The sequence below is a fragment of the Limanda limanda genome, chromosome 3 (assembly GCF_963576545.1).
Source record: "Limanda limanda chromosome 3, fLimLim1.1, whole genome shotgun sequence".
Taxonomy (NCBI): Eukaryota; Metazoa; Chordata; class Actinopteri; order Pleuronectiformes; family Pleuronectidae; genus Limanda; species Limanda limanda.
In genome coordinates, this window is record NC_083638.1 from 26,588,647 (window position 1) to 26,877,004 (window position 288,358).

The 288,358-nt window shown below is 40.8% G+C and overlaps 1 protein-coding gene across 4 annotated transcripts; it reads left to right on the forward strand.

Annotated features, from left to right (window-relative positions):
- Positions 1 to 78,267: 78,267 nt before the first annotated feature.
- ntrk3b (neurotrophic tyrosine kinase, receptor, type 3b) lies at positions 78,268 to 242,784 on the forward strand. Of its 4 annotated transcripts, none has more exons than XM_061068462.1 (17): positions 78,268 to 78,509; positions 106,881 to 106,955; positions 110,078 to 110,149; positions 149,558 to 149,626; positions 160,430 to 160,584; positions 160,942 to 161,084; positions 162,209 to 162,350; positions 167,239 to 167,544; positions 168,072 to 168,086; positions 171,545 to 171,597; positions 173,426 to 173,528; positions 209,129 to 209,317; positions 220,344 to 220,474; positions 226,394 to 226,566; positions 228,467 to 228,710; positions 238,874 to 239,032; positions 242,599 to 242,784. In XM_061068462.1, exons 1-17 carry the CDS (start codon positions 78,268 to 78,270, stop codon positions 242,782 to 242,784), a joined length of 2,457 nt encoding a protein of 818 aa, XP_060924445.1. The 4 variants fall into 4 exon arrangements, with proteins under 4 accessions (XP_060924445.1, XP_060924444.1, XP_060924446.1 ...); XM_061068461.1 differs by lacking the exon at positions 168,072 to 168,086 and adding an exon at positions 170,153 to 170,189 and having other exon boundaries at positions 171,573 to 171,597; positions 226,358 to 226,566; XM_061068463.1 differs by lacking the exon at positions 168,072 to 168,086 and having other exon boundaries at positions 167,239 to 167,566; positions 171,564 to 171,597.
- The last annotated feature ends 45,574 nt before the right edge of the window (positions 242,785 to 288,358 follow it).

Genomic DNA, 288,358 nt, shown 5'->3' on the forward strand with positions numbered 1-288,358 from the left:
GGAGTGTTGTCCCTGTGTCTGTTTGGGTTTTCTGGGCCTTCTTCCCACAGTCCATGCAGATTGGGGTGAGGGTATTTGGAGACTCTAAAGTGACGATAGGTGCAAATGTGACAGGGAAAGGTTGTTTGTCTCAATAGCTGTCTGAGATCCTCCAGACATTCTAAAGAGGGGCTGTGTGAACTCAAATGTGAGAGCCTGCGGACGTCCTCCAGCCATTCCCTGGTATAAGGTCTGCAGAAACTATGGAGGAGGTGATGTGAGAACGCAATAGGAGATCCTCTGCAGGATTCCCTGTGATTGGGAAGGAGTGTTGATGATGCTTCTAACACGCGACAGACACACATACACATTAAAAAGGAAAACAAATATCTCAATATGAACAATAAGTTTCATACACAGAAGACACCAAGGAAGATGTCAAGAGAGTTTGTGGCGATGAGGGCAGACGCCAGTCTCAATGTACTGTAAACAAACACAAGTGATCTCCCTTGCAGAATGAATATTTTATTTCCTGCCTCTGCCTGCTGCTCCACCCCTCACCTGAACTCTTTTAGAGAAAGTCTGGACCCCATTCTCAAGTCATCCTCTGTAGGTCATGTCTGAAAACGGCTTGAAGCTGTGTCTGAATTCAGGGTCTGCCTCCTTCTGAGGATGTGGTCTATGTGGCCCATGGAGGCGTTCATGGGCACAGAGGCAGCAAAGGCGGAACCGAAATTAGATTTGCTGTGATTTGCATCATTAGCATCTCCCGCCCTTACCGCTGTCTACACATTTTGCAGTTTGACACAGCAACAATGTCATAACGCCCCCTGGTTTTGGAATATGTTTACTGTAAGCTGTTTGGTTGAGTTGAAGAACGTTACTTAAAAGTGTGAGCATCCGATATTTTTGTCTCATTGCTTGAATCCTGGGAAGGATGCACCCATCGGAGCCGTCATTCCTCCGAGATGAAATAACGCAGTTTATGACCGAAGCACAATTAATCCTGGGAAGGATTCACCCATCGGAGCCGTCATTCCTCCAAGATGAAATAACATGTTGGTCGGCCACTGTCTAGTTGTTCCACTGTGACTCGATCACTCTTCAAATTCTGCTTCTGAAAGCGGGCTCGGAATTTGGACAATCTTAAATATCAGCCCTACAGAACATGTCCAGGATGTGCCCCACCTCCAGCCCAACATCAGCTGGGATCGACCCTATAGATAATGTACGATGCACAGTTTATGGAGGTTTTATATTTGTAAAGTCTTTTTAGAGCCTAGAAGGTGATTTTAAATTGTGTGGCATCATCCCAATGCAAGTCTAAATGCTACACAGCATGGAAGCAAACTCTGAAAACATTTTCACTTTTGCACTAGATGAGCTATTTTCATTCATGTGAGGGTGCCAATGTGGAGTCCAGTACATCTCTGGGGTTAAGATCGGTCAGGCAACAGCACTAACTAAAAATTTAAATTAATATTAATCCCTCATTTCCATGCACAGTGGGAGACGGGGGATTTGAGAAGTTGTTGAAAATAATTGAGCTTTCTGTTAAAAAACATGCCGCCTCACCCTTTACATTTTCTCGGAAGACGGCTCAAAAATAAATTTCCTTCCCACCACTGTCTCTGATCTGTGGTCAGCATCAACTAGTGCTCAGAATACAAGCCTGCAAAGAGCTTACTTTCCTGAAGGACACACAGGCAAGGTTGTTGGCCGACTCCTAACTGAGGCGCTGGCTTCCTGGGGAATGAGTCAAGACAGACAAGTCTGCATTACAGCTGACAGTGGGACAAATGTACTGAGGCCATTTAACTTAACAACTGGACCCGACTGCAGTGCTTCGGGCAGCGGCTGCACTCAGCAGTGATCTCCTGTCTCACTGCTTCATTGCCTCATTGCCAAATGCAGAGGAGCAATAACAATTGCAATAAAATTGGAAAGAATGTATTAGTGCAAAAAGACAATGCAGTGTTTAAAAGCTATATACAAGGCAAGTGGTATTTGATTTAATGTTATATCATCTCTTCAAAGTTTATTTTACTTATTATGGCTTAATGTTCTTATACATCTCAACTTGACTTTCGTCTTCGAAGAGCGGACAAAAACGAGAGGAGGAAATGAGCTCTTGATGTCTAGAAAAATAAATTATGGCTTTTCGAGGTGATCTCTCTTAAAAAAGGAGATCAGAACGCTGCACTGAAAGAACATCTCATATCTCTACTCAAAGCTGGTGGCAGAGTCTTCTACCAAGAGGGCTGCTCATCAAAAGACAAAGCTGTAGCAGCACAAGGTCACCTCACTCTGTGCTGACAGGAAGACCAGGCACTTGATGTGTTCCAGTCTATGGTGGAAGCCTTCAACTGTTGGAGTTTACCTTTCACTCTTTGCGGAGTCATACTGAAGTGTGTCCAACCTTAACACATAACATCTTTCTCGTCACAACACCCATTCTTAGGAGAACAGTGACAATACACATCTGACAACCCAAAGACATCAGTCTCCACGTAGTAAAAGAGAGGACAACCCATTTGGTGTTGCAGCATTGGTTGATCCACAGGTGAAGACACAATTTATCAGGCCAGGTAAGGCTGAGGCCGCCAAAATAAAAGCAGTGACTGGAAATGTGGAGGCAAAGCAAAGCCTTTTTACCCCCCAGTGTTCAATCGGAGCGGGGGAGAACGAAGAACGAAGGGCCTCTGCAGCTGAAGATGAAATCACTGCACTGTTTCTGTGTGAGGACACTCTGCTGGACCTCGGAACATGGTGACACACAGACAACTGGAAGAAGACAGCTTAAGAATAAGTTTCAAAGATATGAGGCTGACAAAAGGCAAAGAACGTGTCGTGGCTCAGATTTGACTTCTTGGTAGTTTATGATGCACTCTTTTTGCACACATGCAATACAAAATTCAAGTGGGGTAAACAAACCATACTGAGTCTCTGGTTAATAACAACCAGAGTTCTGATGAGAGTGGCAGATTTTTTATGTTGCCAAATCAAAATAAACAGGGATGGCAACCGAAGACCTGTAATGTTTCTATAGTACATAGTGCAATAAGTGCTGAAAAGGCAAAAAAAAAAAAAAAAAAAGAAGGGGACTTTGGATGAAATCCTGGATGTGTAGGCGTGGACATCACCAACTGCATAACCCAAAGGAGGAAGAGGAGGCAAGCACTTGCAGTCGTTTACCAGGCGCCACACTTTGTCAATATTTATTGATATATTGACCACTCAGACATCTGCAATATCCCTGTTTGTTTGTCCCCAGAATTTCCAAAGAAATCAGAAGCAGATCATTCAAGTACAAAGCTCGGTCTGATTGAAAAAAATGTCCTCTTTTTTGAGATGCATAACTACTTGTCTGTGGTTTTAATTTACTTAAATCAACTTTACTTAAATCAACTTTATCTATGATATTGTTGTTGTCCTTTAGCTGAGCTCTTGTGAGTGACGAAGGTGATAGCTTTATGTTTGTTGCTAATGAATTTGTTTGGGTATTTAGAACACCCATCCATATTTTTCCTTTACTATCCTTTATGAATGAAAAAAAAAGGTTGGGATTCAGGTTCACAAAACAGGTGAAGACTGAAGAGGCCCAGTTGGTCCCGAGGCACCTGCAGCGCCTCAGGCCCGAGCCTCAGACAAATGAATCAAAGCTCAACAGAATCAAAGCTAATGAATCAGCTGGGTCAGGTCTGCTGGGTCAACCCCTGGTAAATTTCAACTCTCAGTCGACCTTTTTTTATTCTGTATTTAATGCTCCAAAATGTGCTGCTTGAAAAAACAGTAGCAACCACTGGACAGACTGCTCCATCTTTAGAGGTAAACCCTAGGAGGATGCACGCGATTTTTACCTGCGTGGACAACAGGTCACAACACCACAGCATTTGGTACTGTTAAATAATATAATTTATATATATATACTGTATATAATCACCAAAAACAGGTAAAGTTGCAATTATATGTTGCACTTACATGTAGCACTCTGTAGTTTGGCTTTCTTGAAGCTAATGTACTGAAATCATTCTTGCTGTTCTGGGTTTGTGCAGTCATAGTTGAATGCACTTGTGAGTCGCTGGTTAAAAGCGTCAGCTAAATGATATGTAATGTAATGTAATTAAATTCGTGGAAGTGTCCAAGAGCAAGACCCCTCATTTCTCCAGTGGAGCTGCTCGGTGGCCAGTGGTGTAACACTGCGGTCATACTAAGCAGTGCCCCAGTGTGAATGTGTGTATATGACTGTGTGGGTGTAAGGCAGAATACTGCTGACACAGAGATTGTGGCTGTTTGTGGCTCAATCACACACTCTCATTTGTAATGCATCTGGCACACATTTGCCACTCACATGACACACACACACACACACACACGGTGCATGTCAAGGAAGCAGCCCGTCTCCAGTACACACATACTTGGCAGTGTGTCCATATAACTTGTACTTACGTGTTAAGAAAAACATGAATACCTTGTTTAAGTGTGTTTTTGTGTGTGAGTATTATGTGTGTGTGTGTGTGAGTGTAAGTGTGTGTGTGTGTGTATGGGGGGGGGGGGGGCACATTTGTTTACAAAGTCACATTATGGGAACTTGTCTTCCTAATGTAACAAAAATCAAGTCCCCATAAATCATTACATTTTAAGTTGAAAACATGTCCTGAACTTAGGCTAAGGTTAGGTTTAGGTTAAGGTTAAATCAAGGTCTGGTTATGGTTGGGGTTGGGCAATTAGTAACTATGGTTAAGTTCAGAGTAAGTCCCCAAGAAATCAGTGTAAGTGAATGTAATATCCTATTGTGGCCGCTGAATATGGTAATATGGTAAAAGTCAATTTTCTGTGGCAGCGTGCATGTAACACACACTGAGGTTTGTGGGTTTAAGGGCTAGTAGGTTTTCAGTTAACAGTGTGCCTTGGTTAAAGAAGAAAAAAGCCATGCCTTTTTTTAACACCCCGCTTTTATTTCCAATTTCTATTTTCTTTTTCATCAAGTTCTGTGTTTAACCTGTTAGTAATAAGCTCTTTCTGATCTGCTCCTTTTTGTGTGTTAATTTGCTGCTCCTGTCATTTGCCAGCAATACAAACTCAGCACACCAGCTGTGCTTTATACAGGGCAACTTAATACGACACTTCAGATTAAGAATAACTCCCTCAGATGTTTAAAACATGCATTCATCGCCCCAAAATAAAACCTAACACAACAGAGGGGTGAGGATGACTGACACAATGAATGCTGTGGGTGTTAAGTTTCCCTCTTTGTATTTCAATCCTTTATTTGGAACCAGACTTTATTTGGTGTTGAGGCCTTCAACCCAGAATACTATGGTTTAAGATTCGAATTTAAATTGAATAATTTGAGTTTCAAAAGTCACTGAAGCAAAATGTATTAAAACTAAGTATATTCAGAAGCACTTAATGATGAAAATGTATGTATTACGTGAAAGTGACATGAATAACTGATTAAAGCTGACTCTGACTTGCGATTGGTCGAGCACGTAGATAAGTGCTGCAGTCACTCCACTCCATGATCATCACTGCACAGCTTCTGGCTCCACATGACGACAACAAGATCACAAGCAGTGCTCACATCTGCAACATTTTGGCTTCATCTTTAACAGTTGGAGATGTTAAAGATGTGTCATCCATCTTTACCTATGGTTCACGGTAAAAGCTATAAAAAGTCATTTTGAAAAGTTAAATAAGCACAATTAACAAGAGTTTTTGTAAATTGTTGTTTTGGCCTTTGTATAAAAGAGCTGACATAGCAGTCTCAGCCTAATCTAGCCTATGCAATTACAGAGACTCAAAGGCCCCTATAACATAAGCATTAGTCAGCAATGCAGCACATTGGCATTTTAACATTTATATTGAAGTATTTTTTCAGCAGTGAAAAGGTGTAGTGGAAAAATTTACTGTTCCTGTAGTGCTTGTAAACACAACACAGGTTCAAATGTATCTGATCATAAGTTCTTCTTTTTTCATCTGCATCAAGTGACCTGGGTTCATATGAGTCATTAAATGTGAGTGTGTTTCCCGAAACTTTCTCTTCGTTAAAAAAAAAAAATCTATTGTTGGAGATCGTGTCTAGACACTGTCTAGTCAAAGTTCCTGTTTCAAATGCTGTATCTTAACTTTCTTTATGATGTTATTGATGCTGTGATCAGATGATCTGCCTGTCCACGTGTGCTGTTCATGTTTTTGTGTAAAGTCCCTCTGAGTGTTTTGCGGAACTCGGGGGGGCTTCATAACTGCCATTTCCTGAGAGACTCATTGCACTCTCAAGCAGACAGCCTTGCTGTCAGTTTGATTGTGTCCAGAGCTTCGTTAATAAAAGACAGACTAGCTGTTTGTTTGATTCACTCTTTATTCCTGATGACGATGTAAAATTGCCATAACAAAGGTAAAGACTCAGTAACAGCTCACATACACACTTGTAGAGTCGTCGGCTATCTCCCACAGACTGTGACAATGTGGTAGTTACAAGATCTAATACTATCTCAGTACTAGCAATTGTTTTGACAGGAACAACAGCAGCAAGAAAAGGGAGGAGAATCATCTCCACTTGTCAGACACTGACTTCGTACCTGCATTGGATGACAAATGACCTGATGTTGCTCTGTTTCTGCTCAGTTTATTGTCGCTGCTGGTGAATTCTTTTACATTGGATGAGAACCACAAATATGATTATTCTGATCAATGACCACTTCACTAAGTATATGAATATTAATGGTAGTTTTTCATCATAAACCATAATTTTTGGAATGGGAACAAAATTTAGGTTGATTATATTTAGATTAGTATTTTATGTTGAGCCGGATATTAGGTGAGTTACTACACAGTAGGAGTCAAGTTTCCGTTTACGGGGGTGTCTGCTAGCTCACCTGCTGGGTCACTCAGTTTCATAAAAACGGTGTCTTTTGACACTTATGTTAATTTCAAGGAATGATCCAGCAATCTCTATTAAACAAACAATCATGTGTAGATTGGTACTGTCATCAGATTATATTTGAAGCTGATCCAGATGCGTCTGTTCTCAATACATGCATAATACAGTGATAAAGTGGCCAATCAGCCTTGGTGGAGGTCTGCAGGTCTCTCTGAGTGCCCCTCTAGTTTTTTTTTTTGTTTCCAGCATTTAACTTTAATGTTTAAAGGAGCTGGCACTTCCTCAGGCACCTTGCTCTTAACTCAAGGATTCCAGCTGGGTGTGGAACCGGTAACAGAGAGAGCACAACACACATCTACTGAACCACTCTTACCTAAGGGGACAGTTGTTTTTAAAAAGCCCGGACCACCCGTGTCCTGCTGTGCCATTACCTGCTTTAACAGCAGTGATTTGTCGGTGACTCTCGCTCACACTCTACTGTGATGTAGGTTTGGGAGAGAGCTCTATTAAAAAGTCATTAAAACTGAGAGAAAGCATGGTGGGCTCAACCCTCTTGGCAAAAGGCGCCTCTGGAAATTACTCCATCCATCATAATTACACCAACTGGACACTGCCTCACAGAGGCCAAGGGACACAGATTCTCCCGTGACCTCACCAAACCTGACCGCAAGCGAAAAGTGAATGAGGAAAAAATGGATAAAAGAGAGGGAAGTTGTGGGAAAAGAAGGGAACAGAGAGAAAGCATAAAGAAAGAGGAAAGCAGATTTGTGGTGAGGTATTAGTTGGATGGGGGAAGTGAAAGGAGCAGCAAGAAAGAAGGAAGGCCTCAGGGAAGTCATGCAGGAAAAAATAAAGGATGAAGGAAGGAACACATAACCCTGTAATCACTGAGTTAACTGTGAAGAAGGGCTGCTGTCATGAAACAGATGAGAAGAAAAAGGAACATATGTATTTCCTCTGTATCTCACTTTGGGCCCTGTTTCCGCAAATCAGTGGCAGGGGTTGTGAGTGCACGGGGTGTGGCAATTGATTTTTGGTCATTTTAAGCCCCGAGGCAAACAGTGTAGCGGGAAATTAGGTTGAATTTTGAGTAATACATTATCTGAGCTTCTGGCTTTAGTCATGATCAATCAGATAAACCCCCATCCTTCCTTTTAAACTTGGAAAATGTAGTGATGTCATAGTCCAGAGCATCACAAAAGCCTCTCTTAAAAGGAAATTGATGTTCTTTCATGGGAGGGGGAAATTTGACATGAGTGCATATATGGTACCTTAAAACTACTTAGGCTTTTGATTATATTTGTGTCTGTGGCCGTAGGGGAACAGTTGCCCAGCTCAGGAAATTATATAATGATACAATCAAAGGTTGGCAGTAAAGCATAGAGTAAGAGCAAACTATTGACTGTCCCAGTGTACATATTATAGAGAAAATAAAAGCAACCTTGATGGCCTGTCAGTCCATTATGGGGCTAACACACACAAACACACACACACACACACCTGTTTGTACTTCTATCTTAGTGAGGACACTAATTGGCCTAATGTATTCCCTAGCGTCTAACCCTAACCTTGACCATCACAACTAAATGCCTAACCCTGACCCTAACCCTACCCTTAACCTCAATCTAGCCGAACCCTAGTTCCAAGTCTGTCGTTGGGTCAGAAAGTGAGGACAGGCTAAAATGTCCTCACTCTGTTGGTTGTAGGCTCAAAATGGTGCTCACAAAGATATCTGTACTTGAGCACACACACACACACACACACACACTGCAAGTAAGTAAAGTTTGAATACGAGGAGCCAGAAGCACGACCAGTAAATATAACCTGAAAATGTATTTGACTGAAACAACAAATTAAATACCAGGTGCAGCTCACAAACTTTACAGTTTATATTTTACTATTATTAGTTTATTTAGCTTTTTGTTTTTATTTTTACTTCAGCTACTTAACCCAGATATTGCTGACGAATATGTACCTGATCAAATCCTGCTCATGGATGATGTAAAGTGTTGTATCTAGCTCATGGGAAATATTCTTCTTTTCATCAGCCGACCTGCGTCCCACACACCGCACCACACGAAAGCAGGAAAGCTAATTGGTTGAACATCTTAGTGAACTCTTTACGTTTGAACAGTGACTGGAGCCCATCTCTGACACCACACTGCATTGATCAGTAGACATGAACTAAAGTTAAAACTCCCAAAAATATACACAAACCAAGTCAGAAAGTCAGAAAATTAACTACACTACTAAAACAATGACCAGTACAGCTACATTTTACTAGCACACTTAACATTACATTACATTACATTACATTGCATTTAGCTGACACTTTTATCCAAAAGCGACTTACAATAAGTGCATTCAACCCGGAGGGTACAAACCTAGAACAACAAGAATCAAGAAAGTACAATTTCTTCAAAAATAAAGCAAAACTACAAAGTGCTATAAGTAAGTGCCATTTAAGTGCTTAACAGTCGCATGAGCCTTTGCAAACATGCTGTCCAACCAACCAGCTCAAAGATCGCAACAGTATACAGTATACAAGGCTACAGTATGGACCTTGAATAATCAAGCTCCATGACAAGTGACCAATACAAACAGTGGAAGGAAAAAACATTCAACAATCTAACAGTGTTTTTTTCTTCCTCGTACATCGTTTGTCCCTGAGCAGAGACAGTAAAGTGCATGTGATACGACTAAAATAGCAACAACCCATTTACTCGTATAAAATTGAGGATTTCTCTGAATTTGAACATTAATAGAAACATTTCTGATTATGTAAGTACACACATCCACACAATATATATACATATATGTATGAACAACAACACAACACAAACCTTGAGTTTTCAAACTGAAACAGGGCCAATAGTTTCTGAAAGTCCCCATTTTAAGACACAAATTACTCCAGAGTAATGTTGACGAGTGTGCGGCTGCATTTTTCTGTCCAAACCCGTCAAAGCCTGAGGGAATATCGACCGAGCCAGAGCCAGAACCGAACCCACCAGGCATTCTGCTTTTTGTGTCCGAACCCGACTCAAGCTCAAACGTATTAAATATAGCTGCACTGAGTTTGTTTTACCCCGTACCCTTGGCAAAAGTGCTGTGTTTTCAAACTAAAACATATTAGTGTGGAGTACGTGTGAGAATCTCTTCTTCTTCAATGCCAAAATCTATGAATAAGCAAATTGTCTATTTTAGACACTGGACACAGGATGTCCTTAATGTCACTAAACATATAACTCTTAGTGTATTTGCTCTGAAGGCTTCACTGTTTTTCATCACTCTTTTATATTTGACCATGGTTTTCATTGTCTTTCAGGTTGAAAGCCGGACTTACCGATTTCAGGTTCCGATTTTGTGATGCTTTCACTCAAAACCCTGCACCTCCACTAAAATAGCCCCTGCCTATGCTTAGATTTTCACAGTTTGTGCTCAAACTGTATATTTTTTTTTGTTGCGTGAACAGCCAAACAACCAATTGAATGACAGGTGTAGTGTTTGACATATGACATTGTCCCACCTTGACAGACAACCCTCTTGTACAAAGATAAGAAAAAAAACAAAAACGTTTCCTCTTTCACCAGTTGAATGGGAAAACAACCTTCTAGGTCAAACCCTTGACAATAGAGAGAGGGGAAGATTGTTCAGTCACTAAGGCCATCAAACCAAAAGAAAACTTTGATGTAAAATCCATGTGATGTGGGTGTCACATTCACACATCAGTTACAATTAAATTACAATACATTAAAAACAACGAACTATGGAGAATGTGCTCTAATTTTCTTTCTTATTTCTCTGTTTTTTAGCTTCATAAAAGGGTAATAAATGTGTATAGTGTTATACCCCTGCACATTTACTACTTTGTTGTTTGCTGTATGTGGAACCATCATCGTCTCAATTAGCATTCTGGAGGCTACCTTTGGCTGTTGTGTTGCGCCATGCAGCTTGATGTCCAGATTTAGCTACCTGTGTGTCTGGTCCGATCTAACTCCTCCATCTCTCTGTGCTGCGGAGGCTCGGAGCCTGGCAGCGCTGCCAACAGGTTGGAGGAAACAGCAGCCTGGAGACACAGAAACAGGCACAGAGAGGGACTGGAGTTATTAACGATGACCGCTGGAGCTCAGTAGAATGACAAAACAGGGAAACAAATAGCGTGTGAAATGCACACCTGTCTGCTGCATTGGCAGGAGTCTCTGAGGAGGAGGGGAAGGAGAAAGTGAGTTCTATGAAGATGGACAAGAAGGCGCAGGGCCCTGTAGCAAAGTAGGATGAGGTGGTGGTGCAGGGAATGAAATGAGTGTAGCGATGAAAGGAGGAGGGGCAGGTGGGCAACAAGTCGTTGTTGAATGCTGCAACATTAAAGAAGGAGGTACAGAAGAGAAAAGGAGGTGCAGAACACAGAGGAGATTTGAAGGTCTGGGGAGAGATGTGGTGAATGTTTCCGTAGAGAAGGAGGCTGGGATGAGGAAGAGAAGAGGTAGAGGATCCAGAGAGAGAGAGAGATGCTAACCCATATTTCTCATACTATGTGTCAATGGTCAGTGTGTGAGGTATCCAGTTGCTTAGTTACTGTATTGCAACAGCAGCGTCAGTGTCTGTGTTTGTATGTGTCATCCTTCCAGTAGTGGGTGTCTGGATGACTCTCCCACTCCTGCTGCCTGTAGGGTTGGATTCCGTTCATAGTTGAACTGTGGAACTCGGTACTGGTGCCCAATGGTACTTTTTTTATTGCTTATTCTCTCTCTCTCTCTCTCTCTCTCTCTCTCTCTCTCTCTCTCTCTCTCTCTCTCTCTCTCTCTCTCTCTGTAGCTGCAAAACTCGCATCTTCTGTTATTTGATTGTCACTACTGCAGTGCTTCAGTTGAGCAAATTATAATATTTCTTTCTAAATTATATGTACTATTGGTTTCATAATACGATTTCAACCCATCAAACAACCTCACAGGCTGCTTTTTGACATGTTATTAACTCAGGACATTTCCATAAATCCGTTTCTCCTGACAATCTAATGAAAAGTCTCGTCAGCCCCTTAAGAATATGGCAGGGAAGCGTACGCATTGAGCAAGTGGGTGTTTTGATGACTTTCTAACATGCGACAGATGCAAATCTAAAAAGAAAACGAATCCGAACACCTCAGAATGAAAAAGTGGTGCCATGCATGTAGAAGATGCAAAGATGTCCAATTGGAAAAACAATATAATGTCAAAGTTTTTTCAAGAGCCAACGAAAAACACATGATCTCTGCAACCAAATGAACCAATCATGTCTTGGCTCTTGCATTCTCTAGGTGGCACACCTCTTGCCTGGACATTTTTCTGCTGTTGTCGACATGTCTGACTTGAAAAAAATCTCTTGCTATAGTCAATATGTGAAACACAAACTCCAGATATTTGGGTCCAGAATTCATGTCCGCACAAAATGTTCATTAATAAGGAAATCCACAGGCAGCTAGTGGCTAGGTGATGGCTGTCAAAAATGCTAAGCTATCAACCAAAAAAGCCCAGTTATCTCCAACAACGACTTACTCGAACTAGCTAATTAATTACCTGAAGATGCCGATGAAATTAATTTTAGCTTCCTCTGTTTGAAAAAACAACCCATCAGCTGTTAAACCAGGTGTTTCCTAAAGTTTGACACGTTGCACAGGCTAGTTTTTTATTTCTATTATTGTATGCAGGACTTGCAGGCACTTTAAGCTCGCCATTGTCATGCCTGTCTCTTATTCCGCTTTTTTGGTTTTGTTGGCAGTTGGCATACAGTTTGGCTGCCCCCTACTGATCTGGAGCGCAAACTCATGTTAGTCGCTCTCTCTTTCTCTCTATATTCTGCTACTCTCTCACCGAGAGGCTCTCTCCCTAGCTGCCATGTCTGGTGCCTTGAAACTGTTGTTAACAACAATTGGTCTCTGTCAAACACCCCCTGCTGTTCCTGTAGGTGATTTGACTGCCTTGCTACGTATTCTGCTCCAAAGTGTCTGTACGGTACAGGGAATAGTGCCCAGCTGGTTTTGAGGAGCCAACATGCTCCCTGGACAGGCCATGTGCATTGGCCCAGGTGCCCTGTCGTAACCCCGCCCATCAATCACCATTAGCTGACAGTCACAGCCATGGCTCCCGCCCTAAGGAAACGTGAATCTCCCTTTCCCCCCTTTCAGGATGATGGATGAGGATAGAGTGCTGGGCCCCAAGGGTTTAGCCTCTATGGAGTCTGAAGCTGCAAGAAGGTAGATGTGAGGAGGCTGAGAAGAACAAGAAGATGCAAGATAGTAAAGAACATATTTAGTCTTATTGGAAGTCTAAAAAATCATATATTTTTCACAAGCTAAGTGAAACATTACTGGTCTTGGAGTATAAGGATTCCACCTTCCTCCAAGGCACATGAACCAATTTTGATAATTTTTCTCAGGAATCTCACACAATTGTCACTTGACCCCAACTTTCTTCATATTAGCAACAAAGTTAGAAGAAGAAAAGCCAATACTTCTCCCAGCAAATTATTTTACTAGTTTGAGAAGAAATCAAATGAGAAGTGACAATGTGAGATGCAATTTCTTTTTTGGTTGGACTGTTTTTGCACCATGAGACTTCTCCTCTGAATGTATGTGCAAAACATGTGTCACCCGAGGGTGATAACAGTTTAACCACCTGATCTGACTGTATTCAGCCCATTGAATGTGCACTATCAACACACATCTGTTCCATAATGTACATATGGGCCAGTAGGGGCCTTTTAAACCTAGAAGATTCAGGCTTTTATCACCCATTCATTTCATTGAGCCAGGTTGGGGAGCCCAATAGGCACAGACAGTCTGTTAATCATCTTATCAGTCTATAGATAGATAGATGGATAGATATACAGACAGACGGACGGACGGACAGACAGACAGACAGACAGACAGACAGACAGACAGACAGACAGACAGACAGACAGACAGACAGACAGACAGACAGACAGACAGACAGACAGACAGACAGACAGACAGACAGACAGACAGACAGACAGACAGACAGACAGACAGACAGACAGACAGACAGACAGACAGACAGACAGACAGACAGACAGACAGACAGACAGACAGACAGACAGACAGACAGACAGACAGACAGACAGACAGACAGACAGACAGACAGACAGACAGACAGACAGACAGACAGACAGACAGACAGACAGACAGACAGACAGACAGACAGACAGACAGACAGACAGACAGACAGACAGACAGACAGACAGACAGACAGACAGACAGACAGAAAGAAAGAAAGAAAGAAAGAAAGAAAGAAAGTGATGTAGGTGAACTTATTTGACTCCTGTTTTGAGTGGTCGGCCGTCTGTGTGCTTGATTCAGTTTCAAATTGCCTGTCAGCTTGTCGGCCAATATGCACACAACCAAACACTTAATAGGTGGTCATCATCTGGGCTTTTTAGAACGGGGGAGGACATAATGTGGCAGTTTGAAAAAGCAGCCTCAGATTGTTATCTGTATCTGTATCCCCCTGTAACGCTTGTTTGGAGAGTGATTTCTCTACAGCTATAACTACTCGATATGATGTGAAATTTTCACAAAATCAAAGACTAGATGGTTGATCATCATCTCTACCCTTTGGAGTGGGGGTACACTTTGTTGCAGGTTGAGCAATAACCACTGTACAACACCATCCTGTCGTGACATGCAGTATACATCATCTCTGAGATTTGTTTTTAAATGTTTCCAAGCTGAAGCAAATAATAACACTGCACTCTGGTGTCTTTTATCTTGACATGTAACAAGGCCATTTCCTTTTCTGACTTTGAATTACAGAAACAGAGAGACAAAGAGAAGACACTTGAATTATATTCTTTTGAAAGATCCTTCAAGCTCTTTTGAATGTATACAGCGCCATGAGTTGGTACGTCACCTCCAAATCTAAAGACACGTCAGCATTACCTGCTCACACTGACAGCTTAGCAGGTATAATGTGACATCACTGAGCCTATTCTCAAATTGACATACAAAGTATACAGCCCACAGTGTTGAGTATTATGGGTTAGTGATCAAGATAATCAAGATTATGGAATCAGATTACAAAAATAATTCATGATAATTATGATAAATGAGATTACAGCTATACTGTTAATATTATATGATTATATTTTGATTACATCTCTAAGTTTGTGTGCATGTGTGTATAGAGTAACCCCATTATTTTCCAAGTTGAGCCATTTAGAAAAAGATGCAGAAAAACTCAGCAGCTCTGCAATTAATCAGAACCAAGAATAGAGAGCAATCCAGTTCAGCTTCAGTTTCTCTGCAGCAACTTCCTCCTACATTTCAAAATGATTTCCACATCCTCCTCCTTTTGTGCAGAGCTCTTAATGGGCCGGGACAAAGCTACATGGCTAATTCTTTGTTAACTATTGCCTTCAAGAACATTTTGATCATCTGCTGCTGGTTTATTGGAAGTTGCCAGAAATAGTGGATATAAATAAAATTGGGAATGCAGCGTATATGGATGTCAAGGTAGACAGTTAGAAAAAAACAGCTTAAAAAGAAAGCAAAATACCTATCTCTTTACTTAAGTCTTTAATGACTGTCAATTACTTTCCAGATACAGACTTTAGGCTCGATTTATTACTTTTTTTTTTTTTTTTTTAGCAAATGCAGTCATACAGTACATCACATCCAATAATTTTTAATATGAAATTAGGTGCCACGGGTACAAGTCTTAGGCTAGTGGGGTTAACTGTCCATGGATAATTTATTACTTTTTAAATAATAATTTCAAATTCAATTCAGTTTTATTTACTTAAACTACTTACATTAATTATCTCCTTTCAATCCCACCTATTCACAAAAGCTTTTGATCACTAGATTCCATTATCCCCAGCGAGCATTTCTGCTATTATATCATGTGTTATTTTTACTCTCTAGCTCTCTAAAGCAGTTTTGGGTACCTTGTATGCAAAAGTTATTGCAATGTATAGTTAATTTCTCTAACACAGTTTGAGTTTAAAGTCTTGTATGAAAGGTGTTACATAAATAAAATGTTTTATTTTATTATTTGTTTTGCTGCATCTCTGTTAGCAGAGCAACAGTGAGAGTGAAGTCAGCCATATGAGTGGATGCTGTCGCAGGCCAGCTGCAGAACTGCTCAGATTATGCAAATGTATTTAGTTCCATATTGTCCAAATAAAAAGTTGCCTCCAATTTTTTTTTTACAGACTTGTGTTGAGATGTGCTTGAAGCCCTGACTACGTTTTATTTCACACACTCCGGCAAACTGTAAGTGAAGAAGATTTTACCCGTAGCATGTTGACAAATGAGAAACATCGTCTTGAATTGCATAATGGCTCTAAAAACAAGAGTTCTGCTAAACACATTAACTGCTTCATAAATGAACTGACTTTATTTGGACCCTATTAGACGTGTAAGCGGCATGATTTAGATGCGGGGGTCTCTTAGTGGCGTAATGAGATCCTCATACAATGGCCTGTTTTGCATCTCCACTGTCCTAGTCAATGTTAAATATGGAGGCCCTCATAACAGAATCAAGGATAATTGATGAAAATTAATGTTTAATATTTTATAATTTTATGACTGACATTTTCAGTCTCAGTATTATTTTGTGAAGGAGGCTAAAAATGTCAAATCGTGAAGGTTTAAAACATGTAATGATTTCTGTTGACTGTAACACTGCCTGGCGAGATGGATCTGGAACGCTATTGTTTGTTTTACAGTTGAGCTGCAGGATGGAATGAAAAATGAGATGTTGCACTGAGCACGTTTGATTAGAGAGAAGATTTTCATACCAGAAAGTCTTCCTTTGAGGTAATATATTAACCGCTCACTACCTGCTTTCCACACTGCTGTGCATGTGACTATTAACTAAATTCCATGTCATGATTAATTTTATTTCAAGAGTAAAATACTTTTTATAAACATCTGTACGTGTTCATTTGTAAAATTGAATGCAACTGTGTATGTCATTGTTCCAAGCTGGTTATCATATATAGCTCTCTTAGATGAAATGTATTGATTTTTTGAGAAAGCATTAAAGTCCTTTGTGCATAATCCATGTTTTCTTCCCTGTTTTTTCTCTAATGGATGGAGCATTCTATCGGTGTAATAAACTTAGTTTTATTTTAATTTTTGCAACCAAGAACATTTGTAACTGTTATCCATCTATTTGAGAAAAAGTATTTTATTTTAATTCTACTGCTTTTGAAACAGAGTTGATTTATTGTTCAAATGAGCCAGGCTGAAATAAATTATTCTAATAATTTATTGGCCCTGAACCCGTCTGACTCTGAGAGTCCTTTACAGTATATGAACACAGACAGAGAAACATGGCCTCTTGCACACACGGCTGCTCTCCACAGAGAGAGAGAGAGAGCAGTATAGAAAATTGAAACAGACAATGACCTCTGAGACAGAAAGCATGTTGGATAGGATTTCATAGTGCATTGCCTTAGTGTGCCAGTTCCACAGATTCTCAGCATCAGTGTGGCATGTAGAGGATTCTTTGTTATGATTTTAAGCCTGGCCGTATTAATTATATATCAACTTTAATTATTCAGGCTTTAAAGGATACAACTCACAATGTCTTGCAAGAGTGCTCTTTTTGAACTTGTTTTTGTGCTACTGAGCTTCATGACTATTGAGAACACATTTAATCAGGGGAATAGTGAGAAAACAGTCTGCCACGTTTAAGAACAGGATGTGAATCAGCAGGAGTGGCATAGAGGCTCCTCTTTTCCCACAGACAATAAAAAGTGACTTTCAACTACAGTGAAAAACACTTTTACTGAAGGCGGCACCGACTGTTTTAACCTGAGCACCATCTCTGAGGTAAGATGTGGTAAAAACATTTGAAGAACAGTTGCATCTGAAAGGTTCTGAGCACTGCCATCTTGTGCTGATGGAGCCTGTGCGGTATTGATGGTGGAGTGACCGTTCCGTTGACATAAGTGCTCAACCGAAACAACCTACAATGACAGAAACCATCTTTGAGACAATCTTATGATGTATACTTTTTGGTCTGGTTCCATTGCCTGACATGGAGGAAGCAGTCTTTATGATCTATAACCCAGCAGGCCACCAAGTGGCGGTGTATAAAGAGGAGTTGTCCGTCTTCATACACAGTCTGTAGCACTGACTACGTCGATAATATGGAAGGCGTGCATTGACGAAGGTAAACTTTATACCCTTCACCTCTCAGTAAGAACAGTAAAGGCCAATTTATGCCTCTCCGTTTCTTCTATTACGGACAGATAAGACCGCCCTATCCGTCGTGAAACGCCCTCTCCGAATGCTTCGTACAGCTTTTCGTACACGTCTGATTTTTCTAACTATCCGTCTTCATGTTTGAGACCCGACGGACCGCTCTTGGCTGTGATTGGTCCGCGAACGACATCATTTCCGTATGACGTCATTTCCGTATTTCCGGACCTCAAACTTCCTGTTTACTTCCTGTTTACTTCCATGTAGCATCAAACCCAAACACAACTATGATTCTACGATTAATGTGACGTGTGTGTTAAGCCAGCGGAGTTGTCCGGCTGACAGTGGCTCGTTCGAGCACTGAGGGCATGTGTGCACGGTCACAGACGGTTATAACGAGCTTTCAAAATGGCGCTAGCAGGCTAGGCTAGCGGGCTAGGCTAGCCACCATGCTAACTGCGGTGGTAACAGTGCAAGAACCCGCCGTCACGACTTTAATTCCACTTCTATCATGACACTGTTTCTATAATACCGTCAGGTTAGAAGCAAACACTGGATAGTAGTTAGTGTCGGGAGTCCCTGCTGACTGTGTGTGGAAGCTGGGGGGGAGCTAGGTCCGTGTAGCTTCTAGCACATGTAGCCTCAAGCAGATTCAAGCTGTGGAATCAGCAACACAGTTCGGAAACAAGACCGGGGAACCGCTGCGCTAAGAAACGATTACATCAGCATTTTGACCCGCTGGGTGTCACTTTATTTAGTTCTGTTAGTTGCCATGGTTCAGTGTGTGGGACGCAAGCTAACATGTCAACAGAGACACGTGGACTTCTTCTTCCCAAATGGGGTAGGCTTCTCTGAGCTCGTCTTCCGTTGCGCCACCTATGGGTTTGGCGGTGAATTTTTTCCGGACGTAGACTGACGGAGAAGTAAAAATCAAAAAGAGTCTTTGCCCCCTGCTGAGAACTCTCCGAGAAACGGACACGTAGTAGTATATAAGAGCCTTATGCCCTGCCAGAGGTGGTAAAAGTACGCAAATTAAATTGTTGTTATATAGATAGTTAGTGAACAACTTTAGATGGTGAGCTTATGTGTTTCAAGGGACTTTTGAGACCCATTGCTATCTAATCTTCAAATGATTATCTCAGTATAAAAATTGTAAACTAAGTACACATAAATGATTCTAAAGTATTGTAGTTTTAGTGCACATTTCCACAACCATCTCAGGTATATCATACACATGCATCTAGAAGTTCTAGCATAGGAGAAAGGCATGGGGCCTTGTTAAAGAGTTTCAAGTCCCGTTGTGGTCTCCTGTACATCGACCATCACTGATTTCAAGGGGCTCTTAACATCTTGTTGTTGCTGTGGTTGAAAGCAATCAGCTGTTTTCAGGGGCCAACACTCAACTCAAGGCCCCAGGAAATTGCCTGCCTTGCCCATACCCCACGTTGCATCACTCCTACAGTCACCCTGATTACAAATCCTCTGTGAGCTAGCTCGCATGCTCGAAGTTATGCACTGTCAGTCAGACATGCACTGGACTCTGCAGAACCTCCGTATGTTCTCCGGAGGAGTTGCATGTGTGACACAAATGTCAGAATAAGACGCACCGTAGTTTCTACATACTTTAACTATCCTCACTTATATTTTTCACAGAAATCCCAGCAGGGGATCCCACGCTGATTAACCATGAGTAAGTGGGGGGGTTGACAACAACAACTAAAACTGCTAAGCACACCTCCATAGGGGGCACTGGGGGAGTCAAAGGCAGATATTAATGGTGGAGATATCACAGGGGGCAAATGATAGGACAAAGACGCTCCAGACCTCCACACTGGTTTGAGATCATTGTCATTTTTGTTTGTCACAGGAACTGATATCTTGGTATATGAAATAAATAGAACCAGTGCCAATTTCAACTAATAAAGGCTAAAAGCATGGGTGAAGTTGTCCCTGTTTAATTCAGTAGATCCCTTTAGACTAGTGGTTCCTAACCTTATTGGAGGAACTGAACCCTGCAAGCTTCATCAGTGCATTCACCGAACCCTTCGTATCACACAAAATCACTGTGTTCAAAGAACAAAAGCAACAAAACATGAATTTCACAGAAAAACATAACTCAATGCATATTTTCTGCAAATCAATGTGACTTCTCCTGTGTGTTGCCTTTCAGATACAAGTTCAGAAAAGCAGGGCTTCACCTTGGCAAGTGCCACTCTCATATCTTTTCACAACAAAGTCTGTTCCTTTTCTTAATTTTCATGTCTACCATCCTAGAAAAAGATTGCTCCCAAAGATACATTGTAACAAACGGTGTGAGTATCTCCAGGGCTTTCTTAGCAATAAGAGGGTATTGTACGATTTGGTGACACCAAAACGTTGAGAGCGTTGTTGTTCTGAAGAGTTGCTGTTGAAGCTGGCTCTGCTGAAGTTCAATGATTTTGTCGAGGTATTCATCGTTGACATCTGCTGTCGTAACACTAAACGTGAACGGCTGTCTCACCCCTGCTGGATATGACTCTGTAAGTGCATGGCAATTGCTTGCTTCAGCTCCCCAGGTACAGAAATGTCTCCAATTCCAGACACGTCTTCGATCTCACTTACACAGTCGTCCAGCAGGGGAAAGTTCGCAACGTTATCATTATCTGTTTGTCGTTTCCATAAAGGTTGCTTTTTTTAAAGCCTTCAGGTTGTCTTCCGCTTCGATGATATTGACTCCACTGCCCTGCATCTGTCAATTGAGATGATTGAGAGCATTGAAAATATCGGCCAGGTACGCCAAAATGAGAATGAACTCAGAATTGTCTAAGCTATCTGCGTGACATGTTCGCAAAAACCATGGCTAATTCCACACGCATGGCAAAAACACGATTCAGCACCTTTCCCCGGGATAACCACTGAACGTTAGAATGGTACAGAAGTACTGTACCTCGAATTCAGAGCTCATTTCCTTACACAGCTCTTTGAAGATGCGGTGCTTCATAGCACTATTTTTCACGTAGTTCACACATTAAACTACAATTTTTAATACTTCTGCCAGTTTTGGAGGCAAGGCTTTTGTTGCCAACGCATGCCTGTGCAGAACACAGTGCGTAACAATGATGTGTGGTCTATCGGATTTACGATCAGATACGCAACTTCGTACGATGCTAAGAGGATCGGTTTGTCCATGGGTACAAAGCCGCGAACAGGCAGAGTAGCCCTTTCATCGAATCTGGCGATCTTCACGTTGAATTCAGCGAGCGGTGTGTTCTTGTATTTCCCATCTCCATGCAGCTTTAGGAAGTGTTCCTTTAGTTTTGCCGGTGCTAGACTGCTCAATCTGGCATTGCAAATCATGCATTGAGGATGCTGACTCCCATCACGTTCCTTTACACACGTGAATCCGTATTGTACGTATTCATCCAACCACTTTCTTTTTTGCTCGACATAGTAAGTATGAAGGGATTGAAAGATTAAAATAAAATCACAAATGACGTACAATCACAACAGCCACAAGTCCACCACTGAGCGCACCAAGTTCCCTGCAGCACAGATATCAAAGCTAAGCAATGTGGCGTGAATGGGTGGGCTGAATTTATTTTGTGTAACACATTTTTACTAAGCAACTAAATATTTGTAATCTAACACGGCGGAAAAAAATTGTGTGTTGCCAAATTCGCAGCAGCCATTTTGTTAACGGCCGACAAAAACGGCCAAGCATTGCTAGTGTGAACCGAAAATTGCAATTTTGTGATAAGAAATTATAATGTCAGCGGTGCCAGTGTTTGGTTGTAGAGATATGCCCCCTATTTGTGAAATCGTCAAAGTCAACTTTAATTTATTAAAACTGCTGTCAGAATGAAGACGAACAATCACAAATTAAAAGCACAGCATGGTGTTGAGAAAAAATGAAGTAATATGTAAACAGAATAAAATAAAACATTTGTATTGGCCCTTATTGAGATTATATGCTAAATATTAAATATAGTTATATAACTTCAACATCTACCCTTTATGTTTACAGTCAACATCACTGATATCCTTCAAATGTTAACAATATATGTTTTACATATCAGAAGCTTTATTCCTGAGCTTGTGCTCCTCAGCTCTTCCCTTGTATCTGACCGTCCTCCCTTTGTTTCACACTGGTTTAGTATCTCAACATCTGTCAATGTGGGCACAACACAAAGTTTCTTTCCAGAGAGATGGGCTTGGAGGGAAAGGGAAGTGGATCTGTTCCTAAGTTAGAGTTCGTTTTATTTTGCTATTTGTGGAAACAGTTGTTACTTGAGTCAAACCTGTGATGTCACAATTATTGTCTTTTTAGAGAGCTGCATGCAGAGCTGACAGACCTGATTTGTTCCATCTGGTACAGAAATGTAGTTTGGAATGTCCACCTAATACAGACGACTCAATCGCAGTGTGTCGGCCATGCCTCATTGCCTCATCTCATATCTCATCCCAACCAGCCCCTGCACTGCAGCCCCCCCCCCCCCTTCGCTCCACGTTTTCTCATTACATTCCTGGCACTCCTAAGGAAATAATACAGAGCTTTTCTTATGGTCTCAGTGGCAAAAAGGCATTTTCTCTCATCTAGCCCCATGTGTGCGTCCACATACAGTAGCTGTTTTATCAAAATGTATATGTGGCCCCCCTGTCCAACTCTTCAGGCTCTTTAAATAGGCTATTTTCTCCTCTAATGTTGTTTCCGCTTGCCTCTTTGTATTGATTGGACAAGCTGGTCGGATCAATAGATTGCTGTAGATCAGAGCGATTGCTGCTCAGGCGGGCTCCCATCTCCGAGCATTCAACGCGGCCCCTATAAACCACTCAGAGAGCCTCTCGTTTCTGCACCAAGGTTATGAAATAAGGGGCTGATAAAAGTTGACGGGGAGGCTTGTTTGTTTTTGACCGATGAATAGGTTAACTGCTGTGGCATTGTAGCAAGCCTTCTGCGAGTGCTCTGGGTCTCACCTCATTGTGGAGCAAATTACCTTGAATCTATGGTCTCTTTATTGCACTCACAAATCCTGATAGTTGTTAGTGCCACAGGGCTGAGGAGCACCGGAGAAGATTGTATACTAATGGGCCTATGATGCTTGTGTTTTTTTCTAGTTCAGTTAAGATATCAAACCATCAATCATTGTGCTGTGCCATTAAACCCGTTCTGCCTGACCATCATTTCACTTACTTGCCCTTTGATTTCCCTATTTTGACAAATGTCTGACATTTTATATAGGCAGAGTTTTTTGTTTGTTATATACAACCCTGCACTACCTCAACTTTATTATCATCATAATTATTACACATATGGTTTTTCCTGTAAATAACATCCATTGGAGATGTAACCATTAAAACATTTCTATAATAAAATTCCCATTTATTTCAATGGACTTCATCCCCGTTAAATTGACCTTTGCTGATGTCCTCTCCGTTTTAGCCATTCTACTGGAAATTATTCTTGGGATGACAATGTCAGTTGGTTCAGACTGTTTGAGCAGATATGAGTTGGATCGCCATGTTACAGGACTTTTTTTGTGGTCCTAAGAGGATAAAGTCCACTGTGAAAAGCTTAGGCTGCAGTTTATGTCCCAACCCAGCCCGAGAGAAAAGTGACTGAGCCCAACTCAAACCTGACATGCATTCTGTTTATTGTGTTCGAAGCAGACCCCGGCCCAATGTTTGTATCCACACTCTGATTGGTGATCCCATGCCTAGTCCTGAAGAATCACTAAGAGGATTTCATTTAATATTTTAGATACAGCTTTATTTGTCACCTCCATATTACATGTTAGGGCACAGGGGAGTGAAATGCAGTGCTCCACAGATCAGGGTCCAAGTCACATTTTGAAATAACATGACACATCCATTTAACATAAAAATATAAGAAAAATAGCAAAGCAAAATAGCCGCGTTAAAGTTCAGCAGGCGGCCAGTGGACATTTAAAAGGCTCTGCAGGAGAAACCACTGCATTCAAGTGAGCAGCCATCTTTCTCTGTCTCATGACATTACACACATTCATTGATAGAATGAACCCCTGGGACCTTCATTAATCCCTTGACTTTTCTTCTAGATTTGCCAGTTTGCTGAAATGTCCTCTAATCAGGTGAAACATCGTCACAGAGCTTCAATGGTTCCTCATTGACTGACTTGGTTGATTCCCTGACTTTTTCTCAATCGACACCATCAGGTTGACATATGTAGTTTTTAATGAGAATTATCGGTGATTGGCATGAAATGCATTAACAGTACCTGTCCAGCTAATGTCCATCAGCCTCAAATGCACTGTGCTGGCAAATTAGCACAGAACTCAACACAACAATAAAGCTATGTTGAGCCTCACAGATCCACCAGCATGCAGAGACTTCTTCGTCTTATTCAAACCTGCAAATGTTACAAATCCTCACTATTCCAAGACATATAGTAAATGTCTAAATCCAAGGTTTGGAGAACAGTACAGTATTCTCAGTTCCACATAGCTGGTTCCTTCAGAACAGAGATTGCAGGTTGTTTTAAGAGCACTGCAGTTGTAGGGGCTTAGGGACATCCAGACATAGAGACCACTGATCTGTTCTTATCCAGTGAACATGACCCTCTCGGTAGCTATCTCTTCATGTTTGGCTCCTAAAGCCAATTCCCTCAGAAACTATTTTGGCTCCATATTTTTTTTGCTTTTCAGCATCCGGCAAGATCCTTTGCAAACATCAACCACTTTGCAGTCGAACTGTAGCAAACACCTTAAAAGAAGCATCTCAACCAGTTTGCTCTTTTAACACAGAGAAGACATTTAAGGTAATGCCCTCTGCTGAGCTGCTTGATAAACATTCACATTCCTGTTTCATGTAAGTTGTAGTGTAGTTAGTGCAGCAGAACCTTGGGACAGTTATGCATACTTTTATCCCATCTTGTTTATTATCTTGTTTATAGTGCAACAAACCGCTCAGTGGGTTAAATCAAAGATTGCTCCCCATGCTACAGTGTGTCCAACATGTTGGCAAGATGCAAAGCTTCGAACACACTTTAAAGAGACTGTGAGCATATCCCTGTTTTTAGCCTCCTCTCTTCAGGGGCTGAGAGACTATTTTTTTACTGAGAGCATTTCTTTCTTCAAGGAACAAATTAATGCATAATGCCAGATTTGATTCCTTTTGTCGTGTGATTTATTGAGATGATAAGAGACGCCTCATCCCTGCACCTGGAATAAAGGCTACTCACAACACATGGTGAGTGGCTCAAAATAAATAGACAACACAAACTCATCCTCAGATGTGATTATACATGGAGTCTGTTTTGCTGTCGGGTTATAATTATGAATACGAGTCCCAATCCATAGTGGAGTGCATATCAGGTGTAACTCTTTGGCAAGAGGGACATTTGAAACAACAGGGGGGGGGGTTGTAGAGGGAGAATTGGGACGAAGCATTATTATTTGAGGATAATGGTTCATTTATTGTGGTAGCTGGGACGACAAGGTCTTAATGAGGTCTCATCCATCTTTCTTGTTATGCAGCCTGCAACACACGGCACCCAGAAGTCGGACAGTGTCAACCGCAGCTCTGTCCATTTTAAATGACTGGCTTCTTCACCTGTGCTACTTGCTCTGGGACATTATGCAAATGTCCCATCCCCTCGCCGGCAGACCCCACTGCTCTCTCCGCCTGTAATCAGACGCAATTATGCAAACACATCTTCAGCAAAAACAAACTCACAATGATCATTATCATATTCAGACCTGGCGGGACGAAGTGAGTGCAGGGGGTGGGCAAGTGCAGTACATCCAACGATGCACTTTACAATAGCTGCTTGTTTGGTGGTATTTCTGTTTGTGGTGGGGAAGATGTCAAGTGAAGGATTTATGTTAATGAGTGGGTTTGATCATAGTCACTAAATAAATGATGATAAAAAATGTTTTTTTCGGAAAAAAACATCTTGCTATTTAGTGGGAGATTGTTCAGCTGATTTGTTTCATGCACAAAGTCAGCAACAAGAGCCTTTGGTTGAACACACATGCAAAGAGCAGCAGCAGAATCAATGACAACATACAACAGCACATAGTTGTGTCTGTCTTGTGTACCATAGGAGGACTGACTGTGGCCTCATTACAGGGAACAGATTCTGCACTGATGAAAGCCTGTTGGCCATGCAAAATATCTGGTTCAATATTTCAATATTTCATCATGCCCTTACGGCAGAGAGAGTAAACAGCGCTCTGCAAATCCCCACAACTTCCCATACTCAATCTCCTCTTCTTTGTTTATGCTCTCAAAATCTCCACTTGGTCAAATCTTTCTAATATTTTTTTTCACTCTTTCCTCTGGTCATTTATTTTCCTCCCTGGCGTTCGCCCTTCTACTTCTGTCCTTCTCCCTTTTTTTTCTTTTCAAATCAAACAATGTTAACAGAGAGCATTATATAGTTCACAGTCGGTAGCTCGGAGTTCCTTGGAGAGCGGAGCTTTCTCAGTCAATGCACAGAGGCTGGCTGTACCTTTTGAGAAAGTTTACATTGAAATATCGGTGACTACAACATCAAGGTCCCCACTTTGTATTTGTTCAGCTTCGGCGAAATCGTCTTATGAAAGACATGCGTCCCCTCTGCTAACCCAGACAGATTTATCATTAAACTGGGGGAATGACATTATCCAACAGTTAATATTTAAAATGCATCTCTTAATGGTGAATATGGCATGCTGCTTAGAATAACTCCTGACTCACTTATTTTCAGAAAAAAAAAGACTCCATTAATGTTAACCCTGAATTACTCATTCATCCTGTAGTCACACGTCTCCTTTTGATTAAACCATCGTCTTTCCTGTTTGCCTTTATTCGTTCTACCCACTGATGTGGATCCTCTTAGTCACAGGACTAACAATGCGCTGCACTGCTTGTGTTGTGTCTCTTCCCTTTTTCAGGTTGCTGCTTGACAATTCACTGCATAACTGTTTCACTTTGTGTTTGCTCTGCGTCTCCCTGTAGTCCTTTCTTGTTGCTTTCTTGTGGCTTTGTAGTTGTTTTGTGTCTCGTTGTAGTCATCCTACTTCTCTCTGTGCTTGTTCGGGACGACTAGGTGGCTTTTTTTTATTTCTGTGGTGTCTTGGTGGACTTTTTGCATCTTTTTATTTATTTATGTTTGCATCTCTCTGTACTTGTCTCTTTGTAGCAGTTTTGTGTCTCTTCATATTGTTTTGTGACTCCTTTTTTTCGTCTAATTGACTCTTTACCAAGAAATTTAAAGGCCCCTGCCAGTGCCTGCCTGCCTGATTGATATCCTTATCTTTATAGAATGAAGTTATTGTGACTGAGGTAGCTAATATCTGAGCACTCACTACGTCCCCCAAAATCAGTTGTTTCAACAGGTTCTTGAAAAGCCTACAAAAGTCAAAAATCTCATAATCAGATATTCAGGCCTTAAAAAATATAAAAACATTTTATTCTAGTTGTTAAATACATTTAGGTAGGTCTTAACTATGTTCATGTTTATTTGAAACTTGAGTTGCATTTTAGAATAGTGATTTTTAAAGAGAAATGCTTTGGTGGCGTGCTTCGTTTGGAGTGTATCTCTGTTGTAGTTCTCTCACAATAATATAGATCTTCACAGGCTGCAATAAAACTACAACCAAGACCAACGTTGAACTGAAGGCTGATAGTCCACAAACGCCCTGCTCAGAACTGATCTCAGTGCACCACAGAGATAATGAAGCATATTCCCTACTGAGCTACTTAACCTTATCTTCAATTATGAGGAAGTGAATTCTGCGACTGTGATCTTCCTTCATATCTGCTGTACCTGACTTCGGTCTTAAATTTTATTCATTATGGTCTTAAAAAGTTCCAAATTCAACTTGTTGAAACCTACAGAAACCCTGATAATTCCAGCAGCACCTATTTCATAAAGACATGCCACTAAATACCACCACATTTCTGGTTTAATGTGACCAGGACTTTATTATCATCATCACCTAGAGCCTGTGAAGGGGCAGCTATTGATCAGGAGGAATAAGTGTCTCAGTTATTAGTTTTGCTGACTGGAAACAGGATTTTTTATTTTCACCATTTGGGGTGAGGGGGCGTCTATTCCACAAGCCGACCTTGCTCCATCCATCACAACTTGCAGAGACAGAGAACCTCATCACACTTACAACCCTGATTACTACTGCAACAGTTGGACCAGTCTGGAGCTGGTAATACTGTTGGTTGTCAGGGTGAATTGCTGAAACTTCGTCTTCCAACCTGGGTCAGCAAACCAGTGAATCACCACACTGCATCTCGTACAGCCGCCCACATCCTCCTCCTTCTTTTAAATCGCTGAAGAAATAGCCTTACTACCTTTCTCCTTTGCTCCAATCGTCATATATTTATAGAACATCTGTCCCAGGAATAGAGTCAGGCTACTTAATGTCCTGCATCTCTCACTGGTTGTTGAGCTGGTGATCTTAGATTCATAGCTTATTCTGTTTTGCATGCACTGATTCAGTCTATTTGAGAGCTGAATGCATAAACTCGTGGCCCAATGGTGAGACTTTAAAGGAGAGGCAGAGTTGTGCAGGGCTGATAATCCTCTGAGGGTTTTCATACTGTAGTTTTCAGAATCCAAACTGCTCATCCCTGAGTGTGATACAAGGAGAGTGTTGACTGAACCTGAATCAAAGTTTGACAATCATTTCTCTCTCCCTGTCAAATAAAACCTTCCTGTGGCGGGTGTGTAATCTAAAAAACGCAATCACCACATAATCACAGCAAATACATTCATTCTAAAGTTCGGCTTGCATTCAAAAATCCATCAAGCATGTTACCGTTTTGGTTTAGGGCCCCTGCTCGCCTTCTGCCCAGGTTTACATTCTCGTTTCAATCATTTAGCTGAGTGCAGCAGAGCAACAGTGCTTCCGGAGAATAAACACGTGGATCTTCAACGACACAAGTGATATTAACAAGGTCAGAGACTCAAAGTGTTAGATCCCAGTAATTGATTATTTGCCACAGAATGCCACTGCAGAGGGCCGGGATGAGGTTTAAATTCATTACCTTGATTGTTTTGACACTAAGTTCCTCCTTAATGACTAATTTGACTCTTTGTCGTTTACTTTTGTTTCTAAAGCCACAGTTCTTTTTATGAGCTCCAAAGGATTTGGTTTTCAGGTTTTTAATACCCTTCTTGTTTTTCAAAGTTGCCTTTTCCTTCTGTTTTATCTTGACAGTACTTTTGATGTTAAGTTTTCATTACTGTAGCTGTTGTGTACTGCACATCCCAGAGATCATTTGCCAAACAAACAGTGTAAGTCGTATTGTGTGTGATGTTTTGATGGATCTCAGTATAGTTGACAGAGTTCCTATTACAGAGTTGGGAAAGGTAACAAAATAAACACTAATACAGCAGAATATCAATCAGTGTTTCAATCCACAGCTGAAACTTGTCCTAAATCTTTAATCATATGTTGGGTGATATTCTATATTTTTCGTCTTATTATACAAATACAAACAAATCCCATGAAGATACTGAAGCCAACAAAACCAAATATGATCCACATCAAGGAGTGTGACTTGTCCGTTCATCATGGAGTCAAATAATATAAAATAATGGATGACACCTCGGGAGCAGTATGTTGTGTTTTACGTTTGTAGAAGTGGTCACCATCTACTTCAATTGGATTGGATTTGGTTGCAACGCTGTTTACCCCTGAAACTCCAAAAGTGTTTTGTGGACTCAAACACTTCACCCATCCCTCCATCGGCACAGTGGTGAGAAGATAATGAGTGAATTATCAGTTGTGGGTGATCTATCCTTTTAATGTGAAACACTGACACAAAAGTGAAGTACATCAGTTATTCCTGCACTGTTTAGCAAAGCAAGGTTTTATCAATATGTGATTGGATTGTGTCTAAACTGTGTTCTCTATTCAGTGTTAATGAAATGTTTGCATAGTTGACATTTTGGCTAAGAGTGGTTTTAAATTAACTACCAGGATTTGCTAAAACGCAAGATTCGGGCCCCTATAATATTATTATAATGTGACCATGATGTCAACCCAACCATTAGCTTTTCATATAGGTCTACATAGTCTCTCAGGGGCAAACATTCACCAACACAAGGTCTTGGAAATTTTTTTTTGAGTTTCTGCCAAATATGTGGTGGAATTAAACTCAGTTTTCATGTTGAAGTCCTACTCTGTTGAAATGATGAAAGAGATGAATGAAGGAAGTGATGACGTCTAGTGATGTTTGATAACTAACAGGTTTATTGAGCATTGACCTCGACTCTCATCACGACTACAAATTAATGATCTTCTAATGACATAACTACAGGGTGAACACACATTTATAGTCACATTAGTCACTTATTTAGAATCAATGATAAAAAGTGTTCTTGAACTCAGAAGCACATCTGTTTGTTTGAATATTTCTACTTGGTGAGAATAATGTCAATCAAACGGAGTTGCTGCAGTCACTAAATAACTGCAGCAACAAGTTAAAAATGTAGATTTGTTAGAATTGGGAACATAATGATAAGAGAACTGATCCTATAAAAAGAACATAAACTATGAGGGTATAGTGGCCATACTGCAATTTACCTCGCCGCAGGAAGTAAATGTTTTATTCGCCCCCTCAAATTCACAGAGTGGAAGTGAACAGGAGGCGAAGGTTGGCCGCTGAAACATTTGTGTAACATCTTTTGTCAGAAAAAATGACGTCAGCATTGTGAAAAATAATAATAGCCTTAATAATAGCAATAAACTTTGTTTGTAATGCAGTGGTCTTTCTCGGGAGTTTGTCTGCATCGGTTTAGTCTAAGTACTTCATATTCACTTCCTCCCACAGTCCAGGAATGTGCAGACAGCAATTCACTAGATCCTGATTTCTAATTTACAGTCACTCATTAATAACAGTCCCCTAAATATGCTTGATTTCTATCATGAACCTTCATTAATTATTCTCTGAGAAATTAGGGTAAATTATGAAAAACTCACAAAATTAATGAAAGTTTCAGCAAAATTCATTCCAGGATCAGCCCATTTTTTATTAAACTTTAATTTATTATTTAATTCTATTGTCCTTTTTATATTTCTTTATTCCCTTGTCTACCTCATTCTGACCTGCCTGCTGCTGTAACAAGTGGATTTCCCCGGTGTGTGGATCTAAAAAGTTGTATAATGTATAATATCTTATTTAAAGGGGACATATTATGAAAATTCCACTTTTTTAGTGCTTCTACACGTTAATTTGGGGATCTGGCATGTCTACCGTCCCAAAAACTCTCGAAAAACAACAACTCCCGTGAGTTGTTATGGTTCCTCTAAGTCAGAAACGTCATACTTGAGTGACTGCGAATGAGCTTCCTTATCAGTCTCTCGTCACAATGAAATGGGAGTCTCATCCCCCCTGCCCATCCTACACTCATTATAGATACTATATTTGTCAAAGCAAATAGCAAAGCAGCTGGCTCATTAGCTTTTAAAGGAACGGGCACTCAAAACAGGTCACTCTGAGGACAGGATAAAAAGGGTGCTGTTTTAAATGATCCTTGTGGTATTTTGACCAAAATATGTTACAGACATTTCATTAAGACCCAAAGGAACCATATTAACTAGTGGTAAAATGGGCATAATATGTCCCCTTTAAATTCAAATAAAAAATTTTGTTGACAATAATAAAACGTTTTGTCGACAATAATAAAACTATAGGGCACGGCCAGGTTTATCCTTTAAAGGAGGTTTGAGGCAGGGAAGGTTAGGGCAGGGAAAGAGGTGGAAGAAGATGCAGTCAGGGCCGCTTATTATAGCCACTCCAGATTTTAAACAGCAGGTCTGCAGGTTAAGTAGCAGCATCACTCTGAAGGCTGTCATGCCAGGGATGGCTGCAGATGATAGATGAACTAACATATGGACCCATTAAAGAAAGCTCATCAGGAGCACATACATCCTCTGCCTGTACCCAGACCTTTGCTCGGTACAGATTGCAGGAACTCACAGTGTCCCCCAAATAGTTGTTGCCATTTGAATAGTAAAAATGTGGACAAACTGCTGTTGGGAGATTTTTGTCCACTGTCACACCAATTTAAAAGGATGAGACTTTCATTGACTAGTGTGATATCACGCATCAACGATGGATGATAGGTTGGCATCATTTATAGATAAGTCTTCACCAGCGTCCTCCGATCAGCCAGATGGCTTTTAAAGCAACATCTTGTTTTGTTCTGTGAAAGAAAGAGATTATCTTTTCTTTTTTTGTTTACAGCTTCAAGCGATCAGCGTAAATCTTTAATTGTGAGTTAAGTTCTACACGGATAAATATTACACTGTCCCTGAAAAGGACTCAGGGGGATTTTATTGAACAAATTGCAAAGAGGTTAAGCAGAAATCACACAGATGGTCACTCCTGAGCCCGGTGGCCTAGAACAACACCTGTAGCTGGATTGATCTATAGGTTGGGGAAACAGATCAGTCATTTGGATCAACTCTAAATATAAACAAGCAAAATCTGTTTCAAGGTGGCATCTTTGGAGGTCTTTGACCTGACACTGGGCCTCATTCACAAATCTGGGATACATCAATATGTTTTGTTACCTACATTTGTTCTCAGATTTCCATCAAATTTAAAACTTCCTCAGACCATGTGTATGCACAAATGAAGGTCCGGCAGTCCTATAAAATTTAAACAAACCCTTTAAACCAATTCCATTCCATGTGAATTGACAACAATAATTTAATTTACGAATGCATTGACCAAATGTATTAAATAACCATGAAATTGACCCCCTTTCATCATCATTTATTGTCATTAAAATCTTCCACTTTACCAGTTGAGATTTTATATTTAGTTTACACTAAATTATATAAGAATGTTCATTTTGAAATGGAACAGTTTTGGCTTTCATTACACAAGTTAACTGTAGCTGTAATTAGCTGTAAACTGGAGGGACTGGTAGCTTAGTCCTTTGTTCATCGCCATTCATCTCCACATAAGAAAACCAGCCCAACTGGGACAGGAGCTGGGAGTGAGGAGGAAACAGACTCCAATAGAGACACAGGATGACCAGACCTTTGATGTGTGTCTGATCCTGAAGCATCGTGACATAATTTTTCAGCGGAGTCCACATTCTTGTTGCATCCTAGAATGGAGAAATGTGCAGGACAAAGCATTCAGCGCCTCAGTTATTGCAGCCCAGGTTTAATTTCTTTAATCATCGTCACTCTGGAGCACACGCCACAGGGAAGTATTCGTTTTGTGGCTTCCATCTCCGACACAATTGTTTCAATTTCTGCTGTAAAATAATTTTTCTCTCTTATAACTTCAATTTCTCTGTTCAGCACACCGCCCGCTTAATAACAAACAGATCTCCTTATATGGAGAAATAGAGTCGTGGCAGTAGGCTAATTACAGAGAGCAGACACACGCCTGAATGATTCTGATTCACAAACATACACATGGTGGGGAGTACAAAATTGGCTGGTACGCACGTTTATTGATCCAGCACTCAATGTCACTTCTTTTCTGCGGAGAGTAAGAACATTTCTGCGAAACATTTAAGTGAATGAGGCCCAATGTGTTTATGACAATGGTTTACCAATAAATGTCGAGGTCAGTGTATACATTGCAGTAAGAAGCATGAAATTACTTTTGATTCATTTTGAAACTGTAGCAGGTCAGAGGACGTCAGCTGAGCAGACGGTCCTTCATGTGTGGCCCAGGATACATTTGCATTTAAACGTGAAAAGATTGTGGCCACACGGGTCCTGGACCACCTCCCAATGAGGTCTGAGTGATTGGATCTCAGGGCGCATGGACAACACGTTTGGGTGCGTTCTCATGTAGCGCCGTTCACTTTGAATCCAATTCATTCACGATGGTTGCTCTGAAAGTTTTGAAAAGCCAATGGAAATGTATTACCATTGCATCAGACGTCTTGGGTAATTTGAATTGCCTGGCACTAACAACAGCAACGCATTTGGTCTTTGCAAATGGAATGATATATATCATTTGCATAGAGAGAGGACGTGAGATCCGATGTGGTCACTTAGGACAAATGTGGAGATGCATTCTAATGCCAGGTGTGAACTCAGGTACTCAGAGCTGTCCACTTGTGTTCGGATCACTCAAGATGAATCTTAATGCCAGGTATGAACAGAGCCACTACTGTGTAACTGCAGCAGCACACTTTGTTGTGCAGATGGAGTCTTTGTCATGTTGATGCTCCTAATATTGCTGAGAGGGGGGGCGGGGCACTCCAGTACGGGGACACACAGACATTTATCACAACAGCCTGCTGTTTTGTAGACAGAATTTCGGAAAATCTCAAACAACTTCCTGTTCAACCTGACTGTGAGCACATTTCTGCGACTATAAAATTCAAATGTATTCAATGTTATGGAGGCAGTGCAACATGCTTGAAATGCAGGACTTTTGCATCCATGAAGATACGAAAAATGTCATGTACACATACATATTTGTGTCATATCACACTTGATAGCATCGATGACAATGTTGTGAAACAGGACTGTAGTGCAACATGTGATGAGATACTTCAGTCAAGGTTAGACGAGGTTGATCCCTTAGTTTAATTCCAGCCTGAAGAGAGAATCAATACTATAACTCATGAAATGGAAGAGAATTGCTCAGAATAAATATACATTTTCTTAAGTTAGTATTAGCAGTGAAGTGAGTTGGCTGCAAGCAGACATAATTCATCATATTATAACATGCATCATTATTCTCCAGAGTCCATGTCTGAAAACAGCTTAACTGGACAGACACATCTATGAGTGGCTGCTATAAGAAGAGACTTTGGGGGAAATAATACTGTAGCTTAACAAAGTAGAATCAGAAGTGAAGAGTACACAGGTACAGAATAGTTAATGGCAGGTGGGCATTTTTAAGTGGCTGCTAATTAAGCTGTCTCTTACATACACTGAATGTGGTGCAACAGGTCAGCATCTGGATTAATAATCAGGATTTGACAAAGCAATACTGATGCTGACTGCTCTGTATCGACTGTCCCCACAAGGAAAATGTCAAAATGTGTTATTGTTAAGATGCATTAAACTTGTTTACTATATTTACATTTATCTGAAAAGGACCTCTAGTGGCCATATGAATAATGCCTCCTAGTCTGTCTGGACCAAAGGTGGAAGCAGTGTCTGTAGAGCAGAAGTACCTCATGGGGCTGAGGTCTGGGTGGTTTGTGGCTAAATCAAATCAAGCCTCAACTACTGTGCTGGCTGATCATAAACAGATCAATACATTGTGTAATGCTTTTGGAAAGTATGTACAAATAACGCTCAATCCTGTTGATCAGAGCTTGATGTAAAAATTTGCCAGGCCAGTCATCTTGAGAGTTGTGTTCATAATGGATGATTCACTGCTCAAGATTTACAATCCGTGTCAGCACTCAGTGCCAATGCAGAAAGTGGTCGGCCTTTATTCAATGAAATGGAAAGTAAAGTTGTGGACTTTCGGTTGATGGATGGACATGCAACACATTTGACTTCCATACAAAAGACTAGAGTTCATGGTGTGTCACAGAGAGTCAGTTAAAGTTTACACCTACTCTTACAGGAGTTAGTTGCCTGAATGTAATCCTACCTTTACGGATCAATTTTTGGGATTTTACTGTCATATTTTCCACACCTCAAGTCTGCAAAAAAATGTCGCTGTCAGTGGGAATAAGTTGTGAACACAACCTAATAACGTTTTATGTTGATATTGCAAACATATATTTAAACAACAGTTTCACAGCAAAGTTATAGTTCATTGAGTCCGACCTTTGTCCATCTGTTGACTCTCTTTTAGCTAGGTTTTTGGTCTCTACCTACTCTTAGGGGAAACAGAAACTCACTTAAGCTCCTGAGGATTCAGGCGATGAGTGGTGCAACAGGCAGAGACAGGACAGGACGTGAAGAATGATTTCTGCTGTGGAGATCACACGTTTTCGTTCACAGCACATCGGCCCTTGTCACCAAAAACTTTCTTGATATCTTCGTCTTCTGCTTGTGTGGCATTTGAAGCTCAGGAAAGCAGAAGAGATCTTTAGATTCAAGGGGGTTATGTGTTGTAGATTCATCTTTGTGAGAGACCAATGTCACACCTTCACATTACTTTTACATTGTAATTTGATTCTCTATGATAATCATACCCACTTCAAGCAAACCTTAGGGCTCATATGTAGATGTTGTAGAAAGCTTTTCTTTTTTGATATTGGAATAAGTTTACAACAGAAACAAAAACAAATTCTTTGCTGTTTGCAGAACTCACCATCATCAGCAATGTTGTATGGCTATCGTGTTGGATGAAATTTTCATATGTGTGGATTTGAAAATCAATTGAAAGCAGCTACGTTGTCACGCAGGAGTTTGAAGACTTTCGGATGTTTGTACAGAGAGTGACTGTGGTGGCCTTTTTTCCTGGGATATAATGTATATACACTTTCTAATCTACATATTTCTAAAGGCCTGCAGCCTGCTGAGTTATCCTCTTCCTCTCTTTATTAAATTATTTTTTGTCTTTTGTTTTTGTATGGGTTTATCATTTTTAAAACATCTCTTTTCACACATCTTCAAACATCTGCATCATTCACAATGACCAACTTTAAATTAACTGTATTTTTTACCCCAGATTGAAAGGTTTATTGAGCAGTTAGACCACTATGGAAAAATGTACAAAAGTCACACACTTGATTTTCATGCTTGTTTTAGTATAAAATTGAAATGAAATCTTAATTTCAATAGGTAGATGTTGTGATTATAAATAAAAATAATTGCTTTTTAGATGTCAAAATGAAATGTTTATGAGCAGTTCCTCCTTTGATGGAGCGAGAGCTGCCTTTGAGCAGTGAATTATCGGTTCACTCTGTCAACGTGGCTCTGTCATCATATTGATGATGAGAGTGGCCACATATTCCGGGAATATTTTAAGTCTGAAATATAACCACCGTTAATTATTCCTGACAGAAAACATAGTAAATTCTAAATTTAATGATGCTCCTGTTTTCCTGAAATAATCGCCTGTTCCATTAAGTTTGGCTGATATATGAAGATCTGTGTTTCTGAGTTGACAACGACCCACGCAGGCCATCGTTCTTGTCCCAGTAGATAACCCTTAGTAAACTGCCAGAGAGCTTGTTTATATATATTGTTTTTCTTTTCAATCGTCCTTTCTTGGATATGGCAGACATGTTTCCCCCTCATATTCCAGGATAATTGGCAACCTTATTTTAATTTGCATCAAGTCTCTCCCAACACACTCTAACGAAACAGACAGGATCTTGTTTTTTCTTTATTCATCATTTTTTTGGGACTGCTCATGTTCTAGACAATTTTAGTAAATTTACTGTTCAACTAGACTACAGTAAACGTTTGTTTAGAAACTTGGCTTCTATGTTAAGTAGACGAAACTGTTTTTCTATAATAAGAAACTGGGACGAAGTTGGATTGATTGGTCAAATTAGACCCACTACTTTCTTCTTTAATCTTATGTGTTATATGTGGGTAGATCTTCTTGAAAAATAAAGAAACTGGCATTTTATTCCTAATAATTTATACAGAAATTAAAATCCTGTAAGGAGATGGCATGATTAATTAGTTGTTTACTATACTGAGTAAACTCTCCCTCACCTCTGATTTAACCTTTTTCTGCTGCAAGCTCATTAGAATAAATGGTTGTTATGGAATGGATTAAATTTATCTTCATTTCAATAAAATCATTTGGCACGCCTTTAAAAAAGCTTGCATGTTGACTCTGATGCTCCAACTTCTATCACGAGATACACTGTATTTTAAATTGCAACAAACATGCTGTCCCTGATTTACTCATACTATCAAGTATTAAGGCCAGTTAATGTTTTCTACTTGCCCTCGGAGGGGCACAGACTGCTGACATTGACGAGACATTTTCTTTTTATACTGCAATTGGGGTGTAAATGTGCTCTAGCACGGCATTGAAAAGTAAAAATGATTGCGACATGTTGACAGTTCACAAAGAATCTGTTCAGTTTACTTTTATGATGCATCCAAAGTCAACTTGGAACAGGAAGTGTGTACAGTATGTTGATACAATGAAGAGCCTTGAGCGCAGTTGTTCAGACAATCCCAAAAAAACACTAATGAACATCATGAGGCACTAGAATCAGTGGAATTCAGCCTCTGGGGAATATGAATGTCATTTATTGAATATCGCCCGTTGTGGACCAAAGTTGTGGTCTGGCAGGGACAGATACGTTACTCAAGGAGGTCAAGTTTTCACCAATGTGTCTTTGTCTGTTTGTTACACAATTACACAAAAAAAAATTTTTTCCATGAAACTTTGTAGAAGGGCGGGCAGAGCCTGAGAAAAAACCCTTCAAACCTGGAAAAGATTGAGATTTTTTTTTACCTTCCTTTTTTAGTAAGATAAGGCGTTAAGCCTTGGTGGAATGGTTGGGGAAAACATTTGGACAATTGGAGGTATTTGTCTGAGCCCAATTACCACTTCTTTCAGACTGAAATGCCAGCCGTACACCTACTGTATCTCATGAAATGGCTTGATGCATGTGAGCATTAAACTTGAGTTTTGTACTACCATGCTTCAGCTCTCTCTCATTGGGTTTTGTGTTTTTGTTTGTTTTCTGTAAAATAGATGAATAGATGCCTTCCATTTATTTGATGTAGTCTGCCTCTGTGAAATGAAAGCTTCTTCATTCATTTACATGCACATTAGCATCCTGGGTACTGTTGGCTTACTTCACTAATCTGATGTAAATGAGAAACCTGGTTTTCTTACAGGCCCTCTCTACCTATATGGTCCACAGCGGTGATTATTATTATCCTGATTAGACCTCTGAGCGCTGTGTGGGTGTGTTCACAGGGAGCTGGGCTGAACTCTCTCTGGCCTGTGAGTTGGAAACGAAGTGTTATCATACTGACCTCGTGTGTTTCAGCTTCACTCTGTTGATTAGTCTTTTAAACTGATGTCTACACAAGTGATCAGAACATGTATAATGTTGATTACATCACAGAAACATTCAAATACAGCTGCCATAAGTCCAAAAGTATTTCTGCAATCAGCCCCCCCCTCCACACACACAAACACACACACATTCAACAATATCAATTTCTATATACATATATAGAGAGAGATATTTATTTTACTTATTTAAATTATTTTGAGTTTATAAGAAAAATTAAGTTTATTATTATATATTGACATTATATTCACATATTGAGTAAAGTGTTTGTTCGACATCGCGGATACCCAGAATATTGTCTTGGTAAGTAAAACGGACTCAAAACTCCACAGGGCATCTTTTTATTTGATGTTGAAAAGATGGATTAATTTTAAGACTTGACCCTAAATAAACCAAATGTGTGTGTATTGTCAATAACTTGATTCTCTCCAACATGGCATGCCAGCATGGTATAACATTGGTGCCTGAAGGCAGCAGCAGCTCTGCTTTTAAGTAAATATAATACGTCAACATGCTCTGCTACACATATTGGCTCCTGCATCCCGGTACTATATATATATATATATATACCGGTACTATATATATATATATATGCAGTATAAATGTGACTTATGCAGTAACAAACAACTACTAGTCTGCCTCCTATCAAAGACTGACTTATGGCATTAATTGCTTAATTTATTCAATGTGCAGATGTAGGGGGTTCCAAATGCAGAACAGAAATAATGCATCGGTTAAGTGATAATCAAAAAATGATTTTGTCACCAAGATACATCTGCTTCAGAAATTTGAATGTATGTTTCCAACTCTGAAAAATGTATTCAGCGCTTTTTGAATCAGTCAGAACTTTTGGTGTTAGCAACAAGGAGAGACAGAGGGAGAATAAACAGGGTCATGGCTCAAATGAAAACCTGGGCAGGCCACATAGGTCAGTGTAGGTCAGTGTTTTATGCAGCGTGTTGACACACTTTACCTGAGCAGAGGACTAATTGTTCTAAAAAAAACTTCAAGACACTGGACCATGTGTACAGGTTTTTTGATTGATTTTGATATGTGTGCAAATGTAGGACAGAGACGGACAGGGAGGGATCTACCAGGGTCACAATAGCCTTGGCAGATGAATAGCAACATTAGTTATTTTAACTGTGTGTCCTTATTTCCAAAATCCAAGTCACTGAAACTAAAAAAAAATCCCCTTTAAAATCAGCCAGTTTCTCCAGCTGAAGATTGGAACATTTATAGACTGTCTCACTACACAGCCTGTCCTCTCACTGCACTGTCAGCCCAAATGTTTTAACCAAAAGGCAACAGCTTTGAATCATAAATTCACTGGAAACGAGACAGACTAAACTCAAGAACTGGTGGTGGATTTCCGCAGGCCAGACACTCCCCCACCCTGATACCGGTGAACATCCAGGGACTGGACGTAGACTCAGTGACCTCTTATAAATACCTGGGTGTTCACCTGAACAATACACTGGACTGGACGGATCATGCCAGTGCACTCTTTAAGAAGACTGAGGTATTTTGGAGTGCAGGGGGCACTCCAAAAAAACCTTTTATGACGCTGTGGTGGCATCGGCCATCTTCTGTGGAGTAGGTTGCATGGGCAGCAGCATTTCAACTGCTGACAGGAAGAGACTGGATAGACTGATCAGAAGGGCCAGCTCGGTCCTGGGATACCTGCTTGACCCAGTGGAGGTGGTGGGACAGAGGAGGATGATGGTGAAGCTGTCTTCTCTGATGGACAACCAGTCCCACCCCCTGCAGGACACCATCACAGCACTGGGCAGCTCCTGCAGCGACAGACTGATCCACCCTACGTGTCTGAAGGAGAGGTATCGCAGGTCGTTCCTTCCTGCAGCAGTGAGACAGTACGACCAGCTATTCTATAAGCAAATTCACCACCATTATGGACCTCACTTTAACACTTTAAATCTGAACTGTGCAATATTCACTGTACTATATTCATCTGTCTGAGCAATATCAACGGTTCATGTGCAATCCATCCACTGTAAATATCCTCACATTGCATATATTTTTTCCTGTCTTTATACTGTATATACCCGTTTAATTACATTCATGTTTGTCTATATTTCTTTATATTTTGTATATATTCCTTACACATCAGTATTGCATGTTACTTATAACATGCTGATGTCTTTTTGACTCTTGCTGCTGTAATACTGCAAATTTCCCCATTGTGGGACTAAAAAAGGACTTTCTGTCTTATATCGTAACCATCAGTATACTTCACCTGGTTCGTTCTGATAACATACATTTTATTTATTATCTACCTACACCATTGAGGTTGTGTTTTCATCTGCAGTTTTTCTTTGATAGCAAGATTATGCAAAAACGAATGAATGGATTACCACAATACATGGTGGACTGAAGTGGTGTGGGTCAAGGAAGATGGATTCAATACACTTACAACATCCCAATATAAGGTGTTTTTCACGGATTCATGGATCTTAAAGAGAAAAGTCAGGTATATTCAGGGCACTGAAATTTATGACTGTGTACAATTTTATGCATATCCAGATAAAAAAAAGATCAGGTACTTGAAATGTGGTTTTGTAAGGGGACTCTGGGGCCCAGGAGGTATATCTGCTCTGCTGAATGTCATTCTGGTTTCCTTCTGAATTCAGGATTGGCTCCTGCGGCCCTATATTATGTAATTCAAAGTGTGGTTGACATTATATTAGAGAAACAATGCAGGTAGTAGCTAATAATTCTCATTCTCAGTCCTGTTTTCCAAATTACCTGTGAAAATTCCTGATGCTTTTAGCCAACTTTCAGGATCAAGACTCCATTTAGAATGAGAGTGGATATGTTGTTCACCAATTATGGGGAACAATTGGGGAACTTTATCCCCAGATGGGCCCAAAATCTAAGTTTCATGTTATCAACAAAACATTATCTAAGTCGAATGTTCTAGTGAATAAGCGGAAGTTCACACTGTCAGTGTGACAAATCGGTACCGACCGACTGTCAGGCTGACTTGCAGCATAAAAACAATGACAAATAGGTGGCACACTCCCATATATATATAAAACTACGTCTGGCTGCCTGTGAGCACTACAACCACTCTTCAAATAACTGCAGCAGTTTACAGCAAATCATCTTGAGTTGCTGCTTTTAAGATAAACAGGAAAGTTTCTTGAGTCAGGTGGAATAATATGTCCTGAACATAAAGATCACAGTTGAAACACAGCCATAAACTGCATCAAAGTATAGATCAAATATGAAAAACCTTGAAAAAAAAATGTTTGGCTTCTTAACATAAGAATATAGTTGAGAGATCTCTTTCAATGTGCTGCCCGCTACAGCCTGTCTAACAGCTTCCTGCATGTCCAAAAGGCTTCTGGTAAACCAACTACAAGCCATATGGACTGTGAATTATCCAACCACAAAATGTCTGCACTGGCACTAACTTGATCACATTATCTCATTAATATTGAGCTGCAACTGCACCTTGAGGCCTCAAACATCTCCTCATACAACCGGACTGCGTTTTGCCTCCCAACGATTCTGTGATTGCACTAAACATGCTGATGTGCATTTTTGGGAGAGTGTGGAATAATATCATTAGTGGTTTGGTGTAGCCAGAGGGGGAGAGAGAGATTGGTGATTTGCAATAATTACATTAAGAAAGTGATAGTGCCTGACTTAAAATGGAATAAACATGAGTGCTTAATGCAACCCTGCATTATTATCCCCATCTCCCCTGCATTGTTCTAAAGAAATTGGGCTTCTGAGAATTCCTAATTACTTGTTTTATTCTTGGCCTGGCTTATGAAAGATTAAAATTACGTTTAAGGCAGGCTTCTCCCTCCGTTGTTGCAGGAGTGCTTTTGTATGCCAATATCTGGAATACTTATCACAGGAAGGGATATCTCATAAATGTGTGCTCGTGGATACTCATGGCTACTCTGCCAAATTTGTCAGCGGCAAATGTAACATCTAAACTCTGTTCAGACATTCTGGGCGAGTGAAACCCAGAGGAGCCCTCTAAAGAAGAGACTGAGGCGAGCGAACGACAGGAAATAAATGGCATGGAAAAACATGGGCTTATGATAAGTCTACAGGGAAATGGTTTGTTGGCCCTGTGCCTTTTGATATCAGTTTGAATTAGAATGATATTATTGATTTTTGCCAGCATGGCCTGAAAACGCGCCTGCAGCCAGTCCTTAGAGAGCAAGGAGACAGAGGCACAAAAAGACGAAAGGACAGAGGGAGGCATGGAGGGAGATAAAGAGGAACAGCCAGAGGAAGACGAATAGACACAGGGAGGGAGGGAGAAGAATGGGTACATAGAGGGAGGGTTGGAGTAAAGGAAGAGCAAAAGGAGGAAGCATGAGTGAGGGTCTGCTTGCAGAAATAGAACGACTCCCCAATCAATTGTGCGTCTGTGGCCCTGCTGTGAGACTGCAGGGGATCCCGCAGCAGGAACACATAAAGGAGAGGTCGTAATGGGCCAATACATGAGATAAATGACATTTACTGCTATGGAAACGACTCCAACCTGGCTGGAGGTTGCCTACCTTGCTGGCAGCAGGTTTGTATTTATAGTCCTCTCCTGAACCTCAATGTGCAATTTCTCTGCCACCCTACCATCACACACACACGCACACACAGACAGACACACACACACAAACACACACACACAAAAAACTGACACACACACGCACACACACACACACACACACACACACCACTCCCTCCTCTTCTATCTCCTCCTCCTCCTGCTCTTCAGCTTTGTGTTTTGTATCTTTCTTCTCCTCCCTTGGTCTCTGTGATCCTACATTTGATATGCTGCCACCCACGGATCCACATTTCTCCCTTTCCTGCTACCGGTTCCTGGCCGCCATGGTATTCCAGGGTAGCGCTGCTGGAGACCACCACTTCCTGTTTGCTCAAGAACTGACCTGCTGCTGCTCTAAGTGTTGCGCAGGGCGCCACAGAGGGGAGCAGCAGTCATGGAGGGCAAAGATCAAATACGTTGAGATTGTGTATGACGCTGTGGCAAATATGCACAGTAGTTGTCTTTACTATCAGTTTATTATTTAATGATCCAATCATCGGATGGTAACATTAATCTGCTCTCAAAGCAGCTGTGTTCACTATCTTTATAATAACAGTTTAGTAAATGACAATGTGAAATCAATGTGACAGTGTCAAAGCAGTCAGTTGTAGTGATCAACCCACAGCGAATTATCAGCTGAATCTGCAGCTCCCCTCGGCTTTGCTAAGCTTTATAGCGAGTTTTAGCGCATTTTTCATCTATCCAGCACAAAATGTGGATGTTTTATTCATTCTCGCAGCTTTCAGTCTGTCAGCTGTATGTGAAAACAGTGAGGAGGCTCTAACAGCCCACTGGACAGTACTGTACTAAAGGAGCAAATACCTGAGAGCAAAGTGGAGCAGATTTTCCACTCCAGGAGTGGGCGGAGACCAAAAGCGGAGCTAAAAGAGGAGTGAATACATGTTTTAAAATCAGCTAGGATTTGAATGTTCCTTGAGCACAGCTTCATACATGGACTCATCCGGTGCCAGGGCAAAAAAATAAATAAATTCAAGGACTGCAGGTGACTTCTCGGGCTTCCGCTGAAATAAGTCATGCTGTAAACCGCCTACAGCTGATAGAGGGCTGATCTGCTATTGATTATTGTAACAGAGGGGACACTGGGGAAATGATGGCATGAATGGAATGGGAATTTTTCATTTCTGTGGTGGGCTGTGTGGTTTCTGGAGCCATACAAGGACATATTTTACACACAATAAAGATGTTCCTCTGTCTCTAGTCACGTTTCTATTCATTCTGATGCCTTCATTTCAGCTTCAATGACACCTAAAAAGATTTCACAATCTATTGTGTACAACACGCTCAGCCCCTCTTCTCTCCCTCATACTCTTTATCTCACAATGGGAGATGAATAATTAATTCCTTTTTCAAAGGAAAAGGCCAAGCACACTCACAATATTGTCCATGAACGAGTCCTTGTAACTCACAGACCATTGTCTCATTCATGTTTCCCTGGGGAGCGATTGCAACACAATTTACTGAGCGTGGACATTAGTCTGTCAGAACCAGGCCGGAGCCCCTTCCTCCTCAACACAACATCTCTGGTCAACTAATGCTCAGGGGACGGGAAGCATCAGGGAAGGCTTTGCTCTCAAGTGATGGCTCTTAGCGATGCTTATTCATTAATCAGAGTGTCTGAAAAATACAGCCCTACTTAATGTATCTGCTTTACACATCCTGCATAATTTATAAGCAGCAGGAGAATGGCTTCATATTCAGAATGGGTTAAAAGCTTAAAGATCGTTAAGGGACTGAAATCATTACAATGGTGAGTTCAGCAGGGACACTGATTAAGAGATCCACAAACTAACAAACTAGTTCTCACAGTAAAGTAACGAAAAATAAATAATGTGCCAGTCTGCAACAATTCTGTGACTGTCTGTCACCCGCTGTGAGTGTGTCATCTTGTTTCTTCATATCAGCTGTTCGAGGAGAACAACGCAAAACAGATATTTGATGCAGCAGTGAGATCGGCCATGTTGTCTCTTTATTATAATTTACAGGGGTGGATCCAGGGGCAAGGGCCAGAGGGCACTGGTTCCAACTGTTTGATTGGCCCCTGTCCTGTCAGTCTTTACAAAATAGCATTACAAATACATATATATATATTTTTTAAAGATATTGTTTTGAACACAATGTGCCTCAACAAGGAACATTAAATAATATATTCAATGATGTGTGGCTCTTTGCGTTGTAGCGCAGAGCTAATGAACTTAAGTGAACAAGGATTAACTTACATGCATGTTATCAAAACAGGAATTTTGCATGTTGGACATGTAATTTGCCCCTTTGTGTGAACTGTGGGCCCTTAATGGCCCCTGATTCTGAAAAATCCTAGATACAAGACACTGATGCAATGCAAAAGTGTCACCATTGTCTTCCTTCTTGCTGTAGAAGTGATGATCCAATCAGACTCAAGAAATTGAAAGATAATGTAAAGAGAAAGAGAGAGCCAGGGAGAAGGGAAGGTATATGTTGGAAATATAATTTAAAAAATGAGAGATCCATAGATTTAGGCTTTTTTGACCAAAACAACCTTTAATACACAAGAAACACCTGCACATTCCCTGCAACCGTGTATAATTCCATCAATAAAGATAAACCCTTGAAAACTGAATACAGGAATAAAAAGGTACAGCTTGCACACCAGTGATTGTCAATATATTCACAGGAACAGAGTGCACTTCAGCCTCTGGTTTACTGTGAACCTCAAAATGTAGCTCAATTTGCTGTTGTGTACAGTTAGTTATTAGTCTAGTAGATTGCTAAAACAATAACGGAATTTCAAAGTTTCTCTGCATAGGAGAAAATCATCTATGACAACACTAGGATTCCACCAAAAACACTTCAAGGTGAAGCAGATGTTCTTGGTAACATACCATCATTGTTTACCCCACAACATTACAAATAAACAACAACAATAATAATAAAATGCAAATTTTTGGTCTGCCTGATTCGAATTTAGTTGTAGTATATAGTCCTATATAGTTTTCGGATATGGGTGATTGAAGTTCAGCCACCTGTTTAGTGACAGCATGAAAGAACTTTCTGAAAATGATAGTTTTACCCACTACAGCGCTGGTCACCACCTTTGTATACAGTCTATTGTCACCACCAGCTAAACTTTGTGTAGCTATTCTCATTCACAGCCTGAAATGTAAGCAGCCCACAACTACATCACTAAATTCCTCCGGTACAACTCTGTCACTGCAAGCAGCCCAGACTGACCAATCACAGCTCTAGTGTTCTTCGCAGGCCATCTCTATGGTCCCGATATGGAGGTGCGTTTTAAAAGAGGTGCCCGCCAGCTCTGGAGCTTCCTCATGTGGCTTCTGCAGCGCCCTGACGCACGGCCTAACACAGACTAACACAGCCTAACACAGCCTAACACACACGTATGCATTCACATAATGCAACATGCAAAGATTCAGCCTCATAAAATCACACACACACACACACACACACACACACACACACACACACACACACACACACACACACACACACACGCACAGAGCTGGCATCTAATCTTGTGTTCACAGTACAGATGGGTGTGTAGGAGTGATTTAATGAGGTGTGTGTGTGCATGTACTTGTATAGATATCTTTGTGAGGACCATTTTGAGCCTACAACATACAGTGAGAACATTTTGACCGGCCCTTTTTTGACCCATGTATAGCTTGTTTCAGGGTTAAAACTTTAGGGTTAGGAATAGAATTAGGTAAAGATTAGGGATAGGCATTTAGTTTTGATGGTTACGGTTAGAGTAATGGGCATTATGTCCATGAGTGTCCTCACAAAGATAGATGTACAAACATTTGTGTGTGTGTGTGTGTGTATTTGTGCGCTCGCGTTAGAGAAGCGATAGTGGAGGTAATCGTCAGCCTGCTGATAAATCCTGCCCTCTGTAACCTTTCACTTCCACCTATATCAACACCTCTCAGCTTCAAGCTAAGTGTGCACATGTATGTGTTTTACAGTGTTAATTAAGTGTTACACACCGGCAGCATAATGTGTCTAATCGCACACACAGATAACAGAAGAAGTAACACAACCCAATAACACACGTACAGAAACCACCTGGAAGTATTTAGGTTCAGATAAACAGCAGACACAGCGTTTGAATGGATGTTTATATTCTGCATGTATGTGTGAATTGTGTTTTTGCCCAATATGCATGTGTGATGAAGTGAACGCAGAAGCCTCCTATAAACTCAATAGCTAGACCCACTTAAGGCTCTGTAGCGTGTTTTGTCTGACAGCCAGTTAATCACGCAACACAAAACATAAAGAGTAAACAAAATAACTGTGAAAAGCAGCGTCCACGCAGAAATTGGGTCAAATCATTAGATGTGTGTGTATAAGCTTGACTCTTCACTTCTGGAGAGTGTTATATCATGAAGATAAAACATTTACTGAAAGTTATATCTGTCAGAGCTATAGTGCCTATAGGTACTAGAAACAACCATTTGGTAAAAGAGATCAGATAAGATACGATACAATAAGTTAAGATATGATAAGATAAGTAGCTCACACATAAAACTATACACCAACAATAAGATAAAAGTCTTTAGGTTTAAACCAGGATCAGGATCAGCCAAAGAATCACTAAGAGCAAGGCTTCATGTATAAATAAATAAATAGCTAAATTAGTTAATACAATTTTGGTGGTGGTGATGTTGAATGAGGATAATGTAGTATGTCCTCATATATTCTGTTGATTAGAAAATTCAATGATTTTATCAGGACTATTTGGCAAATGGGGTCTGTTACACGTCTGTGCCCAGAGCTGATCTTATTTTGTAAAATATGTTTTAACAGTCCTGACCATATGGTTTGACTATACAAAATTATTTCACCAAATTGTTCTTGGCTCTCCTTTGCAAGGTCCTGCCACGTCTAAATAAAGTGTCAGGAAACATTTACGATACAGACACCTACAGTGAGCCTGAATGACAAACAGCGGTCACTGCAAAAGACAGATGAAGACTGCACTGTTTCATATACCAGGGTCTGAAAAAGAGCTGTACAGAGCTATTTGCATGAGAAAATAAATGGCATGACAGATGCAATACGCCTCATCTCTCTAAAATCTCCATGTTTAATTAAAATGTTGCATCGGGTTTGAATATAAACACTGACATATCTCAATCACTGACTCCGACTCGTGACAGCCTTGAACAAGATACATCAAAATTCGTCCACTCACTTAAGCAGCTTTCACACATGTACTGAACTCGAGATAAACTCATGAAATTATCCAGAGGGGTTGTATGTGAAAACAGAAATGTCCGAGTCAGTTGATTTACACATTTTCCAGAACTTTTCCTGCCGGCCCGCTGGTAAAAACTCAGCAGCATGTTCGAGTGAGCCCATGTGAGAATACAAGGAGATGGTCGGAAATAATTCACTGCAAGCAGGTGGGTGTGTTCATGACGTCCATACACTTTACAGACACGAAACTGGAAAAAAAAATAAGAGAATGAATGTCTCAAAATGAAAAAGAGAAGCCATATACACCAAAAAGACAGAGACGAAGATGTCAACTTGGAAAGACAAGAGATTCGATATCTTTTGGAGATAAGAGCTGGTGTGGATGTGCTGTAGAAAGTACATTTCTGCAAAGTGTATAGGTCTTGCGTCCTGCGTGCTCTACTCAGTCGCCCCTCCAAAGCCTAAATGCTTCAGAGATTTTCCTCTTGTTGTGAACATATCAGACCCAGACAATATATTTAGATGTGAAAGACAGCATCTGGAGAATGTCAAGACCTCCTATCTGAGAAAGGCTCCAATGAGGAATAGTCTTCTTTAATCACATGGATGAAAATTCCATATTTCATTTAAACAAATGCAACTTAATGCTACAGTGAACTACACATGACTTTTCGATAAATCCAATAAAATGTTACCCAAGGTTAAAAAGGATTAGTTTAAATTAAACAAACTTTGGCTTTGGGCCATAAATAGCACTTAAAAACTATCCTTTGCCAGTGGACACGTGCTATAAATCGTTTTCCTTTGTGCTAATTTAAAACACAGGATTAATCAATAATTAACTTCCACATACATTATCGTGTTTTCTCTAAGATATCAAAGTTTAATTTGAACTGGCTGTGCTCTTACATCTGCAGTAGATACGCTGCCACCGTTTCCGAATGTAAAATATATAATAGAGTAACATTTAAAAGTGCTTTGCGCTGATAAGTCAGGTAATGGATTTAAAGACTTTCAAGCAGTTGCACTTTACACACAGGTTATCTTCAGAGTTCAACATGAAATTGGTTTAAAAGCCAGACAGGATGAGGGCAAACAGCAGCTGATGTGCATCCCGTCTCCGTTTGTGAAGCGCTGTAGGCTGGTGAATAATTGGAACTCTGGATGTACGGCCACAGACTGGAGGACTGGCCGGCCGAGATAGAGCCTAGCTGAACAAACCGGGAACAGCGGGAGTGTTTTAGCGGGGCTGGCTGCCGCTCTGTGATGCCACCTCAAGTCTGGCGGGGACGCGTCGCGGTGTAACGAGCCTCATTAGAACACAACTCCAACGCCACATCAAAGCCTTTTTATAGCAGGAGTGGGATCGCAATCCTTGGGATATTTCAACACCTACTCCGTCCCCAAACCTTCACATCTCCCTCTCAGAGAGCAGCACGAGGCAAAGTCAAGTTTTGGGTCATTTTTAGATCTCGGTTGCTGAGTGATGGAGGCGGCGCTGATTAATACAGAATTATGATAATGGTCTTGAGGATGGGGAAAGGGCAGATGAGGCTTCTTATTAACTCCTCTGCTCAGGTGGTGTTCTCTGACATTGGGCCTGGACAGAGAGAGACTTTTTTCATTTTGTCAAGTCAGCAAGCCCCAAATCAGGAGCTTGTTTTTTCTCCGTGGTTCCGGCGCCGCCGTCCATTTTTTGGTCAGGGCATTCATGCTGGGTTGTAAATATCTCAGGGAGGAGAGGGTGACCTCGTTTCCACCTGATCTCCTGCACACACACACACACACACACACACACACACACACACACACACACACACACACACACACACACACACACAAACACACACGCACCTCTTCCTCTCTTCTGCATTACTCTAATTGGAGCTCAGTGTATGCAGCCTTTGCCAGACAACCCCCTTCTCTCGCTTTCTCTCTCTCTGTCTGTGTCAAACTAACTCTCTCTCCCGTTTACATGTCAAAGTCACATTTCTGTGTCTTTGTCACATCTCTTTCTTTCGTGTCAGCTTTCAGATGATCAGAACCTTTTTTATTGAGCGATTTGCTCAATGTTTGTGTAGGATGTTGAAGAGGATACTCACAGTAGTCTGAAGCGGATATCTTCTTGTAGACTCAAGCTCAACATTAAGAAACTGAACCCTCTGATGTACGACTTGCTGTCAATTTGGTTTTTTTTTTATATAAAAGATGCTTCCTGACTCAAAGTCACCTGATCTATTGCCTCCCCCTAAACTACATTGTTGGCAATTCACTTTTTGTATGTGTGTCCTTGATCGTTAATGAATTAAAATCCAAGTCTAGCAAGCACAAAAGCAGGTGAGCTCAAGCATACCCGCCACACCGAGTGCAAACTCTCCCACCACAGCAGAGTCTACAATCACTTTTAATGGAAACTCCTGAATACCTCTTCCGCCATTAGAATCATTAAGCTTGTACCTACTGGAAGAAACACAATTTCACAAGTTCAGTTTGGAATGCTCCAACACATTACTCATTTGCAGATGGAAAGCGAAGAAAGCGGTCAAAAGGTTTCGCTCATGCAACACTAAATCAAGAGCAATTTGTTAAATGATCTCAACATCACGCCGCCGCAGAATCTCATGCATGATTCAACAATTCAACAAGGAGTATGTGAGAGAGACTTTCAGACCTACTTGCCCTAACGTTGTAGATGAGATGAATTTTTAAACTAATCATTGTCATCAGAGGGGCCTTAACTCTGCTGGGTTAACCAGGGAGTAATCAATTATGAAACTAGTTAAATATTACTGTAATTAGTCAAAACATGTTTATATATGCGTTCAGGATATTTGAATAACTCATAATGAGCAAAAGGTATCATGCCCTGTTCACACTAATGTGGATAATTTAAAAACAAACTTTTCCCTCTGGATTTTGGCCTCTCGTCTCCACGCAAGAAAACATTTCAGGACAATATTCAGAGAACGATGTGTATGCATGTAGGTTTGTGTTACTGCATCACAGTTTTTTGGACTGTGTGCCAAGAAGCTCCTGGATAATGTGATGAAACAGACGTCATATGACTATGGGCAAAAATATGTAAGACAAATGATGTGCATCAGTTGGTTTGGAGAATAAGCTCCCTGACCGTGCTCACAATGTTCTCTGATACATGGAAGTTGTGTTTGTGTTTTTGTCTGGACAGAGATATTTTGTAAAAACTAAGGTTGGTGGAGATCTTTTTAAAAACTGAGGGTAAAATATCGGATTAAAAAGATATCAGCAGTTGTGTACCAGCAAAAAAATAATAATAATAAAAAAAAAAAAAAATAATAATAATAAAATAATAATAAATAATATTAATAATAAGCCATTAGCGACGTCCATTGAAAATTCCTCCAGAATACGTACATTTTCACCACTTTCTAACTTTCTGCAAATTTTGGTAGGACTTTGAGCATGTTAAAGCCCTCAAAAAGCCAATTCTTTGCCTGAATAATAATAATAATAATAATAATAATAATAATCCTTACAATTTCAATAGGGCCTCACTTGTCACTGCCTGTCAGTGCTCGGGCCCTAAATATTCTTGAAAAGCAAATCATCAGAAAAGCAAGATCATAATCAGCAATGCAATAAAAAAAAAACAGATTAAAAGAACAACAATAAAAGAACAACATTATAAAAATAAAATTCAAAACATAAAAAACTGTAAACCAGCAGCCTTCCTACACAGTCTGACTCCAGTACCTCATTAACTTGAGCTGCAGTTAAGTCTCATAAAGCCGGTGACTTGGGACGCAGGTACGTCAGCAGGAGTCAGCACACGTATTGGATCATTTGGAGGCTCATGGAAGCAGTTCACACCAGTGACGGTCTGCTTGGTTTCCATGCTCTTCATCCACGTTTGACAGACTTGGCAAAAGGCCTAAACTTTATTGCGGAGCAGGTAACAATGATGTTTTAATGAGCTTTGTGAGATAGTGGAGGTTTTTCTCCGTTTTAAGGCTCTAAGTTTGATGGGGAGCAACTATTCCTTTGCTGGACTGAAACTGTAGCTGGATTAATGGTTCTTCTTGGGTTTTTTTCATCTACACACAGGGTGTCTGAGACCTGTTTTTCTGCTTTCCATCTTGCTTGTGCCTCACAGAGCAAATATGCCTCTGTTTAAATCAATACAACTGTCTACGCAGGCCACATAATGACTCATGGTCCACACAGACACACGCACACACACGCACGCACACTGCAGTGTTGTTGTTGTGCTGGGAGGTTTGGGTGTCATTCTTTCTTCGTAAAAAATGGGTGCAGACATCTAGATGAGAAGTATTAAGTGTGTTTAATTTTCAATTATACAATGTTGCACTCCCACCCACAAGAGTGTCTGAAACGCTGAACACGATACGCAGGTATTGAGTTGTAATATAAACAATATGCATCATTATCCTCCCAAATGTGAAGCTGCCAGCTACATAAAGATGATAGGTCATGAAATCGATAGTAAAGTATTTTTCTTTACTCACTGTTGTAATTCTGTTGTTCCATCCATTAGTTATTGGCTGAGAAACCCTGGACAGCACCACAACTGACATAGACAATCAAGCATCCATGCTCGTATTCACACCTACGGTCAATTTAGAGTCTCCAATTAACCTCAATGATTTAGCAGTTTGGGAAATCAAGAGCATATGGGTTAAATATCATTTTTCGAAAAAAGACTTGGAAAGGTTAAACCCTATGTTTTATAGCTTGAAATCTAAGAAAAAAGGTTTTCCAGGATTTAAATGATGAAAGTTTTGCATAATGTTTTGATGGAGTAAAACATTATTTTATTTTTAATATTCCAGAACCAACCAGCCATGTTTTTTATTTTGTTTAGCAACAGAAGAGTACACTTTAGCTGTGTCTCATTTTAGGGGCTGCCTTTGAGGACCGATTGTGTCACAGTGGCATGATTAGGGCTGTCACATTCCAACACACTCCTCCCAACGCAAATGATAAATGCATCTTTCCATCCTAAAGCAAGAGAGACCCAAAGGGGTGAATGCCCCTCGGACTAAACTATCCCAGGATTCCTTTCGCTGGCAAGCGCTGAGACGTTTAAATGTAATATCAGGCTTTAACCCTACTCAACCCGAACAGCCAAAATCACAGGCGTCTAAAGAAAATAACTTTCTTGTCGTGTCCAACTGCACTTCTGTTGCTAGACAACAATACAAAGGATGTGACAAGCTGGTGATGCAGAAATCCTCCATAGACCAAAATATATTCTTTCGGTTTGGCCAAGATTTGGCCTAGTCTAGACTGCAGCCAGTCATTACGCCAGTCAGTTTGTGTGTGCTATCTTTCATACAAATATCCTTCTCTTCAGGGCTTTTACACACCCACTTGGTCCCACTTTTCTAGAGCTTCCCTTAAGGCTCATCGTTATTGTTACAGTAAAATATGATGCTGAATACTTAGGTTGTTTATACAAAAGCCCAGCCTACTAAAATCCTCTGAATTGAACTTATCTTTCATAGATTTGTTGAAGCTTTGTTTAAAGTCACGTTGCTGTCTTTTGTTTCACACGTGCGGTTCCATTTAAATAAGTGAACAGGTAGGAGTTTAGTGTCTTGTTCAGCCACACCAATTAGGGATGGTTATGTAAGCGGACAGTTAAAACACTTGGCAAACCTTCCACATTGCACTGTAACGTGCTATGAGTTTCAGTGTGTATTAAACCTGGTCAAACATGGACGAGAGCAGCATTAGTGCTGCTGTTGTATGAAACCTTGAAGAGGTATTGGATGTGCAGCAACTGCAGTCCAGCGAGTTTATATCAAAGTCTTTTTTTATTCTGTGTTATGATAAAGGTTCTTCCACACGGCGAACGCGTGGATATAAAGTGCAATAAGTGTGACATTTAGAAATCAATCAAGGTAATTCAGTTAAAAATATAATAAAGTAATAACTTAAACTATCTGAAGCAAAATAAAGTGAACTTTTTTTAATGATGAAGACCCTCTTCCCTCTTTCCCACCCTTTCTGTGCCTCTCCCGCTCTCTTTCCAGATCAAAGTCGTTGCTGTAGTCATTCCAGCACTGTTTAATGAACATATTTCCAGTCCACCCACACGCTTATTCAGAGCTGCCCACATCAAAGAACTTAGGAGGAACCTTGACTGTCGCTGTGATGAAGACTAGGCCTACCGCTCCGTTATTCCAGCTCTGCCCCAGGCCACAGAATCTGGGAGTTCCACAGCTCAGTGTCCTCCTTTCAGACAGTGGTGAAGTCATCAGCCACCATTAGAACGGTATGCCAAGATATGCAGATTAAATGAAACATCACAGGTCAAGTTGTAAACTTGGGTGAGCTGTTGTCGTGCTGGTTTATGAAAATATGTTTTGGTGGAGGTAGAAGCCTAACCAGTGTGAATAGACACACCCACTCAAATTATATTTTACGGTATTTTAATGGCATACGTAAGTGGACATAAAATCCGCAAAATGTCTGCACAATAATTTTCTTGCCGTTCTCAGGAGTTTGCCTTTCATATACGAAGAGTGCAGTAGTTGGGTTGGGCTGATGGACGATGCAAATGTCATGTTGAACCGTTTAACAATATCATTTCAGTGTCTACTTCAACATATAAAAATACAGAAATATACTGCACCTCCGGATAATATCAGAGGATTATCTGAAGATCAGTGCATGTCTGAAAGCAGCTGTACTGAGCCCCTGAAAGAACTCGGCTATCTTGCTCTTGATGACCTTAAAGTTTTAATCTTTGACATATTCTTTTCAATGTTTACTTGTTTGTTTTTTTTCTTTCCCCACAGTGATTTCTACTGCTGTTTTACTTGGCTCAGAGACCACACTTAAAAACCCAGCACAAGTTTATTGGGAATAAAGAAAAGGGATAAGTGAATAGTTAGTATATGATGGAAGCTACAGTAGCAGGAACTGCATGTCCTGTGGAAGAAGTAATGGATTAATCACAGAGAGGAAATCAGACGTGATGAAAGGGTTTGTGACTGTCTCAAAGACAGAATTATAACATGGGGATTACCTTTCTAAGATGAAAAGCACTTTAAAAAATGAGAAGAGACTGACGATAAAGCTCTCATCAAGACGGTCTGATCATGCTCAGCTCAGACGCTAAAAACAATCGCTTTTTCCTTCTGAATTAATATTGATCTGATAGAATGATTTCCTCTAACCTAGTGTTGCATCTTTAACACATGCCGTGCTGTTTTCCATGCCGGGTTGTGAGTTAGCAGCTGTCAGAATTGTCATCGGAAGCGCTCAGGATTTGAAGTTAGGAGGTGGTGGAAAACTCACACGTTTCCTGAGGAATCTGTCATGCTTAGTGCTCTTTTCAGAAATAGCAATAATATACTGTCTGACTAAAACTCTAGAGGGACAGATGTCATTTTTCATGAATCACCTTTCCAACATGTTTGCAACCAGATGGTCTGGTGGCACCTAAAACTCCGCAAAAGAAAGGTTTAAACCGATCTATTGCGATTCTTCTTTTTGACAGAATTGTATGTGACAGGTTAAACCTAAAACTCAATTCAATAGAAGTTTGACGCCTTATGAAACTGATGATGTGCTGTTTTTGAAGGATCAAATCATGCTCATATAGATAGAGGGATGGATAGATAGACTTTATTGATCCTACATTGGGAAATGATTGTGTTACAGCAGTATGTCAAGGGTAATGCACATAGAGCAAAGTAGCATAAATAAGATACGAAGAATTAATAAAGCTCAAAATAGAATGTCAAATTGATAAAATGTACTTGAAACTGTGCATACTCCCTTAGTAAAGTATACACAGTAAAGTACTTAATATAACAGACCAATTGGCAGAAAAAGTTCTGGAAAATGTCCGTAGACAGTGACTGAGACATTTGTGTTCTCACATCCAGCTCCTCTTGATATTTTCATGAAACTGTCTGGAGTTCAGAACATGTCTGAAACCAGTCAGGTAAATTGTGTTTTTTTTTGTCATTTGGATCATAGCAACAAGCTTAACACAACTTTGATATGAACATGAACTTAAAAAGTTTATTTTCACAAACATGGCCCACTTATACATCCAGCAGAAATGGAGCACCATTAGCTTTCACCTTGTGTTGAACTGATGAATATTAAGTCCAATGTTCTCTCTAATTTGAGCGGTTGCAGTCTCTGCTAAGGGATGTGTCTGGCTTTTAGCAGCTAAATGTGCCACTTTTCTGTGTGGAGCTCAGGCAGGTAGTACTCAGTGGGTTTATCAGAGCTTTTTGGCTGAAAACAGCTGCCTGCTGCTTCTGCTGCTGCTGGAAGAGGTAATGAGAGCAGGGAACTGAACCAAAACAGTGAGGATACTAGCTATAAAACTTAACACTTAGCTAACTGTAACTATAAAGCCACTAGAGCTGAGGGGAACTGCAGATTAAGGCAATAATTCTCTATGGGTACCTTAAGTGTGACTCTGTTCATTTTACAAGTAATTTGAGCGATTTTTAATACAAAAATACAAATCAGTGCTGCATGAGTAAATGTCTTGGATGGGCTTTTTCTTCACATAATATTGTTATTAATAACATCCCATTCCTGCTCCCACTTTTTCTTACCTGCAGGAACACAAATTTAAACAAGGACAGCTTAGTCTCAACCTCCTTTAGCCGTCATCCCCAGGTCTCGCAGCAATAGTTTATCCCCATGAGCAGTGCTTCAAGTACCTCAGCATCAAGAATATGTGCAGCGGACGAGCCAGAATGCTCTTTCTGCAGAGAGGCGCCGGCAATGTTACAGATATTTTGGTCTCTCCCTGGAGCTGCAGTTGGAACACCCTGATAGTGGCGACCTTGTGTGCCAAAAAAGATGCATTCAGGACCAGGACTGACTTGACAAAAGAAGACAACTCTGACCCACCCACTGGATGAGTGACAACGACGAATCTTGTCCATCTTTGCTCGTTGCAAACTTGTGCTACTCTACTCCTCCATCTCTCCTCATAGCAGATTGCTCCTGCTAAGAGCATGTTCAGACAGCAGGAGCTGTAGACTGTGATAAAAGCACCATCACCTTGTTTTCCTGCCACTCCGCTTGTCTCAGCTGCTCACAGAGCGGCCATAAAGACGGGTGACAGGAGTGAGACCTGTCTTTTGTTACCCTGGCATATGGGAGCAGGACTAGTGACACAATGTCTGGACAGGGATCACTCTTCAGCTACACCCAGTTTACACATTTTAAAGACTGATTTTGATATTGCTTATATTATGTCTGTGACATATCAATAAAAAACCGCTCCTAACAATAAAGTAACAGCCTTAAAAACATTTAGACTGAAGAGATAAAATCCCTCTTGAAGTCTGAAAGGTTCAGGGTAAGGCTGTTGTCACTATCCTGGTCAATGTCATGGCCCTGTCCGTTGTCCGTCGGCACTGGTAATTGTTGTTTGGTATGACTGCATCTCAACACAACACGGAAAGAGTTTGTGGATATTGAACTGAAAGGTTGTGGTAAATGGCTGGATGTATGTGTTGGCTGCAGGCAAACAATTTATCCCTTGGAAGGACGCTGAGGCTTTGTGAGAAGGAGGTGAAGGTGACCAGCGATGGGTGGCATCAGGGCAGATCTCTCATTTCCTCAGAGCCACCGAATGACTTCAATCTCTACAGCTACTTGAAAGGGTCGCAGCGGACCACAGTGGGAATACCTCAAACCTGCCATGTGCTCCTCTTACACTCTGCGACAGACGAAGACTTATTTACTGCACAGAAGTTACACAGTTCCTTTGGTCTGAGAAGATAAGGTAATAATGCTAATACCAACGATTTTCTAACCATTAAAACGATTACTCGAGCGTTCAGTCTCTTTTAATTTGTGAATAAGCTTCTTAATGTTTGGATTATTCATCCCACTTCACATCTCAGAGGAACAGCATAATTGAGCAAGTCCCTGCACACAGTACAAGCACAGCCGCACCTTGTACCTGTGCAACGTTGCGATCCACTTTTAGGACGTTAAACTTCTCACTTGCTTGACACAAATCCGGAGCAGCAGGCAAGTCCGATTTTATGGCGTACTTAAGAAAAATATATCTCTGAATAAAGGCCATAATTTTTGTAGTAAAAAGGAATGCCTCTATTTTCTATGGTGCATTGCTAATGAATGTGTAGAGCCGGACACTAACTCTGCTTGAAATATGAATTCCACTCTGTGGCATGAAAGAGATGAATTTCCTGTTAATGAAAAGTTGAGTGTGACTAGGCTGTGTTCATTTGTTTTGACTTAGCTATAGTCGTACATGAGTGCCTGAATACAACACACTGCAAAACAAACACTATATACAGTATACACCATCTTTTTCTGTTTGCTTTGTTGTTTTAGGACAAGACACGAGAATAAATCAGGTTTCACCTTTTGTAGGCCAACAATGATAATAAATGTTGGTTCTCATATTCACAGATGTGCACTGTACAAAATGATTAATCCCTGGTGACATTCCTTGAAGTTATTATCCATCTAACATTTTCAGACTCACGATAAATCGTGAGTAGTAATTGCAGCAGAAGCAGAAAGAGCACTTTTTTTAAATCCATGTCCTTTTTTCCTTTCTTTTCCAGAGCAAATACAGTACACTGCATTTCCTGTATCTGCTTCAACATATGTGTTGCCAGTTTACTGCATTCAACATGAAAATAACAGATGTAGTAAGAAGTTAAGATTAATGAGTTAAAATTACACACTTGAACACACTGGCTTGCCTTGTAAAAAATAAGCTATTCTACTATCGAAAAGGCAGACTTCCATAAACTATTGAAACTATTGTCTCAAACTACTACAACCACGTAATGCAGATACAATGAATGAATGCTGTCCAAACATGCTGTTCATTAATAGTTTCGGAAACAGGATATAATTTTATGAAAATATTATGGGTAAGAAGTTTTGTGTCTTTTTGTCTCTTCATGGCAAACATTTTAGAAAACGTTTAAGTGCTGCTTGGTTTGTGCCTTTAAGTGAAGTTCAAATGACCTTATTTGAGAAGGCAGTAGTGCAAACTGTGAAAATGAGAAAATATAAACTTTGGGGTTGAAAAATGTCTAATAGTAGCTTGGAGGATGTCACCTGTTGTGACTGAAAAACAACTTTGTTTGTTGCACTAATGTAAGGAAAATGTTTTTTCCCAGTTTTAAACACATAGCTGTGCAAGCTGTACATACAGACAACCCCTTTTGTTATCTGATGGATATGGGTCCAGTGTGACTGTGAGCTCATTCTTTATGAACTTCTGCATCCCTTAATGCCTGGACTTGCAGAACAACTAGTTGGGGACATTGACACCTTTAGACAGATGGCGTGCGATAGTACTGCAATCATCTGGGCTGGATATAAGCAGCCGAGCTGATAACATCCATCAACACAGTCACCATGACCCAAGTAATGACATTCACAACAAGCCAAGCCCTCTGCACTCTCACTATACTTATCAGATGTGCATTAAAGTAGTTTCCAAGTACTTTTCAATGATGGTGCAAATTTGAGTTGTGAGGTCTCCATGTGTGAGTCAGCAGTGCTGCACGCACTTCAGCCCAAGCCAGTCTGACCGAGTTGGCTGCCATACAATCCCTCCTAATATAATAGAAACCAATTAACTGAGTGGATGGCTTTACCCAAATCTTGATTTAAAATGGAGCTTTATTAAAAAGAGTTACAATGTGGCAGCATGCTTAACCTGACTGGTGGCAGAGATATGATAAGGAATGTAATCCCTGAGGCGAGAGCTGATTAGCTTATCCTGTCAGAGTCACAGCTAGAGCAGAATGAAAATGGCTGCTGTCTTGGGAAAAAATCAGTTATTTAAAGCCAAACAAATATATATACATACAGTTGTTAGGGACAAAGACATAGGCATAAAGCTCAGCCACATTATTCATTATTAATTAATTACTGTCCATAGTGACTTTACCAGGTTTATCTTTTTAAAGGGCAGCAGACTCCAACCTGAAAATATGCATTTAGCTAATCTCATCCCATTTTCTGTTTAGGTTTACTAGAGCAGTGCTTGTTCTAAACCTGCCTGTTTGGAATGGGCTGTTCCCTTGGACTGTGTTTAAGCTCCAGAGCTACATAATTATTCCTTGTCATTAGTGAGTCCTCTTCAAACAGCTCTACAATATAATGTCACTTTTTAAATGTTGGTGTTCAGAGTTTTTTTTACACTCTGTGGTACAGAGTAAAGTTTGAAATCCTTCTACCTGTTTGGTCTGCAATGAAGATCGTATAGTCAATGTTGTTCATAAAGTCAAACTTTTTTCATACATTACATATCGGCTTTTTCAGAGACCTGTTAAGCAACTCATACAATCTTCAGACTCAAGTTCACACCTTTTTCAAAATAAAAGCTTTGTAATTGAGCTCTATATAAAGCATTGCAGCAACAAAATTAGCATTATACTTTTAGATTGGAGACAAGTTGCTAAACAGGAAGAAATACTATAAATCAGTCTGATATGGTGAAATAGAAGGAATAACATCATCAAAATGATCTGGGGGCAATTTTGACTGAGGGGTTGACCCAGTTACCAACCACTGCTGTATTTTAGATGAGAACATCGGCTCACAGACCAATGGTTAGCAGTAAGCACACTTCCCTGCCCACACTTACTCCTACATAGCGCTGGTTGTCTAATAAATGTTATTAATATTGCATGTATGGCATATCCAACTCACTCTGCAGTGCCATGGGCAATTTACTATACAGATGCCAACTGTAATGCTGATGAAAAGCAACATATTTCTTCCACATACACACAGACGTAGATCAACAGTGCAGCTCAAGCAGGATTTGATCAGCAGCAGTAGAGTTCAGCTTGACTCTATACCAGAACTCTCCTTATCGACTCTGAACCCCATTCGCTCACTGATTGGATGAGATGTCAATGACGTTTTAATGAGGTATTGGGAAGAAAGTAATACACTGTGGGCGACCACTCAAAAGATTGAAGCATCAGCACTACCACATGTGTCTATTTACTGCAACCACACATGTATCTCCCTACAGCACCTATGTTTTTTCATTTTGGATTACGAGAAAAAGTCAAGTGATGTTTAATGTATATTAATCCATAATGCATCGTGTTTGTTGCTGTGAAACATGCCCTTGCTCCTCACACAGTGAGGGCTTTTATTCTATCCCCGCCAGAGCCCGTCAATGTCAATCAGACGGTGAATATAAAATGCAATGAAAATGAATCTGCGGCAGCAACCTCCAGCTGGCTTGTTTGACTTGGCTGGCAAACGCTGACTATTGTAGGTACAGCCATCTTTTACTCCTGCAGGCTTCCTGTTTGCCTGCTCCTTGTCACTGTTTATCTATGGATTACACCTTGTCTGCTTGTCTGCATGTCACACTCCAATTGCTGCTCCGTCTTCTTGCTGAACAAGCATCTCTCCTGGATGGGCGCTGCGGTGCAAATGAGGAAACAGCATATTTTTTTACACAAAACAGGATTTATCTGAAAGGCGTTTTGGATGTAGTCCTTTTTTTTTGTAAAAATGTAATTGTGTTGCCAGAAATTGGTCGTATGATTTTAAAGCTTTTCATTTAAGCCGGAAATTGAAATGTGTGGAAAGGCATGTGTTGCTCCTGCCCCTTACATGTATTAAATATTGTTAGAACGGATAGAGAGGAGGTGGGTTGGCTTGTTCCTTGGAGTGGATGTGCTCTAACCAATGGTTTCCAAACCATGGGTTTTGACCATTGGGGGGAGGGTCATGAGAACACAGGGGAGAGATCATGAGGTGATTTTCAGTAATCAATTACAATCTAAAGACAATTAACAATAGCATGGGTTAGCCATGATTGTTATAATTGACAAATTTAAAATAAAGGCATTGTTATGTCATCAGCCTTCCACTTTTCTTTCTCCCAACATGACCCCTGGCGTGATTGTGACAGATTAGCAACAGCATCCGTTGCAGCAGGTCAATTTACACCACCACAGGAAACACGGCAACATGTGCACATAGGGGATTTTTCTTTTTTGTGGACTAACTCAAATCAATATCAGTTGGGATAATGGGTGGCCCCAAGTCTCCAACATCATTACTTACGAGGTTGGGGCCTGGATCTCTGCTCTGATCAATTAACACTGTGTTTCCAGCCTCATTATGTCCATTTAGGATGATCTCCTACCTCAGTTTTCCCTTGTTAATAACTGCATCCAAGTATTTTATAGTTTATTTGCCAAAACTACATCTCTCCTTTACCTTAACCATACTGTAGTTGCCATATGGAAATATTGTCGAACGTTTATGATCATTGGCTTTGAACTTAATTCAGGATTTTACAGAGTCGTCCCATACTGATCTTCTTGTCTGGCAACAGTGATTTGAGGTTTGTTGATTAAACCACAGATGTTTATTTTTGTCTTGTCCACATCAACCTCATTAACACTCTGAGGCAGAAATCTTGTCCACCAAAGGACAAAAGACCCAGGTATAACATGAGCAGTGCAGTGTGTGCAGTTCAGTGCAGTGAGGTGCACACAGAACTCTACATTGGGGAAACCAAACAGCTGCTTCACAGGCGCATGGGACAACACATGAGGGCCTTGTCAGGTCAGGATTCAGCAGTCTGTCTACATCTAGAGGACAAAGGACGCTAATTTTAGGACAGCAATGTACACGTGTTGAGCAGAGGAGACTGATGGTTTAAAATAGGAGTGAATGATTCCATCTACGAGAGTGATTGGAATGACCAGACTGGACAGAGAAGGTGCTCTGCCACTACTTGTTTTTCACTAACAGTATTAAGATCTCTCCCCAGGCAGCTGAACACCCATTCTCACCATTGCTGCTTTCAGACATGTACTTTACTTCCAAACTTTCTCCTGGAATAAACAAATGTCTGAGTTAGTTGCTCCAGAAGTTTCCCTGAACTTCTCCTGCCATTTCCTATGTAGATTATCTGGAAAATGGCAGAGTGAGTCCTTGTGAAAATACAGCAGATATTTAAGAATTAAAAAAAAGGGCCATACAAGTTGAAGACATCAACAAATATGTCAATTTGGAAGGGAATGGAAGTTGAGTGCTTTTGGTGATTAGGTTCAGCGCTGTTGTCGATGTCCTGTAAACAAAAACATGTGATTTTCACAGTGGGATTTATATATCAAGTCCTGCCTCCTACATGATCTACCCAGGTGCCAGCCCTTTCCTCAATGTTAGTAAATTTTGTGAATGTGCCTGTTTGGACATTCACCTGCTGTGTCCTTCACATGTAGAAATCAAAGCAAAGGCTCACATGATACCTTGGTGGGTCAAAGGCCCACTTGTCCAGTTCGACCTTTCTGCTTTGTTGGCGCAGATAGAACAGGAAACAGAAACACACTCCTCCCAAAAGAAAAAGAGACACTTTCAAAATCAGCCGAGTATTACCTTTTTAGACTGACAGGCCATTACTTGATTAAACATCTACTTGACAGATGTCGTATGTTGCCGACATGCACCTCGATACACAGGGGGCTAATTGCAAGGAAGCATGGTGAAACGTTTTGCGACACCACCCGCTGTGTTGTGAGTGTACAGAAGTATCAGGTAGCAGGCTGCTGACAATATGAGCTCAGAGAAGCAGGTCACTGCTTTATTTATCTGAATGCAAAATGCTCCTCGTACACAGCCCTTCATTATTCGACTCGCCATGTTCTGTTCCCTCTTTGATCTCAAAGTGCAAAAATCGTTTAAGATTTACATTTGGACATTAATTATTCGATCTCGATTACAAGAGACAATAAACATAATCCGGTAGATATATAATATGCTTCACTCTGATGATAAACACTAAGCAGAAGCTATTATGAGGCTCAGGGGTCACAGGCATAGAGCAGAATTCTTTAATTAGGTGTAAGAAATATTTCCACATGCCTGGTATGTGCACAAGCCGAAACAAATAGACAAGTAGATGTTAAGCAGGGAGGTGAGACATCTGTTTGTAATGTTGATGCTTCACATATGAGCCCAATGGAACATCCTCACATTAGACCTTCATTTTGCCCTCAAGCAAAAACACGGGTTGTAACATAAAATAAATTAGTTGGTGTGGTTGCCCAGGGGTTAGAGAAGTGATGCGATGAATGCTGAAATTCTCAGATGGAGCCGAATTCATTGTTGGTGAAAAGACTTAGTAATGCTAAATGATATGAAATTGGTTGACAAATGCCCCAAATAAGTTTGCTCCTGTTTTAAGTTTATCATGAAGTTTCTCTACATCTTGGCTTTTTTTAATGTACAAAGGTTTCAAAGTAAAAAATGTTAGTTTGATAATTATGAATTAAATAATAATTATTAACTTTTAAGTAATTTAGCATTTTAACTGATATTTATTAACTGTTTATTAATTGATAAACACATACTCCCTACGCTGACAATCCCTCACCTTATGGATTTTTGGGGTACAAAGTGGAATCTGATACTGATATAATATCGTTCGATTATATAGTTTAAACATAAAAAGCTTTTGTATCGTGAAAATGTAATGATAAATATAAGATTAAATAATAATTTATTTTGTGTATAACGTATCTGGATCTTGTTATATTCCAGGACAACCAATGAAACATGTTATTCTGACATGTACACTCAAGAGTTTTTGAGAGAACATTTCAATGTTCCATTCACACCATGTAAGCATATGTCTTGAAAATGGGCGTTTAAAAAAAAATATCACTTAAATGACAACCCTTGTTCTCTGACAGCAGCTATCATATTTGAAAAATGATGGATATCTCATTTCAAGAAGAGCCTTACACTTGCAAAGCTGCCCACGCTCACCATTTGTCCTGTCGCTCTCTGTGCTGAGGTGTAGTGAAGGTGACAGACATCACATTCTTACCTCTACCCCTGTCGCCTAACGACTCTGAAGTGGTTATCCCACAGTCTTTCTTTGCTATGATTCGAGTTGTCTTCTTGCCTTTAGTTTCCAAGCGGCTATCCCCCAATTCATTGTAGAAGTGCCACATTTCACTTTCGGCTGAATTGCTTCTTTACATTGATTCTATCCCCGACAGCAGAACCACATTTGTATTCACTCTTCAGCAGTTGAAATTTACAAGAAATAGGTGTTATTCAAAGAATCACTGGAAAATCCCTGCCGTATTTATACAAGTTGCGAAGGAGCCTCTCTGCAATGCATAAGTGAAACACCCCTCAAACCAACTCGTGTGGCCAATCGTCTCCACTTGTCCTGAAAGAGAAAGAAGCTGATTGTGGCTCTTTGGCCTTTAAAATGCTTCCTCTCATTTCTCCACAGTACTGTTTGTCCTCTCAGCTGCCTTTCTGTCTGCCAGCCAGAGCCGCTGCCTCTTCCACTCCCCTGCTCCTCCTTCTGTTCTGGCCAACCTAAGCCACAACTGTCCCACGTGCCATGTCTGCTGGATGTGTGAACAAAGCTCAGAGGGAGCGAGGCGAAAACGGACCCTCTTAAGTGAGTCAGGCCCAGTCAGGCGGGACGGTTGGTAATGTCTTCCTCTTTGATTCCTCAGGGAACAGAGACAGAAAACAAATGGAGTCTGACTCCCTTATTTTCTGAAGGTCCTACAAGTGACCTGTCGCTGCTGTGGAACATGGGCCAGAGTGCTGATGTTCGTGCTTCAGCCCATCGCTGGAGAGCTGTCCAACGCTCTGTCAGCCTGACACAATGGAGAAGGCCCCTCAGCCCCCCCCCCTTCCTCATTCCCATTCAATTGCAGCCACAGACCCCGGCACAGCTGGCTTTGTGACATCGCTGACAACTCAGTCGGCCCTCTCACACCTCGATGACCCAGTGAGTAATTGGTCAATGGAAGTCGCTAGTCAACGACTTGTGCGGGCGATTGATGACGCATGGCGTGTTCGCCCTCACTCACCATGCTGTGAACATACCTGCCTGCTTCAGCTGCTGAGGGATAAAAGGGAAATTCAGAGAGAACGAAAAATAGCCAGTGAATAATTAATGCAACAGTAACTGCACACATGCGCTCGCATTTAACTAATCATTCCGCAGTGGGAATGTGTACATAATAACAATATTATCTGTCTGCAGGGTGGCTGCCAGCAGCCTAGGCCCATTTGGCTGAGAGCTTACAGAGTTTGGCTACCAGTTATCACAGGGCTGCATCCCAGCAACTGGATATCTGATTCAGGCACAGGGATGCAGGGTTTTGCATCTCAACATGTCGGAGCATTAAGTCTGAAGGCAGCGCTGCGTTCATGATCCAGATCCTGAGAGAGAGCGAGATGGAGGGGGAGTTACAGGTCGAAGTTCAAACACTGTTTCTCTATGTACGAGCTAACATGATGTAAGACGGCATGCAGGAACATACAACACACACCCCCCCGCAGGTTGATACAGCACAGACACTGCTGGGCTGCTCTTCATTCCAACACAAAGCTGGTTTGAGAGCAAGAGGCAATATTAGGTGCATTGTAGGGAGAATACTGACGTCATAACACAAAATGTTTCATCAATCCAGGTACCTGATTTACAAGCTGCAATCAGTGCTCAAGGACAGTTTGATGAGAATTGTCACAAACTGGTTGTAGAAAGGATTTGAGCCGTGAGATTAAAGAGAGGGAAGAATTTGTCAGGACACTGCGCCACCATGCCAAGCATTTTGAGGACATGTGTGTAGGAATGTGTAGATACAAGCCTGTTGTCCTAACTTATTTATGACAGAAAATCATGAGTGTATTGTGGCCCGAATGCATTGTAACACCAGTCACACTTTTTTCTGTGTACGCCTTGAAGGAAGCCAATAAAAGCCTGACTAGCACTCAAGGTGAATACCACTGCCAAGGTCCAACAGTCCCCTTGTGAAACCACATTTAAATTCACCAGATCAATTCACCAAATTTACATACTCATAAATATCAGCCCCACAAACATACCAAATTTTTTCACCAAGATTTTTGAATTCATTTCTGAGAAATTTACGAAAATTTTGCAAATCCTCCTACTTGTTATCAAACAAACAAACAAATGCAGGTGAAATCATAACCTCTTGGTCAGAGTTGTAATTCTGGCCCTTATTTTGTATCGATTGATTGACAATGTCACCTCATGTATTAAAAGAAAACAAAATAAAACATTCACTTAAAACTTTGCTGCTAGTAATCGCCGGGCACAGTGAATTAAATGATTGTAGCTGACATTACTAGTAAAGATGTAAAGGCAGGACAACATCCTTCCATTCATCCTTCACTCTTGGTTTATTTATCTGTGAGGTATTTGCATATCTAGCAACCAACCACACCAGTTTTTTTTTTTATCTCGCCCTGACAGGTTGTGTTACTAATCATTTTTTGGTTTCACACCTGGATATGCCCTGTGTGACCACAGTTGTTTAATTTGTGACTATGGGCACATTCTCACTTGAACTCGCTGCTTGATGAGTCATTTCGGAGTTGAATGCATGGCTAAATGGCACCTTGACAGGAGATGAGTCCACGATGAGGGGCTTTTTGCTCTCATTTTTCCAGCCTAAATTATCCCAGCAGGTCACAGACTTGAATACACAACATTATGTTCACAAGCCCGCATTTTTAAACTATTACACGAAGCTCCCCACTCCAATCACACAGCCAGAGATCTAACTGTGTGAGCCATCCAGAAATCACTTGTTATTCATTTTCTATTTTATTTCTTTTCCGCAGTAGCCTCCAGCAAGCAGAAGGAGCAGTGCAAATCCTGCAGAGGAAGGAAGTGAATGTGGAGAATGTTGACTGTGCTGTCAGGGGCAGACAGAGCTGGTCCAGTGTGTCAGGATTCAAGCATAAACCTACAAATAAGAGCAGAAATTAGGATTGAAACATCCTTCATGTTGTTCTGGGAAGATTTAACTAATTGACTTGCAGTGGAAGGACCAAGGGCTAGAAAGCTAAATCATTTCAGCCTTATTTCCTATAACATTTCAAAAGCTTTTGTCTTTACACCCAATCCCACTTTCAGCTCTGCACTGTTATCATTGATCTGTTCATGGTCACATTTATAAATCATGCAATTGGTAGCCCAAACCTAACACTGCCATTAAAATTCAGAACACATAAAACAAATGGAACATGCTGTGACTTACTAAGTGACCGATGGATCTGACTCAAAGCAACATTGGATGATAGCTAAATTTAAGATAATCAACTATTGTTCATATACACCCAAACAAAACCAAATTCAATTGTCGTCTATTACGCTTGTGGAAACCTGTTGAAGGGGTTTATATCTCCCTGAGGCCATCAGACAACAGGCACCGCAATGACGTTGCTGCTGTCACCAGCTGTAACAGAGTGAATGAAGCTGCAGTGTCGGGGCTCTGCTAATTTGAAACATCTAAAAACCTTTGTGCCTTGTTCAAATCTATCAATGCCTGTGATGTAATTACATTTTAAATAGGCTCTGGTGATAAATTGAATCTCTATTTTCTTCTGCCCCTAACCAAACTTGATTAATCCATTTTTAATCAGTTGGAGGCAGGGAGGAGCCTTGATGTTTCATTTAACCGAGGCTGACGGCTCAGACAGCCATGCTTTTGTCTGACGAGTCCTGCAGAACCTCGAGACCACAGGTGGGAGACAAAGGAAAATGCATTTTTTCGGTGACCAATTGACACCGTTGAGTCTGTCTGCTGACATTGGATTCTTAGAGGTATCAAGCATGGTGGCGGCGTGTTCGCCTGGCATGTGCAGGGGCTGCGATGTTCACCCCGCAGATCTGAATCAATGACCCCTATGAATCTGCCTCCTCTCCACACTTACTGTACAGTGTGCGGCTGAGCTAACAGACAAGCTAAGAAGAAGTGCTTCTAATTATAGATGACAGACACAGGCTCATTCCCCCAGCGTCTTCCTCCTCCCAGTGGCCACGCTGCAAAGGAAAACACTGTTAAATGGAGGAACTTTCACCCTCTCCTGTTGCAAACGTAGACGGTAAATGCAATACAAGGCACCGTGATATAGTTTGTTCAGAATATAGAATTAGTTGTGTGTGTTTTTTTTTGTGTGGTTATACTCAGTGGTGGAATGCAACAAAAAATTAAAGCATTGTGAAGATTTAAGGTTCTGTATACATTTCCGTTCGTTTTACTTTACACCCTTAATTTAACATTTCAAAGGGAAATATAGTAATAATTATTATTATTATAGAAGAGGAATAAGAAAAATAGAATATTATTTTTACAGCACTTTTCTTCGCAATGTTACAAAGTGATATAAAAAGAAGAAACTGCAAAAACAAAGGGAGAATAAAACAATTAAACAAGTGAAGAAAAGATATGACAATTAATTATAAATTAATTGGAATAATCAGTTTAAATATGAGCCAATGTCAATCATTTGTAAAAAACTTTCAGCAAAAAATGTTAGAAAAGGATTTAAAAAAAGTAAATAAATGTAAATTATAAATGTTTTTAATAGTGGAGATGAGTGATCAAGCCTTTCTCAATCTGCAGGATAAGATCTGCTAACATTAGCCACATTAGCTTCCTGGTCTTACCACACCAACTAAGTTCCAGTTTACAGTGAAAATGGCACTAGTGAACCACTCGTTTGAACTATAATGTTTACACTTCAATGTGAAACAAAAACAGTGCTCTTTGAAATATAAATGAATAAAAGTTTAAAAAAATGAAAATAGCAAAGTAGAAAAATTATATTTTTCATATTTTGGATCCAATAGATCAGTTTTTTGATCTTGTGTGTGTTCAATGTTCTCTCACAAATACTACTACCTCTGTGCATGTGTTCTTATTTTCTGGATGAATGGAAGAATCAAGCTGGTCAAATGTCATCTATGGACTGATACAACAATTATGGGCTGGGATCGCCATCACAGAATCTCTTCAGATTCAATCCAGTAGTTCAAAAAGCCAATCAACACTTACATTCTCCCTCACACTCACAGTTGAGATTCGACAGATTGCATAGTCAGTCTGGAGCATGTTGTAGAAGGGAAAGTGTTGCAAAGACCACACACAGGGCGCCACACTAACGGTGTGCAGACAGTGCACTACACCCCGTAAGGGGAAAGCATACACCACACCTTTAAATGACATAGGGATAGAAATCTGACATCTAGTGTGCAATTTGGTGCAGATCCAAATGAAAATCTGTATGAATTGAAGAGGGCTGATGGGCCTCAGTGCTGGTATTCCCTCTGCTCAGTGACATTCCAGTCATTGATGTGCTCCTTTGCTCTTGAAAGAAATGCTCAGTCAGGCTAAGGTGCGCTAGTTAGCTGGACATAACTACAATTTGTAGTTTAAATCCTTTTTTGCTCTCATGATTCACATTTTACAGAGGTTTAAGTTTAGCAAGTGATCGATTATCTTAATTTAATCTAAAGGGAAAGTTCGAAATATTGATTGGGATTTAGAAAAATATAATAAATACCCTGGTCAAACCGCAGTGTGGCCGATGATTAAATGTGTGTGTGTGTGTGTGTGTGTGTGTTTGTGTGTGTGTGTGTGTGTGTTTGTGTGTGTGTGTGTTTGTGTGTGTTTGTGTATGTGTGTGTGTGTGTGTGTATTGTTCTGTGACCCATATGTCTCTTTTGAAGAAGATGGCAGATGAATCATATGTGTCTGCTTTTAATAAGACAGCGGCTGGTGTATGTGAGTTCACATATCATTGAGCAATAGTACAATGACACAGAGGAAAATCAACATTTGGCAGTTTCCACCAAGACACACCAACTGTCATCGTTCTGAGGGGATTACATTCTTCTTCTGCTGTGCGACAGAAGCACTGAGGGGTGTAAATCTCAGGTCAGGATGACAATGTGTAATGCACCTTGACTAATTGTCTGTAGCATTTCCAATGGCAGGAGCTGAATGGATGTGAAAACAGAGAAACCATAGGAGCTGTTGTGGAGGGCGGAAGGGTGTATTTACTGTAGCTTCTGGACTGCTGGGCATGCTGTCTCCATCCTTGGCAGAGCTGCAGATTCACAGTCGGGGATAAAAACACATCCCTCCCATTATGTCACTGTGAAGCCTTTCTTTCCAAATCCTCCGATTTGTTCTGTCTTATTCATCTCCTTATTCCTCCCACTCTGCTCCTTTTCAATTCTCATCAGTCTTATTTCTTCTGTTTTCAGTCTTGCTTTTTATTTTCTCTAATTTTCACCTTCCCCCTAGTTTTCTATAAAAATTCAAACTTTAACAAACCTCATCCAACTTTTTCCAAAGCTCATGTAGAAATGTACAGAACAGTTTTGCACAGAAACCATTTCACAGTGTACACTTATATTTTTACAGTTTCCCCTAAACAGTGCGTAGAATAAATACACCTGTCATTCCTCTTCTCAGTTCTGGCTTCTCTCCTATGGCAGAGGTGGGCAGGCTTCTGACATTTTTTTCTATGAAATGTTGACATAGTCTTCCCTTAAGACACAAAACAACATAAAAATAGATATAATATGTGTATTGCAGAGAAAATAACTTCAGCAGTGTGCATCCTTAATGTGAATTACTGAGATGAGACACAGTGACTAAATGAATGAGAAAAAGTGCAAATGAAACTCTCTAAGTTGGTACATTTATAACTATTTTCCAATTGCAAAGGACTGATTGATTGTGAAGAGTTTTTCCATAGCTTTGACTCACTCACAGGAAAGTAGATTTATTCTCTTTAAACGAATTATGATCTTCAGAATGAAACATCTAATCTGACCTTTGCTTTAATGGAAATGCTATCTTGACCAGATGGAAGTTTGTCTTGCTTCCTTATTGGAGCGAGTTGGTATAATTATTTCCCTGCTTTGACAGTCTTTGTGCCAAGCCACTCTAAGGTGGTAGCTTCGTATTTACAAAGGGCTTTGCATATACTGTAACTCTGCAACATGAGAGCAAATATATAACTTATTAACCAAAATGTCAAAACACACTTTTAATATTGAGTATCTGCTGAAACTGAGCAGATATACGGTTTTATTGTATTTTTGCTCATTTTCTTCTATACAGCAGCCTATGCAGCACATCAAGTCACATTAATGGAAAGCAATATGTAATGCCTGAAGGGAATAACACATGCATGATGAATTTTACATTGTGGATCTGCAGTGACCCAACAATTTGCAGAGGATTGTTTGGTTTTCATCTCCAGAAGTTTGAAGGTGCTATGGTAGCTTGAAGGGGAGTGCGTCATTTTATTTCTTTGTTCCAGGGGCCTTCTATCTTATCATCCTTGAACGCTCATTCTCCTGTATCCAACATATGGAAGGTAAATTAATAAAGTGACTAGAAAGTTAACGATACCAGATTTACCAATTTGTTTATTATCAAACTTGTATCTTCACCTCTTAGTTTTTGGAGGTGGTTCTAAATGCCTTTAGAACGTAGTGCTGGAAGCTGGAGCTAAGATATACTTACCAAGCCTTCCCCTCCATCTCTCCCCAAAACATATTAGCTTGCTGTAGCTAAGTTATCTAGGTTGTCTAGCTATGAGTCACAACTCCGCTAGCAACAGTATCAACCAAGCTGATTGAACTGCTGGCACAGGCAGCCAGTGCTGAGACAAGTTGGGATGAAGCAACCGTTTCTAAGGAGTGTGGTGGTTCCGAGCAATTCGAACCACTGGCACAAGCAACTGTGGTTTTGGAAGCCATCTTCCTCATACAACATTTCTGTCTGAGGACCAGGAGGGGCAGGAGAGGATGGTGGACGTCTCTGAATGGTAGACGATGAGGTGGTTTAGAGGTTTCGTCTCAGCATAGATTTGAAAATTAACTTAACTTTCCAGATTCCCAGTCACGAGCCGTTGCTCGCAGTGGGGCGTAATGAGCCATAAACACGCTATCAGAATATTACAGGATGTTTGCTCTGTTAACCAGCCTGGTAAACAGGGAAGCAGCATTTAGAGAAAATAAAGTCTCTCTGCACTGAAGTCTCCCCAACTGAATAAAGTTCAGTTGGAGAGACCTCAGTGCAGTTTTCAGCAACGCAGCAGGGTTTGAGGCCGAGCCATCTGAGATCTATGATAAACTGTTTTTTTAGTTTGCAGTTTATTTTTACATGCTGAGGGGCAGAGTTTCAGGCCTTTAATTTAAAAAATGCCAAAGATCAGTCAGATCAGTTTTCCATCCTCCATGAATGCTCCATTCAATATAACAACACTCCAGCCCCTCTCATTAACACTACCCATAATTCTCAAGTCCAGTTTAAAACCACACTTGTCGAATGAGAGCTGATGAAAACAATCTACTGCTGTAAAACACACTCCACAACTGTAATATAACAAAAAGAACATGTTGAAACACCATCATTTTGCTGAAATCACCACATTTACGAATGCTGCTTGTCTTCACTACACTCTAACTTCATTTCCTGAACTACAGACTGTAACTTCAGGGCTCCCGCTTGGAAACTCAAACAATAATCAACTTCATGTTCTATTGCATTGATCAGTACATGATGTAAAACCCTTCTAGCAAGATGTTATCAGTAAAATGACTTGTGAGGTGTTACTTGGAGAATAACATGTGACACTGAGGTTGGAGAGACCTACCATGGAACATTTTCAACAGTGCAGGGATTGAAGACATGATCTTTTAGACACACATGTTGATCAGATGTCAAGACGGCTATACCTCACTGTTTAGTTTTGTTATATCTTAACAACAAGTAGGGTGAGCAAAAAGACCATGATCTACTATGTGGTGCAGTATTCCTGCCAACCATGCCAAAAAGCCCCTTCACATACAAAACATACTTGTTTGAATGGTGTTTTCGGTCTAACCTTGGTTTTCAACAACGAAAAGGTTCTGAAAATATTAAAATTATATTTACTAATTTTATCTTGCTCTGAATCCACAATATGTTTTTTCCAATTGTATGCGCTGTATGCCTGCCAGATCACAGTCATGCTGAACCACACAGTGTTTCCAACAGAATTATATTCAATCCATGCTTTTAATTCAACATAAACTGAGGTGGTCTGCTATAGTCTAATCCAGCAGTAGCAGTTATAGGCCAATCTTGAGTGTCATCACAGCTCAAACCATGCAACTAAGCTGACCTGCAAAGATGCTGCAACGTACAAACACCACACAACCGGACTTATTTGTGAGTTGATTACTGCTGAGTTTGATTCAAATTAGAAATGTTTGTCGTAGCTAGCCCCACGTGCATTAGCGAGACAAATAATTGTGTTAAGTCATGGTGTTACTGAGTTTTCTGGACATGTTAATGTTGAAGCCGATATGTGCCTGACGACCTACAACATTAATTAATTGTGCAACAATGAGCCCAAAGCTGTTTACAATAACCTCTCTCTTTGCAAGTTCTATAGAGCTACATCTTGGGCATTTTCTCATTCTGAGGAGACATCCGCGGAAGTTTTGTACGGGACAATGTTTTCATAACGATTGTTAGTTCAGTCAAGACTGACTTTACCAAACCTGCCAAAACAACTGTGAGCAGCATCATCACAACTATCTAACACCAGACGCCCCCTCTAAAGAGACAAAATAACAACAATCATATTAGTTTTGATGTTATAATTATATATTCAATGCTTTATGATATTTTATTTTTAAAAGAAATAGAAACTACACCTGATGGGAGGTTCCCCCTGCCTGTGTGAAACAATGGTAATGTTCCGCTCCGGCTGGATGATGCAGACTTGCCTTTTCCTCTTTTCTTTGGGGTTCAAAAGATCTGAGAGAGTGTCGTCTTTTAAGTTGCTCAGTTTGGAGAGACAGCACAACCCTCCCTCCACTTAATTAGTCCTTTGCAACCTCATGCTCTGCTCATACAGCCCTTCATCTTCAACTACCCCCTTTGAAGGACGTACACTTATATTGGGTGTTCCCGATTGATTCTCAGAGACCAGCTGAGCTGGTAAAGCACTGAAGGGAGGTGCATGTCGCAGCAAACAGACACTTTAAATAAGAGAGGGATCGTGCACGGCTGACGATCAATGGAGGATGATAACTGATTGAGTCAGAAGAAGTAAGATGGAGGTTTGGTGTAGCTTGGTTTCTAACGGCGGTTGGCTCTCCCAGTGATTGCAGTCTGTTTGAAAGGGAAACTTCAGATATTGTGGGTGATTGGCCCATAGCCTGGGAGATTTTGAAACTCTGCAATGGCTCCTGGAAATTAAATGGAAGAGGAGACTGACAGATTCACTTATTCTCATTTGATTTAAGATGGAACTGTCTTGAGCTCAAAAAGGTCTTTAATGACCTTTTCAAACTTCATTAATGAAAATATTTCAAGACAGATAGAACTTCAGGAGGGGATCAGGTGACTTGACATCATCTTAAGAACCAGTCACATTTTGATAGAACTCTTGACGCCACTTGAAAAGACCTTCATCTCAGATAAGATCATAGGGACTTGGACTGGGTGTTCATACTGCCAGCCAAAAAATCTCTCTATTTAAATATATATAAAAACTTGTCTTTCACACTTAATTATACTTCCCACTATTTCTAAAGTTGAATCAACAAAAGCAATTTCTGGTCACAATGGGTAAGGCACTTGGGGATTTGATAGCATATACAAACTGGGATAATTTTTCACAGCTCAATAGCCTACAGTACAAAAGTAGAATTTTGTAATCTGATTACTATGCATAGAGGCAGATAGCATTCGTGAAAAATAATCTGTAATCATTGCAAATATGGCACGTCATTCAAATATAAAAATGAAAAAGAGTTGTGTTACACAAGCTCTATCAGAATATCAAAGCAAGGTGCTTTGCTTGTTCTCTCTCAGATAAACAACACAGAACAACATCAATTTAGTTTGATTCAAAACTACCTTCATAATTATATTTGAAAATTAAATCGTTTTCATTCAGGTTTTCAGTGTGAGAACATCATAGAGTCAAATCAAGACACAGCCAAACAAAACGTTATTTTTTCATTCAAAAAATGTTAATGTTAATTTGCTACTCGGTACTCAAGGTGCTTCTAACTATACTTCTACACTGGTGAATGAAGAGGATGGTTCAGACTGAACCGTAAACAGTTCAAGCTTTATAGGAGATTATGTAAACCAAAATTGATTGAAAATACCAAGTAAAAATACAGCATTCATATTCCAGCCGCTACATTAAATGCCTCTAATAATGAGAAATGTATGTCCGCTTATATAGACTGCAGGGTGCGACAGTTGCTGTGCCTATAAACACACAGGATGTACTCACTTTGAAGTTTTCATGTTTTACTGAGTTACAACATTGAATCAAAGTAGATTTGATGTGTCTGTTGGACAAATATCGGCAGAAAAAAAGCCTTTAGTGTCAAAATGAAAACAGATCTCAAAGTGATGTAAATCTATTCTATAGAAAATGCATGTTAGCGTTGGCGCCTGCCATCAGTTGCCATCTCCAAAAGTCAGTATTTAGATGCACCATTGGCAAACCAGTAAAGCAGCATGAATGGGTCTTTACTGCCTCAGCCAGAGAGGTAACGTGTTCAGCACTCTCCATTGGTTTGTCTGTTGACTGGTTTAAATACACAAAAACTGCAATACATATTTCCATGATACTTGGATGGACATGGGCCAAGAAAGAAACCATGATACTTTGCTGCCGATCAGGACAAAGGGGCGGACCCAGGAACATGGGCATTTTCATCTGTTTCCCAGGGATTCATTCATGATTGTTGATGAAAAAAAAATCATATCATATATAGTGATTATCATTTTGTGCAATTTGATGCAGATCCAAGTAAAATTCTGTATTTAGTAGATTTGAATGTGGTTTCATAATAAGTCCCATTATGAGCCTTGACGGAGGGATGCTTATATGATTTCTAATCAATGTTTTGGCACTTTGTAACTGTGTTTTGAAAGGTGCTTTTCAATAAAGTTTCACATTAACTTTGCACATGTAGACATTCTCCTTTCTGTCGAGCCATTCATTATCAATTTATTCGTGACTGATTTAACTGCACCATCTTTCATCTATATTTGAATGTTTTATATATTGAGTTTATAATGCAGCACAGACCCAGTCACATGACGAGTGGGATCAGAGTGGATAGCATGCAGTTTCTGCAGGTGTCAGTATGACTGTAGCCGGTGGGAGGGACTTGATGCCCCAACTTCTCCTCCTGTGTCTCGCAGCTCTCCAGCCAGTCGTCCTGGTCCTGCTCGGGGAGAGAGACGTCGACAGCAGCAGCGCGTTACTCCGGGAAACACCATGAATCTGAGGCTGAAAAGACGACCGGAGCCTCGCCTTATTATTTCGCCCTGTTCGTCTTGATTTTCCGTTCTCTCTTTTTTTTCTGTTGCATCTTTTTTTTCTTCTCTTTCTTTCGCCCCCCCACCCCCTCCCCTCCTTTTCACCCAATCTCTGACGCGCAAGGACACTACAGCATCCATCCACGGAAAGGCTCACATAGAGCATCCTCTGTACAGACGCACCACCACCATCCTCCTCCTTCCTTCCTTCCTTCCTTCCTCCCACTCTCCTCCTCTCCTCTCTCCTGTGCTGTTCGAACGCAGAGGACATCGGGACCTCGTCTTCTCCCACCCCCCGATTTACCCGGAGACATGGATCTATGGTTTCACTCGATCCGGATTTGCTGGTGGAGGGTTTTGTTCCTGATGAGTGTTTTCCAGGACTATCTGAGCTCCATGCTGGACTGCCCGCCGACCTGCAGCTGCTCTCAAACAGAGATCTATTGCAATAAGTCCGACAGCGGCAGGTTTTTCCCTTTACTCGCCCTGCAGGACACTGGGAACAATGGGACCAGTGTTGACATAGCAGAGTTATTCAAAAACATCTCCTCTATGTAAGTAGATTGCGGATCCTGCCGTGCGTTTTGAATCATTAATTGATCACATATGAGGCGTCTATGCGCTCTGGGTGGCTGTTGCTGGTTTTTTTTTCTGCACTGATCTGACTTGTTGGCTTCTTATCTTTTATCCTGAGACTTTTCTTTGCCTCCATCAGTGTGTTCGGTGGCGTTTGGTGACGAATCCACGTTGAATAGGGCTGATCGTGTGTGTGAGGGTCAATGCGCTCATGCTGCCTCCTCTGCACAATAAGAAAAAAGATCCTTTGCAACCTTGTTGGACGTGGCAACTTGATCTTGAGCCTGGCTGGTGGTGAATGTCGGGGTTTTTCTTCATCCTTATGTGTGCGTGTGTGTGCGCGTGTGTGTGAGTGTGTGTGCCTCCATAAAGTTGCTCCTCCGCAGCGGCACCGCAGGCCTGAAGCTAAATGACAGAAGGACGTTGCGGAGAAACCTCAGATCACCCATTCACTTCCATTTGCCTCCGCGCGCCCGGCAACTGCTCCGACAGATTGTGCCAAACGAAACAGAAATAAATGGCGCAGTCAGGTCAACCAGAGCCTTCTCAGAGCCCGCATCCTCCGGGACCGAGGCGACCCGACCAACTTTAATATGCCAAGATGATGCGGGTGCGTGGTGGTGGGGGGGGGGGGGGGGGGGAGGAGGAGAGGAGGGGGCGCTGGAAACGTCACTTGTGGCGCTTCATCCTTTATTATTTAATTTTTGTTTGTCCTATACACAGACGAACACGTATAGCCCGGGTGTTCTGGGCATTCATGAAGTGTTTCCTTTAAAACAGAGGAGCTGTGATGACGGCACCCCCCCTCACCACCCACATACACCCACCGCCAGACGTACATTTTCATTCTGCATCCTCTCAACCCTCACCCCCTCTCTCTCTCTCTCTCTCTCTCTCTCTCTCTCTCTTTCTGTCTCTCTCTCTCCTTCTCTCTTCCTCTCTCTCTCCCTCTCTTCCTCTCTCTTCCTGGCATCGATCCCTCCTGTCAACATCAAAGCTTTCTTTCTTGAAAAGTCAGTGGAGGGGAAAAAAAAAGAAGAGAGAGAGAGAGAGAGAGAGAGAGAGAGAGAGAGAGAGAGAGAGATGGAGCTTGGGCCTTAAAATAAGACCTCTGGTGTCGATGGGGGTGATTTACATAGAAAGTCAACATCTCCCTTTAACAAAGTGCTGGAATTCCCTGCACGGCCTCGCCACAAAGGACCCCCACCCCCGTCCCCCCCTCCATCGGTCCTGGTATCCCGTTTACCCTCCATCCATCCGTCTGAGGGAGACAACAACTTCTGTGGTGACACGGTCCATCGCCTCTCTGCCACTAGAGGGAAGCCTGGTACCCCTTTACACACCGGCAGCTCGTGGCCTTTACAGCACTGGAGCCGTTTACGTGACTGTTTTATCAGACAGGCTTCTTTGTCAAAAAAAGAAGAAAAAAGGGGCTCATAATAAGGCCCGGCAACATTTGGAGCAATGGATGGTAAAAGAGATGAAGGGTCTGAGGGCACAGCACACAATGAGTGATTATTGTGGCCCCAGAGTGACCCCCCCACCCCCACCCCTCCCAGATAAGGATTTTTCTCCTTGTGAAACCTGCTCCATTCACCATCCAGCCATTTCCCTCTGCTCCCGCTCACTGGGTTCAACCGTAGGATAATCTAGCTCGTGCATTTTTCACTTAAAAATGCCAGAATTCGTTTGGTTACGAGTACAAAGTCACCCGTGAATTGCCTCCGTGCCTTTGAGAAACCCCCCAATGCAATTGACCCAGTACTAATTGTCTATTTTATGGTCCCTGGCCAGCAGGCTGGTTGTTTTCTTGCTGCTCAGCCCCGACAGCAACCTCCACCCAGCAGTACCACGGCTCAATGCTTATCAGAGAGCTCACCGCCCTGTGTCTCATCAGCCTGCATGGCTGATATGTATTCAAACAGCACAGGCGTGAGCTGGTGTGAAATCAGATAGAGGACTAAACATGGACACATCAGTATATAGTAATTTAGCATTAACATGTACATAATTAATCAATTGTCTTAGAACAAGAGCAAACAAACACATTTGATATCTATAAATATATATCGTGCCCACTGAAACATATAAATAAACATGTCTCATAAACAACAGAGGTTAATTGCTTGACATTCATTTAATATCTGGCCGGCACACGCGCTCATCAAAAATAAAACAGTGCAGTCGGTGCGTGAGCCCACAAACAGCACACATTGTCGTTGCTGCTCCATCTCTTTGTGAGGTGTGAGGAGCATGCAATTTGCTAACAAGAAGTCTATTTCATTCATCACGAGGGAAACAGAGAGAGATGGGGCCAATTTCTGAGATAGAAAGTAGAGCGAGGGCTCCTAGCAGGAACTGAGGGAGGATTGGCCAGCCAAAGAAAACTGCCAAGTTCAGATAATAGTTTTCCATTTCTCTCACATTAGAGATTCATCACAAGAGGCATCAGTGTTTGAAGTGGATACGATAAGGCCTTGCTGTGATACTTGAAAAAAAAAAACTGTTTTGTGAGAGCAGCTGAGGCATTTGACAGGTTTGCGTGTGTGTGTGTGTGTGTGTGTTTGTGTGTGTGTGTGTGAGAGAGAGAGCACGGTTCTGACCACAGGTGCGCATTTCTTTGCTGGATCAAATCAGTGTTTCCACCTCTGGCGTCGGCTTGAGGTTGGGCTTCATTTTGTTGCCGTTTTTCTGAACTGACGAGAGGCTGGTTAGCAAGGAGAGGCTGAAGTGTCACACCAATCTGTGCCGTCATCACTGTGGCGTCGCTAAATGCCTGTTATTCAGAGAAAAAACACCCCCGCAGTCATCTCTCTCCACTTCATTCCATAATGCCTCCGTTCAACTCTGACGTCTGAGTGTATGTATTCAGCAATGTCTTTTCATTCGCTGCTGAACCTGCTGCAAAGCTCTTAAGTATTGAATCATGTTCTGAGAGTTAGGGAACGCAACCTAGTAAGCTACACAACTGAACCTGTGGTAGCAGAAGGTCTATTACTTTGTGTATTTCACATTATTCATATTTTATTTTCATATGGTAATGTAGGGAAATATTCTCGTAAATATCCTACAGGGACTGATCTGTATTCAGTAATATTCCATCAAAATCTTACAAATTTAAATGTGGAGTCCCTGACATCCTGAAATCATTTATTCATAATTATAATTTTTTTGTCTTGTGTGCACAAAAATTAATCATTTCAGAATGTTGAGACACTAAAATTTAGGCCATATCTAAATTTTTAGAGCCAATTACATGGTTTTCTACTTGTTCACAGAATATGCAGATTTTCTTGGAAGTGAAACATTGTGCAATTTTCTGGTCCACCAAAACGTCCCATAATTCTCTGGGAAATCTGCACTGAGTGGATAGTATGATAGATGCCATGACACCATGATGCTCTGTTTAACCATCAATCCATCCATCCATCTTGCCATATGATGTAATTTAAATACATATCATATTGTGTTATTCTCACTATGCTTAGTCATAATAGAGCACGCATGTCTCTTTAAAAGTGAATGTAAAAAATTGAATTCCTCAGTTTGTCTTTGAATCGTACTTTTGGCTTTTTGTCTGCCAACTCTTTGCTCAATTTGTGAAATTGCAAAATTGCCATCTGTTTACCTGCAAAAAGAAAGCTTCACACTGAAAATGCTTCACTGTTTATCTACTTAGCACAAATATGGCTTGAAGTTTATCATTTAAAGGGACTCTTACCTTTGTTGCATTTTTACACTTTTTTTGGATAAGGTTAAATTGGTATTAATAAGGTAATGACACTCTAAAATGCAAGACAGACCCACCAGGAGTAAAAACAAACAATTATTTCACTCTCATAATATTTAGTGAAAACTTCAACCAATAAAATTCTTCGGACTGAAGGACCTTATTGGCCCACAGACCTGTCTGTTTGCTGCATGGACATGCAGGTTTTCCGTCTGCTTCTTGTGGCGCATTCGGGCCCGCGTCATCAAGGCATGTGAATGTAAATGTATATAACTTACCGAATCCATTGCTTTGGTAAACAAAAACTCACGTGCGTGCGCGGAGGCAGTAGATTGTAAGTCTGCTTGTAAATAAAGTTTCTTCAAAAAAACACCGCGGATGGGAACGAGGGGGTGGGGCATTGGAGGAAGGCGGGATGATTTGAATGTGCTGTAATTCTCAAATGCAACAAAGGTAAGAGTCCCTTTAATATCTTTAAATCTTCATGATCCACTCCGTTAAAGTCTCTGACTCATTTCCAAGGACTTATGTTATCCTTTAAAATTCCTCGTACTGTTACATTTATAATGATTAATCATTTAATTTCAAGGAAGTGTCACTTTCAAGTGTTAGACGCCACCCTTTGCAACGAAGCTAGAGCAGGGACATTGGATCAAAGAGAACCTGTAGAGAATGAAGGAGCAGAATGATGAAACAGACCTTGATCTCTGACCTCCATGTGGAGGAAGGGAAATAAAAAAATCCCTTTTATGTCATTAAATATAAAATATAGGATGGAGGGTGTTAAAAAGAGCAATAGAAAAATTAAAGCTGCTACATCATTAGATACACCTATACACTTTGAATCAATCGGATTTGCACCGATTCGTCAGAAAGATTTTTGAGAAGTTGCCTCTCTCCTTTTTCACAGTTTTAAAATTTTAAAGCAGCTCAGCGCTGCTCTCAACTATTGATCCGTGAACACCTTCAACTACAAATCTTACATGAGACCTGCCAGCTTGCTGATGCTGCCAAAGAAACCTGTTTTACACAGGAATGTTTCACAGGTCATTTTAGATGACCTGTGTGGGCTGGTAGTGCCCCCTGGTTCAGACACCGAGCATTACTCCGTTACATAAATTCAACGTTTTCTCTACCCCTTCAAACTCCAGTGCAGCCCACATATTGTGATTGTGTGTGTGTGTGTGAGACCAGTAGAAACTTCAATATCTGCTGTATACTGCAGGTCTTGCATAAGGCTTCGGAATGGGAATAGATAAGCGAACCTTTATAGAATTTCGCTGAAACTGTTGTCACAAGTGGAGTATTTCCTGTTCAACTGAGAGTCTTTGCTGAAGTGCTGGAGTACCAGTTGAACCTGGATTGAAAAAGGTCTTACAAACGTAAGGGCCACTCTAGTAATTCAGCATTGCTATTACATAATTTGGGAAACCTTCAAGAGACAAATTTAGAAAACAAATGCTTGAAATGATCAGTGCTAGCTCAGATGTCCTGAATTTGAGACCCTATTGGTCAATGTCCAAAAATGCCTTTATCAAACTTGGTTGCGCATTTTTTGACCCTCCCTGGCTGATGTATGTCCTTTTCTTTCAAACCTCCAGTTTGTAAAACTGGCTTCAAGACTTCTCAAGTCTTATTGAAGACCTCAGGTCTTTTTGAGCTACAGATGATATTAAACAACGGCCTCAACGTTTTGCTCTAACTTTCAGTCATACTCGTAGTGATGAGAAAGCACGCAGAGGCAGGGATGTATGCTCATATAATGGAAAAGGATTGGACTAATTCATCGGAAATGCCACCAGAGTCTCCCGACAACAGCCAGAGACGAACCAGTTGCTTTTCAGCATCTTTATTTCGTAAAGACACAAACAAACACGAATTAAACCAAACATAAACTTTCCATTTGGCCGCTCAGCTCCGTTTCTGTCTCATGAACTGTCTCCTGCGTGTCTCTGCATGTCTCTCACTTCAGGTCACTTTGTGTCTCTCCTCTGTGGCAGCTCTGATGCTGCCATTTTAAACCAGAGGAGTATTTTTTGTATTGTAAAATACAGTATGTTACTACTTTAAGTAGCATTTGCCATATCCATGCTAATAAAGCTCCGTAGAAGTGTTGTGTGTCAGAAGCATTTTTCATCACAGACATAAAGCATAAAGAGATGCAGGAAAACAGTGACATACTAAAGCTGCTTAACACAAAACACAACAGATTATCAGACTAAAAACGTTTGGACTCATGAATTGCATGAATGTCCGATATTCTGTGCGGCTCATAATGATATGATTAATATCTTTTGGAGAAATAACTGACAACTTTTACCAGGCCCACAGAGCTGGAGCCCAGTCAAAGGGTTTGTTCCGCCCCCTAATCTGCCATGTCAGACGGACATTAGCAGTGGTTATTTCCCCTCTGCATACACATGCACTCTCAAACCTTTACTCTCACCTGTAAACACTCCTCCCGTCCCCTCCTCGCTGCTGGTATACTTATTTTATTTCCCCACCATGCATCACCTCCCCCTGCTCCGTATCCACCGCTCTGTCTTTGTTCTCTTCTTGTGTGAAGTTTTGATGTCTGGGTTTCTGATGCCCAGCTCACCTGGATCTGTTTGTCATCTCGATTTATTTCTCTCTGTCACCTTGATGTTCCTATTTGTCGTTTACATTTATTGAGTCTTTTTTTTCCCTCCTCTATTCTTAAGGGGTGAGGTGTTTACGAGCCTGGGGAGGTTTCTTCGTGTGATCTCTAGTTTTTTTAGTGTGTTAGTGTCTTTTGAAGGCACAGGTAAATGATATCTAAACCTCACTTACCCTCCATTAGCTGCTCCTGAAGAACATAGCTCGGAGTTGTACACCTGTCTGGATATTTGCTTTATATATATGTATGTCAAAAAATATTTCTATTGTAGTGAAATATGTATATTATGTACGCATTCTTACTTGCTCATATGGGAAGTTTTATCAGAGAGCTATTTAGATACATACATGAATTATTGCCTTATCTTTTGCTATAGAATCCCTTCCTGATTAAGCGGTTTGCACTGAGGATACAGGGGATCTTGACGACCTTTAAACCCCTCGGCCCATCTCTAGTCCCATGATGCCTCAGTGTCATCCTGACTAATGTCACTTAACCACCCAGGACTTTGTTGCTAACACACGTCCTGCCCGTTGGTTCTCACCATACGGACCCCCTGCTGCCTCCGCATTGCGAGGCTCACCTCAGGCAGTGCACAACGAGCTCCACTGTTATAAGCATATCATCAAGTTTGCATGAGCCTGTCTTTGTGGAAAGTAGGTCACGGCTGCCATCTGAGAATTACGGGGAGAGAGCGGCGCTTTTTTCGTTCAGATCCTCGTCTACATGCCGGGGATATGCTGTGAGAAGTCCAGGCCACGTGACTGACCCAGGCTCTCCCACGCCCCCACCGCCTCAACTCCCGCATGTGCAGGCAGCCCTGTTGCCTTAAAAGTTGCATACTTTTACCCCCCCTTTAACAATCAAAAGACGCATTGAGGATCGACTGGTGGAAAATACTGAAGGCTCTGCTGTTTCAGCCGGGATTAGAAAGACCCTTTAAAGCCTTACAGCAGCATTCCGGGGGCTTTCTGTTGACATTTAGCTTCTTCATTTATACAGCAGATTATGAGTCAGTGGTGCTACTGTGTGCAACAGTTTGTTGTGTGGAATGTGGGGGATTTAAGGGAACAGAAGAAAAAAAATCACGCATCTACCTATTTAAACTGCAATTTGTTCCATAGTAGCACGGAAAAAAATACACACGACGGAAATACTTTCCTTGTTTATAGCCAATCAATTTACATTTATTTTAATGTTTAATGTGCCATTTGACTGCTCAGTGCTTATCAACAATTATCAAGTATAATGGCTGCTGTCAGATATCTAAAGGCAGACATTTTTAAGTCTAATCAGGTAGCATGAGCTTTACTGAAGGTTTATTACAGTTAATCATGTTTAAACATGGTATCTGAGGCTTAGTGCAGCCACACTGAAAGCAGCATTACAGCTAATTCCTCCTTCTGCATGATACTGATGGATGATTCATTGCGTGAGGTGTCGGTGTCTTAGAACCTCTTTTCTCTCATTCTCTCTCTCTCTGTCTCACACACACACATGCATTGTTAATATCCTCAGCAATAACCTCCTCCCAGGTGAGGACGGATGTCTGACCGCCACCATGTCCGTTGCACTTGTGTCGACTCCCATCAGACGTCACAACAGATTCCCCCTCCTGCCTCCCTTCCTTCTCTCCCGTCTCCTTATGAAGCTACTGCTTATTATTCATGTGAGGTGTTTTGTGTTTCAAAAATAAAAACATAAATCATCATATATTATCAAGTAGGATGAGTCAGCCCACTCTCCTCCATGTCAGTGATGACTGCCAGAGCTGTGTGAATAATGTAGCTCTCTCAGCCCTCACTTAGCCTCAGCCATGTTTTCCTTTACAGTGCGCATGTGGGTGCGAGCTATTCAGCGGCATTGTCCATTATTAATGAATCATTATTAATCTGAATACATTTATTCTTAATCTCTGTGTATATTCCATTCATCTGCAGTCCTGTATTGATTGTAACTGCCTGCTTTACAATCCCTCTTCAGCGTGTGAGACTGTGACCTCAAATGGCTGTTTAGGGTCGTTTCGGGCCTGGAGCGAATCCCAGCCTTCTTTCCAGTATTCTTTTTATTTTTTTATTATTTATTTTATTTTAGGCCCCCGCCATTTGGTAAGCTCTGAGCTACTTTCTTTCAAAAAACTAAAGTGCTTTATGTTTTTGTCATTTCTTTCTCAGACATTAGCAAAGCAGTACATTACTCAGATGTCCCCATCCATCCATCCATTTACTATCTCTTGAGGCAATATGTGCTCTGATGTTTGGGTGGTAAACACTCATAATGAATTAATGGCTTTAAAATCCTGGTTGTTTAGCTTTGACAACCAACATCATCAGCTGTAGGGACAGGATAAAGCATTTGCGGCACAAATGTACGTCCATATTTCCCAGAAAGCAGAGAGAGTTTTATATTTGGGCCAGGAGGGCAATAACGGACTCTACTTATTGATTACCTCTTATATCTGTATTTTCTCTGTTCTGTGTGACTATTGGTGCGTATGGCACTACATCAAAACATTATGGACATGGCAGGCCATTCAGCGAGCCTCACCGATCAGTCCCAGTGAGCCGAAGCCTCTCTGTTGCCGTACAGGACTGGAGAAAACCAGGAGGGTTTTTAAGACCCCGCCGGAGCTTTGTGTGGAGGCAGATGAGAACACATTTATACTAAATGGTCCTCTGGGACTCAACTCCTCTCCCTACTGGCTCCCTGTTGGTGCAACGACCTTGCTACTCATCTTCACAATATCGCAGTCACTCTTCATCTACCTTGACTGGCTAAAAATGTAATCTTATTAAGAAGTACCTGAGCTCTCTAGAGCTTTACCCAACGCAGTCAGACATTAACATTCAGTAATAGTAAAGCGAACAAACCACGCTTTCCTTTCACACTAATCCGTGCTAGCAACACTAATCATGGTTTGGAAATTTTTGCATAAGATAATGGTGTATTTCCTCTCAAACTATTTCTTTTAAAAACAAACCATGAAAATGTAGGCTAATTCCAGAAATCTAATTCTTTTGTTTTATGATTCTCAAAAGTCAAATTGTCTTATAGTTTAAGTTGTTGAGGACAAAAAGCTTATACACATAACAGCATGCCATATTTCTTTTGAACATGAAATTTCTGTGAAAATCCTCTGTTTTGTCACATGGCCATCTACCTGGAAAACCCTGTTGTGTTACCTTGACGACCAGCAACCATGGACTCTTGCCACCAGGCCTACTTTAAAGGCTTTTAATGTTTTCTTGGTCGTGTCAGGTGTCTTGATACGTCTGAAAGTGCAACATAAAAATAATCTAGGAGTTGTGTTAGTTTTTAAAAGATGAAATGTTATTAAAATTAACAGTAAAACCAACAGAAAAGTTGTCGTTCAGGGAGCCCTGGCTTTGAAATTTGTACTTTGTTATCAGCCTATTTTTTTGTCTGGCTTAGTAAACTGGGAATTATTGTTATTCAGTTGCATACTAAAAATAAAAGTGAATAGGGCGATTGAGGTGTTGCATTGCTGATTAAGCTTTATAGAGACATTGTTGTAGCTGCTGCCATGCTTCAAATTCTTAGGGGATTTCTTTGGCTGAAATAGTTTGGCTTAAAATGTTCACAAGATTAATAAGGGTTAATAGAACATTTGCTTTAACAGCTTAGATTAATAAAGTTTTTCATAGCTACATGCTTATTTGTGGTGTGAACTGAACTATGATTATTCGTAAAAATGTGTTTTCTATTCTTTTGTCTTACAAACTATTAATATGAATTTCAATTAGTGTGTGTTTTATATATATATATATATATGTATTTATATAATATACAATGACTTTCAAATATTTCTGGCCCATTTGCATCGCTAAAATATATTCAACAAAACAAAGTTCGACCTTGTACAGCCATCATCGGGACACAGGAGATTTCAGAAAATGTCATCATCCCACATTTCATGCACTTCATGTAGTACTGTGGTTGGTGTATAATTTATTAATAACACAAGGTCCCCACATGATGTGACTCGGTGTCAACAGAGTCAACAGTGCTAAAAAAACAAGCACAGCCATGAGTGGAAATACATTATGGCAGGAGCGGTGGTACCTTTGGGAGTCAAAGTAATTTGTTGCCTTGGCAAAATTAGCCTCCATGAGGAGCACCGCCATCTCTCCTTTGACAAGACTTTGATGGAGAAACAGGCTGGCACGTCAGTCAAGAGAAGGGACTTGCAGTGGCAGCTGTCTACATTTGACACTGTGAACTCTGGAGGCTTCTTATTTCCAGAGGAAGCCATCACCTGTCAGGCATCACCAATGTGTTTATTGTTACTGCAGAGATCAACGTGTTCCCCTTTGGTTATTTTACAGAGGAGACGAAAGTGTCAGTGATTGAATGTGTGGTGCTGTTCAGATTCCTGTCCTGCTGAAGTGCACCGTGTTAGGGCCTTATGTTGCCTAAATAGTTATTTTACTTTTAATGCGATCTAATATATAGGCCTTTTTGAAAGTACAGATTCTGAGACAAATCGCAGGAGGGCTCAGAAAAATAAAAGCCAACCACCCACCCATACCTACATAGATGATGTGACATTAATACTGCACAAAAGTCTTTTTTTGTCTTTCTAAATAGTAATTTAGCATGTTTCTGTGGTCATTTTGTGCCTCTTGCTGCTCTTTGAGAGAGTCGGGGTCTGGTCTATTCTCTCTGCTTAGTGCAAGCACTTAACAGCTGAATATACAAAGAAAAATGTCTTTCACACAGTTTCAAGGTCTATATCTGTCGAAAAGATGCAGACACACATCACGGTGTGAACAGCAGACACCCGTGAGATGCGCCAGAACAACAATGCAGCTGTAACCCGCTTCACAGGCACCGGGTGTTGCACAGGCGTTAGTGGTGTATGTTTTTGTACCTCTGTGTATTTTATGCCTGTTTATGGTTGTTTGATTGATTTTCCAGGAACCAATGGTCCAGGTACCTGGTCCTATATGATTAGTAGGCCCACAGGTCATCCATCGACGTGTACAGTATGTGTTTCGGAATATGACTCATGATACGTTCAGGAGCATTTGTAAAACATGCACAGAGGGGTGACAGCAAACTGCCGAGGCTTTATATCTTCTTGTAGACTGATGAGACGTGTCCTGAGGTTAATCTGTCTGGCTCCAAGGATTAGGAGCAGGCTCATGAACCCTCATTTTGAGGTAGTATGTATGTGTGTAATACAGAGAGAGAGAGAGAGAGAGTGTGTGTGTCAGTGTGTGAGTATGTATGAGAGAAGCAGTTGTTTAAATGGAAGCAGGAGGAGAAATAGCAAACAAATCAATTATTCAGCAACCTTGAGCTCTATCCCCCGCTAGTTCCATCCTTCCTACAGGAGGTAATTGGTTGACACTGTAGACATATGTGAGGACTAGATGTTATTACATTTCACATCTCAATCAGAAAACATGACAATTTTGGAAGGTTTTTAACATCGACTACTTCCCTTTCTTTTCACGGAATGTGAGAAAGCTTGAGCGTATTCACCCAGAGAGATAGAAACATGTGACTTTTCACTCGTGGTGTATTGTGTTTTAATGAAAGGATTCTTCTGCCAAACACTGACACTGTAGTCCACCTTTTGGAATTATTATTAGGACTGCACCAGTGCACGTAGCAGCCTATAACTCCTGATTGTTTAGACAGCTCTAAGAGATACGGTACCCTTGGTTGCCTTCACACCTTCACTAAATGGAGTCTGCTCTGCGAATTCACAGTGTTTTAAAATGTCCGAATTAGCTGAGAGCTTTTTGCTGTGAATAATTAAAATTATAACCCGAAATAAAATAAGAAACGTGACTTCATGGGAATCACAGATAACGTCCCTTATGTTATTACTAATGAAATAAAGAAAAAACAACCTACCTATCTATCTTAAGTAAAGCAACTGCAGTTGTTTGCTGACTTCCATAGATATTTTATGAGATTCTCACTGACTCCTTGCTGTAACTCATCAATCTTCTTGTAGTTGTCAACAAGAAGACAACAATTCTATTTCAAGAAATCATTGAACAATATTTTTTAAAAACAAAGTGAGTTTTTATTGTATTATTATTATTAAATTTACTGGATAATGAATTTTGCCAGTACTATGGGTCTGCCAGATTGGTTCTAAGGTTACTGAATTATTTTTACACCAGGGCTTTGTTGTATCTTTCAATATTTGGATGTTTGGCTGATCATTGTATACATACCTTATATGCATATATATGTGCATATATATGTGCATATTTAAATGTCATAAAGAAAAGAAACAATACAATTCCGGCAAACAAAGACAGAAATTAACAAAGCCACATATATCCATGCAGATATTTTAAACCCCAATAATATGTGCATTATTCTTACATTCTCACTCACACACATAGTGTTGTGTTAAATCAGGTGAAGAGGTAGTAAGCATAGATAATAATACAAGGAACATAATAAAAGGAAGTGCCTATCTTTGCCAGGGCAAAATGTTACAAGACTGCACCGCCAATTCTTATCAATGAAAAGAAAAGTGTGCCCACTCCACAACCCTCCACAGCAGAGCATATATTAAGATGGCTTCCTTCAACCTTTGTTATTTCCTCTCTTCATCTTAGAGAGGGTGTGTTTTAAGCTCAGTTAAAATCTGATATTTGAAGCTTTTAGCATTTAGATGCAGCATCCTGCTGGTGGAACAGCTGGAGGTAAAACGTTAGGAGCTCGTCCACCGATCGTTTTAATATCAGCTTGTTGAAGAGCATGTGTGCTTACATAAACTGAAATGTGTAATCAGTCTCCTTTAAAAACCACTACCTATATTCAGCCTGTCAGGATGAATGCACCTCTGATCTTGACCGTTGAGAGGTGAAATTTGAAAATAAAGCTTTGAGCACAGAGCTTCTTTGATGCTTTGTTTTGAGGAGATGATAGAGCTGTTTTTTCTCAGCACCTCCCCTCCCCAATCTCACAGGGTTTCACTCCCCAAAACAGGACACATTCACTCACTCTCAGCTCTGTGTTAGTTTTACACCTGGATAAATATCATCAGGGCTGAATCTAAATCCTACCATGAGCCTCGTTCCTCTGCCGCAAGTGTGAATTCCTCCTGTCAGAGTCCTTAGTCAAAATAGGAACGCTAATTTATCAGGAGCTCTAATTAGCACGAAGACTCAGGTGGAGAAGTGTCACACACACACACACACACACACACACACACACACACACACACACACACACACACACACACACACACACACACACACACACACACACACAAACACAAACACAAACACACACACGATACAGCTTAACCTTTTGCTTAATTTCCCACGAGACTAATTCCTGGTATTCACAGAAAACAGCTCTGTTTGCCCTTGTGGTTCTGAGCCTACAGTGTTTCATATAACTGCGTGGGTATTGTTTGATTGTGTGTTTCAAGCTGCAAACATGCCTTTCAAATAATTGAAAAAACTTCCCGTCACTTCCTCTGTCCTTCACGACTAATTAAAACGTACGCACATCACTCCATAAAATCAATTCTTCAGACATCTTTCTCCTACCACATCGTCTTCTACTGCATCAGAATCAAATCGTCCTCTATTCCACCCTCTGGTTCTCACCTCACTTTTCAAAATAAAGTGGCAAAAAAGGGTTGTGTGAGATGATTGTAGCTTTCGAGGCACAATGCACCGAGATGACTGAAGATTGTCTTCAGAGGAAATGTAAGGAGCAGATAGAAAAGGAGTCAATTTATTTTTATTTTTCAGAATCCATTACCTGAAAAAGCTCAAAACCCTCGTACATTGATTATGATGTGTTGGAAAAAGCCCTACAATAGTTAACATGATGATGATGATGTAAAAAGGCAGCCTCACGGAAAACTCACTTGAGACTGAATCATAATAACACTGATGTGAAAGTATTGGTACAGAAATGTGGGGACTCTTTAAATATTGAACAAATATCCTCATTCAAATAGGATTTTTACATTTGGGAAAAGTCAATCACAACCTGCCTCCTCCGTGCCTCATGAAGTTCGAGGTGGATTGTGTTGGGGTCTGGAGGATGAACCCAATTTTACATCTTATCACATGCACTTAACATCAGATTTGCCAAGCATAAGAAATATATAATAACACTGTCACTTAATTACATCTGGGTTTATGCAGAGTCATCTTTTATGTTTGGATCATGTTACATTTGGGACCAATTATTCGCTTTCACAACATCTCATTCCATAGCTACGCAGATGGCACACAACTGAAGCTGTCCTTCAAACCATGTGACCTCACTAATCAATTTTATGGCTGGCATGCCAAACTGGATGTCCCAAAACTTTTTTAAATGTAAATCTAACAAAACAGAAATGTCACCATTGACCCTGAACACTGGCCAACTCAAATACAACCAGTCCTTGGCCCCCTCACTCCCACCGTTAATTCAGCCATAAAAAACAGGGGTTAGTTTAGACAGTAACTCGAGCCCTGAAGAAAAATAGTCCACTCATGTTTTTATCGACTGAGGACTATTTCCAAAATAAGGTCTAAATTATACAGGTCTGTATATCTTCTTATCTCGACTACTGCTTTGCCTTGTTTACTTAGGCCAGACTTAAGACTAAAGGTGATCGAACCTTTGCAGAACTGGATCCTCGGCTGTGGAGCAGTCTTCCACAGACTGTTCGATCTCTATTGCTTCATTTAAATCTTAAAACTGACTTTTACAGATAGCTTTTTAAACCTGAAGGATTTTACTTCTGGATAGTTTTCCCCATTAATCATGCAGATTGTGACAGCCTGCCGAATTCTATTTAGTCCTGCCACAGTTTCATAAGGAACCAAAACATTTGATAAATTTCTCATAATAACATCAGAGACCTGTAACTTCTGGCTATTTGCTATTACCCTGTGCTACCTTGTGCTTGCTCTATGGTCAATAATGTTTTTTTTACCATCTACAAATCCAGGCCTCAGAGTTTCAGCTGCTTTTGTGGTTTGCACTGCAGTTCTGTAAGGTCACGCAAGAACGTATCTTTCACTCTTTAGACTGTGTACCTGTCACTCGGAATCTATTGTGCGTGAGAGTGACATTCGTGCACATACACATTAGAGCACATACCTTACGTACGTACCCCCACTACTGCTATTAACTTGACCTTGGAAAGCACCTTGTGCTCATTTACTTGCTTGGTAGTTATTATTATGTGTGGATCATACAGTGTGACAACTTGGACATCTTCATTTTTTCCTCTTCTCATATTATTTTTAGATCTTCATATCAGAATCATACCTTCCCTGCATCTTTTCTCACATTGTCTGTCTCCTTGCACACTGTCAGCATCTATAGTAGATGTGAATTTGTACTGATGGTCTCGAATATGATATACATATTTTAAGCACTTTACTGCAATGTCTTGCAGCCATTCAGTAATGTCATAGTTTGAAGTTAAGTGAATGTTGGGCTTTAATACTCTACTGACTTTGAGAATGAGAGATGCATAAACTGTCAATAAAACCTTTACTAATGTTCTAGATTAATTCAAGCAATAAACCACTTTCCTTGCGTTAAACTCAGTAAGTCTCAGGCTTAGGATGTTAACAAAAAGCCTAATCTTACATTTAACGATAGCTTTGAGTTTATTGCTACATCGTTCCATCTCAGTGTTGTTGCTACAAGTACGTGTTAATGTTTTGTGACTTAGTTTCACCCTGGAGGCCATGCATAAGGTAGTCCTATTAATTCCTGGGCCCAGTTTTCTCCCACAAAGTGAGCGAAGAAATAATTGATATTCAAATAAATCAATTATACTCCTCAAGGGTTTAAGAAATATAACAGCTAAAGAAGCCACTGACAATTCATCATAAAGTCCCTGGGATGACTTATTCTAGGAGCAATAAAGTTGCTGAGTCAGAATCGTGCTTATATTTTCCATTTCAAACATGTAGCGTGTGCTCTCTGCTGAGATTATCACCCAGGCAACAAGCATTATTCTAGAGCACAAACAGCCAGCTATTGCAAGGTCAGAGTTCATTGCATCGAGACAGCGGCGGGTGATAGAACAAAATGGACGATAAAGAACGGACAGATAAAGGAATGGAAAATGAACAGAGAGATGAAAGAGGATCTTTAACTGTCCATTTTCACTGTAAACTGGAAGATAGAGACAGAACTCAGAATGCTGAGATGGAGTGCAGTGGAGTGTAACTCACCCCAAACCCAGTAATTACAGTTTTTTTCCTCAGGTGATGGGACTGCCTGGATAAGGAAGGTGAGAGACTCTTCGTAGCTGTTGAGTTCCTAAATTTCAAGAATTCATTTCAAGGGGGGAGTCAGAAAACGAAAAAAAAACTGCGAAGTTTGAGCAACACGTAATGATGGTGCCTGGACTTCTAAAATGTTTTCAGTCTTGTAAGAGGATGTTGGTGCATCACAATGTAATTGGAATACAATAAATAAGGCGTTTTCAGACATCGGAATATTGGGTCCAGAGTTTGCCTCGTACACAGCAGGAGATTCTCCACTCGTATATATGTATAGTGTAAGATCTTGCATATATATGTAAGATATAAAGAGCTGACATGTTTAATACAGGTGAATGGAGATGAACATCATAACTTTAAAAGATTGACACAATTAATTTCAGTTTCATAATTATGATATTGGTTGGAACTTGTTGTCACGTATCTTTCAGGACCGTAAACGTTCCTGAAAGAAAGAGGACACAAGCAGTATCCACATATTCAGGGTCATTCCCAGATGCAAAATGTTCTGTAGTCACTTTAGACTAATGTTTATTCAGCCTCAATTAATATGGTGGCCTATTGATGAATAAGTTCCATTTGCACAGACATAAAACACTGACAGGCCATTCGGAGTATAATTAACTGGTAATTGAGGTGTAAGGTAATTGCAGAGCTGGGTTATTGATCAGGGGAAGAGTTGAAAGAGTCCGCCAAGTCCTCCCAGGTTAGAGAAGTTCCTTTAAAGGTTATCTCAGTGTGTTGCTACATGTCTGGAGCACGCAGACACCTCACTCCCCGGGCCTCAATCTCAAACCTTCACTCATATTTCAGTCCAACTCTGAATTTCAAACTTCTCTCCTCCACAATGACACCCAGCCGTTTGAGATAGACTTTAAGAGGAAGATGAACTCTGAGCTTGGCTAGTCAAATCAATCTCGTCACGGTGGAGGAATGGAGCTGTTCATTACAGGGAGGGCTGAGGAGCTCTCTCCGATCAGTTCTCTAATATCACTGTGATCCTCTTCTCTTTTCCTACCTAATTGAATTCTCCAGGAGAAATGCCCCTCAGCTGCACATTTATCATATCCTGAAATTGGAGGAGACTAGCTCCATGAAGGACGTGCGCGGAACATTTAATCCACTCCTCGCGCTGTAAGCCGAGCGCCGCTGTCTCTGCCAGGGTTTGAGTTATCCCACTGTGGACCACTGGCCTTCAGAGAGGTGTTTTCATTCAAGATGAACAGGAGCGGCAGCAGGAGGTGCAGGCATCCCGTATCGAATATGCTGCCTGTCATGTACAGTATGACCACCATCCACAACAGATGGCATCATAATCTGTAATCAAAGGCCCTTAAATTCAGCTCAATGCACAATATGCCCCTCTCTACTTCAGCTCATTATTTCTCCTCACCACTCTCTCCTTCCCTTTCTATATCATAGCAATGAAGGGTTTTGACATTGAAGATAACGTTACTTCATCAGATAGGCAGTCAAATGGTACTCAAAGTGTCTTGTTAACATAAAGATGAAATGCCGATAAGTAGGTGAAGAATAAAAAGGAGACAGTTGTGGAGGACAGTTCCACCATGTTGCCACGTGTTGTATTGTACTGTATCCTTATGTCTACATCTTGAATCATTTCATTTCCTCCTCAAAGTCTCCTCTATCTTTTAGTTCAATCTCTCCTAACCAATCTTACCTGCTCTTTACTGTCACTGCACTATACCTTTCACAGTATTATTACAGATATAACAATACATGCAATATATTCATAGTCTCTTGATTATTAGTGGGTGCAGGGGTTGCAGCGTGTGAATTAAATCAGATATTTATAATTCTAATCATTATGTATACGTCCAGATGGGATGTATTTTGAGTACACTGAATTGTGCTAGGTCTGCCATGTTTGTATGCAGTATGGTATTTCTGGCAGGGCTCCAGGGCTATACGATCACTTATTTGATTAAACGCTATCATGCTCAGCAGGATACTGGAGCTTTGAAAAAGTTGAGGTGTAACTGCTGACAGCAGCAGTAAGCCTCTCGAGTCATGCTCAGGTTTTTGCTGTGGTCATATCCTTCCGTATCTCACAGGCATTTGGCTTGAATCTACTAAAACCTACATGTGATTAGATTTTTTTGTGTGTGTTGTAAATAATTTCATATCTTTGCCTCAATGTAGATTTTTCTCTTAAATGCACATATTATATATCTTACCCTTTCTGTGTGGCAGTGTGTCATAGCTGTTCCTGTATGTTAAAGGTCTGCTAACTTACAAAGGTCATGGGAGTTCTTCTCTTCAGCAGAAAACACTGCTCCTGGACATCCCTTCCTTCTTCAAATGCCTCGTTTGCACTTTATGCTATCTTTCCATGATGCCTCTCCGTGAAGCAATATGTCTAAGTACAGTTTTAACTGTAATGTAAACAGATTTCACTATTTCAATATTAGCTAGGGTTAGGGTCTCAATTAAGGGCTGCATTCGTCAGAGGCTGCATTTGAAGACCTAAGGCGTCACAGCGGCACTACTTGGGTTCTCGAACCACTGATTCCAGGATTCAGTGACAAACTAAAGTATTGCTGCTGAAAAAATGTAATGCTGCTGAAAAAATGAAATTTCACTCATTATCTACTCATTACTATGCCGATGGACGGGCAGGTGACGTGTTTGAGTCTACAAAACACTTTTGGAGTTTCAGGGTTAAGCAGTGTTGCAGCCAAATCCGATGCAAATTAAATGGTGATACAGTTTTCAAAAGTGATACAAAAAGAATAAAAACATAACATGCCTCTGTACTGCTCGTGTGGTGTCATCCCAGTCCAAGCCCCTACATTCATATTTGACTTGTCACGTTGTCATTGACACCCTGTTTTTAACCTGTATGTTTAACCTTAAGTTTTTGTTGAATGAAAACAAAGCAAACTTTAAATGTCACACACAAAATATAGTATTTATTAATCGGGCTCTTGAAGGGCACCAGTGCACTTTTGAAATGAGCTGTTTTTTTTAATTTCAAAGCATTAGTGGTGTATTGATAATGGGGTTTGACAGTGTTGATGTACTCGGAGGTGTACAGTGTTAAAAGTGACATTCGTCGATTTGCAGATCCGTTGCCCTCTGAGCTACTGCTGAGTAACTCCCGTACGGAGTCAGCTGAATCCAGAGAGGATCATAGCTTGATGACACTTGCTAAAATGGCATGCTAATTATAGTCATTTTCATTTTGGGCACAAATGCTTGAGCTCAGTCATGTGCGAAGTGTTGATACCTTTCAGAGCACGGACCAATGCTCCCACGACGTTTAGCCCTGCCAAATCTCCGCTGCGGATTGGCTGAGCCTGTAGCGAGCAGTGACACTCAGAGGCTTAGGTAGTTTCCACCCGGGGCTGGATCGGCAAACTGGTGACACAGAACCGTCTGGGGGCAAGCCATGGGATGGCATCCTGGCTGGGGATATTAGCAGTGCTAAAACACTCTGAGCTGATGGCTCTGGCGAGGCTTCAGAACACCGCGGCTCTCTCACATGCAGGAAGTGACCCGGACGATTATGTTGCTGACGGATATTTTTTACTGTGAATAGAGCTGCATGTCGACTTTAGTTTTAGAGACACAAGAAAATAATTAAACCAGCCAGAGTCTCCGGAGCAAATGTCTGAAGTATCAGCCAACACACACACACAACCACACACACACAACCACACACACACACACACTATTTGGTAGTGACTAGAATATGCAAAGACCCTTAAACAAAAGGAATGCTTAAAGATTGTGAGACTTTGTGAGACACACACACATAAAAGTCTCACAATGTATGACCAATCAATTTGTTAAAGGGCCTTTGCATATTCTAGTCACTACTGTAGTGAGTGCGTGTGTGTCTCTCATTAAATCGAGTTAATAATCAGGAAGAATATTCTCAGAGAACACTGTTCGCATCATGAATAGAATATGAGTCTTGTCCTCTGATTTCAAAATCATAAAAAATGAACGGCTCTGAGGATTATTTGATTTTAGGAATGTTGCAGATGTAGAAAAGATGGTTTTCAGTGGGATTGTTAATGACAGGTGGACAGTCAAGGGTTTAAAGGCAAAGGAGAGTTTGCATGTGGGCATCTTTTACTATACACTATGATGCATATACAGGAACTAGCCACACAATCTTTCTAGTCCACTTTAAAAAGGACTGTATAGTGTAGTAGTCTATAATGGCCGCGTCCACAGAGACCAGCACTTAGTAGAAGCAACTGGCTGTCAGCCCGTCTGTTGCCGAGAGAATCCGTCCCTGAGAAACCACTGATAACTACAGAAATCTACTGAAATTTTACTCCTGCTATTTTTTCATTTCACTTTGTATTGAACTGAAGTCCCTTTATTAGGCTACCCTCTCTCCCGGCCTCCGTTTTTCACTCCCTATGGATTTTCAGTTGCAGTAGCTGGAAAAATTGGGCTTTATCCTTAGCGCTGAATCCATCGTTTTCATACAGAGCAAATCATTTTTAATATAGCTGTAATTTGCTCAATTTTGCCTGTCACTTTAATATCGATATCATATTCTCCAGCTCGCAGTCTCAGCTGTTAATGTAATTGAGACAGATTGTCACAATTTAGCCGGTTTTCATATTTTTCCTGTAAAAGTGCGGCGGGGATGAGAGGTGTGCCCATTTGTTTCCATGATAATTCCGTCTGCCAATATGAGCATCGAATCATGTCGTTATTTGAACCTTTATTTGTCAAAGGAAGATTCACTGAGCAAACTATGTCCTGTGACACAGGGGTGAAACGAGGCAGGAAAGTGGCCAATAGATTCCTCTCTATACTGTATTTTTTGTATTTAGTCTATATTTATAAAGCACTTTTCTAGTCTTGATAACCCCCCAAAGCGCCCGCAAGTACATGTTTATTGCCATTCACCCATTCACACACCCATTCATACAGTACATCTATGGGCAGCACTTTTTCTATGAGGGGCTTAGTACGATATCTTACGAACCAATTCATGAGACCACGTTGCCCAGGGACTCTCTCAGCATGCAGAGTCAGAAGATTGGGATCAAACCGTGGCGTAGACCTTCTGGTTAGCGGTTGACCGCTCTACCTCAGCCACAGGGCCCTCCATCCTGCCTATAAACGTGTACTCCATCGATGTTTGTAACGGTATGGACATGAAGCTGAATTTGGCGGAAGTCCAACGACCCTCCAACCACGCACGTTTGCTTTGTATAATAATACTGATGTTGGACGTAATTTTATGAATCAGATTCTGACCAGCAGTTGGAAGGCAGATTTAATTTGATCGGATCAAACATTAGGAAGGAAGTTGCTTCTACATCTGTCTTCCTATGCGTGTGATTGCATTTGCATAGAGGTAGCAGGCGTGCGTTTGTCTCAGTGAGCGAAACTGCAGCGATCGTAATACTTGATTCCCATTTACAAGCTTTGAATGCCAAATGTCCCCCATGATTGGTTAGGAGGATGACTTGTTCCAGCCTACCAGCTGCAGTAAATGTTGAGCGAAATAGCTTCCTTTGTTCTGTTTTTCATCATCGCTACTTCCTCTGTGTCCTTTTCATGCGTCTTCCCTCCTCATCTTTACAATGCAGCTCGCAAACACTTGTGAGTCAAGCTTTCAAAAAAACAGGAAACGCACGCACGCACACACAAAGCAAAACAGGTTATCTGATTGATGTTAGGCGTGTGCTTTAATCTAGAGGAGTGCTACTTCACCACTGCGTCCCCACTCTGAAGTGTTTAGGCTGTAGAAGAGTGCGGCTCTGCCTCCACGAAAACAGAGAGGGGAGGCAGAATGTAGATCAATATCCCAGGAACACACCAGAGACATTCTATTTTATTAAACATTTTCCCATTAAGGCGCTGATCCGAGCGTTGTAGATCATCCCAACAAAGTCGTAAATCACAGACAGACAGCGACATTGGAAACAATGGGCAGAATCAGAGGAGATTACCAAGAAACAGAAGATATTTGTTGTCTGTGCTGCTGGGGGACTCATGTATCACGGATCTGCCATACATTTTAACTGAGGAAATGCTCCAGTGAAAGTGTTGCAACTAAATCGTTTTCATGTCCATCAAATTTTGTCAATGGCATGGCTGATCTTGGTAATTAACTAACTGAAGTACTTTATACAATACTATGTTCTTATTATGCTATAGTATGAAATACCATAGGATCACTTTGTTGAATATATTAAAAACCAGGCTTTTCCTACTAATGGCAAGTGAGCAGGTTATTTGGAGTGTAGTCTGGAGGCACCTTGCTAAATGGCACCTGAAGCTCACCGACGACAAAACTAATTTATGTGAGTATGTAAAAGGCTACACTAGAGTTTAAATTAACACCAGTATTCAGATAAGAACCCATTTAAGACAATAGTTTTAATAAGCCACTACATGTTAACATCATTTTCAGATTTTCAGGTCATACTCAGAATAACAGATATAAAAATAATGTGGAGTATTCTGACCGTAGTTGCATTTCGTAGACATGTATGCGTCTTAATCCCATAATAACATTCTAGTGGAGTTTTAACTGTATTAGATATGTTTCATTGGCCAGTGGCTGTTACCAGCTGCTTTGACAGCACATGTGCTGGGTTTGAGTGTAAAGTAGTACGTTATGTAGATGTGAGATTGAGAGTTTTCATCAGACTTTGCTCTGTACATATGAATGGAATATTCTATTAGCAAAAAAATATCAATATATGATAAATTCTATAAATTGTAAGGTCAGGATATTGTGGTCCATATAAAGGCAGTTACAGTTATTGACAACACCACAAATAATTATCACCAGTGTATCACCTGGACTTACAGAGCATTTTATCATGTTTCAAAAAAGATTAATTACTAAAGATTCAGAAATTAGCTTTGTGAGTTTGTTGAGGCTCAAATGAGACTAACTACTTGACAAAGTAAGTAAGTAAGTGTTTTGTCTACAGCTTGTTCCGCTGCCCATATGAGAAGCGTCTTATTCATAGTTATTGTGGAATTACACAATAATTCAAATAATGTATTTTTCTTTGTAAATATATATATTTGAATTACCCCCCCATACACAGTCAGAAGAGGCTGACAATTCAACGTTGTTCAGCTCGTTTGTGTTGCCTAACTTGGGTTTAAAGCTAACAGTTGATGGTACAAAGACAAAATACTTCTGAGAAGCTTTGCTTTGATTTGTGCCCATTACAGCTTTGCTTGCTATCTTCATAGCAAAGGAACGTAATCTGATTGATTTATTTACCGATAGGTCAAGACGACTGCTGGATCAATGGGGCACACTACTCTTGGTGGTCTGTTACGCTTCTAGGCTGATTGAGCACATTACTTGTGTAACAAAGAGACCTATAGTATAATTGTCTTTATAACTTAAAAACTCCTGCACATTGTGAGCAGTTACAAAAGGAGAGCAGAGAGCTTCTCTTTGGCTTTTAATCCAGTTTCTAAAGTTATCTACATTTGTTGTGTTCACCTATATTAATAAAAGAAAAACTGTTTTATAATGTATTTTTCTTCGTATTCGCAGAAGCTCAGATACAGTAGCAGGTAGGGGTTCAGTGTGTAGCCCAGGGCGAGTGCAACACAACAGATGGCTGTCACTGGGGTTGAATCTGTTACTGTTTGGTTCCAGGGTGTTCTCCTCGAGCACCAAACCACCCTGCCACCCAGTTTAGATTGTACTTTGCTGGCAGTCATTTTCTAAAGCAGATGGAAGGTGGCTGTAATTTCACGGGCTTGTATGTTAGAGAGCACGCTGGGAGATCTGCCTGTACAATTTGTTCCGTTTCGTGTCCTGCTCATTTCCTGTGTAGCAGCCACTTATTGACAACAACATTACAACACCATGTCTATTCAGAAAGCACTTTGGACGGGATTAAGATAAGTGTAAAGAGAACAAATAATTTGAAGGCAGATAAGAGAGAAGATAAGGGAGTTAGTCTTTCATTCTAATCATGCTGTCAAGAAATATAAAACCTCACATCCCCTTTACTGCTCATTGCTCAAATCCCCTCACTCCTGTTGATATTCATTTTGACAGAGCAGCAATTCTAATTATTGCACTGTCTCACTCGCTCCACGTCTGGATGAAACTGTCAACTCGAATGTCTGAAAATGTAAAATGTAAGCGTCTCCATTACTTTTCAAATTATGTTGATTTTATTTTTGTACCATTTTATTTGAGCATCCTCCAAGGATTCGGGAGTAACAGGACAGAGATTGAACGCCCCTGCATTATCATACCATCTTTGTTATTCATATCCATCTTTTCACAGCCGTCTAATCCACATGCATATTCAGTGTGCCGCAGACAATCAGAGGTTCAGAGCTGACAATGTGCTCATGTCCGCAGGGAGGTGTTTCCAGCCTCTGCTGTTTGTTGACAGTGGCTTGATGAAAATTTGGATTGCGTAAAACAACATCACAGAGTAGCATCAAGCATCTAGCATAAATATTGTTGGGATTTTGTTGCATTGATGCATGACGGTCATATCGCCTTTTAATTGCGGTAGATGCTGTAAAGACGTTCCTAATGCAGATAGAGACAATAAAAAACAGTTAGACTCACTGAATGAATAAAAGCAGCTTCTCAGATCTCTGCACATTCTTTTTTTTTTTTTTATTTGAAGGCCAATAGGTGAACTTATTCTAATTATAAATTATTCTTTTGTGTATAACAATTAAATATATTTGATTTCTCGTCTTTAAAGTCAACATTTTGTAATTATCGGATTGAGGCAAACAGTTTCATGTGGTTTTCGTTTCATCATTCGAGGAACAGAAGTGGTGATTTTATCTTAACTGAAGCTGCAGGTTGTCTCACGATTTCATCATTTCAACAGAATCACATTGAAATGACAATGAAGGTTTGAGGTTTTGTTTTGTTTCTTTTTGTCTGTTTCTTTTCCTTGTCTCGTACGTCAAACTAGAATAATTTAAAAAAAATCATAAATAAACATAAAAGGCTCTCCAACCCTAAAATACAAATTCATTCAGGAAAGCTCCAGCAGAGTCTCCCCAGGTCCAGATTGGCTTAGGACTGAGGAGGCCGGGAGATGTGTATAATGGTGATGGATGAGGATTGTTGCAGTTATTAAATATTAATTAAAAGGGTATTATTTATTCTTTTAGTTGGATATTTTTATCTAGCAGTTCTAATATTTCAAATGAATGGTCTTCATCTCTTTCTATTCTATTGTATTGTGAAATGCCTTTATTCAAGGTGCAGCATTTTCAGCCGTATTGTGCTGCCCTCATGATCTGTGCATTTTAATATTCAGTTAAACAGATGAAGACCCTGTGTTGGTTAAACGACTCATAATGTAAACCAGCTCTTATTGCTGCCGCTGTCATTTTTCACCTGTCATGTAACTTAAGCCTTATTTAATTAACTTGTGTCTGTACTACACTTCCCATTATTATTATTAATTATTATCTGTGGGAAAGTGACACTTTGACACGTTGTAATACGATTTGGGTAAAACTGCCCAACAAATCCTATATATATATATATATATAGAAATTACATTTTTGGGTAATAATTCAGTTATTTGAATTAAGCATCCGTGACTTCACCCAGACATGTCCAGTAAAAGTGTTTAGCACAGTTGCCTTCTCGTCTGATTGTGTTACTGTACGTACTGCGTCTTATATTCTTGCTCATGGTTTGTAGAGGTGGTTTGACTTTTTCTCTCACCCCGCAAATGCTCAAAATGTCAAAAACCACTATTACAAAATATGATTTGGAAACATTGGCAGTGTTTTCCGAGACTCAACCGCGTCAGAGCCCAGTGTGTGGACCTCATTTCCTCTGAGGCTGCCCTCTCCGCCTGTCACTGAGGCAACACGTCAGTAGTGTGAATAAGCAGAACCGTTTGCGAGGGGGACACGGTCATATCAGCTCGCAGGTCTCTTTAATGACTCAGCTCCCCGCCTTCTCAATCAGCTGCTCTCAGCTGCAACAACTACAATCTCCACATCAGGGATGTGTCTTTGGCAGGGTGACGCAGTGACAGCGGCCACATGTTTTCAGACACAATCTCACATGTGCGCACGCAAACATGCGCTTTACTCTCCTGCAGTGGTCAGGTTTTAGTGGTGTCACAGTGATTATATGACCGTATATGAATGAGTGGCAGAGTGACAGTGATAATCATCAGCGCCATGTCAACTGGAGTAGACCCAACCTTGATTTGCATCAGGCCTGGGAAAACAAACTAATCAGCATTCTGTGGCTTAATGGAAACACTCATGTGTATAAATGTATTTATCCAGAAACATCACAGCAACTGTGGCGCAACAGTCAGATTACTGAAGACAAAATCACTATGCAAGCAAATGTGTATGAGAGCAGCCGTAGAAAGCAGACCAACAGAGGGAGGGAGCAACTGAATTGGGTTTAGATTAAAGCAAACAAACCCAATCGAGAAAACAGTCACAGTTTCTGGTGCAACTGCACAAATGGTGTTTGTGCTCAGGCTTGATCTCCCCAAACATCTGGCAAATCCAAGCTCAATTTCCTGTGCCTCAGTTCCTGTTACCATCAACATTGCTGGTGTTCTCGGTGTCATCTGTATTTTAAAATTATCTTTCTGGAGAAAAAAAGTCCAGAAGCAGCACCACTCGTGTTCTCTTATTACTGACTGCTCCCACCTTCCTGCCTTCATACATAGTTGGCATCCCGGGGGCCAATAATAAAGTTCCGGTGGTGTTGGTTAAGTTTGGCAGACATGCATCCTCCTCTTCACCAGAATCATGTGATGCAACCGAGTGTGGTGCAGTGCCTATAGATATGCTACGGGAGCAGAAAAGTTTCACCAAAGCCAAGTTCAGAAACGTTATTTTCTGCCCTGCTGTTGTGAGAAAACACTGTTTTCTAGTCCCAGAACTCATACTGAGCAGGACATCTCAGTCCAATTCCAATGTAATGCTTAAACAGCAGGACTGTCATGTATATAAAAGGCTATGTGTGGATGTGGCTCTATATGTGTCTCAACTTTATATGTTCATATAGTTTGCTGCATAAAACCTTTCGAAATTGTCACGATGATATGCTACAAACAACCTCTGTATCTTTTTGTATGTGTCTCACTGATTGTTGTGTTCATTGATTTAAAATTTGACATTTAGGATGAAGCTCCCTTTAGCGTTTAATCATATTTTACTTTTTCAAAACAAAGCAATAAAGCCCATGCCATGCCCTCCGCTACATCTCCTCATTTCCCCGGCTTAATTGAAACCAGTGTGCGTTTGTGTGTGTGTGCGTGTGTGTGTGTGTGTGTGTTGCCCATTTTATTTCCAAACCATAACAAACAAATCATTTACAAATGCTCTTCTCCCTTAAGCTAATTTAAAGACGCCAGCTTTCCCTTTATCCTATCACAAAGTCAGAGTTTTCCCTTGGAGTCTGATAGTATTACCCAAAGTAAAGTCATCTGCAGCTTTTATTTGCTCTGTCCCCTCACACGTTCGCTCACATAGATTAAACTTCAGAAGCCGCCTTTTGGCAATTAAATCTATCATAGGGCAGCAGGGAGTGCTCCGTCAGAGCTGTTCCAAAAACTGCAATTTAAATGAATATGGATTCAGAAACTTTGACAACCCGCAGCCAGTTATTTTGCAGTATGGGACTGGAAAAAAAAGTTTCCTCCCATCATTTTCCCTGGTTTGTTTCTCTTTCTCCTTGGATGAATGAGAGCCTCTCATTTACTATTCTCTCTCTTTCTTTTTACAGACACATAGAGAACTGGACAGGATTGCAGACTCTGAGAGACGTCGATATGGAGCTCTACACTGGACTGCAGAGACTGTGAGTGGTGATGCTGTTATCTGGTGGGAAGCGGGGGGGGGGCAGTCACTGACACCTCACTGGTTCTCAGTCGTACCGTGTTTCAGATCTGGGGGAGTGCAATAGAACCTGTGCTGCTGTTTATCCCTGCTTTGCATCAGGTTGCCCGTCTGCTTGCTGCAGAGAGGCCAATGGTTACCACTGTAAAACGAGAGAAGTGACTCGAGCGGCTGCAGCTGCAGGATCACCAGCAACGTTTTGGGATTTAATGTCCGAGACGTCTCTGAATATGACTCAATCCAGGCTAAGTCTCAGAGGAGGCGACAAGTTGTTAGTCGGATTGTGGGGAGAGAAGATGGAGTGAAAGGCGTGTTCCTGATCCTAACGCAAGCTGATGTTTAAACAAGCTTTTAATTCTTTAAAGTCACACGCTGGTGGAACATCCCCTTTGCTTTGCTCAGCCACTGATCAAATTATACTGAAAAACAGCAGGGAAAATTGAATTCGTGGCCCCTGCTGTAGAATTGGGACTTTTCTCATTCTCATCTCTTCACTCCTTGAAGCAATGCTACGCTCTTTTCCTGCTTTGCTACCCTGCACTGTGAGGCCACATCCTTTCCATTCCTCTCGCCTGTGGCGCTCGTCCCTCAGCTGCTGACTCCGACCTCCTCTTCCTCTTTGCTTTTTTCTCTCTGCAGAAAAACGTATTCTCTATTGCCCTCCGAAGTCAAAGCTGGCCTCTCCCCTGATCCCCTTGATCCCTCATCAGGGAAGCCAAGCGCAATATCTCCACCACTAAATTAGCATTTTTCTCATTACCACTGGTTCTCTTCTGCTGCCTTGTCTGGGGACGCCAGCTTCCCACCTGAAGTCGGGGTTTCCCAGGAATCGCTGTTGCCTTATGTGATGGTGTCTTGTGGGGCTGTTAGCAGTACAGAGAAATGAGAAAGTTACTTTGTAAACACTTACATTATCCATGTCACAGTTTACCTCCATTATCTGAATTTAAATAAAGTGGAAAAAAGTATTTAATAATTCATCTGAAAACCCAAATAGTACTAAATACAGCGCATACATCCGACAAGACCCAACAGTCCCCTAAGTTCCATCCAGCTGCATCAAATTGCACACACTCATATTAGTCCCCTATATATGCCTCATAATTCATCAGGATCCTTCAATTATTAACTGGGACGTTGATGAAAATGTCAAAAAACACCCTCGCTCGTAATGTTAAAGGAAGTGTAAAATTCAGCCTCTTTCTTCAGATCCATGCCAAAATTTAATAGGTTCTTTCTTGGCCCATGTCCCATTCTTCCACCAAGTTACATGGAATTTCATTTCTCTAGTTTTCCTGCTGACCCAACCAACAAACCACAACGGACAGGGGTGAAAACATAACCTTTGTCGGAGTTAAAGAAATAATTATCATATAGCTGACTGGCTGCATCCCTCACCTGTGTATTGTAATAATTATTTGTTATAGGGCCTAATCTCCTTTTACAGCTGTAGTTTTTGGCAAACATACTCAAAAGGAGACAACACAGAGAGAAAATAGTGCATTCACTGGGGACTGTTTTCAGGTGTGGATTAATACAACTTCAGTGCACTACTGAGCTATTACAGCAGCGTGGGAAGCCGTATGTGGGATTAAATCTAAATAGACCATGATGTGTGTGTTCACGGTAATGGGGGAACATGTCAGCCAGTGCAGCAGTGTAGGTCTCTGATTTATTTTTAATGACAGACTGTGGCTCAGAAGAATAAGGAACAGTGGGTCAGGCTTTGGCTTCACACGCGCAGGAAATTGTCTGATCAGTTCACCGCCAGCTTTGGTCTGTTAAGGGGTTTCATTTATAAAAAAAATACTGAATTTATATTCTTGTTAACATATGTGATAAATGTCTGCGTTTATTGAAAATAGCTGCCAGTTGGCATCGATCATTATTTTGGCATCAATTAGATTGTGTTTTATGTGGTGAGTGTCAGAAGCACCCTTACTATAACTGAAAATGCTTTTCAGTTAGAAAACCAAATAACAAAAGACCCAGTATTGTTCCTACTTTCAGCAAAATGTGTCTTTGGCTTAAACTCCAATTTTATTTTAAGACTTCCTCTGAAATGCAGCAACAATCATATCACTTCTGATTCAGAGATGATTGTGTTCAATATAATTGTCATTACTACTGAGAGATTACACTAAAAACCAAAGCTCTTATGTTGTCGTGCTAATTTCTAGGCAGTAAAATAACAGTTACATTTTTGGGCACTCCTCCCAAGGACCCTTGCCGATCCCAGAGTCCCACTTTGGGAACTTTTACGTTATGAAACACCACGTCGCTGTCAAACACCACAGAAGTGTGATCAGGCTTCTAGAAGGTAATTGGCACCAACAGCTGGTTATAATCAGCACACTGCGTTATGAGGCGCTCACTGATGATGTCAGTGACTTCTTCGGAGGGAGACATCTGTGATTACAAGATTAGAAGTCATTACCATTGTAGCCCAGAACAGTGGCTTCCAAACTGGGTCGCAAGGGATTCTCCTTGAGAGGATTCCACGCGGGGTCCCCAGTATAAATGAGGATTTCAGAGTTATTTTGCGTAACAAAAGTTAACACGATGGGGGAATGCCTTGGAATGCATGCTCTAATTTCACTTGGTTTACAGTAAAGACGTGTATGTTCACAAGGCTTACATCACACGGTGGTTCAAAGTGTGGCTCCATTTCAGTGTAGGCTCTGCAGGGGGTAGAGTAGGCAAATGAAGAATTGGAGCAGACAGATAATTAGAACTGTTATGGACAGGAAGAAATAAAAATGTCTTGAAATGAACTAGTAAAGAAACATAATTTTCTCACTATTTAAATTTTTTATATTAAGTTAACTGGCAGTTTTAGTAGAAATAGAATTAATTAAATGTGTTCACACAAGAAAAGACAAAATAAATAAATATAAAAAAGTAGCAGAGATGCAATGAAATGCAGAAAAATTAGGTGACGTAGAAAATACTTCAACATGGCCAGGATTCAGTTATGTGATCATCTCAATGTGAGACTTTGTGCATGTATTTGTATAGGAAGGAAATAAATGTTTTGGTGCTCACTCTAACATTTCATCTGTACTTTATCTTTTGTCCTTTCAGAACAATCATGAATTGCAACCTGAGGGTGATCCAGGCTCGAGCGTTCGCTCAGAACCCACACCTACGCTACATGTGAGTAAACATTTCTATCTTTGACAAACATGTTTCCTGTGCCTTCAAAAGATTTATTATGATCTAGAATGCCTGACAGCTTGTAGTATATGGCTGCAGATAAGTTAGTGTTGAGCAGAAGATGATGCAGTTGATAGAGACTGACTTCGGGAAAATTGGGACGCCGCCAATACTGTCGCAACAGCAGCACATCTTAAATGAGACATCCTTTATATGCCTTGGATAATTGGATTCCTATCTCCCGGTTTTTTGTGCTTCCGTAGAGCAACATGCAGAAGACGCAGCTCCATTTAGTCTGCTCTCCCCGAATGGACAATTTGTCCAGGAGGCCTAGCTTCAGAGAGATGGGCAAAGAGCAAAGTAATTTCTTTAACAAAGGCTGATGTGTCACCGTATGACAGCCTGTTATTCCCCAATTTTCCAGGAGTAAACATGGCAAGAAACTCAGTCACAGTCTTTTACCTGAACACTCTGCCATTTGCAATTTCCAGTTGTCGACTGAGAGGCAGTTTGGTCTCTTTTATTCTGCAAATGACTGCTGTTAGGCTTAAATGTGTGCACCTTGCACAGCGTGTGTGGGTGGGTTCTCTTAATCTTGTTTGTTAGCGAAAAGAAAAAAAAATCTGATCGGATGCTTACTTTTGGTCTGTCTCTCTCACCAAATATAAAGTGATGGGCCACTGGTTTTAATGTTGTGGCTGATTGGTGTCATTGCTTTGCAGATAAGAAACGATTCGCTAAAGATATAAGAAACAGTCTAATGAGAAGGTGACGATACCCTTTTCTCTTTTGTTCTCACCTGTGGTTTAAGGCTAAATCAGAGGGTGAAATTCAAACCCGGTTGGTGATAAATGAGCTGAAATGAAACATTAAATATTTGCAATGAAGTGTTAATTTAAGCATTCCTCACTTTCACAATGCCATACTATATTTACTGACATGCCCTTTTAGATTCCAGCTAAAACTGTGGTTTACAAATGGAAAAGAGATCTAATGTGTTTCAGTGGATTTCGCCAGCGACAGTTCTTCCCCAGACATTGCGAGTCAGGCCTCCTTTGTGGTGGTGTTAATGCAGGTGAATGGTTGCTAGGTGACCTGACGATGATGATGTCAAAGAAGATTAATTATTATGCCTAAGCTTAGCCACAGAAGGCTGACCTCATTGATATCAGTGTCAGATGCTTCTGCTTAAAGCCCGGCCAATCAGACGCTCCTTTGTGAGGAGAATTTAAGCCATTCTCTCCATCATATGTTCAGGCCATCACAGGCTAAATCACACGATTAACACCAACAGCTGTAAACCTCTACTTACAATTAATATTCTTCTATTTGCGTTAAATATATTTATCAGGTATCGTTTTGTATGTTTGACAGTGCATATTGTGTTATGTACCTTGACCTAACAATTAATTCTGTGTGAACGTCTCTGAACTGTGATCAGCAATCATGGTTCTGTACGAACTCATGTATAAGCTGCAAATGTTTGTCAGTTTACTAAATTATTACATTTAGAAATGTATCCTTAACTCTAAGGCCAGCAGCATTATTATTTTGCAGCATGTAGGTAGCCATCAATATTTACAGGATTTTCCTCAGAGAGATAGAGCTAACGTTATATTAATTAGGTTTCTAGCAACAGCTGATAAAATATGCTAGCAACAGCCAAAATCCACAGTTGCCAGTTTGAAATTTAACTACTGTTTCAATGGATGTTGGGCCTGTAACTGCCTTCAAATGGGGTCATGTTTACTTTGTTCATGAGATAGGTGCATTATAACAGGACCCCTTTTATGGTATTGATGATCTAGGACCTTGACATTGACAACTCAGAGTTTGCAATTTCACTAATTCCAATTGACGGTAGCACTGAAAGCAGCATAAGGCCAATCAGAAGCATGCCAAAACCCAACCCAATACTCTCAATGTGAGGCAGGTGGGAGCCATACACCACGTCTTTTTTGTGTGTATGTGGGTGGCGTGTTGCCGTGTTTTTGCCATCAGCTACATTTGGAGAAAAATTTGAGGCTACTCAATTAATTTGGGATAAAAGCTTAGTGGAAAACTGGGCACTGTGAATCAGGAGTCAGTTTGGTAGGGTACTGGTAGTTTTTCAGTGTATCAGAAATACTTAAGTACCCCATTAATACATCAAAAACCAACAAAACATTGAAATGAAATTTCCAAAAATCTTTGTAGCTCTTTTGTCATTGTAAAAGAACACAATTCTCTTTTTAAGAAAAATCCCAGCAACAACAATCTAACAATAAAATAAAAACTGGATACAGCTCACAAGCTCTAACAGAACAGAAACATCTGCCTGTCTCATTAGAAAAGAGCTCAGCTATATTTAATATCCTTTTTTGTAGCCTTGTTTATTTTCCAAGCAGCTCTTGTCAAGGCATCAGAGCTGCTATTATGAGGTGACCTCTATGGGCCGGCTGTATTTTATTTGAGCCCAAAATAAACCTAATTAAAGGCTACTGCAGCCTGAGAGAGTGCTTCGGTCTGATCAACAGGATATTGGTACATAAAGGAGATGCAGGGATGGTATCCACGCAGCAGCTGGTATGTTCTGTAACCCAGTATCCTGCTGATTCTTGAGCAAGACGCAGAACAGTCAAATATAAACTGAATGACATCACGTTGAATCTAAACGTGATTAACTCTCCAGTATTAAAATCTGTTTATCATGCACTCAGCACACAAATATTTGGCTCTACGAATTAATCTACTTGTGAGATTCAAGTATGAAATCAACAAATTGAGATTTACATTTTGAGCATTTGGTGATTATCAGTGTTACAGAGGAGTGACGCACACGTACAGCAGCAGGAGGTCAGAGTCATACATGATGATGATGGACGCTTGTGATGTGACTGCGTAGGAGTTTGTCAGCAAAATAACAGTTATTATTATCTACATTCATCACAGCCTTGTGATTTCCATGTCCATCACTAAAATCACAACAATCTGTCTTGTCCTCTCCGCTGTTCCCTAAATAGAAAAATAAGCTGCCTGTCTGTCCCCGCAGTTGATTATATTCTGTAGGGTCTGAAAAATTAGGTTACTTATATTGACCTGTAAATATAAATATGAATATGTATCGTGTTAACTTTGCTACTAAGTAATCTTGTAAAAATGGATGTGAGGATTTTTTTCTCGTCAAGTAATTTGAGGGTATCTCTGTTGGGTATCTGCTAAAAAAAAAAGACCATCAAGTAAACATATTGCCGCGTTTGTCTCCGTGGCACCAGAGACTCGGCAGGAAATTCCAACTCAGCAGTGGCTGGAGAAACTGATGAAACAGCCTTGAACCTCTTAAGTACCATAAGGGGACACTGAAGGAACAATCAGTCATATTTTGCCCTGTTGCTGCAGAAAATGACCCCACTCCGTGCCAGTAGGACCAGTTACATCATTGGATGCTGTGATTTTTCAGAACTTGTGAACAGTCTTGTGTTGTCCGTACACTCCGTGGTTTATTCCATGCACATCAACACTTCCCGGACAACCAATAATGTGTGCCATTAAAGTTTTATTTGCACATGCGTGGAAGAACATGCAGCTGTCAGACAACAAGGAGAAATAGTTCCCTTGGAGCTTTTCAATTTCAGACCACAGATCTCCATAAATATATTTTGTGGCATGTTAAATTGCTCATAGGCTATTTGGTTACAGAGGAGACTAGTTAGCCACAGTTGTAATTTTTATAAAAGATATTATTGGGCTCTGTGGCCATTATAAGCGTGACTGGGGGAGAGAGAGTGGGGGGGATGCAGGTCATAACCGAACCTGCGGCCGCTGCAGAGAGCTCAAGCTTCAGTACATGGGCAGTTAATACACTAGAACTTGCTGGTCGAGCTGCTCCTGTTGTTTCGGACCAGAAGGGTTAACAAACATAACCATCTCATTTCTGTGTATTGAGTGGGTGAAGATCTCATTAATGTGTCTGTGTGGCACCCTTGATGAAAAGCAGCAGTTGTGTTTGCGCTCTCCCTTCCTCTGATTTTGACGGCGTTCTAATCAAAAGGTCTTACCTCTTTTTCTGCATGACCGAAAAAACGTGATTGTATAGTGTTGCTCATAATGACGATTAACAGAATGCTTTTAATCATGTGAAAGTAAATAAATACCACTGTTTTCAGCTAAAACCCAAATGAACTTGCTCAACACCGCTGACTACCTGGTTCTTACTCAGTCCATTAAAAAGAAGTTAAAACACTCAGAATTAATACTGTTTTTAATCAACCAGTAACTACTCCCCTTCAATTGTTGATATGTTTTTTCTGCAGATCATTGGCAGCCGGGGCCAAATTGTGATTGTCATTGTTTTATAAATTGACAATTTTTTCTGTTCGGCAGTGGGAGTCTTCCTGCTGAATGTGATGGGGGAGATATAAAGGACAAGGGCCCTTGTGAAATGGTTTTAGATAACAGTAATTATGTGAACACTTTAATCTTCTTCAGAAGGTTCTTTACTGAGATCACGCACACACACACACACACACACACACACACACACACACACACACACACACACACACACACACACACACACACACACACACACACACACACACACACACACACACACACACACACACACACACACACACACACACACACACACACACACACACACACACACACACACACACACACACACACACACACACACACACACACACACCTGATGCCACTGCAGGGTTTATGCTACACTTCTGGCATCTTGAATTGCCATAATTTACTTAATGACATCATATTTTGTATTGCTGCTACAGAGACAGATTTTACTGTAATTAATCGTGACAGAATACATTGCTCTTATATAAGACAAAGTAAATAGCTTCATCCTTGACCTTCCAGTGTTATTTTCTTCCCAAAGTATATAGAACGTGCAACCTCTCAATGTTTTGAGTATATTACTTTTTTTTTCAGTTTGTATGTGCTTGTGTTGCAGATATGTAGCTTCTTCAACAGGTAATAAACAAGATTCCACCTGCTGTTTTATATTATATAGTGTATTGAGACAGTGGCAGGAATAAATTAATAAATAAAATATAGGGTAGCAATCAATAGAGTGGATACCTCAGCCAAGGCCCAACAGTCCTCCGATGAAACAACATTTAAATGCACTAGATCTAATTGCCCCCCCTGATATTACACACACTCATAGATATCATGCCTGATCCTTTTTTTCCTCAAGATGCATAAGAATAAATAAAACTTGACAAAATGTGAACACTGCAGCAGCTATATTCTCCCTAAAGTCTGCAGGAATCAGGAATTATATTCACAGGCTAACAACCATGTCTGACTCTGGTACATGAGTAAATCTTACAAGCCCTAAAAGTGGTCTCTACAGCATTCTTTAGCCTTTTATTTGTGAAGGCAGTACATGCCATCGTTAACTTCATTTGCATAAATACTGATACTGAAAATACAGCACACAAGTAAAGTACTATTAATATTTTTTGTTATATAAGCGAAACATGAAATATACTTCATCTATAAGTCACATACACTCCTCAGCCTATTTTCTGCAGTACAGACATACCACTCCCATATACTGTATCTGGCTAAGTGTGAAACCTGACCCCTGGGGTAGCACGATTAGCATAGCATAAAGGGTGGAAGAAGGAGGGGAATAATTAGTCTGTTTCTGTCCAAAGGTTAAAAATAAAATCTTTCCACCAGCGTTGTTAAAGGTCACGAATATAAATGTTGTATTTTGTTTGTTTAATAATAATCATTAAAAAAAGTAGGGGTAGTGACTTTATGTAGAGGTGCTAACTCCCTTTAAAACCAAAAGCTTGAACATTCCTTTCCTTCTTTCTGGCTGATGGGACGAGCTGAGTGATATCAATTTTGTCACCTAATCTCGGATAGAAACCAAAAACCATGATTAAACATATTACTGAACTTTTCAGGGACACTTGTGACTCTCTGTTTGACATGAGGCAGGGTGACTTGTACCTCCCATTAGCACTTTAAACAATTCCTGTACTGCGAGCTAGGTTGAGACCAATCACTTCCTGTCCTACTAATTTGATCCGTCCCTGTGTGTGTGTGTTCATCTTGCACACTTTTATCCTGCACATAAAGCTCCATATGGAAATGGAAGCTATCAACAAAGGTGCCATGACAAGGTCCTGGGCTTTCAACTCCTTTCTGCCACCGCTGGGTCCAGTTTTCTGTCTGAAGCCGCTGGTCGGCTGGGCGATGCTTGTCCCTGCCTGTGTCAAATTAAAGGTCAGTGTCTGGATGGTGAGGCTACCCCTCTCTTCATTCCAGTGTAGCCGAGGGAGAGGCCCAATAAATCTGTAGGGAATGTTGTCACCGGGGAGTGAGAAAGGTCACTCCCCACAGGGAGAGGGAAGCAGAGAGAGTGTCTCTCATTAAATCTTCCCGACTACATGGTTCCTCTTTTTTTTAATTCCTAAATGTCACTTTCATACTCGGGTCAGCTGCCTCGCTGGCCTGAGACCACCTTTAATTAGATGTCTGATTATTCTTTGTTTACCTTGTAAGGGCGTTTAAACAGAGAGCACAGATGCTTGCTCTTCAGCTTTTCTCTAAAATACTCTTCCTTTTTCCCCTTTGTCTTTGTGAAAGAGGTACTCCCTCAGGTTTGCAGGTAGCCTATTCACTTTGGGTGGTGGCTGAGTGGGAGCTGAAGCCTTCACCCAGATGATGGCTGCAATCTCTGTGATGTTCCACCTGGCGTCTTTCACAGGCGTATAAAAATAGAGTAGTGATCTGCAAGGTGTAAATTAATGCTAAACCTTTATACTGAATGTGCCATCCTACCATTCACACTCTGGACAGGTGGCAAACACCCATGGAAACCAGGAATGCTTGAGGTTGCTGGACTGAACTTTGACTTTGTTTTAATGCTTCTACGGTGATTATTATCCACATCCATTTAATTAATGTTGAAAATAGTCTGATAAAACCACAACTCTTCTTTGTTGTATGATATTAAAAGAGGGTGGCATTTACTCAGAGAAGTGGATCTTTCTGGAGAGTTGCCGTATTTGAAGTCATGGCAAGCTGGTGAAATTTGTGATGAATAAAGTAGTTTTTCTTTTAACTTATGAGAGAGGCTCATTTTCACTCTTAATCTTTTCTGGAAAAATCACTGACAGCTTGAGGGGAATTTATTTACACATAACATTCCTGCTATGGGTGTTTACTTTCATTTAAAATGTGACTGTAAACGTGAACTAAGCTTTGTTATGCTACTTTCTGCAAAGCACCTATAGAAGCCAAATCTAAGTCTAGTTTTTGACAATTCAAAGGGATGATCTTCTTTTGAAGAAGACAAGTACAATTTCCTGAAATGGAAATCTTTGTTTACAAACAATCAAAATGTTTACGAACAGAAAAAGATAAAGAATATATTTACTTTATAATACAAAATATATCTACTCCTCAATCACATCTACATTGTTAAATCTACAACAATTCTCCCGAGAGCAAAATAATTCTATGTCACATTTGGTTTTCTGAAATCGTAGCAGTGCATTCAAATCAGTTGTTTGCAGAGCTGTGGTAATGAATCAAGTATTGTGGCCTACCTTAAGGTGTTTTGCTTTGTGGGAGTTATTCAATGACTTTTGATCTCCAAGAAATGCACAACGGCTGTTATTTCTCCATATCCTGTTGTTTCTTAATTTAGTGTTGCTCTGGAGGAGGACCTCCTCCTAGAATCCATCCTCGAATCAACAGTAATTCAGCTGAGATCTCACTGTAACAGTTCTTGCCCACTGTGCTCTGTGTGGGCGCGTTCCTGCTTTCCGAGTGTGTTAAATTGGAAGTTGGCGTTGCACGGTGAGTAAAGGTTGCCTGGTCCTGGCTCCCTCCCACAGACCGACCTGTCTCTCTGCTCTGCCCGGGCTGAAGCCCTGTGACTGTGAGAGATGGCAGATGGGGAGGTGAAGGGTACTTCAGGATCTCCCTCTCACATTAGATTTTGTTGTAGACCGCCTCCGCCATTTTCCAAAACCTCACCACCCACAATGCACCACATGAAATCACTGTGGGAAACAGACCATGGGTTGCATTGTAGGTGTGCCAGCTGCTGCGTTGCCACAGCAGGTGAACCAAACTGCTAACAGTTTGATAATGCACACTCGCTTTCCACTCTGCATTCTGGAAGTGGGGTGGACTATTTCATTAAAAAAAAAAAACTACTCAATAGGGAGAATAACACACTATACATACCAGTTCAAACAGGGCTTACAGTAGGGCTTATTTCCCAGACGTGGAGGTTTGAACAAACACTTCACATTGAATCACCACATTCATATATTCACTGTACGTTCAAATTTGCATTCTGTCCTCTTGCTCGGCTGCTTGGGTGCACGTGTGGTTAATCTCAGGGTACACAAACAGGGAGGTTCGCCACCCTCTGACGGTGATGTCATGGAGCAGGCTATGTGCTGGCTGCGTAAACTGCAGGCAGAAACGCTCTGCTGCTCCCCCCCTGACTCTCCACTGAGATGCTCGCTGGTTGTGAATGAGGTGCATAGTCCATACTCTCTGCGCTGGTTGTATTTATGCAAAGAACGAGTCCTGTGGTCAGGCTGAGATTAAATAGTGCTTAGATGAGCTGATGTTGTGTAGAGTTCAGAGTAAAACTACAGTTTCAAACAGGAAAGATTGTCAGACATGCCTGGCCCATCTACAGACTGACTCACTGATAGACATGCCCACTTCAATCTATTAACTTCTGCATTGTGTGTGCATAGCCGGGTCAGCATGACACATTTCTGCTGTCTGCCCTGCTTCTATCTAAATCCATCCTGAAATATATCAAGGCCTTACACGATGGTCATAATGATTTATTTTATATTTTGCTAGTTGTCCAAATACTAGTAAAGAGACATCAGTGGACACCACTGCAATGGGGGACATATTGATATTTCCTAGAAATGTTTTGAAGATTAAGAGTTCTTCATATATTCACTGCCGCAATAAATACTACAGAACTAAATGTGGCTTCACCCGAAGCGTAAACCAGCCCCTGATAAAAACACAAATTACTCCTGTCTGAGTAATGTTTGCCAGAAATCACAGTACCCAGGTGTATTTGGAAATAACCTTTTCATAAAACATAGATAAAGCCTTACTTAGTATGCATCAGGCCTCTCACTTGAAATTGTAGAAAACAAAGACCAATTTTTGACCACAGGGTTTCCTCCAATTTTCTTTTCTTTAGACATTTAGACAGTGTAATGCATGCTTGTTGTAGCACTGGAGATCCGCTCCACTTGCAGACACGTCAGACTTGAGCTTTTTAAACCAACTGAATTCAAAAGAAAACTGACTGATGGCTTGTGTTCTCAAATATACAGTATTTACACAAACAGTAAATAGTCTCCCAGCTCCCTCAAGCTGTGGGCCCAGTATGACGTTAATGAGTGACTGTTAAATGAAGGCAAACATCTATTAAGCTAAGTAGACCAAGACATATTTCTCAGTAGCTGGTTAACCAAACCAATGAAAAGATGTTTTCATTTTGACACAGATCAACATGTGTTGAGAAGAAGAGTCCAAGGAGTTGTAATTTTTCCAACTGGATGAAATAGAGAAACCATTTCTCTTAAAGATGTGGATGGCTATTTTGGTGTTTTTACAGCCTGGATTTAGTGGATTTGGCCGTCTCCTTTATTGGTTTTGACGCTGTATTCACCAGTGTACTAGCTGAGATCTGGAACACAACAACACTGAAATGTGTTCAGAAGATTAGGTTGTGAGTTAGCCAACAGTAAATCAATATAATTTATGTTATTTTCAAAGAGAGTGTTTATGTTTTTGGCTTGTTATTTCTTTGGTGAGTAAAGGATTACCATTACCTTTGAAAATAGTCTCGCAAGCAAGTATCAACGGGGTCCAGGTTCCCCCTCCAAATTCATTAAGTTTATATTAATAACTGTCACGGGTATGGTGAGGACCCAAATGCAGCACAGGCAGACGAGATCTTAATTGGTAATGAACTTTATTTTTCACTGCAGTCTAAAACAGTTCTTAACAGTGGCAGGGTGAAAAGTCTTTGTTCCCAGTGATCTTCAGCGAGATCCGGCAAGGAGTGAGTCTGGTGTTGCTGAGTGGAGGCAAGGTCCACAGCAGGAGGATTACCTAGATGCAGACAGGTTCAGTGGTGAGCTGTGTAGCAGGCCGGAGCAGGTAGCTAGCAGGTGGCAGGCAGGTAGCAGGCAGATAGCAGGCAGATAGCAGGCAGATAGCAGGCAGATAGCAGGTAGCAGGCCGGAGCAGGTAGCAGGCAGGTAGCAGGCAGATAGCAGGTAGCAGGCCGGAGCAGGTAGCAGGCAGGTAGCAGGCAGGTAGCAGGTAGCAGGCTGGAGCAGGTAGCAGGCAGATAACAGGTAGCAGGCCGGAGAGAGAAATGCTGGAGGTCAGGCATTTACGCAAGACAATCTGGCACTGAAGCAGAGACAGGAGCAGGCTTATATGCAGCCAGGGCTGTCACAGGTGTGGAGAGTTGGCCTGATGAGGGGGCGTGGCTAACAGGTAGAGTGGAGCAGAGACAGAGGAGTGGAAAAATACCAGCAGACAGGAGATGAGCAGACTGTGACAGAACCCCCCCCTCAAGGGACGGCTCTCGACGTCCCAAGACGAATGGACCAAACCGGGTGGGAGGCGGGGGCCTGGAGGAGGGCTAATACTCGTCCGAGAGCCCAGTGTCCATCTCCAAGACCCTGGTCCCGGGGAGACTGTCGTCGCTGTCGTTTGGGGACTCCGACGGAGGATGTGGTCTGGGAGGTGGCCTGGTTCTGGACGTCTGGGTGGGGTTGCGTCGATGGAAATCCCTGATGATGGTGCGGTCCAAGATGTTCCTCCCAGGAACCCAGAACCTTTCTTCAGGGCCGTAACCCTCCCAGTCCACCAAGTACTGGAATCCCCTCCCACGCCGGCGAGACTGCAGGATACGACGGACAGTGTAGGCGGGACCTCCATCGATGAGGCGAGGAGGCGGTGGAGGTGGTGTGGCAGGAACCAGGGCGCTCTCTTGGACCGGTTTAACCTTGGAGACATGAAACGTGGGATGAACCCGCATGGATCTAGGGAGTTTGAGCCTCACTGCCAGTGGGTTGACGATCTCCTGGATCTCGAACGGGCCGATGAAGCGAGGAGCCAGTTTCTTGGATTCCACCCGGAGGGGAAGATCACGGGTGGAAAGCCAAACTTTCTGACCCGGCTGGTAGTCTGGGGCCTTGGAGCGGTGGCGATTGGCGGCCGCGGTGTAGCGGTCAGCGGCCCGGAGTAGAGCCGCCCTGGCTCGGGTCCAAGTCCTGCGACAACGGCGGATGAAGTCCTGGACAGAGGGGCAGGATGTTTCTTTCTCAAGTGCCGGAAAAAGCGGTGGTTGGAACCCATAGGTGCACTCAAAGGGGGAGAGACCGGTGGCGGAGCTGGTCAAGGTGTTGTGGGCGTATTCTACCCATAGAAGCTGTTCGGACCAAGAAGTAGGGTCTTGAGACGTCATGCAGCGTAGTGCCGTTTCCATCTCCTGATTCTTGCGTTCGGTCTGGCCGTTGGACTGGGGGTGGTACCCCGAGGACAGGCTGACGGTGGCTCCCAGGAGCGAGCAGAACTCCCTCCAGAATACTGAGGCGAACTGGGGACCCCGATCAGAGACCACGTCCACTGGGATGCCATGGAGACGGATGACGTGGAGGAGGAGTAGTTTAGCCGTCTCTTTGGCAGATGGGAGTTTGGGCAGGGGCACGAAATGTGCCATCTTGCTGAACCTATCTACCACCGTCAGGATAGTAGTGTTGCCGCTGGATGGTGGTAGACCGGTGACAAAGTCCAAAGAAATGTGTGACCAGGGACGATGAGGCACAGGCAGAGGATGTAGAAGACCGGCAGGGGCATGATGAGCCGGCTTGTGCTGGTTGCAGGTGGGACAGGCATTGACGAACCCCCGAATGTCCTCATCCAGTGACGTCCACCAGAACCGGCGCCGCACCACGTCCTTGGTCCGTTGGATCCCTGGATGACAGGTAAGTTGAGAGCTGTGGGCCCATTGTAGAACCTCGGACCGGAGGTCAGGCGGGACGAACAGACAGTTGGGAGGGCAAGCACTTGGTCCGGGCTGGTCTTGGGCGGCGACCCTGACCTTCTCCTCTATCTCCCAGGTGAGTGTGGCCACCAGACGGGAAGAAGGCAGGATAGTGTCTGGGTCGGTCCTGTCCCCCTCCTTTTCCGAGAACTGACGGGACAGGGCATCGGGCTTGACGTTGCGGGACCCCGGTCGATAGGAGAGGGAAAAGTTGAAGCGGGTCAGGAAGAGTGCCCATCGAGCCTGGCGGGAGTTCAGTCTTTTGGCGGACTGGAGGTACTCAAGGTTTTTATGGTCAGTCCATACCAGAAACGGCAGTTTAGTCCCCTCGAGCCAGTGTCGCCACTCTTCTAAAGCCAACTTGACGGCGAGGAGCTCTCGGTTTCCAATGTCATAATTCCTCTCTGCCGGGGTCAAACGTCGGGAATAGAATGCGCAGGGGTGCAACCTCTGGTCGGAGGCTGCTCTCTGGGACAAGACAGCCCCCACTCCCGAGTCGGAAGCGTCCACCTCGACCACGAACTGCCGTTCAGGGTCCGGTATTTGGAGGATGGGGGCCGAGGTGAATCGTGTCTTCAGGGCCAGAAAAGAGTCATTGGCGGCCGTGGACCAGAGAAACGGAACCTTGGAGGAGGTAAGAGCTGTGAGGGGGGCCGCCACCGAACTGTAGCCCCTGATGAACTTCCGGTAGAAGTTGGCGAAGCCCAGGAAACGTTGCAGCTGCTTGCGGGAATCAGGGGCGGGCCAAGTGGTGACGGCAGAAACCTTGGCTGAGTCCATCTCCACGGTCCCTCTCCCTACAACGTACCCCAGGAAGGAGACAGACGAGACGTGAAACTCACACTTCTCGGCCTTGATGAACAGGGAGTTTTCCAGCAGACGTTGGAGGACCTTCTGGACGTGATGTACATGTTCCTCTCTGGAGCGGGAGAAGATCAGAATGTCATCAAGGTACACGAAGACGACCTTGTTGAGCATGTCCCTGAGCACGTCGTTGACCAGAGCCTGGAAGACAGCAGGAGCGTTGGTGAGGCCGAAGGGCATCACCAGGTACTCGTAGTGACCAGTGGGGGTATTGAACGCCGTCTTCCACTCGTCCCCCTCGCGGATCCGGACCAGGTGGTAGGCGTTGCGCAGGTCAAGCTTGGTGAATATGGTGGCCCCCTCTAGGAGCTCGAAAGCTGAGGAGATGAGAGGCAGGGGGTACCGGTTCTTGATGGTAATGTCATTCAATCCACGATAATCAATGCAGGGGCGGAGTGTCTTGTCTTTCTTCTCCACGAAGAAGAAACCTGCTCCAGCCGGAGACGAGGAAGGGCGGATGATGCCTGCCGCTAGACCGTCATTGATATATGTCTCCATCGCCCCCCTCTCAGGAACGGACAGGGAATACAGGCGTCCTCTGGGCGGCGTGGCACCGGGCTGGAGGTTGATGGCACAGTCATAGGGCCGATGTGGGGGCAGGGAGGTTGCCTTGGCCTTACTGAAGACCTCCCTGAAGTCCAGATACTCAGCCGGGACCCCCAGCACATCGGTAGAAGAACTGGTCGTGGCAGAAGGTCGTGGTGTGGCGGCTTGCTTGAGGCAGACCTGGTGACACGATGAACTCCACCCCAGGATCGCCCCTGTGGTCCAATCAAGGTGTGGATTGTGACGTCGGAGCCATGGGAACCCCAGAAGGAGAGGATGACGAGGAGAGTGCAGGATGTGAAACGGGAGTGTTTCATGGTGGTTCCCGGAAATTAACATCCGTATAGGCACTGTCAGGTGGGTCACAGTTCCCAGAAGTCGGCCATCCAGAGCGTTGGTGGAAACTGGAGCTGGCAGGGGAATCTGACCGACACCCAGCTGCAGAGCTAGGTTAGAGTCCATAATGTTGGCATCAGAGCCAGAGTCAATGAGGGTGGCGAGGGTCTGGGATCCCTCAGGCAGTAGCAGGCGGACCTGGCACAGGGATCGTGGGCTGGAGGAGGAGCTAGATGTATGACTCACCAGGAACTCCTTCCTTCCTGATGAGCCCGACCTTTTAGCGGGCACCTGGAAATAAAGTGTCCCGCTTGGCCACAATACAGGCAGAGGCTCCCCTCGCGGCGTCTCCTCCTCTCTTCTGGAGTTAGACTGGCCCGACCCACCTGCATGGGTTCAGGCTCCCCTGAATACCGGCAGCCAGAAAGCATAGATACGTCGGAAGCCGCTGGTGAAGGGGCGGGCTGGCGTCGTCCTGCGAGCCCCTGATGTTTCTCCCGCTGTCTCGCTTGAATGCGACGGTCGATGCGGGACGCCAGCTCAATGATGCCGTCGACAGTGGTGGGAAGGTCGTATGAAATCAGTTCGTCTTTAATGTAGTCAGCGAGCCCCATCAGGAATGCGTCGCACTGGGCAGCCTGGTTCCACTCACTGGAGCTAGCCTGGGTGCGGAAGTGGATGGAGTAATCGGCCACTGAACGAGACCCTTGCTTCAGACCCAGAAGCCCTCCAGAAGCGTCCGGACCTCGGGAAGCTTCTCCGAACACTTTGCGGAGCTCAGCGGCGAAGGCTTGGAAAGTGGAGCACGCCGGAGTGCGACGCTCCCACTCGGCTGTTCCCCACAGCCGAGCGCGCCCCGTCAGATGATTCACGGTGAACGCCACCCTGGCGTCTTCCGAAGCGAAGGTGTGGGGCTGGAGGGCAAACAGGATGGAACAGTTCGTGAGGAACGGGCGGCAGCCCTCCGCGTCTCCGGCGTAGCGTTCAGGAACCCCCACACGAGGCTCCGAGGCGGAAGCAGAGGCAGCCGGGACTGGTAGAGGCTGGACTGGTTCTGGAGGCAGAGGGACAGCTTGAGCAAAAGCTGCGGCGAGTTGTTGGACCTGCGAGGCTAGCAAGGTAAACGCCTGCTCCTGCTTAGTCACCGCCAGTCGAACATCTGCTGAGTTCGAAAGCAGCAGCGCCTCGTGGTGCTGGAGCATCGCCTCTACCTTCTCCAGGCGATCCATCGGCGTGTGCGCTGGGTCCATGTCTGGCCAGATTGTACTGTCACGGGTATGGTGAGGACCCAAATGCAGCACAGGCAGACGAGATCTTAATTGGTAATGAACTTTATTTTTCACTGCAGTCTAAAACAGTTCTTAACAGTGGCAGGGTGAAAAGTCTTTGTTCCCAGTGATCTTCAGCGAGATCCGGCAAGGAGTGAGTCTGGTGTTGCTGAGTGGAGGCAAGGTCCACAGCAGGAGGATTACCTAGATGCAGACAGGTTCAGTGGTGAGCTGTGTAGCAGGCCGGAGCAGGTAGCAAGCAGGTAGCAAGCAGGTGGCAGGCAGGTAGCAGGCAGATAGCAGGCAGATAGCAGGCAGATAGCAGGTAGCAGGCCGGAGCAGGTAGCAGGCAGGTAGCAGGCAGATAGCAGGTAGCAGGCCGGAGCAGGTAGCAGGCAGGTAGCAGGTAGCAGGCTGGAGCAGGTAGCAGGCAGATAACAGGTAGCAGGCCGGAGAGAGAAATGCTGGAGGTCAGGCATTTACGCAAGACAATCTGGCACTGAAGCAGAGACAGGAGCAGGCTTATATGCAGCCAGGGCTGTCACAGGTGTGGAGAGTTGGCCTGATGAGGGGGCGTGGCTAACAGGTAGAGTGGAGCAGAGACAGAGGAGTGGAAAAATACCAGCAGACAGGAGATGAGCAGACTGTGACAATAACATTTTTGAAAGTGAGAGCCAAGAGGCTCCGCCAACATCTTGTTTAAAGTATCACTGTGAAAGAACTATAAAGCCTATTGCTTCACTGAGCACACTGTGCAAAACAGCCCATGTTTACCTAAAAAAGGAGAAACAATTGCAAAGTGAAAGATGCGGGAGCTACAAGGGAAAAAGTGCAAAATGTTCTATAAAATCAGAGACACAGGAATTAGGTTACAGAGTGTGATGCAGAAAAATCCAAATATTTAAAAAGAATCTGAAAAAAGCTTGGATTCTGTGATTTTTCTAAATATGTGTTTTTGTGTCTAAGGGTTTGTGCAGCATTCTGTAATAATCATAATTACAAAATGACAGAAACAGTAGGATCCCTATAAATATGGATGGTGGTAATCTGAGTGTGAGGTTCAGTGTGTGCTGATCAGTGAGCCTTTAATTCCTTAATTAATTTTCAGACTTCACTCAGTCAACATCTTGACAAATTGATGTGGGAGTGATACACGGCTATGTAATATCCTGCCATATTTAGCATGAGGATTGTATAATAATGCACTGCTCATAAAGCACTGTCCCCTGATTTGACGAATGGCCATTTGGCACCATATCAGACTGAATCAAGATCCCAGTGAGTGAGAGGGGAAAAAAGTGGTCAAAAGAAAAGGCAGAGACAAAAAAAAATGTCTCAAACCAAGCCTGAAAAGCGAGTGACAAAGAGAGAAATTGACTGTGAAAGTCGACAGACAGAGAGAGAGATTTAGAAATAGAAACTGTGAGACAAGACATAAGCTACAGTAGATAATGACAGGGTGGGAAGAGCGGAAGGAAGAGAGAGAGAGAAGTTAGGCATGAAAGCACCACCATGGGAGAAGGAGGCCTTCACCTCCAGGCCCATTCAGAGAGGCCGAGAGAGAGAGAGTGGCCAGGCTGTGAGGGCGATCTTTACATCCATAATCACAGCACTCCAACCGATCCTAATGCCTTATGACGGCTGTGCTGATCCTGTCGTGGTGAGCCACAGGAATAATGGCTTCAGTTAATCTGCAGTACAGGACATTCAGTCTCAGGAGGCTCCATGTCAACTGGCGTGACTGGATCGATAGTGTCTGTAACACTGAGCTTTCTCCTGCCGTCTCAAATTCAAACCTCCCACTGACAGTTCACTGCATCCTCACCTTGCTGCCTTTGCTTTCCTGCCGTCGCTTTTTGATCTCTTGAGTGTTGAACAACTGAAAAAAGGGGGGGGGGATTGATCGAGAGGCAAGAAAACATTTTTCCTTTCCTTGAGGTGGCAGAGCAGCTAAAAATAGTCGCTTTCATCTTGGTGGAGAATTGGTTTACAGAAGCTCCTGTGCATCGTTCCGTCTTCTCGGCTGAGATGCTGAGGTGCCTTCAAGTTGCGGTCCGAGGGTCGAACATGCAGTGACATCACGCCCCGCTCTCACAGTGGTAGCTGGTTGTGTGTCTGTCAGTGCGCCTGTGAGCTCTACAGCAGCAGCAGCGGCAGCACTTCTCCAAAGCAGCCAAGTCCCGCAGGCCAGATGAGGTTCTCCGAGGCCTGAGGCAGCACTTTGCCCTGGCCTCCCTCCCGTCCGCTCACTCCCTCCCTCTTCCATCACTCGCCACTCACTCTGCGACCTGCGCGCTGACAGACAGTTGTCTGGCTGAGGCCTGACATTCGGTGTACACAGCGGCGAGCCCTTCGACACAGGCGCTGTCAATCAAACGACACAGCCAAAGAACCCTCAAATGTGTTTGGACAAGAGGATGAGGATTTCAGCCGAGCAGATTGCTATTTACTGTGTCAAGGGGGGTGGCTGTGGGAGGGCGAGGGAGAGGGGGTATCGGCCCTGCTCTCCTCAGCCCCTGTGGCTCGGCTGCTTGGCCTCTGGATGGAGCCTGCGGCCTCTCGTACACCGCTGCTGCATGGTACCGTGAGAGTGAGGCACTGAGCTGATTTCCCTGTGACAAAGACGGATAGAGGAGAAGGACTTTGATAATGTGAAAAAGGAAATACATTTTTTTTTCTCCTCTGTGCTTCCAGGGAGGCTGATAAGATGGCTGATTTGAGCCCTCTGTTTCCATCTCAACAATTCACTGCCTAAGAAGATGCACAGGATGATAAATTTCAGCTTTAATAACACATTGTGGAAACTTCAGTTTTGTTCTAATAATTCTTATAATGACAATAATAATCTGTATTTATATAACACCTTTCATTCAATAAACTAAGTTCAAAGTGCTATACAATAAACCAATTTAATGCTGCAAGTATAACATCAAAATAGATAAATAGAGAATGAAAATAAAAATCGAGATGAAATGCACTTTTAATGTAACAAAAGATGTCAATTTTATAAAATCCAGCTGTTATAATAAGATACAATAACGACGTAATTCGGATATAGTAACATATGATTGAAAACAAAACAGCTGAACAAAAATAGCCACTTAGAGCATAACATCCAAGTCATTTACATTATTTTCTAAGAGATGCAGCAGTGTATACATGCAAAGTCATTGTTAGTTAAAGATTAAAGTAAACAGATACCTTTTTATCTTTCTTTAACGAGAAATAGGTAGTGGGTTCCAAAGCTTTAAGGCGTAATAGAATTATTTTATTTCGGCTATTTTTGTCCTTTTTAAGTAAATCCATTCTCAATGTTGCAAGAAATCAGTGCAGAGCATCTGAAAGTGGGCTAATGTGCTGTCTCCTCTTGGTGATATCTGCAGAGTTTTGAATGAGCTGAAGACACTAGTTTTCTTTGGGAGGTCAGTGAAAAGTGCATCACAGGAATTGATTCAGCTAAAATGAGGCATGAATCATTTCTTAAGTATCTTTTTGTAAATGGTTGTACTTTGTTCAAGAGACAGAAACATTTTGTTCCTATCGTGTCTGAATTCAAGAGATTGCCAAGATTTTTAACGGAGACTTTGCTTTCCCATGTTATTAAACAGCAATCTTCTTTTAGGATCAACTAGTATTTCAGCTTGTTCTTGTTTAAAAATGGAATCAATCCATTTATTTTTTAAGCTACATATATTCTGCTAGAATATGCTAATAAATCTTTACACCTGGCCAAAACATTTTCTTTAAAGAAGATATTTTTATATGCTTTATATAGATACCGATTTTTAAAAATGGCAATTTTTTAAAGTGCAAAAAAACTGGTATACTGAGTGAACAGAATCCAATAGATGTCCCATTGGAGTTTTGCACAGACCATTAATGCTTATCTCCTGTAAAAGCTCCAAAGCTCCAAAGCACCGGCACCGGAGTTATGGTGGAGCTTGTCATGTCAGTTTGTGAAGCTAATGTTAACGTTAGCTTAAGGTGCTACAACACAGAGCTGTATTGATGTATTGTGACCCACCAACAGCTTTTACTATAATTAATAGAAGAGTGTAGTTGACATTTCTTTGAAAAAGCTCAACTCTAATTGTGGAACTTCACAAATGTTTTCGAGTTTCAATGGCTATAGGTCTTCAAAATGACTGTTACATTTTACTGTTATATTTCACAAAAAACTGTATTTGAGCTTTGTAGCCCAGCAACAGAGATGAGACGGCTCGAGGGAATAATCATTTTCAGAGGTGCTAACTCCCTGCCTCTATCCGAATGTCTGAAAGACTGTGAAGTGATGTCAGCAATCACAGCTTAAGACACACTGAACCCTCTGATAATCAGCCGAGCTCTGTCTTATAAATGTCATCATGAGTGTAGCGTGCAGCGCACACATTCACACGCTTTCATTGTCACTGTCCACATCAGAGCTTTTCAATTTCATTTGCTCTACTTGTGCTTTCTTTTATTTAAAAATCTATTTTTTCTCGCCGTCCATAGTTCAATTCAAAACCACAGAGAAATCTGAGGCATTTGATACAGTGTGATTTAAAGCTGATTCAATACAATTCCTTTCATCCCCAGTGAGTACTTGTTCTTTCTTATTTAATGAATAACAAAAGTGCGACTAACACAAATCAATTATTTACTCAGTTTATATTTCAAACAGAATCAGAAATGTGTGCTTCAGACAACTCGGTCAGTGATACAGCAGACACTATTTTAGCTAGTCCCCAAGGGGGATAAGTGATACAAGATTTATTTTATGAAACCATTCATAAGTTTGGGTGTGATGCAGAGTAGATTTCAGACAATGTTGGAGGTGTAGGAAGTAGGTGTGTCATTGAATGTAGTGATATAGGAAAGCAACAACATGCACGCACCAACACAAGGACACACTCCAGGTGCGAATTTCAAGTCACCTGGTGATTCAAAACATTTTGGCAGTATACCTATTCTCAGTGAGGGCAGATTCACAGCATCATTCTATTGGAACAGATCAATGTGAAGATTAGATGTTAAAGTTTCAGTTGTGCAAAACAGAAACTCATGTGAGAGGCACAGGAGTTCAAAAAGAGAGAATTTATTATACACTAGTATTTTTGTCATGCCTTGGTTGTATCTAAATACTTTTGTGTTGTGCCAATATTTAAACCGGATTATATTTTCTGGTTTAAGTTCGATTGTCGGCTAACTGGATTTTCCTTGGACCACCTGGAGTTTTTGGTAATATGCATATGAGAATGTATTTACAAATATCACTAATCCTGGTGGAGGGGGAGAGGAGAGGCATTAAACGATCACATTCACAGCTATGGTCAATTTCTGGAGCCATAGTACCCAGAGAAAACCTGGGATGAACATCCAAATCGGGATATCAAACCAAGAACCCTCTTGCTGTGAGGCGTGCACTTGTAAGGATCAGTCCATCGAAACACCTCCCTCTTACAAATTACTTTTTCTTTGTTTAGCTTTTGGTATTGTACCAAGTTGCGCAGGTGCAGATTTAATGCAAACCATTCGACTCTGGCTGTAATTAAATCTGTTCTGCTAATGATCCAATTAAAGCTGAAGAAGTTAAAGAAAGGCTATGGCACTTTAATTAAGTCATGTCAGTGGAGAGTAAAACATTGGCATATCCTTTCTTGGCTTCACAGTTGGCTTCCTGGCTAACTCAGAATTGCCCTGGCCTCTGGTTTAAATGGTGTTCCTGAGTAATAACGAACACCGGCTTCACACTTCTCCCTGCACATCTTGCAGCCACTCGCTGTCGCGTTCTTTCCGCTAACCCTATAGATGCTCAACACATTATTCTGTTTTTGTTTTGTTTTTCACCATTTTCTCTTTGCACCATGACAGCTCTATCAGGACTTATATCCCACACCAAAGAAAATTACAGAATGAAAAACAACAGCACAGCGTGGTAAAAAAAAATGAAGCACTAGGTCGCTAAAAGGACACATCTGGAGGGTTGACAGGCATCGGATATTATAATATTATATCACAATGATCCTATTCTCCAAATCTGCCTTTTAAAATGTTTACTTGGACCATCAGCGTTATCTTGTTCTGTTTTTTTAAAACATCTTTAGCTGCCATTACTTGAGGTAAATAACAGTAAGTTAAAGTTAGGAAAATGAATAGTGGCATTCCCCTAAATCATGGCTGAACAGAATTTATCTTGGAATTTTAGCCGTGTTAGTGCAAGGCTCCGTGAATGCAATGGCCATCTGTTGTTTGGTGCACTGCTTTGGTTTAAATTAAGAATATGTCAAAAACTGTTGAGTGTATTGCTATGAAGTTTCTTCCTCTCAGTGTTCTCTGTCAAAAATCATATTAGTAAATTTATAGTCATCAGTTTTTTTGCATAGAGGCACAGAAACTGAACCAGGCCAAGAGCCACAAAATGAACCCCAATGGTGTTGCAGAGGGGTTTTCTGAGCTGTCTTTGCTGGGTTTGGATCTGCATAGCCCACCAGTGGGTTGTCCAGTGGTTCATGGGAATTAAGATCTGGCAGCCCCGACTGGGTCAAGGTGGCTTCCTGCTGTCTGAGACTCGCAGGGATGCCAGCCTCATCACCCCTGCCAGTTTAACAGTACCATCTGCCCCTTCTTCTTCTTCCGCTCAGCCAGCCTCGTCAAAACAAGTCAAGATGGCAGCCCCAGGTGGCTGTCTATGACAGCTACGGCAGAGGGGATGCTGGGAAATGCTGAGAGCTGCTGTGGGGTAGTGGCAATCATCCAGGCAGGCCTAGGCTGGTGTATACTGCATAACCACCTGAACACCTTCTCAGCTGTGAGGCAGCTGTAGTTGTAGCAACCTGCTGCCCCCTTCGCTAGAAAGCCCCCTCGTCGGGGATTACAAGTTACCTCTGGATCGGCTCAAAGGATTGGCAGACCGCCTGCACTCTGTAACACGGGTTCTCCTGCAGTTGATTCTGTAAGCTGGAGATTTTCTGTAACTCTGTTCCTGTTTCCGGTTCTTTGGGTATAAAGTTTTGTTAACACTTCTATTGACTATGATAGTGTGGAGAGCTAGTTACACAATCTGATTTACAAATATTCTTGTGACAATAGGTGTAGAAGATATACCTCAGTATGACATAATATACTAATTTTATAGCATCATGTAGTGGCTGTAGAAAAACACCACTGTGGTGCTTATTCTCTGTGTGCTGTTTAATATTGTTCCGAATGGATAATGTTATTATTATATTATATTTATCCTGCTCATAGTGTATTCATCGTTCTTATATCATACAATTCCTCTTAATACTGTAATATTCAATATATATTTTTTACTGTACAGATCTTATTTATTTACATATTCACTTTAATATGCACAATACTCTGCACTTTTACTGCCTTTTTTGCACTTCTGGTTAGATGCTAAACTGCATTTCATTGTATAAGTTCTTGTACTGTGCAATGACAATAAAGTTGAATCTAATCTAATCATGAAAAATATTTACCATGTTGTATGCTGGCCTCCTTACAGCCACACACAAAGCTAAATGACAGCAGCCTTTAAACACAACCAGCGGTTCACTCTAAGCAGGCTTCTGTGGTGGCAAGCAGCTAGTTAGCATGGCAAGCATTGTTAGCATAGCATTGTGCTTGCTGTACGTAGCCCACAATGTGTGTAAAAAACAGGGTGTAGTCACAAGGTAATGGTTGAACAGCATCATAGACGACAGGTGACATGTTTACAGTGTTTGTGTTCTCCGAAATGTCAAAGCAGATATTAGCGGGGTCACCTTGGTGCCATGTTTACATAATTTTATATAGTGAAGGAAATTCTGTTGATTCTGCAAGTGAATATGCAAAAATGTAACACCTTTGGGCCTGTTAGTTTACCTGCATTTTTCTGCAGATATTTGTTAACAGAGATTAAACAAATATCATCTGGATTTAAAACAGCTGCAAAAACTATTACTGTTTGTGACTTATGGCAAGAAACGTTTGGCTTATGTGATTTAAGAGTGTAAATAGTGTAAGGCGAACAGAATTTGGAGTCTTGGCCTGGATATGTCTTCACCAGATGCACCAAAATCTTGGCCAATGCCCCGAGAGGCTAATTCATCTTTAGACAATAGTAGATGGGCTCAGAGATTGACACTGTACTTTACTCTGCCATCTTGTTTCATGAAAGTGGTGAGGGCCAAAGGTTTCACAGGGAGACACTCACATGCACTAACATGGACCTGAGTAGCTCAGATCATGACACAGACCAACGGGTGGGTCTTGATTCTCTGCTCAGAACACTTCTACTCCACTATATTGGTTGCTATATTAATGTTTAACATCTGGCTCATATACTCTTAAAGGAGTGCAGCTGGCTGCAGTTCATTTAAGCCCTGAGAGTGAGAATAGATGTTTGACACTGTTGTTTAACTGATGTGTGACCATGTGGACTATTGTGAGCCACGGGATCAGACAAATATAATTCAGAGAAAGATTTCAATTAAATCAAAGAGAAATTTATAATATGATGAATAACATTAAGATGAGTCGCTTACGCTCTAATGATCTTTCACCCCAAATTCATTGACATTGCTCAAATATATCGATTTGCCTCCAGAGGTTGGTAACTACAAGTTACATGATGTGATGAGAACAATGGAAAAGACAACTGGATGTCATATACTTCCTCTGGTATTTATTCATACATATGTGAGTAAGACTCACCATTCCAAAGCTTTAAAAACACTTATCAAGAGACCATTAATGGAGCGACACTTGCAGGCTATTTGAGGCAGCCAACTCGAGCTGCGCATCTCCAATCATGTGACATACATCATGTGACACACCTCACTCTCCACAACCATCTATAATACACACCCACCTTATCAGGCGGTCCATTAAAGCAGTGATAACTTTCCCATCATCCCCTCTGCTCGCACTGCTGCTGCAGTATTGGTACCAGTTGCTTCAGCCCCTCCACCACCCCAGCATCCACCTGTAGGTTCCGAGGGGGGGTTACACGTATTTGCTTATCACTCCCATCATTCCTCTGTCATCATATGGAGGAGTGATTAAGTTGGAGCCTAGACGCCAAACGCTTTACCTGTTCTACTGCTGCAATAATCAGTTGAACGTTAGTTGTCTGACTGAACTCATTTTTGGTAGAGAAAGTGGAGTCGAATACCACTTGCTTCCTAATTACCTTTTTCCTTTGCTGTGTATATGTAGTTCTTTTTTCCCCCAATTCAGTTTGCAATTAAAGTTATTTGTCCTCTTAATATTGTAGATTGCTCAAAAGCCACTGTCAGTCTTAAGCTGATTGCAGAAGATGGCATCACATTGAACTTGTTGCTTGTGTAATACATTAATGAGATGGTACTTACCAGTTTTAATCAACTTCCAGTCATTACAAAAACGGATCAAAAGATTGATGAAAATTAAATAATTGATTCAACAAAAATCATTTAATTAATCAAAACTTTTTTGTAATAATCTGCTTTACTTTTGCTCCAGTCATGGTGAAAGGCTGACAGTTTCAAGTGCGGAATAAACGTTGAAAATAGCCATAAATGCTGAATGTACTCATAGGTGATGGGATGATTGTCTCCTCTTTTTATCTCCCATCCATCCGTCTTTCAGTCGTCTTTGCTCCCGTCATGCTCAGGGGGAGTTTCAACCTCACGCACCTGAGTCGATGTGATTAGCTCTACTTCCCTTCTTCTTTTAACCATTATTCATTACCTGGGACATTGAGGAGACGCCACTTGGCCAAAGCCGCCCCGATGTGTGATGCATGGCAAGGTGATGGTGTTATTGTTGCAGGAGTGCAGTGGGATGAAAGGATAAATGGATCCTCCAGGCTAATGGAGGGAGGCGGCCCAACCTGCAGCCCACTGAGTGGAACCAGCTGCAGCCGAGCCGGGAGGAATCGCTCCGGCTGGGCGGCAGAGCTGTTTTTCATGTTCTGAATGTTGCCATGCTCATTTCTGCCAGCGAGAACGGGAATGATTTGGATGTCACCTCCTAGGGTTATGTTTCTGAAACACGAGGTCGATCTACCTGAATGTATCATTGTCAGTCAGCTCACAGCCTCTGTGCTCTGTACCCACTGCAGAGAGGCTGCAGATGTGAGACATGACAATTTGGTCTGAGATGACAAACACCAAAACTCAATTGGTATTTACAGACCATTTATAAAAAAGGGGAGGCACTTGAGATTATTTGCCATCTTCCCAATAATTATTACAACTCCTTTAAACACCTTTTATTTTAAGTTTGTATAGAAAGTTATGTTTCTGTGTCGTATAGTTTTTACTGTGAAAGGGCTAATTCATAGAGATGTTTCGGCCAGTTTAAAGATCTTTGTATTAATCCAATACAGTTCTCGATTAGTTTCAACGAGATTATTAATTTTCCTGGAAAAAACTTCACTGCTCCAAAATAACAGTTCTGCTGCACTGCTGTACGAGTGGGGTATAAGAAGAGATTTCTTGCAGCTAAGCACTGCCAGAGGAAGTTAAAATATATAAAATTTAGCTAATCTGTGCCTGCACATAATCAGTTTTTAAAGGAATTTTTATTCATTCATAGATTTATCATGTTTTAAAGTAGCTGTTGCTGTGTCTTATAGTGTCACTTAATATGTCTTTGTATGCCTCTGTGCCAGTGACAGCATTATGTCTTCAAAGTGGTCCGTCCATCCGTTCCATTCTGGTGAACACAATATCTCAAGAATGCCTTGAGGGAATTATTTCCCATTTGTCACAAACATTCACTTGAAGTGAGATTTAATTTTGCTAACCCATTGTCAAGGTCACAGTGGCCACATGAAGTGTATTTATGTTATTGTTGAACTGGACATCTTAAGTTCAGCTTGAGGGAATGTCTTCAATTTTGGTCCCTGGACCAAAGATGATATGATTGAAAAAGCATGTAGAGATATGTATTGTCCATGCAAACTGCACTGGTTGGCAAAGCCATACAACCGCAGTGCAGGAACTCTAGTATTTTTATAAACTGGCTGCACTTCATAAACAGCAAAACAACGGAAGTAATTGGCCAATACATAAAGTGCAGGTATCGGTGTCGGTAAAAAATGAATTGGGGCATCTCCATTGACAAATGCTCACAGTCTCTATTGAAAACAAGCCATCAAAGCTTCCTGAACTTAGTGAAGTCGCGATGAAACAGCCACCACATGTCTCTATGGTATTTTGCTACAATAATTTATTCATATGCACTGCTGTCACACCACTGCCACCAGTCTCTCACCTGCAGTCCCAGTTGATCCCGCGGTATTTCACTCTTGTTGTCGCAGCTGCCCTATCATGCGTCTTGCTGATGTCCCCTCTGGTCTCAGATTGTGCGAACATGCACACTCCACTGACTGGCCTTAACACACACTGACACTGTGTTTGGCACTTGAAACAACAAATATATCTTTGGATGGATATTAACTCTTCATAATAAAACATAGGCAAAGTATAAAATATAGGGCCTTTAAAAAAAAATGTCGTTTAAGGCAGGCAACGCCTTGACTAGAGTGCAAAATTGTTCCTTCCACTTTAATCTGCTCTTATTATGCTTTTATGAGTAATTCCCTGCATTATTATGGGAGTTTGTCAAGTAATTACTTCCAATTGACTGCCTCTGGAATATTACTCATATTGATGCTGCTCCTTGGTGAATTTAAGAATATGCCTCCTGTTGGAATATTATGATTATTTCTTTTAAATAGAATTTCAGAAGTGCTGCCTCACTTGAAATAATTTACTGTTTCTCATTTTCAGCCAGATATTCTCTGTTACATTGGTCTGTCACTACTTACAGCCTAGCCGTCTTTGTAAAGTGCCATTTAAACAGAATGCAGATACTGTGGGTATGAAAATATTCAGGGCATGCAAATGGACAACACAGTGTCTGTGAAGAAAATGTCTTCCCATCCAGAAATCTCTGTCGGCCTGTCTGTTCTTGTGTGTTTTTGTGTCTGTCTGTCTGTCTGTGTGTGTCGTGTTGGACTATCTGTGTGTGTGTGTGTGTGTGTGTGTGTGTGTGTGTGTGTGTGTGTGTGTGTGTGTGTCTACCCATTTATCCCATATTAAAGTAAAATATTGACAGGGTCATTTTCAGTAACGAGTATAATATAGTATTCATATTGAACCTAACTTGTAACTAAATGTACTGGCCAGGTTGAAAGTCAAATGAAAAGAGTATGTAAGTTAAATCCCAGCATTAAAGGAATTTGAAAATAGTATCTAAAAGATGGTAGCTTCTGTGCTATACGAAGCTAGATACGTTTAGCTAAGCAGCAAACAATGACATACTTCATTATGACGTTGTTTTTAGGGGGATACAGTCTTTGATTAAATTGCTGCTGAGTTCAGCATAGCTCAGTTTTGTTGGTAGCCTGGATGTAGTCATGGATGAATGAACTCTCACCCCAGTGCCGAGCCTCTGAAACAGAGCTTCATGTTATGCATATGCAGCAGCTGTCAAGGTGTAGGTGGCAGGCCATCACTTTAAGATAACAACACATTATATGAAGATGCTTAGACAGTAAATCTTCAGTCCCTGCACCCTTACTTGAATTTCCATAAATTTGCATTGTTGGTGAGTTACTAAGTGGGCCGCTGGAAAGTTGATTGTCCTTGGCGCCAGTGTTTTTGAGTTGTCAAGGAGAAATCCGCACTTCAGATTCAGTTCCCTTTTTTTTTTCTTTTTTTTTTATGAAACATGAAGGAGTGGAGACTGTTCTCATTTCATGCATCAGATTGTTAAAATACTTGAAGGTGCTAAAGCGTACCCACTTGACACCCTGGGTCACTGTTTTCAGAGCTGTATATCCATTTAACAAGCTGTTTGGACCATATAGGATCTGTGGAATGAGCAGGGGCTTTGACAAGACATATATAAGCGTTCTGGCATCACTGTGAGAGAGAGAACTATGTGAGCCTACAAAAAAAACATCTACCTTTTTAGAAAGTGTGCAGTGTTTATTGACCTAGACCCTTATGTGGTGACTATCATCTAATTTATGTTGCATCTGTTCTCTCAGGCATAAATCACTGTTTTGTCATCTAAAACGACGCATCAGTACTTTCTGCCATTGCTCTCCCGGTTTCCACAGTAACCAAAACGTACACAGCATCTTGACATCGGCACAGAGATTCTGAGCTATAGCCACAGAAAGCAGCTTTACTTTGAAATTAATGAGAGCGTCTCCATTACTACAAAAGTGCTGGCAGTATGTTATATTTACAATGGGCTGCACTTTTGTGGCACCGGTGTTTCATTCCTGATAGAGGCAAGTGAATGCAGGCCTCTGTGGTTAATGCGTGCATTCGTCTTCCTATAGTGAGTTGAAATAACGAAAGACAAAGTTGCCGTTAGTGTATTGATGATGTAAACAAATCACAGAATGAACGGCTTTGCTCGCAGGCTTTGATGTCTAATTTACAAAAGGTGGCACATTTTTCAACATGGCAGACTCCAGAAGCGTGGATAATTTGTAATCTACTGCTGAATATGTGTGTCTGGCTGATGTGGAATATGCTCACTGCTATAGAAGAAAGACACAACTCCGGAATGGTATACAGCAGTGTTACATTTTGTATCTTTACGGGAGCATTTCCATTTTCTTCCATTACTACTTAAACTCTGCTACACCTGTAGATACATGCTTATAGGTTAGATTTAATTGTAAGATTTGATAAATCATATATATAAATATGATACACAGTATACATTTTATATACTTTTTTCAATTTCCTGTTATATTTACTCATTTATTACTTTTCCTGCTTTTACGTCAAGTCTATTTGACAAATACAAATGTCCTCATTGTGCGACTTAAATACGATTATCTTATCTTACTTAGCTAATATTAAATACATACATATATAAAATATGATGCATTGTTGAAGATGAGCTACACTAAAGGTAAATGCTACTGACATGTCTCTGCACTTCTTATATACTGTTGTCCAATGTAGATCGATTTTCTGCCCTAATTTTACGTTTATTGTTATTGTATGTTTACAAACTGCAGATTTTCTTTTTATTGATCTACACACACTAGATTGACTTCCGGACGATTCTGGAAACTGCTGAAGGTGAAGGTTTTCTGAACCACTCCTCCACACTTGGAGAAGTGTGTCATGACTCCAGCGATTCTGCAGTAAAAACTGGGATTTCTACAAAGGTTCACCCTGCAGCTTCTGACAGAGGCACAGCATTCCCCTGCCGTATCAAGATGATAAGGGCTTTGATTGCACCTCTAAGGGTTGTGTTCATCTTCTTAAAGCTCAAATCGCTGTTGTCTCGGTTATTGGTGGGAGAAAACATTTCCTGCAGCAAAGGCAGAATCCAGGCCTTAGCCTGTGGCTGCAGTAGAAATGTTTTAATTGGCTAAAGCAATGTTTAATCCAGTCCTCGGGGCAGCGGGTGAACAAATGGGCACCGTTGCGTCCTGGTCCGGCTGCCCGCTCCACACTGCAGCGGATTTGGATGCAGCTCTACCTGATATGAATGCCTTAATCACTTCTCTGAAACCTCTAGATTATGACTAAAAAGCACTCAGCCGGTCAGGCTCACAGCGGAGGATTTATGTAGTGGTGCTTTGCAGAAAGGTGCCAAAGACACACAGTCATCTTCAATTCCTTTCCCCTTGAGTACCTTTATGTCTTTATTCTCTTGGCTGAAATTACTGGAAGAAAATGTTGTTTGAACCCATCACCAAGTTATGTATGATAGTCTTGGGTTCATTATTGCCTCTGCCTGAACACATGGGAAAGTAATTTTAACATTACTGATGTAGCAAACTATCACAAATATGGAATTTATTTATCATAATCATGCTCTGTTGAGCTGCTTGCTTGCTGGAAAAAGGTACTCTGAGAAACAAGGCTGGAAGAGAGGCAGTAAATGTTTCTCTCAGTCGTCTGAAGACTCCCGGGTGTCCTTATTGGTGTTTTAATCAACTCTAACATTTTATCGATTTCAGCAAGAGGCATTTCATAAAGCAGCAGGCCAGAACAGGTTGGCACTGTGTACCTTCAGCTGAACATGCAGCAAACATTTCTCCAAAGGAACTACAAGCCATGGTTCCCCATCATACACCGCTGCTTCTCTCCCCCACACCGCCTGTCTCCGGCAACAAAGTTACTTTTGCAGTGCAATGCGTCTGTGGCTCAGTGCATATTTCATCTCCATAATTAACAAATGTAATCAGAATTAAAGCTAAAAGGTTTGAGTCTGCCTGTGGCAATGCTGTCAGCCCAGTGGCGGTTCTGTCTCTGCTTGTCTCATTAGATTGATGACAATTTCCATTACATTACTCAGTCTATATTAACATCTCCATCCTTATCTGGGAAAATAATCAGAATCATGGCTTAAAGGCTTCGTTTTCTTGTATCTTGGAACGTCAACTCCCGTCTCTCCCTTGCGATCAGCAGCATAGATGAATGACTGTGCACAATATTGTCTTACATTAATTACACTGATAAACTGAAACCTCTAATGAAATTGCTGGAATATGTTCAGGTTAGTAATGGCTCAACCCTAATAGTGCTACCCTGCCTTAACGGCTCAGTGACCTGGGGTGTGAGGTGTCATACTTTTCATGCACACAGATCTTTTCATGTCATCTCCTTATCCTCTTCCTATCACCTTTTCCAATCAGCTAATGCAGAAATGGCATTAAAACGCTTTAAAAAAGATAAAAATCTGCCAAACAATGCCAATACACTGAGATTAATTTGTTGGTGTTATTATACTGATAGCATGTTTCATAAAAACATGGTGAAAAGGCAGGATTAAGCCCTTATTAAAAGTAATAATTCCTTGTCTTTCACACATGTTCCCTGGTATACAAAAAAGTTAAAGATATCACAGGCTGTTATTAATGTAATGAGTCACCACAAGGCTTTGTTTACAGAATAATTATTGGGCTGAAGATAAAGTCATCTATTCTCAAATAATGAAGCAAATTTAGAATTTGACTGAATGGGTAGTTAATAATTTTTAAATGAAGGAGATGTGCTTTAGGACTTTTAAATACATGTATAGCCATGCTACATGGTGTGGCTCTATGATTATCGGTCGGTCTGTTCAGTCCAACATGTTCAAAAAACTATTATATTACATTACATTTCATTTTTTTCATATTGATTGGCCTCAAGTGGTTCATATTTGGATTTTAATAAAATGTCTCAGAGGCTTTTGGATGGTAGCCTTGCCAAAATGTTGAGAAAGATACCCATGGTGCAGAAAGAATCAATTTGATGATCCCAACTTTTTGGCAGGTTTCCAATCCAGTAAAGGACTCTAGGTGCGCTTAGCAAGGTATAAACACTTGAATCAGAAGCATCCAAGCCTCAGTCCAAAAATAACCAGCTCTGCCTATTGGCATCTTTACAGATGAACTGATCTCCATGCACCTGTTTACATCACGCCATATTTCACACATCTACTGAAGATGGTGCCCAGTACAACCATAGTACCGACTGCTAAACTGCTTTTGACAAACAGCTGGACTCATTAAAACAGATATGATTCAAGTACCTCCTCGAGTGATCATTGATAGCGGTTTCCGTTACTCGGTATCTAACCCTGTTGGATGTCAAGAAGAATAGACTGGTTAAAAGCAGATGAGAGAAAATTCTGCCGTGAGATTAGCATCACACATGCACACATATACCACAACCAGAGGATTTTTCTGAGAAAAAAGAATCAACTATTTTTATCCCTCTTCCCCAGAGCCAACCTTACCTATGCTTGATGCAGATTTGGGGTGAATAATATTCTTCATTATAATGAAGTGGTGGCTGTTTGACGTTGTTTTGATTAGATGAATTCCATACAGCACCTCCAACACAATTTAAGGGACTTACTCCCTGGCTTTGTATTTCCAGTGATTGGACTGCAGAAGGTAGGAGATTTAAAGCATATTCAGTCTAATGCCCTTACCAATATAATATATACACATGCACTATCTCACTCAAGCATACCTCGCAGGACATCCCATGGTGTATTTGAGTGTTTTTCATGAAGGATTTACAGTTTGTCTTTGTGCTGGATTGTTGTTTGACAGGATTTTTTAAAACATCAATATTCAGACGAGTATTTTTGATAATTCTACTTCCCATATTTATGACCTTCACTGGTTGGAAATCAAATCTAAAAAGGACAGCTAGGAACTGAAGGCCTTCTTAATACAGTATACTCCTTTTTTCCATGAACTTGTCCCTTTAAAAGAAGCATGTAATCTGCAAATATGTCTGACTCTGTTGATTGAAGTGCAGAGACTACAGTACGCAGGGTTCTGTGAAATGAAAAGCTTCAACTGCCCTGTGCAAATTATTCTATTTTTAATTATGCCCATTAATAAATAATTACCACATTGATTTTGACACATTTGGGCAATTTCTGTAAACAAATGAGTCGCCTTCAGCTTCTGCGTGGCATTTCCTAATGATGTGTCCTCAGGTTCGGTTGAGCCAAAACCATCTGACTTTATTTGAAATAAAAGGACTTTACTTTATCACACAAATTGGAAAAAGGACAAGTTAGTAGCTGATATTCTAATATAAGGCAAACAATGGTTTCAATTTTGTGCATTTTATAAAACAAAAATAATCTTTATTAACCAATCAGAGATATATTTTGAATACTAATACAAAACAAGCCAAATTTGATTTAATCTAAAAATATAATGGCTATATTTTAAATATAATCTGTTAATGTGGCCCAAGAAATGAAAACCAAGCCGTTCCGCATCCAGTGTGGCCCCGGCTTACTAGTTGAACATGTATTCCTTGTTTGATTTGTTTTGCAACGTAGAGACAGTTCTACAAGCTGCAAACACAACATGTTAGCAAATATTTTCTGTCTCGCTGATGCATCACATGAGCATTAATTTGTAGCAGTTAGAGTCTGTTCTTAATGTTGGTTTTACTTGGACATATAATTTCTGGCCATTTCTACTGTTTTCTCTGTTTTAGTTGTTGTGTTTCCACCAGCTGAGGGTTCAATGCCTGGCTCTTCTGCTGCTTAATGCTTCACTATTAACTAGCTGCTTACTTGTGCTGGGCGGGTAGCGTACAGCTTGAAAAAGGACTGAGAGTGATTGTTGAGCCAAGACTGTGAACTTGTGGCTCCCAGGGGGGAACTAATCCGAGCAGATGATTCGCAGTTATTTTACATTACAGGTAGTCGTGTAACTGAACTGTGTAACTATATACTATTGTATAAGGCATGATTATAAATTACCAATTTTTAATATTCAGTCTCAATTTTAAGTGCACAGGTGTATGGAAGGTGGGTGGATGTGTGTAACCTAAAAGAAACAAAGACAAAGCAACCAAAACACCATTAAACCGAACCCCTGCCATCTTGAATGAGAGAGAGACAGAACTGATTGTTTAGCTTCAGGGGTCGTCGCAATAGCTCAGCAAATGAGTGCTTGCGAAGGTCAGGGTGGAAAACGAGCATCAAAACCAGAGATCATGGTTCATGTGATCTTTTTTAACTTCTCTCTAACATCCGTTACACTTCTTATACAACAATCTATTTCTGCCCAAGTAGTCTAGTTTCCAAACAAAACGGACCAGAGTTCAGTAAAAAGCTTGTGCATAAAAGAGATCTTCTTTTTGTTGGTTGCAGTGGTTATAAAACAGTGATGTTTGGTTGAAAAAGCTCAAAACCTTCAGCAGCAACAGAGAGTCTATCAAGAGAATTGATCCTCATGTAATACATGAACTTCAAGAGACTCATTGAACAAGAATTTTAGTTATTCACAGCATCAGCAATACAAAAGGAATCCGCACATTGGCAGGAGGTTGGTGTGTTTAAGGAGCTGTAGTGCTGGGCTGATAATCTTTGAACTGTGCGCTACAGCAAAAAGGAAAAACATTAAATAGATGTCTTTGGCAGCAGGACTGAATTTTTTAGAAAATGCAGGAATGGCAACGTTAGGAAAGTCGAGCCCACAAGCTGTTTTAAAAAGATTAGGTGAGGTATATTTGACTGCTCATGTGATATGCATGAAATGGTATGGATTTGGAGGAGTACTGCAACATGAAATGTCAACAACTGACAAAAAGCCAATACCTGTATCTCCAGCCAATTTAAACCCGTATGTAAAGAAGGTCCAGAGTGATCAGAGTCAAAGGTCAAACACCTCAGATAATATTACCAAAGAATAAGAAGGTGAATTAAAGCCCTATGAAGATGTGATTAACATTATAAAATATTGACAAATTGATTTACTGTACTCCTCTTTAATTAAACCTCATAATTCTGGGTGGCATTTTAACCACTGGGAAATTACAGGATAAGGCCTGTAATAGACACGCACATTAAACAGGACAATGCCAATAGAAAAAGCTAAACCTATCAAGGGTGTGTGCGAGAGATGCAGTTTCTGTTATCTCTGGCAGCTCTTCTTTTCAGCCTCTGTCTGAAACGCTTGGTTTGAGCTCCTGTCTCTTTAAGGGCAACCTTCTCACCCCGGTCTACTCTGATTGGCCAGCTGGCCCACTCCTTTGTGATTGGTCCACCATAGCACTGGTAGGAAAGGCCGGCCACTGCTCCTACTTTACCTGATTGCTTATTGAGACTACGCCGTTAGCCTGCATTATACAAATGTAATGGGACCTCGCAATGGTGCATCAGTATCGGCTGGACTCCCTATGACCAATATAGTACACTAGAGGGGACATTTTAAAAGCATATTATGTCTCCCTGATGTTTTCTTTGGTGTAAAAAGTATCCAGTCATAGTTTTTGTATTCATCAAGTCACCTTATAACAGTGCAATAACAATATTTATCATAGCACTTAAATACACTGTGTCAATCATTATTTATCATACTTATCTTTATCAGTCACTTAACTGCTGTTGTATGCACTACCTCGATTAATGTTAACTTAGGGTTTGAATCTGTACATCAATGGGTACGTTGCAACAGGAGCTGCCAATAGCTAATTGAGGATATTTGCTGTAATTATTACACTACATTACATTACTTTTATCCAAAGCGTCTAACAATTAGTACATTCAACATCCATGATGGGCCATTTAGGTGTTCAATATCTTGCCGAAGGACACTCCGGCATGCTGATGGGGAAGACTGGGGATCGAACCACCGAACTTTTGGTTGGAGGACGACCCCTCTACCCCACAGCCGCCCAATTAATGATGACTGATAGGTGGAAAATCCTGCACATGCACTGCGGATGTGATTAAAATCCTTTCACAGGTTATCGTAAATCCTGTCCAACTGGGGCTCAAGAGGCCTATGATATTTGAAATATGCATTTTCCAGCCCGTGACGGCGGCAATGCTGCTGTGGCTGAATGTGCATGTCAACATACATTCTGTACTCTATCACTGTGTGCATTCAGGCAGGATGCGTACAGCTGCAGCTGTACAGAGCGGATGGACTGGTGGACCATGAGATTCATAGTTACACAGGGTAGCATGAAAAGCATGAAATAAGTTTTGTGCAGGCAGAGACATGCAGACAGTTGGAGTGTCGTACATTCATTCAGACATGATAGGTGGGAACTTAACTTTATATTTTTCACTCCGCAGCTTTAGGACAATCATGTTTTTTTAGTAAGATTAACCTCTGCAAATGAGGGGGGCTACTTAACTGGGGATAAGTGGTTATGGTATTGATGTTTCAACACGCGTTATCAACACAGTTATTACAGAAACTGCAGAATAATACCTGACAAAACATTTCATCTGAATGCTGACATTCATGCTCAACGTTTCCAAGAGGATATTTTCCTGGGTGATTGGTGTTTGGATGAATAAAAGACTGAGACTGTCTGCTGAATCACTGTTGTGTTGCATCAGTCAGTGATAGATGCAGGATGAAAGTGTATTTTCATCTAACACGTTGGGATTTAAAATATTTTTATGTTGTACTGTAATTACCCATATGTAATCCAAAGCAATGATCTTTCATTTGTAGACACACGCAATTTGCACTTCTGCTTTCACGTTGATGGCCTCCATCCAATTACTTTTACCTGCATACTATTAAAGCGCAGTATTTTGTGAAGGGTAAATGGTTGCTGTACAAGAGGAAAATCTCCCTACTGTAAAATGTCAGCTTTTCAGGACCAATTTAGAAAAACAGGAAATCGTTTTCCGTATTAAATGTTGTTAAAGTGAACAGAAAACAGCAGCAGTTGGTTGTGGGTATTAGCAGCTTCTCCACGCAGTGACAGATGACGACTGGATTTCACGACGTCCCTGCTGCTGATGGGTTGCGACATCTCACACGGTGGCTGTCTGGTTCTGCTCTGCGTGGTCCTGATGTCAGTCTGCAGACACTCCCCACACACTCAGACAGCATAGCTACCAGTGATGCTGCACTAATTAGCCAACCCTCTCGAGTAGCCAAGCCCTCCCAGTGGCATCTGTGCCAAACAGAATTATTAAAGAAGGAGGGAGGAGGAGTCGCACCTCTTCTGCAGAGGAGCAAAAATCCAGGTTCTGTTTAGCATTCACCTCGTCGCCCTCTGGCTGGGGAGCCAACGCTGGCATCAATATTAACACCTAGATACAGCCGTCGCTGTAACACATATCTTTTACCCCAGCCTGATGAAAATTTCATGTGAATAACATAATTATAATTCCTTATTCAAATGAGTCTGAGGAGCAGAAATAATTTGTGGCTTAGTGACGGAAAAACTGTGGATGCTGATGCAGTGTTTGTTTCACACTTAAGTCAAAGTACAGTGGCCCATGTCAATGTGTGTGCTTGCTGGGTGGTGTTATACAGGATGTCCTTCCAGTCCTGGATACTGAGCTGCCTAGCTTATAAATAGATTAATTTTCTACACCGCTAATTTTTTTATTTAATAATCATTGGCCTCCCTCTTCACAGCACTTGGCCTTCTTCACCTCCTGTCTTTTGGCATTCCCTCAGCTTTGATGGCTTACTTGTTGATTTGTTTATATATTTATTAATTCATTTACCCCCCCAATCCAATTTCAGCTGACATTTCTTGTGGAGATGCGAAGCATGACCTTTGAAAATAGAACACATCCTGCCAGAGATATGAAGGAAGTCTCACTACCTCTCCTTTTCTCTTCTCTATTCTGCTTAAAAGTGCAATACCACAAAAAGACGGCTGGGGGTTGCTCCAAAACAAATCTCAGGCTCAATAGACTGACATTGAAAAAAACATGAACTACTTTAATGAAATATAAGTCATTAATGTTTTACGGTCATGAGTCATTACACTGTCATTAGCTGAGTTTACTCCGTTTTATCAGTGTTTTGGTGAACTATCTGGAAATAAGGTTGTAATTAATTAGATATTAGGGCTCAAAGAACAGATTTTTGCAGTCGCGTCTCTATGATGTCACTACTCGTCAGGGATGAATGACAGCCAGCAGTTTAGATGGGGCAGACTCAGGCATTCTTCAAAATGGCATTTCACAAACCAATGGTAGATGGCAAAGTGGGCTGCCACCTTTTGCCCTCAAAGGATATATTTAGATTTGGATGGATGGATCTTCCATATTTATATAGATTTCATTTTGTAAATGATCCCATCTTAAGTCTTTTTTTATAAGAAAATATAAGATCAACGACCAAGCCGTCAGCAGTGTGTCTGTAATTGGACGTGTATTTGCATCTTTGGTCTGAAGATTGTCTCTTTTAGTGTCTGTTGTTTGACGTGTGTCTGTTTGGAGATCTGTGGTCTAAATGTGTCTATTTTGGGGAGTGTGATTTGATGTAAATGTTGAGCAGCCTCGCACTACATCACCTAATGAGCTGCTGTTTGCTCGCCCATTCTCTCTTTCTCTCCCCTTCTCTCTCCCTCTCTGTAATGTATTCCATCCGAGTGTGATACAGGTCCAGAGGGACCACCGGTTTTTCTTGTGGAGGTGAAACATTGTGCAGCATCTTTACATATTCTCACACACATCCCCTGTATTCTGAGCGCTGCATTCGCATGAGCACAGATTTCAAACTGACAGTATTTAACAAGTGTGTGTGAGCGGCTTCATGCAAACATGCTTCTTTGGATGTTAACTGAGTGTGGGTGGGCATGTGTGTGTGTGCGTTTGTGTGTGCACGTAACTGAGTGTGGGTGCATGTGAATGTGTGTGCACATGTGAAATCACAGGAAATGAGAAAGTCCTGCAGCATCCTTAGTCCTTGTTGCCATAGCGACACTTCTGGTTACAGGAGTATCTGCGTTTCAACATGAACTCACCCAGTCACAGCACTAGACATTACTAGCAAGTCCTTATACTCCATATATTTAACAATTATTTTCATATTTTATTGTATTTCTTAAAATTGCATTACGGTTGTGTTATTGTCTATATGGTTAATTAGGTTTTACCTTTACCACAACATTAAAACATATAATATTTTACACACCCAAATGGTGAATTGTAAAAAATTTAACAGTTATCTGAATTAAACTGGCTAATTTGCTATATTCCAATTTCTTCTGTTCTGTTTTTTTATTGCTGCATTCTGTTGGTATCTACATTGACCCACTGTGTACATTCATATTTGTTATTGCACTGTATTTACAGTACATCCTCTGTCATTTCAATTAGTGTGACCAGTACACACTGCGAGCGGTGCTGTTGAGTTCAAAGTGACCGTAATATGGAAAATGTGTGAGTCATTAGACAACTGTTCACATCAAAGAAAACACCAGATCAGATACAATGCTGCTCTTTCATTTCTCTCTCGTGGTGTAATGCAGTGAATTGATGCTGCCTGGACTGATGAGAGGATTTGATAGTGTTCTTTTAGACTAACTGCTGCAGTAATACCCACACATAGACGTCGTATTGCTCAATAACTGTACAGCCAGATGCCTGTTGTCCATATTTTAACTGGTGAAATATTCGGGTCAGATCACCTGTAAGTCTCTGGCTATTTAATATTGAATTTAGCGGCTCTGTGAGCTGCAGGGGTTCCTTAAGTCAATTGAATTATTTGACTTGAAAGCAGTCAACTTTCTTTTATTGAGTTGGCCAGGTCCCGAAGCGCCACACAGCAAGAGCCGTTTCCCTTTCCTTGTCAATAGTACTTTGCTTTATTTTTAACTATGAATACCAGCCTTTATATAATTTTTTGAGATTTTGCCGGTTTCGTTTTAATACATTTTTGCACAGTTTTGAAACACATTATTGCATGAGTAGAAGAACACAGCAATGTGGGGCTCAGACAAAAAGAAACTGATAAATGAACTTCACCTCAATCAGAAAATGGAACAGAAATGACATCAAGCACGAGACTTCAATTAATTCACATGTAACATTTAACTTTCTCTTTGTTTTGTTTTTCCTCTGCAGAAACTTGTCAAAGAATCCTCTCAGCACTCTGTCATGGCAGCTCTTCCAGCACCTCCAACTCTCCGAACTGTAAGTCTTCTCCCTCTCTCGGATCTCTCTTGTTGGCTCATTTTTGTGTATGTGTATTTTATTTCAGCCATTTATCAACGCTGCCTGCGCACTATCTGCCTCAATACAAATTGTCGTCACTGCACACCAATATAATTCCTGTTTTTGTTGAACAAAAACTAGAATTTGTCTGAGCATGTGTAAAAGAGGGAACCTATAGGCGGTATGGTGGCATTATGATCTAAGAAGTAATTTGTTGACTTAATTAGCACACACAAAGGAAATGTAATGGCCCTGGTAGGAGGAGGGAGTCGGACCCCATTTTCTTGTTTGTTATGAATATTTTAGCGATCATTGTGTTTATGAAATGACTTTGCTCTTGCACCACCGGGTAGAACATTGCGATGTCGACCCCGCTTGTAATTTACACATCATTACCGCTGTCAGATCTGTCCATCATGTGAACCTTTTGCTTGCTTTGAGCAGTAGCTGCACTTCCTGCGCCTCGTGGCATATAGAGCTGAGGTGATACAATACTATTTCAAGCAGGCCTCCTAATTGTGCTATTTTCAGAGGTAGAAGCAGGGCAGGTCCTCTGAGAACACGCGACAATGCTGATTCGGAGTGGTCCTGCCTCCGTACACTCCAGGTAGCACAGTTGAGGGAAAGCCCTGATTACACTAACACTGTGGTTTTGCATTTGGGGCATTTAGCTTACCCTGTCATAGTGAGAGCTCGCGAGACCCTGTGATATTACAGAACATTCTTTCTTATCCAGCCTGCGTAGGAGGCAATTCACACTAGACCCCATACCAGTGCTACACAAGTGTCCTCTCACTATGGGCCCTCATCAGAGGCAGATGGGTCTGTGAATCCCTCAGAAAGCCCGTTATTGGGTTGTGAAATTCATTCTTCATACTCGTTTGTACAAGTTCTGTGCTTTTGTCATCTAACCAGCTGTTCAGTTCAGCTTCTCTTCTTGTTGTTGCAACGGTATTTTCTCAATCTTTCATATGAACATTAGATGTAACCTTAGATATGTAAATTATACTTACACCCCCTGGAAACATTAAAAATGTCTTCAGCTTTTTATTGAAGTATTGGATTTCTAGGTGAACACACTCATGTTGGCCAAACTCAGGGAAGAGACATTTCTGTAGTTTGAAGAATGCAATGCTCACTTTGGCACTTCTTTTTTTAATGTCATACATTCACCAATCAATCTCTCTTTTATAATATATATATACAATTAAAAAATGCTTTATTTTGAAAAAGTTATTTAAAATATAAATATATAAGTGTGTTTCTAGATACTCGGAGTAAATAAAATAACAAAAGACATATCAACTTATATAACTATAACATAATTGATTAAAACAGTAGTAGGAAAAATTACAAAACGAATTATTCAATTAATGAACAAGTATAATACAGTAGTAACAACAGTAACTAATTTACTTTGTTACCTTTATACTTGGAGCCTTAATCTAATACTTGTATTTAAGAAAAGAAAAGATTAGGGTATTTTTTCTACCATTTTCTGCAGGGACACTGACACTGAGGATACTCTGAGGTTTCATCAATTATTTGACAGACTACATGACATGCAGCAAACCAAAATAACTAGCACAGATCCGTCTTTACCAAATCACCGCTACATCTCCCAGAGCTCGATTTGCTCTGATGTGCAATCCTATTTGTTCTAAGGCAACCATTTTAGATGTGTACAAATGGTGTCTTTGTTGTTCTACATGAAAAGCAGGGCAGGGTGATGCTCGTGTTTCCTGGTGAATGCTGATGAGGAGTGAGGGTTTATGTCTATTCCATTTGGTGTGTTTAGTTAAGAGGTGTCACTTAGAGTGGCGTGGCGGCACAGACGTGGGCCGAGGCGTTATGCAAGGAAGAAGCCATGTGGAATCAGGCCTCGCAAATAGGAAATGAGTCACTCTATCATGGGCAGAGTCTGGGACGTGGCCCTGACATCATTACTCTCCTCACTGTTGCTACATGCTCGCCCGGACCATATTAGCTTGGTAGGTGCCGATCATTTAATCATGCCAAATGAACCGTGCTCACAGGGTGGCTATTTCCTTTAATTATTAGAATAATACACAATGCAGTATCAGTGATGAGTGCCCACACGTGCTGCTGAACCACAATGATATTATGTAAATGGAGGGAAGATCAAACCAGCTGAAATAATTTCCGTTTTATGCGACAAAAAGAGAGCATGGCCTTATGCCATGATGCTGTTGCAACACCATGTTATCTCAGTCACTCTAGGCGCTGTTTTTTGTAAGTGTATTTTTTAACAATGAAAGAGTAAAATTTGTATAGCTGTAACATCGGTGACAGTGACCTGCAATGAATATAAAATGAGTAAAAGCTTTTTTAAGCCTGCGATTACAATGCATGGCCTGGAAGCTTAAAACATGATGTTTCACCGATTGATTTCAAAAGTCAAAGTCTATTATCTGAACACAATAGCTCTGAATGCTACTTGATTATTTATAAAGATGAAATGAAAACAACAGGGGGAGATGCTTCCATAGAACATATTACAATTAAGAATATGTATTTGTACAGAACAAGCATGCCCAAAATGTAATGCGTCAAAAGTGATAAAAAGCACCAGTGCCCTTCTGAAATCCCAATTAAACAACATGTAGCTTCATCAAAGCTGTGTGATGAACCAAGATCATAATTAAATGCTACATTTCCTGCTTGTAACTTCTCCTACACACATAATTAATTAGATGTAAAACATGTCAAAGTAGCTGAATAAACGATTGAGCTTCTTATACATGAAGGCAGGGCTTCTCTTTTCACCCCGAACAGGCACAGACTATGTAGTTCACTCATTATGTGACCTGTTTAGTAGTATTCTATGGTTTTTAGGGGCTGATGCTTGCAGGCTTTATCCACAGATAAATCAGACGTGGGGACAAAAGTCAACCTTTATGATAAGACAGTTGTTAAAAAAAGAGAAAACTGGAGTTTCTATCAGTTAACGTATTTCAGGTCTGTTTTCCTCTTATCGGACGCCCCTTATCAAGCTTAGTAAATTGTAACTGCAAAACAGTGGCTTTGTTTTGCAGGTTGATTGGGCAGATATTTCACACTCCCTTCAATATCTTAATATCACTAACAATAGCAATATTATCAGTGAAATCTCAATCATCTCAAGTCTTTTGTGGCTCCTGTGAAAAGGCCCCAACATCACATTGAAGCTGTACAATAGATGTCTGCTGCGTACCGCCTCTGGTTGAGACACAGATAATCGGCTCTGCCTCTTTGTCTGTCTGCCCTTTAGCCAAAGGACCAGAGCTGCTGCAGTGTGCTGCACAGCCCAGCCAATCACGAGCCTGAGAACAGCAGCAGGGTGAAGGGGGCGGCTAAATGCTAAACCTTCCGCTGTGGCTCCCAGGGTGATATTATTGGAGATTATTTGAAGCAGAGTTAGCAGCAGTCACCCGGACTGGCGTCTTCGAGGAAGCTCATTCTGTCTGGTTCACAAAAAGAGAGCAGAATATTCGTATTCGTTAGGAGCGGAAGTGATCTGCCTGAGGCAATGTGCATCCGAAATCCCTTTATTCTGTTAGCGCTTCTTTAATCCCAGCTCCACGGGAAGCAGGGGCCGAACGCGAAGTCAAACATTTACGCCTCTCACTGCAAAATGGAGTTTTCTTTGAATATGGTTGAAATATGAATAGATAAAACTTGTAATCTTCTGATGTGACTGCCAGTGAATTAGGATGAATTAAACATAACATTTCCAAGGGCTCTATGAGCAGGTAAATTACTTGATTTTAACCTTCACTTCATCAGGCTCCAATTGCACTCAGGGAAAACTCGTACTGAAATCACATGACATTTACAATCATTCTTCAAAAACATCAAAGACTGACGTGCGAGAGGAAAGAGTATGAAAATGTTAAACATGGTTGAAAAGACTAGACTGGGAGCAGCAGTGGCCTGTACATTAAAGAGGTCTCCATCTTAAAGGCCAAACTGCTGGGCAGAATACATGTGTACTGTACAAAATGTAGAGGAGACTTTCTAGGATTCATTTACTGATTAACTGATTTGTTGATTATTGTATAAATGCAGTGTTGAGAGGGAAGATACAGACCCACTCTCAATATTTCTGTCCGGATATTTGTTTTGCAGCTCCTGTAGCACTTTGGCCCAGGAAAAAATGTCCCCATGAGGACAATAGAGTATATTTCATTAAAATAAAGTTAAAAAAATACAGGACAGCTCGGCTTTAAGGTATCAGGCATCAGCAATCATTGTGACATGAAGTCATTGTGGTTTCATGCATATGCAGTTAGGTTTGGTCATATAGTTAGCAGCATCTTTGTTTTTGGAGATCTTTAAACACATAATTCACAAGTTTATTAAACTTGCAAAGAAACTGAATGTGCAGTAACTATACCATTCCAAATACTTTGGACAAAAAGCAGTAGTAATTTATGTGACTGCATGAAGTGACTGCAACAGTTCCATTCACCAAGAAATTATCGGATTATCCAGAAGGATTTGTAGAGTAAATGTGTAGGGCTAAAAATTACAGATGCAAAACTCATTTCTTTCACATTATGACTGCAGCAAAGTTTTAATCAGCTTTAATCAGTGGGGCTTACAACCTGAAGTGGAACATGGATTTCAATGTATGTTTGAATGAGTAGAATATGTGTCATTTCTAATTTGGGATATGCTGGCTATTGAGTGTTTAAGTGACATAAGCTAAGTTAAATATAAAATAAGAAACTGGGGCATCGCCAGCATAAACAAATAAAAGCCAGGTTAAAAAAAAACGGTGAGGAAGAACGGCTACTCACTAAGTAAACTCACTACAAAATACATTTCCAGTGGATTATTTCCACCATTGTTTTTCTTTGCCTACCTCTGATTGATGGTATGATACTCAAAATGCCCTCATGTTTTCTCACATCAAAAGCTGACCTATAAAATAAAGGCAGCATGATTTGAAGTGAAATTTCCAGAGGAAGTGTTGCATTTCACTCAGGATAGATCAACATCAGTCTGGGAACTGGCTCTAACATGACTCATGCTGTGCTGAGTGATTAGTGCTGTGAAAATGGATGTCATACTTTATTTAGTAAGACAAAAAGTAAAGATGGAGGAGGTTTCGAGTTTGTCTTAACCATGCGACAGGGTAAATTAGAAATAAAGGTCTGCTTCTTGTGTAATCCTGTACCAAATAAAAGGTCAGTGAAGGCCCTGGCCTCAATTTGAGAATTTATCTGAATTCTGTAATTTAAAGCTACAAAATAGTCTGTTTCTGATATGACATGGGTTAAGCAGTTAAAAAAAAAAAAGTGACAGGGATTGAATGGAGATTGAAACCAAAAAGTAATTTACCCACCAGAACTGTAAAAACACAACCACCAGTGCATCAAGTAACACTCCTCAGATAAAGCATGGCCAAATAGTACCAAATACCAATAAAACTTGTCTTGAACCTGCCTGTTACTTTCCTTTGGGACAATAGAGCCCTACAGCACCTTGGAGCAAGGCATTTCACCCCTGATTAAACTACAAGGTTAGTCAGATCTGTTGTTACACTTGACATCTCAAATGTGAAAGTGTGTATATATTTACATAAACCAGTGTAAGAAACAAAAAAGCAGCTTTCAAATCACCTATCTTCTAAAAATATCCCCAAAGCGTCAGAAGAGTTCATACAACAATATTAGACTGTGAAGAAAAAAAAACAACTGTTGAGCTGCTGCTCACATTGTACATTTTTGCAACCCGGAGCCTTCCCTGACCTGACTGGTGCCCCTGCTCCTCTACATGATTGCAGTGCAGGTGGTGCTGTCGATAAGCCAAAGTCAGGTCTGGCTTTTCAGACAAATTATGCGGTATAGAGGTTTAAAGGGTGGGGGGTGGGGGGGGGGGGGGCAGTGAGAGAGCCTGCTGGGACACTAACTGGCCAAGTGGCTGCAACCTTACAGAAAAGCTATCATGGGACAAACAGTGATTTATTTATTCACAGCGTGATACAGCATGACAATGATGGCGGCTGTCCAGCAGCAGCCAGGAGTGTGGCGAAGCAATGATACACACTTTGTGCGGCTTGGTAAAAGCAACAAATTCAGCCGGATCAGGGGAAAATGCTTCTGTTGTAATAGCTCTTGCTGAAAAGAAGAGGTTTACGTTTGACATTGGTTGAGTCAACTCTCCATTTTTTCTGCATTTATTTCCCCGATGGATTTACACCACTTTATCTTGAAACTCTTATCGCTCTAACTCCTGCTGTACAATAAACAGTGTGCATCATTTCATGTTACTGACAAGGGACGAGCAACAGTGCAGCAGGCACCAACCACTTTATGTTCATTGCTTTGTCACCTCATTCAGTCCAATGCCTATGAATAGATATCCGACTGTCAATCAGCTGCTTCAGGACACTGGAAGCCAATCTAATAACATGACAGCTGGGTAATCTCTATTCTGCATGATAACAATACTGAGAGTACTGGCCGTACTGTTGGATTGGAGTTATATTGTCACTTTTCTTAGTTCATGTTAAAGGCAGTCTTTATTAACTACAGTTTATACAAAGTTGACTGATGCCAGGTTTAAGTGCATTACAATGGTTAGGTCTAAAAGAGATAAAACTATGGATGACCTTTTATAAATCTATAGAGGAAAATAAAGACCTGATCTCGGTCAGCAGTCAAAGCAACACAGGAGCACTTGGTTCTGTTCCTCTTGATGAGAAGAGAGATTGTTAAAGCTGCTTGTATCGGGGCCATGGAGATAATTATAATGACTTGATGTTTAATTTGAGCAATGCAGAACATAGTGAAAGAGACATAAGTGGCTTTCGGTACATAGTGGATGCACAAGTCTTGAACAGGCACTTTAATTCAAAATAACTCACATTATAATCTTATCATAGCTAATGAAATACTCGTCAGGAATTGTTACATCTGATAAATATGCAATTCACTCCCTTCCTTCCTTACATAGTTGTCTCGTGTTTTTCAGTCTTTGAAGGTGAGAAAAATAAACCTACCCCCCACTTTTTAAATTGTATGTAGAGTGGTCACTAGAGCTCCATCCATACAGTTTCTTAATGAAGATCATTTTGGAGTTTGACGAACATGCTTTGACAATATAGGTACAGGAACAATCCCTGTGTAGTGGAGGGGTTAGTAGGCAGTCAGTTGACAAATATTCAAGGGATATACAGTGGATCCACAATTTAATTTACTGTTATTAAATATGCATTAACATGTGGATGTGCTGGATTTTCATATAAGTGATGTAACAGGCAGGAAGACAAAATAACCCCTCTTTTCCGCTGAATTACCATAAATCCAGGCCTCGCAGGAAGCACAACCTACAGTCACACAGATCAGTGGAACAGTGGTAGAGAAAAAAAAATCCAAATAAGGCAATTTATTAAGCACACAGGATTTGAAAGGCGAAAATAATTCCTGACAACAGTAGAAGGAGAGGAAGCAGCGCATTCAAACTGAGATCAAAGCACACAAGCAACAATGCAGAATGTAGCTTATCGTTGCTTGTGATCCGCGTCTCCTCAGCCAAAGCACCTGTGTGTACATTTCCCAGAAAAACAGCCTCCGGTGGTGATCATTACCCCTCCTCTGGAGTGGTGGGGCGGATCGTTAGCCAGCTTCAAGGAAACATCACGCTGTTAGCTCTCTCCATCTGGGGTCACACTGCTGTTTGCTTTTGTTCTTTTCTAAGCCTAATCTGCTCTCCTTCACACACTTATCAACTTCCACCTGTCAGTTTGCTATTTTTTCTTTTGTTGTCTTATTGCTCGTTTAAATGGTAAAACTTTAAAATCACCACTGCGATGTTCAGACCTGGCACGTGGTTAACACACAGGAATGCAGCTTTCTTATCCTGCTGTTTCCAGCCTATTTTCAGTATCTATATACAGCAGCACGTTGGAACCTATGAGCTCTGCCCAGAGCAACATGGGGTAATGTATGGAGGTTGAGGTTTTTCATTAACAATTACCATAATTACAGTACAAATGGAAAAAAAGCCTAGTCTGCTGTGCTCTGCCGAGCTTTGATCCCCTGTGCTTTGACTTTCTTAGCGCTAAATTAAATTCTTCTCATAGGCATGCAGGGAGCTATCTGTCTGTGGAGAGAGCTCCTCTTGTATTTTTAGAAATCATAATATATCATGGGATATGTTTTCCTAATGGGAAATTAAGACATGTGACATTGTCAGACATGAAGTTGGCAGTTCTTAGTGAGGATGATGTCTGTTTTATCATTCTACTTTGAGATTTATAGGAGTTTCATCATTTTATCATTGGACCTTCATGTTTGCTAATAAAAAAATATATATTGTTCGATTCTGAAAAAATGCAGTATTCAGTATTGGTATATAAGTTCAAATGTATTCTATTATTGCATCTTCATAAATTAATTGCTACCAATCATGAATAAAATGAATAGGGTTAATACAATAAATAAGGTTGTAATTAAGGAAAAAATAAGTTGGATGATAATGGATGGTGTGTCTGTTAGCTTGATGAATAAGTGGTCATATAATGAATGCGGCTCTACCAACAGTATCAGAACCAGGGAGCATCTGATAATAAGTGAGATCTACCTGCGGGAATCTATTCTCATTACTTCATACAGCATGGTGGACGAAGCCCATACATTATTCATGCTTCCTGCAATATCTTATTGACCTCTGTCAAGGACATTTGGACAGGCATTCATCTTGACAAAATTGGTCAATCACAGCCTCCAAATTGGACATATGCAAAATGCAGAGGTGGCACGCCATGTTGAATAATTTGATTGTGTGGTGCACACTAGTGTAAGGATAAAATGTATGCACAGAGGAGCCTAATGATACCTGTCTGCTGCTAATACAGCTGCAAGCCTGAACACGGCTTTGACCTTCGACCTCCTCACATTTGAATGCCACGAAGCAGACTTTCATTTTTTTCCCTCTTGTCTGTTGACTTGAATAAATTCGACTAGAATATGATGACACATATCTGTGGAGACTGTCATACAGTAATGTGAGCAATCACTGTCATTAGATTGAAGATTTTCATCACTGACATTGTTAATTATGTTATGATTGTGGAGACTGTTTTGGGTTGAGAGTGTTATCAGTTTGCTGCTTTTCCTGCAGCAGATGTTTCCTCCGGTTTGGTTGCTAATGAAGAAGATTAAGTGTTTGCACAGCTTTGGCAAAGCAGCCGACTGAAGTTCTTTTTACATCCAAAGATTGTAGCATTAAAGCTTTTCTTGTGAATAAATCACTCTTTCCTGACGCTCCTGTCATTCAGTTTGATCATTCAAAGATGATTAACCATAAAATGTCATGTATTCAGAATTTCTGATGGGGAATGTCTCTTGTTTTAGGAGATCGGTCAACAATTTTTTTTGATGAAGAAAGAACTGGATAAAATATGTGTGGCCATGTATCTTACACCGTAAACAAGACATGCACCTCCCTAAAAATGTAACCACACTTTGGGGTGATGAAAGCTGCTGTGATTGGTCGACCTGGTTGCATGTCTTGTCCAGTGTTTCTCATTGAAACAACGAGCAACTGACCCTCGTGCTTCAGTCAACTCCAACCTGAACTACCTAGTTTCAGCCTCTGCTGTTTGAAGTACACCCACAGTGGCATAGTAACCTTACTTGCAACTATTGTTTGGTGTTGTATTGAATAGCGACAGAGACATACAAGTGCACAGCTGTAAATTCTCATCACGTTGTTGGCCACTTGTGAAGGCTAAGGTGAAGACTCTGCCTGCCTACACAGAGTGTATACACCAGGCTTTTACCTAAAACTAATGGATATTATTCTTTGTTTTGGTTATGTAGCAGTATCCTTGTTGTTTTCAATTGCATGTATTATATTTGAAACTCAAAGATGATGCAATCAAAAGCTGATCTTGTCATGTCGGGCAGAAACATGTCCAAAATGGTGGGTTCTTTACAAAAAAATTTACAGGAATGGCAGAGATCTGAACTTCTGAAGACTTTTTGTCACTGTGAATTTCAAAAGTGAACTCCAAGTCTTCAATAACACATCTGAGTAAAGGCCGGGTAATACAAGTGAATCAGTGAAAAAGTTATACAAATCCTGCAGCTGTGCTTATGTTTAGCCCATTTTTCTACTGGTCTTTGTTGAATACAATCAGCTTTCTCTCCCTGGTCAAATGAGTCAGCAGTGGACACAGGTTTTAATCCAGGTCTTCATGGCAGAGATAGAAACGTGACATGTGGCTCAAGACGCTGATATGTTAAGGTGAGAGAGCACCTCCGTTTTTGTGTTGTTGAACATCACATACCACGGAAAATTCTGTAAGGCAAAGTCCTCTACTGGCAATTGGAAAGGAGTCAATCACTATTTTCTTTTAGTGGGTTTACTCGGTTTAAGAAAACCTGTGTAGCCTATAGCCGATAATTTGAGTGTAAAAGAGGTATTGTAGAGGTGCAATTTTAATTTGACAAATCAATTTGTTGGTGTCACTGAAGAAAATGACAGTATGCTGCCTCAGTCATCAGACATCATGGGTGTTGCCTTCGTTAGACTGCTCTTTCTTATACTGATATTTTTGTTGTTTTTTATGCTTTTGCTGTTTATGTAGCAGAGGAGATAAACAGACGTATCCTTTTGCTGTAGTTACGTCACTGCCTGTGCTGTTTGTGTGTGTTCTCCAGATAATGGTTTGGTGCCCCTTTGCAGCTTGTATCCTAAGGTTACTGGACAGCCTGCTTGTTGTTGCTTTTGTTGTTGACTCTTTGACTCTGTCTTTTGTTTTTAAAGGCGTCTGGATGGTGTGGTGTTCGACTGCGGTTGTGATATCCGCTGGATCCAGCTGTGGCAGCAGAGGGGGGAGGCCGGGCTCCACACGCAGCAGCTGTCCTGCAGGAACGGAGCCTCAAAGATGAAACTGCACAGCATGTACATCCACAACTGTGGTAAGGGACGGAGGGGGGTTGATCTTCTTTTAAAAGGAGGAAAAGAAGCGAAAACAACAAGGTGTGGGGCGGCTGAGGAGACGGGAGAAAGTGAAAGGTGAAGCAGGTGGGCTAAGAAGACGGGAAACGCAGGAGGGAGAAGGGAGGGTTAAAGGTGAAGTAGAAAAAGCGAAGTGAAGGGGGATGAGTTGAGGCGGGAAGAGGAGGAGGTGTGACAGAGTTCAGAGGGTGAATCTGATTTGAGAAGCTGTGTGTTGATTCCGACAGAGGCTGTAGACTTATTATCTCCTGTTGGTGACTCATCCCTGTGACATTTAATGTGTGTTTGTCTCTGCGTGTGTGTCTGTGTGTTTGCAGACTTGCCAGAGATCAGTGTGAGCCACAGCAGTGTGTTGGTGATGGAGGGCGACAATGTGACGGTGAGCTGCAATGGATCTGGATCTCCGCTGCCTGAAGTGGACTGGACTGTCAGCGGCCTGAACTCCATCAACACACACCTGGTCAGAATCTCACACACACAAACACCTGGTTGCTCAGAGGTTCTCAGAATTTAACCTTGCCATAACATCTGAAAAAACTAGAATAACACTCAGTAGAGTGCAGACCTCCACTAAAGCCCAACAGTCCCCTTAAATTCAATCAAGCTGCACCAAACTGCAGACACTTATAGACACAAAGCCCCTAAATATGCTTCATTTATTCCATCAAGATCTCTGTATTATTACTTCACACTAAAACTAAATGTATTACTTTTGTCTGAAAATATGTGTTCAGATCACAGTTTCTCTTTACCCCGGATTGCACTAATTGTGAATTTAGTCTGTCTTTAACCTGCCCTGAGGCTGGTTTGGACCCTGTGTCTTTTTTCAACAAGCTTTAATGTGTTTAAAAAACCCAAACTTTGGTCTGAAAATCCCCAATCAAGCTGTATAACTTATTCACATGCTGAGAACAACTTGGCTGTATCGATGACCATGGTGACCTACCACTGTTCAAACTACATCAGTCTTGTGTGAGTGAGAGACAAGGGTTGAACCCGCAGTGAGCTAGCAAACCCACTAATCTCCCCCCCAGAGTCAGGCCCCAGGGACGTCACAGCAATAACAACAGCAGAGATAAACAGCGCTGAGAGGAGAACAGCAGTTTCTGAAATTGCCATGTGGCTGTATTTGTCGTCGGTGTCTTTAATGCTCGCTGTGACTACAGAGATGAAAGTTACCTCAGCCTCGGGCGCGATGTTTTGCGGTAGACAGATATTGTAGCTCATGGGGATGAGTAAAGTGCTGGGGAACCTGGCCAGCTAAAGGCAAAGGGGGAAATGCAAGGCTTCCTGCAGGTGTATAGGTGTACATTTGTGACAAAACGTATCAATTATCTCTCTTTACATGCTCGGTCATTAGTAGACAGACCAGACTAAATCTTTGAGGTAATTAATTCCAATCGATGCAGTGTACTCCCTCACTGTATTCTGTCTCTTTCCACAGGAGTCTAACCAATAAATAATTCACTGAAGTTTTAATTAAGTAATTAAAGATTTAAACTCTGCAATACAAGTGTATGGCTGCACAGTATATCATCCGCATACCTAAACATCTCTCTGTGTCTGCTCATCCTCTGTCCACAGTCCAATGTGTACTGGCCCAACATCCACTCCATCAACCTGACTCTGTTCAACATCAGCCGAGACGACAACAACTTCCAGCTGACCTGCATCGCAGAGAACGTGGTGGGGATGAGCAACTCCTCCATCGCGCTCAACGTACAGTGTGAGTTGGATTTTTTCCTGTGATCAAATCTTTGAAGAAAGTTGTGTTCATTAACTTGAGAAGTGAGGGGAAGACTGTGTTCAGGTCTTTGGTGGACATAGTAACTCACAGCCAGAGACAAACATTTTAATCCTAGAGGCTTTTCTTGATCCCTGCTTTCTGCTACCTTTTGCACTCTGTTCCTTGCAATTATAAATTATGAGAAAACACTCTTACACTCTCATAATATGTGTAAAGCTCTGCTTTAACATTCAGAGTTGATGTTATGTGAAGGTGAGTATGTTCACATAACACATTTGCTTATTCACACTGATTTGTTTTGTAAATCTAAATTGCAAAGCTATTTATGTTTCTAGCATAAGATTTAACATCATCAGGACAACTATCACAAGCCTCTTCAATTCAATTAGGTTATCATCTATGAAATTACATAAATAAAATAATACAACCAGGATTTTTTTAATAAACCATCTACAAAATAATTAGTTGTAAACTATACAAATAATTAATTACATTATTTAAATTCCTATTATTGACAAGGACTCAATAATTTTTTCCATTTCGATGTTAATAAAACAGAAATTCCCTCAGACCCAAGCCAATTACGCCGATTGACATTTATTCAACTTAATGCTGCTCACCTGCTTCTTCAGTTTCCCAACACTACTGTATAAGGTAGTTTCATTGGGGGATTGGGAAGCAGGGCTGCTGAACCTGAAGCCTCCTCTGTTGTTACCAGACAGAGGCAGGAACAAATGATCTCGTATTTATTATGAATAGCTCACTAAGTGTTCGTCTGGATTGATTTTTACACACATCATTTTCTGTGAAGATATTGAGTAATTCCTGTCAATCAAGAACAACACCTGCATGTCTTTGTAAAGACTTGGGTGATATTATGACACGGTCTGTTCTTTTCTTTCCATTTCCCTTTTTGTCATGGGAATGCAGATTTTTCTTTGGAACCATTTTATTTAAGGCTCTTTGGATGTTATTCAGAGAAAATAATATACATATCTACATAGTAAATTAAACATTTTATCAAAGATGATCAATTATAATTTTTCATTTAATAAATATATATATTTTAACACGCAAAATATATATTTTAACATGAAAAATAAATAATTCCATACTAAAAACGATGACCTAATGTTTCAATACATTTTTCGCTCCAGGCTGGGCACTATGTCTTTAACTGGACACCAGCAGGCGGGCAGTAAGGAAAAATAAGTGAAGAAAAAAGTTCTGGATAAAATACACTAACTTTGAGATGGGGAGGTTTCATTATGAACGCTTGGAGCCAAGAAGACTCTGTGATTGTCTTTTGCATGAGATGACTTTCACAGCAGCTTTAATGGACTGAAATATATCTTGTATTAAAGACACTGACAGTGTAAGAGAATAATTTACAACAGGGAAAAAAATCTCCTTTTTCAGGCAGAAGAGACAAATCATGCAGGTACATTTGGAATGCAATGAGGTGTTGCACAGTTACAAGCCAAGTGAAATTGATGTAGCCAATTAACAAGGATATACCCTGCAGCCCACAGGAAAGTGTGGCCTTGATTGGAGCAAAAAGAGAAAAGGCCAAAAAAATAAATCTCTCAAAAATGATAAAGCAATGATTTGATAACCATGAGGATTTCTCTGAATATCCACGCCATGAATTATATTACATGCTGTATATCAGCTCTTATGTAAGTTCACCCTGTGGATTGGCAATGGGCAGATGTGGGACACACTGCATTCAAAGCCAATATTTATCAAAGGTGGCAGACATTATTCTCTTTTTAGGAAGCTTGCTGTCGTGAGACACAATCTATTGTGGCTGTTTGCGATTCATCCTGCCACAGGACGGAAGAGATTTGTCACCGACTCATACAGGAGCAGAGCTGCTAAGGACCATGCCAGAATGACTGATAGACTTTGCAACATCTAGGCTTCAGGGCTTCCTCCACACGGACACTATCAATGTACATCTCCAGGCATTTCTTTTTTCCTGTTGACACTCTCTGCTGGTGCTGCAAATTGACTTATTAATTTTTCACCACATGCTCTGATGGTAATTACATTTCCTCCCCTGTGCAGCCTATTGTCTCTGGAAATGTCATAAAATAGCTTAAACTGCTGCTCTGATTAGGGAGTCATCTGATTGACAGGGAAATTACCAGCCGTCAAGCAACGTTCTCTGCATTCAAAGATGAGTTCCCTTTTTTTTAGAGAAACTGTAATTAGCCACGATGTAAATTCTGCAGGCCCATTGTTCTGCTGCAGTGTGGAACAATAGCAGCTCTACAGCGACGTAGATTCATATGTCACCATATATTTTACTGTTGGACAAGCAAGGTGTATAGCTCTCTGTGAAGAACATGGCACAAGCTAACACCTGGGTTAGTAGTTCTGTTCCCTAGGTAGCTGCAGGGGTAGAACAAGGAATTAACTCTAATTATAACTAATTAGTAAGGAAATTATCCCCCCTGGGACCCTGAATATAACTTACGCTTCGTGCAGGTTAAAGTCTTAATCACGATTTGGTTCCGCCCGGAGGGAATACGTGTCCCATGAAATGCTTAGCCTCCCCTCCCACTGCCAGCCATGATGTTTTATCTCCAGAACATGTCATTTGAAATTTGCCACCAATGTTACCACTCGATAACATTGCACAACTGGCCTTGTATTCAGTGTTCTCACTGATCAAAGGCATGTAGTTATCAAAGCTTGTCATCTGTATGAGCGCCACAAGGACGCCATGTTGTTATAGACCAGTATGGAGCACTGTAATGACTTGTATTGTACTGAGTGAGACTGGGCTGACAGCTTTGCTGAGGGGAAAATGGATCGGTCCTTAACTGTCCATCAACAAGAGAATTTTGTGTTTCTCTCTTTTTTCTCCCTCTCTTTCTTTATAGGCTCCACGGCTATAACCACCCTCACTTCCTCCTCCGCTCTTTTGTCGGCCTTTTTTCGCTTTCTTCCTGCACACACCCCCACATCAACATGTTCACACATCCACATGCCTTAGCCTTTAGTTCAGTTGAATGACTTTATTGTCACTATTGTCTGACAGGAACAATATCACCGAAGCAATTTATAAAATGACAGCTTCACCGATAAATAGATTATTCATGTCCTCAGTGGACGATTATTTGCTTTGAAAACATAAGCGCTAGTTGCTACACACGTAATGACCAGTGCTGTAACTGACAGTTGCATTTATTTCATAATTTAAACTCAATCAATCACAGTTTATCACTGTTACAACCACATAGTAAAATAGAATGACACTCAATAAAGCAAATACCTCTGCTAAACTACATTTAAATTAACTACATCTGTTTATTATTTGAATCTGCACCAAATTTTAAAGTCAATATCAGGCCCCGAAAAACATCATTATCAACATCAATGAATTCTTTGAAAGAAGTAAAATGTGGAATAAATGGAATATGCCCCTGATCCAGATCTACTGCAAAATGTTACGGATTCTGAGTTTTCCTGGTTAATCATCGCGTTATTTTTGCGTGGTCTTGCTAACTAAGAAATGGATAAACAATCACCATGAAAACACAACCTCTGTGGTTGAGGTAACAAAGTATTTAATACCAGATCTGAACCGCCTTTCAGGAAGACAAAGACCAGCAGAGGGGAAGTCCACAGTCTTGATCTGAACAAAAATATCTCTACAACTATTACATAAATTGACGTTGAACTTTATGTGCACATTAATAGGTCCCAGAGGATAACACCTCATAACTAAAGCTGATATTTTCACAAATATTTTTTTTTTAGTATCACCGAAGGGTCAAATATTTTACATATTCAGTGATATATTTCAGGATGTATAATTATATATGCCTACATCTCTACATCCATCAGATGGGTTGTAACCAGATAATGCACAGACGTGATTGTCATTAATTGTTTTTTGAATTAATAAATGACTAAACAAAAACCCCAACTCCACCTCTTGGTTAAGATTCTAATCAAGAAACATGCACTGTTTAGTAACACACTGAAGGAGACTACAGGGGGGGGGATTCATTAGGACATACAACTCTCGATATCGAGTTATATAAAAAGGATGGCTTACACATGCTGGAAATTGCAGGCTTTAATGAGTGTGTCTGTGTGTCTATATGTCTGAGTGTGTGTGTGTGTGTGTGTGTGTGTGTGTGTAGGTGGATAGGTAGGTTTGGTGGGGCACGGCTGATATGTAGAACAGACACACCGAGAGCGACTGCCAGATTAAATCTGCCTGCCAAATATATCCTTTTGATGATGAAGCAGCAAAAGGGACTCATGCAAAGACAAATTAGCAGATCAATTGTTTATGAAACGTATCTGATGGTTTTAAAGTGATAAATTGCCTCGTAGCATGGCGTCATTGAGGATTCAGAGGTGTGTTGCAGTATGTCGGGGATGTGAGGCCCCGTGCTTGTTTATGCACAGGAGATTCCTCCGTGTGTTGGAAGCAGGAGGAGTCCCTCTATCCGTTTGCTTCTCCATCCCTTGCAGTGCCGCAATTTGCAATGTCCAGTTAAAGGCTCATTGCCACTCCCAGGCAAGAAACCTAAGTCCTAAATGTCATCCTTCCTGGAACAAATCAAAACAGTTCTGTGTTTAGTCTGCTGCTGCATTTATTAGGCTGTTCAGAAGAATTAGGAAAGGTTGTCATTAGCCTGAGGGTGGTGGAACCTTCTCAACACATAAAGGTCTTTATACTTCACCTTATGTTTAATACAAAAAACAAACAACAGGTTCTTTGATGGGAGAAGGAAGGACTGTGACTTAGAGCTGCTCATTCTATTCTTCCCCTTGTGCTCTTCATGCCAATAACATTTCTGTGTCTTTTGAATGACCTGGTTTCCTCCCTTCCTCATTGCAGTTCCTCCAGTTATCCTGAGACTGGCTGAGCCAGAGCAACGCCTCCACACCTGCATCGAGTTCACGGTTCGGGGTTACCCCCACCCCAAGCTACGCTGGTTCTACAAGCAGAAGGAGGTGATGCAGAACGACTACATTCGGACTGAGATGGAGTTCTACCAGGACTATCTAGAGGGTTGTCTGACCTTCCAGAACCCAACACACATCAACAATGGCAACTACACCCTGGAGGCCAGTAACCCGCTGGGAACGGTCACAAAGACGGTGTATGGTCACTTCCTATTGGATCCAGGCATCATTGACGAAGGTGAGTGGAATATTCCTTCTTGGTGGGTCTTCCTCATGGTACAATTGTTTAAAGAGTGATGCACAGTTGACAGCATGATCACAATAGAGTATACTAATTGTAATAATGTAATTAATACGAGGTTTACTAACACATTTTGCCTGGATATCCCATGGATATTCTTTGGGAATGAGCATCACCACCGGAACAAGGCCTCAACCAATGGAATTCTTATTTTCACTTCCTGGTGTGTGAATTAAAGGTTCTGTTCTTGGTGGAAGAACTATTGGGGGCTTTTAGTTTTTATTAAAAAGCTTGCTTCACAAGCTGCAGGTTGTGCTGCTGATCCCTTCTGGCTGTATAGCAGCCAGGGTTCATTCACAGTTCAGTCAGGTTGATTGTTCGCCAGCAGTTCATCCTCAGTTCACAGGGAGGAGAAATAAACCCACAAAGACTCACAAATTTCTCCCCATGGTCAATATTCCAAGGTTAATACCTTTTGTCAATTTATTGACATAGTGTGACTTTCTCTGTCTTCTCTTTTGCAGACGTAGTGGAACTAGGTGAGTGTTTCAATTTTCAACTTTAAACCTGATGTTTTCATTTGGTTTGTTTGGTGTCGTAGAGAAACGCATCACCTGTTGGTCGACTATTATGGGCTCAGATCATTGTTTCGCCCCCCAAGTGGTATGGGCTTGATCTTATAGTTCTTAATGAAGCCTTGTTAACTTGAGTTTGAGTGCTGACTTTTTCCACACTATTTTATTTCTATACAAATATTTTCTATAGCCCACATTTCAGCTACAAACATGACTTTCTCATGCAGATTCACTTTAAAGGTTACAGCGGCTGATATTCAAGTTTGGATGTGATTGTTTGATTTTCGACTCCAATTTGAGGCCATAGATTAACTGTGGTGGAGTATAAGGGCTATTTAAAGGGATAAAAATGAGACTTCGAGAATAAAGTCAAATATTAGGAGAATGAAGACTCTTGGCTGATTATTTCCTTTATTCTAATAAAACTATATGACTTTAGTTATATTACAACTTAATTATTAGAATGTTTTGATATTTTTCTCATGACATTTTAATTCTCCTAATATTACAACTTTCCTCTTAGTAACAACTTTGTTTTCATTTTTATCACGACATTATTCTGAAAATCTCCAATTTATTTTAACATGGCCCTAATACTCCATCATAACCATCAGGATCACAACCACGGAGAAATTTGTTCCCTTTGTGCTGCAGTCAGTGCTGCTGCTAATATTTGATTTCAAAGCTTTGCTAAACATAATGAACGTGTGGTACACAGCTTTGCTCAAGGGCACACCAGGCTGCCGAGAGAGAGTGGACAGTATTCCCCTTCCCTGCTTGGATTATGATCCCTAGTCAGGATTTAAACTGGCAGCCTTTTAGTCAAAACCTGCTTTTTTGAGTCTGTCGGGGTGAGGCTGAGTTTTTAAACTAAATAATACATTATTCCTCATACACGCACGTGTCATGTTGCTGTTCATTCTAGTTTAAAAACAAGCGGCAGCTACTCAGTGGCTTCTGCTTTTCTACAATTCAACAGACACTTTGCTGCCTTTTTGGGGATTTGAGGGAGATTTCATGCTTCAAATTATGCTGCAGTGATGCCCTGCTTTACCTTCAGACAAATAATGTACATTATCATAGTCAGAAAGCCTCCTACGGCCACAGTCTGCTACTGCTGGTTGGTACTTGATGACGTCAAAACTCAAGCAACGTCCTGTAAGCATGACCATGATCAAGGCCACAAGAAACTGGTCTGACAATATACTTGTTCTTTATACTACACCTTCTTTAATTTCCTATATTAAAATAATAAGAAATTAAAGAATTGTGAAAAATTGCAAATCCTTAATTTCAGACAGATAGAGACAAAAATAGGTTTCCTTTTAGTACATGCAATTTAGCCAGCTGAAATGACAGCAACATTTCATAAGCTGTACCTGCCAAGCTAATATTAGCTAGCTGTTCAAGCTTAGTATCTGAATGAGTTGATTGAAATTGTCGTGTCCAGCTGACTCATCATAGGGAATCATATGAAAGGGTTTAAATTTTGCACATGGTGGTTACAATTATTAACTGTCCTTAGTTTGATTACAACCAGGAACATAGCAGTCATGTGATTTGCTCCCTACATTTTTTGTTTATTGGGAATTGTATCAGTGACCTAACATGCGTAGAGTAGTTGGGCTGCTTCCCTAACAATAACTACCTGACCTCAGTGTAAACAAGCTGTCTTCTCACCTCATTTGCTGGTGATGTGCGAACGTTTGTGAAGAAGTAAGTGCTGTCATAATGTGGGAATGGTGCTTTGGCCCACACTCACACTGCATTGTAAATCTCTGGGTGTGATGCGTGGCTTGGCCTCAGGCTGTTGTGACCGCCTCGATGTTGATGGCTCTTACAAAGTGGGCCGGCCTGATCTCTGCCCTTCATCAGAGTCTTCTCTCATCTCCATATGAGGCCATTTTTTCTCATCAGCCATGGATTATAAAGCTGCAGCATGGCCAGGGACAGAGATGGATGGAAACGAACTGTGTAGCGAGCTGCATTAGGCAGGCAATGACTCTATGTTGCCACACATACAGTCACAGACACACACACACACACACAGTCTTGCAGGCTTACACAGTGTCAGGGAGCGAGGAAGGTGAGGGAGAGGTGTTTGGGTGATGAGAGTGTGAAACATTATAGCCGTGTTGTGTGAGGGAGTCCAGCAGTGGAAGGGAGACTGACGTACCGACCGATGCTAATGCTGCTGAGGAGAGAGGAGGGCAGAGGGAGGAGAGGACAGAGGGATGAAGGCTGGGGGGGAGGGACAGAGATGGTAGTTAGGGCACACACACTCACACACAGAGTCATGCACTTTAGTGTACTGTGTGTGTCAGAGCCAGTGGCAGCCAGTCTACCATGTGCTCATTAATTTGCCCACAATTAGTCTCTGATGTCCTGGCTGGAGGCCTCAGAGTAGAGTTTCCCTCACACCAGCTCATTTGGTTTCGTGGCTCTGCCTCTGTCCTCTTCTCCTTACACTCCTCAAACCTCTGAGCTTTACCAAAGCCTCTTGTTTGTCTAGGTGGGACGTGCATTTAACATCAACAAATTAGTCTGAATGGACCTTCAGATTGATATGGCTACTCAGGACTGAATTTGGGGGAGATTTTTTAGATGTCATGTTCGCTTAAGTTCATTGGGTTTTGCAGCTGATTCAATTTGACCTAATTCAACATTTGGTACTCTGGGCTTTATACCCTTCTTTTATTTGTCTCTGCTTGTATAATTGTGTTATGTTCTAAAACTGCTTGTTTTCATTATTCTGTGCCTTTGTGTGCGTGCAAGCATGAGCATGCGTTTGTGCAATTGAAATACAATTCCACAATCTCTTTTCTCGTACTTATATTTGAGACTTGAGTCTAGGTGAAACTGGATGCTAAATTTCAGGGCCAGGTTGGCTCTTGTGACAGGTGTCAGACTTAAGTGTGCGTTTAAGGCTGCGCAGACTTTTAAAAGCCTCATAAAAATGCTCAGTTCATCAACATTGTCTCAAGCTGTTATGGCACAGCTGTTGAAGTCAATCCACTTCAAGAGACCAATAGCAATGAGCTCTAGCACAAAATACTGGAATGATACTGAAAATATACTTTCAATCATCCACACAAAAGAGCACAGCATGTGATCTTATTATAGCCTATTAAGCTGTGCATTTACCTGTGTAAGTGTTATACTTGTTAATGTGAAAACAGGTGCATTAACAGATTCATACTATAGTAGACCAAAAAAGTCACTTATTCTAGTGCATCCACTGTAAGTTCAGTATTTTCATATGATAGTAAATGACAATACACGACATTAAGAAATCTTACCACAAACTAATATAAAACATTCACAGTTCTTCCGTATTTACTGTAATAATTCGAATGTATAGCCATTACAGATATCCTATCTTCCACAGCAACTGATGGCTGTTTTGTGTTTGTGTGTTGCAGTTACCACGGCATCAGGTAGCGACTCAAGTCGACCAGACGAAGATACATTCGGGGTGAGTTTTCTCCTTAACGATGTTGATGAAACGGACACTAAAGATGTTTCCCCTGGACTCATCAGAGAGCTGCTGTGTGTTCCAGTCCAAACCCCACACTGCCTTTTATTTGTCAAAGGACCCTTGTAGAGTTTTGTACTGCGTTTTGACATGCAGTGCCCAGGCAACAACAACACAGCAAACAATATTAAAGTAATTTGTCATAGTTGAATGTTTGGACACTGATGTTGATGGTGATGGTAACACATTCCTGCAGTGAGTGATGCTGTTTTAAAATGTTACGTAACATCTGGATTCTTAACAGTTTTTAAAACCAGTGCTGCTGAGTTGAGACAGAGATGTGGCCAGTGGGCTTAGTGAATGTAGGTATTACACGTATGTCGTAACAGTAGAAGATACGCTGTTATTAACAACAATAATAATGACTGCAGTCACTGAGATGTGACAGTTGTCATGGCTGTTTAAAGCCGGAGCTTAGCGGGATACAGAAATGGAACTGAGCCATCATAAATGTTAATAATCAAACCTGTGTAATGCTCATTATGCAGGAGCAGTGACATTGAAAATGTTAACACCTACATCATTGTAATTTGCAGTGGCTGAAACTTCCTTTTTAACAGTTCAACGTCCCACCCCTTATAGTTCAGTGCTACCTTTAAATGGACACAAATATTAATGTTATATATGTCTGACTTTCGTCTGTTTTTAGATGACTTGTTCACAAGAGGTAGCATGTGGAACAAGATAGAACTAATGTGTTTAGCAGACATCAGTGTTGGCATTATTCTAAATTCTGATAGTATGCAGAATACCACACATCTTGTAAATATACTACACAAAAGATGAGAAAACATTTAAAACTTCACAAACTGAAATTTGTCACCTAATGAACTGCTCTTAAACCTCAGGAGTAGTGTCCTGCTACTACCATGGGAAGCAAGCTAATTAGCTGGACATGATAACGACTGCAGCATAGGACATGTTGAACACCTTTTTTCTCAAAGAGGGTTTCTGTCATTAGAGGGAGTTCTTATCAAATTTATGTTTGTTCAAATGCATATTTTTTTCTGGTAAGTTAGCTTTGAATTAGCTATTTGATGATAGAAAATTGAAATTTCACTATTGACATTTGAGACTAATGGTTGAATGTATGTATTGTTCGCATGACCATGCTACATCGGCTCTGAATGTGCAAGATTGTCTTTAGGTCTTGAGGATGTTTAGAAATACAATCAATAATACATTTGTTTGGCAGTTTAACATGATTTTTATTTATAAAATTATTCATATATTTAAAAAAATTCCATATTCTATTTGATAAATAAACAGTTTCCCCGTTAATAAATGTGTAATACATCTGACAACTTGCAGGTGATGATGAGATGAAAACTGCACTGTGTAGACTGAAAAAATAGCAGCTGTCTTGCTTTTCATTCTGTACAGTTTCTTTTTAAAGATCCGGATTGATAGAGTTTAGATAAGAAATAACTGTTTGAAATGAGGATGATAAGCCAGATGCAGCAGCTTCTTCAGAGTCACAGCACACACACGACTTTAAAGTAACTGCACTTTTTCCCAAACAGCACTGAGAGTAAAGCTGACTATAGATGAGGATCACATTTAAATTACATTCTGTCAACTGGAATACATCACAGTCAGACAGCTGTTTAACTTTTTATCCAGAGAAAGAGAAGGGAAAAAACATAGTAGACACAGTTTAATCGATTCAACCCTGATTTGCAGTATTTAAGGTGATCAAAAAAGAGTAAAAAATATTATGAGGTGTCATCTCTGCCTGAGTCTGACACAGTCTTTTTGTCCCTCCCAGGTTTCCATCGCCGTTGGTTTGGCGGGCTTTGCCTGTGTCCTTCTCCTCGTCCTCTTTGTTCTCATCAACAAATACGGCCGACGCTCCAAATTCGGTATGAAAGGTAAGACTACACAAATAGTCTGAGAAGCTGATGGGCAGACAGGCAGCTTTGCTTTTTGCCTTACTGCCAGTTGCGTCATTGTGTTGAATTCATTCCATCAGTTAATCTCTATAAAACCTTTGTTCACTGGAAAACGTACATGCAGCTAATCTACAAGTCCTGAGTAAACCCTCTGCATTCTCTAACATTCCAAAGGAGTCATTCTGCATGTTTACTGAAGAAAACTACACTTGAGTAATATTCTCAAGTGTCCCCCCCCCACATGCTGCACATGGTTGAGTCTTGCCAAAGGACATACATTTGCAATTAGCCATTCACATGCACATATATAGACAGCTGGATCAATACTTAAGGACTGAGTGCATGCAAACGAGGTCTATGCACTGTACATACACCTCATATATTCACTGTGTCTACTATGTAGAGCAATTTCAGAGGGGATCCTGAATTAATTAGTGGACTCTGCACTGTCGATCATGCTGAGGAATTCAATAGGATTAATACGGCTTTTGTGCGTGCTGAGCTTTCGTTTTGGACCGGTCCCAGTTTTTGCTGATGTCTCTGGTGTTGGTGTTGTTCGAGGAGGTATAAGCTGTTGTAGCGCTGATCTACAAACAGATGAGGAGAGGACGGCAGCGGCTCAGGTGCTAAGGTTCAGGTTCAAGTGTTTGTATCAGTTGGCAGACCGAGTGGTTGCATCTGCTTGTGTTTGCTTGTTTGTGTTGGGCGAGTTTGTTTGCCGCTGACAAAACATACAGCACATCCTCTGCCCCTCTCTGTTAATGTTTGGGAAATGTAAATAATATTATCACATTTAGAACAAAGTAAGTCTTCTTTCGATAAATGAGAAGTGCCAAAAAATTGCCCCAAAAATAACGACAAAAATAATTTGTTTGATTATAGGTCTAACAAACCACTTGCAAATACTAAAAATGTATCTGGTTTGAATATGTACTTGATGTTTGCTTAAAACTATATATTTCCAGTATAAATTTAACAGTTCACAAATTCAGATAGAAATGACTCACCTACCTATAATGAAATCAAGCCAAAAACGTGTTTAGTTGCATTGATATCCTTGGTTAAGTTCTGGTGCCGAAATTCAGATCAAACATAAAGGATGGACGGCATATGAATTATCCATCTGAATGCGAAGCCTAAAATAGAATCTTTTTAATTGCATTACTCTGAGGAGTCTATTGAGAATTGCACAAAGTGAAAATTGAGAAATTTCATTTAAAGAGAAAGTTAAAACATTAAGTATTAATTTGTAAATTCCATAATTAGTTTTGAATGATATACACACAACCACACACACACACGCTAACCCTAATCAAAACCTAGTTCTGACCAATTCTGAGCCTTCCACAGTGACAGTGACAAGTCACCATGGGAAAGACTAGATATAGTCAAAAACACACACTAACCTGCTATGTGTGAGCCCTTGACCATAAGTGTAAAGTAGCATTAGCTGCTGACACCTCTTAGTAGCTACTTTACAGATTAAGCGTTTGTTACTTACCTCAGGTAAGAACTCTATGCTGTAATTATTTAGGAGGTGGCAATTATTGCATTGGACTAAATCTGCCTCTAAACAAGAATAAGTCGTATAGTTAATTAGGCTTTGCAGTTGTGTTTGTAATGTCACGACATTGTCAGATGTCACTATGAATTCAAGCAGGGCTAACAAACTACCCCGACAGAAAGGAAACAAAAGTCACAAATCCGGATTATAAACACACCATAAAGATAATAACAACAAGACAATGTAAAAAAAAGCCCACACACTGCACAAAACGTATTCGAAATCCATGACATGAAGAGACTGGAACCCCCTGTGTTTGTATGTATGTGATGAGATTTAATTAGTGTCATATGTGTTTACTAATGGTGCATCTACTCTCCTGAAATAATCCTTAGTGTCGTGAAGCACCATCATCAGGTGGATAGCAATGCATTTTACAAGTGTTTTAATATTTATATTATCCGCACACATCTGAGAGTCAAGTGAGAAAATTCAGATTTGAATTGTTTGTTAATGCAACAGAAAATAATAAGATTCTTGTTGTAATAATAAGATTCATCACTCGCCTCAGATCTGACAGTCTGCCAGACCCTTCCAGGGTGTGTATGGTAGATGATTGTAGAGAGTGATACAAAATACATTAGACTAAAAAAAAAAGGAAATATGCTTCAGCTGCGAGCTCAGTCCCTGGGCAGGTGAAGGAAACAATAAACCAGAGAGCAGGACCTAACATCACCACAACCTGTTCATAACCACAGACACAGACATAAACATACAATAACACATTTCATAGGAAGCAAACACGAAACAGAATTTAAACATCATTATCTTTCTATTCACATGAATAGAGCCGTGCAGCTTGAGCTCTCAGAACCACTTTAAAACATTGCTTCATTTGCTTTTGTGATTTTTATTTAATTTACAGTCCTGTAAATGCACCATCTGAGAATCGATATGAGTCTCAGTGTAAAACTTTGTGTTACAGCCCTGCCTTATATTTACACCTTCTATCAAATACAAGCGGGCACTGCTTAATAGTGCTGGCTGCATTCAGAGCTTAGCATGCGCCCACTGTTACTTTAGGAGTCAACTCTTAGCACAAGGATGCTTCAAAACGCAGTTTCAGCTCTCTCCAAGCAGCAGCGCTGAAGAAGGTAATTTGTCTCCCTGATGACAAGGTCCAAAGTTTTCTCGGACAGTGTAGGGAGTTTTGGGGGAAATTGTATTGCATTGCATGGCTATCTCACATTCTACTGCAAAGCGCACCACTCCATACAATATGTTGGGATTCGCCGCTTTGCTCAAGGGCACCTCAGTGTTTTCTGTCAAGAGACAAAATAGAATTTCTCATACATTTTGATGCACCCTTGCTAGGTAACTAACTGTTTTACAAATGGCTGTAATAGCTCAGGAAAACAGAAACACATTGAAGGTTGAGCATATCACCACACAGAGTAATGTCCACTGCTAATGTTTTTTTTCAGCTTTTACATAAAGGCCAGTGTTAGGTGGAGACTCAGCCGCATGCCATAATGTGAGGGAGGAAGATATGATACTGCCTTTGGCATGTTCTGCCTTATTGTCACTGTAATGATCAGCTTATTGTCTTTGGATCATGATTACCAAGTAAGAGGCATCAGATTTAGTTCTGCCATGTTTCATCCTTTCGTTCTCCATCTCCAGACTGCAGATACCTGCTCCAGTTCACTTTAAATAAGAGATGCGTCTCTCCTCTGCCACTGTCAGTGATTGAAGGAATAAAAGACCTAAAGAAAGGGGATGTCAGTGTGGACACTCTTTCAAACCTCACGCTGCTCTGTACAAAGGCCTGATTTGCCAATGTGTGTGTGTTTGTGTGTGTGTGTGTGTGAGAGAGACAGAGAGAGAGAGAGTTTTCTCCTCCCACTCTTGTTCTGGAGAATCAGCCTGAAGAAGTCATTACCTTTGGATGGAGCCATAATGGATTTTCGCTCCACTAAATCACTGGGGCTCTTTTGGTTGTTGGAGTTTGAGCACCGACCGTTTCTGGGCATCCAATCAAAATTCTGTTTATATTTTTTTTCTTTGGTCTGGTCAGACCTGTGCATGTGCGTGTGTGTGCATGTGCGTGTTTGAGTCACATTCAATTGATTTGCTTGCCTTTCAGGTTTATTCAGAGGCCGCCTTGCATTTACAACTCTGAGTGATACACTGCTCCTCTGTTTATGTGTTCGAAATTGTGGTTTTATGAAAGATACCTGTCTACATGTGTGTATAAATATATATATATATATATATATTTTATGTGAGTGTGCATGCAAGGCTGTGGCTGAGGGAGTAGAGCGGTTATCCTCCAACCAGATGCTGTTCGATCCTAGTCTTCCCCCTCTGCATGCCGAAGTGTCCTTGGACAAGATACTGAACCCTGAAGTGCACCTCATGGAAAAAGTGCTGTCCATAAATGCACAGTATGAATGAGTGTGTGAATGGGTGAATGGCAATAACCTGAACTGTACAGCACCCTGAGTGGTCATCACGACTAGAAATGCGATATATAAATACAGAGCATTTACATACATAAAACATCCAAAGATAACCTGTTGCTCTGATCAATATGGTCGACTTACCTCCAGCAAGAGAGATCTTGGTCAACGAGGGAATCAATGATACTTCTTTAGAAAAAGACACACAGCATCTCACTAATGAGTACTACGCTCCCTTAATCGTCTTTTCTTAAGTTGTGGTAGAAAATTACCCCACCTCTGCAGCTGTAAGTGCAGTCAATGCAAAACAAAATGTTTATCATTTGTGATCAGGCCTATTGGGTGCACTAGCTATTTTCAGAATGGGTAGACCTGACTTATAAAACTGTAATTGACTTCGAAAACAGAAAAAAACAACTCTGTAAAACCTAAAATAATCTCATAAATATTTTTGTCATCATTACAAAACAGCGTCTCACGCAGTTCTGAATGTTGGAAATAAAACCATTCTGAACTAATTCTGAGGATCCCAGTAGGGCTTGGAAATCAGTGCCACATTTTGCATATTTCTGGGTCTCTTCCACAATGGAGGTTGGCAGCTGCTGAGTGTTTACATAAGGAGCAGATGATGCGGGCACTATTTTTGGCCACATTTCACTACAGAGTTTTGACTGAAAATATTTATTTAACAGAAGCACGCAGAGGTTACAAGTCAGGAGGAACGGACAAATGACGGAAGAAACTGAGGATATTAATGTAAGGAAAGAAAAACACTGTTTCTTAACCCATTAAGTCCTAAGGCACAAAATAGAAACAAACTCTATAACAAATTTGACCTTCTAAAACTTTATAAAACTCTTCTTTCTCCTCCTCTTCAAACATGTCTCTTTCAGACTTTTTGCAGGTGAAAAAAGCCAACAAATAACAAAACGATAGTATATTTCGCATAATGCATATTGCCCCTCTTGTAAGGATTTTTGTAAATCACAATGTATTTCATGAGCTGCATGTCCTGAAAAGGATGTGATCATAAAAACGTGTACACGTCTCAGCAGGTTCTAAGGGAAAAGCATGCAAACATTGCGCCGTGTTTTAAAAGTATATACACACATGTTGCACCAGGTCTTAATGGGTTCACTGAATTAAATTAGTTATAAATTGTTATATTCAGTTTATGACATATCTCATCCGCACAGCTTTCATATACACTTACTTGGGGGGATGTTTCTGTTTCTGTAGAATATAGTGAAAAAAGTTTTAATTTTCGGTTACTGCTTGTTGCTGCTTTCGATTTTGCTCAGTAAGAGAAGATGCTTAGGGTTGTGTGAGTAAAACACGAGCTGCTCCTGAGGTGCATTTAGGCAACAAACAGCTTAAAAGCTTAAAGTCTGTCACATGGGCCACTAACGGTGGGCGAGAGCTAAAGATTATGCTACTGAGAAAAGTGAAGACACAGTCTGCAGCTTAATCGGTTCATTTAAAAAAAAAATTCTGGGTCAGTTTTGATGTAGAAGCTATGAGACCATGTTTTGTTAATAACTGCAACAGCAAAGTGATTTGAATTCCACTTCCAATCCGTGCCTCTGACTGACTATATCTCCATACAAAAGGGTGCCCGAGTCTCATGGGTATCGTGTCTTTTAGCCCTAAGTTGCTCTTTACAAGGGGTCGAGACACACTGGGTGAAGCTTTGTTGATCCTGTGGAATTAGCCAATGAATCAAAAAAAATGTAATGAATGTTTTTCAGCACAAATGCGAAGGTAAACTAGATATGGTTGACTGGCAATTACATGATTTCATTTTGGAGTTGGTTTGCCACATTGCTTAGTTTAGTGACGTGTGTGCAACGTCTGTCTTTTTATTTCCGTTCACATGTTCTCAGGTTAGAGGCCACACTGCCTGCATAAGGCGTGCCAGAGTCAGGGGATATTTTCTCCGCGCTCACAACAAAACAGACAGTAAAAAATATCTTTCCAGTTTCATTGTGTATATATGTCTATTATTTCACAAACATACATTTTGCAACACTTCTTGTACCTGTTTCAAAGTAAGAGCAACGTTTCTGTTGACCGATTCCATTCAATTGTTAAGGACACACTCCCTGTGTGGACGACTGCCCCCTGCTGGACGCAGCAGAACAGCGACGCAGCCGCTACGCGTTGCACACACACCCAGTGTGGCCCAGGACTTACTCATATTAATGAAATGCATAATTAGACTTTTCGCACTCACAGCAGCCTCCCAAAATATACAGACTTTCAGGGTTTCCCAGTGTGTGTGTGTGTGTTCTGGAAAAATAACACACAAGTCTGGCCCTGAGTTTTTAACCCTATTAATACGATGAGGTTGGAAATGCTGAGCAAGCAAATGACTGACCCATAAAAGCTGAGGCGCCAAGAAGTCAGGGTCAGATGAAGCAGATTCGGAGGGGTCAGGCAGTAGCCTACCTGTGAGTCAAGGTGAGCACTGACACTGTTCACACTCAGGTTTAGCCATTTGGCCAATTAGTTTACACTACTACTACTCAAATTGCACAGGCTCAGTGCTCAGTAGTGCATGTTGTGAGAAATGCACTTGTGACAGATGTCAGACTACCCCCCCATTAAAACTTTTGAGTTAATCAGCATAGACAGTAGTCAGGTTTTCAGACACCCAGATGGAGATGTAGGTAATGCCCACCAACACAGTGACACATACACCTAGACTGACACACACACACACACACGAACAATACCCTGTGGCGGCCAGCTATAGCCTCTGTGATCCAGGCATGTGTGTCAGGTCGACTTACCCTCCTCTCCGCTACATTACCTGAACCAGGCCTGGGGATGATCAGTGCTCACACGCACACACACACACACACGCATACACACACGCAAACACGCACACTGCAACATTTACTGCATCACTGCCCCCCTTGGACTCCAGTGGCCAGAGTGAGCTGTGCTGCCAAGCAGTGAGACACTGCTGTCTAAAGAGAGACAGACAGACAGAGACTCTTGTTAAGGGTCTGTAAGAGTTTCAAGCAAATTTTTCACATAATCATTTAAACTCAGTTTATCCTAAATGGGTACCTGCTAAAGAAACTGAGTTCATTCAACATATCTTTCATTAAATTAAATGAAAAGTCACCAGACATACTTAGACAGACACCAATATTTAACATTTGTTTTTAGATTTTTTCCGGAATAAGGTCATACTCAGAATAAGCAGTAATCGAATTAAGTCATTTGGGTAATTCTGACCTTAGTCACATTATGCAAAAGTATATAATTACTCACATTAAATTATTGCTGGGGCGAAATGACCTACAATTAATATCACGTTAAGTAATCCCTTCAGTACTGTACGGGTCCTAATATCTTCTGATTAGGTTGCCGTTTGTTTAAGTTCAAAGCGAGTGCAGGTCAGGGGGGAGTGGGGGGGGGGGAGGAGGATGAAGGGCGACCGGTCTAAATGTGCATCTGCCCTGATCATGAAACTGTGGCTGTAATCATTTTGCAGCTGTTTCCACCTGTTATTGAAAACCCAGTCAACAGAGTATCCTCTCCTGTGTATGCCTTAGTTTCCCCGTTGTGTTCCGACTCTCCCCTCATCTCTTTAAGCCTAGATCAAAGACTGTATATAAAGAAGGACATATTGTCTGTGATGTCACCCGTTGATTTCTAAAGAGTGAAAATGAGTTCGAGTGGAGCTGAGTGAAGACTGAGCCACGCCCAGGTTAACACTTTCACAGACTTTAACATACAAATGAAAGTTTATTACTTTAGACTTCATCAGATTGTAATCACTTCACTTCAGCTTAGAAAGTAGGTGGTGGACATCAGCCTCAGATTCTCTCTGTGACTGTCTATGTATTCTAGTAAAGTTTCATGTGACAAACAAATACATCATTCTGCATGCTTATTTAACACACAAATGAATGATTCAGTAGTGTGGTTAAGATTAACGATGTAAAAACTGATTGTAACCAAGTAACAGGTTTATTTTCACTGTAACACGTGACAACACATCAACACCGATACCCTGAATATTTCCTTTTAAAGGACGTTAAGCTACTTTAAACAGCTGCCCTTAAAATGCAGATGTAAGTTTTATTATTAACGTTTCAGTCGGTCACAATACATCTGCAAGTTTCTGCAGTATGATAATCTATGTTTGTGGTAATATACAGCCACAGTAGCAAACTCCAGCTCAACCAATTTCACTCTGAAGCAGCTGCACTAGCGTTATTTCTGAAACAATAATCTAATATAACATCAGTACTGAAGTTACTCACATTAACAAACAGTCAAGCCAACTAGGTTGTCGAGCTAAAACAGTTTTTTGAGCCAGGCACTAAACAGGTTTGATTCTGTTTTGAAGTTGGGCTTTTTAACAAGGTTGTCTAAGGGAAATGACTCGTTCTTGGAGCTGGCCTCAAGTGGCCACTCAGTGAACTGCAGGTTGTTGCACTATCGCATAAGGCATCATGGCTCAGCCCCGCTTGTTGGCGCTTTGCTTGAACACTACTTTGGATGCTTGAATCTATGAGTGTGGTTGCTCACGTTTTACCAAGCACCTTGCATGAAGGCAGTGGCTAATATAACAATTGTGTTTTTACTCTTTGATTCAAATTCGATTTATCACGGGGAGGATGGTGTTGCACAATTCATGTCATGGTTCACCAGCATATTAGTGATGACTATGATATGGTGTACCAGCCACTCCCTCTACTAGACATCGACATTTGTCAGTTAGCCTAACAACAGCTTGACAAAATACTGAAAGATATACGGTAACATCCATCTACCATGAAACTTTTTTCAGCCTGTGGGTTTAATATTCAAGTGTCGAATGTATGAGACATATCCAGACTATGGTGTGTATCATGCAAATGTGAATATGAATTGAATATTCTATGAGTGATTTATTTAAACATCATAATTGGATGTCTAATTTAGAATATGGTCAGATTATTGGTGTCCAGTCAATGTATAATGCCATATGCTTTTTAACATACTTGAGTATAATTCCTGGTACTCCTATGTTATGCTACTTTATATTTCTACTCCACAGCTTGCCTGATGGGATGGGTTGTATTTTTATTAATAACATATAGCTTGCCCAATTTGCTTTTAAGTAGCAATGAGAAAAATATTTAAAAACAAGAACCACAATCGTGCTGTTTGTTTGAAATTAACGGAGGGCAGAAAAGTGCCAACACTTAGTAACACTTTTACTAATCGTGCACAGATGGAGACTTGTGAGGGACAGACGTTTTAGGGTCATTTCATGTTACATAATGTCTTCTTTTGATTTTCAAAATAAAATTATTCTATTCATAAAATCCTTTGTCTCAAGCAAACATAGGACATAACGAAGAAAATGCTCTGAATGTTTTATTTCTCTTCACTCTGCTTTTCTACAGCAGTGGCACAGAGATACAGATCGTGAGTGTCTTGTCTTCCCTGCACAAAAAACGTGTTTACCCTTTGCTCAGTTGCCGCAGCAGCAGCCACCTTAATTGGCTGTAATTCATTCTTCTGAACGCGTGCGACAGATGGGGATTGTAAGGGGAAAACAGCAACAAGCACACGGCAAGTGCTTTTTTTATAATAACTGTTTCATAATATATGTATTTCCAGAAAAGACGGCAGCAGGAAGATAAATACGTCTTCCATTATCTGTCGTCATGTTGCGTTGTCCTTCAGACCATCTCTGCCGCTGACGCCACAGTGCTTTTAGTGAGGAGGGATCTGGATGCTGCCTGCACTCTCTCAGCCACAGCGTGATCTCGTGTGTTTCCCCCCTCGCTCTTTTTGCACCTTGTGTCGAAAATGAATACAAATACAAAAAAAGGGGATGTTTACTTATTTACAGCATCTCACTTCAAAGTTTCATGAGAACCTTGTTTTATAGTTTGGCTGTGGTGCTGTGTGTCCCTGGATGGAGTTGGAGTGCAGCGTGACCTGGGGCTGCTGCTGCGGACATGATGTTCCTGGTACAAATAGGATTGCTATTTTTTGTTTTATATTATTTTGGACCTCGGACTGTCAGCACTAGACTGCTAATAGCTAAGTGCCTGCTGTCAACTCAGAGTCTTTCTGCAGAGCTGTGCACTGCTGTGCTGTGCCACGCATTGTAAAGTAACACCCAGTAAAAGGCCGTGTTTCGCCGAGTGGTCTTGTTGAATGCACTTTGACTGGGTGTATGGAAGCTTCTCCCCTTTTTAGCCTTTGCTATCAATAGTTCAGAAGGTTGTCCTCGGTCTTCTGAGTTTAACAATAGCTTAATATAGCATCTTTAAAATGTCAGGATACAGATGGAGGATGAGAGGAAGAAGCTGCACGTCTCCACCACAGGCTTTCTGAAAGGCTGCGGCAGTTTGGTTCCATCCCCAGGGGGAAACGTTCAGAAAAATAACGCGTTGGCTCCTTTTAACAGCCGTGGAAAGTAACAAGAGCTAGCTGTGTTAGGGAACACAAGCACTTTGTTCTATAATGAATACGAATGTAGTTACACTATAAACCATTTAAGAGGAGAGACTGACTCCAGTGCAGCTAAACAATAGGTCCATGTAAATGCATCAGGGATCACTTCTACATTTCCATGTTTCAATTAGTATTGATCTGGGAAGCTCCTCAACTGCTGCTCCCCCCTTTTACTGTGTGCTGCATCTCAAATTGAGAAAAATTGCAGTGTGAATCTGAACAGCGCATGTTAGTGCTTTTGTTCTGATGTCAGTCCAATCATGTTGCTGTTGATGCTATCAAACCAGTTTTTTTCAACCTTTATTGAGCCACTGGTGCGTCGCATTTGTTCATAATAATCCTGCAAAGCACACACACTGCCTTTGTCAGCCATTTACTGCCAGACAACGTTCTTTGAGTTTTGCTCAAATTCACAATACGCATTTTTTTGTTAGAGGTGCGAGCATCTATATCAGCTAATCATAGCCACATTTATGTGTGCTTTGAGCTTTCATTCAAACCCCCAAATACACAGTATGTACGCTATCCTTGAGGACATTGCTAATGGTTATTGCACTCATATTTTCTGAACTTTAGATGAGGCCTTGAAATAGACTCGTGGCTGAATAGTGCTGATGAGTTTCTTTCAAGTACTGTAAATGAGCATTTGGGGTCTGAGTCTCACTAGACCCCCCTCTTTGACTACAGTGAAGTCAGCGTGGATAGCACTCCTCACATCTTGTAGTGCAGGTCTGCTTGTTCCCTGTTGACTGCACAGTGTCAGCAGGAGGTGTTTCTAAGTGATGCTCTTGGTCGTACGATTAATAATCCTGTTAAAAGCTGGTTATGGATTTTTATAAAAAAGATACATGAAAGTGCCCAAAATTGTAGAATCAGAGGTACTGTCTACGGCGGCGGTCTACAACAACAACGTAAGCAATTGGCCTGCATTGTGAAACTAGCCCTAAGGAAGAGGCTAAGAGGTGTAGCTCAGTCATGAACCTCCAGCCTGGGCTGCAGCTCAACATTTTAGTCCTCCGTTTCCCTCTGGATACCCCTGGCATGACTCCATTTTGAATTTTCTACTTCAGGAGAATGATGCTTCGCTTATTATAGCACTGCACCAGAGAGCCTCCACTCAGAGGTGGGAAGGTGATTCTCATGGTGTGAGGTTCCTGCCTAATTTCTTATTTATGTAGTTATTTTTCGATAAAAAGAGAGAGAAAGAGAGGCATGCTGTGGAGGATTTTAGCCCCCGCTCTAACCACTGGTTAATTCAGTGTGAATTTTAGCCACCGGCCGGGCAAACAGCTCGCATTATGTAACAGCCAAACGTGGGGTTCTGCATGCTCCCGCCCACGCTGGAAAAGATTGTGATTCTTTCATTCCGACAGATTCAAAAATGCAAGCTGATGCACAGGAATTAATTTCTTTTCAAAATCGATGATGATGTGACCATGTGTTTATAATGTTAACGATAACAGTAATATAGAATACTACCCTTTATATAGTTTAACAATGTGTGTACTACCTTGTATATCCAAATATACTGCCATATTACTGCACCACAGGTTGTGTGAGAGACAGGATTCATGTTGAACAGTACCAGCACTGTGCTGCATGTTTGATGGCAGCAAATTCCACTACATGTGTGAAAGTGACATAAATGAACCATCTCTGTGCATCTATTAATATATTATTTATTAGTTTATATGCAATAATTTGCTATATTATAAAGAGCTGGAACTGGAGTAAATAATAACAAAAGCCTTCAACATATTAGTCCACATACTCTTCCATACAGTTTACTATACATTAATTTATATACAGCCTTTTTACCTCTACCTTATATCCCATTATAATTGTTCTAATAATAAAAAATGTACTTTAATAACAGTTTGTTTGTTAAAAACAATGCAGCGGTTCCAGCGCTCTTGATCCGTTTTTACTTTAAACTTGTTCTGAATTTTTTTCTTGTGTACCTCTTACTTCTTACTTTATTGAAAAAACGGCTTCATTTTAAGGCCCAGTAAGCCTGAATTCATAATGGTCAGGTAGCTTTTCCCTGTGTTAAATATGGAGCACTTTCCATCTCTATCCCCATATTCCCATCGGCCCATCTTCCCATCAGCCTCTCTCCAGTTTGCATTAACACACCTCTGGGACTAGCGGAATGCAGCCGCTGTGATATAGATAGAGAACCAGCCTCCATTTTTCATAAGGCTGGTTAAAGTTTTAGCTCAAGAGAGTAATTGTTGTGTAATGACAACTAGGGGATTAATTATTCATAGAGCCATGGAAACACACTCATGCACACACAAGTCTTTATAAATATCTATAAATAGATAGATAGATAGATAGATAGATAGATAGATAGATAGATAGATAGATAGATAGATAGATAGATAGATAGATAGATAGATAGATAGATAGATAGATAGATAGATAGATAGATAGATAGATAGATAGATAGATAGATAGATAGATAGATAGATAGATAGATAGATAGATAGATAGATAGATAGATAGATAGATAGATAGATAGATAGATAGATATTCCTATATATGTACAGAATGCATACACTAACAAATCTCTTGTCTCTTTGCTCTCCACATCTATTTGTGTATCTCTCCCTCAAACCTTTCTCCCCATCTGTCTCTATATCATCTCATCTCCTTTTCTCTCTTTTTCTCCCTCTCTCTTTACACACTAATGGAGTTAGCGATCACCGGGGATAAAACAATTAAAACAAAATTCATTTGAATGAATTAAAGAGTCGGTAGCTGCAGTGGCTGACACTTCTCAGGCAAGACAAATTATCCTGCAAGGCTGGTTTAGTAGCATTTGACAGTGGCCTCGTCCCATCTCATTAACCTGTGCAGTCACCCATGAAAATGCGCTGTCGTTACACGATAGTGCAAAAGAGACAGGGTGATAAATATGCGAGGGAGGAAAGGGTTAACACACAGTGTAAATGTTGCTGTGGACACTTCTGATGGACTTGGTCCTGTGGCGTACAGCTTCTGGAGTGAGCCTTCAAAGACAATGGGGTGAATAAAGAGTCACCTTCCTGTCACATCCATGCATCTTCCAATATTTTTCAAGTGAGCCGCAACAGGAGATGCACAAGATTTGCAGCCTGGCTTACGAAAGACTTCAGAGGTTGTTAAGGAAATGCCAAGGCCATCTGTGCTGCTCTAAGAGGGTGTGAAATGAAGATGGAGAGTGTGTCAAACTGCGATGAGAGGTCATTACTGGCTCCTCAAAGGCAGCAGATTATGTCAATTTTACAGGTCACAGTCTTGTGGGTCACTACATTTTTTATCCTCTTCGTCTCTCTGACACCTTAACGCTCGGTAATGAGTCCAGAAGTGTCCTGAGTTCAAATGTGCATTAGGAGCTGTGATGCTCAGGAACAGCAGTGTCGCTGGTGATGATGAGATGCAGCCAGATGGCGTCAGGATGATGCGTCTTGTGCTCAGAATAACTGCAACAATCACTCTCTCTCCCTCTCCCCCGGCAGATTGTCACGTTGTGTGTTTATGTGCGGTGTAATGACTGAACACACACCACAGGTTGTACATCTTACTGGCTCAACCGAGTCGTTTTCATGTGACTAGACTGTGTGCCATCCAGAGCAATTACATTTTTGAGAAGTTGTATGCTGTCCCTGCTAAAGTGTTCCGAAGATTGACACTGAAATCATACTCGGCTTAAAGGCTTGTCTGCTGCTGAGCCTGACCTCTGACCTCTCCATTGAGATAACAGGATTTCTCTGCAGGGAGCCACATAACAAGAGTAAGTTAGCCAATAGGCACTTTGGCTCTTGACAGAACTGTCAGTGGTCAGACTGCACTCTGATATTTCTATGCAAGCACAAAGCCGTGGGAAGTGCTTATCCATAGGAAATCTTTACAAATCAAGAGATTGTGTTTAAGCAGTTCATTAAATTATGCATGTGCATCTGCGTCAGGGCAACTTTTTATGTATAGACAAGTGCACAGTGCATTAGTTTGGTGAAAGCACTATTAAACTTGTCCAAAGTTTTTTTGCTAATTAAAGGTTTAATATAAACCTCTCTCACATTGTGGTGAATGTTTTTTGAATGCATGTTCTAAGCACATAAAATTATTTGTACAAATGCAAGTGAGGGAACGGCCCTGGATTAATGGCTCATTTTATCTGCGAAATTAGCATCTACACCACTTAGATTTTTTCAATGGCAGATAGTGCCTGCCCGCTGTCTCGCTGTCTCGTTTTCACTTTTAAAGTGCAAATAATTTGGACGAGTGTGTGGCCTCCTCACATGTTTTTGACTTGATTTTTATTTGATTTCATGTTGTCACATCTCTACGATTTGTATCACATCACGAGGTGTAAACCATTTCAGATACACAGTGTGTCACAACAAACATTATGAATGAGCAGTGGCAGTATCCGTGTTGCAGTCTACCTCAGGAGGTGATTACTTATTAATTGAGCATGTTTAAACTCCACCTCATGATACTGCAAACCTTCCACTGCAACCACTTCTCAATCCTCTTTCTTAGTTACTGCACCAAGGTTGTGTTTCTAGGGCTGTGTCCAAAGTGACTCCCTAATCACTATCGTCCACTATAGTGAGTTCGCCATTGTGTAGTGGTGTCAGAATGATTAGTGAAATATGTTATTCACTATATAGTGCAGTCATTGCCATAATCCATTATTAGAAATTGTGGGCAACAGATGGTCGCTAACCGAGCAATATTGACCATCATGCATTTCTCTCGCAGCCAAGAGACATGAGGAGCGAGGGCTGCTTGAACTGCCTGATCTGTGATATGAATGTAAATAGGAGCAGAGCATCAAAGCCCAAACTGCAGCAAACAATTTAATTTCTATCATTCTTCATTATCATTCATCATGTTTTTCTATTGGTACAAGTGTAAAATAAAGATTTACAATTTATAATGGGATTTTTCACTGGCCGATGCTGTTTCACGTCATAATCCTGCGGCAAAGACGTCATTACTGGCGCAGAATAGTGTCCGAATGGATTTTTTCCTTTTTTTCTGATGAGCTCACTATAGTGTGCTCTATAAAGAAGATACTATATTATAAAGTAGAGGTTAGGGAATGAGTGGTGTGATTTCAGACACAGCCAACATCACCGAAATGTTTTAAAAAAAATCCATAGCAATTGTGCATGCGTCACAAGTTGGCACTTGATTGCACTTGCGCCCAGTTTCAGCAAAGAGTAGTCCACTGTGTTCTGAAGAACTGAGACCTTGACCTGCTCTTACAAAAACACTTTTTCCTCCATTAGCGTCATGTCTGCTCCACAGTCATTCTTTAATAAATAATAAAAAAAAGCGTTGTCCTCCTGTGCCATTTACAGAGCTTTTGAAATCCTTCTGAGAAATCCAACGGGCGCTGTGATATTGTATTGTAGCTGTAATATTGCATTTCAGCTGCCTGGCAAAGTCGCTTTATTTCTGTGTCTGGACTTCATGGCTGCTAACTGGCAGGGAGATAAACCCTGCGTAGCCCAGGGGAGCGTGGTGATGATGAGCTAAACAAACAGGCTAACGGTACCACAGCACCACCGAGGCAGCTGAACACAGCATGTTCTTTACGCATGGAGAGGGAGGACAGATGAGGAGGTGTGAGGGGGGGGGGGACGAGGGGTGAGAAATCACAGAAAGGGAGAGGAGGAGACATGGATGTGTTAAGGGAGCTCTGATAAGCTGCATGGCTCAGCTGTGTTTTAGTTAATGGGTGAGCTACTCTGCTGACTCTCCTCTCTGACTGTGGGGACGGACATTTCACTGTGGTATGTTCAATTCGTTTTACCCTGAAGCATCTGAGGGCCTCTCAAAAAAAGTCTCCCGCCCCCCGTCCTGACAGATGTAAGGTCAGCTTTATAGGTTTATATGTAACAGCTAGGGACATTGTAATAACAGCATCATTACAGCAAAGAAGAAACTGAAGTAAAAATAAACGTGCAAAGCTGACAGTGTCATTAGAACACAACAACGCTACACATTAGAGGATGCAATAAACTGTGAAAGGTCTACAGATGTGCTGTGGTGCATTTGTGTGTGTGTGTGTGTTTGGGAACCCTTGATTTAATACCACCTCCAGGGACTGAGCATTGATTTAAGAGCGTCTTCATGGCGACCACAGCAATAGGCACTTTCTGGGTCATGTGAGAAATGGCATCCTTTAGATTTATATATCAATGCCTCCCATCCCCTACAATCACACACACACACACACACACACACACACACGCACACGTACACACAAGAGCATATTTAAATTTGGATAGGTTCAGTAAGTCTACACACAAACTGAGAAATAGACAAAGTCAGACAGAGCATACTTATTGTGCGTGTGTGTGTGTGTGTGTGTGTGTGTGTTTCTATTACCTTTGCTCTGTCAACAGTAAAACTCAGTTGAAGCCTATTTTCACTGAGCGAGGTGGAGCAATATGTTTTGGACCAATGCTGTAGCTAAGATAAGATCCACGCTGCTGCAGCCCACAATCTGATCCTGCTGCTGTGCCGCAAGGCAAAATCCAATTTCCTCCAACTGGGAAAAAAATAATGCAAAACAAGTAAAGCAAAAACACTTTTGTAATCAATGATTACATAGATTTTTGCATGAAATTACTATTTAACCTATTATTCATATTCCACTAGGACAACGTGTGGCAGCTAATATAGTGTTTGTACTCGCTGGAGGATTTTGTCGGAGTAATTGTACGATAAGGCCTGGCACGTCTTTAACCTGAGCTATTGTGTCTCCCTGGCCCTCCTCCACCAGACCATGTTTGCCTCCTCACAACATGACATTTAGAGCGCAAATTGTCTGGCCTTTCAGAGGGCTGGACTGTCTAGCTCATACTGACAAGACAGACAAAACAGCTCCTCAGATAACTGCTCCTTCCTCAATTATTAGACTTCTTTGAACTGAAAGTTCCCTGCTCTGCGCATGTCTGTCATCTCGTTGCGATAAGCAGGGCGGCTACAACTCTGCTGTTGATTTGCCACTGTGCTAGGTCACTGTGTTGCTCAGGGTGTGCGGGGGGGGGCAGAACGTACCATTTGTACCAAACTGTCCAATTATAGCTCAGCAACTGTAACTAGGCACAACAGGCCGGTCAGTGTTGGATTTCATTTTGTGTATCTTCAGAAAGATACTCTGTATATAATGAGTTTGGACGATGGGCTCTTAAAAACTAAAAATATTCAAGACCTTAAGAATAAGTAATAGATAGAACTGTGTTTATTCTACAGCAAATAAGCTTATCACCATTATCATTTTGAAGTTAGTTGTTCTGCTACTGTGTGGGAGCTACGGTCCTGGATCTTAATATATCAGCAAGAAACTACTAAGTCTAGTACTAAGAATTCAAATGCTCCTGAAAAGGTCCCATTCCCCGAGTTGTGAAGCCATCGTTTCGACTTCGTTGAGATAATGTGTTTTGAAGTGGGAATGTGGAAATGACATAGACTCTGTGGACAAATTGTGTTGTATGTTTGTGTTTAGAGTGTTTCACCACCTTGACACCTCTTCCCAGTATTTAAATAATTATGAAGAGCAAAGACAAAAGATCAGGTGAGACAGCCAAATAAATAATTTAAAACGTATGCATGTCATTCATAATGGCTAAAAGATCCCAGGGAAAAAAAAATGTCTGGTTATTCTGACATCATATTAATGCACAATCTCTTTTGCTCCGCTTGATAAGAGTTAACACTCCAATAACCCGAAACCAGCATTAACGCAAATTAAGGTACATTTCTCTTACTCAAGTGCTTTATTGTTTCCATTGTAACATTAAAAGAAACACATGCTCTTTGAATATAAACAAAGAAAGTATCTTAAATTGATCTCCAGCCTTGTCAGAGTATGTAAACTAAGCCGCTAAATAGGATTAGAATGAAATAACAGCCCTAATCTTAGATTGTATTTTAGATTATATATTGTTTGACTAAGACTAACTAGCTCTACACTGCAATAAATGGAAATCCCTTTAACTTAATTTGCATAGATCATCTGCAGGTGATGATTTTTTAAATTTGCTTCAATCTTTTGACCTGTAGCCATCATGTCCACATGTGAGACCACTCTCCAATGTACTTAATTCAAAGTCAGCTGCAAACATTGAAAAGTTAACCAGACAGCTTTTCAGCCATATTCAACTCTTTCATATTTATCAAAAAATCTGATGCTCTCTGGCTTCATCTCTACTAATGATGCAGCCAAAGTGCATCAGGCATGCAGCAGGGAGAGGCAGTGCTACAGTAGCACCATCTGTAAGTAATCCTCTGTTGATCTTCATGTAGCGCTACCGCATTTCTCAGCTAGCCAGCTCGTCTTGTTGCCCCCAGAGTCTTAATCCCTCCTCCGCCTGTTGTGTTTCCACTCCACTGGGGACCAATCGCACCAATTCCACTCATCGAGCTTGATAATTAGTGACAATTGTAAAAGTAATTTACAAACTCAAGCGATGCCATTGAACAAATGGTGCCAATTAACTAGAGATGCTAATGTGGGCAGAAACGCGGAAAGAGCAGCTTTCGACCTCCATTACAGTGAGAGGAGGAGGAGGGCTGAGGAAGCTGTCCTATTCCTGTCAGGAGCCATCGTCCATGGAGGAGAGGGAGAACATATTCTCCTTGCTGGTCTGGGCTTGTCACCATGATACAGATTAATCCCACAAAGCAGGTAGCCTACAAGTATCGTGGCCAGGGCAGCACGATTTGAATGTACCTTCAAGGCTATTAACTGATGCCCTTATTTACCGCTGGCAGTCAAACAGTGTGTTTCAACTCCTACATCATTAGCATAGCAAACAACTCAAGCTGTGCTTTTTCGAAGAAAAAAAAGTCCCACTGTGTCAGCTGAAATTAAAAAGCCTCTGTGCACGAGAAAAGTGCATCATTATCACAGCACTGAGATGCTGTAGGTTACAGCAAGTGGTTATCGGTGTGGGATGTGCTTACAGGCTGAATATCTAAGTGAACAACAGCCGGTTAATGTAACAGGACATTTAACAGTATTTTTTCGAGAAATGGACGTGTGATTCATTTTTTTTCTTATTCAAATATCCCCTGCCTCTGCCCTCATTTTCACCTCGTCTGTCTGGGATTTAAAATGACAACCTTTCAGCCACAAGTTGGACTGTGTTTGTTGAGCCCCTTTAGTTTTTTAAGAATACCCTTCTCTTCATTGCGTATATCCAAAGATCCACAAAGCCTCTGGTGTGTGGGAACAAAAACTGTAGATGATGCGGACAGATTAAATTTTGGTCTATTTGTGTTTTAGGTTTTAGAGAATATCTTGAAGAGGCTCATTATTTGAGGTCGAGGCCCGACTGTCTCATTATGAGTAGTGTAATTGTTGCTCGGTTCAATGCTTCTAGCTTTCGCCGACCTGAAAAATAATCAGTAATGTGACTAATCCACTGTAAGCCAAAGGAAGCCTCCAAGTTAATGGTATAGTTTGGCCTTTGTACAAACCTCTTCTCTCCTCTTCTCCTCTCCTCTCCTCCTCTCCTCTCCTCTCCTCTCCTCTCCTCTCCTCTCCTCTCCTCTCCTCTCCTCTCCTCTCCTCTCCTCTACTCTCCTCTCTATCCTTCCCTTCATCGTCCTCCTTCCCCGGGATTAAAAAACAGGAGGTGTACTCTCATTCTGTCAGTCATTCTCACTCTTCCTCCTAGGCTCAGCCTCTATCAGTGTAAACAGAAGAGGGAAGGCAGTGTTTGGTGTTTTCCCTCGTCTAAAAACCTCCTTTTGGTGTCTCTTTGATCCCAGGCGCTGGAATAATAATTGCTATCACTTATGAAACAAAATGACAAGCGCTGCCAACAGCTTAGCAATGCAAATACAAAAGGAAAGAGAACAGAGTAATGGGGATAGAGGTCTATGAAGAAGAGTTGATGCTGTCAGTATGGGCTGTGTGGAGGTCCTGAGTGTGTAGCTGAGATGGTGCTGAGTTTTATTGAGAAATATTTTTTTAAATACATGCATTCTTTTAATGTGCTCATCCATAGGACTGTGCATTATTAGGCAATTTGTCATCGGAGATTTTTCTGCCAGACACCAGCACTCCCCCATTTTTTCAGTTTTAATTGCAGCTGAAAGAGTTAATGTCCAAGATCTAACCTTACATGGCTCAAAGGGAAGCAAAAACAGAAAAGTTTGCCCAGTTTTAAACTGAAAGAAATAAAAAATCATGTAAAATTGATGGAAAGCAGACTTTTTGTCAGGGATGGTTACTGCACAGCTTTGCTGTTGAAGTTAATGAAGCCTTGAAACTTTCAAACCCTCTGTACAAAAAAGACTGTGCGACTACACCCTGTGATTCATTAAAGGACAATGCCATACATTAGAATGGTAAAGCTTATAAATAGATAATGACTCAAAACATTAGAAGAAAAGAACCAGACAGAGGCTTTGTGTGAATGAAGAGTCGCTCAGTACTTTGATTAAATTTAGGTTTAGGGTATTTATCATGTATTTATATATGCTTTAATCGCAGAGCTCACTCAGACATATGTACTGTATATCTGCTATATCTGATTTAAGCATACGGGCCATGCATCGCTTTTGTGTCTAAACTTTGGAACAACAATTAATCAAGAGCAAAACATGGCAGTAAGCCTGCGAGTGAACATCGAAAAAAGTTTAATTTCTACAAGAAGCCCTTCCCGAAGAACAGAGAGCCATCCCCACTGGGAGCTGAAGTCTGGTCCTTCTTTCTTCCACAAAGTGGACACAGCCAAAGCAGCGATGGCTGGGTGCTGGTGATTCAAACAGCATACGGAACGAGAGAAATGAAGGAACTGGATGACTCCTCTTAACTCTTTAAAGCTGTAGAAGAGGATAAGCCTCTGGTGCTTTTCTCAAGCTTCCTCTGACATCTTCTGTTGATGTTTATTTAAATGGCGCTCAGATCGGTGTGGAAATCAACCCGTCGCGATTGCCCAGCAGGACACAAAACAGCTGGGCTCTGGAAGGGAAACAGAGAAAGAGAGAGAGAGATAAGGATATTTCTAAAAAAGGACAGAGGAAGACAAAACTTCAGGGTTTTATGTAGAGGACGGGATTTGTGTGAAATGTATTTTGTGTAATGAGACGCTCCAATTCTGCTCTTTGAAATAGCATTACCTGGAGCTGGAAAATAAAAATCTCTGCTGCTGCCCGTCCCCCTATGGACCCGGCTGTTCTCAGCTTACACTGGGCCTATCCTCCATTTCGCAGAAACACTCCAATGCTATATTTTCTCAGATTTAGTCGTCAGAAGAGGGTGTCATTTCAGATCTCCTGCTGGGAGATTGCTCTGTCTTCTAGGACATTCTGACACAGAGCGTTAATAATGTAGCTCTCTTTCCATTGCACCCACAAACACAGCCAGTGACCCTATTGCCATGAATGGGTTCGCTGAAATGTCTGTAATATGAACACGCTGCTGCTTTCTGCTATATTTTGTTAGATTGCATAATATATAATATATTACATGTAATAAAGACTTTTGTTGTTTGGTGCCTCTGCATGGCGTGTGGCGGACAATCCACTTTGCTCTGAAAACAGGGGAGCACTGGGGTTTCTTTTGCGTGATAAGCATCGTGACCCCCCCCTTGCCTCAGCATCCTCAGCATCCTCAGCATCCTGGCCCATTTTCAGGCAGCTCATTCACTTTACTGCTCTTCGCTGATGGCAGCACTTTGAAGTGTTTGCTAAAGGGGGGTGGGGTGGCATGTGCGGGGGCAGGGGAAGTTTAATTGGCCGCATTAGCTGGTTTGCTTCTCTTTCTCTTTCATGGTGCCCCCTCAGTTACACTGAGTCGGATTAGGCAGCCGACAATTTAGCCCCCGCCCTTCCTCCTTCCAATCTTGATTCTGTGCTAGCAGAACCCGGGTTTTGTGTTGAGTTTTCTCTGAAGGATCCGTCTTCATCTCCACCAGCTCCCTTTAAAAAAGTAGTTTTGGAGTTTTTGATTTGGGAAAAAATAAACAACAACAGACAAAACTCAGGTCCTCAGTCCCCTCTGTGTTTTACATTGACATGAATCTGTTCAAGCGGACTACAGGAAATGTTAAATTTAGTAACTTCCTCCCTTTGCACATGACACTGATTGACAGGATGTCGTGGGTAATGATGTGTTCTGTTTCACAATGTGTCACCCACAGCAGTCGCCCTTGGACAAGTTTTGATGTTTGTTTTGTTTGAAATGCCTATAGACTCTTGTACATCCGACATGACGTCTCCCGCAGTGTGTTTGGCTGGATGAGGCTTCCATGTGGAGAGAGACAGACAAATCAATCATTTTAAAGGGCGTAAAGATTTTTTGGGGGGGTGGTTTGATTATTTGAAGCTTTTTTCCCAAGCCACCTTTTTTTACTGGTTTAAATTCTGCATTGAGGTTTTGCATGAAAATGTGTTGTGTGCCTGATACACTAAATCCTCTTTTATACCAAAATTGGCAGGTATATTCAGATTAATTAAACATGGGTTAAAGAAAGGCGATTGACTCCTTTCCCAGTGCTAGGAGAGGAGTTTATTTGTCTTGTTTTCTTCCCTGGTGTACAGATCAGTAAAGATCTCTCACCTCCGTGTCTTGCCAAATTAGTGTGTTCACTCAGGTGACATGTTTCCATCACTGCCAATCGAAGCCGGAGCCGATGGAAACCCTGTTCTGCAGAGTCCTTTACCCCGGGAGTGAATGCAGATTCCATCCATCCCATTGGAGACAAAAGCCAGATTTTGGTGTTGAGAGTTGAAAAGAGGCTTAAGTTAAAGAAAAGATTATGGTAATATTAAGATATTTTTTTTAGATAGTATAACACTAAATACAGTCAATGGAGAGAAAACAAGTATTGACCCAATTATTACTCATGATAACAGACTTGGTTACAGTTTATAACACATTCTATAGCACCACACATACCCCTTATGATGCTTAAAAAGACCCATTTAAGTGCTTAGAGAATGGCCAATACTAAAAGGGCCATAGAGAGCAGTAAATCCTATATATGAGGTATTGTGTGATTCGACACTCTAACCTGGACCAAAGAAGCTGTGAGGGAGTGGCGTCCATTCTCTGACCATAGTTGTACAGTGTTCGGGTTCAAATGAAGGGAGGTTCATATCACAGCTAACCTTGGCTGTGCGCCTGCATGGCTGCCCCTGTAAGCCATCAGTCTGCTGAGAGTCTGACTGAAATATTAAAAGGGCCTGTCTGCTCGCCTGCTGTAGCACCTCACCACTAAGCAACCTGAGTGCAGGATATGTCATAGGTACGGTGTATTTGTAACGGATGGAGCCCAAGGTGAAGTAGGACTATTTTCAGTTTAATTGACACTCATATTACCTTCAAGCCTCTGATGCATTCATCTGTCGAGCTGTACATCCGTAACTGACGTGACCTGGCTGCAGTTCGTTACATTTGTTTGCAGGATTAGGACCTAATTGAAAAACTGTAACGGTACAAATACATCCTGTTATCATGAAAGAGATGCCCTTGCAGCATTGAATCGCTCCTTTTGTAGATAAGCACACCAGACACTGTACTGTAATCTCTCATGTTGTTCATGCAGCACATGCATGAGGGTTAGATGATAAGTGGCCTGCAAGCCACTAGCAAAAGCATATTAATAGGTTTGTACTCCTAAATCAATGATTCCACACCTTATCACTGTTCAGTGTTGACAAAGGAAGTGCCCTTGATGTTGGCGGTAAAAGATAAGGGTTTGGGTTAGGGTTACTAACTGCGCACATTATATTTCAGCACCGTGACAGCCATCTTGTCCCGACTCGAGATGTACTGACACCTTTTATTCCATCACAATACTTTTTCTGATACACATTGTTGTGCATTGATCAGATTCCAGCGCATTTCCAAAATAACAACTTCAATATAATTTATCTGGTGGAACTAATGTACTTTAAAGATGTGGTATCATATTTGCGTACTCGCCAATGCCTAACCTGGCATCTTCTTCAAACAGCAGAAAAATGTCCATTCAGATCTCCACATCTGTTTCACACCTCAGTCTCTTTGTGCTCAGTATGTAGCAGCAGCAAGAGAATGGAGCAGAGATGATTAGGCAGTGGGATGTGAAGGTTGATTTGTATTCATGTGACACACTCTGGTATGTAATCAGAATGACCCTACGTGCTCACACACACACACACACACACACATACACACTCTTCCCTACCTCCTCCTCCTCCTCTTCTGCCTCCTTCACCGCCCAGGCTAACAAATCTGTTTGCTCCTGAACCCTCCAACGAAGGAAGGAAGTTGTGAACGATCTGAGGCAGGAAGACCCCTGGGGCAGTAAACAGGAAAGACAGACAGAAAGAGACAATAGAGAGAGAGATGAAATACATGATGAGTCTTTTTTAAATCTGCTTGTAAGTTATGATGAAACAGCAGGAGAAAATGTTGATGGAGGTTTTCAGATTTTGATCAATGGCTGTTGCTGTCATTCAGGAGGAATTCTATTTTCTGATAATTTGTAGCCATGTTGTTTGAATTTCAACTCACTTTGACAAATGTTTTTCAATATCCTGACAACGAAGACCCCTGCATGGAAAGAAAGTTGCCTGGGCAATAGTGAAGAGAACACAAAAGAAGGTGCTATGATGGCGAAAATAGGGACATTAGCATTAATAAATGATAACCTGAGACCCCACAGCAGTTCAGCAATTTAATTGTGTATGTGTGTTCAAGTCTAAACCTGAATTAATGCTTAAGAAATGGGCCCTGAATACACCCACGTGCAGAAAATGTAGGTGAAGTGCTTCCTCCTTTTCATTTTAAGTCCAAAGAGTAAATCACAAAACACAAAGAGCTGAGAACCCTAGCTGTGCAAAATGAATTAACAGCTTTTCACTGCTCTATTCTAAACTTTAGTTTTTCCTGATTCACTTTAACATTATAATATTGGCTCACATGGATAGCCATGGAATTTAGTAGATTCACAGTTCCCAGAAGATACTCACTGTGGCAATTTCTCAATATATACCTATGTGTCATCAGGAAGCTGACACGTTTTGTGTGTTAGTGAAACGTCTGGGCACTGGATGGATATCCATTTCTTGTACTTGTCATATCATGTTTCCCAGAGGATGAATACTAAATATTTTGGTAAGGCTTAACACAACAGGATATTCTGGGTCAGATACATTTATAACCACAGGGAAAATGTCTGGAACACTCAGGCGTGGGGTGATGGCAGAGTAGCGCATGCAGGGGGCAGGACATAAGGTTTGAAAAATCAGAATTATGTGTTTGTTTTTTGCTTGGAGCACATCGACATCAACCTTGGCCATATTGACATCTTTATATCTGTAAGTTTTGCTTCTGTTGCCCTATCGCTCATTTCAAATTTTCCAAACATTTTCGTGCTGTATTCAGGAAATTGTGTGAATTTATTGCAAGTCTCAAAGCAGCTCTAATGACTTTGAGGATCCACTGATATTTATTGATTGAAATTGAAAACAGATAGTCATGGTCCCCAGAGGATGAAGACTCTGTCGATGACTTGATTTTGCATTCATGAGTATGACAGTCATGGATTTTGAGCCTGTTGGATGGATTACCACCAAAAACTCAAGGACCACAGCAGATAGACAAGCTAAACACAATCTATATCAGTCAGCATGCTGGTGTTTGCATTTCGCTCCAAGCCTTGCTGTATACAACCTAGGTGCAAGAATGAGTGTATTATCATTGTGTTGTTCCCTATGTTAGCGATGCACATACAGTCAGGTGCACACTGCTCCTCACTCCTCTGTGTGGTTTTCAGCTCTCATTTTTATACCTACTCAGCCACACATGTCTATACTGCGAGTCTGGGAGCAGTGAACTGTTCATGTTCCATGTGCAGACTGTGAAAACATTTTTTTCTCTTGGGAGCACAATGAAGTAGCTGTCTGTCTTGCTACCCAGCCTGCTATAAATATTTATAAAGAGAGAATCATTCAGGTTCAGTGCTGCCTTTGAACTGATTCATTTTGCTGATATGCAGATTGTCTGCTAAGTAACAATCACCTCTGTCCACAGGCCTCCTGTGACTAATAATTTACCTCTCTGCTAACCCCCCCCCGGAGACACTTGTTGCCTCCCAGTAGCATGACAGGACATATTAGCATGCAGAGGCTGCACCCACATCACTGATGCACACAATCATCAAGACATTTTGTGGGCTGCAGTGGCTGAATGTGACTGTCAGTCTCCTCTGTGATTTACATGCAAACTCTGCCAGATTCTCGACGTTGGGAAATGGCTTCATATTCTAATGCCACAAGAAGACATTTCGCCGTCAACAGAACAGTTGCTGCTGTGCAGGTGTTAGCTGTGTGGGCGGTTGCCTGTACTGCTGTGAGTTCAGGATGCAAACTAGCTTCCATAACAATGCCACCACAAGGTTTTCATTTGGCCCTTTCTGATCGGTCTGCCGTGAGAGAAGAATGAAACCCCCGACAGAGTGGAGACTTGTTTGGCTCTGAATGTCTTCTCAGATTGCTTTTTTTTTGGACAATTTGTGTTTGGGTGCATAACAGGTAATACAATGTAGCTCCTGCATTTGGTAAAGATCCCTACTCTGTCGTTGTCATAAATCAAGGAACAGACCTGGGACAGGTCGGCTGTGGCATGATGTCATTTGCCATCACTTTTCAGACTTGTGTAAAATTGCTTCGTCTGTCTTCAGGGAGCTTAAAGGGTAATGTGTTGTCAAAGATATAAAAGCTGATAGTGCACTTTGGAAGCAGAGTCAGAATAACAATTTCAGTGTTTTGTTTTATTACCATTCTCAGCATCAGTACCACACATACACAGCAACACCAGCTGTAATTGGTTCAGTGCTGTGTCATTGCAGATAATGTTCGCCGAGGTATAGATGCTTGATTTTAGAGGACATACAAGTGGCTTCAGATACAACGACTGATGGTTTTACAAATGTCTGTTTTATTTCTGTTTCGACTCCGCCTCAGTGTTCGCCAATAAATACCACAATAAAGAGAGAGCATTTTGTGTTGTGTGGGGCGACTGTAAATTGTCAGTAGCCTACAATGCAGAGGACCATAAATACAAGCTGTCGGTGTAGTGCTCATATTTAGCCACATTTGGTCGCCATCAACTGGAGAGGAAACAACATGCAGTCAAGAGGTTCTTCACAGAGCAGGGGAGGGTATTTGGATTTTATGAGAAATAGGATGAGTGTTGTTTGCTGCCGGCCTGCACGGCTGTCACATGTTCGTCATGTTTGTCTGTGAGTGGGAGGTTGAGTGAGCAGGCTGAGGCCATTTGTCAGAAGAGTTATTTACATGTTTTCCCTGTGCAGCAAAGCGTGCTGTCATCCGAGCTTCGCACACAACCTTAGGGGTTCTTCACACGATTGTGCCATTTGGCAATTAACTGGCCTTTTTATAATGTGACGCTCGCTGTAGATTTACACAGTGGCTAGCTAAACTAGTGACCTCAATCTTACAATAATTTTCAAAAGTGAATAACTGGTTCAATTTAAGGTTGCTATTTGGAAATAGTGGTGTAGCGATTTTGACAATTTAGAAGATAAAATACTTTTTTGTTAAATGGCAGCAATTTAACCTCCTGCAAATAACTACTTTTGACAGACTAATGAAAAATGCTTTAAACATTTTGACACGAGGTTAATATTTGAGTCCTGCCGACATCTTGTCTTTGCTTCACCACAGGCACAATGTTTGCCGTGATTTCCCTGTTTTCCACTCTTCCCATGTCCGCATTTAATTAATTTCAAATCCATGGCTAACCAGAAGCAGAGCCTTGCCTCAGTAAGTTATCCTTCCTGTGTTCTCTTGTTCATTTTACATGTCCTCAAGTTAATTCCAGCTCTAATTAACTACCTTTGAAAGAAATCTGTGTGATAATTACCTCAAGAAGGTGGAACGGAAGCAATCACACTTTGCACAATTTATTTCCCACCACAGGGAAAACCCCACAGAGTCACTGCAGCCTTTTCTTCTTTCTTCACCTTCAGCGTTCACTTCCATTTGTATGGAAACAAAGCGACAGATTGATACGTTTTGGTCTGGTCTGGTATATTTTCAGAAATATTATTAAAAGAAAAATGCTATGAAAAGATAAACCATTGCTGGAATAAATAAACACTTTGTCAGCATGATCCTGTTCCAGAGACACCAGCAGTTTATACTGCTCCTATCCAACCACTATCAATCTCAAAACACAGGTTTAAGTTTAATTACACAGACACACACAACAATACTTGTTGTCATTCTCTGGTGAGCATTTACAGCAGTTAGACATTGTGGGGTTGAATGAACAACCAAACTACAGTCTTGATAATAAAATAACTATTAATTTTCAACAGTTTTTGTAAAAATATTGTAGGTTTTGTTCCTCTCTTGGGATTTGTTGTTGATTAGAGAATTATAGAAATGTTTAAATGTATATGTGACTTAAACATCTTTTGATACCTTAAGTATTGCGTATGACATATATGATACCATAATTATGATGACCATAATTATGATTCAGCGATGCATGACCTGGGAGGTTTGAAGGCCGCTGCAGGAAAGCTTTAGATTACATGTTTTGTTTTGTCCTGTCTGTGGTTTTGTGATAAATTGAACCTTGAAAGTCTCCTATCTCATGAGGATAAATTAATTTCTGTTCCCACCCATTTGGTATGACACTACAATACTTCAGGTTTCCTGCTCTGACTGCATATACGTTAGAACAAGAATGTGTCGCCTAATCCATGAATTCATAATCACTCATCCTAGATAGATATGTCCGTTCAGGGTGTACCAGTAAATCATGTCTGCAAAAATTCCTTTGAGGCTTCACATACATGATACAAGCTCAACAACCCGAACCAATAACATAGATAGGGCAGCTGCTGTATGTGGCTTAAGAGGTGATACGCAAACTTAAGTACACAAGTACTGATCCCCTCACTGCAGAGTGCCCAGTTTTACCTCCCCAGTAGATATATGACACTCTTAGCTGTGTGTCTGTCCTTATTGTGGGTCCTCTTGGTTACAGTCTAGAAGGAATGGGCCTCGTAAACAGATTTTATTGTTCAAGAAGAAGACAACAAAACACACAAGGTCATATGTCTGAAACTATGAATGCTGTGTCTGTTTCCTAAATGTGAAGACGGAGAAAACCATGATTTATACAATCCTATAAATTGTTGGGCAATTGTCATTTCACAACTTAGTTCAGAAAGTTTGTCTGACACATGAAACAACACACACATATACAAACGTACATACTCAGAATGACAAAGTCGTAATCAGTAGTAAAGCTTATTTTCCTCCTGATACAAGTATTGAATTTGTTGCCTTGGCGCCTATTTCAGGCAGCATTCTCCTCTGCTTCTGCTCCTGGCCAGTTGCCATTTCAAGATCCCCTTCAGCACAGGTAATGAGAGCAACTTCAGAGTTAGCAACCTACACATTGATTTTTTTTTTTGGACAGATTTAGATCATGCAGCGATATAGTCATCAGACGTGCTTTACTGTGTTTTTGTGGTGTTTTCTTTGAATTTAATGAATTGTTTTGTAGAATCAGTCATTTAATTACCTCACCTGTCCACATGAGGGCTGTCATTTTCCCAGCAATCAAGTTTGAAGGAAATTGACACGACACACAATTTGTTTGCATGTATTAGAATATGACCTGCCCACTTGACATTGCTGTGCTTGTCTTTGGTGGTTTCTAAGATGGGTGACCTTGCAGATTTGTTGCTGCTATAGTCGTTGCATGGGGACAAAGATAATTATCTTTGTTTGTTACATTGCAGTTTATGGGTTAGAGCCCGTAATACTTTCACAAGCCGCTCCTCAGATGTTTTGGTGTGGTTGTCCGCTGACGACGGCTTCGCTTCCTAGCGTTGTCTATTTTCTTGGCAAAACATTTGTGACTAGATAGTGAGTGCCATCTGCTTGATCACAAGAAGAATAGGATCCCAGCCGACCCCCGGGATTTAGACACTGGTGGTGGTGTTTGCTGATCCTGATATGATGATGAATGAGTCTGCTGGACTCGGCCAAGGCTTTGGATGAAACCCCAGAGGTGTTTGGAGTGGAGGCAGGTTACAGCTGATCACCAAAATGATGGAGAAGAAAGAATTTAAGAAAGTAAGACAACAACAATTGTGGCAGAATCTGATTGGTCGTTGAAAATACCCACAATCAGCAAAGAGTGGGAGAGAATTATGAGAAAGTCTTCCTGTCTTCCTGCTGGTTCAAAGGTTAGAGTGTTTTCTGTATATGATGAATGCCAGGTCACAGATTCAACACTTCAACAAAACCTTAATGAGTAAGTGCATTGTAAAACCCAGGAGAGTAAGGCCACACTGTCTCTGCTCCTGTTGAGTAAATGAGTTTGACTTCTTAACTCTGAGAAACAGATGATGCAGGTGTCACACTTGATAAATTGATTTGGTTGAATTAGCTAATGCACCTGCGAACTTCACCTTGCATGAACATAAACCATTTTTGCACATTTGCTGGGATTGCAGAATGTCAAAGGGAAGGGACTTTGAGTAATGCCATCTGCGGTGACACATCTCCTGGAGAATCATGGACAGATCTTAGCTGCGGTGCCATATTTCTGAAGAAATAGAGGGATGTTTGCAGGAGAAACATTTAGTCAGACAGAATGTTGAAGTATGAGAGCAGTGAGATTTAACTAATGTTCAAACAACATCATGCCACAGGGGTATAATGCTTTTCCATAAGGAATTCATGGACAAACTGGTATATTATATATGTTTATATTTTGCTTGTAGTGCTGTGCCCTTGGATGATCAAATACTGCACATTCTTGCCAACATGTTTATGAGATGTAGATGTGGATAACAGTTTTTAGACTGTGTATTAAGGCACATTTAAAGTATCTGATATGAGAGTAGTTCTTTATAATCACCAGTTTGATTATTTTCATATGTTCAAGTTATTGTATGTCAGACTATTTGTCAGTTTGTGTTGTATATATTGGTTAATGCTCTGATCTGCTTTCTCACTGAGAGTTGGAGTAGAAGAACAAGAGTAAAGACATTTTCTTGTATATTTTGCAAGACAACAAACCATTTATATTGCCATCAATACTGGGATTTACACCGTTTTCCGCGGGTCTGTGGGAGTACAGTCAGCTGCCCTGTCTTTATTAACAGATTTATTGTTTTGATTGGCCACTTTTCTGCCTGTCAAACAGTGACAGGACGGCTGCAGCAGAATCAGGAAAAAAGCTGTAGCTTCTCTGGCCATAACTTGCAACACTAACGTTAGCTAGTCGACCTACTGAAGCACAGCTAGTTTGTGGCAGCTGAGCTGTAACGTTCAGTGTGTGTGTGTGTGTGTCTGTGTGTGTGGGAGAGAGACGGACAGAGAGAGAGAGAGCAGCCATTTTATGTGACTGACAAAACGGAAATTTGCTGCATGGAGATTACACACGTCACATTCTGCCTCACAGGTCAGCTTCAGCTCTGTATTTGTTACTTCGAGAGAGAACCGTCAGAGTTGTGGTCTGTCGCTTCTATGTTCTGCGCTCTATGCAACACAATGATTTTAACAATCAAGGCCCCACAGGTAACACCTAATTCAAAGTTTAATAGAGAAGTGAGTCAGATTATGTGAGATTATACAAGTGAATTACATGTTCTTAGATAAAGTTTTTTTGTATCACAATTATAAGTGCCCCAAAACACATGAAAACCTGAATATGTATGAAAACACATATGTCGACCTAACAATAATGCTTTTTATTTATGGTTCCACAAACCTGCAATGTATAATTTAATAGTCATTTTGTGAGATTTAATAAAATCCAAGGCAATAACAAATACTAAGAGCTGTTATCAGTCTGGGCAATAACAAAATATCAGTAATTATTGCAATGCAATTCACATCAACAATATAACCAAAGGCCATAATATGTTAAAAGAATGCTTATGCTTAAGAACATCGAGGAGGTCTAACACGTAAACTAAATAACAATGTGACATCTGTTATAACTTTATTTGTTTTAACAAGATTACAAATTGCTTTCCAAAATACATTGTAAAAAACAAATGAAAAAAAATAAAACGTATAGAGAAACCCAACAGTTCCCACAATGAACAGCACTTTAGCGACTTTGGAGAAAAACAACTCCCTCAATAACTTGAGGAAACCTCTGGCAGAACCAGACACAATGTGCCTTGACCGGTTGGGGTGATCAAGGTCAAACCTTACGTGCTTAACATGTATTCAGGCATTTGCCTATAGTTTTGAATATGTCATTTTATTATTACAATTAATGGGCACTTTACATTGTTAGTACTTCTAGATATCCTGTTTGAACAGAATACACTCTAAAGAAGATGCTCACTACTGGAGTAGTTTTTTATGAGATACTTTTTTATTCCTAATCAAGTACTTGTTTTTATGAGTACTTTTACTTCCACCTGAATCATTATAATTATAAAGTAAGAATTCTCTAAGTTGAGTACTGTTTCTGTTTACTCTACCCACCACTGAATATAATAGTGTCAGTGCCAATATAAGGGTTTAATAGCTAAGTGTTGATTGAAGGTAGATCTAGACATCTGTATTTACTGTCACACATATCATATTATAAACTGTATAATTTGGAAAATACAACATTTTGGGTCATAAATGTTTAAGCTAAGTCAAGGACTGATTTAATTTAACCTTATGTATGAACCAAGCAAAGTTGTGAAGGGATCAGACATGAAAAGAATAGAAAATAGTCAAGAGTTGGCTCATTTCATTTCCCATTTCTCTTGAATAAATCAAAGTTGGTTTAATAGAGAGAAATGAGGTAGACTTTTGGGGGGGTAATGTCTAGCGCTGAATTCCATTCAGTCCAGAAGCAACATCTCAGATGATAAAACCTCTCCCAGAGGCCGTTGGGCCTTTTCATCACCAAGGTAACATAAATGCAATTTTTAGAATTCTCTCAAGTAAAAAATTACAATTTCCCCCTCACTCTTCAGCAAAACTCCATCTCCCACAGAGATGTCGTTTTTTGAGTGCTGTGGTTTGGGCCGAGGCCAGGCGTTCCCCAAGGCCTCATCCATCTGCCACTGGAGTCTGATCAGATGGGTTTTCATTCCATTTCATATTGAATTAAGAAAGCAGCACATAATACATAGGATCACTTCAGGGTTATCTTTTCTCGGTTTTTAAAGACTTTTTCCCATGACTCATCATGCCTTACCGTGCAATGATTTTATTTCAAGTGTTCTGACGGCTGAAGCAGTGTTGTAATGTGAGTTTAGCCTGTGCAGTGTAGTGGACGGTCAGAGGCATCAGGGGAGATTTGGAGCTGTACTGCATCTCAGGTGGTTGAGCAGGTAGTCAGCCAGTGAAGACCTGTGCTCAGTTCCCAAATAAAGTGGATGCTCAGCTATTGAAAGTATGTATAAGAGCCAATGTTGTGAATAAATCGTTGCTCACATGCTTCGCTCCATCAGAGGAGGCCTCTGTGCCACCCCTCTGCAGCTGAGGGTGTATAATTTGATATGACTGGGTCTTGATTACTGTTTTCTATTTACGGTGAGGAAGAGACTCAACTTAGTGGGTAAACACATTTACTGTCACTTCTCCACTGAATCATCTAGTGCTGACTTCTCATCACTTGCTGTTCCCCACCCCTGGAAGATTGCAGTTGTCACAGCTCTGTGTTGCTTTTGCCACAGCAGAGATCACATTGTCCGACAGTAAATCTCGCCTTTGAATTTTGATTAAAGGCGAGAAATCATGTTGGATCCTGTCAGGTCTGTATTGTATGACACCATAAATTGATCCAGCGTAGCCAGCCCTGCTGCTCCAGCACCAGCTGTGCTCATAAAGATTTGAACATATATTAGTATGTATTGATGTTGGTAACTGATCCTGTTCATACATCATCAGAGAATAGATAGATGGCTGTATGAACAGAATAATGAATAAACAAATCACTGTTTTTCAAATGATGGTTGAGGGAGAGGTCACATTGGACAAACTCATTTACCATCAAGTGAGATATGAAAACCACCATTCAAAACAAACTCTTGTGTGTTGGTTTTGTGGTTCTGAGCTGATGTAAAAGCTATATGTGAAACTCAGGTTTGTTAGTGTTGTTGAAGCGGAGCAGATTTCCAGATGATTGGCTCTCAGTAGAGCGCATACCACAGCCAACGCTTAACAGTCTCTCTCAAATGCAGTTGAGTTGCACCAAATTACACAAACCCATAGATTAATGTCCCCTAATTATGGCTAATTTATTTCAGAATGATAACACATTATTTTCAAGGTAAATTTAGATTTTGAGAAATATCCTATAAAATGTAATATATTATTATATAAATATATCATTGGATCCGCCCCCTGATGTGGATCTGCACCACAATTTAATGAGTTCTCTCCTGACTCATACCACATCCTTGCACCAAGTTTTGTAAAAATTTCTTCAATTGTTTTTTGTGTAACCTTGGTTACAAACAAACAATCAAACAAACAAAAGTAGAGTAGGATGAAACATTACTGTTGAAAACATCTGTTGATTGTGAACCCTCAAGAAAGTCAAATCTGTATAAGCAAAATATATAGGCTATATATTTTCCCAAATATGTTGATAACCATGGTTACCCTTTGTGTGTCATCACGAATGGAGGAATTATCCCAGGTCAAGTGTTACCTCATTAAAAATACTAGTAATGTTATCAACCACACTGTATACTCCCATAATATTACAGGCCAGCCATTAGGAGCTATTAAAAAGGGGAGAATCTTTTCCAACAACAAACCTTCCTCATGATCATGTTGGGATTCAGAGTGTGCACAGAGAGAAGAGGCTGAGAGAGAGTGGGGCATAGAGTAGCTGAGCTAATCAATAAAAAACAAGATAAAAAAAACATTTGAAATAGAAGAAAAAAATCAATATCATGTGGTCAATGCTGACTGCTAACAATACGTCCATGTACGGGCATGCATTTGCATTAATATTTCACTCAGTCAAGTACAGTATGTTTTCCTCTGAAGCAATAACACTCACTGGTCAATATTATATTACATCTAAGTCAGATATCTGTAACTGAAGCCCATAACATTTTCACTTTTGAACTGTTGAGTAACGCGTCATTCGTCTCCTATTCCTCCAGGTCCAGTAGCTGTGATAAGTGGTGAGGAAGACTCTGCCAGCCCTCTTCATCATGTCAACCACGGGATTATTACCCCCTGTACTCTGGACGCGGGTCCTGATGCAGTTGTTATAGGGATGACTCGTATCCCTGTGGTGGAGAACCCTCAATACTTCAGACATGGGCACAACTGTAACAAGCCATCCACCCGTAAGTAACATTTCTCTTTGTTAGCAGTTCATGTGTGAAGGTGATCCTCATGTCTACTGCTGACCATCTGCACACATTCTTTGGTCTCACCTCGGTAGAGATACAATGGGCCCCTTGGACCAGCTTGATGTGGTTAGGTATTTTAAGTTCATAAGGCGCATTAGAAACCAAAACCTCCAGAGCAAACTGCAACATCTGGGCGAAGAGCCAGATATCAATCACCGTGTCTTTATGTGGCTCATTCCAGCCGGTTCATCTCCAGTGTAATGTGCTCTTTATCTTTACGATAAGAAGTGCCTTGACCCTTGGTGCAATATTGTCATCTACAGAGCCATTGTGATCATGTGGTGTTTGCATATGTTGGCACAGCTCCAGACTCTGCATATACAATCTGTTGACAAGAGTAACCCTGTGGTGTTCAGACAGCTCACCCTCCAACTCACCTCACCCACTCTCTCCCGGGACTTGACACTTGTTGGAGAAAAGACAAGACAACTTTAAGGCCTAATTACTCACAATTACATCAACTGCCCAAGAGAATCAGCAGAAAACAACTGGCACCAGCTGTTTCCCCAACTGGATTCAGTCAGGGGGAAACGCTCTCCTCCGGTCCGAATGGCAGCAGACAAGATCTGAGTGACCTGGTCCCCATTAGCTTCAAAATGCATTGTTTACATCTTGGCTCACTCTCAAAATTGCCGTTGGTCAGGCTAGGATAAGTTGACATCTGAATCGGAGCCAATGAGGAGGAAGGAAATCCCATTTGGAGGTGATAAATAAATTACGAGTCATATGTATTAGGAATAGCATGAATTGTTAATGGCGAGCCAGTGACTGATTTATAATGTCTCATGCCTTGCACAGGAGATCTGATCGTGAGCTAATGAATAAATGACAACGGGCACAAATGAAACTTTCTCCCGATTACAGTGAACCTGCAATTGAGAGTCAGACCACACATGTGCACGATGGCAGCTGAATTCCACCGGATGTTCTCCCTTTCAGAATGCAGCAACCCCAGTCTATTAGAAATTTCTTTTTAGATTTAATTCAGAGCGCATGCCTGAGAAAGGAAACTGTAGGAAATGGACCCTGAATTCATCACAAGGTCATAATGGCCACTGCTTTCTGCCATGGGCTGGAAAAACAAAATGGCTCTGAACGGCTTCTGCCTCTTGCGATCGTTCACTGAATATGAATATATACGCTTCCCCCTCAGGACACACACAGACACACACACACACACACAGGGAAAGGAAAAATCTGTGTGTATCCATGTGTGTATATCTACAGTCTGTGTGTGGGTGTACGACAGTGAAAATGACTGTGCATTAATGTGGATGTAGGCATTCTGTTAGTGGTGCTTGTAAGGTAGAATCTATTTCCCTTGGGTAGCCCCCTGGCCCTGCTGGGTCCCCATTGTCCGGCTGGCCTCTCAGTTTCTCTGTTCTACGGCTTCACATGTCAACCAGAGAGCTTCACTCAGCTCACACACTGCCCCGTTATTGATGGTTTGTCACCAATCCATAATGTATTCATTCATTTCCTTGAAAGCTTCTTATCCAGCGTGCTTCCAGGGTGTCACACAAACATGTAGGTGCACACACACACACACACACACACCAACACACACACACTTATTCTTACCCACATCCATTGTTAGTTCAGGTTGGTCCCAGTCTGCTTCCACCACTGGTCTTCTGTTCTGTGGTAATTTAAAGTGTTCCTTACTGTTGGGTACTGTGCATATGGAAACCCTCTCCAACAGTCTGTTGCTGCTTTCTGCCATGCTGGCTTCTGTTAAAACAGCTGCATGTGGTAGGAAATCGCCTGCTGCATGAGTCACACCAGTGATCCCAGCATGTCTCACCAGATGTATTATTCATGAGTATTTGATCTTCAAGTCAATCCTGCCAAATATATACCGTATGTATTGTTCGGTTAAATAGTTAGTAGTCAGCTGAAACAGAGCACACAGTAACAGAATTGCAGCAGTCAGTTTCTCACTGCACAATAAATAAATAAAAAGACATGAAAATCAACCAATCACAGTTGTCCTCTAGCTGAACTGGCGACCCTTAAACATGCATTTGTAAACAAGCTCGGAAGATTGAGGACATTACAGCAGAGTAAAAAGAGTCGTCATTCTGATGCCAATTTAAAAAACATGGCGTGCATGCAATGGGTTCATCTTCGGGATGGACCAGTGGCCGGACTTATTGCAGCGGTAAACAGACGATCCGTGACTGATTAGGACATTCGTTGAGATCAGCTTTTTTTTATTTTTAAGCCGAGCAGAAAAAGGCCAATCCTGGGGAAACTTGGCGGCATTAGGGAGATAAAGGCAGAAAAGGCAAAGGACAATTCTTTAGCCTAATGACAGATCCCTATCTAGCAGGATCCGCCGTCTCCAAGCGAGTGGCTTTGTTTTATCATAGCTTGCTATTTTAATTACGGATTTGTCACATCCCACTGGCCAAAATTAGACAATAGCTTTTGATGTCGGAGTGTAGCGCGTAGCCTTTCATTATATCCATGTTATTAGGGATATCACATGTGGACACAGCTCGGACAAACCCACTCTCTTTCCCCCCTGCTTTTAGTGCAACAGAGGCATAATTATGCTCAAGGTGATGTTTTTGAAGATTAAAATGTCTCCAGCAGAGACAAGGAGTCACTAATTTGGTAACTTGAAAGCTCAGCATGTGAGTGGGAATGCTAAGCAGATTGAGTGAAAGGCAGTTAAGTTATCGTATTCCAAGGCAATGATTCCATGAATTATAGTTTGAGACAGAACACCCCCACAGGCTAGTTAGTTGTGAATTAAAAAAAAACACTTTAATTTCTAACTGAAGAAGTCCAAGATGGGTTCTTTAAGCTCGGCCCAAAATCCAGCAGCGTAACAGAAACTACTCGGTAGAAAAGAGCTCCAAATACCACACATACAAAGCATTGTGTTCCAGAAATTGAATTCATTAAAGAGTAAATTAAAAAATGTTTGCTTCTGCAAACACGTTTAATTGGTTTGCAAATCTTTGCAAAGCAGAGCAGTGGCAAGAAGCTAAAAACTAGCTCGATTAAATTAAAATACTCAACCATCACTCCACAGCTTTTGGCTCCTACAGTGTAAACCTCGAAAACCTGCTTGTAACAATGTCACTTGGTATTTAAATACCAATATGAGATTTATTATGGTAATATGATGTACAAGAACACATGACCCATTTGGTTCTAGCATGAACACGGGAGTTAAAGATTTCTTCATTAAAGTTGCATGTTAAAATAACACTTTGTCATGCGTGTGGCCACGTCTGCACCACAGTGAGGAGTTCATCAATGAGCACCCACTTGCCAGTTTTATAACAGCAGAATAAAACAAAATTACACAGATTTAATGATGTCAAAATATAAATGTTCTTTTCTGCTTTTATTTAAACATATATATAAGTGTTTCTGTGATAAAAGCTCAGGCTGGATAACATGCCTCTCTTCTCACAGGTCAAATATAACCATTTTGTGTTGGGAGCATAGACTTTTAAAGAACCTCCCCTGAGTAGCAGGTGTAAAGTACTTAGTGCTTAAGTGTACTTAATGCTTAAACTTTAATCCAGCAATAACACAGAGGTTGTGCCCAGGGAGCAACTATTGTCAAAAGGAAATCAATCACTACTTTACTCTGTATATATATAAATAAACAGCAAGCTTTGTGGTATAGACCCATTAAGTGTTCCATATTAAGTAAATAGGGCATAATGAAATAAATAACCACTTGATTAAATCGTGTGATGAATTAATGAGGACGGCACAGGGGTGCACTGTCGCCTCACAGCAAGAAGAAGCCCCACATGAACCTCCTGGCCAGACACTGCCTGTCTGTGTTGACTTTGTATATGTTCTCCCCATGTCTGTGTGGGTGCACTTAACTGAAGACTCTAAATGACAGTCGGAGTTAGTGAATGGTTGTTTGTCGACCCAATGTCAGCTGGGATTGGTTCCAGCCCTCACGTGACTCTCAAAGTAAAAGGATGGATGATGGATGGATGAATGATGGTACAAAAAGTACGATATAATGATTTAATAATGGTACTTTTGCATCAAAACGTTTTAGGACAGTTTTGCCACTCATCTCCACCCTCTCATCATTTAGCCAATCGCATTCTCCTGTTACTCTTCAACTAGCTTAGCAACTAATACCACATGTACCATTAGATACACAGTATACAGGAACACAAATTAACACTTCATTTAGATTAATAAGGTTGCAAATGCCACCGAACCTTAGCTAGTCATTTTATGGCTAAGCTGGCTAACAAGCTTGTGTTATTTACCCAGCATCCCCTTAAAGAGGTTGATTCAGAGTCAAACATTTAATAGGTTCTTCCCTGACTCAAACCACATCCTTCCACAAAGTTCCAAGGTAATAACAAACAAACAAATAGACTGGGGTGAAAAGATGATGCATTTTGTTTCATAATGAAGAATTGTGTTTTCTTTATGTATTAAATTAATTTATAATATAATTGACAATTGACTTCATTAATTGATTTCTTGTCTTATTTATTTGTGTGGAATACGTATTGTGTCACGTTTGGAAATGCTAAATTCTTCATTTCGAACGTCATCAGACTGACGGTTTGCGATTCATTTTAAACAAATCTTAGCCGGCCATAGGTGGTTGTTCACACAGGTCTGGGTGTTCAGGCAGGCCAGGCAGCTACAGAGACGCAGGCCGGCAGTCAGCCAGCAGCAGCAGGTTAGGAGAAGATGCCCACTGAGAGTCAACTATAAAGCCTGGTGTTCATGTCACAGCTGCCCAATGATGCTGAATGACACACAACCCTTGTGCTGCGCTGAATTTAATCGCAGAGAGTCTTTTGTACGCTACTAGCTGCTGGATGAGTGCCTCCCACCTCACTCGGAACATCCTGTGGTACTCTTTGTGTAGATGGGCAAAGGGTTTAAGTACATTTCTTTTTAAATACATTTTCTTTTAACTTTTCTTTTCCCTATGTTAGATAGTCCTAGATATGTACTAAAATATATCAGTGGAGAGAATTATAAACTAATTAGTTTATAAGTGAGCCTGAACATTATTTTAATATTTTTACCATGAATACATGTATCTTATTAACCTGTGCACTTGGAAAATCAGTATGTTTCTCTTGTGTTTGCAACATTAATCAGGAAATGTGTGATTAGTCATCAGTCCTAAACATTCATAGATGCTTGAGTTTAATAGGTTTTAATTAAAAGTTGTAGCGGTAGTAGTGCAGTGGTAATATTTTATAAGTACTAACCTAATGTTGCAGTGAAAAAAGTTTATGGCTGAAATTGAGTAACTTCATGTCCAAAGGTTCTAAACATTGAGCGTCTTATTGTTGAAGTATCAACCCTGCAAGACATGTTTTCGATGTCCAGGAGACACATCAATCGAACCACCACACACACTCAGGGAATCTGCAAGGAAAAAACACACATACACAACACACACAAACATAAATCTGAGAGGAACACAACGTCAGACACACATAAACACCCATGTACTCACACTAGGGAAAGTTGGCAGGTAGCTGTGATGAAATGCACACACACACACACACACACACACACACACACACACACACACACACACACACAAAAATAAAAACACACAAAAACACACACACACACACATAGGTACAGAACAAAGCCCTCAAAAACATCTGTGCTCTACCAGAAGCCTGACCTGACTAGCTGAATAAATCTTGGTGTAGCGTTGTGTCTCGGCCTCCAGGGACAATGCTCCATGCTGGCGTGGAGTCCTCAGGTGAGCGAGGACAAATGAAAGATGCTGAGCTGCAGGATAGAGATTTAATCTCCGGGCTTTTCAGCACACCAATCTGGGTAAATAGGCTGCAGGATGTGGCCCGAGTCCAACCTGCAGAGGAAACTGAAGGTTAATGTAACTTTACCTTGTCACAATCGACAGGAATGATCCATAATAGCTGCTGTGCTCCCATAAGTGGGGAAAACGAGGGGATCTGTGGTTATTCAGCAGCTAAATGAAACAAATCAGAATGAATTATTTAAATCCAGGAAAAGAGGAAGAAAGAACAACTGGAAAGAATGTAAAGTTAAACAGGTCTCCAATGTCTTGGCTTTAGATAGGGGGACACTTATGCAAACATTATTTACCTACATTCTATATGCTGAAATATGTTTAGTCAACTACTAGGTTTAAGATTTGCAATACATGGTAGAAATGTTAATACATCATTGATTTATAGTTCAAAACCTATGAAATTGTAAAACTGACATTTTGGCCTGAAAACACAATGAGAGTACAATTAATTTCAAGGATCAGATGCTTGTGGATTTTGCAGGTTTGCTGATTTGCAGGTCAAAAGCTTTAAACGTTTTTTTTATATATTTCAATTGCACTTCACTGACTGCATTTCAACATGTATTTATACAGGGACTCTCTTGTCATAGTTCTGGGCAAAGAGTCAAATTCTTTTGCAGCGGTGCAGGTGTTAAAGTTAGATGCCACCACCATTATTTATGTCCACCTTCAAGTGAGATTTATTTATATATACACCTCTATATGCAATGATGGATAGCTTCATATTTATATCGTCATCCGTCTTGGTCTATCTGTACAACAGTATGCCACTGTGTGGTGCTTTTCTATTGTTCTAGGTAATGTACTGTATTTCCATGTGGCTCTATGTATCAGCCTGTTTATGCACGAGTCTCGTTTTTGAAATAAAGTCTCTAAATGGGTTTGAAAATTTGCCGATCGTGGTGACAAAGCTGCTAGGCTGACAGTGATGTTCGTCTTACAGGAAGAGCAGTGTCACTTGTGATGAAAAGTCTACATCCCTTGTTGAACACGAGGGAGTTCTGACTGGCTCATCACTTATTCTCCTCTGTGGCATTTAATTCGTATTTTTCTTGACACTCCTTGACACCTAGAGTCAAGGCAGAGTTTGAATCCTTTCTGACGGAAATATAACCTCCAAAAAACTAAATCGTGGCCCATAACTGCTGATGCCTTAAAAAGACCAGTCTCAGAGTAAAAGTTCAGAAAGAGTTTATGTAGCATCTGATGAAGGTGGACTATGGAGAGGCCAAGGCAAACCTGACAGGCAGAGGAGTGAATTGTTGAAATAGTGAAGTAGCAGTGCTTCTTTTTGGTTAATTTACATAAAGATGGAGGTGGCAAAATGTTGATAAAAGATGATACAATAATATGCTATTTCTTAATTTGCATATGTGAAATAAATCATCTGTGGCGCTTCACCTCACATTACTGAAAAGTAAAAAAAATAGTAATTTTTAAGGAAGAAGTCAGAAAAATAAATCTATTGTGCTCCAGCGTGATGTGGTTAAACCAGTATGTAAGCTTCTACCTGCTGACAGATGACAACCTTCACAATTTTACATTTTTGGCATTTCACCAGCGAGCTCATCCAGAGAAGCTTAATGACGGGTGCAGCCAAAGAATAAGCCTCAGTAGCTGGATCATCAGCGTGACAGGCAACTGCCAGTAAGGCCAACGCTGATCCTTGAATGATCGTAAACGATGGGGGGGGGGGGTACAGGGACAAGAATCAAAGTAAGGGATAAAGAAAAATGTTATTCACATTTATTGTCAGCAGGTTATAGAAGTTAGGTAAAGGAAACTCCTCAGACTTGATGGGTAAAAAATGCTGTCTCTTTTTTTTGCTGAGAAACTGTAGAAGACATTGAACTCAAGAATGTCATTCGAAACATATTTTGAATTAAAACGTATGTGAAGCGACTTAAAGATGTTTTTCTCTAGTCTCGAAATGCCAACATTTTTAGCGGATGAGGAGTTGACAGTAATGATGTAAACGTGTCCCTGTTGGGAATTTCACCCTGCAAACCAGCTGCCAGTTTCTACAGACACTTATATTCTGATCTACTTTAAAACTGGGACAATTCTTTATCTTCAGCACTGACTTCAGAAACGGCGAGGAGAAATGCCATCTGGCGGAAACACCATTGAAATTGGTGGTTTGTGGATTGTAGTGAAAGAAAAAAAAAAAGAAAAGAATAATTGCCTGAACCAATTTCCCCCAATTCCCCCAACTGTACAAAAGTGGGGTCAAAATATCTTATAAACTGGTGCTGCCATCTTGGGCTGTTATGTAAAACGTAGGTACACATGATCATGGCATCTCACCTCATTTTTATAGATTCACATAAATTATTAAAGCCAAACTTAGAGAAATTAGCCCTTGAACAAACTTCAGTGTGAAAAGAATTACCAAAACAGACAGAAATGTCAGAAAAAAAATATCATGGAAAGATTGTCCATGAATCAGGTAACATTTCAGAGGATCTACTTTTTGGATAAGGCAAATAAAAAACTACAGCCGAGAAAGAGCAACTCCTTTAAAAAATGCATAACAATAGCGGGTGGCAAGGGAGAAACAGGAAGCAGTTCAAATAAATTAACTCTTGACTTGGAGGAGGAGGAAATTGTGCAGTAGCTTTTGATATCTCTGCATGTTGGAGCAGTGTCTATACAGCTGTAGTGAGAACAATTATCCGCTTATTTAGCCTTTCCAAAACCACAAGAGCTTAAGTATGAATTTATCAGGGTTGTATCTGCCCTGGCTTCAGGTGAAGCACATCTGGTTAACAAGCTTACTACCTACTCTGTGAGGTTACAGGTTTCATTAGTGAAGACACCTGTCAGAGTGAAGGCTAACATTAGCAGCCCTGAAGTATTATTAGAATTAGTTTGTACTCCAACAACCAAAGCCAAACTCGTTATTCTACATCGCATTGGTTTGGTTCTAAAACACAATTGTTAGCCTTCATTCTGAAGTATTTTCATTTTGTATAGGCAAAAGTGAGGCATATGGAGAGAAATTACAAACAATGAAGTGTAATGTTATTGTTACATATCTTCCGACTACACCTTGGCTAAGAAGATGGTCGAAATCAGGTTGCACTTATATATTGCACTTTGTAGTTTGCCTTTTTTGAAGCTAATGTACCTATATGCCATTGCTGTTTTAGGTTTATACCCTCACGGTTAGATGCACTTATTGTAAGGCGCTTTGGATAAAAGCATCGGCTTAATGATATGTAATGTGTTGTGTCAACACAGTTATGTCAGAATAATTTACACTTTTCCTCATCATGCTCACAATTATCACTTGCTTTAGCTCTTCACTGCGATAGAGGAACAATCTTTTTCTTTATTTCAATGTATTTCACATTGATCATTCACTGCTGAGTGTTTTCCTGGGACATGCAGATTCAATTTCAGTTGTTTAGCACGGTTTGTGTTGCCATCATGTAATGTATAGGATGCCTTTCAGGGGTCTTTATTCTTAAACAAATCATCTGGAGACATTAAGAAATGTCCAGAGACACTATTTACATTCAACACATGACTCTAACACTACAGCTTAATTAGCTATATAGCTGCAGTTGATCAAATCTTCAGGGGCTGGTTGACATTTCAGACAAAAACCTTTTCAGTCCCCTAATGGAATGCTAAACATAAAGAAAGGTTTACAGTGGCAACAGTAACTAAGTGACACAGTTCAGCGAATGTTCATAATTAAATTGCAGATATGTCAGTTAACTGTTTCATCTGCAGAAAGAGATCATTGGATGTTGGGAGAAGCTGAAGCAAGACAACCCGTGTCTAAGTTTCAGGCTGTGGTTGCTGATGACCTTCTATTGACAACAAATGCAACAGCCTGTTCTGTCTGCAGCTCACACGCCGGACATGGAAATACACATTGCAGCAGTTTTTTTTACTTTAAACCACTGATATATCATGTTAGGGGTACAAATACCTCAAATTTAATCCCAGAAAAGTGTAAAATAGTGCACACATTTAGAAACAGTACAGTTTTCATAGTAAACCTACAAGGTGCCTTGTGTAATTCAGAGTCAGTTCAGAGGAGCTGCTCTGTTCAGAAGTCAACAGCTCCTACACCTCCTCGGCTCTTTCATCCTGAACCTGATCTGTGTCGAACGTAAAAACCTTACCTCCGACACAGATCAGGCTCGACACTCCCTTGTCTCACTAATTCTCTTTTTTCCTGGATCTTTGTCTTTCTCTGTCTGTGTCTCCGTCTGTCTTTTATCTTCTGTCTCTTGCTGTCACGAGTGTGGTCAGCTTGGGAGACTTGAAGTCTAGTTTTTCTTATCAATAAAAGAATAAGCTTTAGTTCTGTGGTCACAAGCAAGGCTAGCAACCACAAGATGGGCGAACGATGATCCAATTTCTACACTATGTAAATTATCTTGTCAGAGTGAGTTCATAAGAAAAAATGTGAAAACAAAGTAGAATAAGACATGTATATGGAGCGACAGAGGATTGTTTTTCTCACCCTGCCCAGCTGGTTGTTTTATTGTCCTCACTGAGACCTTTCACAAATAGAGGTTTTACAATTCAGTTCTCATTAGAAAATGTGCCCCTTTGTTGTTTCAATGCCAACAGTAACACCAAGGAATCCAGATAAGAGATTTGTAGCTCAGCAGGTTCAGTGTTATCTTGCATTTCATTTGCACTTCAGAGATTTGAAACCGCATGAACCCAACTGTTTCCAGTATTCTCTCTGAAGCAGCTTTAAAGTCAGATAAAACACTTTTTTTACACTTCGACAACATCACATGTTTTGTAACTGCTTTTTAAGCACTTCCCAGCTGCCGTATCTCACTTACTGTATACTGAGAGAGTTATTCAAACGGTCAAAGAGCATTTCCATGGATAAACAAGATTTTAGATGTTTTGTGCATGATTTTTTACACTCTCACTTGTTTTTTACCATGACATGTCTGGTGTTGCATCTTATTTAGCAATATTGGACATAGCTGCATCCAATCTTCCCCTGCTTCAAATTTACTCACTTCTTTTTCTCTATTTATGTTTTGGGAATGTCTGCAAAAATAACACAGGATCCTGTTTCATTTAATATGCAATTATGTTAAAATCAGGAAAAGGTTTTTAAAATGACTGTGTTTCTCTTTCTCTGCCCTGCTTTTTTTTTAGTAGTCCAGCATATAAAGCGGAGAGACATAATCCTGAAGAGGGAGTTGGGTGAGGGAGCGTTCGGTAAAGTCTTCCTGGCGGAGTGTTACAACCTGAGCCCCACCAAGGACAAGATGCTGGTGGCTGTCAAGGTACGTCTTTACTGTGTGTCTTTGTGTGTCTGTGTGTGTGTGTGTGTGTGTGTGTGTGTGTGTGTGTGTGTGTGTGTTGAAAAATAAACAGTTGGGGAATTGTGCTTATTTGCTTTCATGCTCTGGTATCAGTTGACTGATACCACTCTCACATCTGTGCACTTAGTATGAAGGTGCAGGCGGCAGACAGTTAGCTGAGTTTAGCATAGGAACTCTCACAAGGCCCCACAGTGGGTATCATCCTAAATGTCCTCATCCCTATGACAGTCAATAAGGATCTCTTGCCCTGATCTAATGCATCTGTAAAGACCCTGTTAACCCCACTCTCACAGCAAAAAGCAGCAAGGCAATCTTTTGACTAGGAACACAATGCTAACACGGAAAGGGACTCGGTTTGGTTAACGCAAGATGTTGAATTTTATAAATGTTCTTCTGAGATTCTGCTCCATGCTGACATGACTGAAACACATCATTAATACAGATTTATCAGCTGCACATTCATGCTGTCAATCTCCTGCTCTACCACATCACAAAAAAGTGCTTTTGGTTTCGCATCTTGTGGCTGTTGAGGACATTGAAGTTCACCGAAGATGACTTCTGCTTTGTGACGTGGATTTTTATCATGCTGAAAGTATCCATTAGAAGATGATCCACCGTGGCCATAAAGAGATGCACATGGTCAGCAACAGATTGGCTTTGGCAATCAAATGATCCCTGGTTGGTGTAAAGGGGCCCACAATTTTTGCCAAGAAAACCTTCCTCACACCACCACCACCAGACTGAACCGTTGACACTAGGCAGGTTGGGTCCATGGAGTCATGCTGTTGACACCAAATTCTGACCTGACCATCTGCGTGTCTCAGTAGAAATAGAGATTCATTAGACCAGGCCACACGTTTTCAACTGTCCAGTGCTGGTGAGTGTGTGCCCACTGCCACCTCAGATCTCTGTTCTTGGCTGGCAGGAGTGGAACCCCACACGGTATTCTGCTGTTGTAGTCCATCTGCCTCAGGTTTCAATGTGTTTTTTCCTTCTGAGATCACATTCATCTACATTGTCTGATGTCCCCTGGCCTGTATTGGCATGATGTTATTAACTGCACGTGATCATTGCTGTGTATGAGAACACCTTGAGAGAGCCTATATGAATCCTTTCTTGTCAAACTGGCTGAATAGGTTACTTTGTTCAAATGCCTTCACCTGTTTAGGTGTCCACCCTCCATATAAATGGTTCCTATATGCATGTGTAAGAGGTTCATGTTTTCTCACATTTTCTCACACTGCTTTATTTATTCTGCTTCCAAATTCAAATAGCTTTGAATGCATAGAAATGCCTGGGTTTGGGATAGAGTCAGAGGTCAGATATCAATGCTATTGATAGGGGCTTCCAAGCTTTTTCAGGTTCTATTTAATAATGTTTATTATTAATTGCCTTTACTGTTTACATTAACTGACAACCCAATGTGCCAGCTGAGGCTCAGAAACATAATGTCATGTTGAAGATTGCAGTGCAGTAAATTTTGCACTGCTCCCCAAAAGTGATACTGAGTAATCTTGATCGTCCCGGGGTGACTTGGTCCAGTATAAGTATAGGTCATAAACCCCACCTTCTTCATTTTAGTGGATAGGACATGGTTCTAATTAAAAAGTCAGAATATAAGTTGAATACATTTTCCTTGAAGATGGTTTCGCTCATTGTAGGTAGTTCTTATGACATTGATATATTCAAGTGTTAATTTCTCTGGTAATTGTGATTAAAAGTGATGTTTTGATGCAATTAACATAGGGGGAAACATTATGATTGACACCTGATATTGTGATTGATCAAGACTGTGTATTGGAGAGATTTCATTACCATGGCCCCACACCACATTCTCTACTGTATGAGAGGCCCGATGAGGGATAATTCATACTTATGCACACAGCATCATAATGTCACACTTACACCACTATACTCTTACACAAACACTACTATACTCTCTTACACTGCACACTCATACTCAGTTTTATTTATTAACACATTCCCATACACACAACACTGCTCTCTCTGGATATTATAATTGAAAAAGAGTAAAAGTATAGATAAGTGATTAAATAGTATTAAATAGTTCATGTGAACACAATTAACCAAGTGTAAGGAACAAAATGACAGTAAGCGTAAGACAGAATGATATGATATGTGAATGAGAATAGAAGTGTGTGTGAGTGAGTCTGGTTGAAAAGAAAGTAACATTGAATTCTCAGGTCCTGATTGGTTATGTTAGATGAAGCGTGGTTTCACTGACAAGGCCCGCCCTCCAAATCAAGAAACCCATTCGGGAACATGTTGGACCCGGGGCCGCACTGCACCTCCAGGGGAATGTTTTAAACTCTCCTTAAACACTCATTACAACAATGTCAGAAATTCTGGATCCACAGAGACCTCCTGTAATACAAGCACACACAGGGACCTCTTCCAATGCAGCCGAGGAGGAAATGTGATGGTTATTCAGACCAGGTTCATCAGATGCAGAGTTATCATAGAGGGCCAAGGGCACTTCCTCTGGAGCTCGTCTGACAGCCGGGCCACACTGGCTGCGGTTGTGCCACGGGACGGCCGCGGATCGGCTTGTTTTTCATTTCCGATCCATAGCGGCCTGTTAATAAGCTGCAGTTCAGCCGCCCTGCTTCATTAGAGATTCGAGTTTTCGCAGATTTTCCCCACATGCGGTTCACAAAAGAATAGACAGAGAAAATGATCTTTCAGCAGTTTAAATTTGTATCTGTTTAATAAATGTCACAAACATATTTCTCCTTAACACTTCTTGTACACATTTCAAAATAGAAGCATTCCAGCACTTCTGTTGACTTAATCCATTCATTTGTTTTTAGATGCACATCTTCATACTGTATAGTAATGGAATTAATTTGAGTACCTAGTAGGTATACCAGAAACATCACACAGGCTGTTGTTAAAGGCTATTAAAGGTTAACGTAACTTCAGGTGAGGGGCTGTAGGTGCTCTCTTTCTCTCGCTCTCTTTCTCTCTTTCTCCCTTTCTCTCTGTCTCTCTTTTTTTGTCTCTTTCACTCACACTTACACTCACACAAACACACACAACCAAGGGAAAAATGTGCAACAGATAAAAAAAACCTTTTCCATTTCATACCACTCGTCTAGGATAAAAACAAAATAGTGATGTATGACATCATCGTAAAAGTTATATTATTTATGGCAACTTTCACGACAACCCTTTGCTGACAGAGCGTTATGCCCCGGTTCACACTGGTTGGGCCTCTCATACTGCTTTGCAGACTCTGCTCCAAATGACATCAAAACCACAAAAGTTGTCCAACTTTTATACAAATGCTCTTCTGGTTCCACTGCATGCTCAATTGTACATATCAATGTACCAGCTCAAAAACTATCAATCAGCCAAGAAACCAGGATTTACTGTGAAGCAAAGATGATATGAATGAACTAAAGCAATTGCCCGTGTGTGGCATCTCTCAATGTCTTCACAGGGCTCAACAGGAATTTGTGCTTTGCAGTTCCCAGTGTGAATCTGAATAACTGTATGAATGTGAATCAGGGTTATTCTGAGTAAGAGGTTGCAGTCTAAGCAAACCTACCCAGGAAAAACAAAATACTGTCAAAAAGCTACCCTCTCCTTGACAACAGAAAGAGAAATACAGGAGTTTTGTTGATGATGATGATGATGATGTTGTAGTGTCAGGCGATCACTTCCTTTTCTTAGTATTACATAATAAGCCTCCTCCACAGTGAACTCTTGATTTTTTAAAACACAGCGTGTGTGCATCTTCATCTGAACATGTTTGTGCCTGAAATAAAACTAAAGGTCAGCAAAGGGAACAATTCATTGCAGCTCTTTCCCTCAATTTATTGCATTCGTGCACTTGAAGGTATTGTTTTGGAAGGATGCCCAGACAAGAAACATTTCCTTAAGAGTGTGGTTTGATTTGGTAATAGAATTTTATGGCCATTTTACCTACGCTGCTGTACATCTCAACAACCTCCAGCAGTTCACTACAAGCAGAGGACATATGAGTAAATGTATTTCTATCTCAAGGTCTTTCCATCTGTAATAATGTCAGCACCAGTCTTGGAAAGCAGGACTCAAGACCAAGGAGATCAAGAGAAGCAACTTGCTATATTTTCCTGTTGCTGATGAAGTGTCAAGAGTGTTTTTCTCTTCAAGTAGAGGAGGTATTTGATTTTTTTCACTTTCCTTTCTAATACTGCCAGGCTCAGCTGACCTACCATCAAGATTTTATGTTTCATGTGTCCTTGATGTCAAAAGAGTTCAAGGTACCCCGGCTCGATCCTGTAACCGATCAGATCAATAGATTGCGTATTAATTGTTCCTTTAGTGCCTCAGCTGTACAGCTTGAGTGATCCCTGGCCTTGGAACTGTGTACAGATTTATTGGTTGGATACATTTTGTTGAGTAGACTAGTTCAAGCTTTATTGATAAAAATAAGGAAATATAACACAATCTGGTGAATAAATCCCCTTTTGGTTTAAAACAGGTATCATTGTTGTGTTTACCATCAACTCTCAGAAGAACCCACGAATTTTCTATTACCATTATCTCCTCTATTCCTACAGAGTGAGCAAACAAGTGCTCAAACAACGTTGCCTGAATCTAGTGATAAAGTACAGCTGTTTGGGTGTAAAAGAATCATAAGAGCATGATTGATCCTCCACATTTAAAGGAACAAGACTAAAATACTTTTACCAAAGTGAATAAAACATCTGGGATAATCTGGGAAAAACTCAAAATCTGTTTTGTGTCACAGTTTTTTATGCTTGACTGGTCAAAGCATTGTGGGTCCATATAAGTAGAATGGAAATAGACTTATTCAATAAATCATGACGTATTAAGCATGTGACTCACTGAAGCTTCTGCTCCACTGAAGAGACAATAAATGGCAGCACATAAAAACATCAGAGCTGCATGGAGTGACGAAGAGACTGTGACGTGCCTCAAACATAAATGCTTTATTTCCATCACATATCCCACATTGCTCTCCACTGCTTGGCACTCTCTTATAGCTGGTAGAGACTGCTTGGGAGTTCCGGGGTCACCGGATTCGTTCCTATACCAAAGTCAGACAGTGGATGTCGTGCTTGTTAGCCTGGGGGTATTACTGATTCTTACCGCCTGCAGACTTTGGAGAAAGTTTGCTGCTTTAGTTCTGTAAAGTTTCACTGCTGTTAGAGATTGTTAGTGTTAACAATATTTTTGTAATTTAATTATGATAATTTTAATCTCGCCATGTTATTTTTTTTATTTCTAATGCCAATTCATTTACAGAATATCAGTTTGTAGGTGTTTGTTCATTGACAGTTAATCTACACATAGAGAATCAACACTCTGAAATTTCCAAACACTAAACCTGAGTGTAGAATTAATAACTGTTTCACAAAACCCAAACTGCTATGGTCATTGTCAGTCGTGATCCTCTGGGGACCATCAACGTCTGCACAAAAATATATTTTTGTGCAGACGTTGCAGCAATTTTATTGCTGGATGAAGAAAATTCATCCAGCATTTATCAGGATATCAGGTTGGACCGACCGTAGGTCAAATGGCATTTTCATGTCCAGAGCATTTTTACAGACTGAAGACAAGTGGGCATACTGAGTGGATGTTTCAAACTGAAAGAGATCATTCAGATTACAATATGGAGGGTAGCAGGAGAAACTAGAAGAGCACTTAGCATTGTGATGGAAAGTAGAATATATGAGTCAATGCCATGCCGTTTGGGGGCAGGACACAAATGTGTCTCCTGTGGATAATTTGAAGTTTCCTTGTCGGTGATATTGCACTAACGTGGTCCCCAATGTTATAAACTTGTAGCATCAACAGATGAACACCTAGCAATGTCTAAATCTGACTCATTGTTTTCCCCTTCAGACACTGAAAGATCCCAACCTGTCTGCACGGAAGGACTTCCAGAGGGAGGCGGAGCTGCTGACCAACCTGCAGCACGATCACATCGTTAAATTCTACGGAGTGTGCGTAGACGGAGACCCTCTCATCATGGTTTTTGAATACATGAAGCACGGAGACCTCAACAAATTCCTCAGGTTAGTTTTTTACTGACGAATCAGTCGGTTTAACATTAATGTACCAGGCAAGAGCTGGAACTGAGCATTTGCATAGACAAGTTAACTACAGTGAGTGAAAGGTTATTTTACAGTGTAAAAATGTGGGTGCTACCTCAGGGCGTTTTCCGTCAGGGTATTGTTCTTTTAGATGGAATTGTCCACCAGCTTATAAACAGTATGTAAATACAAAATAGAATCAGTAAGAGTCAAAGAAAAGTTAATTTGTTTAGAACAGTTTCTGCTGCTAATACAATATCCAGCTAACTTCACAGATTTCTGAGTTAGCAAACATGAGTGCTTTGGTGCTTTTGTTCTGTAATGTCAGACTGTACCGGGGGAAGTGACCTCTGATAAGCCTCAACAAAAGCAACATGATGCCGGTACAGCGAACGCTTTGGTAAAGGAAATCTTAGCTGGAAAGAATGTCAGTGTGCTCAAGAGCAGTCTGAGATAGAAGTCTGCTATTTCAAGTGCGTTGACAGCAGCTGTGCGTGTGTGTGGTCTTTCCTGTTTTTGAAGTCTGAGCTTTAATTGAAAAGATGACATGTTACGATTGAGTGCGAGTGTGTGTGCGTGTGTAGATTCAAGAGTGCGTGAGGAACTTTCTGTTGGGAAATCACTCTTGAAATGAAAGGCAATGTTGCGAATGATGAAATTCTTTCATGCAGGGTGCAAGACACGGCAGATTTTTGGTCTATGGGTCCTGTTGGTCACGTTTAACAGATGAGATGTGCGGGGAATCAACAGGAGTGAATAGAGAGATCGAATGGGCAGGTCCTGCTCAGCCTTCAGATATACAGAGGGCCGCCTGCCCTACTAAATGTGTGTGAAGTCAAGCAAGAAACATACACTGTAAGAAAAAAAAGTACTAATCCCCCTACAGTGGAGCCAAATTATTACACAGACACAAAAAGCCAAGATCACTGAATTGCATGACAATTGAGAGATGGAAAAAGGAAAGCAGCCTTAAAGAGGGAGCGAGAGAGCTGGAGTCTCCTCTGCTTAGTGCCTGGTCTGTAATCACATTGATGAGAGCGTGATAAGAACAGCAGGAACCTCTCACAGGAAATGAGTTCTTCATTGTTTCCTAAAAATGCTAAGCAGGGAGAGAGCTCTCGACCCACAGTCAACCTGCTCTGGTAAATGTATGACTTGCAGCACTTTGATGAAATTCCTCAGCCTTGGTTAGAATTCCTAACGGGCGAGAACGAGAAATGTTGCTGAAAGCTGCTTTAAATCCACCAAAGATTCTATACACATACGACTTTCTGTAACTGCATACAGTCTTATATAAATAACAGCCCAGGCACCTCTCAGTTAATCATAGGGATTTAAGCTGCTTTACTACTTCTAGGTTATAGTTAATATGTTTATATTCCTAATAGTCACTCTTTATTATGCCAACTATTCTGAAAGGGTAGAGCAAGGTAACAGTGCAGCCAGGTCAAAGGTTTGTCAGCTCTGTAAGAAGATTTGTCTTGTTCATAAAACAGGATGTCAGGTTAGAGTCTGCCATGATGAACAAACACTAGAGTTTCATATGTCCAGTTCTTAAAGCAAGACTGTGAAAAGAAAGAATTAACAACAAAGTTCTTGTTCCTATAGATGAAAATGTGAATTCATGAGTAATCATTTTGATTCAATTTGTATTTCTTCACTTACGTTATTCATGAATGTTTAGACTTTTAACTTGTGTAACAGTTACTCAATGGTATCTTTAATTATACTTACAGAAAAATATGTGATTATACTGTAAGTAATTGTGTCACAGTGTGGTCAGTGGTTGGTGAGAGTTGCATACGCTCGCCTTCAGACAGACACCAGAGAACTCATCATTATCAGTTCATTAGAGCAATCAACATTATTCTTTGTAACCCAGAGCCCACGGCCCAGACGCCATGATCCTGGTAGATGGCCTGCCACTGCAGTCCAACGGGGAGCTGGGCCTTTCCCAGATGCTGCACATTGCCACCCAGATTGCCTCGGGCATGGTTTACCTGGCCTCCCAGCACTTTGTCCACAGAGATTTGGCAACACGCAATTGCCTGGTAGGCAATGGCCTGCTGGTGAAGATTGGAGACTTCGGCATGTCCAGGGACATCTACAGCAGCGACTACTACAGGGTAAGACTTCAGGATCCTTATTTTGCTCCACCAGAATTATAATTCTTCCATTGTCACCTTCCTCCCATATACTATGTTCAAAAGTAAAAACTCACAGTAACAAATCATGCTTTGCTGATGTCCCCCACCATGCTGCTTTCTATATATTTGACTTGAGACTAACCTGTGTAACAGACTCATCACACAGCGTCCTTTCCTCCGGAGCTGCAAACTACAGTGAAAAGACATTTCCAAGAGGTGAAGACTGCTTCTCTGCTCTGTGTCATTTTTCGTTGTTATTTTTGATTTCATCTTTTCCTCCCTAAGGAGACTTAGCAGCTCCCCTTCCCCATGTGCAACCCCCAGATCCCACACCAGCCGTCATATGTTCGCTCAGGGTGGAGAGGTTTAGCAGTGAGGCAGGAGATGAGCCTGCTGAGCTTCCAGACTGATGCTCAGAGGCTTGTTTATATAGTTTTTCTATTCATGTCCCTGCTACTGTTTAACACGATTAGCAACTTTGAAAGTTACGAACCAGGCTGGAACTGCCGGGCTAAAGAATTTAGCATTTTTTGCTGGATAAATAAATGAATATCATAGGGTTATGGCTGCCATAGATCTGGCTCCTTGAAACAGGCTGCTCTTGTGTAATGACTTTAGGTGCGCCTGATTTTGTTTCCAGGCGTGACAGCTGGGCCAGTTCAGACTTTGCTTGGGGCAACGCCTGCAGTTGTGAAGTATTTGCCTGCTGGGGGGACATCTCTGTACGCATGAAATAATTAGTAAGGAAATTTGAGTGAGTTGTCTTTGTTATTTGGTGCTTGTCTCCTCCACGCACACCATCTGTGTGGTCTGTGTACTATTCAAAACTGAAAGTGTATTGTTTAGTCCAGGTTGGGTCTGTGGCCGACTGCGCATCTGTATAATCGAGCCAACTATTGTGGCCCAGAGTGGATATAGAAGTGTCAGTTTGGCACTGAGGTGCGGTGAACAACAGTGGCAACAGAAAATCAGTACTCTGACTTTTTTAAAAATAATTATGTGTAAAGCTCTCTGATCACAGCTGAGCAACTTTGGGTGGAAGCTGTTGAGACCAAAATATTTTAGTTTTATTTTAAAACAGCAAACAGTTGGACAATTACATTCATGAATTCCAACAGTGACTTAATTTGAAATAAGACGCACTCTGAATTAGATTTTGTGTAATTTTGTGGACACATACTCAAAACAAACACGAGGCCAAAACAACACTAACACCAAACAGCTACATATCTGAGTTATCCAGTGCTGTCCATGTGTCCACAATGGAACATATTTTCATAAGAATATAAGGACTGAGACAGGGCCTTGACACAGCTGGGCTGGGGTTGGAGGGGACAGCATTGACTGCAATGACAGTAGAGAGAAACAACATTTTGTGATGGTCGCATTTCAAAAAATTGAAGTTGTTAATTTGCACATTTAACTTCTTTTAATTTCACATTCCTATTTTCATCATATATTAAAGTGTGGTTCCTGTAGTTCAGAATTTGGGTCCTTTTCAATGCTAGTTAATTTTACAGATATTTTTTATTTGATACCTTATGCTAGGGTGCATTAAGCTAGATAACAATCAAACACAAAAACGTTTTTTCTCCCAACTACTGCAGTGCAGGTCAGTGACAACTGGTCGGACTATACAGGATAAAACTTTGCTAATTTACCCTGAGGACCTGGTCACAGCTAATTTAGCAGGCAGATACTGCTCAGCTAGAAGATGTTATGGTTTAGTTGACTGTTCTTGTTTGAACAGAACTGAGTTAGTGTTCATTCAGAGGACTGACAGAGAGAGTTTCTTCAGGTTAAGACCCAACATGAAGCCCAGGAACAGTGCCAATTAGGAATTGTTCTGAATTCACATCTGTCTACAATCTCATATTAAATAAGTATGTGGGCAGATATAGTTTATTAATGAGTGTCGGGGTGAAGTGAGATAAAATAACTCACTTATACCCCTGCAGTACCCCACACAAGGAATATTCTTAAGCGGAAAGCCAGTGAAGGATCTTGTCTTTGACACTATGCCAGAGACTCCTGCTGGTCGGTCGTGGCGTCTGTGCAGAACGGGTTGAACCTGGGGGGGCTGAGGTGAACCTCTGACCACATGACCTCACTGACAGGTGAAAAGAAACAGCTGGTGACTCCGTGTGTAGTTACACTCTGCCCAGGCAAACTGCCGAGTCAGCAGTGACACGAAACAAAGGGTGGAAGGAAGTGGCCAGAGAAAAAAAAATTGTGCAAATGTTTAAATAAACCTTGTGAAACTGCTTCATTAAATTACTAGGTGCACGTGTGGGTGCATGTGTCCAACAAAACAAGTCCTGTGGTTACACATAAGACACAAAGAAAATAACTCGTCTTTTTGTGGCAAATGTTTTCCTTCCTTCGAATGGTTCCTTCTATCAAATTGAATTCATTTTCGGAAATTCTAGACATTTGAATAATTTATTGAATAATTTACTGATTCCGCTCACTCACACAAACACATTTACATACTGCAGTAATAGAGTGAGAATAGTTCTTGCAAATCTGTATGTTAGACTAAGACAAACTAGATAAATGGTTTGTAATAGGGACCATGTGTCAGCTGGAATTTGGCGCGTGCATGCGTGTGTGCATGTGTGTGTGTGGCATGATTTTTGTGATGCTGCCGCTGCTTGGTGTGTTGTGTTGTGATAGCATCACCGCCCGCCTACACAGAGGAATATTGACAGAGCCCAGAGATAAGGAGCTCCTAACAGTATTGGACACTTTCCCTGTGTTGAGTGATTATAAATAGCAGCACCCTGCCAAGAGCGCAATCCTCCCATCGCTGACTAGTCGTATTGACGCTTGTTGCCCTCTGGGACTCCAGAGACACTTTGCAGCAGGAGGGAACATGTTCAAGAGAGAGATGAATATTGTCCTAAATCACATCTATCTGCCACGTCCTCCTGCTCCGCCTGCACCGACTACGCTCTTGTGTTGTTTCAAAAGAGACAAAAGCAGATCCCACACAGGCCGACGGCAGCACTGGTGCCTGTAGGTGTCTTATACCACTGCCTCACAATATAACAGGTAATGCTTTCCTGTGGAGTGCTGAATTATGCATGTGTAGGAAGATATAAATGACAGTGAATGCTTCAAAGGTGCCGGCACTTTAAAGGTACAATAAGAGTGAGAGACTGTTTTTACCAAACATCTTTTCACAGGGCCCAGACGCAGGAGCTCATGCTGGAGCTCTCTAAACCTGCAGATCTCAAATATCATTATTAGATGTAATATTTTCTTAAAGCCGATTCACAAGTTTCATTGGTATTCCGTGCCCTCTTAATTACAGGAATGAGAATTACCAGTACAATATGCATCGCAGTAAATTTGACGGCCCTCGACAGCTAACTCTCGTCTGTCAGTTTTCTCATAAAAACCAGTTTGATTTGTCCAATAATCATTAGTTCTATAGAAAGCAGGAGTCCAGGAAAGCCTTCCTCTCTGATTTGTCGTAGTAATTCACAGGATTTATGTAATTCATGGTCAAGTCAGGTTTTGATTGCATAAAAACATTCTGGAAAAGCTGCAGATATGGAGACATGTTCCGGGCTGGTCCTTCAAGACAAGGAGAGAAAAGACGTCATTAAAGCCAAATTATGAAGAACAGCATGTAGGTTCTTGTGGAAGGATTAAATGCAGAGGCTCATAGTTTCCTATTCTTTTGCCAGAGAATATTAAACACTCTTCAGACTTTCCCTCTGGAGGTTTACTTGCAGATTGAGTGTTTTCATTTAGCAATGGCAGGGTTCTGTTCTTCATTTCAGTGAGTGCTGCACGCTCAGAATGTAAAGCAGGACTGTGTTGAGGGAGAGCATGTGTCCAGTTAACCTTATAGAGGGCAGCAACAATTACAAGCTTATCCTCAACATTTGGGTATAAAATGGAAATAGTTTTGAAGCCAACATCTGCTTGTTTTGATTTAGGGACTAATAACTATCAAACATTGCAATAATTTTATAATCTAATGATTCAGTTTCAAGGACTCAGTGTTCTCAGTGGCTCTGCCAGGAGCCCTCTGCTTACCTGCACCGCATTGCTTTGAAGAAAAATGGTCCCCAGGTTTGTTCAGTTTCAAGGATCAAACAGACGCTACGCTGCTACATTATTTATCAAGCAAAAACCCCTGAAAATTGTATGTAGCTCGGTGCTAATGAGTACACAGGCCATATTTATTACTGCTGCAGGAAGGGAAGGAGAAAAAAAAATCTGTTCTGCCTCTCCCCTTGGGTCTTGTTTTTTCTCTCTTAGCCCTACCACTCCTGTCTTACATGATCACTCTGTTATGCAGTAATAAATCTCTGGAATGGAGGAGACGCTGCGTTGACCTCAGAGGACGTCTGTGCCTTCAGTGGGGCCCAGAAAATACTGTCCCTGCATTCTTTTGAGCCAGCTCAACATTTTAGGGAAAAATGTCTAGTCGCCTTGTTGTAGAGTTGGATGACAAGATCGATACCACTTCCATGGCTTTGTGGTGACTGTGAAGCTACTATGTGCAGTTGGTTAGCTTAGCATGACGTAAAGACTGTAAGCAGAGGGAAACAGCCAGCTTCCCTATAGAGAAGATGTGTTAACTTACTGCTAAACTAAACTAATGGGCTGCTGGATTTAGCCCTGTACTAATTAACAGAGTGATATCATCTTCTCATCTAACGATTGGCAAGAGAGCAAATTAACATATTACTCTGGTTTTATTTCTGCATATATAATAGAGTGTTTAATGGTTTTGTTTTTAATAAAAGGGGACCCATGTAGAAAGCTGCTCACTGTTCCAGAAGACAACATTTCACAGCATGACACGGGGCTCCACCGCTAAAGATGTATTATTCACAGGGCAGTTACACAGTCGGCATCAACATGGAGCCGCCTATACACACACAGTAATGTACAAGAGCTAGAGACTGAAAGTGTGGATTGAAAATTGCACGATAGCATTATTGCTGTGTGTTTGTGTGCGTGCGTGTGTGTGTGTGTGTACGTGTGTTTTTAGAAAACATTCAGAAAGTTTCACCACCCACCGGCATGCAGCAGCCAGAGTAGATACCACTTTATCTCCACTTGGCAGCAACGCAGCAGGTATAAACTTAATGGACATCATAGCCTCTAAAACTGAACTTGTGTTCTCTGCTGTTTGAGCTGGGAGAGCAGAGATAGCAGCGTGGTTCGAGCGGGGAGAGAAAGTGTGTATCTAGATGGTTATCGGGGCCCTTTAAGGTGTCTGGGGCCTCCCAGGGCTCCCTGCCGGCCCCAGAGCGCCCGTCGAAGAGCCCAACTGTGCCAGTAATCTATCCTCCTGCCATGCTGCTGTGCTCTCCACGCCGTTAATCCAATCACTCTCCTGCCACGGTGGGACAGGCAGAGCACTAATCCAGTTTACACAGCAACAAAAAAAAGCCCCAGACTCATTCCTCACTCCCCGCAGAGCATTGCCGGCTTCTCGATGTGACATTGAGTGAGAAAGATGAGGATAATTACAAGGGCAATTATTTTATTTTTATTATGTCTTCAGACTTTTTCCCCCCTTTTCCCCCATGCTCCAAGCTAATTGCCATGGCCTTGTCACAAAGACCCAAGGTGATAGCATGCAGCCATTCGGGAAGCAGAGAGTCAGGCGGCTTTAATGCCCCTTCGCCGCAGTTGTAGTTGAATCATTAGCATGCATCTGATGAGGTTTAGGCTTGCGTACAATGGGGAGGGTGGACCTCAGATAAGTCATTTAGGCTAACAGGAACTTAATTAATTCTGTTTAATCTTTAGAAGGCTCCACAGGGGGACAGATTGGTATACAGCCCCTCACCAACTCCTTCACCTCCCTCTCAGCCCACCTAGCCTGGCTCGGCACTGAGGTTTGGCACAACAGGGGCGACTGGTCTCTGCATCAATATTGGCTTAATGTTGTGTACAGTACTAACACGTGTCATGTCTAATGAGAGCAGGTGGTGTATAAAGTCAGTGTTCATTTAGCCATCAGCTTGCAGGGGAACCCCGGTTAATGAGGTTGAAGGTGAGCGCATAAGAGAGAGACGCTGCCAGGCTCCTTCGATGCCACAGAATTCCCTCTGGGACTTTCACTAAATACTGCGCGTGTCTGAGATGTAGAGAAAAGCAGACCTGAATTAAGATTTTATCTGTCCTGCCACTGAGGAAAATCACCAACGGCGTCTTCTGTCTTCCAGGGTGATAGATACTACTGTACTTGCTTAGGATGGGACTCAGTCTGAGAGGGCGCTGACGGGAAAGTGTGTGAAAAACGTTTGGAGTTAAAGGATGTTTCTGCGGTTGAGATTCTTTTAATGTCCCACATGCTCTCGGGTAAATTATAGAAAAGCTGAATTGTGACAAGTGGATCTGGGGATAATGGCACAGGGTTAGGGTTAGGGTTAGGGTTAACCCTAACCCTAAGTCACTTTACAACTTCACAGAGATGCAGTTGCATTGAGCACCTAACCCCTGCTGGGATTCACAGAAGACAGTGGTTGCACTGGGCGGCTCTGAGGTGTGAATGTGTTTAAATGTTTAAATGTAAAGTAGGATTTGGTGAAAAAATAAGCGTGTTCTCAGCAAACCCTCAGGACTTTTAGTTAAAAAAAAGAAGAAATTAAATTAAATTAAAAGAAGTTGAAACACTGCTTAAAAACTAAAAGGAATAAACACAACACTTTGCAAGTTTTATGTAAAAATTCAGAATGAAAAATCCACTAATTAATTATTAACACCATCAAGCACCTAGCAGGATAATGCAAAAACTACTGGACAGATTCCCATGAAACTTGGTGGAACTGACTTCAATTATTGTGCAGATCCAGGAAATATACTTAACTAAACTAAATCAGCCCTGTTTAGAACACAAATATTTATTAGCGTGTCTAAGCTAATGAATTTAAAAGTGGTTTCAGGAGGGGCTTGTTGGGTCTTGGCTTAGGAATGTCCTGTACTGTTATAAGTGCTATTCTTGTTCAAATAGATGAAAGATAAATAAAAAGTGTTTTTAGTGAGGGAGGTCTGGAAGTGAAAAGGAGGTTAATGGAGTGTGAGTTTGATCCACAGTCAGCATATAGGTGTTCTGGTAACTCCAGAGAGAAAACCACTAGAGAAAACCATCTCTAGTGGTCATGTGGACCAATATCGATTTGTGTTTAATGTAAGGAAGGCATATGGCCCCATGATAACACAGTAAACACTCAATGCCACACCCCAGTTATCAATTTGTTCAAGACACTCAAGTCACAGAGGAGCTCCGAAGTCCAAAGTGGCACAAAACACCAAGAAACATAGTGAAGATCCAATATCCACAGGGTATGAAATGTCTTGTGGCTATGCTTTGTGAGATGACAGGGTTCTTTAAAGAACATTTGCCTTGTGGAATAAGGTTTATGAAGAAAATACGACTTCTAGGTCCTGTCATTGGTTTTCTGAGATTTGTAGTAACACCAGCACCTCATAGTTATTTAAAGCTCCTCTTTTCAGAGTACACATTTCAGATGACCATGGGCTGACTCCTGCATGCCACGGTGTGCACTGTGGTGAATATTGAGTTGTTATTTCTTTCATGTCCTAACTTTGTCAAGTCAGTGGTTTTAAAGACATCATCATAAAGCGACATGACTGGAATGTTGTGTGACTGTAGCGCAAACAGTGACAAGCACATAGTCAGCAAACTGATCCAAAAATGTCACATACACAATGATATTGATCCAAAGTTTGCCAACTATAGCCATAAGCTGATGTTAGCATAAAAGTGTTTCTTTTAAAATCTGCACATTATGCTTTTACAGTTTTTCTTTGAGTATGTAAAAGGTCTTTCAATTTAAAAAGACCATCGTCATCCGTGGGTGTGACATCATGATGCCCCACATTTTTATATTGCACGTTACAGCGACTTGCCTTGCACACTTCCTGACAAAGCAAAGGTAGAGGCCGACACTTCCTACTTGTGCTGGAAGTGGTTGACCAGTCACAACAGAGTGGGCCAGCTGGCCAATCAAAGCAGACCAGGTTATATCAAGCAGGGAGCCTTAAAGAGACAGGAGCTGAAATCAAATGTTTCAGACAGAGGCTGAAAAGAGGAGCTGCAGGAATGGATGATATGTAGGAAAGTGACGTGTCTACTGAATATTAGAGCATGAAAACCTTATCGTGTTATAACCCAAATTAAAATGATCACGTAAAATATGAGCATAATACATCTCCTTTAAGTTGTGATGGTGCCACCTAGATAAATTCAGATTTGCTGTCACAAGTAAAGTCCAGGGCATCAGACAGGACAAGTACAAAGAAACAAAGGCCTCATACTCAACAACTAGTTTTAGTGAAGGGACAAACAGGAGAAGGTTTTTATAAATGCCAGGAAGGAGCAAATCTCCTTTTTCATTAAAACATCCAGAATTTGAATCTTCTGCATCAAGCTGACACAACGAGACTGTCTTTGACTTTCAAAGGAACATTTTAAATGAGTGCACTATGCAACTAGGAGGTAATTAGTATGATTTTAGTGGGGGGGGGTGAAATCGATTTTTTTGAAATGCCTCCCAGCTGAAGACACACAGATGTTGGAGCTGGTTAATTGATTTGGGGGAAGAGTTATGATTGAATGAATGAGATTATTGTTTTGTAACCCAGAAGTGCAGCCACAGGCCAAGAGAGCGTCCTCCTAATCATGATGTCAGTGCCTAGGGTGTGGGACTGCATTTGGTTTGGTTTCTACCTAATGTATCGAGAATGAGCACGTATGTATAGATGGAATGAAAACATATTGAGATTAGCTTATAGCAATGTGAAAGAGTGAACTAGATGACATATAAGTGATGACAACAGGGAGTGATAGGAAAACAAATGCCATACTATAGGTGGTGTCTTGCGTTAAATGTATCACATTCATATGAAAAATATATTTTTGTTTGTTTGTTTACAGCCTGCCTTGTATTAGATTGCATACTGTGTTTCAATTCTGATTATCTGTTTATGAAATTTCAATGTATTTGCTTTTTTTATTGTAGTATTAAATTTGTTCAATTTTTTTTGTTTATTTGTATTTTTACATATACAGTTTATACTGTACAGTCTCTGTTCTATAACAGATGGTTGTATATTGTTTATGAAGATTTTAAAGTTGAACAGATGAAGGTTAAATGAAGATGTTCTCTTCTAAAATTGGTACAGCGACAGTTGGCAGAGACAAGTGGAAGCTTCCTGTGTCTCTAGCACCAGCAGACTCCACATCAAATCACAGTAGCATGTTAATAACATGATATGTCAATAGTGAACTTTGACTCCTGAGCTTCATTATCACTTTAATTAAGACTGTGAGGCTCCTGAGCTGAAACTTGCAATACTTTGCTGCTCTTTCCGACATCAGTCATGTCCAGCTGATCAGCGCCACTGACGTGAATGGGAAATAGATGTAATAGATTTTAAAACAATGTCTGCTAATGGAAGCTGAGAGCAAGGAAGATTAATGGCTGATTGTTTAATTGATTAATATCCAGCCTCATTGGGTTTACAGTGAAGGGACTTCATTTCATGTTCTGCTGGTTTGCAGACTTTAAAGAGCTTCCTGTTGAGATCTCCGGTGCCTCGGCTGCTACCTCACTTAGTGCAAACATGCTTTTGAATGCACAAGGTGAGCGGTAAAAACAGAAATCAGGCATTCACATTAGCAGCTACTTGAACTCTTTTACCATGATAATGCATGTGAGCATACAGTCTATTGAGCTGTTTCCTTAACCCCTTCTCTGAAGGCGTCCTACATTAAAACTAATTAGAATATATTCGATTCCATGCTCTGAAAGCTTTTGATCCTCCTCTGATGCCTGATACGTCTGCAGAGAAGCGACCACAGATTGCTGTTTTCATCAAGAACAAAGGGACGCTTTAATTCCATAACCTGAGGAATTTCACATCCCATGATTCAATACACACAGAGCGGGTAGATAAGTCAGCGTTTTCCTGTGTCGCATAAGTGTCTCCATTCAGCAGCGCAGCATACATTTATGAAACGCTAAGCCTATTGTATCAGTTACATATGAGGACAGTTAATCCCCAGACGCCTGGGAGTTGTGTTGATGACTACATTTCCTAATCTGTGTTTTGAACTCCATCCTCTCTTCTCTCATCCTCAGGTTGGAGGACACACCATGCTACCTATCCGCTGGATGCCTCCAGAGAGCATCATGTACCGGAAATTCTCCACGGAAAGCGACGTCTGGAGCTTTGGAGTCATTCTGTGGGAGATCTTTACTTATGGGAAGCAGCCTTGGTTTCAGCTGGGTAACAACGAGGTACAAAGAGCCTGAAGCATGTTGTTCATAAACATTATACATATATGAAAGGCTGTGCTGCAGGCCGTCAGGCACATAGTGAAAAGTATGGCTCCTGATTATCCACTGCGAAATACTGTAATCTTATTTTCCATTTCGAAAATTTCAAGTAAAGGTGTTTATAGCAAACACCTACAGACGGTATATTTAACCTTGCCTTATTAAAGAATGAAAGAAGTAGGATGTAACTGAGCAGATTGGTCCTCCCTCATTGAGCAGCTGGGGTGAGGAAATACTCCCCCTTGCTTCAGCAGAATTTAAAGCACAAGCTTTTAATCTTAGATTTCAACGAATGTTTCCATTTTGGATCTCCTACCACCATCGTGGTGTTTCTCTTCCCTCTCTGAAGCTCATGCTGGTCCTACGAGGTGATAAACTGCTTCCGCTTAGCCTTCAGACAAGATGCTGTGTTACATAACCGCCATGATTGGTTTGTTTTTTTCATTGGAGGCTCTGCTTTGAATCAATACAATTTAATTAGGATTACTCTTGTAACGCGGGCATATTGAGAAAATTAAATTGACCTAAAAGAATTACCTGGCATGTGGCACACGCAGCATTTTTGCGTATTTCAATTGAAACATCAATATGTTTACGGGCACGACACAAATTAACATTTCCACATTTATATGAATCGTGACGACGAGGAGTTTTGGGACAATTTAAATTAAACCTTGCTGATGAAGTGACTTTACTAAAATGTTATGAAGCTGTTAACAGTACTTTGTCAGAAGGGTAGATTCACAGTCTGTTTATCCAATGTCAGTTTGTCTTCAGGTTGCTTTAGATTGGAATATTGTGCTTATTATCATCATGTTACTAAGTTACACATTACTCTAAGCATTATAAAAAGGCATCTGTGACGATCAAAAATTATTACGTGGAAACTGTCAAAGCAAACAAGCCAGTTCTCCTCCAGGCTCTGTCCCCACATTCTCCTTCACAGACTCAAACCAACAACACCTCACTAGATTTCACTTTAGGTTCCAAAGATATAAGATGGGTGAATTATGGGGGAAACCTGTTTAAAATGACGTGCTAGACATGGAGAACATAACAGCCCAGCCGTAAAAACGTAGAGTGGAGGTTTGTTTCTTTCACTTTGAGCTGGAACAAGCTGATACAGAATATATACGTGACACGGGGAGAAAGGTAGAGAAAGATAAAATGTAATAATCTCAAAGCCGTTCAGAGGAAACAAGGAGAGAAAGCTATATGGCACAGTATATGTTCACATATTGTATTTGTAGTCGTAGTAAAAGATGTTGGATCTCCTGCCCGGGCTTCTCAGTCACAGCGGATCACATTCCAGTCTGTCACATGTGCCTGCAGCTCAGTGCTGGGCGTCCATCTGAGCTGTTGTTAAGTGAGAGGCCTGGAGTCGAGCTGTGTTTTGTGATCGTATGACGAGGGTGACAATTCACGACCTTGTCTTTCTTTTCCCTTGACTATCTACAACAGTAATGATATTTTAAGTTTTAAAGACATTTCATACACATACAACTTGATCGTGCACCCTCAAGCTATCAGCACTTCTGGTCTTAAAATCCTCGCTGGTCAACGTTCACACAATCAGTAGCTTAGATTTATACTTGCACCAATTCATCCAGTGGTTACCATTTTGATGTCAGTCTTTCAACTACGTGTTTCCATGATCACATTCAGCAGACGTCACACAAAATATGGTGTCTATATGGACACAGCAGAAACTGAAATGAGCCATACTGGTTTAAAATCAAGTAGTGCAATCCTAATAATCAGTTTGAGGTCCTGGAGACACAGACGTAATTTTTTGTGTTTCAAAAGTAAGCTACAGAAAATAATACCTTTTAGTCTCGCAGACCTCATCTGTTTTCAAATACTCCATATATGTGTTTGGTGATCACAGTATTTTTTACTATGTTGAAGCAGGGAGTAAGAACGTTCCAGGGTCTAACTGTATCACTAGTAGTATCTGTGAATGACAAAGAAAAGCAAATAGTAACATATAATATAAAGCAAGCTGTATATTTGGTCTAATTTATTATTATTATTATTATTATTGTCACCATCATCAAATGTGCCAAAGGATAATGCCAATATCTCTCAATTTTAGTTTGAATTTATGAATGAAAAAAGTTTATTTTACATTATCATTATTATTATATACAAGTGTGAGGCCAAGAAAAAGAAAAACTAAAGCCTACGTCAACAAAGACAAATCTAAAGAGAAAACTCTACAGATCATGACGTATATGGACCAACGTTACATGCTGAATGAGTTAGTGCAATGATTGGAAATGCTCATTATTTGTTTTAATCTCAACCCTGCGTCAGCACCTTTTAATATGATGACTGACCGGAAATTGAAGGTAGTGTCAGAGAAGTAATTATAATTGTGCAACACTGTAATAGAAAGTGCAGGAAAATAAATTGCCCACATAATCTATAACCACAGCCCTGTCACCTGGTGAGTTGTGAAATGATCAGAAAAGTTTTCCCGCAGCTAACAAAATCAGTGCTGCATTAAAAGACCTTGATTTCCTCGCAAGTCGTGTTTGTTCCCGGAGTCACCTGAGCATATTGTCGGCTGCAGCCTTCATCATTGTTCAGATATAATGTTTTATGACCTGTGAATTTATGCAAAGAGCCTCCAGGTTACTTTGCAAGAGTTGATCCTCTATCAGCTCAGTCTGTCTTTATGACTGACTAAATAATAATAATAAACAATTGAACAAAAGAGTAGGTGGTTTACCTTGGTAAAGAGACGAAAAACAATGATTCCTCAGAGGTTTGTTCAAATATTTGGTGTAGTCTCAGTTTGTTTGAGTCTTTGAGTGTAAACCACAGTAAAGTCATGTTTATTTAAACACAGATTAGGTTTGTTGTACAGTCTTTCCAGAAATTAGGCTTCAGATAGCAACCGATATGCTTTGTTCTGTCTGTGAATTGTTGTGCTGCTAGATCACAAGAGCATGAAATAGCCATGCACCATAGTTTGTTTTTTATTTTCAGTTGACTTTGTAATTATTGTACACCCTAAAAAATAGTTCTGTCTATACTGCCTACATTGATTTGTTGTATACACAACATTTTTAATTTTTTTCCGTGCATTTTTTATGCAGCCATTGTCCTTACAAACAAATAGACGCATGTCCATTCTTCTAAGAGACCTTGGCTTGTAAACGACACAAGTCATGCAGTCAAACTGTCACAGCAGCAGTGAGTTACTTAGCTGATAAGTGCTCAAGTCCCACAAAAAAAAGATCAATTACCTTATTTAAAACATCTCAAGCCTCCATCCTCACATATATTCGCTGTTATTATTATTTTTTGTTGTGGTACAGGGAGAAAAAATCTTGTCGTGCCTTAACATTGCACAGATTTAAGACTGAATGCATTCTGTTTATTTCTTTCATCTCAGTTTCATTAGTTCAAAGCTCAGAGGACAGTCTCCTCAGTGTCACTGCTTTCTCATTATGAGCAAACCAAAGCAATCAGTGAGTGAAAATCGTCTGTCTCACTCCACTGCCCTCTCTCCTCTGCAGGTTATTGAGTGCATAACCCAGGGTCGGGTTCTGGATAGGGCACGGATTTGTCCTAAGGAGGTGTATGACATCATGCTGGGCTGCTGGCAGAGGGAACCGCAGCAGCGACTGAACATTAAGGACATTCAGAAGGTCCTGTTCGCCATGGGAAAAGCCACGCCGGTCTACCTGGACATCCTGGGCTAGCAGCAGCCGCGGATGGCCCGTTCCTCGCCAGACAGACAGATGGACAGAGACATACGGACAGACCGACACACACGAACCCAGGAATAACCAAACCAACCTGCTCCACTGTCGAAAAAAACATCTACAATGTTTGGGAAGGACTTAAGTGCCTGCAACACTTTTGGATATAGTGGATAAAACGTATTCAAAAAAATAACAAAAAAAAACACGCACTTTTACATTTTGTTTACTTGCGTATAAGATGTACAGGTTTGAAGAAAACTTTTTTTCCCCTCAAAAAACTGCAAAAACACACAAAAATGGAGACAAAAAGGGAAGCAATGTAGACTGGCAATAGGAAAATGGCCACAGTTTGATTCTACTATAGAGAGAACACATCAGAGTTAAAATCTATCCTGGGTTTGGTTTTATGAATATATATATAGAAATATTACATATATTTTATATTTATTTCTTTTTGTCAAGGTGTTGGAGGTTCTATCATGTTTGTTGCTAAGGGCTCGGCCCTGTCCGAAGACGCCACTGACCAACTATTGGCAGGGACTTGATGATGGAAGCCTTACTTGCACTCTGATTGGCCGGCTGAGCTTTTAATGGGAACTCTGCTTCTGTGGATTTACACTGGATGGTTTAAAAAAAAGGAGCACTCCGTAAAGGACCTACCCAATCAGACAACTGACAAATCTATTTTAATTTAAATATAATGTACATATTGTAAAATTCTATGTGTCAAAATTATGTTAACTTATTTTTTCGGACGTTATTTTAGTTCTTTTTCTGACTGTGATCTGGGTGGCTAAAGTTTAAAGCTATGGTAATTGTTTTCATCTTAAACTAGAGGAGATTTCTCTCGGCAGTTACCTGTGTCAGTGCTGGTAAGTTGTCGTACGTGCTGAAGGTGAATAGATTTTGAAAAGCCCACTGACGCTGAATCACAGACTTTGGAGAACAGGGACGACTTGGAGCCATGGTTCAACACGACACTTTTCCAAAGAGGTTTGGAAACCTCATGCTCACTTTTTCCAGTTCATTTACACCACAGCCCACAACACATACACACGCTTTGAGAAACTATCCTGTCATTTTTCAGGCTTTATGATATAAAACTGCTTTTCCACTCTAAAGAAAACATTTTTGTAACTGAGATTATAAATCATTTGTGAGGCACAGGTGTGCGCCCTGCATACACAGGCTACGGAAATCTGTAAGGGAAAGAAAAGGTTCGACATTTTGTGAAAATGCAATTATTTACTCTCTCCCTGAGAGTTGGATACTGCTCCTATAATCTGTCAGCTCAATATGAAGCTACAGCCAGGAGTTAGCTTACCTTCGCATAAAGGCTGGGAAACAGCTCGTCTGGCTCCTTTCAAAGGGAAGAAAATCTGCCTACCACCACCTCTAAAGCACCTTTAACATCAGCAGGTTGAGAGAGCTGAGGGGAAATCACAGTTTCCAGGCTCTGATCCAGAAGTAAGAAGACATATTTCAAATGTACACCCATTTATGATAAGGCACATGACCTGTATTTGAACAGAGCCTCAACCCCAACAGCATTTCCCAAAAGTCCATGGGTGAGTTGAGTAGCCTCAGCTGGTGAATAAAATTGATAGGGTTGAAATCATGGTTTTGTTGAAATTACAAAGGCTTGAACTTCTAACAGCCACGGCTGGGGTAGACAATGATTTATCTATAGACAGTTACCACAGGCTTCATTGTGTTTTTCAGAAAGACAGAAACTAGATTGAGTTAGAGAAACTAATGGAACAGAGGTTAGCTCGAACATAGTCCCGCCTCGCCAGACCTATTTTCACAGTGCTGACACAGCACTGTGAAAATAGGTCTGGGCCGTACCATTATCATTCTGCTCTTGGGGGAAACAACAGTCATAATCACAAGTGTCTTGGGTGCTGCTGAGCCCAGGATGCAGTGACAGTGTCCCTGAAAAATAGTGTGAGGAAGGAGAGTTTGTTCTTGTGGAACATTTCCACACAAAGAAAAACACACACAAAAGTGAATGTTGTCTGCGCAATTGGACAATCCAAATATTCAGGAAACTAGCTAAAAACCTATAGGGCATTTTCAGCTTATAGGTTGTTTGCTTGAATGTTGAGGTTGTTTCCTATAGTGAATTGGATTTTGACATTGGTAACAGATTGAGAAAAGAAAATAAAGAAGAATGCTGCGTGAGAAAGTGGTTTATATCCAGTGTCAATGGGTTGAGTCAGACTAGCCCTGATATGATTGGTACTTAGGCTCAGCTCTCTATATTCTGTTTGTTTAACCTACAACAACCTAAATGTAAAAAGTTTTAAAAGTATCAATGTCACCACAAGGCTGCCAACTTTCTCCCTAAATAAATAAGATGTAAACCAGTGAGTTTTAGCCATGCTAACAGGCTAATGATAGCATTCGGACAGAGGCAGGTTTACTGTCCCCTTGTTTCCAGTCTGTGCCCAGTTAAGCAGTTATTAGGAATTCCTATTTACCCCACAGCCATTAGACTAGTGCTGTTTTTCGCATTGAACTTTTGGCGTCAAAACTAAATAATGTATTTTCCATAATGTTGAACTATTGCTTGACGGGTTTTCGTCAGTATCCTGCCAATTCACAATCCATGAAAAGAAAAACAAAGGCTTCATCCCTCACATTTCATTTCAAACAACTAAATGAAAACATTACTTTATTTTATTACCCTAATAATCTTTATTAACTGTACGTGACTCACATTCACTCGGTTTCTTCCTTGCACTCGTGGCCTTTGCATGTTTAGCGATGATGAGGTTTCACGCCCATCCTTTGCTTTGATAAAAACCTCTCCTGTTAAACCAGAGAGGCGCCACTGAAGCAGGTAGATACTTTTGTTAATTTATGGACGGTACATCAAATATAATCATTACTGAAGTGGATCAGCTAATTGTGTTGCTGTGCGTATTCCATATTTTCTGAACTGGAAAACATGAAGAGTTTTGTTCCAAAATGTGACAGAAAAGCATGACCCCCCCAAAAAAAGCTTAACTGGAAAAAAAAGATTATCCAAAAAGTAAAACCAAATGTTATTAGTTTCAACAAACCATTGGTCATTAAGTGCTCCGTCAACAAAATTAGTTAATTTTTACAGAGGGGATCTTATAGATTTCTTTGACATGAATGACAAACCTCAGGCAAAATATTTTATGATGTATCTGGATATCTAATGTTTTGAAGTGGAACTCTTCACATCTCTTCCCTATTATCTTGACATGGATTCTCACAGTATCACAGTGTTGTCTCTGTTCCCCCTTGGGACTATGTAAATCATTAATGAGCATTCAGTTATTTCAAGTGTTTTATATGAAAGGCAGGATCAAATCCAATGAGTTACCCAAAGCATTGAGTTTTTGTGTATTCTCTTGTGGTAAAGATAAATGCTTAAAGACATTATGACACAGACTGTGAGCAGTTGCAGGGTATTGTAATCCTTTCATGGTGAGTTGAATATTGTTTAGAACATTCTTTCTTTTTTTCTTTCTTGGATGAACTAACTGAACACTTTTTGAAGCAAAGTTGGCATATTACAATGTACACATGTTACAGAATATAAAAATGTGGTATAACAATTGCAGTATATAAAATACTGGTATTCCATGATAGATCTTTGTATTAATGTGACTCTCTTAAGAAAATGTCTTCAAACAATCCGACGATCTCCTTTTCCATTTTGTCCTGTCTTATAAAGATGTGTGATTTGACTAAATCTTGTCTTCATCTAAATGAGAGCTGAACAGCATGTGTTCAGTGTGTTGTCTGCTTTTTCTTCTATCCACTCCTGAAGAGATGGAAGAAGATGATTCTTTTATGACTGAGGTCACGACTGGCTACAGACCAGTGGCTGTGGAGTTTGTATAGATTTTGTGTTTTTCTGCTTCAGCAGGAAAAGCTTTTCTTAATATAATGCCACAGTATGAAATACCATATTTTGTTTGTTTCTGTGGACCAATCAATGCACTTCTACAAATGTGGATTTTTCTTTCACACATATTTCCGAAATAGGCACTTTTCATCTTTGGTAAAAAATCAATGAATCCGCTTAGAAACCATCAAAGCACCTTTTTATAAGGATAAGCTGTTACCTAATCATCATCTGATGACTTTCTCTTCAGTATTTAGTTAATTTATGCGTGTGTATCCATGGTTACAGTGCAAGCAGGAATAAATGATGGTTAAAACCAAGGGCACTCAAAGTAATGCCCATAGCCACTTTACATCAATAACTCCAAGGCAACGTGTTCCCTCTAGTTTACATCAGTTCACTGTTGTTCCAAAACTCAGAGCAGGGTTTATTAACAGAATTTAGAAAAGTGAAGTGTTTATTGTTATGGGAGGTTGAGATGTTCCGTCGATCATTTCATTTATATCCCTGAAAAAACCTCTCTAGCTATAAATATGCAGATATTCGTAAAAAAAAAAAATTTAGGCAACAGAGGGAACAATGCAGCATCAATCATCTCTTTAGAGGAGGATTTTACAAACCCTAACCTGTGTTTTTGCCATTGTATTTGAAACACTGTAAATCCATATAATCATACCTCCAACACGGCTGATTGGCCAGTTAATCACCGTGTTGCATATACATACATTTAGATCAGATATGTAATCTGAAATGTTCTGCTTTCTGCTTACATATGCACTTGATCTTAGTGCTCTACGTTAGGGCTTGTTTTCATTTAAAGATCTTTCCATGATTAATAGTTAATTAAGTTAAAGGGTTCGTTCACTGAAATGTTTTAATTCACATATCATCTATCATCACCACTATGCCGATGGAGGGGTGGTTGAGGTGTTTGAGTCCACAAAACACTTTTGGAGTTTCAGGGATAAACAACAAATTCAATACAATTGAAGTATCTGGACTCATCATTTTTTTCATTTGTTTTAAATGTCCGCTACCGAAAGTTGCGATGCTCCAGGAACTAGAGATGCTAGTTGAGTGCAAACGTGAACATGGCTCCAGAGGAGGATAACAGTTTAGGCTAAAAAAAACACTGTGTAATTGATTCCAAATATGAATGTCGGGGCTTAGGACACTTGGATGACACCACAGGAGCAGTATTGATGCATTTAATGTTTTTCTTACATTTGAAGAAGTGGTCCCCATTTACTTCCACTGTATTGGATTTGGCTGTATCTCTGTTTACCCCTGAGACTCCAGAAGTGTTTTGTGGACTCAAACACTTTACATTATCATTACATTACAAATATGTAACCAAGCAGAAGAACAACTGCAGATTGAGCTTCTTGCTCTGAAGTGAATCACAGGTCCCTTGTGAAAGAAAAGAAAAACTTCATATGAAATCCCCTCAGGTGAGGAGCATGATAATTAGAATATCACGTGTGCCCATGTATACAGTATGAACATATGTTCTGCAGTTAACATGACGTGTAAAAACCACCACAGTGTGACCACAAACAACAAAGATATTAAGTTTCATCATGTCCACACATGAGGTGACAGTCATGTCCTCAGCGTTTTAGCAGCAATCTAACAAACAATAGGAAGATGGAGCCACAGTCGGCGGCGAGGGATTTGAGGTCAGTAAGCAGTGTGCTATGATGGTACTACTGTAATTGTTTATTGATTTACAATTACACAGTGTTTGGTGTGTTAGGTTTCAGTCTGTATGTGTGAGCTTAGGTTTCTGTGTGTGTGGGTGTGTCTGTGTGTGAGTAAGTGTGTATGCTCATAATTGTGGTTTAATCATGAACGCCGCAAGTGTCTAGTTTCAACCCCTGTGTCCTCCGAATGTAACATCAGCTGTAATATCAGCTTGACAAATGTACTCACAGAAGACAAAACGTAAACAAGCACTTTAACTAAAAGTCACAGGAGTACAGTTACACAGACACACACACACACACACACACACATGTAACTGTGTGTGGAATCAATTCAATCTCCAACAATTGGTTCTTTTTTAAATAGTAGTTTATAATTTGATCTACCAAATCGAGGACAACAATCTAGCATCAATTGCCACTATACACCTGGACAGAGAAATTTGATGTTTCAGTGTTGTAGGCGTCACCCAGTACGGCTTGTATAAAACTTTTAGTGTCAATTGTTTTTATTAATCCATTACACTGCTGATGAAAGTGAACCACCAAAGTCTGAGAGGAGATTTTAAAGTAGTTTCATAGTCTCTGGTCTGACTTTTTATCTGTATTTTTGGTATTTTATATACATGCTTCAAGTGTGTCAGGTGGAACTCCAAGGAGAGTTTCAGGACATCAACTGTAAATCATTCTGACTTCATCTTATAGCTGATAATTATCCAATGCATATTTTAGGCCTGTGATAGGTTTGAAATAGAATCACAATGACAGTTTATCCACTAGGTCTAATTAAAGTTGAAGTTGAATGCTCATTCCATTGGAGACTGACCAGAAAAGTGTTATTCTTTCATAATGCAGAGTACGGACATGTTGATCACTTCATCTAAGAAGCAAAAATCATAACCTGAAGCAATGGGTTGTTCCTGCTGTACGATAATTAACGAGTTATCACTTCACTATACCTACACTCGATTATTATAACAATGTAAGACAGCACCAGGTAATTATTAAGCCTGGAAGAAGAAAGGATGTCAGTAGGGAAATGATGTTACTATTAACTTAGAGCCATCTGTGTTCAACACTTTGTGACACTGCTCAGACCAACTCTGTTATTACTGCAGGAGAAAACGTTAACACGCTCCATCATTTGTTTCATTGGCAGCAGCTGAACACAGGCATAAAAACAACATCACCCACACCTGAACATGCGTGGGTCACAAATGACAATTAGTTGATTAATCATAATGGAGAAATCATAATTACAGTGATCAGTGTAGAGAGGCTTGGGTTTTACTGTGTAACTACAGAATAGGTTAATGTAGATGAGAGGTGGTTGAGGGATGGACGTGGGCCTGTGTGTTGGGGGGGGAGGCGGGAGATACATTTACTGCAGGAGGTGAAAAGAGCAGGTGCATGCTCATCATCCAAATACAAGAGGAAATTAGTGACTGCAATTTAACCTGCAGAGTTTGTCATGGTCAGTGGTTGGATCAGAAGCAGCTGACAGCTTTAACACATTACAGAGCCTGACTTCTGCAGTTTACATGAAAAACCATGATATTCTCTGAGTCATAATTCAGACAAATTGGAGCCGCAGACCCAGTGGACATACATACATAAAGCTGTTTAGAAAGTCTCGAAAAAGATGCTTCTTAGAACTTCCCTAAGAATCAACATATTTAAACCTATTCCGGGATACATGCAATCCGGTGAAAGTAGGCTGTACATACATGAATTCAGTGTAAACAGGAGCAAATTATATCTAAGTCAGCCAACCTCAACTCTGCTAACTTGCCAAATTTGCCAACAGATGTAGTTAAAAAAAACAAAAAAAACAGCAGGCTCCACATGTAGCCCACAGAAAACAACGTGATTACTGCTGGTTGTGACAGGTTTCAGCACAGCTGGCTTGATTTTGACTGAGGGGGGTCCCAAAATATTTTGAGCAGCCCCTGATGTAGACCACAAACAGAAACGTGTCCCACTGTGACATTTAACAGAAGCAACCACTGGTTCTTTTTTTTTGTGATGATTGATGATTACTCTCTGGTTCTCATCCAAACCAGCTGCCTACTTCAGTGAACAGCCTCCCTCAGGCCTGTGATGTGAACACTTCTGCTCAGACCGTATTTTCAGTGAATACCGTTTGTTGTGTTAATATGATAATAACCAACAGTAGTGTCGATGTGCTGTAAACAAAAACACGTGATCTCCGCAGCAGAATGAATACGATACAATCTGCCTCGGCCTGATGCTCCAATTCTGTGGACATTCTCAGGAGTTCAAGTCTGATTGGGCTTCGGTGTTCAAGTTTAGTTTGTCAGCAGTCATGTAACACATTCAAATAGCTTTTTAAAAGTGTGTTCACCTTCACGCTTTTCCATCGGAATCATTGAATCACTCTTATCCTGGTTTTCAAGACAAATAATACCTACATGGAAGTCAATCACTCCTCAAGCAACACTCTGTTGTCTTTGGTCACAACAATCCTGAACTGCATTCAGCTGTGTCAGCTCGCCTTGGATAAACTCACACTGAACCTCATCAATAACGGCGGTGGCTCTATAGAAAACACAAGGACAGGAAATGGAGGCTGAGGATTAACTGCGTCTGCTCTCGGGTGCAAAGACGAGGAGGTGCGCTCATTTGTGAGGGAGAGGCTGTGCAAACAAAAGGAGAAGCCTCTCCGAAGCTCATTATATAATCCTAATACCTCACTGTTTTCATAACCGCACATACGCAAGCAAATGTACTGACCTTGAATGCCAAATTGCCCACTGCTATTTGATCAAAAATGTTTCTTCCGTTAGATAGGTTGAGAAATCATAATCTTCTGTTCTCCCTCCCAGCAGGCTCTGGTGCTATCACACTGTAAACACTGTGTGTGGTTTTTTTTTCTTTCTGAGTACCTGAACCCAGAGCAGCGTTCTCACCACCCAGGGAGACTTTGCCTTTGACTAATCCCCAAGGCTTTCTTATCAAGTGTGATTGAATAGTCTTCAGTCCCCAGACGACGGCGTAACCTCCATCTCGCCTAATTTCTATTTCTGCATCTCTCTCCTTTCTTTTCTCTCCACAACAAGGTATTGGTGGGAAACACAGACCTGTTAACTGTTTACCCCCGCCAACGTGCACGTCGTTTCCCCAGTGGGCGTGCGTTTGAAACATGAAAGGCCTCGAACAAAATGGAAAATTTCCACTCCATTTGCCATGCAGCCAATCAGTGTGCAGTGACCCAGATAAGGAGTGTGATATTGATGATGACAGCAATAAAGACATATTTTCACCACCAGCCTTCTTTCTAATTAGGTTGATCTGCAGAGAAAATAAATGAATTTTGACAAAATGCAAAAGAGGTGGTGTGCGGGGGGGATTAGACAAGAGCGGGTGACGGGAGGAGGGGAGACGGGATTCACAGGGTTTCTGGGGGTTAAGTGACTCCACTGGCAGGGGGGGTCGGTGACAATACCACTGAAATGAGATTCTGTGACTTCAGGTGCCTCCTAAATATGCTGTTTGGTCAGGGCAATTGTTCAGGGTCAGACTGGTGATAGTCACTGATGATGCTGTGGTTGAGCATATCTCACTGAGGGGCCACACTTCAGAAAAAACATCATATTCACAGTATTTTAAGTGTTTCTGCTGCTTTTCCAGGCTGCACATTAAAGGCTTGTGTTCTATGAGAGCGAATTCACTCAACTGAAAACTTAAGGGTGGCCGTAGTCTAGAGGGCAAATGCTTGCGCTGATTAGAATGCCAAACCAGTTTTAAAAAGCAGCAAGATAAAGACATTGAGCAAAGAAAGACGATAATTGATAATTTGGTACATTTGGTTGTTTCTCATTATCATTTAAAAGTGACCCCCCCTACAGAATAAAGCTGCAATTAAGGCACAGTTTCTGAAAACCTCACTGTAATTTTCGTGTAATTTCATGGAGTCTGGTTCATAAAAGCACTTTGCTTCTTTTGTGTGTCTTCTACTGTGAATGTTCTCTGAGTCACAGAGAGAATAAAAAGGATGTTCGAAATCTAAAAAATTAGTAGTGTGCTTATGGATGTCTGGTGGTATGTTGACCATCAGTCTAACTTTAATAGAGTTATTTTATTAAAGTTATAATCCACACAATTTTATATAATTTATTCTGTTGTGGATAAAAAATATCCAACCAAGGAATCTTTTATTCCCAAAAGAAATATTAATGGTGTACAGACATGTAGTAGACATTATTTGGACCGCAAAAGCATGTGCATATAATCCAGAATAAACTGCTTATATAACTAAATTTCCTCGATAAACAATATGTCCGCTAACATGAGCTACTATTACGGCTATCATTATAATGGCCATTGCTACTCCCTTCATCCCTTTAAACATTGATACATCTCTCCATTGTGTTGATGTCCTCCTTTTACTGCTATATGGGCTTTATTTCCTAGTGTTTGCTCACTCTTGTTGAGGTTGAAGGGCAGAGGATGTTGCCCCTTGTAAAGTTCTATGAGGCAAATTGAGAACCCAGAGAGAACCCATGCAGACACATGGAGAACATTGAAACTCCCTACGTTAACCTGCCACGCTCCTGCTTCCCTATGGTTGTATTCGTCAAATGTTTTTCATTAGAAATGAAACAATGACAACAGTTGGTGATGCTGATGCTGTTTTTAACCAAATTAATTGACACCATCCTAAAGGATAAAGTCCTCAGGTGCTTGTGGTCATGTCCAAGAGGAGGTTGGCACTGTGGCCACGGTGCACAGTGAGTAGCCATGCAAGCAAGTTAGCAGGTTAGCAGCCGGTACCAGGAGGAACAGCCATGCATGGCAGCGCTGAAATACCATCCTCTTCACTTTCTCCTGGAGGGAGCAAGGAATCAGCTGCTGCATTAAGTTTCCACAGCGGATTGGAAGACAGGGGACGTCACCCCACAGCAATCCACTGCACAGTTGGCAGGTGCTGACATCTAGATTAACCTCGGATTGAGTCCAGCTCCTCTGGAAGGCAGCGTCTTATTAGGATGCACACACAGAGCTCATATCCAATCCCTGGCTTCTGGAGCCCCCAGGTACTGCCCCTCAGCCGCTGACCTGTCCATCAAAGGTTCTTCAGGACATTGCTGCGAGGATGGAAGCAAACTGAGACCTTTAGCCCAACAGTGACTGACTCTCCTCTAATTCATATAAGTTTGACTTCTTTTTATGGAATACATTTATTAGATAGAACCGCCACAAGGTAAAATCAGTATATGTATGAAGAATTTCAGCAACCATTTCCTTCACACTGTACCAGATGACCTTACTCCCGATCCCTTGTATAACCCACATTCATCTTCACATTCAAATAATATTCACTCTATAGTTCTGAGATAAGGTGAGGTAAATAAACATGCTTTTATCTTGCTTTTCATAGAGACCATAAATGTCACTTTGTCCTTCAGTGTAGAATATTGTATATTATGTCTCTATACAATTTGAACTGTGTTACACAACCTGCTGTAGCACCTTCATGGCACCGTGTATATAACATTTGTGACTAGATGTGCAAGATGCCAAGACAGAGTTGTTGCAAATAAAGAAAATGAAAATACAGACAAAAGAGAGACATAAGCGGAGGTGAAAATTTGTTTTTCCGTCTTATTATCACCACACTTCCTGAGAACAAATACATGACAGAAAAGTGAGGAGTAAATGGCTGCTGTTATACTGTAAACAAGCAGAGTGCAGGCAGACACACAGCGCTGCCTGCATCTCTCACCCACGACTGATAGGCCTGTTGAGCAACATGTCTGACATTTCCATGGAGACTATTAGCTTTGTTTTTCCCCCCCATACTACAACCATATGTCTGTTCATTAATCCATGCACCATAAACCAAATACCGTTCTGCTGCAGCTGATGACAAACATGTTAGCGTGCAGAGCTGAATTAATATTCTGTGCTGCTCACAAGTTCCACCGTGGAAGTTGCACAGCCTGTTGCCATAGCAACTCTGCGAAAATGGCATTTCTGATGGGGATGTTGATCATTCCTGATAAGTATGAACAACAATGCAGTCTGTCCTTGGACATGGGGGAGAATCAGGGTTGAGAGAAATGCTTCATGTGAGGAGTGGATGATATTTACATATACATATTTGTGCCCTCTGGTTGTGTACAAAGGCTCTGTTACTTTCAACTGGTAAAAGAATAAAGTGAGTCAATACAAGCTCAGTTTCCAGGAACACAACCAGGCTCGGATTCCTGGAACATTAAAATCCTATCCCACCATACACCACATGATTGACACAGGGTCACGCAAAATGATGCCCCTGGTTGCATCATGGGTAATGTAGGAGCCAATGTTTTTGGAACTCGACCCATAACTGAGGCTCATATAGCATATATGAGCCTCTGCTGCTCTGATTCGGATTTTGTCTCTTGTGAGTCCTCAAACATGACTGAGGCACAATAATGAATCACTGGAATATCCCGTGACCACTGCTTTGGATTCAAAACGTCCCGACTCTTCACACAGCGCTGAGCAGTGTTTACATTTCATTTTATTCTTCACAGTGAAATTAAAGCTACCAGGTGAATTGTTGTTTCTGCAAACTTCCGAGCACTTGGGTGTGAAACCAAAGACATTCTGCCTTTGGTTTTATGTTGTTCCATTAATCAACAGTTTGGTGCGGTGATGCTCCATTAAATATAGCAATGTACCAACAAAGGCAGTGAAGAGGAAGACCGCTAAGAAGCAAACAGGCTCAAGAAATATGACTTTGCAAATGTCATGAGGAGTGCACTTAACTCACTTGAGAAATTAAAGCTGTTATTTCTTTTATTTACAACGGAACTTCACTGCGTACCATGATGTACTTTATTACATTAAGAATCATTGATGCATTAACACCTGAAGGTTGAACATTTGATGACAATTTTATAACAACCAGGTTTGAGTTTGTTGCTCCAGTTACTGAATTGTCAAAATGTTTATGAGCTGTACCTTCCGAATCAGTACTCAAGTGGCTCCTTAAAAACTGATTCCCAGTCTGTACAAACTTGGCTCTTGTTTGCTCTGCTCCTTAATTAATACGGTGGCTTCTTAAACTAGCGATGTGCCGTCAAGACTAATTTCACCATGGGGACAGTAAAGTATATTTGATTTGATTTGATCAGAGTTAGCAAATGGTGCAGTGCTTGACCTGTTAAATCTAAAAACAGACATGATACATAAGCAGAAGTGAAATGTCTCCTTACATCTGGTCTCAGAACAGTGCTGTGCCTCAGAAAACATCTGATTTTGTCTGCTTGCATTGGTTTTTAATTTACACCCTCTTAAGGCAGCAGTTGGTTATTGTCTCGGGAAGCTAGCTTGACTTCCTGCCGCTGCATCTATCGTTTCTGTCATTTTCGTGGGTGTGACCGTGTCCTGTTGGACGAGGGGAGAGCAGCTTGATCTGGAGGATCAAACCTGGGGGTCTCTGACATAGGACTGGCTACAGACTGAGTGGTTGTCAGGGTGATGCGAAGATAACAACAAGAGTCTATTCTTCCTCAGTGTTGAGAAGCAGCAGCAGGTGAACGAGTGATTGACACTGATTTATTATTTCTGTGTAAGATCACCAGGAATTATGTGCAATTTGCAAGTGAATATTGTTCCGCAGGTTTAGCAGATAGTTTAATTGTGTGTGTGTAGATGTGACTAGAGCAGAGAATTAGAAGGTAGGAGTTTAATGTGATGTTCAGGCTGTTTGTCAGTTAATAAATGTTAAGACTGAAGTTAACTGCTCCTCATCTTGTCTATGTGCACAAATCACCTCATGCCACTGCCTCACAAAGCATGAAAGTTAATCTCATGATTCTGAACATTATCATGTAGCACTGATGGATCTGACAGAAGGACTCAGATATGATATCAGATACTCTGTGTATTGATCGGTACAGATCAGATTTCTACAAACCTTGTTTGATTTAAGCTCAGTGTTAAAAGATGTGTCTGTATATATTTCTGTTAGAGTTTCTTCCGTGCAATACACATCAAGCATGTGATTCAAATTTTTTAATCTGGTATCTGTGGAACACAAACAATAACAAATCTTTCCGCTTTTGATAATTCAATAAACGCTTGGAAGCGAAAACATGGAAACATCCAGCTGTATCAAGTTGTGCAGTTTGGTGACGTTACGACTGAGAGGAGAGGTGGAAAAAAATCTGTAAAAATAAAAGTGCTGTTTTGAATATCTGTGTAAACAGCTCCCATAAATACATACCCACATTTATCAAAATCAGTACACATTTTATTATGCCCTTGTTTGCAGTAACACTGTCAGGCCAACCGACATGAGTAAAAGCTAAAATTAAACAATTGGCGTTGCTTGTTTACTGCTGCACTCAGTGAGGCGTGTGGGAGCAGCGAGCGCTCTGTGACTCTGCTGACTGAACCCTGATTAGTCAGCTGAATGTAAATTATATTGTGCCAAAATACCACGGGCACAGCGACTGGCTAGTCAGCCCGTCCTGTGAGAGCTGCTAAAAATGGCTAGAGATTACAGTCACAGGGGTATTTATTAGCAGGAGATTGTGATTGGTTGAATTGAAAGTTGACAAAGCAGATAATCACAGATTTTGATGGCTGATGCTCCAACATAAAGACATTGCTGGTGCCGACTCTGTTTTACTGTTACTTTTAACATTTCTCTATCAGTGCACCTCTATTCAAATTCTACACTGTGGGATGAAGTCAGCTGATAGCCTGCTGACAGACTGCTCACATGCTGTGAATGACAAAATGAACCCCCCTGGCAATACAGAACCCACTTCATGTCAAAACTAAACATAGTTTGATGAAGAATGTGTTTCTCAGTTGGGTCATGGGGGAGCTGGAGATTACACAGTGTTGAGGATGTTCACTGGTTGTGACTAAAGAGGAGGCTTTCCTGAGAATAGGAGACTCCAGGACATTTGACGGACTGAATATCACTCTCGCCGCACACAGACCACAGTCCTGACCTGAAGGCTCATGTCAAGAGACTCCTCTCTTTACTTTGGCCCTCTAATATAGTATGTACCTGCGCCAGCCCTTAAAGTTTGGAGTCTAATCACACTGGTCCTAAATGTCCACTAAAATTGATTGCTGTGCAGAAGTCCAGGCCTTCAACCCATGAAGGCATTTAGATCCAGGATTATGTGCGTATGATGGATGGATTAAGAGCCTATTAAGTTTAGGGCTGTGGCTGATGATGATATTTGAAGACTTTTCTTCTCTTTCTCCAGACTCTTTGGAGCAGAGCGCCGATGCCCATACGCCTCAGTGCAAATTCTTTAAAGATCTACGGTCCATTAACAGTGGGATTTTCAACAAATCATTCCTCAGACAGCCCACTGGCATTTGTTAGATACTCTGCCATGCCTTCCTTGTTTGAGTGTTTGTGCATAAAAGTCAGCCAGAGTGTGTGTATGTGCATGTTTGTACACTGGCAAACTGCCGACTCTGTGTGTATGTGAGGGCGTTGGTTCATATTTTTTTGTGATGTACAGATTAGACATGCTCTAAATTCAAATAGCCTCACAGCTCAGTAATTCCAGAGTCTTACCCACTCTCATTTTGTGTGTGTGTGTGTGTGCGTGTGTTAGTGTGTGTGTGTTTGTGTGTGTGGTGTGTGAGAGAGACAGAGTGGTGGGGTGTTTGGGACTACGAGGGGGACAGTCAACTCTCCAAGTCTGATGTAGTGCTACTGTATCTCTACTGAAGGATTTACAATAATGTCACAGCCGAGTGTGAGAGTCACAGGAGAAAGAGAAATTTATAGTTAGTGCAAAATCTTATTATTATTCTGACATATGCACTGTATGTGCAAACGCACAGTCACACCCACAGGCACACGCACATCTGTACACATTGAGGCAGACATGCACACACACACCCACACACACACACACACACCCACACACACACACACACACACACACACACACACACACACACACACACACACACACACACACACACACACACACACACAGAGGCATGCACAGACTCAGGCAGATTCTTTTATCCTCAACTGCCCTCTTTTTCAGAGATTGAAATTTACAATCCAAGTTTCCCTTTGTTAAAAAAAGAGGAGAATACATCTCTGTGCCACTGCCAAACTTAGCTGAATAACAACAACCTGACAGCACCTTCTGCTGCAGAAAAGAGACGCTTTTCCCTTTTTGGACTGAATTATGCATAGCAGCTTAGAAGACACTCCCTAGCCACGCTGGTGTTACTTTCCACATATTACTTATTCAACATCTCTAACCTTGGGCCCCATTAGCTTTAGAGAAGTAGAAGTATTTCCTCTGCTCTGTTCAAACACAGGATCAGCTCAGAGGCAGGAGGTGGAAACCCTCCATGAGACACATGGCCTCGCTCTCCTGCTCTGCCCTCTTTTGGCAAATTAAGGCAAGACTTCATGGCTTTAAGCTACAGAGAGCATGCACTGCCACAGGCAGTAGAGTCCCGGGGTTTTGCCATATTTGCCTACAAGATGTGACATTGTGGCTCAGCGTGTCTTTTGATCTGCCTTGTCTTTTTAGCCGGGCTTGTCTCTGTGAATCAGCAACGGAGAAAAGAGCGTGTTTATTTCTCTGAAATGTGTAGTGCTCCAGCCGTCACCTGGATGAGGTGATTTGTATGTACCGTTGCTGCACATATCAAGTATAATGCCCTGGTTGTTCATTTCACATCACGATCCCGAGCGGTGTACAGCAATTGAATTTGGGCATTTTTTATTCCTTTGTTTCTGTCTGCCTTTGACATGTTGTCAGCGTGGAAATTCACAGCCCCCTGCCACTCTTCCTCCTGCAGCCTCTTGATGTGCCACAGTGAGAGTCGCGTCATGAATAAACATGCTGATTCACAAAGGGATGAGTGTTGGTTAGAGATGAGAAAGACAGTTTACATGTGTTTGAAAGGGACGGCCGTCAAAGATGGACATGACGGGGTCATGGAGCACCAATAGGAAACCATGCTGCATCCACCAAGGTGTGCTTTTATTTGGATGTGTTGCAATTACTGGAACATGCTCGGGGGGAACCTGGCTGTGGCTCCTGCTGTGGCTCTGTGATTACAAAAATGTTAAAGCACTCGTTTTGTAAAGGTAATTTCTTTAACTGTTAGAACTTGGCTCCCCAACTCTCAAATTCTCAGCATTGTGAGGAACAAGAAACATTAACCTCTTGAGTATTGTAAAAATTATAAATAATGAATACTTTCAATGGATAGGCTCCTAGTAATCTGGCGGCATTTTTAAGGTTGAGCTACTCTAGACTTGAGCCAAGTGTTGGTGTGACTAAGTAGAACACACCTAGGACAAAACACCCAATTAATAATCCTCAAAAACTATAACAATTCTTCTCCCGTTTTTTTCACTTCGTCCTTTCTGGGAAATTTGGGCATGTGTGCACTTTTGTAACTGACCATTCTCTGCACGATAGACCTGAAAAGATGAAGCATTGTGAGTTTTAAGAAGGATTTTAACATAATTTTCGACCGACAGAAGTAACTTGACCCCGCATAACTTTGAAGGCCAGAAACATAAGCATTTTAAATATGTTGTGGGATTACAGGTTACTTTATGAAAAAGTCTGGCACTTCCAAAAAGTTTTGAAAGCTGAATGGTCACGGCTGCTTGCTCTTCACTGAATTTAAGGTTTATGTTCCAGCAATTAAACTTAGCAAACCTGACCTAAGACAGTGTTACTTTTGCCAATTTAAATTCAATTCAATTATATTTGTATTGCACCAAATCACAACATACAACATCCCAAGGCACTTTACAAATATACAGAACAGTTCCCACAACGAGCAAGCACTAGTGACAATGGAGAGAAAAAACCTGGGTAGGGGTGAAATGAGAGAATTGGAGGAAGAGAGCAGGGGTGTCGCCTGGTTTTGGGCATCCTTTTTCTAATTTACCAGTCGCCACTTTCACGGGTGCATTAACCAGAGCTGTGGAAATTTCTCGATTCTTAGATGAATTGCGATAAGGACTTTGACAACTCTGCATTGATGCACTGACTGAACATAATCAATTCATGCTACATTCATTGTTTGAGCGATGTCCCAAAGATGATTCAGGATCAGGACTGATGACCATTAAAGGTCTCTGTCGGAGTCTGCTTCCTCCTCACTCCTTCTCTTACCTGCGCTCACTTCACACTTTAATCAAGTACTTCACAAGTTAGTAGGACACGTACAGGACTGCGTTTACTTTGTGTTTGTTTGATTCTCTCTACAATCAGAGTCTTTTTAAGCTTTTGGTGCAGCACACAAGTCTAAACTGAGTGAATGTCAAACCAGTGTGGAGAGCACTGACCACTGTCATAAACTCACTGTTGTAGTCTGATTTATGAATTGAAAACCATATTTTGTAAATTACAGCACACTTTTACTAACAGTAACAGTCTTTAATACTTTTTAAAGCACCTTCTAAATAAAAAGGGAGTTCATATTTTTCTGACTGACTTTATTTTTTGATATCATCTAGGGGTACATTTAATCAGAAAAGTTTTTCGAACCATTTTGCTGCAGTCTGTGGGGGGAAATATTTAAATTTAACTTCACGTGACACTGTCAGATACAGGCTCGTTAACTGTAGTTAAAGTTTTCAAACTAAATAACTGGTTAGACCGATTATTATATTATTTTATTCAGCTCTGTGAAACCATTAGAGGCCAAAGGCCTGAGTGAACAGGTGGTGCTTGAGGAGTTTTTTTAAGATGTCTAGAGAGTTCCCAGTCTGATGTTGGGGATGGAGAGAAAACCTGAGTTTGAGGACCGCAGCTTTCTGAGCAGAGTGTAGAGGTGGAGGAGGTCAGTTAAATATAGTGGGGCCAGGGCGGGGGCGATTTATAGGTGAGAAGGAGGATTTTGTATTTAATACTGAAGCAGTCTTGTAAGCAGCAAGTGAAGCTACAATAAAATAAATTTGTAAAAGTTTTATATACATTAAATAGCTTGTTTATTGCTTTTATTCGTGGTGGGATAGATCACCAAAGCATTTGAGAACTTCAGAGGGAAAACAACAACAACTCAGACAATTAAAAAAATTCATTTATTTTTCAGAAGCAAGATTTTTTCAAAGCCTCTGGTTTAATCTTAAAAAAATTGTTTTAACAGTCTGTTATATTATCTTTTGTTTGAAATCTTCATTTTAAAAAGAACTAAAGCTATCAGATAAATGTAATGCAGTATAAAATACAGCAATTCTCTGTGAAATGTGTAAGAGTAGAAGTATGAAGTAGCATAAAGGTGAAATACTAGAGTACAAGTGCTTACTCGTTGTTAAGTAAAAAATAAATATTTAAAATGTGCCGACATTGTGTAGTTAAAAAGTCCAGAAGAGGACTCATCATTTATATCTTGGGTTGTGTATATGTTTTTCTCTTAACTAGGGAGAAAAATATAGACACACACACACACACACAGGTTTTACTGTGCAGCTGAGGCCCCTGGAGAAAGGGGAGGAGGGTGGAGAACGGGGAGAGAAGAGGAGATGGGAGAAAGAGAGAGAGATCAGGAACAGATTTGAAACCATTGCCATATACAGTGGTTAGTCGTCTAAAATAATCAGTTTTTGAAATGACAAACAATAATAAATCTAACCATTGTTTAGATATAGACATCGCTTTGATGGTCACATGGTACAATTCTATGAGTCTTGTAACAATATTATGTTATAAGGAAATAACTCTGATCTGACAGTCTACATATTACTAGGACCAACCTGCAGCAAGCTGCAATACAGATCCATTCTGTTTTCTTATTTATACATCTTCCAAATGAATCAGCTGCTAATTGTGCTTACTTTTTGCCTGGGATAAATCATGAGGCTCATGTTGGCTTAATTATCTTGCTACTTACTGCTAATAAAATCTGTGAGCTACACTGTCATGGCAGATGGCCAAATCAATAGTCTGGGTTTGGAAATGAGAAAACCGCTTTGGTTTGACTCTGTCTAGAATTAGTGTTCTTGGTTTTTTAAAAGAAGATACACAGAAGTTTCTGTGGTGAATCTGCAGACGACTTCCTGTTATAACTATTCATTTTACTGCTGCTACATGTCAGCTCGGTTGTCTACCTTAATACTCGTGCCTGTGCACAGTAGTACTGCCGCTGCATCTAATGAGTCTCACATTCAGCTCCATTCGCATGCATGTGGCACACACTGTCTGTCTCTGATCCCCTGTGGGCTGTGAGTGAATGGGATGCAGTGCTGAATAGCAGTTGCTGAATGGAATGGTTGCTTGCAAAGTAACATATAGATGTTATCGTGGGTAAAAAGAGTCTCTCCTGTTTGATTTCCTAGTCATGTAGTGTGCTCGTCTGACTGCTGTGAGCAGATAGTGTCAGAGGGACATCAGAGGAGACCCACGGGATCGGACGCTAACAGATCAACCAGGAAGACATGCTCTCAATGACATGCTGTCTGTCAACATTGGTTTTCTAATATATGTAGCATTTAAACCTCACTTAGGCAATTTGTGTGTAAAGAAGCATTCTTCTTATTAAATCTAAAGTTTTGGCTGCAGCAGAGACAATTAGTCCAATACCTCGGACTGAAATACAATTGATCCGCTAAATTCCATTCAGGTATGGACATGGATACATCCGAATCTCTGCAGAAGTCTGATCCACAGGAAGTGAAGTTCAATGGTTTAGAGTGAAACACAAACATTATTCTAACTTGCAGTGAGTAGATAAAGTTCTACTTATCAACCTAACAAACAATGGTCCTGTTTCTCTCTTCTAATTTTTCTTTCTTTCTAATTTTTGAGAATAAAACATCACCCATTGACTGTGTAGGTTAAGGTAAAGAATCTTTTGAAGACCCTATTGCTCGACTTGCTTTCTGGATACTGACGTCCAACCTCTGCGCATGCTGCAGCTCTCTGTGTGGGCTGGCAGTGGTCAGAAGCTTGTGATGGTGCAGAGGCAGTGGAGCAGGTGATAAGGTTCTTACAGGCAAACACATATTATTTACAGTATTCCAGTACAACTGTTCAACAGATATGCATTACTCTGTAAGATGAAATCTAAACGCCTGGGGGATAGCACACAGACACAAACAGAGAAAGAGGAGAAGAAGGCCACGGCAGGGTCAGGCTGGATGTAGACACTACTATTACTACTGTTACACTAGAAACTATTGAGCCAATGAAATATTCTGATATCATTTTTAATGCGTATAGTGTTACAGTTGTATAGATCTTCAGGATGAGATGGTCTTGTGTTCTGTCCAACAATATTTTGAGACGTTGATCAAAGAAAAAGAAAAAAGAAAAAAAAGTTGGAACTAGACAATGCATTTCCTTGGTAGCAAATCCCTGCATCTTGAATTTTGTTGAATTTGCTACAACCAAACACTTATGAAGCTTAGGGAAAGTTAATTCAATAACGCCCGTACAGCCCCGTATTAATGAGCAGCTCATGTGAATGTCTTTCTTTTCATTTTAGTTCAGGTTAGAGCAACTATCCTGCCGGCATCGAGCGCAGAGCGACCCAGAACTGATCATCTCAGGCACTTCTCATGGGTGTGAGTCAGGCTGCTCTTCTACACTCTAGTTTCTCCCTTTACTGCGTACGGCTCGTGCTCACAGCAAAATAAAAACTAAGAATAATCTTTCACCACAGTTTCAATATCATATAATTACTTCAAATTAAAAACTCTAAAGTAATCTAACATTTCTGGTGACTGAATCCATTAAGTTTTTATTGTTATTGCATGACCAAATGATGCACGGCTTCATACTTTAGTGCCCTGGCATTTAGTTGAGAACATAGCTTACTGTTATATGAGGAAATACAGCAGTGACACCAGACATCCACATAGAAGCTTGATGGCAGACATGCAATGCAGCAAGTGCAGTCCTCGTGTGAACAACAGACGTTCGTGAGACGCAACAGATCAGTGATGCAGCCGTCACGTGCTGCCCCCACCCAGTGTGGCCTGGGCGTAAGACTGTTTCCTTGTGCTTGGCTTATACTCAGTGTTCTCCCTTCAAACATCCAACCAAAGTCTATTTTTCTGTTCACAATCGATTTAATTTAATCCTAATTTACTCATTTCTATTTGTCCCTTCTATGATTGATGAATTTACAATGTTAACACATATGGTGCTTTATATCCCACGTTAGCAGTGAATATAAGCACTTCACCAAATTCTGTCCTTACATTTACTGTATAATTCCAAAGAATCTTTGAATAGTGTCTGCTTGTTACTAAGTGAGGTGATTCCAAGTTCATAATAATGTGTATAACTGTAACTATAACTACAACCAGCTGGAGCAACAGCCAAACAATTATTGACTGTATTTCTTTTCTGTTAATTTTTCAATTTTCTCCTCCAAAATGAGGTACATTTTGTCTCCTTTAATCTCTCTCCATTATTTCTTGCAGATGCTGATGGGATTGGGCCGTAAAACAACATTACGGCCCAATCCCATATCACCCTTTGGCAGTATACCCAATTGTTTTACATGTTCCCGTGTAAAGTTAGGCTGACCCAATACCTTTTGGGACGGAGGGGTCTGGCTAAAGGCCGGCGCATGCTTCTGCGTATTCACAGGCGTTTAAGGAGCCCTTCCGGGCCCCTTACGTGCTTACGTAGCCCTTCTTAGGTGCTTACGTGCTTACGTGCGTAGGCCAATTTTTCTAACTAGAAGGCAAAGCCCCGCAAGCGTCACCCGCCCGCATGGGCTGTGATTGGTCTGCTAACTACCTCATTTCCGGAGTCGCATTTCCGGTTCATGCCCGATAATACCGGCGGAAACCACGGAAGATTTAGAAGAACGAATATGGACCAAATAGAAGAGCACTTGGCAGAAGAGATCCGAAACTATGTCCACTAGTATAACCCGTCACTGACCGGCGGATTTGTCCGCCAGAAAAAGGCTCTGAGGAGCCGCCGTGGCGATGTAAATAAGCCGCTCTTCTTCGTGCCACACACGAAGAAGAGCCGACTTCGACAAAAAAAATTACTCCGCCAGTGTTCTGGAGGGGAATTGCATGGCAACACACGCAACGCTTGGAAAACCATGAATGACAACGAGTCCTGCGTCACAACTGCGTAAAAAGCCGCAAACACCGTTGCAGAAGCATGCGCCGGCCTTAAGGTGGAGGGCTTTATTCACCTCCAAACCGAGATTTTTCCAACCCTTACTTCCAACGTAGCGGTACCCAGAATAAGCTGCGAGAGAGACTCACAAATGTAGTATTTTCTCAATTAATAAGAATTTAAAAATTACGATAATGATTGTAAAATCTTAGTGTAACATCATTTCTATGTATTATTGTAAATGTTTTCACAGATACCTTAAAACTTGCTCTTTTCTTTTTTTGAAGTCACACAGAAAACATGGAACCTTATAACAATAATAATAATCTGATCCCTCAGCTTCTGTTACTGCTGGAAGCATTTTCCTTGTCATCTTCTCTGCTAATTTGCCTTATAGTGACTTAGTCCTTCAGCAGTCCAATGCTAGCATTTAATGATATCATAAAGTCTTGCCTGGCCTGACAGCTTTCCCTGGAAGACGATCCAGCAAACAGCTAATAGTCATTGCTGGCCTCAAGCATCCTGGGTACAAAGGCCACATTAATGTAAGAGAAAAAGGGAACGCAATAAGCTGCTGGTTAGGACAGATATCCAACAGAGAGGTGCTTTACTCTGTCTCTGTGCTTATGCTACGTTCCATTGTACTCTGAACTCAGAAAAAAAAACGACCTCCGACTCAGAAAAGTGCAATGGAATAGTGCTACTCAAGTCAGATTTCCAAAATCAGAAACTCGGGCAAGATCCATGTAGACTGTGTCGATTAAATTGATGTCACATACATATGGCACACAGTGAATGTGTTTTCAAGTGTGAGAGAATGCAGAATGGCAATATGTACAATATGGGTTTGAAACCGTAAGTGAAATGGAAAGTGTAGACCTTTATTAGATTTTAGCTAACTACCTTGGCAACCGTTTAACATTCACATATTTTCATCTGTGTGGTTTGTTATTTGAGTGAGGAAGACATAGACATTTTGCATTACCTGTTTCTCCTCACTGAGAGTGTTCAGTTACCTCATGTAGATCCTCAGTACATGCTTTTGATAACAATAACTTTATTTGTATCGGTAGCCAAAAAAACACGAGTTTCCTGCTGGCATCCAAGTTTTCTCGAGCAGCTGCACTGGGACGTGTTTAGATCAGAAGTCGAATAAAGCGACACTGAATTATCGACATGCAGTGGAACCGGCATTACAAACAAGATGGATGAGATCAGAAAGAGGTGTGGGTGGATTGCTCGAACCTGTATACATTTATTTAATACTCACAATCAGGAGGAAAGCGGGGAAAGCGAGCCGGATTACACGCCTTGCTTAAGGTTAGAATGAACAAGACATAGACTTTTTGCATATGCAGTTTCTCCTCGCTGAAGGGGTTGTGTTACCTCATGTAGGTCCTCAATACATACTTCAGAGGCTAGCCAGACAAACATGAGTTTCCTGCGGACATCAATGTTTTCCTAAACAGATGCAGTGGAACGCATTAAGTTTGGAAGTCGGGAAAAAACACACGGAATGGAAAGGCAACTGAACGCAGCATTATCCAATATTTGTGATTGAAATGCTTATAACTGACTTTGCAGGATGCTGCAGCTGAACTTTAATGAAATTAAAAAAGCTTTATTTAATGATATCAACACATATTTAAGGATTTATTTATTCAGTCATGATCCCTTTTCTGTCAATTTTAATAAATTTGGTCTTAAATCGGGATAATAAATAAGAATAATGAGAACTCCAAACTTTCACAGAGAGGTCATGGAGAAGCAGACTGCTGTCGTTTTTCCTGCAGACGTCAGTTGCTGTCTTCATGTGGAGCTTCAAGCAAGGACTTACTTTGTTAAATTGTCGCATCAGAAAGATGTCAGGTCTGCTGGAACTCTTTGTCTTGTCTCTTCTTCATCAAGTCTTAGAAGACAATTAATGAACTGTAAAACCAAACTCTCAGGTTGAGTTTAAAGAGCGGAGAAGAGATGGGAGCTGTTTTGAACACTTTTGAAACGGTGAGGCTGATTCATTTGTTTTTGTTCTACACTCGCAGAGGACATTCAGGGTTAAGATCAATAGATGAATAAATGTCAAGCACTTTATTCACTGGTATTTATATGTAAAGGTTTAAGAACCTAGGACATGGCACTTTTATTGAACCCACCCGTTTTTCAAGTGAGCGACAATCTTGGAACATTTGACTAACAGGTGTTTCTTGTTGCTTTTAGCCTTTTTCAACTGTGAAAAGTGCATTTGTTGTGAAAAGGGACAAATAACCGTGAAGAGCAGAGAGATGACTATGGGAGAAAGGAAAGCCAATTCTGAAGCCGAGACAAGAGGGAAAATCGATCAGAGCCATTTCACAAGAATTGGACATAGAGAACACAACAATTTGGAAAGTCCTGAAAATAAAAGAAACTGCTGGTGAACTCAACAACAGACATCAAACAGGTCGACCAAGGACAAAAGCCCAGAAACAACAATCAGTGACCACCAACTCCACAGGGCTTGACGGAAAGCCTCACAAGCTACTGTTCAAAGGCGTCTCATTTATGCTTAATGTTCGTATACGGACATTGACGGAGCCTTCTGTCACTACATTCATTCACTTTGTACTTGTTTGTGTACATTTTTTAATAGATTTATGATACAGCAGTACCACTGGAAATGGTAGGGGGCAGTGAAGCCAATAGTTCAACTGCGATAACCACAGAGCCTGAGGCAGACATTTCAAAATGGCGGAGCTTTGTGAGGAGAGACCTCTGTAAGAAACTACAGGCATTTTGCTCGGCCACGTAGTCTCATTTATAAAACAGTACTTAGCATTCATACTAAAAGTATACCTGCGGCAAAAGCTGAAAATGTCGTAAGATTTATAAAACCTTGCGCATGCACACCTGAATGCAATGTTTACTTTACAAATCACAGTCCACCTGGAAATGTTTTTACTCAGATCTGCCTCATATGCTAAGTACCTCATGGATATTAAATGATCCTGCTGACCAATGTGTTTCCACGACATGGCATAAAGCGATGAGAAGAGGAATCAAAACTGTTGGTGTTTGTTAGTGAGGTGGAGGTGAAGAGCAATTTTAAAGAAAAAGAAAAAAAATCGAATTCAAATTCAAATCGCTTCACAGTGCCACACTGTGAGGGAACTTGTTGTATCGCCTGGTCGTATTTTAATCTTTCAAAACTGCAGATCATTAAATCCAGGGACAGCTGTGATATTCTAAATCTATAAAATGTGACAGAATTATTATTATATGCTTGTGTTTCTACTGGGATGGTCTGATTCGATTTGGTTGATCTGTGTAATACTGAACTCAGTTCAGCCCAAACATCCAAGATCACAGATGACTCTATATCAGCTGAATAGTCATCGTCATGGGACAAAGAATCTTTGTGATTGCTGAACACTTGTTTCCTCCTCATCCTTCCATTTGTTGCGGGTGGAAAACAAAGGCAGGAGGCGTCGTTCTCAAGTTAAAATCAAGCAGGTTTATTCAAAGGTCACAGGTCAAGAAAATGCGGTGTCCAGCAATTGAATCATGCATGGGCCATCAGTTATTTGCAGTTAAGCTACAGAGGAAAAAATAATGGCACTTACACAAAGTCCGTACACAGCTTATATATTGATATACTGGGCGTGACAGAGGTTCTTGTACGCGGCAGTGCCTCGTTGGCTGGTTCACAAGGCAGTCCTGGGGTCGCGGGTTGATGATGCTGAAAACCGCCTGTATGATTAACACCATGCACATGAGAGAGGGACCGTTGAGATAACACTAAAACTGTTTCCCTCAATTTGAATGATGTACATCTTCTCGACTCAGGTACAAGGTCAGACACAGAGCAAAACCACAGAAAGTGCAACGAGCATAGCAACGAACTGGTTACCATGCACATGAGAGGACGTCCCAGAACCAACACAATGAAGCGATTCATGAAAAGAAGATATGAAAGCCTGCTCCAAGTTCAAACTGTCCACTGTTGCAAGACTCCCTTTTTGATAAGGAGTCAACGGCAGGAGTTGAGAAGAAGAACCACATGTCGTACTGTGTGTCTGTGTGTGTGTGCGTTTACAAAGTGTTGACTACGCTACAGAGTGTAGTTAATGCTTAAAGGACATGATGTGTAGCTGACCACACGTTAAAGTGTGTGTATGTGTGTGAACAGTGGTGTATTGTCAATACATTGATGTGCATCCATCACACAGTTTTAAGCACAAGTGTCACTGCAGTATATATTTATTTAGAGCAATCGGACCGAATACTTCACACAGTGGATCCTAACCTACACTCTGGGATATTATTTGGAAATAGAAGTTTGGAAGTGAATAATTTAACTTTATATTTTGTGAGTAACTTCCAGTGCGATCTGTGTGCCTGATGACACAGTCACATTCACTGCAGGGACTTTACACACACAATCGCACTGGATGATATATGCACAGTGTTAGAAGATGTTCAAAACTATTAATGACTCAGCTCTGCAACTCTGCTGTTTATCTAAATGTAATTAGCTGTAAGTTGTTTTATATCTTTTTCAATTGAAGGTTTGTATGGAACAATTACGTCGCACAAGCACAAATAACGCTGTTGTTTGCAATGTTAATGATGATTCACCACCTCACGTCTGCATCCTCATTTTTCTAACTCCAAAATGTTTGTACGCATGGGTCAGAGTTTGGAAGTGGAAGGGCGCACATTCCCCCGTCAAGTTTGTTTTTATAAAGCCAAACGTATGCGTGAGAAGTGTACAGGCCCCATTTTGTGCGTGCGCAACGGTTATAAATGAGGCACCAGGACTGTTTTGCACTATCATAACCTCCTCTACTATAATTATGTTTGCCCTCTAGTGGATGTATTGCTTAACAACCATGCCAATTTTAACAGTTGAAAGTATGTGGGCTGTGATGGCTATATCGTTGATGTATCTCTTATCGCATGTAAAGGCAGCATAAATGAGCCTTTAAAAAGCAGAACCATATGCTACACGATGCAAAAAACCCTCATTAGCAGTGAAAATCAAAGGCAATGGCTGCTCACTATCTTTATTGATGATGTAGCTCAGAATGAATCCAGAAGTCTACAGAAATATCATGTTACAGATATGCAGTATACATAAGTACAATACATGCCGGGAAACTAATTGGGAAGACCTTAATCATGTGACAAGACGATGACCAAACGCACACTGCCAACTGAGCTGTGGTTTTAATGAAGGGGACAGGGTAAAGAGCTTTGTACTGACTTAGTGAATCACTGGACCTTAATCCAACAGAGCAGCATTTCACTTCCCGTGTAGAATGAAGGGAGAAACTCTCCGAAACAACTAAGAACTGACAGGTGCTGCAGTAAAAGACCTTAAAAGCATGACAAATGTAACCTGAACCGATGACATCAATGAGTTGTAGGATTGATGCAATTATTCCATGCAATGGTTATTCCAAAACATGTATGCTTTTTATAAACTTTGCAACAATCTGTTCCTTTGCCTTTCCTCGCCTACATTTAGTGTTGTATCACAAAGGAAAAAAAACGGAAAGAAGACAAAAAATGCTCTGACTAACAGAGTTTAGTACAGATAAGAGATCCCTCAGCGTCAAGGTCCAAATGAGATCTGATCCATCAGAGCAAGACAAAGAGTGCAGGAGATAGTGTGGTTGAGTGGACTGACTGAGCATGGCAAAGCTGTAAGCTTTCAAAATGGTATGTGACAAACTGACAGAGTAGTAGTGTTCCAGACGGTTTTTAAACACTCCTACAGTTGGTGGCAGAAGAGGGAAAGAAGTCGCGCCCGGCCATCAGCACAGAGGCAGAATGAGGACAAGGCAAAGCTTGCATACAGGCAACGATCCAGTCGTCCAAAACTAGTTGTTCTTAATCCTAACAAAAGTTTCTTTTGTTAAACGCAACTGGAAAAAACTAGCAGGAAATTAAAGCTGAAATTCTGAACTCTTGCCTCATTTTAATCTTTTGATCCTAAATCTAAATGTTTTAAAGGCATGAGCTTGGAGGCAGGGCAGGCTTAGTGCTTAGCTAACAGGTACGACTGAAGTTAAGAACGAAATGTGTAATAAATGGACTCCTGTTTTCATTTTGAGAGTGGGAGTTATTTTATTCAACACTGTACGTTAGAATATTTGACAAATGTTTGATATTTATTGCTTGTTTGGGGTTCCAGCTTATTAAAATTATCTTCTTGGCGATAGCTAGAGCAACTACTGTGGGTTTTGTGAATTTTGGTGGAAATTCAACCAATGATAGTTTTGCAATCATGCACACTGCTGGAGACAGAGGTATCCTGTAACCCAAGGCTGCAGAAATTTTGGGCTATCTCAAACCAGAAGTGCTGTACAGGTGGACAGAGCCATAGGGAGAGAAGTTAACCATTGATGGTCTGCATTACCATCATATTTAACATAATTTCCCCTTTTGTTATAACATTTTTTCAACTGTGGCCTCAGTAAAAGTTCATTGAAGCAGACAAATAATTACAGCACCAACCTCAAAAACACGGTTGTTATCAAGGCCAGAGCATTATTGTGCTGTGTTGTTTGACTTAATAGTCTACCAACGTCAAATGACCCCGTCTGCCTCTCCTTTAGTTGGTTATTCTCTCCATTTCATAGAATTCTACAGGCCAAAAGGTAAGATCTTGATGTCTGTCATTCAAAGAATGGCAAATGGGCAGATTATTAATGATAGGGAAAGCAGGTAATTACAGCCATAACCATTTTCTAAAACACAATGTGTCTTTCAGGAGCAACACTTTGTTACCTTATAACATAACTTTTATATTCTTATGTACCTTCCTTATTATAATAAGTTGGATTATGCTCTCAGCAAGCAAGTGAAAAAAGTGCTATGTAATTGTTCTAAATGAATATCAGTATTGATGTGTATAGATTAAGGGTTAATGGATCATACATATGTACCTCAGCCTTGAGCACCTTTCAGTTGGTTAGTCTGTCAGCAGGATTTTGCAAAAACCTACTGAATATTTTGTGACTGTTACAATCTGTTTCTTGCGAACCCAAAGTGCAGAACACAAACACAGCAGCTTGATGGTAGTAAAACAAAAAGGTTTATTGCTTGATAGCTGGCGCTGGGGGGTGGTGGCAGGCAGTGGAGATCCAAAGGTGCTGGCAGGCTGAGGCTGGGGCAGATGAAGGTGAACAAACGGGTGAACGCTGTGCAGCTCGTTCTGTGACAAACAAAGGAGCACAGGGTAATTAAGCAGTAAAAAGCAAGGCACAAAAACATCACTAGAAGATAGAGGTTCAATCCCTTAACTGAGATGTGTATCCGCACTGGGTAAAAAAAAACCTGGTCTTAACAGGTACTTTGTTTAACAATGTGTGATTTTAACATTTTCACAGCTTTCCCAGGAAATAATTCATGGGTCTTTATGGAAAAAATCTGGTATATTAAGGGGCCTGATATCTAAAGGTGATGGTAATTTGGTGTGGTGTGAATTGGGCCTTGGCGGTGCTGCGTGCTACTGAGTGACTAGTTTCCCATTCGACAGTCTAGTGGTTATTGCAGTTCCAACGTAGAGAAACCTCTTCTCTCTGGGGGATGGGATCTTGATAGTTTTGATCCAAGCCTTGCACCAAATTTAGTGGGCTTCTACTTGTTACTTCAATGTGAAAGATATACATTTAACAATGCATGTATTATTTTGCCATCATACTCAGTATCAGCTAATACCTAATATTAGAAGGACCCCAAGCAGATTCTGAACCAAAAACAAATCCAGACAACAAACCCTCTACTACAGAGCAGTAACACAGACACAATAATACGCTAGAGTTAAATTTCTTCACTTTAATGACGAATGTGAGAAAACAAGGAGCATTAGCTTTCTCTTTCCTCATCTGTGAATTGTAATTGGCAACATGTTCACCAGTCCAGCTCTCTAATCTAAGAGCCACAGAGCAACTTTACCACAGCTGGTTAAATTAAACTGTGCTTTACCAGCATGATGAAGTGTCAGGCACAGAGCCAAAATAACTGCATCTGCAATTAGTCCCGATAGGAGATGATATTTCAATAAGATATATTAATACACACACAGAAAATTGGAAAACCCCATATCAAAGAATAGCCCCAGTGAGGATGGGCCTCGATTGATCCAGTTTTCTGAAGCATAACAGCACTGTGTGCTGTGTTAGCAGATATAAAATATGTTTCCATTTGATTTATTGTATGTTCTAATATAAAAGCAAATACAGTGGTAAACAGAGGTTAGAGGAATAGCCTAGGTAATTTATTTTTTTCCTTTTCTAAATTGTTTTTTTGGTATACTTTTGTGGGAGTTGAATTTTGAAAAGAACAAACCAATCACCTCAAAGGCTGCGGCTGAGGTGACGGAACTGTTTCACACAAGTGACACGACAATAAAGGCAATGTCATCCCAACAGCTGCAGAAGCTGCATGTGAAGATGTAGCTCCTCAACACAAGACAGGAGTGTGCAGCTCACACACAGCACCCCTCATTACAAGTGTGAAAACAGGGTTTGTGCTAATAACCAGTGTTTTAATGGAAGGCATCAAAATAAAAGGTACGTGCACGTTGCAGGTTGAAGTTTGAATTAGACATTCAGGTGAAGACATTCCAAAGCAAACACAAATGTATCAGGAAGCTTTCAACAAACAATATCGTGATTGAAAAATACGACCTGTTTTACAGATGTCAAAGAAAATATAAACATAATTTATTTTAGTTATTGTATACACATTTACCTTGCCTTTAAAAATGGACACTGATACAAATTGAAAGCCAGGATTTCTATGGCCAATTCAATTTCAATAGCCTCCTTGATGGCCATCAGCAGAAGACTCTTCGCTCTCCAGACAGCATCTTATTCAATCAAGTGGTATCTCACACAGTAATTTACTCAGTTTTTACTGTTAATTTAGTCTTAATGTGCATCAAGCAACATGCGAAAGGAAAAGTTGACTTATCCGTCATGAGTCATCTCTCCTTGACTTCACCGAACCATGTTAACAGATACAGTCGATATAAAAATACCCTCTTTCAGACCTTTATATGGATAACTGAGTATTTTATTCCAATTCACTGCCTGCTGTGTAGAAATCCCTGGTGTGCTTACATTAATAATAACAAAAATAACCTGGAGGCATTTTACAGGAATCTGTGCAGCTCCCATCAATCAACTCGCAACGCCTAGGTGAAGCATATGATGGCTGACCTGCCTTCATTAACCATGCACGACACATCCATGTCTCCTTTGATGGATACCTTCGTGGCACCTCAGTACATTTCAGAGAAGCACTTGACCTTTATCAATACGGCCCACTTCAATACACTGCGCAATGAAAGGCTCCTTCAATTTAATACATGATTGGTTTTGTCAAAAGCCTGCGCTGGGTGAAGATCTGTTTAGATTTATGTGGTTAGCTTGTTGCTAAATGAATACAATTAAATGATCTCTGAAGATGAATGGAATGCTAAACAGCACAAGATGAATAAAAGATTAGTGTGTACGCCCACATTAAATGCAGGTCAATGATTTTTAACCCACGCTATTATTTAGACAAATGCTTGTTTTCAATATCACATAATCTGGCTGGTACATCTAAACAGGATTCTCATCTCTTTATTTGCCAGGTAAATGTACACATCATTTCCACATGCGGTGTGAGAGATGTGAGACTGCGACGGGGAGCGTTACAGTCAGGAAGGGTTAAGTTCTGTTATAATTGGACGGCTTTGATCTCTGCACTCTGCAGGATGCTCCTTATGATCCGTCCCCAGAGAGACCTCCACTGTGGGCCTCCGACGGATCCCAAACCTCCTGGTTCTCATCGTTTCCCAGAATCGAAGACAGCAGCTCAGTCTGATGTAAGGATTTCACTGGTATCTGAAGGTCAGTAACTGTGTCTTTGGCCTCAAGCTTCTTATATTTTGCTCAGGAATTAAATTTAGCGATCCAAAGGTGGAACTTCCCTGCTAAGACTTCATCTTTGATCCCTTTTTCCTAGTTTTCAGTTTAGAGTCTAAGCACAGATTGAAAATGTTCCGACTCCTACTGCTATTCACATTGGAAGTGTTTTCTATAAAAATAACCATCAGGGTACTATTGGTAGGGTCAACATTGTGTTTCTGTAGTTTTTGCACTTTAGCTGCTCCATCTAATGCTTATGTCTGTTTCACAGCCTGCCCCACAGCTCTAAATTCTGGTGGCCTTCATTTAAAGTTCAAAGGTCATGAGCTTCAAACAGTATTATAATTAGCTTGAAGGTTTCATGATAAATTATGTCAACTTCCTCTGTCAGTTACCTTAAAATTTACAAATGACATAAACTAAAATACACAATAGATGTCTGAAAAAATAACAACAACACCTTTATATTTATATTTACACAAGATCCTTTTTTTGGTCTATTTTTTCTAACATAAAAATTACAATTAGCTACATCAACCAGAAATTTCAGTTTTGTCGTTTGTCAAACAAAACGTGTTGAAATTTCACTACCACAGTTATTATGATTGACAAAACCATAACTCTCATCATCACCTCTTCAGCTTCATTATACAGTGTTGATTATGTTTAGTAAAAATTATAAAATGTAAAAATTGTAGCCTTTTAAATTGAGATTTAGATAACAAGTCTGTCTATATGTATATCATCCATCCAGCTCCTTGAAACTTGGCAGGTGTGTGGCTGGGAGCCCAAGAAAGTGCAATTTAGACTTTGTTAAATGTTCAATATTAATACATTTATTAATTAAGTGCTCTGTAGCAGGAGGAGCTGGGAGTCGTCAACGCAAATTATACCATCATTCACCACAACAGGGTAATCACGTAGACTGATTTTCCAGTTGGGGTTTCTGCGTACAGAGTCAAGCTTCACCAAACTTTGAGTAAACAGGCAAACAGCCTTTGTGCAGCAGCGGCTTTAGAGCTGACATTTCATCACCAAGTGCGCAGCTGGTCTTTACCTTCCAAGATAACTGCATGTCAGTTATCACTATTCAAGAAAGATACAACCAGCAAAACCACAGGTCAAGTGAACACCCCCATTACAAACACACGTGTTTACAGCATTTTAACTTGTGGACACTGAGTAATGTTAATCAAAGTAATTTTAAAATGTCAGGATTTAAACACCAGAATATCAATAATATATGAATACTTGCACTTCAGCATCACTTGAGCATTGAATTTATGCTTCTTTACTTTCCTTGAGTTTTTTTTTTTTCTAAACCAGGCTCATGATATCCCTGGTATTTGCCACTGATATATATATTTGTTTGCGAAGACAGGCCACTTGTTGATGTCACTTCTTCTCTGCTGCTTGCTTGAGTTTTGGATTTAGTCCTGCAGGGATTTGTTGTCTGCCTGTGTCCCCAAGAGAGAGAGTCTGTTTATGTTTTGACCTTTGCATTTGTTGTATCCATCTGTCCTTTGGTTGGCTTTGCGAGCAGAGCCGTGTCCTCTGAGGAGATGCGAGATGAAAGATTTATACAAGCACACACGGCGTGAGAGAGGTAGCGGGAGATCTCCACCAAAGAGAGTTAATTAGGATCTCCCTTTCCCAGGCAATCACTCTGCTCTATGCTGCACTGTTTCCTGTGACTGGAGGGGACTGGCACAGAGAATGGTAGAAATACAGAGGACTGTGCTTGACCTTGGTAAGGTGTTGTGATGCATTGCTGGTTTTATGCCCACATCAGCCTGCCTGCCCATGATAATGTTCAACATGAAACAAAGGAATAATCCCACAGCTCTCCAAGCAGCCTTTATCAAACATCCTACCTCCTTTCCCCCAAAATGCAGAGGCCTGTCTTTCTCCCTACCTTTGTGCAAATCCATTATTTTGTTAAAGAATCACACATGTGAATGTTCCAAGGACCCATTTCAGAGGGTGTAAGGTTTTATCTGTGCTGCAAAATTAAAATGGTGAGACAGAAAAACACATTCATGGGCAAAATCAGGCCCAGTGGTGAGGTTAGAGCGAGTGCGTCGATACAATGTAAAACAAAATAGGCCATAAACACTTGACAACAGAAATAGGAAACACCATCATAGCTTTGGCAAATTGAAAACCTTCAGTGTTCAATGTGAAAGAAATAAATCTAATGATCAAACCGTAAAAAGAGTGAAAGCCCTGTTCTGAGGGAGAAAGAGAAAGTGTTTGTGTGAGGAGGGAAAATGTGTTATTGTCCAAACCTACCTGTCTATCATATGAAATTGGAGAGAGTCAACGGTATTATTGGACACCAGTGCCAATGCCAGCCAATGCTCTGGCTCCGTGATAGATATGTTTAATGTTCACTTTATAGCTGGCAATCCCCTGCTGAGAATTTTTCAGAAAGCTGAAAGAGTGGTTATAGGGAACCTGCCCACAGAGAAAGGGGGACATTAGTGTTCTGAAATGGCTTCAACCCAAAGCTCAAAGCAGCAGCAGGTCTCTCAGTCCTCACAACCTTTTAGACTGGGCTGAAATAGTCGACCGAATTTCCTCACCTCTCCAAGATTTCATCATGATAGGAACAAAAAACGAGGGAGAGACAGAGAGCGTGTGACAACTGGAAATAGTTGTGAAAAAAAACAAAAAAATGGGAAGAATTGTGACTTACTGCTGGACCTGTGACACTGGGGTTTTACAGTCATTGATTCGTGCTTTTATGTAGTCACACATACGGTCATTTTTATTACAGGCTGTCTGACGTGTTATATTACGGTAGACTGTGTTGTACTGTGTGAAAAAGAAAGAATGTCTGCGCTGTGCTGTTCAATTCTGTTTTGAAAAGTAAAACAACAATGACTCAAGGCAGAATCCTTGTTCTAGATTGGATCATGCGGGTCTTTGACCACCGCCACAACCTGATGATTATAGCCTCTAGCCAAAGGTCTCATGACAAAAGAGCCGAGAGGTCATCCAATCACTGATGGCTATTCAGCAGCCCTGGGCAGAGGTTTGCCACATTATGGATTCTCTCAATAAAGCTTTGTATGGGTGTAGGTCAGCTGGGTTCTGACAGGTGTCGCTGAGATGAATGACTCATTCGTAAACACACACACACACACACACACACATCCAAACTCACCACCCAGCGAGGGCAACCGCTGCCAGTAGGAACAGTAGTCATGGAAATGAGGGTCGCTAACCCTGCCATGCTAAATTCATAAATCTACTGCTGTGACCGTTGATGAAGACAGTGTTTAGGGGTTTATACACCGTTTGTTGACTTAAAAAATAATACCAATGAAATGATCCATTTAATTTTTTCAGTCCAGCACATCACTTATCTTTCAGCTGGAAAATAAATGGCTATTAAGTGTCAGTATAATCATCCAAATTTCTTCTAGATTGATTTCAATTAAATTCTTGACATTTGATTAATGCTCTCTCTTCTTCAAGCAGAAAAGCAGAGAGACATGTTGCCATTTCCTGACATTCATGTTTGGAGGTTTTGGAAACCTCAATTATCTTTGTACATGTTGTCAAGGCAGCAGTGATGCTCACTAGCAAAAATGCAAGTCAATATCAAGAGGTAATATCAGGACATATCTTCAAATTATGTTAGATTTTAGGATAATATGAGGATTTATTAATTAAGAAGGACCTATTGACTTCACAAGTATATGAGGAATTTCAAATGCTTAAAAAATAAGGTGAAACACACAATAAATAAACCTGGCCTATTTAAAACTGTATTTTTAAGTGCCAGATTATCAAACCATTCCTCAGTCTAATTATGTGTAATACTGGGATCTTAGATTTGTTGGAAGGATCTTGGAGATGAATCAATTTAGAGCAAACTGAAGGTAGACAAATAAAATAATTTTCAGAAATGAGTTATTATTGTTGTTATTTGCTTTCCTGCTCAGATGAGAAGGTTTTTGTATCAGATAATGTGATGTTACTCTAGCAGCTCAGGGTTGAGATTCACAACAGAAACACAACTCACAATCTGACAGCACACATGCCTCATCTTTTAAGTTTTTGTCTTGGCTTCATTCACTGTAGAATTTACGATTTTTAAATATCGAAACAGCAGTGGCAGCGACAACAAGTCTTTGTGACGCATGTTCAGGTGTAGCAGCCGATCACAATGATTGTGTCGTCAGTAGGGATGGGTATCGTTTGGTTTTTATCCGATACCGGTTCCTAACCGATACTTTTAAAACAATACCGGTGCCTAAACGGTGCCTGAACCGATACTTTTTTCAAAAAAGTGCACAAAACGATACTTGACTAAGAAAGGCTTTTTTATTGCCAAATATATTAACTGTATAAAGTAAATTATAAATATGAATAAATACAAAACCCTTTTGAACTTAAAACTATGAATAACATACGAACTGTTAACAAAAGTTTACACTATACTTAAATAAATAAAAATAAATACAAAACACACACACTCTGACTCGTGACTCTGACTTCGGTGCCTGAGCCAAATGAAGACTGAGGGTCGCTTTTCCATCACTCAGAGACCCCCGTGTCTCCGCGGATGAGGCTGTCGCAGGCAGGCTTCGGCCCGCCTTCGCCCCCCTAAAATGCGGTCGCTTTTATGAAACATTTCTCGGCGTGGTCTTCGTTCCTCCCGCCGGAGCCGGTCCCGGAGCCGGTCTCAAATATACTCTGCTTGTACTTTAACTCTTCCACGTACTTATTGCTTCTGTACGCATGTAAAACGTTTGCGCTCAGATTTCTCTTCTGAATGTTTCTTCTGCTATTCAATATTTTTGTATAATTGTGCCGCCCTCTTTTTGGTTACTGTTAATCATCATTAACATTACTATAACATGGACATTGGGCAGTTACGGCTGTAAAAGCTACTTTTGAAGTTGGTACTGTTGGCTAAATATACAGAGGGGAAGGAAACAGGTTGGCGTCTATTTAGCTTTTATAGCTTTTATCCACATCGTGGATTATGATTGTGGATCGCGTATCATAAATCTTGTTCGTAATGGTGGATCCTATATGGCGGATTCTGTATCGAGCTGGCTGATCGTGATAATAATGGCGGATCCTGTATCGTGTTGGCATCTGATAATGGTGGTGGACCATGATTGAGGTGGCAGGTGATGGTGGATCCTGATGACAATGACTGTGGATTATAGTGGCCTGTTAAAAGTGTTTTTTGTAGTTTTTCGTCACTCTTGTTGAGGGTTAAGGGCAGAGGATTTCACACCTTGTTAAGACCTATGAGACAAATTGTGATTTGTGAATATGGGCTATACAAATACAATTTGATTGATAGTGTTTCCATAACGCAAAATTTTGACATCCTAATTGTACCACTCTACTTTAAGCAGCGATCCTGGAAAGAAAAAACGCTGTACAGATTGGCCGGAAGCTGTGTTTCTGCACACAGAAGTGGTGTTTGACTGTATGGCTGTGTGTGAATGGGTGAATGTAACTCTCAGTGGTCATTAGGGCTAGGAAAGTGCTATATGACTTGAAATATGAAGACTTTAATATTTAATAAGTACCAAGTTCAATTTAAAGTCATGTTATATTTTAACCCAACATAATTAAAATTATTTTAGTACAAAATCCCTCTATTAAAGACCCCGTTCCTTTAATGCCGCTTTCTCACCAGTTCTTTAGTCCCCACATTTAGCTGCTCTTTCATCACCGCACAATGGATTATTTTCAGTCTAAAGCTCAGATCTTGATAAAGCATCAAACGTTTGTCCAGAGACATTTCAAACAATCTCGCAAGAGACAAATTATTATTATCAGCTCGCCTGCAATTAATTAGGATGTCATTTGTAGTAAAATGAACTCAAAGAGAAATAAGTGACACGTTATAAAACGGGCTAATTGCCTCAGATAATACTGAGCTTGATGCGCGTACATTTCTTTCTGTTCTTGCAGCCTTTTATGTCGTTCCCATGATATTTACCTTCTACGTCCACAGTCATGTGCTCTGTTAGAGCGTTCTGAAGCGAAATACACTAAAACCTATTTGCTTTGTATTGTAAGGTCAAGCATTAGGATGTTCCCTGTGTTAATATGTGAACCTGATGTGTCCCAGTCTCCCTCTACATTCCGCTTGGTTTACCCTTTTCTGCCTTTAATTACCTGAGTGTTATCATAATCCTGTCCTGGGAATATCCCTCTATCATGTGTACCACCACCTCTCATCCATGACCTCCTTACTATTGGTTGTTCATACTAGCGGTATGCTTTGAATTGAAGCTTATTCTGGACCGAGATGAACCTAACATCTTACTGAGAAGCACACCCTACCCTTCACACCAAAGGAACATGGCACATGTAATGTTTGGGTAGATCCCTAACTTTTAACTTTAAATGTAATGGCTCAACTATTACACAACTATGGAATGAAATGTCAGTTGCTTAGTGTAAATGCTCCAGCATGACCTGTTATTTTTTAAATCTAATTTCTTCACTGCTGCATCAAAAACATGCACAGCTAATGAGTAAGAGCCAACAAGCAAATGTTAGCCTGCTAACTTGCTATACTACAGTGGTGCCCATGGTAAACACTATACCTGCTGAACACCAACATGATGCCATTTCATTGACACCATATAAACATGTTGACATTAGCAATCATGCTAAATGCTATAGAAGTTTATAGAGTCTTGTTGAGGATTTTTTGAACATCCTCGCACATTACTGTATATGCCACGATACAGATACATATTACACATTATATCGGTACAGGAGAATAGTGCATGTCTAATTCCACAGAAACTCCCTTTCTCTCTAAGCAGTACCCAAGGTCAGGTTATAGATAAAGGGCCAACCAACAGTACATTGTTGTGTCTACGTTGAGGGACTTTCATAACTAACTCAGATGCCCAGAGAGAGGGAGACCAACTTCAACTCTTTTCTAAATGTCATCAGTGACAAGACTTAAGGACACAATGTGATTCAGGAATGCATGCTTTAGGCTTAACCATCCAATAAGATGCAAACACTAACATTTTACATAGAGAGTGACAGCAATTCTTGCCATTCATGGATGTCCTGTTGAAATGGGTTACGCAAGTAGAGGTAGATATTTTTGTTCAAAAGCAAGATTAAGGACAAACTACGGACAGATTCCCACAAAACTTAGTGGAAGGATGCTGTATCTGGAAAGAATTGTTATAAATACAATTTGGTGTGGTTCCAGATCGGAACGGATGAACATTGCAAGATTGGCGTTTTGAGAAGGTCCAAATAGGAACTAGAGAATTTAGATGTGTTTTCATCAGGGGACTGTTTGAACTTGGCTGAGGTAAGGCCTCTACTGAGTGCCATTGTGGTTTAAAGATGTTATGTCATATTCAAAGTAAATTATATTACCCATTTGTGAACAAGTTTTTTTGTTTTGATTTAATTAGGAGAAAGACTTTTTCTAAGTATTAGTCATATTCTTCCTCTCACACGGCGTCTTTGTACACCAAAAATCTTCCTCCAATTTGGGATGATATTCTAGCCCTGTAACACACCCTAATGATTATTGATGCATATTATCATTGAATGAAATGTGCTTAGTGTGCTTGAAATTGAATTGGGAGGCGTACATTTGCTTTGACGCCACAGGGCAAATACCAAGAGTCATTAGATGTGCTTCTTAGATAAAACGTAAACTCTCCTCCACTACTGATACAGCTCCCTCTGGCTTATTGAGAGCCTTATTAGGAAAATATTGTGTGACTTTTTTCTTTGCTCCGCTGTACAATTATCTCCATGAATGTAAGAAACAAAACGCACAACAACATTCAACATCGAGAATATGGCTTCAGGTCAGTGAATTCAGTTTGAAGAAGGTGCCTGAGAAACTCTTAATATCGAATGCTTGTAATATTGGTCATCTGGGAAATTAAAGTCAGTCAATTTAATTACAGTGTCAGCTGAGTCACTGAAACAGATTAATGTTAAACCAATCATCTATCTTGAGATAAAATTTCAAACAGTTAACAGGGTTTTGCAAAAAGGAGGAAGACATTAACACTGTGTGAAGGTTTTGATCTTTTATAACAGAAAATATTCTTTGATTCAAATTAAGTATCTACTTAGACAGCCATTGATAAGAACTGCATTTGTCATGACATCAAATGCACCTTTGCAGACAGTCCACCTTTGTAAACAGAGAAATACAAACAATGATGCAGAAAAAAAATTGAACTGTATATCTCCCAGGGTCAGTATCTTGGGGCTAAATCTTAATGAATAAGGTAGTAGATTTTAGGATTTTGAAGTTGATCATGGCAGAAACTGGAAGTCGATATTGTGATCTGAGGACTGGAATTCCATGGTGAGTTTTTCTTGGTCCTACTTGCGGCTGCATTTTGAATCATTTGAGGCTATCTGACTAGTTTCCTAGACTTACCTGCCAAAACACCATTACAGTGATTAAAAAGGATTGGAGATGTTGGACGAACATGTTTGACAGCGCTTTCCACCACCAACATCGACACGCCAAATGAAGGAATGTTACATCCCTTTATTAAGTCCAGAGAGCACTGAAGCTGCATTTGTCAATATCCCTTAATTCATTCTCACATTCACATCTACAGTCACTTTAGAGCCTCCAATCACCTTAACCCCAGTCTGCATGTCTTTGGTCTGCTGGGGGAAAGAGGGGAACCCAGCTCATCAGATAATAGTTTTTTTTCTCTGACCTAATCGGATTTCTTTTTCTGTGTTATGTCCATGTAATTCATTAGTGTTTTCAGTTTCTCATCCTCCACGTGACATAATTCTAAAACTTTATTCAATCAGAATAATAGCTGTGTCCCAGTTCAGTTGCTGAATCACTGAAGGACATGGTCGTCAAAAGTGAGTGTGGAGGAATTCAAGGCCAGACTGAATGGAAACTACCTCCTAGAAAAGCAACACTTTGAATGACCATTGAAGATCCTAATCTGATGAAAGATAGGACGTCATCCTTGTCAAGGACTTTCCCTTGAACATGCAGGAGACACGACTGTCACTAAAACTGCACAAACTGACATGACTGAAACTGAAATGGATTAAAGCCGCCCACACAACCACAACACCTCCCACAGGAGGCCTGTAGGAACAGTGTGAAACCCACAGATGTAGACAGGATCGACCAAAGCTTTGTCACCTTGATTGTGTAAGAACACACTTGTCCTGCAGTAAACTACACATAGTGTGGCTATAAATAAACCTCCTGTCACACTGTCATAAAACAAGTCTATTTCAGACAGACCCGACTTGTCCTCACCTTTTTCAAGTCAAAATGGACATTTGTAATATCAGATAATATATGGTTAGCTGTGGTTTTGTTGTGGCTTAAGATTTAAAAAGATACATAGTATAATTAGGAAGTAATATACAGGCAAGTACACAGTATGCTTCATCCACACAGCAAAAAACAAAGCCAGAATTAAGGCAAGTGAAATATGATCTGGTATATCAATGAAATGCATGAAAGTGTTATGATAAAATAAAGAATGTTATCATAAAGTGTAATAATTCAATATTTACCATGAATGATACAACTGTTTACAAAGTAGAAGATCTCTCCAAAAACCATGGATTAATGAAGGCAATGACACTGAAACAGAAAGAGAGAAAGTGTGTGCATGCGGGTGTATGTGTGTGTCTGTGTGTGTGTGTAAAGAGAATGGGACTGTGTTGCGTGTGTGATCTCCATTAACAGCTCTGCTTTGACAGCAAACCAGGATCACTTTGGCCATAAAAGCCCACAGGTAAAGGATTTCAATTATTGATTGTAGGGAATGCACACATTACCTGTGGACTCATCTTATATATTTTACATGCCCATTTCAAGCAAGTATGGGTTTTGAAGTGTCATCTGTAAAATGGGGGAGGCAGAGTGCTCTCTTCAAATAGGAGCAGATACATGCCCCTTGTATAGTCAGTGAACATGAGTATTTAATGAGAACACAAGAAAAGTATTCAAAGAAAATAAATAAATAAAACTGAGAGTTTCAGCACAAATGTTGAGAACATTAATGTGTTTCAGATTTGCATCGTCACATGTCTGCCACCCAGGTCAAGAGATGGATTCTGATTTCAAAGATCTGAAGAGACATGATCTTCACCCAATATCCCATTAGCACTCCTCTCCTAACCTGTCAAATCCAGTTATAACAAAACTCTTCTCCATATTGTCAGTGCAAAGACATTAAGCTATAAAGAATGCTTTAGTTGTAATTATTTCCAGATTTCTGTGGACTTACATAAGTAGTTGATTCTTCCACATACATTCATGTGCTGCTTTAGTCACTAGTCACACATCCCCGCCCTTGTCACTCCCCAAGGTTGAGCTCGTAATACCTCAGTTACTTGATCCTGGAGAGGACAAAGGCACGGGCCTAGGAATAAAACACTAATTAAGATATTCTGTCATGTGTGAATTTGGCCATGCAGGTAACATTCAGATGAAGTCTCCACTGTCGCCGATACCTGGCCACCAAGCAATGATCAGATACGATTTACATCTGAGGGTAAAAATAAGAAAAAAAAATTAGGGCAATGGGGCAAAATATAGAAATGAGAACAAAATTCAATTGTCTTGTAAAATGTTGAAGCAGAGACCAAAAATGTCCCCTTAAGACAAAATTCAAAACCATACATGAGAGAGGGAGAGGACCTGGTGCTAAATTGATCCAGTAGTGGACATGCACCTTCTCAATCATCTTCATAAAGAACTCTGACAGTCGTCCATATTAAGTTCTGCTGTAAAGAAAGACTACACAATGTTTGTAGCATACCCTAGAGGTTAACAGCTCATGTACAGAAAACAAAGATTATCAATTGCTCAGGCAACAAGCACAACATTGTCATCTCAGTACCAAACATGGCCGACGCATGTCAGCTTCCGTCCACTATCCAGATGTGAAGCCCAAATATCCCAGATAGGATCGCTGCCATCTTGCCGATTGGGAGCCTGAGTCTTTGCGGCAACAATCAGGTGGTGAAGCCAGGGTAGTGAGGTCCCATCAATATACACGGTCTACCAATCTCAAATCAGGCTCAGATGTCAATAGTGACATCTCACCCCATTTTATACCATCAAATAACTAATTAAAACCAAACTTACTGTACGAATAAAAACTTGAAACAGCATCAGTGTGAAAATAACTACCTATATCGACAGACACCGTCTTTGATAAGATTTTATTTGACAGGTACTTTGAATTTATAATTTGGTCCATCTCACATCCAATAACATGGACGATTTATGACTACTGCAGCCAGCCCCCAGGTGGCCATCAAGACTTTTGCTCATCTTCTGGGAAGCTGTCATGCCAACCATCTTAATAAACAGTCTTTGGTACAAACCAGCAACCTAACTGTCCACTCCTGTCAGGTTAGGAATGGGCTATGAGACTGAAAACATCTGAACCCACGTTGTGTGCTAAAATGAAGATGCTAGGAGCGAGTCTCCTTTCCTCTGCCATCTGTACTGAGTAAGCTAGCTTCTTATAGCGAGCTGAAGATCCATGGTTGGTGTTGTGTGATTCCCAGGAGATCGTACCAGCTCAACCTTAAGCAGTTTCCAGACATGACATGTTGTTTGTCTTTTACATATGAACAATGCAGCAGAAGATTCTCCAGTCAGGCATGTTCACAACAACACAGGAATCTTCAGAGCATTCAGGTCAGTGGTGGTGCCTCATGCAGAGGCAGGACGTAATGTATTCATTCTGCTGTGAAGGTCACAAGTTTATTTTTATAACACATCAACACAGGTATCGGCCAATATTACCAATAGCTCTAATTTCTCGTCAATCCGAGTTGCTTGCCGGCCTCTATACGTATAAGGCACCTCTTTTTTGCATTCAAAACGTAATCATTGAGACCAATCCAGAGTTTTTACCATGTGGGATGGTCGGAGAATGTCCACAGTAACTGAATCAGACACATGCAGCCTCTGTGGATAATTTCAGGGGATTATCCAGAGTTCATTGCATGTCTGAAGGAGCTTAAGTAACATGGTACAAGAAGAGGAGTTTGGGGCACTGACAGGGAATATAAGGCACCATTCTCCCTATTACAAATCAGAACTGTGTTATGTGAATCTAACATGGATCATCTAATCCTATGAGCAAGGGGCTCCGAAGTTGCTGCCGAAGTTTTTATCTCAATGCTTTAAAAGCAAGTTATTGGTGTTTTAACCATCGATCTCCAGGTGTTTTGCCGATCTCTACTGACCCAGTCAGCATTGGGGGGCACCAGGTTTTTCAGCAGTAGACCTCACATCTCACACCTCGCCGCCTGGCTTAGCAGGGCTTCTCTCTGTTTGGCTATTTTATGAGGCAGAAAATGCCTCCACAATGCAACTGTTTTATGATGCATTTCAAGCTTGGCAGTGATGGGGATATTGTATTAGGTACTTGTAAAATCGATGTGCCAGACCAGACTGGAGCCGCAGGTGATGTTTGGCTGCTCTCCTTGGCCCTCTGAGATCGATTTTACAGGAGATCTTTCATTTAGTGATGCTTTGGTTCATCTAGTGTCCCTTAAAATACAATAGGCAGTCACACGTTGATTACACGTGCGCCACAAACGGAATCAAGGCCTGTCATCTTAACACTGTCGATAGATGTAACTGCAGATCAATGCTGCTGAAGTGGTTCGTTTACATGCAGAGATCAGAGCTGGCGGTTCCTTTATGATCTTAGCAATCCACTCAGTGATTGATTGTTTGATTGCATTTTTCGGCATTATTGGGCTGATCAATTGTAATTTTTTCTGCCATTGAGCAGATGTATGAACAGAAGGACAGACAGGCAGGCAGATTTATGATAATTAATCTGATGATGCCTCAATAACTGACTGCCTCGCTGACATACTGATTGAGATTTACACCAAGATCTGTGTGCAGCACTAAAATATTCCCCTTAACTGCAATGAACCGTTCATTAGTGTAATCAGTGCTAACACAGTGTGTGTATGTTCGGAGTTGAAATGCATGGA

Bases quoted from the DNA above. Each gene is read 5' to 3' on its own strand.
- ntrk3b (XM_061068461.1), top strand. From the start codon at position 78,268: ATGGATCTATGGTTTCACTCGATCCGGATTTGCTGGTGGAGGGTTTTG. The intron at 170,190-171,572 runs GTGTCAGGGAGC...TAGCGACTCAAG, and splicing joins CAGTCTTGCAGGCTTACACA to TCGACCAGACGAAGATACAT. The intron at 226,567-228,466 runs GTTAGTTTTTTA...TTTGTAACCCAG, and splicing joins GACCTCAACAAATTCCTCAG to AGCCCACGGCCCAGACGCCA.